Source organism: Myxine glutinosa, chromosome 3, assembly GCF_964187855.1.
Source record: "Myxine glutinosa chromosome 3, kmMyxGlut1.1, whole genome shotgun sequence".
Lineage (NCBI taxonomy): Eukaryota > Metazoa > Chordata > Myxini > Myxiniformes > Myxinidae > Myxine > Myxine glutinosa.
In genome coordinates, this window is record NC_136263.1 from 26,658,906 (window position 1) to 26,866,405 (window position 207,500).

The 207,500-nt window shown below is 44.5% G+C and overlaps 2 protein-coding genes and 1 long non-coding RNA gene across 3 annotated transcripts in view; 1 reads left to right on the forward strand and 2 right to left on the reverse strand.

The window, feature by feature from the left end:
- Positions 1-14,567, reverse strand: part of LOC137423724 (spondin-2) — a 44,028-nt gene extending 29,461 nt beyond the window's left edge. The window contains exon 1 of the mRNA XM_078773782.1: positions 14,184-14,567. Coding sequence (XP_078629908.1) covers positions 14,184-14,418 — 235 coding nt within the window. The 5' untranslated portion in view covers positions 14,419-14,567. The remainder of the gene's footprint in view (positions 1-14,183) is intronic.
- A 35,883-nt stretch (positions 14,568-50,450) lies between these two features.
- Positions 50,451-114,666, reverse strand: LOC137423729 (uncharacterized). The gene is made up of 2 exons (XM_068111185.2): positions 113,781-114,666; positions 50,451-51,520 (listed from the first exon to the last, which is right to left on the reverse strand). Exons 1-2 carry the CDS (start codon positions 114,142-114,144, stop codon positions 50,850-50,852), a joined length of 1,035 nt encoding a protein of 344 aa, XP_067967286.2. The 5' UTR covers positions 114,145-114,666; the 3' UTR covers positions 50,451-50,849.
- Positions 114,667-115,899: 1,233 nt separating this feature from the next.
- LOC144888157 (uncharacterized) lies at positions 115,900-174,581 on the forward strand. Its single transcript, XR_013622790.1, has 3 exons — positions 115,900-116,944; positions 122,355-122,414; positions 173,969-174,581. It is a non-coding gene; the product is annotated as an uncharacterized LOC144888157 (long non-coding RNA).
- The last annotated feature ends 32,919 nt before the right edge of the window (positions 174,582-207,500 follow it).

The following is a 207,500-nucleotide window of genomic DNA, read 5'->3' on the forward strand; positions in this document are numbered from 1 at the left end:
CCAAAGGGCATGACGACAAACTGCCAGAGACCCTTTCCTGTGGTGAACGCCGTTTTCTCCCTCGCCTCTTTATCCATTTCCACCTGCCAATAACCGCTCCTTAAATCCAACGTGGAGAACCACGTTGAGCCTGAAACGGCATCGAGGGTGTCATCGATCCTTGGCAGGGGATACGAGTCCTTGAGTGTCACATGATTGAGCTGGCGGTAATCCACACAGAACCGAGTGGTCCCATCTTTCTTCTTCACCAGCACAATGGGTGACACCCAAGGACTCACCGAGGGCTCGATAAATCCGGCTCTTTCCATTTTGCTCACCTGTTCCTCTGCCTCCTCTTTCTTAGCGAAAGGGAGCCGCCTCGGCGGTTGGCGAACAGGCCGAGCCTCGCCAGTACTAATTTTGTGCCTGACGAGACTCGTGCGTCCAACATCCTCGGGGGAGAGAGAAAAAACACCCAAGTTCTTACCAACCAAATTGTGCAACGTCTCTACCTGCTCCGATGTTAGGCCCTCTTCAGAGCGTGTCATCATGTCCCGCACTCCCTCTGACCAATCACATTTCCCCAAATTTTGCCCTCCTTCCGGCTGTACTGGCAAGCATGTGGATCCACCTCCTCCGGTGACCTCTACTACACTACTGCATTTGGCTACGATGGCTCCGCCCCTTATAGTGCGGGGGCTGTCGGACAAGTTGAGCAGCCTGACTGCCAGCATAGGCCCACGGGTGTCTATGAGGGTGCGACCCACCATTAATTCCTCCGTCCCCTGCGAGGACCACGACTCCACTAGCCCCAGCTGGCCAATGGGTTGAGCACCTGCTGCTAACTCTGCCATCACGACTCTCTCGGACCTGGGAGGCACGGTCACAGTGCGCGGCACCTCCAGCCACGTCCCCTGCACCTCCTCGTCATCCCCCAGTCCCATTAACTGCAGCCTCTCGGTGCCCAACCACATATGACCACGCCCAAGGTCTAATTGGCAGTCATGTTCCACCAGGAAACTCAGTCCCAACAGACACTGATCGCACACCCCCGCCACCCACACAACCACGCTGACCTCCAGGCCACCCAACTCCATCCTCACCACTCCGCGTCCCAATATTGGTGCCGTTGCCCCCGTAGCCAGTTGAAGGCTGTGTCCTTCTACCCTATCAATTTTGTCCCAGCCTCCAACACTCTGGTCTAGCACACCCGGATTGATAATGGTGTCACTGGCTCCAGTGTCCACCACAGCCTCACAAAATTCTCCCTCAATTTTGCATCTAACCCTTAGATTACCCGTGCCAATTTGTCCGCAATTCACTACTTCCACCAAAGGAGGGCGCTTCTCCACACACTTGCCAGCCGAGCATGGCCCCGTATGCTCGGCTCGTTCTAGTTTCCCGCACACTCTACCGCTATTGGCCCAGGCGGAGGTGGTGGTCCTCTGTCTGGCACCTGTGGACCTCCTCTGTCTGGCACCTGCGGACCTACTGGGGGCCCCCTCCTTTCTGGACTGCGAAGCCTGTCAGGAGGTGGGGGCCCATATGGTTGCCGACAATTCCTCTGACTGTGCCCTCTTCTCCCACATCTAAAACAAGTCCCCAAGAACGGACCCCTCTGGTAGCCAGGCGGAGCCCCCCTTTCTCCCGGCCCAGCCCGATAAAAATCAGGCCGTCCCGATGACCAACCTGGACCACCCTGTCGTGACTCGCTCCCTGCAAATTGTCCCCCCATCAAATTTGTCAGCTGGCGGCTGATCCCCCTTAACATTCGCCCGATGTCATCCTCTGGCTTTTCCCGATCCCGCACCTCGGTCTGCCGTACCGTCACAGGTGCCCTCTCCGATGCGCGGTTCGACCTTCTCAAAAAGGTCAGTCTCGCCGCGCATTCCGCTGCCCGGTGCACCGTGGGTGGGTCCTGTAACTCCACCAACGTCCGGACCTCAGGATCAGGGAGAGCCGCCATAAATTTTTCTATCGCCAGCTTGTCCCACGCCTGTACTGGTAGGTCCCTGTATGCTATCCTCACAGACTGGTATATATCCTGGGCCAGCTCCTGCAACGTCTCATTAGGCTTTTGCCTGCGATGCAGCAGCTGTGCCCTGACCAGGTCGCACCTTGCGCCTGTCCCGTACCTGTTATTCAAGGCCTCACAAATGGCCTTGCTGGTCAATATTCCCTCTGGGACTACGTTCAACACGTCGGCGGCTGACCCACGCAGTGTCGCCACCAGATTCCCCATGCGCTCCCGCTCTCCCCAACCATTGAGCTGAGACACGCACTCAAATTGTGTCAGGAAAGCCTCGAGGCTCCCTGATCCGTCAAAATGTACGAGGGGGATTGTTTTTCCAGAGACTCTATTCCCCGATTCCTCTCTGTCCAAATCTAGTCCGGGGCCAAAACACCCCCCCAACTGGGTATTCCGTTTCGGAGCCTCTGGTGTCCAAATGTGGCTCGTGGTGAGGGTCTCCTGGGTCCCCTTAATCTGGTCCTGAAAATGTTTAACCGACCTACTCACCTCTTCCTTCAGGCTCTCTTGAACCCGACCAACCTCCTTCTTGATGGTATTGTCCCAGATCTCCAGTCGCTCCTGCATAAAATCACTCACCCTTTCATTATCCATTAGTGGCCCCCACAGGCCTTTCTCAATTAACCCTTGCTCCTGCTCTTTTATGCGGGTTTCCAACCCCCTCACCTCCTCGGCCAATTTGCCCCCCTGTCGGTTGAGCAGTCCCCATTCCTCACTCTGCTGTAGCATTCTGGCATCCACCCGGCCCCGATAGCCTTCCAGGTCCCCATTTGCTTTATCAATTCGAGCATTTGTGGCACCAATCTGACCCTCCAACTTTTCCCCCATTTGGACAGCCTGCGTCACGCCCTCCTCTATTTTTGACATTAATTCTTCCCGTTTCAATTCAATTTCCACCCCTATGGCTTTTTCCATCTCCCCCATTTGAGTTTCTACTTTACCCTCAAATTTCCCCAGTCTGTCCGTAATTTGGTTTTGCACTCTCCCTTCTATGCCATCAATTCGTTCCCCCAGCTGCTGTGCCATTTCCCCAATTTTTCCTTCCAATTGTTCATTCCTTTCCTTTATTTCATTCCTCCATTCCTTCCCCTGGGACTCCATTTTATTTTCCAACCCACTTTTCATTTGTCCCATTTGTTCCTCCAATCGATCACTCATTCCCTTCATTCCTTCCCTACATTCCTTCCCCTGGGACTCCATTTTATTTTCCATCCCACTTTTCATTTCTCCCATTTGTTCCTCCAATCGCTCACCCTGAGCATCCATCCGGTTCCCCAATCGCTCACTCTGAGCCCTCATGTCTTTTATTAAATTTACTATGGTCTGGAGATCTATCGGGGCCGTCCCAACGGCGGGGAAAGTTCCAACGCTATCCTCCTTATCCCCCATTTCCGGCTCACTCCCAACGCTGACGGAGGCCTCGCTGCGTACTTCCATCTCATCAATTTCCGACATCCGCTTTCCGGAAGATTGTTTCCCGCGCGCGTATTTATTTTAATTCCAAAAACACAATTTAAATTTGACGAAGACGCGATATCGCGCTCCGTATGCCCAATTGATTATTAAATTTCTCCGCCTCGCCTATCCAAATTTTGCGTTCGAACGTCGGACGCAATGTACGCCCGACCGTGTCGATGTCTCGCCGCGGACAAAAAAATTTGTCCGACGGATTCGAATCCCACTCCTGACACCACTTGTCGCGTAACCGTGATTAACACCACAGTTACGGATGACCGATTTGCGAGACTTTAACTCCCGAGGCGAACACTCAATGGCGGACTCACGTTCAACACCAACGCGCGAAATGGCGGGACGCAGCGAAGGCTCCGCAGCCTTATCTATTAAAATGAAACACCCAGGAAACTGCGTTCAAATATGTACAGAAAATAATATAAGGATTTATTATTAAAAGTAAAGCCAGTGAAAAAGCACGCGCCGGTAATACTAATAACTAAATCGGGACGTCCCCACACGACTGATATCAAACACAAAACGAGGGAGATTAATACGAAAATAACAAGTCACGTCGTGTACAGTGTACGCGGATTCGGGCTTATCTGTCTTTGTCGTCTTTGTGGCTGCCGTCCAACACCGCTCCTTCCGGCCCGATCGCACACCTCGCTCCAAGTTCCACGGCCCCCTGCCTCCGCCTCCAAGCGCCACCAGGCCTCGTCGGTCCAACGCAGGGCTGCACGAAGCAACCAAAAACCAAGTGCCAACTGCCAACTGCTGAGTGCCGAGTGCCAACTGCCAACTGCAACGAGCTGTGGTCACGAACTGTAGAAAATGGCACGAACCGTCAACTGCCACGAGCTCTCACTTCTCTCAACTGCCACTCCGGTACCGAACTGGGACGCTCTACTCAACTGTTCAACGAACTGGGACGACTCGAGATCAGATCGCAACTGGCGAAAATGGCGTCCGACCGTCGCATATATCTCTCCCCGATGACGTCACATTCGCGCACTCCTCAGCCAATCATATGGTCCCAGCTCGCCGGTCACGCCCTCTACGGCATGCGACTCCTAACATCTCCCCCGTTACGCGACCCTGCGGTCCTGGCATAACACGTGCCGGCCCGGTTTGTAGGCCTTGGGAGGTGTACACGGTGGCGGCCAATTGTGGTGGTGTTTTTGACCTGGTTTCCTGTCAATTTAATACGGAGTCCTTGTCAGGGAAAGGAATTATTTAATGTTGCGCTAAGGACCTAACTAATGTTTATGTGGTTTGCAGTGCCATAATGGACAAAGGTTTGATTACTAGGTGAGACTCACAGGGCGTTACCATTAATCCCTCACTATTTAACACTCGAATCTCCAGGTAGATCCACACTCATACATCTTACCCCGACAACCGCCTAAACATCAAGAACTTATTACATGTAGAGTCCCTGTCACGACAGCCGAATACCTACCTATTCAGATCTACCTAGCTCTAGATGTTGCATTACCAAATTCATAACAATATCTATCTATAATTCCAGTAATCTCTGTACGTCTGTACATCTGTACGTTTGTCTGTGACCGCTGTTTCTCGACAACTACCGGTCCGATATACTTGAAACTTGCCAGGTATATTGCTGGGGACCCGAGGATGTGCCTTTTCAAGGTTTGAAATTAATCGGACAAGTACTTACCGAGCTATGGCGATTTAGCCGTTCGCCGTTCGCTTTGCCGTTGCGAATGGACCAAACCATTCATGTAAATAGAGGGGGGGGGGGGGGGGTTCTGTGGTCGTTCGCTTTGGCTTTGCGAATGGACCAAACCATTCATGTAAATAGAGGGGGGGGTTCTGTGGTCGTTCGCTTTGGCTTTGCGAATGGACCAAACCATTCATGTAAATAGAGGGGGGGGGGTTCTGTGGTCGTTGCGAATGGACCAAACCATTGTTTTTTTTTTGCAGTTTTTTTTTTTTTGCAGTTTTTTTTTTTTTGCAAGGAACGGGCACCCACGTACGGGCACGTCCTAGCTTATATATAGTACGGGCATGCCCTAGTAGAAGATAATGTTTAAAAAAAACAAGGCAATTTCACTTACATTTTCGGATTCAGCGTTCAATTGTATATATATACACAAAGAATTAAGTTAAGCACCCCCCCGTTTTTTTACAACCTCGCACATTACAAGTTTGTTGTCGTCAAAACAGTGTAATATACCCATGATATTGCTATATTTTCTGGAGAAGTGATATTATGGTCACATAAAAACATAACAATCATGCCGTTTTCAATATTTTATTCTGAATAATTTAAGGTGAAATTTTTTGGGAATTTTAGGCATATTTTCACCTCAATTTAAGTATGGAGCTATAGGTCCATCACGGACAGTGTGGATGACGTTTATGTTTTCTAACGTACAGTCATTGTTCTGAGAAGACCTCTAGCGATCTTTGCGTCAATAACGTGTGGAGGACCCACGTGATCGGATCACTGACTCAACCCTACGTCTCATAGACCCTGTAAGCCGTCGTATGCGTTGCTGTGGCAGGTTGTTCCATTCCCGATGTAATGCACGTTCCAATTCATCCAGATTGGCTATTGGAGGGACCATCTTCGCAATTTGTCGTCCCAACATGTCCCAAACGTGCTCGAGGGGGTTCAGGTCAGGACTGTACGCAGGCCAGGGGATGGTTGTCACAGCACCTTGCTCCATCCGATCACGTGGGTCCTACACACGTTATTGACGCAAAGATCGCTAGAGGTCTTCTCAGAACAATGACTGTACGTTAGAAAACATAAACGTCATCCACACTGTCCGTGATGGACCAATAGCTCCATACTTAAATTGAGGTGAAAATATGCCTAAAATTCCCAAAAATTTCACCTTAAATTATTCAGAATAAAATATTGAAAACGGCATGATTGTTATGTTTTTATGTGACCATAATATCACTTCTCCAGAAAATATAGCAATATCATGGGTATATTACACTGTTTTGACGACAACAAACTTGTAATGTGCGAGGTTGTAAAAAAAACGGGGGGGTGCTTAACTTAATTCTTTGTGTATATAAGTGAGTGTATTTTGAGGCATGTGTGACTTCAAATAAAATTGTAAGCCAGAAAAAAGTGCGTTTCATTCCTCAGGGATACAACATGTAAAACTGGCCCAAACGTCAAAACAAAACTCGCTCATTTTAGGTCGTACAAGCTAATGCGACCACTCATTCTTCTGGGAAGAATCCCGTGCACATGCTTGTCACACTTATAACTCACCTAAGTCTTTATAAGTTCATCAAATACTGACACCACGATTGACATTCGCTGAGGTAAATGTTGATATCTCTCCTGAGGTATAAATAAAAAAATAAAAAAAAACAGTTTGAAAACATTATACGTATCAAACGATACATTTTATGAAACGGGGAAACCTAATATACACCTTGGTGGTTTTAAAATGACAGAATGTCTTTATTAGAAGAAAAAAAAAAGAAGAACCTTGAAGACAACGCTGCTAACAAAATACACCACTCTAACGCATAACCACGTTTAAACTACATTTACAACAAATATGAAAACGATTTTCATCTCACAATGTTAAATATAGAATATATAGAAGAGAATGTTTAAAAAAAATGAGCCCTGTCTTCCAATGGTAAACAATCCTTCAAAAAATTCCTGGATCGGGAATAATATCCTGAGCTTCACCAAAAACTAATCAATTCTTCCTTATCCCAAGGGCAATCATCCCACCAACTTTCATCCAAAATCCGTTCAGAACTTTTCCAGATATCTTGTTCACAAACACACGAACACACACACGGACAGGATCGAATGCATTATTACTCCCTGGCGGGAGTAAAGATGCAAATGTCGATCCCCTTAAACTTAAAGACAGACTTATCAGCTGACTTCCAATATTTTTGGCAAAGTCATGGAAGCCATCATCGCAGTTTGCAGAATCAATCATCACGCCTGGTCTACCAGTAACCCTCTTCTGTAAAACTCCCAGAATCCAGGTCCACTGCTCACATCCACTCATTAGGTCCTCTTTTCTCTCACCTATGGAACAAACTTCCTCATTTTGTTCAATTCCCTTGTTCCCTCCAGGGTCTCAAGATAGCTCGTCACCATTAGATCAGGTCATACCCCATCTATACTCATTCACCTTTACCAAGGCCAATTCTTACTTTCCATGTAATTGTATTTTCCTGCCTCTCCCACCTTCCTGTTTTTGTTCTATCCCTGATTTTCCCTTCCTCTTCTTGGTGTTTTTGAGTCTGTATCTAGCTTGTTCATCCCCTGTCCTTCCCCTTGAGATGTCATTCTTCCCCGTGCCTATTCCTCCACCAAATGTCCCTCGTTTGTTACCTTGTAACATGCTGTTGGTGAATTAGCATCAAGCCTCTCCTTTTCAAACCACATTAAATCATCAGTTTTCATCCAATTGATCTGAGATTTTAAGAATTTGCATATTGTGTTAACCAATTTGTTCACCAATCAAAATCTAGAAGCCAATTGATTGTTTTGGGGGGGGGGGGGGGAGTTAGATTAAAACGTCAAGCAAAGGTCAAGATTGCATTCAATCAACAATTTCCATCTGATTGACATGAATTTTGAGCAGGATTTGCATGTTGAGTAAATGAAGCCTTTTGCTTTTGAGGTCAAAAGATCAAGGTCACCTAAAATTGTCAATTATTTTGTATTTTTACCTGCAACATGTCACAGGTCAACAAGAGATTTGTGTTGTTGGGGTTCTTGTTGTGGGTCGATTTTTGAAACGTGCACCCATTGGTCGGACAGCTGTCGGACCACACCCGCATCTGTCGCTTGACTTCACCCACCATAACACCGAGACGAAATAATATGCCCACCATTTTGTTTCCTGGTGGGCCTAACAAATTAGGCCTACAAGCCTCTGTTGATTATACACTGCCCAATTTTGTTGCATCAGATTTCCATTGGCTTTGTTTGGGTTGAGTGTTATTGATGATGAGGGACTTCAGTGTGGAAGGAAAAGACGTCTGAGACGTTCGGAATCCTAATCAATACTTTATTTCAACTGTGACCAACCAAACCCACTCGACTCATTTCCAGTTGCACTTGGTTCCGGAAAACCCTCGATCAACCTGAACTCTAGCATATTTACATATTATAACATGGACGGCATAATGATGCCGCTACAGGACCCCAAAAAGTAAAATCATATATGTCAAATAGTAAGGTTTAATCAAGCCCGTCAGAACGTACAGTATGTCAGAACACATGGTGAGGTGTTGAGTTAATTTTTTAATAGCGCATTAAATGTGTTTCCCAATTGGACCGTTACTGGATTTTGTTGCAGGTTCGGACCACAGTATGATCATTATTGTTTCTTAGCTGTTTTAATCATGTTTAGCACCCGGAAGAAGAAGAAGAAGAAGAAGAAGAAGAAGAAGACGTCTGAATACAAAGCAGAAGTGGATGGGCTTTGCATTTTCAGATGCTTTCTAGTTTATTTTGCCTTCCTAACTCCGGAGATTTCCCCAAAGAGAACCCAGGCGTGGCCATGAGAGCCTTCGTGGCGATCCTGCTAGTTAATCATTTTCATTGCATTCAATGAAGCTACTCATTTGACACATTCCTTAATCTTTTCTTCACTCAATATAATTTTCGAACACTAGTAAAATTTAAGTTTAATGCTTGCTAATTTCTTGAAATTTTCAGATTTCACTTGAGATTTCACCACTTTTTTTTTTTTTTGTTTTTTTTGTATACTGAATCGAGGCTCGTGAAAGAGCTAACATTAACTTCACAAACAAATCGACCAGACAAACAAAATACACAAAAAGAGGGAGCGGAAGACAAGATGGGGAGAAAAGGGGAAGCACACACACACACACAACATCCTTATTTAATTATTTAATCCACGAGCTGCAATCCTCAAATCTGAAGCCAGATTGTGATTACACAGTATAGTTTAATTAGTTCATGACAGGTCATCATGGTTCCAAGGCAAGGCATTTTTGAGCAGACCGAAGCAAATTGGCAGTACAAGACCCCTCTGAGGTGACAGCGGGCCGACTAAGGTTAAGCAGTTTTTTGTTTTTTCATGATGAGAACCCGTTACTTATCTTCAAAAGGAATTTTGCAATTTATACAAATACCCAGTTTTCATTCATGCACTCCTTTGGATTTCCCTTAGTATGGATGAAAAGTTTGGGGCTGCTAGGTTTCATGGTTTTGGAGTTATGGAGGAGACACACACACACACACATTTATTATTATCGATATACAAAACACAAGTTGGGTGACAGGTGAGGGGTAATGAATAAATGAATAAACAATAAATGAAGCTTAAATAAATGAATGAGGAAACTAATGAATGAATAATAAATAAACACCTTTTTATGATGGACGTCTTCTTTTATGAGGGACAAAGTCGAGGCTCGTGAAAAAGCTATAACACTGAGCGGACCAGGATGCAATAGGGCAAAAGGGACAGGAGAGAGATAGGCAGATAGGGAGTTTTTTTTGGGGGGGGGGGGGGGGGCAACCAACAACAGGGTTGAAGGACAACATAGACGGAGACTGAAGATTACGTGGGGTGGAGAATATGGTTGCAGAAGCAAACTCTCAGGAAGGAAAAACCTTGGGAGGAGGTGGGTTTGGGGGTGTTGGGGAAGGGGTCTGCGGTTAGGGCAGAGCCGTAGAATACTAAAGTTCGGCGAACTCAGTTTCGGCGAAAACGACCGTGATTGGAGGATACGTGATCACATGACCACAAGGCGCCATCTTGTCTTGTCACCCATCTTCGCAGAGTGAAACGCTCAATTGTGTGCATCTGTGCGGTCTCTAAGTCATGTTTACATCTCTTCATGACATTCTAATCGTTGCAACATCGTTATCCAAGTATAAACAGAACAAATGAGAAGTAAATACCTTAAATGATAAATGATCCGCCACGTCGAGAGAAAGGGAGTATGTAAACGAAGCCCTTTCTGTCATGGCGGATCAATTACCATTTACGGTATTTAGTTCTTATTTGTTTTGACTTCTGGCAATCTCTTCTGCTATGATGAGCCAAAGGATAAGATCATCTGTACGTGCTGACAAACCCATCAGAGACGTGAACCTGAACACACGACTTGTGAAGAAGAAGATTCTCTCACAAAAGATGTCGTTCTTCCCTACGTCATGACGTGAGACCCAAAATGGTGGAAAACCTCTTCAGTTCCAATAGTGCGCCTTCACATGTATGCCAACAAGCACCAGAAAACGGCTCAGAGTTTGCTCAACAAATCAACGTCAGGGGTGAACTAGGAAGTAAAACATGGCCGTGGGAGCAAATATGGAAAGACTGAAATGAGAATTGTGTGAGGACAACAGGAACAATCATGTTAAACACAAACTCACCTGCACGGTGAACGACAGGTACACCTGATGATAAGACTTGGACGGTTGGACCAGATTATGTTTGCGAGCTTTGCAAATGTATCTTGTTTATTTAGTCAAACTACAATTTGGTAGGGTTGTTGTTGTTTTTCTGGTTTGTTGCTTCCTTCGGTGCGAATGTTTAACTAATGCGTCGTACTTAGTAATTCACGATAATTCATTATTAAATAATATTTTCAGTTACAGAATAAACGTATTCGCACTATTTCAACATGAGATGGCTTTTAATTGCTGAGGGTCTTGAGGGGTTGAAGGGTCTAAAATGTATTGAGGGTCTAATGGGGTCTTAAAGGTCTTGAGGGTAATTAAGGGATCTTGAGGGTCTAAATTTAAAGCTCCAAGAGGGTTTTAAGGGTCTGAATGTCTTAAGGGTCTAAAGTCAAAGGTTTGTAAAGGTCCATGAGGTCTAAAGGGTCGAAGGGGTCTCAGGTCTGAGTGTTCAAATGGTCTAAAATCAAAGGTCTGTATGGGTTTTAAAGGTCTAAGCCAAAGGGATCTAAATGGTCAGGGAAAGAGAAGGAGGTGGGGGAGAGGGAAAGAGAAGGAGGTGGGGGAGAGGGAAAGAGAAGGAGGTGGGGGAGAGGGAAAGAGAAGGAGGTGGGGGAGAGGGAAAGAGAAGGAGGTGGGGGAGAGGGAAAGAGAAGGAGGTGGGGGAGAGGGAAAGAGAAGGAGGTGGGGGAGAGGGAAAGAGAAGGTGGGGGAGAGGGAAAGAGAAGGAGGTGGGGGAGAGGGAAAGAGAAGGAGGTGGGGGAGAGGGAAAGAGAAGGAGGTGGTGGAGAGGGAAAGAGAAGGAGGTGGGGGAGAGGGAAAGAGAAGGAGGTGGGGGAGAGGGAAAGAGAAGGAGGTGGGGGAGAGGGAAAGAGAAGGAGGTGGGGGAGAGGGAAAGAGAGGGAGGTGGTGGAGAGGGAAAGAGAGGGAGGTGGTGGAGAGGGAAAGAGAGGGAGGTGGTGGAGAGGGAAAGAGAGGGAGGTGGTGGAGAGGGAAAGAGAAGGAGGTGGGGGAGAGGGAAAGAGAAGGAGGTGGGGGAGAGGGAAAGAGAGGGAAAGAGAGGGAGGTGGTGGAGAGGGAAAGAGAAGGAGGTGGGGGAGAGGGAAAGAGAAGTATGGGGGGGAAGAGGTAAACAGGAGGTGGGAGAGAGGGAAAGAGAAGGAGGAGAGAAGTGAGGAGAGATAAGGAGGGGGAGGAGGAAGTGAGGAGAGATAAGGAGTGGGAGAGAAGTGAGGAGACATAAGGAGGGGGGGGGGGCAAAGTGAGTAGAGATAAGGAGGAGGCGCAAAGTGAGGAGAGATAAGGAGGGAGAGAGAAGTGAGGAGAGATAAGGAGGGGGAGAGAAGTGGGGAGAGATAAGGAGGGGGAGAGCAGTGAGGCGAGATAAGGAGGGGAGAGACGTGGGGAGAAAAGTGGCAGAGTGATGAGGGGAACGAAGTGAAGAGAGATAAGGTGGAGGAGCAAAGTGAGGAGAGATGAGGAGGAGGCGCAAAGTGAGGAGAGATGATGAGGAGGCGCAAAGTGAGGAGAGATAAGGTGGAGGCGCAAAGTGAGGAGATATGAGGAGGGGGAGAGAAGTGAGGAAAGATAAGGAGTGGGAGAGAAGTGAGGGGAGATAAGGAGGGGAGAGAAATGGGGAGAGATAAGGAGGAGGAGCGAAGTGAGGAGAGATAAGGAGGGGGAGAGAAGTGAGGAGAGATAAGGAGGGGAGATAAGTGGGGAGAAAAGTGGCGGAGTGATGAGGTGGAGAGAACTGAGGAGAGATAAGGAGGGGGAGAGAAGTGAGGAGAGATAAGGAGGGGGAGAGAAGTGAGGAGAGATAAGGAGGGGGAGAGAAGTGAGGAGAGATAAGAAGGGGGAGAAAAGTGAGGAGAGATAAGGAGGGGAGAGAAGTGAGGTGAGATAAGGAGGAGGAGAGAAGTGAGGAGAGATAAGGAGGAGGAGGAGAGAAGTGAGGAGAGATAAGGAGGGGGAGAGTAGTGAGGAGAAATGTGGCAGAGTGATGAGGGGGAGAGAACTGAGGAGAGATAAGGAGGGGGAGAGAAGTGGGGAGAGATAACGAGGGGGAGAGAAGTGAGGAGAGATAAGGAGGAGGAGAGAAGTGGGGAGAGATAACGAGGGGGAGAGAAGTGAGGAGAGATAAGGAGGGGGAGAGAAGTGGGGAGAGATAACGAGGGGGAGAGAAGTGAGGAGAGATAAGGAGGAGGAGAGAAGTGAGGAGAGATAAGGAGGAGGAGAGAAGTGAGGAGAGATAAGGAGGGGGAGAGTAGTGAGGAGAAATGTGGCAGAGTGATGAGGGGGAGAGAACTGAGGCAAGATAAGGAGGTGGAGAGAAGTGGGGAGAGATAACGAGGGGAGAGAAGTGAGGAGAGATAATGAGGAGGCTCAAAGTGAGGAGCGATAAGGAGGAGAGAAGTGAGGAGAGAAAAGTGAAGAGAAAAGTGAGGAGAAAAGTGAGGAGAAAAGTGAAGAGAAACGTGAGGAGAAAAGTGAGGAGAAAAGTGAAGAGAAAAGTGAAGAGTAAAAGTGAAGAGCAAAGTGAAGAGAAAAGTGAGGAGAAAAGTGAGGAGAAAAGTGAAGAGAAAAGTGAAGAGAAGAGAAAAGTGAGGAGAAAAGTGAAGAGAAAAGTGAAGAGAAAAGTGAGGAGAAAAGTGAGGAGAAAAGTGAAGAGAAAGTGAAGAGAAAAGTGAAGAGAAAAGTGAAGAGAAAAGTGAAGAGTAAAAGTGAAGAGCAAAGTGAAGAGCAAAGTGAGGAGAAAGTGAGGAGAAAAGTGAAGAGAAAAGTGAGGAGAAAAGTGAGGAGAGAAGTGAAGAGAAAAGTGAAGAGAAAAGTGAAGAGAAAAGTGAAGAGAAAAGTGAAGAGAAAAGTGAAGAGAAAAGTGAGGAGAAAGTGAAGAGAAAAGTGAGGAGAAAAGTGAAGAGAAAAGTGAAGAGAAAAGTGAGGAGAAAAGTGAGGAGAAAAGTGAGGAGAAACGTGAGGAGAAAGGTGAAGAGAAAAGTGAAGAGAAAAGTGAAGAGAAAAGTGAAGAGAAAAGTGAAGAGAAAAGTGAAGAGAAAAGAGGAGAGAAGTGAGGAGAAAAGTGAAGCGAAAAGTGAGGAGAAAAGTGAGGAGAAAGTGAGGAGAAAAGTAAAGAGAAAAGTGAGGAGTAGAGCATATTCTATGAAGTAAAACATAATAATTAGTCGCCATGAAACCCTTAAAATGGCTACTTGAATCCCTGGGTTCATACCCCAGACCCCCAAGGCAGACCAGCCATGATGAGTCAGCACAGGTTTATACACACCAGATGATCGCGAGAGCGAGGGCGCCACTCACCAAAAAAGGGCGACCATTGCGCGGGTGGTCGGTACCGAGGGTACTGCTTGGGGAAGGACAATTGGTTCCACGTAGCGTGAAACGTCACCGAGTAGCGGACGGTCTCCTTCCCGCACCGCGACGAGTTCGATCCGGAGGTGGCGGCCCGGGGCGGTCCAAGCAACACCAACACCGTCCAGACAAGAAGGCCGTGCTCGATTCGGCCTCGGACCGACATTGCGCACACGACCTCCATTCGCTGTACCGCGTGTCACGCAAACCCAAGGACGCGGATACACAAAACGCGGGATGAGAGCGCGGAGCCCCTCCCGGAATTCGGCGGGGATTCACCAAGTGGACATTGCTCGTCGGACTCATTTTAATGGCGAAACAACCGCTCGTCATGACGATCACTTCGTATTAATTATTAATGATCGACACTCACTATTATTCTGCTAGAGACAGCGAATGAACTATAGATGACGAATTAATTGTAATTAACACGTTAACCGCTCGCGTTAACGTGTTAATTACAATTAACTTCAAACTTGCAAAATCGAAGATTTTTCAAGTATGTTGGTTGATCTTGTGCTTCTGTCTTGTATGATTGTCAATCGGGTCACAATTTCAAACCAATCTTCACAAAACTTCACCAAACGGTAGAGTTGGTCATAAGGAAGCAGCCTATTGATTTTGAGGTCAAGGGTCATCTGGAGGTAAAATTTCCAAAATTGTCATTTTTCATCTGATTGACTTGAAAGTTCAACAGCATTTGCATAATGCGTCACTATATTGGGAAACCAACTATATTTGAGGTCAAAAGGTCAAAGGTCAACTCAAGGTCAAAGTCCTAAAATCATCAATTTTCATCTGAAGAATAATCACTTTTCATCGTATTAACTTGAAAATTAAACAGCAATTGCATAATGCATCACTGAATTGGAAAACCAACTATTTTTAAGGTCAAAGGTCAACTCAAGGTCAAACTCCTAAAAACATCCAATTTTCATCTGAAGAACAATCACTTTTCATCGTATTAACTTGAAAATTGAACAACAATTGCATAATGCATCACTGAATTGGAAAACCAACTATTTTTAAGGTCAAAGGTCAACTCAAGGTCAAACTCCTAAAAACATCCAATTTTCATCTGAAGAACAATCACTTTTCATCGTATTAACTTGAAAATTAAACAACAATTGCATAATGCATCACTGAATTGGGAAACCAACTATATTTGAGGGCAAAAGGTCAAACGTCAACTCAAGGTCAAACTCCTAAAATCATCAATTTCATCTGAAAAATAATCACTTTTCATTGTATTAACTTGAAAATTAAACAGCAATTGCATAATGCATCACTGAATTGGAAAACCAACTATTTTTAAGGTCAAAAGTTAACGCAAGGTCAAATTCCTAAAAACATTAATTTTCATCTTAAGAATATTCACTTTTCATCATATTAACTTGAAAATTAAACAACAATTGCATAATGCATCACTGAATTGGAAAACCAACTATTTTTTAAGGCCAAAAGGTCAAAGGTCAACTCAAGGTCAAATTCCTAAAAACATCAATTTTCATCTGAAGAACAATCACTTTTCATCGTATTACTTGAAAATTAAACAACAATTGCATAATGCATCACTGAATTGGGAAACCAACTATATTTGAGGGCAAAAGGTCAAAGGTCAACTCAAGGTCAAACTCCTAAAATCATCAATTTTCATCTGAAAAATAATCACTTTTCATCGTATTAACTTGAAAATTAAACAGCAATTGCATAATGCATCACTGAATTGGAAAACCAACTATTTTTAAGGTCAAAAGTTAACTCAAGGTCAAATTCCTAAAAACATCAATTTTCATCTTAAGAATATTCACTTTTCATCGTATTAACTTGAAAATTAAACAACAATTGCATAATGCATCACTGAATTGGAAAACCAACTATTTTTAAAGGCCAAAGGGTCAAAGGTCAACTCAAGGTCAAACTCTAAAAACATCAATTTTCATCTGAAGAATAATCACTTTTCATCGTATTAACTTGAAGATTAAACAACAATTGCATAATGCATCACTGAGTTGGAAAGCAACTATTTTAAGGTAAAAAGGTCAAATGTCAACTCAAGGTCAAACTCTTTAAAAACATCAATTTTCATCTTAAGAATATTCACTTTTCATTGTATTAACTTGAAAATTAAACGGCAATTGCACAATGCATCTCTGAATTGGAAAACCAACTATTTTTAAGGTCAAAGGTCAAATCAAGGTCAAACTCCTAAAAACATCAATTTTCATCTGAAGAATAATCACTTTTCATCGTATTAACTTGAAAATTAAACAACAATTGCATAATGCATCACTGAATTGGAAAACCAACTATTTTTTAAGGTCAAAAGGTCAAAGGTCAACTCAAGGTCAAACTCCTAAAAACATCAATTTTCATCTGAAGAATAATCACTTTTCATCGTATTAACTTGAAAATTAAACAGCAATTGCATAATGCATCACTGAATTGGAAAACCAACTATTTTAAGGTAAAAAGGTCAAAGGTCAACTCAAGGTCAAACTCCTAAAAACATCAATTTTCATCTGAAGAATAATCACTTTTCATCGTATTAACTTGAAAATTAAACAGCAATTGCATCATGCATATCTGAATTGAAAAGCAACTATTTTAGGGGGAAAAGGTCAAAGGTCAACTCAAGGTCAAACTCCTAAAAACATCAATTTTCATCTGAAGAATAATCACTTTTCATCGCATTAACTTGAAAATTAAACAGCAATTGCATAATGCATATCTGAATTGGAAAGCAACTATTTTAAGGTAAAAAGGTCAAAGGTCAACTTAAGGTAAAACTCCTAAAAACATCAATTTTCATCTGAAGAATAATCACTTTTCATCGTATTAACTTGAAAATTAAACAGCAATTGCATAATGCATCACTGAATTGGAAAACAACTATTTGAAGGTTAAAGGTTAACTCAAGGTCAAACTCCTAAAAACATCAATTTTCATCTTAAGAATAATCACTTTTCATCGTATTAACTTGAAAATTAAACAGCAATTGCATAATGCATATCTGAATTGAAAAGCAACTATTTTAAGGTAAAAAGGTCAAAGGTCAACTCAAGGTCAAATTCCTAAAAACATCAATTTTCATCTTAAGAATAATAACTTTTCATCGTATTAACTTGAAAATTAAACAGCAATTGCATAATGCATATCTGAATTGAAAAGCAACTATTTTAAGGTAAAAAGGTCAAAGGTCAACTCAAGGTCAAACTCCTAAAAACATCAATTTTCATCTGAAGAACAACCACTTTTCATCGTATTAACTTGAAATTTAAACAACAATTGCATAATGCATCACTGAATTGGGAAACCAACTATATTTGAGGGCAAAAGGTCAAAGGTCAACTCAAGGTCAAACTCCTAAAATCATCAATTTTCATCTGAAAAATAATCACTTTTCATCGTATTAACTTGAAAGTTAAACAGCAATTGCATAATGCATCACTGAATTGGAAAACCAACTATTTTTAAGGTCAAAAGTTAACTCAAGGTCAAATTCCTAAAAACATCAATTTTCATCTTAAGAATATTCACTTTTCATCATATTAACTTGAAAATTAAATAACAATTGCATAATGCATCACTGAATTGGAAAACCAACTATTTTTAAGGCCAAAAGGTCAAAGGTCAACTCAAGGTCAAATTCCTAAAAACATCAATTTTCATCTGAAGAACAATCACTTTTCATCATATTAACTTGAAAATGAAACAACAATTGCATAATGCATCACTGAATTGGGAAACCAACTATATTTGAGGGCAAAAGGTCAAAGGTCAACTCAAGGTCAAACTCCTAAAATCATCAATTTTCATCTGAAAAATAATCACTTTTCATCGTATTAACTTGAAAATTAAACAGCAATTGCATAATGCATCAATGAATTGGAAAACCAACTATTTTTAAGGTCAAAAGTTAACTCAAGGTCAAATTCCTAAAAACATCAATTTTCATCTTAAGAAAAATCACTTTTCATCGTATTAACTTGAAAATTAAACAGCAATTGCATAATGCATATCTGAATTGAAAAGCAACTATTTTAAGGCAAAAAGGTCAAAGGTCAACTCAAGGTCAAATCCCTAAAAACATCAATTTTCATCTTAAGAATAATAACTTTTCATCGTATTAACTTGAAAATTAAACAGCAATTGCATAATGCATATCTGAATTGAAAAGCAACTATTTTAAGGTAAAAAGGTCAAAGGTCAACTTAAGGTCAAACTCCTAAAAACATCAATTTTCATCTGAAGAACAACCACTTTTCATCGTATTAACTTGAAATTTAAACAAGAATTGCATAATGCATCACTGAATTGGGAAACCAACTATATTTGAGGGCAAAAGGTCAAAGGTCAACTCAAGGTCAAACTCCTAAAATCATCAATTTTCATCTGAAAAATAATCACTTTTCATCGTATTAACTTGAAAATTAAACAGCAATTGCATAATGCATCACTGAATTGGAAAACCAACTATTTTTAAGGTCAAAAGTTAACTCAAGGTCAAATTCCTAAAAACATCAATTTTCATCTTAAGAATATTCACTTTTCATCATATTAACTTGAAAATTAAACAACAATTGCATAATGCATCACTGAATTGGAAAACCAACTATTTTTAAGGCCAAAAGGTCAAAGGTCAACTCAAGGTCAAATTCCTAAAAACATCAATTTTCATCTGAAGAACAATCACTTTTCATCGTATTAACTTGAAAATTAAACAACAATTGCATAATGCATCACTGAATTGGGAAACCAACTATATTTGAGGGCAAAAGGTCAAAGGTCAACTCAAGGTCAAACTCCTAAAATCATCAATTTTCATCTGAAAAATAATCACTTTTCATCGTATTAACTTGAAAATTAAACAGCAATTGCATAATGCATCACTGAATTGGAAAACCAACTATTTTTAAGGTCAAAAGTTAACTCAAGGTCAAATTCCTAAAAACATCAATTTTCATCTTAAGAATATTCACTTTTCATCGTATTAACTTGAAAATTAAACAATTGCATAATGCATCACTGAATTGGAAAACCAACCATTTTAAGGTCAAAAGGTCAAAGGTCAACACAAGGTCAAATTCCTAAAAACATCAATTTTCATCTGAAGAATAATCACTTTTCATCGTATTAACTTGAAAATTAAACAACAATTGCATAATGCATCACTGAATTGGGAAACCAACTATATTTGAGGGCGAAAGGTCAAAGGTCAACTCAAGGTCAAACTCCTAAAATCATCAATTTCCATCTGAAAAATAATCACTTTTCATCGTATTAACTTGAAAATTAAACAGCAATTGCATAATGCATCACTGAATTGGAAAACCAACTATTTTTAAGGTCAAAAGTTAACTCAAGGTCAAATTCCTAAAAACATCAATTTTCATCTTAAGAATATTCACTTTTCATCGTATTAACTTGAAAATTAAACAACAATTGCATAATGCATCACTGAATTGGAAAACCAACTATTTTTAAAGGTCAAAAGGTCAAAGGTCAACTCAAGGTCAAACTCTAAAAACATCAATTTTCATCTGAAGAATAATCACTTTTCATCGTATTAACTTGAAGATTAAACAACAATTGCATAATGCATCACTGAGTTGGAAAGCAACTATTTTAAGGTAAAAAGGTCAAATGTCAACTCAAGGTCAAACTCTTTAAAAACATCAATTTTCATCTTAAGAATATTCACTTTTCATCGTATTAACTTGAAAATTAAACAGCAATTGCATAATGCATCTCTGAATTGGAAAACCAACTATCTTTAAGGTCAAAGGTCAAATCAAGGTCAAACTCCTAAAAACATCAATTTTCATCTTAAGAATATTCACTTTTCATCGTATTAACTTGAAAATTAAACAATTGCATAATGCATCACTGAATTGGAAAACCAACCATTTTAAGGTCAAAAGGTCAAAGGTCAACACAAGGTCAAATTCCTAAAAACATCAATTTTCATCTGAAGAATAATCACTTTTCATCGTATTAACTTGAAAATTAAACAACAATTGCATAATGCATCACTGAATTGGGAAACCAACTATATTTGAGGGCGAAAGGTCAAAGGTCAACTCAAGGTCAAACTCCTAAAATCATCAATTTCCATCTGAAAAATAATCACTTTTCATCGTATTAACTTGAAAATTAAACAGCAATTGCATAATGCATCACTGAATTGGAAAACCAACTATTTTTAAGGTCAAAAGTTAACTCAAGGTCAAATTCCTAAAAACATCAATTTTCATCTTAAGAATATTCACTTTTCATCGTATTAACTTGAAAATTAAACAACAATTGCATAATGCATCACTGAATTGGGAAACCAACTATATTTGAGGGCGAAAGGTCAAAGGTCAACTCAAGGTCAAACTCCTAAAATCATCAATTTTCATCTGAAAAATAATCACTTTTCATCGTATTAACTTGAAAATTAAACAGCAATTGCATAATGCATCACTGAATTGGAAAACCAACTATTTTTAAGGTCAAAAGTTAACTCAAGGTCAAATTCCTAAAAACATCAATTTTCATCTTAAGAATATTCACTTTTCATCGTATTAACTTGAAAATTAAACAATTGCATAATGCATCACTGAATTGGAAAACCAACCATTTTAAGGTCAAAAGGTCAAAGGTCAACACAAGGTCAAATTCCTAAAAACATCAATTTTCATCTGAAGAATAATCACTTTTCATCGTATTAACTTGAAAATTAAACAACAATTGCATAATGCATCACTGAATTGGGAAACCAACTATATTTGAGGGCGAAAGGTCAAAGGTCAACTCAAGGTCAAACTCCTAAAATCATCAATTTCCATCTGAAAAATAATCACTTTTCATCGTATTAACTTGAAAATTAAACAGCAATTGCATAATGCATCACTGAATTGGAAAACCAACTATTTTTAAGGTCAAAAGTTAACTCAAGGTCAAATTCCTAAAAACATCAATTTTCATCTTAAGAATATTCACTTTTCATCGTATTAACTTGAAAATTAAACAACAATTGCATAATGCATCACTGAATTGGAAAACCAACTATTTTTAAAGGTCAAAAGGTCAAAGGTCAACTCAAGGTCAAACTCTAAAAACATCAATTTTCATCTGAAGAATAATCACTTTTCATCGTATTAACTTGAAGATTAAACAACAATTGCATAATGCATCACTGAGTTGGAAAGCAACTATTTTAAGGTAAAAAGGTCAAATGTCAACTCAAGGTCAAACTCTTTAAAAACATCAATTTTCATCTTAAGAATATTCACTTTTCATCGTATTAACTTGAAAATTAAACAGCAATTGCATAATGCATCTCTGAATTGGAAAACCAACTATCTTTAAGGTCAAAGGTCAAATCAAGGTCAAACTCCTAAAAACATCAATTTTCATCTTAAGAATATTCACTTTTCATCGTATTAACTTGAAAATTAAACAATTGCATAATGCATCACTGAATTGGAAAACCAACCATTTTAAGGTCAAAAGGTCAAAGGTCAACACAAGGTCAAATTCCTAAAAACATCAATTTTCATCTGAAGAATAATCACTTTTCATCGTATTAACTTGAAAATTAAACAACAATTGCATAATGCATCACTGAATTGGGAAACCAACTATATTTGAGGGCGAAAGGTCAAAGGTCAACTCAAGGTCAAACTCCTAAAATCATCAATTTCCATCTGAAAAATAATCACTTTTCATCGTATTAACTTGAAAATTAAACAGCAATTGCATAATGCATCACTGAATTGGAAAACCAACTATTTTTAAGGTCAAAAGTTAACTCAAGGTCAAATTCCTAAAAACATCAATTTTCATCTTAAGAATATTCACTTTTCATCGTATTAACTTGAAAATTAAACAACAATTGCATAATGCATCACTGAATTGGAAAACCAACTATTTTTAAAGGTCAAAAGGTCAAAGGTCAACTCAAGGTCAAACTCTAAAAACATCAATTTTCATCTGAAGAATAATCACTTTTCATCGTATTAACTTGAAGATTAAACAACAATTGCATAATGCATCACTGAGTTGGAAAGCAACTATTTTAAGGTAAAAAGGTCAAATGTCAACTCAAGGTCAAACTCTTTAAAAACATCAATTTTCATCTTAAGAATATTCACTTTTCATCGTATTAACTTGAAAATTAAACAGCAATTGCATAATGCATCTCTGAATTGGAAAACCAACTATCTTTAAGGTCAAAGGTCAAATCAAGGTCAAACTCCTAAAAACATCAATTTTCATCTGAAGAATAATCACTTTTCATCGTATTAACTTGAAAATTAAACAACAATTGCATAATGCATCACTGAATTGAAAAACCAACTATTTTTAAGGTCAAAAGGTCAAAGGTCAACTCAAGGTCAAACTCCTAAAAACATCAATTTTCATCTGAAGAATAATCTCTTTTCATCGTATTAACTGGAAAATTAAACAACAATTGCATAATGCATCACTGAGTTGGAAAGCAACTATTGTAAGGTCAAAAGGTCAAAGGTCAACTCAAGGTCAAACTCCTAAAAACATCAATTTTCATCTGAAGAATAATCACTTTTCATCGTATTAACTTGAAAATTAAACAACAATTGCATAATGCATCTCTGAATTTGAAAACAACTATTTTAAGGTCAAAAGGTCAAAGGTCAACTCAAGGTCAAATTCCTAAAAACATCAATTTCTTCTTAAGAAAAATCACTTTTCATCGTATTAACTTGAAAATTAAACAGCAATTGCATAATGCATCACTGAATTGGAAAACCAACTATTTTTTAAGGTCAAAGGTCAACTCAAGGTCAAACTCCTAAAAACATCAATTTTCATCTGAAGAATAATCACTTTTCTATCGTATTAACTTGAAAATTAAACAGCAATTGCATAATGCATCACTGAATTGGAAAACCAACTATTTTTAAGGTCAAAAGGTCAACTCAAGGTCAAACTCCTAAAAACATCAATTTTCATCTGAAGAATAATCACTTTTCATCGTATTAACTTGAAAATTAAACAACAATTGCATAATGCATCACTGAATTGGAAAGCAACTATTTTAAGGTCAAAGGTTAACTCCAGGTCAAACTCTTAAAAACATCAATTTTCATCTTAAGAATAATCACTTTTCACCGTATTAACTTGAAAATTAAACAGCAATTGCATAATGCATCACTGAATTGGAAAACCAACTATTTTAAGGTAAAAAGGTCAAAGGTCAACTCAAGGTCAAACTCCTAAAAACATCAATTTTCATCTGAAGAATAATCACTTTTCATCGTATTAACTTGAAAATTAAACAGCAATTGCATAATGCATATCTGAATTGAAAAGCAACTATTTTAAGGTAAAAAGGTCCAAGGTCAACTCAAGGTCAAACTCCTAAAAACATCAATTTTCATCTGAAGAATAATCACTTTTCATCGTATTAACTTGAAAATTAAACAGCAATTGCATAATGCATATCTGAATTGAAAAGCAACTATTTTAAGGTAAAAATGTCAAAGGTCAACTCAAGGTCAAACTCCTAAAAACATCAATTTTCATCTGAAGAATAATCACTTTTCATCGTATTAACTTGAAAATTAAACAGCAATTGCATAATGCATATCTGAATTGGAAAGCAACTATTTTAAGGTAAAAATGTCAAAGGTCAACTCAAGGTCAAACTCCTAAAAACATCAATTTTCATCTGAAGAATAATCACTTTTCATCGTATTAACTTGAAAATTAAACAGCAATTGCATAATGCATCACTGAATTGGAAAACAACTATTTGAAGGTTAAAGGTTAACTCAAGGTCAAACTCCTAAAAACATCAATTTTCATCTTAAGAATAATCACTTTTCATCGTATTAACTTGAAAATTAAACAGCAATTGCATAATGCATATCTGAATTGAAAAGCAACTATTTTAAGGTAAAAAGGTCAAAGGTCAACTCAAGGTAAAATTCCTAAAAACATCAATTTTCATCTTAAGAATAATAACTTTTCATCGTATTAACTTGAAAATTAAACAGCAATTGCATAATGCATATCTGAATTGAAAAGCAACTATTTTAAGGTAAAAAGGTCAAAGGTCAACTCAAGGTCAAACTCCTAAAAACATCAATTTTCATCTGAAGAATAATCACTTTTCATCGTATTAACTTGAAAATTAAACAGCAATTGCATAATGCATCACTGAATTGGAAAACAACTATTTTAAGGTCAAAAGGTCAAAGGTCAACTCAAGGTCAAACTCCTAAAAACATCAATTTTCATCTGAAGAATAATCACTTTTCATCGTATTAACTTGAAAATTAAACAACAATTGCATAATGCATCACTGAATTGGAAAACAACTATTTTAAGGTCAAAAGGTCAAAGGTCAACTCAAGGTCAAACTCCTAAAATCATCAATTTTCATCTGAAAAAATCATCAATTTTCAGCCAATTGACTTGAGCTTTGATTAGGATCGTCAATTTTAATCTTACTGAAATGAACACTTTGATGTATCCATGGCAACTTTTATTTTGAGGAGGTGAGGATTTTGCAAGTATCGTGCTCTGCGTGACGTCTTTCTTGCTAAGTTTGTTCGTTTAACCAACGTCCATTTCTAAACATTATCGAGCGAGGGTCAAAGTTAACCTGTGCTATTGTTTTTACATCATCGGTAAATAATCGTACATTGTTGAATGTGCAAGCGGTCATTGTGACGCAACAATGACAACTCAGGAGGTGAGCAGTGAGGTCACAGGTGCACAAGGTAATCTGTGTATTTCCAAGAGAAGAACGAGAGTATCTTGTTGAGTGAAATGTGTTATTCTCACCCAGAAGTGAGTTTGGGATGAATTGGCAGTAAAATATTTAAAATGGGTGTGCATGAATGTACGTTCAACAAACATTCCCAACGCACCCCACACACTCAAACTTTCCTAACACACCCCACACACTCAAACCTTCCCAACGCACCCCACACACTCAAACCTTCCCAATGCACCCCACACACTCAAACCTTCCAAATGCACCCACACACTCAAACCTTCCCAACGCACCCCACACACTCAAACCTTCCCAATGTACCACACACACTCAAACCTTCCCAAAGCACCCCACACACTCAAACCTTCCCAACGCACCCCACACACTCAAACCTTCCAAATGCACCCACACACTCAAACCTTCCCAACGCACCCCACACACTCAAACCTTCCCAACGCAGCCCACACACTCAAACCTTCCCAATGTACCACACACACTCAAACCTTCCCAAAGCACCCCACACACTCAAACCTTCCCAACGCACCCCACACACTCAAACCTTCCCAATGCACCACACACACTCAAACCTTCCTAATGCACCACACACACTCAAATCTTCCCAATGCACTCCACACTCAAACCTTCCTAATGCACCACACACACTCAAACCTTCCCAATGCACTCCACACTCAAGCCTTCTCCTACACCTCTCACACTCAAACCTTCCCTCGCATCACAGACACTCAAATAGCAGCTGTTCACCACCATCTCAGATTATCCCCCATCCAAAATCATGATATTTTCTACCCCCGTTAAACCATTGTCCCGCCGCCACTCCCAATTTTTACCCTGCGCTCGCGAAGCGAAAAGCGGGATTAAGCATTCATGTACGTATGTACGTGTGCCTTGTGGCGTACGTGTCTGCATAAAAAAAAACATTTTCTCGGCAACCGTTGGTCCGATTGACATTACATTTTCACCATAGGAGGGCCTCCACCTCCAGAATATTTTAATGATTATTATGACGTCATACGTCACGTGGTACAGGCGCCATCTTGGAAAAAACTTCGCACCTCTATATCTCTGAAACCACTCCGTGGAAAGAATTGAGACATGGCTCATTGTCAAGTACTCCCCATGGGAAATAAGATATGTTAATGATGATGTCATCGGTGCCTTCGTTATGACGTCATAATTCGACAAGTACAACACTTATACTGTAGCGGTCCCCGCTGAATGTACACAATCGCCTTGCACCTGCCAGGACGCGGCCAGGGCGTGATCGCCATGCCGGGCTCGTCCGGACGGGCCCAGACGCGCCTCTCCTGGGCATGCCCGGACTCGCTGTTCCCGGGCACGCCCGAACCTCCCGGGCACGCCCGGTCTCGTCTTTCCCGGGCATGCCCGCTCTCGCCTTTCCAGGGCTCGCCCAGAGCGTCCGGGCATGTCCAGACTCGCCTTTCCAGGACTCGCCCTTGACACCCGGGCATGCCCGGTCTCGGTTTTCCCGGGCAAACGCCCCGGCATAAATGTGTATATATATTGCTGCCCGATAAACGGGCTTGTCAGAATACCTGAGCTGTTTTGTTTCAATAAAGCAACTCGGACGAATTCCGTCTTTGGTCGCGTCAATTCTTTCGACTCGCGTTGGAACGCAGCTCCTTCAATACGATCATTCTTAAAAATAATTCAGCAACTGTTGGTCTGATGGACACGACATTTTCACCATAGGAGCACCTCCTCCTTTCGAATATTTTAATGATAATCATGACGTCATATGTCATGTGGTAAAGGCGCCATCTTGGAAAAACCGAAAAATGTTCCACCTCTATATCTCCAAAACCGCTGCATGGAAAAAATTGAAACATGGCTCATTGTAAAGAACTCCATATGGGGAATAGGTGATGTTAACGATGATGTCATTGGTGCCATAATGATGACATTGTGGAGCTATGCTCGCACGATAAAGCCGGACAAAATGGACGACACCAGGAACGAAGTTTCACTGAGCTATTTATTCTAGCTCAACTCGAAAGAACTCAAAAACACTGAATAGCCCGTTAACACGGGCGGCAATTTATATCAAAAGTTCACCACACAAAGGCCACGCCTCTCAGGTGGGACGTGGTATGCAAATAAGTCAGCCACGCCTCTCAATGGGGCATGGTATGCAAATCGAGAGTCCGCCCGGGCAAGGCAAGTCCGGACACGTCCGGGCGAGTCCGGGCAAGTAACCGCCCGCCGGTTACGTCATCGGCCGGTGCAAGGTGATTGTGTCATGCTTCTGGTAACCGGTACATGCGCCCCCCCAGAATTAACTTGCACCGGGAGAGTCAGTTTGAGGGGGGTCTTGATGACCCGGCCGAAACGACCCCTGGCGATCCGTGTGGGGGTGGTAGGTGGCGTGGCGGTGGATGGTCGGACGGGGGGCTTGGTTGACGGGGGACGGCCCCCGTCGTGGAGGAAGGGCCAACCGTGGAGGTTGGTCGAGGTCCAAATGGGCCGGCTTGAGGCGGTCCACGGAGATGCGGTCCAGCTTGCCGTCGATGTCAATGATGAATGACTTGTCGTCCCTCTTCAGGACCCGGAAAGGTCCATCGTACAGCGGCCGGAGCGGTCCCCGGTGTGCGTCGTTCCGGATAAAAACGTACTCCGCAGTGCGAAGTGCTGGGGGGACGTGGGGTTGGGGGCAGCCATGGTGGGACGTGGGCACGGGGGCAAATCTCCTGGCGGCCTCCTGGAGGACCGAGCGTTGGCGAGCCATGGACCAGGGGCCGGTGGCGTCAGGGATGAACTCGCCCGGCACGCGCAGTGGCTGGCCGTAGACCAGCTCGGCGGTGGAATCCTGGAGGTCCTCTTTAGGGGCCGTTCGGAGGCCCAATAGGACCCACGGGAGCCTGTCGGCCCAACCGTCGTCCTGGAGGCTGGCCCTGAGAGCGGCCTTCATCGAGCGGTGGAACCGCTCGCACAAGCCGTTGGCTTGGGGGTGGTAGGCCGTGGTGCAGTGTAGCTTGACCCCCAAGGCCTGGGCGACCGCGCCCCAAAGCTTGGAGGTGAATTACGGGCCTCTGTCGGAGGAGATGTCCGAGGGGGCGCCGAAACGGGCAATCCAGGTGCCAATGAAGGCCTGCGCCACGTCGGCGGATGTTGATGATGCCAGCGGGACGGGCTTCGGCCACCTGGTGGTCCTGTCCACCATCGTGAGGAGGTGGGTGAAGCCCCGCGAGGAGGGAAGGGGTCCCACCAGGTCCACATTGACGTGGTCGAAGCACCGCACGAGCACGTCGAATGGTGCCAACGGGGCCTGGGTGTGCCGGTGGACCTTCGCGCGCTGGCAGGCGACACAGGCATTGGCCCAGTCGCGGACGTCCTTATGGAGCCCATGCCAGACGAACTTTGCTGCCACGAGCTTCTGCGAAGCTTTCCGGCCCGGGTGGGAAAGGCCGTGGAGGGCGTCAAAAATGTGCCGTTGCCATCCGGTGGGCACGATGGGGCAAGGTTGGCCTAGGGAAACGTTGCACAGGAGAACTGTGCCTGTGTCCTCGAAGGGGACGTCGGCCAACCGCAGGCCTGTGTCCACTGTCCGGAGGGCTTGCACCGTGGGGTCGGCGGTCTGGTCGGCCGCCATACGGGCGAAGTCCACACCGAGGTGGACGGCATTCACGCCGGACCGGGAGAGGCAATCGGCCACAGCGTTGTCCTTGCCCGTGACGTGCCGGATGTCCGTCGTAAATTCGGACACGGCAGAGAGGTGGCGCTGCTGGCGGGCCGACCACGGCTCTGCAACCTTGGCCATGGCGAAAACCAGGCGTTTGTGGTCCACAAACGCCGTGAACGGGCGGCCCTCTAAAAGATGGCGGAAGTGGCGAACGGCCAGGTAAAGGCCGAGGAGCTCGCGGTCGAAAGCGCTATACTTGCGCTCGTTAGGGTGAAGCTGCCGGCTGAAGAAGGCCAGCGGTTGCCAAGCTCCGTGCACCCACTGTTCATGCACGGCGCCCACCGCGTAGTCGGAAGCGTCTGTGGTGAGGGCGATGGGTGCGTCGAGCGCCGGGTGCACCAGCATGGTCGCGTTGGCGAGGGCCAGCTTCGCGCCTGTGAACGCCTTGTCCATCTCTTTGGTCCAGGCGACGTCGTGCTTGGCCGGCTTGCCCCAGAGGGCTTCATACAGGGGGCGCATGAGTTGGGTGGCGCGAGGCACGAACCGGTGGTAGAAATTTACCATCCCCAAAAAATCCTTTAGGGCCTTGATGGAGCAGGGGCGCGGGAAACTTGTGACTGCCTCCACCTTGGTAGGCAGCGGGACGGCCCCGCGCTTCATGATGCGGTGCCCCAGGAAGTCGACGGCCGTTACGCCAAACTGGCATTTTGCCGGGTTGATGATGAGGCCGTGCTGGCCGAGGCGCTCAAAAAGCGTGCGCAGGTGGATGAGGTGCTCCGCCCGGGAAGTGCTGGCGATGAGAATGTCGTCCAAGTAGACGAAAAGGAAGGTGAGGTCGAGCAGCACGCTGTGCATCAGCCGCTGGAAGGCCTGGGCCGCGTTCTTAAGGCCGAATGGCATGCGAAGGAACTTGAAGAGGCCAAAAGGTGTAATTACCGCCGTCTTCGGCACGTCGGGCGGCTGGACGGGTACCTGGTGGTAGCCCCGAATGAGGTCGACCTTGGAAAAGTTCACCCGCCCCGCCAAACGGGTGGGAAAGTCCTGTATGTGTGGTATCGGGTACCGGTCGGGGGTGGTGGCATCGTTGAGGCGGCGGTAATCGCCATATGGTCGCCATCCGCCACCCGGTTTGGGCACGATGTGCAGGGGTCCACTCACCACTGTCCTGGAAGTCCTTGGTGTCCTTGTGCTTTATACTTCTCCCTCCCCCCCCCCCCCCTTCCCATGCCTCCTCCCCCCGGGCCCTCTCCCTTCCACACATCTCCCTGCTCTCGGATGTTGTGTTTGTGTGCTTCCCCTTTTCTCCCCATCTTGTCTTCCGCTCCCTCTTTTTGTGTATTTTGTTTGTCTGGTCGATTTGTTTGTGAAGTTAATGTTAGCTCTTTCACGAGCCTCGATTCAGTATACAAAAAAAAAAAAAAAATTGGCGAGGCCCACGCGCTATTCGAGCGCCGCACAATGCCCAATCGCTCCAGCGTGTCGAAATCCGCCTTCGCTATGGCGAGTTTGGTCGGGTCGAGGTGACGAGCCCTGGCGTAGACCGGTGGACCTGTGGTCGGGATGTGGTGTTCGACGCCGTGCTCGACGGTGACGGCCGAAAACGTCGGCTGCGTGAGGGCGGGAAACTCGGCGAGCAGGCGGGTGAAATCGTCCGTGGCCGGGAGCGCGCAGGCTAGCCTGGTTGGTGCGGAGCCGCTCAATGAGCAAGCGAGCGAGCTGAAGGTCTCCACGTTGATGAGCCGACGCCGTTTGACGTCCACCAAAAGCCCATGCGCGCACAGAAAATCTGCACCCAGCAAGGCCATGGGCACGTTCGCTGTGATGAAGTCCCACCTGAAGCGCTGGCCGCCAAAGCAGAATGTGACGCTGCGCGAACCGAAGGTGCGGATGGAGGAACCGTTTGTGGCGATCAAGGCGGGGCCGCAAAGCGCGGCCTGTTTGTCCTGCACCGAGGTGGGTATCACGCTCAGCTGAGCGCCGGTGTCGGACAAAAAACGCCGCCCGGACGCTGTGTCCGTAATAAACAGAAGGCTGCCTGAATGGCCGACGCTCATGGCAGGCAGCGAGCGCCGGCCTGGTCGTTTCCCGACCTGCCGAAAGTGCACGGTGGGCGGCACGCTCTGGCCTTCTGCCCGAACCTGGCATGGTAGTAGCACATGGTCCGCTCTGGTGGAGGCTCCGGCGGTCGCATCGGGTTCGGTCGACGGGGCGTCGCGGCGGCCGCTGCCGCCAGTGGCGCTAACTTGGCCGGTGGTGGCGCCGGTCGTGGCGCGGGCGTTGCCTCGGTCGGCCCAGGGTTCCAGGCGGCCGCTCCGACGTGTCGCCTGGCCGAGAAAAACTTATCGGCCTCCTTGGCCAAGGCGCGAGGGTCCGTGATGGGCGAATTAGCCAAAGCTAATCGTACCTGCCTGGGTAGCTGCCGGAGGAACAGCTCGCAGAAGAGGAAATCTGGGCTGTGGTCACCGAGCAGAGCAAGCATGTGGTCCATGCGTTCGGATGGACGGGCCTCACCCAGCTCCGGGAGGTCGAGCAGTTGTCGCGCGCGTTCGGTCTCCGTGAGTCCAAACGCACCGAGGAGTAGGCCTTTGAGCGCGCCGTATTTGTCGGCGTTCGGCGGGTTCTGTAGGAAGCTCAGGACCCGGGCAGCAGTGGAGGCATTGAGCGTGGAGACCACATGGTGGTAGCGCGTCGTGTCCTCCGTAATGTTCCGCAGGGCGAATTGAGAATCTGCTTGGGCGAACCAGACGGCTGCGTGCGATTCCCAAAAGCCAGGGAGCTTCAACGCTACAGATGACTCCATCGCCATGTTCTTGAAAAGGGGTCACCAATTGTGGAGCTATGCTCGCACGATAAAGCCGGACAAAATGGACGACACCAGGAACGAAGTTTCACTGAGCTATTTATTCTAGCTCAACTCGAAAGAACTCAAAAGCACTGAATAGCCCGTTAACACGGGCGGCAATTTATATCAAAAGTTCACCACACAAAAGCCACGCCTCTCAGGCGGGGCGTGGTATGCAAATAAGTCAGCCACGCCTCTCAACGGGGTTGAGTATGCAAATCGAGAGTCCGCCCGGGCCAGGCAAGTCCGGACACGTCCGGGCGAGTCCGGGCAAGTAACCGCCCGCCGGTTACGTCATCGGCCGGTGCAAGGTGATTGTGTCATGCTTCCGGTAACCGCTACAACATCATAATAATTCTACAGGGACAACGCTTAGTCTGATCAGTTTGAAATTTATTGAGCGTGATCTATGCAACAATTATATTAGAGAATAGAAATTTATGATTTCATCGCTCACGTGGTCTGGCAGACATATTGGATCAAAGAAAAAAAATGTTCAAAAACAGAAGAGTTGGCTCGCAACAAGTTGACTGCGCAGGGTAAGTATTCTATGAATACCACCTAGGTTTTCCTGTGTTTCCTTCCTGAGAGTTTGCGTGTTCCTCTTAACCACCCCCTGCATTCTCCCGTTCCCTCATCCTTACCTCCATCCCTTACTCAGTATTATCCGTCTTCGTCTATTTTGTCCCTCGGCCCTGCTTTTGCTGTTGTTTTGCTGCGTCCTGATCTGTTCTGTGTTCTCGAGCTCTTCCACGAGCCTTGACTCTATTAACAATAAAGATTATTATTTTTCTGGAAGAAACCAGAAAATTCTCGAACTCTCACGATCTATTTAAAAAGAAATTTCACACGACTTGAAGTCGAACTATAATATTGTATTTTTTATTCCACTCAACCTTTTCAATAAACATCTCACCTCAAACGACATAAAACATACGTTAAATATATGATAAACAATATGCTCCATATAATAATCATATCAATGCAAGTACAAACATTGCTTTGCACCAATACACCGCCTAACATACACATGAAGAATTTGTGACACCAAGCTACGATATAAGTGACAACAATCAAACCTGGCATGCGTACGACGTACTTATGATTCCTGTTAATCAATCAGATCAATAATTGCTTTGCACATTCGCCAATTACATGAACAAGATTTTTAAAAAATAGACATGGGATGGATCTCACATATTGTCATTCTACCTGTTTGCATAATCTCTAGCATTGCCATTCATACATGCTTTTTATTCTTACAAACATAACGATGGCTCAACCTTATTAACCAATGGCATCTATTGTAGGATGTGAAACGTGCGTGCACGTGACCATGTGAGAGCGTGCATGTGAGAGTGTGCACGTGACCATTTGAGAGTTTGCACGTGACTATGTGAGAGTGTGCACGTGACTATGTGAGAGTGTGCACGTGACTATGTGAGAGTGTGCACGTGACCATGTGAGAGTGTGCACGTGACCATGTGAGAGTGTGCACGTGACCATGTGAGAGTTTGCACGTGACCATGTGAGAGTTTGCACGTAACCATGTGAGAGTTTGCACGTGACCATGTGAGAGTGTGCACGTGACCATGCGAGAGTGTGCACGTGACCATGCGAGAGTGTGCACGTGACCATGTGAGTGTTTGCACGTGACCATGTGAGAGTGTGTACGTGACCATGTGAGAATGTGTACGTGACCATGTGAGAATGTGCACGTGACCATGTGAGAGTGTGCACGTGACCATGCGAGAGTGTGCACGTGCAGACCTCTTAACCTTTCATGCGAGAGTGTGCACGTGACCATGTGAGTGTTTGCACGTGACCATGTGAGAGTGTGTACGTGACCATGTGAGAATGTGCACGTGACCATGTGAGAGTGTGCACGTGATCATGTGAGAGTGTGCATGTGGAATCAGAAAATACTGTATATACGAAGGGTCCACTGAGCACAAATTACTCATAATTCCTCGAGCCTTATACAATCAAAGACAGAAACACACTTGGGAATGAGGCGAAGGAAGAAAAAGACGTCAGTCTGGTTTATTTCATGTGCACAAAAAGGTTGAAAAACAACGGGAGAAATGGAAGATAATTATCCAGTAAACGAAAAATCGAACACTGGACCGAAACGAATTAGGGTACACCATTTCATATTCAAATTGCATTAGGAGACATGAAGAGACACAACCCAATACAAAGTAAAATTATAAATTTAAACTTCCTTTGAAAGTGACAGTTCACAGTATATCCGATAAATACATGTATATATCGGGGGAGATAAAGGAGAGGGGAAAGAGGAGGGGGAAAGAGAGGAGGGGTAGGGGAGTGAGAAGGGGGTGGAGGGGGGGGAAGAGTGGCGAGAGATAAGGAGGGGGAGAGAGAGGAGGGAAAAGGGAGCGAGGAGAGGGGTGACGAGAGGGGGGCGAGCGAGGAATGGGGCGGGGGGGTAGAGCAAAAAAGGGTGGGAGAGCAACGACTCACCACCCACTATACACACCAGGATGGAGGGGTGCAAGAGGAGGGGGTGGGAGCAAGAGAGAGGAGGAGAGCAAGGAAGGGGGGGGGGGAGGTGAGAGCGAGTAAGTGGGGGAGGGGAGAGCCTCAAAATAGAGTGAAAATTTTTCATGGACTAAATGCATTAAAATGTTAATTTTTCCAATTCTCTCTTGAACTCGTAGTTCATTTGTCCCGTTACCTTACTTTATTTATAAATTTATTTATTTTGCCTTCCTTACTCCGGAGATTTCCCCACAGAGAACCCAGGTGCGGCTGTGGGAGCCTTCACAGCGATCCTGCTAGTTAATTATTTTCGTTGCACTCAATGAAGTTACTCTTTTGTTACATTCCTTAATCTTTTCTTCACTCAATATTATTTTTGAACAGTAGAAAAAGTTAAGTTTAATGCTTTGGCAATTTCACATATTCTTGTGTAAATATGGAGAAAGAGGGTTGCTTAAATAGGGTTGCGTTGAGGGTTGCGTTGGGTTGAAAAGTTGAGGTTGCGTTGGTTTGCGTTAAAAGAGGGTTGCGTTGCTTAAATAAATACGCTTACTCATAAGAATCGCTGATTTGTTCAAATTGTCACATTTCACTCCAGATTTCGCCACTTATTTAGTCCACGAGATCTGATCCTCAAATCAGAACATAGATTTGGATTTAGACACTTTAATTAGTCCGTGAGAGGTCATCGTAGTTCCAAAGCAAGGCATCTTTAAGCAGGCCAAAACAAAATAGCGGCTTAAGACCCTTGCAAGGTAAAAGTGGGCTGACCAAGGGTAGCCTTTTTTTTTCATGATGAGCACTCAATTAATTCTCTTCCAAAGGCATGTTTAAATTTACGCAAATACCCAGTTTTCATTCAATGCACACCCTTGGAGCTCTCTTAGTATGCATGCAAGGTTTCGAGCCACTAGGTTTCATGGCTTTAGACTTTTGGAGGAGACACACACACTGACATTTATTATTATAACGTGAAGTTTCCTGTTTGTATGTTGCCGATTAGAATGAAGTTTTCCTGTTCATATGTATGCTGTGAGGTGTGGTATAATTGGCATTGGCATTCGGTAGTAAGGCATAATTCCGTATCCTCTCTGTAAACCAGGCAAGGTGAGAACGGGGTAGTGGGTAGTACCCGAATGGTTGTAGACACGTTTGCATCCTGTGTGTGGCTTTTCAAATCTTTCCACAGCACGCGATGGTTTGAGGGGTATCTTGACGTCAGCCGGCCCGCATGATGACACAGCGGCAACAACAGCGTGTCATGTGATTGGCGGAGCCATGGTGTGAGTGAGGGAATGCATGGGTGCTGTGGGCATGGCTGCTGAGTTGATAAAAGGGGCCACTCATGGGGGTGGTCAGTCGGTTGGAAGAAGCTCTTTGGAAACGGTGCAATGAGTCACAAGCTCACTGGCCCACTCCTCTCTTAGTCCGCTCTCTTTGCTCTGCCTACTCTTGTCTCCTCCATCTTTTGAAAGCTGAGTGACTCTCAATGGAAGACAAGGGGTAATGGGGGTGAGGGACAAGGGAGATCATCAGCTATAAGGGAGTCTCCAGTGACAGTACCAACAACTGATTAAATGGGTGTGGCGGCTGATGGGGCGTATAGATTTGGGATTATAATTATCTATGTGCTACTTGTGAATCTCAGCAACTGTAGAGGAACCCAGGTTGAAATGGCAAAGGGTTTCCCTTGTGTAGCTTTTCTTTGTTGTTTTATGCAGATTTCTTTGGCTGGAGGAGCCACCCCCCTGGTGTTAATTCAGCGATATGACCAGGATTCGAACTCAGGATCCCATGATCCCAAGCCAGCACCCTAACCATCAAGCCAACACCAGGCTCTAGGTCTAGGTGGAGTACAAAGCTGAAATTGTGCTTACTGACGCAACTCAACACCAATATCGCAGGAAAATATCACAAACAGTCGGGAAAAGTTCCCTGAACAAAAATATCTGCGAATAAAAGTCAGCCAGTGCAGACTTGCTCTGCTCACTGCAGGTCAGGTGAACAAAGACGTGGAATGCTTCACAGAATAATAACATGGCAACAATTGATATAAACAGCTGTGCTCACCAAGCTTTGAATTTCGCTTTAAACAGCAGCTGTGCAAGGTTATGCAGTGACGAGCTTGACCTTTTCTTCCATGTTTGTTTTGTGGAGCTTTGACCTTTCTCCAAACGGTGTACAGTTAGTTGTAAGTGATTGCAATATTCAATTGCCAATAGTAAAATATTCCTCGTATTACCTTATATTTTCCTATACCTTTGAGAAGTATGACTATTGCTATGTTTTGTGCTCTTTCCATGCCCATCCTTCTGGAAAGACAGACTTTTAAAATAGTTGAAGGAGACTGTAGTTTAGTCCATTTCCATTGGAAAGGAAACAGTTAAAAGTGATTCCTATGTGTGTCTGTGATCACTGATGTGCATAAATATTGATATTTCTTAAATATTGCATATATACATATATTCATACATAGACACACACACAGTGCCTATAGAAAGTCTACACCCCCTTTCAAAATTTTCACCTTTTGTTGCCTTATAGGCTGGAATTAAATTGCATTAAATCAGACTTTTTCCACCTTTATTTACACATCGTAACCCACAACTTCCAAGCGAAAAACAAATTGTACAAATTTCAGAAAATTAATTGAAAATACAAAACTGGACCATCTTCGTTGGATAAGCGTCCACCCTCCTGAGTTGTTACTTGGTGGAAGCACCTTTGGCAGTAATTACAGTTGTGAGTCTGTTGGGATTGGTCTCTACCAACTTTGCACACCTTGATTGGGCAATATTTGCCCATTCTCCTGTAAAAACCTGTTCAAGCTCAGTCAGGGTGCATGGGGAGCGTGGATGGACAGCAATCTTCAAGTCATGCCACAGATTTTCGATGAGATTTCGATCGGGGCTCTGACTGGGCCACTCAAGGACATTTATCATTTTGGTCCTTAACTACTCCAGTGTAGCTTTGGCTGTGTGTTTTGGGTAGTTGTCATGCTTAAAGGTGAACTTCCATCCTAATTTCAGCTTTCTTGCAGAGAGCAGCAGGTTTTCCTCTAGGATTTTCTGTATTTTGCTTCATCAGGTCGTCACGTCTCTTCAAAGCTGTCCCCGCGCGCACGCTTTCGAAGTTAAGTAACTTTTCACAATTGTTTTTTTTGTCGAAACTGTATCTTTCTTTCGGTGTATGTACCTATTGGGGTGACTTTAATAGGTTTCTCGGTGTTGGTTTTTCATACCTGTGCACAGAATCGTCGGTTTTTTCGTATCGTGTATTCTGAGGCCTAGTGTAGTACTAGTAGGCTACCGTGTCAGACCCTGGCTTGAGGCTTTTGTTTTTGTCTCAGCAGTTCTTCGATCGCGCTGCAATTACTTTCGGTCTCTGGTTTCCCCGGTCTTTTCACCCATACTTCCTTGTTTTAAAATCTCCCCAAAAAAAATAATAATAATTTTTTTTTCCCCTTCTCTGTTCTTATCCGTTTGTGCGTTCTTATTTGTTCGTTCGTTCTTCGACCACATTGTTCGTGATCACGTGATCACGTTGTTAAAAAATGTTTCATCTGTCCCCTGAAGAACTCTATTTTGTCATATTCTATAACACCTTTTTCTTCTTCTTCTATAAAATAATGCTTTCGACTTGCTCACCAAATCTATTCATTCCAAAAAAAAATTCCATCTCTTACAGTTACAGTGCCTCTTTCATACATTCCCTAAACTCTCCAGAACTCCACCCATCCTTCAGTGTCCTCAAACGTATTTTTGACTCGAATGTCTCAAGAAACTCATTTTGCAATAAATGTTCGTTTCCCATTAATCGTACACTTCTCAAAATCCAATCTCACCCCTCCCCTCCAAATCATCCCCATCACCCATCTCTTTCAAATCTTCCCCCTTGCCCCTCCCCCCCCAAATCTTCCCCATCACCCATCCCTTTCAAATCTCCCCCCCTGCCCCTTCCCTCCTAAACTCCCCCCACACCCCTCCCCTCCGAGACTCTCCCTCACTCCTCCCCTCCTAGACTCCCCTCTCACCCCTCCTCCTCAAAGCGTCCTCCCCGCTTCTTCCCCCTTCCAACTTTCACCTTCATCTCCCTCAACCTTCTGCCTCACTCTTCCCCCTCCTCAAATAACACCTCACTGTGCCTCACCCAATCACCATCAAACCTTTTGTCCGCCCCATTCTTCCCTTTCTCCAAGCTATTCTGTAATCTCTGACACACCTTCAACAGCTCTCCCTACCTCTTCCTCCTCTTCCACATCTTACCCTACCGCTCCCCCCCCCCCCCTGTTCTGTATCCGATGCTCCCCCTTCCTCTTCCTTAACAGTATGGACCTCAAACATCCGGGGCCTTCGCTCAAACTTAACTGATCTCTCCATACAGGTTGCTTCTGACAAACCAGACGTGATCTGCTTAACAGAAACTTTCCTCCTTCATGATGTCTCTGATTCCTTGGTATCTTTCCCAGGTTACTCCCTCCTCCGGTATGATAGACCTGAGCCTCGTCCTGGAGGTGGGGTTGCTATCTTTATAAAAAACTCTCTTCCTCACTCGCCCTGCACTGCCCTCTCTCCACCTCACCCCCAGGAATACCTTTGGCTACGGCGTCCCCTTCGCTCCCACCTTTTGTTCATATGTGTGTTGTACCGTCCACCAAACAGTGATGACTCCATCTACATCTCGCTGTCTGATAATATGGACCAACTTCTATCTACCCATCCCAACTCTCTCTTCCTCATATGTGGTGATTTCAACTGTCACCATGCCAGTTGGCTGGGGGTGGGTACCTCTCTCAACAGCCATGGCTCGTCAGCAAAGGACTTCTGTGACTCACTGGGACTGACACAATCTGTCAATTTCCCAACCCGGATCTCAGTCAACGGAGCATCTTCTCTTCTGGACTTGGTTATGACTAACTTCCCTGAAAATGTCTGCTGCTCTTCTTCTGCTCCAATCGGCTCTTCTGATCATGTGCTTGTTAAAGTGGACATCTCTCTGACCATTCTCAGAGAGCCTCCTCAGCGTCGATGAGTCTGGCATTTCACTCAGGCCAACTGGCACGGTCTTCAAGCAGCCATCAATCATCTGGACTGGTCTCCCATCTCTACTGCCTCTGACATCAACTCATCCTGGGAATTCTTCCAAAGTAAATTGCTCTCTCTCATGCACAGATTTATCCCATCTCGTCTTCAGTTGTCATACCCTTCCTCCCGTCCATGGTACACGGAATCTTGTGGTGAGGCTATTGCCCAGAAACAACTTGCTTTCGTTTCCTGGAAAGCAAATCCAACGGAAGGAAATCTCATTTCCTTTCACAAAGCCCGAAACAAGTGTGTGTCCACCCTCAGGAGAGCCAGGAAACAATATCTCTCTGTTCTCAGGACCGAACTCTCTTATCTGCCTCCCTCTTCCAAATCCTGGTGGCATCTGGTCAAATCTGTTTCTGGTGTTTGTTCCCCCTCCATCCCCTCCCTCACTTCAAATGGCCACATGGCTGACTCCGCACGTGAAAAAGCTGAATGCCTCAACTCTGTGTTTGCCTCTAAATCTTGTGTCCCAAACCCATCCCTCTCTGTACCCACCATACCCAGTCGTACCCAGCTGCTCCTGGACTCTGTGTCCTTTCCTCCTGACAAGGTGGAAAAGTTTCTGTCAACCCTCGACTCTGATTCTGCAACTGGACCTGACGGCATCAGCCCACGGGTCCTAAAATCATGTTCTTCCGCTCTTTCACTCCCTCTCTCTGTTCTCTTCACCCTCTCTTTTGCTCAAGGTCATCTTCCATCTGCTTGGAAATCTGCAAACATCACCGCTTTGCACAAAAAAGGTGCAAAAACAGATCCCAGCAACTACAGACCAATCAGCCTTCTCCCAATTATCAGCAAAGTCATGGAATCCATCATTGCTTCAGATATGAAATCTTTCCTCTTCTCCAATGGCTTGATCTCTGATCATCAATTTGGTTTCAGACCTGGTCACTCCACTCTGGACATGCTGCTTCTGCTTTCTCAACAATGGATGGAGGTCCTCAATGCCAAACAGGAAATTAGAGCAGTCTCCCTTGACATATCACGTGCCTTCGATACGGTCTGGCACCCCGCTCTGCTCACCAAACTCTCCTCTTTTGGTATCCATGGAAATCTCCACGCATGGCTGGCGGACCTCCTCTCTAGTCGTAGTCAACGTGTGGCCCTGAATGGGTTTCTCTCATCTCCTCTTCCTGTTCAGGTTGGAGTTCCCCAAGGCAGTGTTCTGGGCCCTGTGCTTTTTCTGGTCTTCATCAATGATCTCTCTGACTCTCTTGAAAATCCTCTCTGTCTCTTTGCTGACGACTCTACTCTCTGTCGCTCCATTCTTCATCCCTCAGATCGGCAGTCTGCAGCCTCCTCACTCTCTGCAGACCTTGACAAAATCACAGACTGGGCAAACAAGTGGAACATGTCTTTCAATCCTGACAAATCTCACACTCTTACGATGTCTCTCCGAAAAGACCGACTGGACAACCCTCCCATCCACTTTCTGAATAATCCTCTCCAAGAGGTTCTGTCACTCAAGCTTTTGGGTCTCACTATCTGCCATGATCTTTCCTGGGAAAACCACATTTCAAATCTGGCCTCCAAAGCCAGTCGCCGACTGGGTATCCTCCGTCGTGTGAAGTCCTTCCTTGGCACACCTGAGCTCCTCACCACATACAAGGCTTTCATCCGCAGCTCAATGGAATACTGCTCTCCCCTCTGGGCTGGTGCTCCTGCCTCACACCTAGCTCGCCTTCACGCTGTTGAAACCAAAGCATTCAGAATCATTGGAATCTCCCGCGATGAAGCTAACTCCAAGGGCCTCTCACTCACTCACCGCAGGCAGGTTGGTGGTCTTTCCGTCTTCTACCGACTCCGATCTGGCCTTGCCCCCCCAGCTCTCTCTGGGCTCTGTCCCGCAAATATTTCGACAGGTCGCACAAGATCTGCCTGCAACACTCTTATGGTTAAACTGCCAAAATCAAGACTCACTGCTCACCTTCACTCCTTCATTCCTCTTTTCTCCCGCCTCTGGAACAAACTCCCTCACTCTCTTCAATCCCACTCCACCCTCCAAGTCTTTAAAACAGCTGTTCACCACCATCTCTTATCTTCCCCCATCCAAAACCTTGATCTTTTCTACCCCCGCTAATTTCACCCCAATCCACTTTTTTGAAATACCAACTTCTGTCCTGGAAGTCCTTGGTGTCCTTGTGTTTTATACTTCTCCCTCCCCCCCCCCCCCCTTCCCATGCCTCCTCCCCCCGGGCCCTCTCCCTTCCACACATCTCCCTGCTCTCGGATGTTGTGTTTGTGTGCTTCCCCATCTCTCCCCATCTTGTCTTCCGCTCCCTCTTTTTGTGTATTTTGTTTGTCTGGTTGATTTGTTTGTGAAGTAAATGTTAGCTTTTTCACGAGCCTCGATTCAGTATACAAAAAAAAAAAAAAAAAAAAAATTAAAAAAAATTATCCATTTTCCCTTTTATCCTGACAAGTGCCCCACTCTGCTGATGAGAAACATCCCCATAACATGATGATGCCACCACCATGATTCACAGTAGGGATGGTGTTCTTGGGTGATGTGCTGTGTTGTGTTAGTGTCAAACATAACGTTTTGCATTAAGGTCAAAAAGTTCCATCTTGGTTCCGTCAGACCACAAAACTTTTTGCCAAATGGCTTCAGAATCTCCGGAGTGGTTTTTTTGCATGCCTCAAACAGGACTCAAGGTGGGAATTTTGAGTAATGTCTTCCTTCTTGCCAATCTACCATACAGGCCGGACTTGTGAAGTGCTTTGGATATTGTTGTCACATGCACACAGTGACAAGTCTTTACCATGAAGACCTGTAGCTCTTTCAAAGTTGCCATTGACCTCTTGGTGCCCTCTCTGATCAGTCTCCTCCTTGCTTGGTCATCCAGTTTGGAGGGACGGCCTGATCTAGGCAGGGTCGTGGTGGTACCAGATGCCTTCCACTTCTTAATGATTGTCTTGACTGTGCTCCAAGGGATATTCATGATCTTTGAAATATTTTTATACCCATCCCCTCATCTGTGTCTTTCCACAACGTTATCCTGGAGATCTTTTGAAAGCTTCTTGGTGTTCATGGTTGAGTCTTTGCTGTGAAATGCACCACCCAGCAGAGGAAACCAACGGGAACAGCTGATTTTATTCTGAAATAATCAGAATCAGTGCAATTTAACACAGGTGGAGGCCAATTAACTTAGTGTGTGATTTTGAAGGTGATTGGTTACACCTCAGCTAATTTACAATTGGCATTATAGGGGGGAGCGAGGGGGTAGGGGGGAGCGAGGGGGTGGGGGGGGGGGGGTGGGGTGGATACTTATCCAACCAAGCTAATCCAGTTTTGTATTTTTAATTAATTTTCTAAAATTTGTAGAATTTGTTTTTCACCTGGAAGTTGTGGGTTATGATGTGTAAATAAAGGTGGAAAAAGTCTGATTGAATGCATTTTAATTTAAGGGTGTAGTACTGGTGAAAAATTGAGAAAACTACATAGGTACCTTTGAGAGGCCTTTATACAAAAACAAAGTCAAGTTAATATCAAATTTTCAGTTTTTCTTGAAAGATATAATCTTGGCTTTAACTCAGACCAGTTTCAACGCTTCTTTGTCATATTACATGCATATCATTTGCATAAATTAGACCGTCAATAAAAAACAAGGAAAAACAAAGAACACATTTCTACTTCTATCTTCTATGTCACCTATCATTCTTTTCACACAAAACTTGGTACATGTATTATACATGTGTTACTCTACTACCTGATGAGAGGATTTTGTGAAATTATGTCAAATGTTCACTAATTAGCTAATTATGCCAATTAGCAGATAAAACTTGGTTGTCCTTCAATAAATCCACAATGGCTACTCCTATAAACAAAAGCCTTCATCATTTTAAAGGAAGTGATATTCTGAATATCCTGTCCAAATTTCAGCCCAAAAGAATGATGCATTTCCCAAGTTATAACAAATTTCATGCAAAATATTATATTGAATTGAATTGAAATTTGAATTTTTCAATAATTAGGGGTACTTCTATGACCTCTAATAGCATGATTCTTGTTTATAAGACTATAAGGAAACTGTTCAGCTAAAAAAACAAAAACAGAAACAAAAATCACCTGTTCACCAGTACTACACCCTAAAGGCTATAAGGCAACAAAAGGTGAAAATTTTGAAAGGGGGTGTAGACTTTCTTTAGGCACTATATATATATATATATATATGTATATATACTAGTACCCTACTGCAAAGCCGCAATGAGCCGGCGAAGCCAAAGCCTCTTGCCACTATTTTACCCATCACTATGGCATCAGTAGGTTAGGTAGTTGGTAGTAGGTAGGTGTAGTAGGTACCGTACCGATTTCAAAATGACACCATTTGCATTCTGGATGAGATTAAAATATATAAAATTTCCTTCTTGATTAATTCGGTGAATTCCGTCTCAACTGCGGATATTTCCGGCCGTGAAAAACTATCCCCGACGGTCACGAGATTTCAAAAAAATAATTCTTCGTCAATTTTAGGATATTTGACGCCGTTTTCAGCGTCCGAAACGCGGTAATAAGCTTTTTTGAAATATTTTTTCAAATGCTCGAATCTCATTGGTTCCGGTGTTTGGTGACGATTTTCATTGAAGATAACCAGGGCCCGTGTGGGCCTGGGGAACGAGGTTGGTCTTAAAGTATTTTAATTACAAATTAGAGGTGCATTAGATTGTGAATCAAACAAAGACGTGTGAAACAAACTCCTATTGAACTTTTTCAATTTGTTATGCATACTTCCGCATCCGCAAGCTGGCGGCCTCCATGGAGCGATTTGGTGCGTCAAAGCTTCGAAATTCTCAAGGGATCCAGCAAAATCTGGCTTTTCAACATAATACGTACACGTTCATTCACAACACCGGCTTCGCCGGCTATAAGTTCAAAACACATCAGGTCACAAGTGTGCCGCACTGACCGGGTCCTCAGTCGAGGTCCTCAGCATCATCCCGTTTCGGCCCTTCAACCTCGATACGGTCAGCTAAAGTGGGCCAGCAGGGGCACATACACATCCACATGCAGCAACTACACCTGGATGCGTACATACCCCCACCCCCAGCCAGTGCGAATGCAGACTACAACAACAACAACAACAACACCTCCGCATCCAGAATCCACAGCACCAAACAAACATGGTGGAACACGCAAACACCCAACTTATACCCTTCGTCACTCACCAACAAAACACACCAGATCATTCATACACCTACATACACGCACAACACGAACCAACCACCAACCCTTACAACATACACTACTCAACATACAAAAACACACACACCCATGCAAAAACACACACCCTCACCCACTCACTCACTCACATACATTCACAAAATAAGAAATAATAATAGTAACAAAAAAAAAAAAAAACACACACAACCAACCACCTACCCTTACCAACATGCACCACTCCTGCAAACATGCAAAACCATCCATGCAAAACCACACCCACTCATGACACACATAAACACACACATAAACACACATACACACACCTCCATTTATATTCCATAACCTCAACCGACACTGTTCGACGTGCCTCCATAAACTTCCTCCATATCCAAAATGAGCCTTTCAAGGCAACCTGGGCCACCTTGTCACACATCCTCCTTCTTTCTATCCCCCACACTCCCAGCCTAGCAAGAAATGCAGCAAAGGAATTGCCAATATACCCTCTTCACCCCACCTCAAATGGCTGACACGAAACTGGCCAACCCTTCTCCCGGCACTCTGCCTCCAGCTCACTGTACTTTCCTCTCTTCCTCTCGTGCACCTCCTCCATGTTCCCAAACCTCCACGCAAATAACATCTCTCCTCCTGCAACAACCCCCACAATCTCAAGTTTACTGGTGACGGAAGCACATCATACGTTGCCCGCAACAGGACATTCAACAATATTGGCTCCATCCTCCAAATCTCTTGCCACTTCAACATTCTCACCCGCACACCTTCCCACCTAGTCCAAGCACCTTGCTGTGCCTGACCGACTGCTTTCACATATCTCCCCTCCTCTTCCTTTCTTCTCACCTCCCTCTCAACCATCTTCCTCCTCTCTTTCACACATGCCTTTCCCCAGCGCTCATGCTCCATCCACCCCAAGCCATGCTTCCCATGCTGTACCATCCCCATGATCTCCTCCTGTTGCAACCGCTCATCCATCTCGTCCACCTCTGCTCTTGCATTCCACTTCCGACTTCCCTTCTTCTCTGGGAGAGCATTCTTTACCACCGAATCCCGCAACATCATGAACTCCCGCACCCTCACCACCTTAAACTCCTCGGTTAATGATGTCAAGGGAAACTGGAGTTTTCCACCCTGACCATAAAAGGCAATGTTCGTCAAACAGCGTGGCACTCCCAACCACCTCCTCACAAACCCGCTCACCACAACCTCCATCCTCTCTACATGCCCAATCGCAATATCATACATCATCAATGGCCACAATACTCGTGGCATCAATCCAAAGTTCAAACACCATACCTTCAACTTACCTGGCAAACCACATCCATCAATCCTCTTCAAACCTCTCAAAAGCTTGTTTCTGACCTCCTCCACTCTTCCCACATCATTCAACTCCACTGTATACCATCTTCCCAAACTCTTCATAGGGGCCTCTACCAGTCTACCAATGATGGAAACACCTCCCCTCCCAGCTCAAACCTGTGCATGTTATCCACCACTCCTCGTCTCACTACCACACTCCTTGACTTTCTTGCTTTAACTCCCATTCTTGCCCACCGCATCAACCTTTCCAGTCGTCCCAGTACCTCTACTGCTGCATCAGAAGACTGTTCCACTGATACTATATATATATTGTTCCAGGAATGGCTTCATGGGTAAAAGGGGAATCGTTTATTATCATAGGTATTTCCTAGTACATGTTCAGCATAAGCGTTTATAATAGGTGTATGACAGGCAGGGTCGATTTTGTTCGAGTAAAGATCCTTTCGTCTTCCATGTGGAACCACCTTTGTGTTCCATGTGGCTTTTTACCCTCGGAGAGGGTATTGCATTTGAGTCCGTTTGTTTGTCTGTCTGTGTGTTTGTCCGCACAGAATAAATATGATTTTCGCTGCAACCGTTGGGCCGATTGACAGGAAATTTTCACCATCGGTGCAACTCCACCTGTATAATTTTTTAATGATAATTATGACGTTATATGTGACGTGTTCGGCCATCATCTTGGAAAAACCGAAAAACTTTGCACCTCCATATCTCGGAAAGCGCTGAATAGAAAAAATTGAGACATGGCTCATTGTAAAGAACTCTCCATGGGGAATAAAATATGTTAATGATGATGTCATAGGTGCCTCCATTATGACGTCATAATTCGACAAGTACAAAACTTCATCCGATCAAGATGGAATTTCTTGAGCGTCACGTAGGCATAAATTGGTGTAGAAATTTTCTATGACGTCATCGGTCACGTGGTTCGGCCGCCATGTTGGGAAAAAAAACTTCGCACCTCCATATCTCCAAAAGCGCTGAATAGAAAAAATTGAGACATGGCTCATTGTAAAGAACTCTGCATGGAGAATAAAATATTTAATGATGATGTCATAGGTGCCACCATTATGACGTTATAATTCGACAAGTACAAAACTTCATCCGATCAAGATGAAATTTCTTGAGCGTCATGTAGGCATAAATTGGTGGAGAAAAAAATTAATAATGACGTCATCGGTCACGTGGTTCGGCCTCCATATTCGTTTTAACACAAAAGCCTTAAAAACCACTGAAAACACATCCTGGTGAGGGTCTGCAATCTCTGATTGCTCTTTCCTGTTCCCATTGTAATGTCATTGTGTGTTTTCCTTAAATTAAAATGAATCAACAGTTTTCATGTGGCCTCCAAGAGTGAGGGGGGCTTTGAGATCCTTCCATGGATAGACTTTGAGAGGTGCCCTCCTCCCCCCAATGCCCCCAGCCCACAGAGAGTGGCATATGGTTGCAGCACCGTGAGCATCCCTACGCCTCATCCCACGGGGAGTTAATAAAACACACGATGAGCTTTATAAGCAGAAGCTTGCCTTCCAGTGGCCATCTCCAGCAGAGCCTTTCCATGCCACTCTCTGTGCCCATATTTGGTTCCCGTGGTGCTCTGGTACTGAAACTCTCTCGGCGCCATTTCCGTCTGTCTTTGGTGTGCTATGGTGCAGTGATGACAAACCTGGGATATCACGGGATGGACAAAGCCCCTCAAGGCCGTGCGCCGGCATGTGTTAGTGCCAAAATCAGGCACGAGCAATACCAGCTCGCCCCACAGGTTATGGTGTGTTCCATCTTGTCACTTTCTGTCCTGTCAACCATGGGAAGGAGATATAGAGAGAGCAGAAAGCCTTTAGAATAGAGAGAGAATAAATAGAAAGATAAAGAGAAAGAATAAATAGACAGAGAAAGAGAAAGAGAAAGAGAAAGAGAAAGAGCCTCTCTGGCTTTGCGGCTGCCCCCCCCCCCCCCCCCCCCAGCTCTGTCTGTGCTCTGTCTCCCAAATACTCCTACAGGTCGCATAAGATCTGCCAGCAACCCTCTTCTGGTGAAACTGCCAAAATGAAGACTCTCTGCTCACCTTCACTCCTCTTTTCTCCCGCCTCTGGAACAAACTCCCTCACTCTCTTCAATCCCACGCCTCCCTCCAGGTCTTTTAAACAGCTGTTCACCACCATCTCTTATCTTCCCCCATCCAAAACCTTGATCTTTTCTACCCCCGTTAATTCACCCCAGATCCACTTTTCTGAAATAGCGACTTCTTTCCTGGAAGTCCTAGCTGTGTCCATGTGTTTTTTTTTTTTTACCTCTCCCACCCCAACCCCCCTTCCCACACCTCCTCCCCCCGAGCCCTCTCCCTTCCACAGATATCCCGATGTCCCTGCTCTCAAATGTTGTACTTGTGTGCTTCCCCCTCTCTCGCCATCTTGTCTCCCGGTCCTTTTATTTCGTCTTATGTGTCGGGGTTTTTTTTGTCATTAATGTTAGCTCTTACACGAGCCTCGATCTTGTATACAAAAAAAACAAAAAAAACAAAAAAAACAAAAACAAAAAAAAAGCCTTCAACTTAAAAAACAAGTCAGTCATTGGCATCATAGGCGTGAAGGTTAAATATTTATTCATTTGTTTCACCGGTCACATTGTTTTCCCTTTCTCCCCGCCCTCATTTATGTCTTGTGAATAAATCCTTCGTTAAAGAGAACCTGTTTTGTGGTCATTGAGAGAATGGGGCTCTGTAGTCCATCACTTAATTCGGAATGTAAAACCACATGCAGGAAATTTGGAAGCGGCACGATTATTTACAACCAAACTGTCCTTCGTCATTGCTCGGCCAAATTCTGGAATGCAACTTTGGAACGGTGAATGGTTGTTAAACCACTGACTGGCAGCAAATTGCGGGAGAGTCGGGGGCTCTCGTACCCTACCGTAACAATATATGTATATATACAGGTAATGGACAAATACAATGGAAACACCCAGGTAAATGAGGGACACCAACCAAAGGCTTTCATACAAGTGTGGCCAATGGGTTAATTAAGCAAATCACATCCTAGCATCCTTAGGGTCATGTATAAAAATGCTGCACCGGCCTGGTTGCCTATATTTAAGGCTACCATGGCAGCAAGAAGAGCATCAACAGAGCACGTGTGGTCACTCAATGGTTTGATGAGCATGACAGTGATGTTATCCATATGTCATGGCCCTCTCAGTCACCACATCTGAACCCAATCGATCATTTATGGGATACTCTGGAACGACACCCGAGACAGCATTTTCCACCTCCATCAAACAGGTGTGAGTTGATTGACTTTCTCGTGGAAGAATGGTGCTGCATCTCTCCTGTAGAATTCAAGACACTGGTGATCTCGATGCCATGGCAAATACAGGCCATACTGGTCGCCCAACACTCTAACAAGAAGATGTCATGCAGAGCATGATACTTGCAAAATCCGCCCGCACCCCAAAAGGTTTCCATTGATTCAGCAAATTGTCCATTTCATCAAGATTAAAATTGACGATCTTGATCAAAGCTCGGGTCAACAGGATGAAAAGTGATGATTTTTCAGATGAAAATTGATGATTTTGGAAGTTCGACCTTGAGTTGACCTTTGACCTTTTGACCTCAAAAATAGTATGTTTCCCAATTTAGTGAGCAATGTGCAAATGCTGTTCAATTTCAAGTCAATCGGTTGAAAATTGATGGCTTTTCAGATGAAAATTGATGATTTTGAAAATTTTACCTTGAGTTGACCTTTTGACCTAAAAAAAAAAGTTCATTTCTTAATTTAGTGACTCAATATACAAATGCTGTTCAATTTTCAAGTCAATCGGATTTAAAATGGCGATTTTAGAAATTTGACCTCCAGATGACCTTTGACCTCAAAATCAATAGGCTTCTCAATTGGGACGACCTATACAACTTGGTGAAGTTTAGTAACGATCGGTTTAGAATTGTGACCTGTAGGCCGGTGACAAACAAACAGACAGACAGACAGACAGAACCACAAACGCAATCGACCAATATACTTGAAAAATCTTCGATTTTGCAAGTAATAAGTGACTTTGCAATGGCGTTTCCATTTTTTTGCCCCCTGCCTGTATATATAAACACACACACACACACACACACACACACACACACACACACACACACACACACACACACACACACACACACTATTATATATGCATATGCTGATGGGTAGTTCCATTGCAATCCATGCACAAAGAAATGTCATAGTTCAAGTACTTTTGTAATACCAATTACTCCTTTAATATACCGCCATGACGTAATTTGATCATAGGTTAACAATTTTAATTCCTTGTAAGTGTTAGTGTTCATGATATATAAATATTTATGGTATATATTTCCCAGGATTACAAAATGTCAGTGTGCATTGACGAGTACCGAGGGTAACAATGAACCATTGAGTACCCAAGTTCCTTTCTGTCATAAATACAATACACGATTGTAAAAAATAGCAAATATTTACACACATTGTAATCCATACATAAAGCTCCTTTGCATCGGATTAAATTGGCAATTGTACATCTATGTACATGTTGAATGTGATGCAGACAGTGGCCCGAAACGGTTTATATATTGATTAATTAACTACTTCGATGATGATATTTGCATCATCTTGGTGTGGAACCTCCTTGTTAATAAATGTGGACTTCATTCACTTTGGTGTTTAATATTATATTTTAGATCAAACATGCGCAATAAACTGTGCATTGCAGGCATGCCCAAGTACCGTATACTCTCTCACAAAATATATAGAAGTATTAATTAAATAATGTAACATTAATATGGTACATGGCTCATCGTTTGAGAACAATGACGCAAACAAGTGCTGTTTACTTTGTGTGTGTGTATATATATATATATATATATATATATATATATATATACACATGTCTAATGATTACGTTATAAGGAACATGCATGCAATTAATGACCCATGCTGTATGCGTTAAACAACCACATCAATGTATATTCAATGTTAATTATTTAATTAAAAAGCACCTGTCAATTTTAGTTACATAACAAAGGTCGCTCAATGCACACAACAAAGTGTGTGTGTATGTGTGTTATAGTCTGCGTAATGCAAAATGTGTAATATCCTTGCTTCACCATCATTTATATGATCACAACTTCATAAAGGTGAAGGTGATGTGGCACAGGTTGGTTTTTCATCGTGATCTACTGTATATAAGTGCAGGATTTGCTCTTGGCTCAGACAGAAGATCTGACTCTAGCTTTGCAAAGACCTCATGTGGAAACGACTACAGTTAGATGTTCTTACTGAGCGACGCACATGCCGCAGATGTCCAACCTGGCAAGAAATATGTGCAAAGTGCAGGGTAGTGATAGGTAGGACTGTAGAGGCTTGCTGGGTGTCCAATAGACCCATACACGTTAAAAGGGACCTCTGTAGGATCATATTGACGTTGGTCGTCTCTTACGAGCACTCTTACGGCCACCTTTTTGGCCGCTGTGACCGGTGGTGCAATCCCGGCGAGCGACGATCCGACACCAGCCGTGGCGATCTGACGCCTCTTGGTCTTGTAGCGTCTGTTTTGGAACCAAATCTTCACTTGCGTCTCCGTCAGGTTGAGAGCTAAAGCTAGGTGCGCTCGCTCGGGACCGGACAGGTAACGGGTTCGACTGAACCTTCGCTCAAGCTCCAGGACCTGAGCGGGCGTAAAGGCCGCGCGAGATCGCTTCTTCCTCCCGTGTGTCGCGCGCAGATCCTCGCACGTGGCCGAAACCACGAGTTCGACGTCCTCTATCGCTGCTTCCACGGAGCTCCTCGAGGGGGTCGCCACGCTCTCCAGTCGAGATCGCAGTCCCTCTCGATCGGTGGGACTCGAGTATGGGCTTGCCTTCGTCATCCGAATATTAACCGCCGCTCGGTGCATGATGGATGTGGTTCGATAGGTTCCGAGGGGCAAGACCGAGTCTGAAAAACATGGGAGTGGGAGCAACGCAGGACTGAAAATCAAACTCCTTAAGAAAAGTGCACTTCTCTTTGTAATGTATGGTCATCATCATCATTTTGTATGCAGCAGGTGGCTGTGTCCCCCTGTTTTACTCATTTTTCTGACCTCGGAAGGATGACAGGCTGAGTCTCAAACTCAAGAACCCTCATATCTTAAAACAGCCACCTCGACCATCAAGCCAACACCAGGTTTATAATATTTGGTGAGAATAGAAAATACAGATGGTGAAAGCCAGATTATTATTTTTACACTGTATGCAGATGTGCAACATAAGTGGAGATGGTGGCTGGCTTCAGATGTGTTCTATCCAGGTTCCTCCTGATGACTCAATCTTTGCTTTTTACTTATTTGGGTTTCCTCTGATGACTCCAATGCAGTATGTGGTCTTTCATTTGATTACATGATGAATGGATCTAAAATGCGGCTGGCATTCCCCCCCCCCCCCCCCCCCAAAAAAAATCTGTTTTCTGTAGGCATGAGTTGCGGGGTGTTTCATGTATCAGGAATAAATGGCCTCGAACCCGCTTAGTTTGGCCTCTGCCAAATTATTGAAGTAATCAACACCTGTTGCATGAATGGAAATTACAAGAAAGCACGATAAAATGTTCAAATCAGTGAATATGTGAACTTAGTTTTCATCAGTTTCTTTCCTTGCTTGTTTGCATATGAGTGGATTCAGAACTATAGTTCTTAAAGAACTGTGGAAATTGCAGGAATGAAGAGGGTGGACAGAAGGAGAATGGATGAGCTTGACGGAGAGATTGGTGAAATGCTGAGATGGGTTGGACACTTGGTGTGGATGGCCAAAGAGAGAATGGCAGAGAGAGCGGATAGGTTGAGAGAACAAGGTAGGAGGAAAAGAGGAGGACCACGCTTGAGATGGGAGGATTGTATGAAGAGTGATTTCAGTAAGGTAGGGGTGGTTGGAGAGTGGAGAGAGTTGGCTGAGGATAGAGGAGAGTGGAAGAGTATCGTGGTCAAGGCAGGAGCTTGGTACCATTGGACCTCACCCCATATAAAGGGAAGAAGAGGAGAACAACAATTCCTGTAAGAGTGTTTCAGTCTTACACAGAAAGAACCACCTTTAGAGGCCATTTTCCCCCGCAGAGCAGGGGTTGGCCTTTTTTGGGCACGGTGGTCCCCTTTTTGAAGCAATGTTTTATGGCTGGATGCCCTTCCTGCCACCAACCCTGTTAGTCGCCTCTTGCGACACACAAGGAATTACCGGTGAACTGGTACTCAATTTGCCGACCTCGGAAGGATGACAGGTTGAGTGAACCCCCCTGGTGTTAATTCAGCGATTGACCGGGATTCAAACCCAGGATCCTAGGATCCCAAGTCTGCACCCTAACCACTAAGCCAACACCAGGCTTTTTAGCCTTGCACAGAAAGCATGGATAACAAGCGTTACGCCGAGGTCCCCCGTCGTTGAAGTGATGCGAGTTGACAAAGTGGAAGACGCAAGGCGGCCATCTTGGATTTTGATGTGGCGACCCAATTTTCAATAGTGTTCTTCCTTATGCGTAGATACACCCACACACCAGATTAGATGTTAGTAGTTCGTTTATTTTTCAAGATATTGCGCTCACAAGGTGCAGACATATATATGGTGGTGGCCATCTTGGATTTTGACGTGACGACCCAATTTTCAATAGCGTTCTTCCTTATGCGTAGATACACCGACCCACCAGATTAGAAGTTGGTACTTCGCTTATGTTTCAAGATATTCCGCTCACAAGGTTCAGACATACATGGCGTCAGACATACATGGCGGCGGCATCTTGGATTTTGACGTGGGTTGCACCCACACACCAAATTAGAATTCGGTCCTTCGCTTACGCACGCATGCATGCACGCACGCACGCATGCCTGCACGCACGGACGCACGCACGGGCGCACGCACACACGGGCGGAGGGAGGGGAAAACCATAGTCCCCCTTTCGCTCCGCGGTGCGACGGGGGACAAAAAAAAGAGTAATGGCACTCAATAAGGAAAAGGGTTGACACACAAAGTATTAACTGATTCTATAAAATTAGACTGTTCTTATTACCCCACACACGGAAAGTGAAAAGTGGGGTTAAGCAATTGGGTGATGTCTGTCTGTCTGTCTGCCTTATCAGTTTATGGTTGAGGAACACCTTATTTAAAGAGCGTTATATTTTAGACACGACTCAGAACATGAATATGGGACAAATGTCGTTTTGCAATCCATTGGTTCTGAATTCGGCCCGATCACACATGGGCAGAGAGGAGTGAGATAATATTTAAACGGTGACGCCGCTTCAATATTTGGCTGCATTCTTCCTTCCATATGTCCATCACAAATGAAGAAGAACCTTTCTAACCGACCATGTTTAATTCTAGAGGGTGCTAAAGTGTAATTCTAGAGAGTTCTAAAGGGTAATTCTAATAGGTTCTAAAGGGTATTTATAAAGGGTAATTCTAGAGGGTTCTAAAGAGTGATTCTAGAGAGTTCTAAAGGGTAATTCTAATACATTCTAAAGGGTATTTATAAAGGGTAATTCTAATAGGTTCTAAAGGGTAATTCTAGAGGGTTCTAAAGTGTAATTTTAGAGAGTTCTAAAGGGTAATTCTAATAGGTTCTAAAGGGTATTTATAAAGGGTAATTCTAATAGGTTCTAAAGGGTAATTCTAATAGGTTCTAAAGGGTATTTATAAAGGGTAATTCTCGAGGGTTCTAAAATGTAATTCTAGAGAGTTCTAAAGGGTAATTCTAATCGGTTATAAAGGGTAATTCGAGAGGGTTCTAAAGGGTAATTCTAAAGGATTTTGTTTGTTTCTAGGCCTTGCCTATTTCACATTAAAAATTCCAATCTGAACGGCTTCCTTCAGACACAGGTGTGATTTTCTATTTTGCTCTGCCTGCCTACCTGGCAGTCAAACAAATTTGAAAATCATTGCAAACAGGAAATTTACTGTTTTTAAGGACATCATAATGCACACATATGACTAATGTAACGTGTTAGGTGGCGTAGTGTAATAGACGTTGGGTAAAATGGAGGGAAAACCCGGAATTAATTTACTGATACGCCTTTAAACTTATTTAAGCCTTTATTTAAATTGAATTATATACTTGAAGACTATAAAACAAATCGCTTTCATAATACTTCTAAGAACCATGTAATATATTGATATGTAGCATTCGAGGGCATGGTCTGTTTTTTGAGGTGAAGAAGAGGCGGCCATTATGGGTGGGTATTTACCCGTCAATCATCTCCATCAACTCATGTTTATCATAGCCATCATAAACATCGCAATCACATTATTGGATGAAGTTTTATGAAGGAACTGCGCTCCAACGCGAGTCGAAAGAATTGACGCGACCAAAGACGGAATTCGTCCGAGTTGCTTTATTGAAACAAAACAGCTCAGGTATTCTGACAAGCCCGTTTTTCGGGCAGCAATATATATACACATTTATGTCGGGAAGTTTGCCCGGCAAAAGCTATACCGGGCATGCCCGGGTGTCAAGGGCGAGCCTTGGAAAGGCGAGTCTGGACCTGCCCGGGCGTGTTTGGCTGTGGCCTGGCAAGTCGAGGCTAGGCGTGCCCGGGCGCTCTGGGCGAGCCCTGGAAAGGCGATAGCGGGCATGCCCGGACGCTCTGGGCGAGCCCTGGAAAGGCGATAGCGGGCATGCCCGGACGCTCTGGGCGAGCCCTGAAAAGGCGATAGCGGGCATGCCCGGACGCTCTGGGCGAGCCCTGGAAAGGCGAGAGCGGGCATGCCCGGGAAAGACGAGACCGGGCGTGCCCGGGAGGTTCGGGCGTGCCCGGGAACAGTGAGTCCGGGCATGCCCGGGAGAGGCGCGTCTGGCCGTGTTCTGGCCGGTGCAAGGCGATTGTGTGCATCCAGCGGTAACCGCTACACACGCCCCTCCAGAATCGACCTGCACCGGCAGGGTCAATTTAAGGGGGGTCCGGATGACCCGGCCGAAGCGACCCCTGGAGGGTCGTGGGGAGGGGTCCGACGTGGTGGTGGGTGGTCGAGCGGGGGGAACTGTGGACGGGGGGCGGCCTCGCCGCGGAGGAAGGGCCAACCGTGGTGGTCGGTCGACGTCCATGTGCGCCGGTTTGAGGCGGTCCACAGAAATCCGGTCCGGCCGGCCGCCGAAGTCGACGATGAAAGACTTGTCGCCCCGTCGCAGGACCCGGAAGGGCCCGTCGTACGGCGGCCGGAGTGGCCCCCGGTGCGCGTCATGATGCACAAAGACGTACTCCGCTGTGCGAAGCGCCGGGGGGACGTAGGACTGGGGGCCACCGTGGCGGGACGTCGGCACGGGGGCAAATCGTCGGGCGGCCTCCTGGAGGTCCGAGCGCTGGCGAGCGGCGGACCAGGGACTGGTAGCGTCGGGCACGAATTCGCCCGGGACGCGGAGCGGCTGGCCGTAGACGAGCTCGGCGGCGGACGCCTGGAGGTCTTCCTTGGGGGCCGTGCGAAGGCCCAAAAGGACCCACGGCAGCCGGTCGGCCCAACCGTCATCCTGAAGGCCGGCCATGAGTGCGGCCTTCATGGAGCGGTGAAACCGCTCGCACAACCCGTTGGCTTGGGGGTGGTAGGCCGTGGTGCGGTGCAGCGTGACCCCCAACGAACGGGCGACCGCGCCCCAAAGCTCAGACGTGAACTGTGGGCCGTGGTCGGACGAGATGTCCGCTGGTGCGCCGAAGCGCGCGACCCAGGTGGCGATGAACGCCTGCGCCACGTCGGCGGTGGTGGTGGAGGCGAGGGGCACAGCCTCCGGCCACCTGGTGGTTCTGTCCACCATGGTGAGCAGGTGGGTGAACCCCCGTGAGGGGGGCAGGGGACCCACCAGGTCCACGTGGACGTGGTCGAAACGCCGTTCAGGCACGGCGAAAGGTGCCAGCGGGGCCTGGGTGTGGCGGTGGACCTTGACCCGCTGGCAGGCCGTGCAGGCGTTGGCCCAGTCGCGGATGTTTCGTCGAAGGCCGTGCCAGACGAAACGCGCCGACACCAGCTTCTGAGAAGCTTTCCGGCCCGGGTGAGAAAGGCCGTGGATGGAGGCGAAGATGCGGCGCTGCCAGGAAACGGGCACGATGGGGCGAGGCTGGCCCTGGGAGACGTCGCAGAGCAGGATGGTGCCCGCGAAGGGAATGTCGGCCAGGCGGAGGCCCGTGTCCGCCGCACGGAGTGCCTGCACCGAGGCGTCGGTGGTCTGGTCGGCCGCCATGAGCGCGAAGTCCACGCCGAGGTGGACCGCGTTCGCGCTGGCCCGAGAAAGACAGTCGGCCACGGCGTTGTCTTTGCCGGTGACGTGCCGGATGTCCGTGGTGAACTCCGACACGGCGGAGAGGTGGCGCTGCTGGCGGGCCGACCACGGCTCCGTGACATTAGCCATTGCGTAGACCAACGGCTTGTGGTCGACGAAAGCCGTGAACGGGCGGCCCTCCAGGAGGTGTCGGAAATGGCGAACGGCCAGGAATAGCCCGAGCAGCTCGCGGTCGAACGTGCTGTAGTTTAACTCGTTCGGCCGGAGTTGCCGGCTGAAAAAAGCTAGTGGCTGCCAAACCCCGTCCACCCATTGCTCATGGACGGCGCCCACCGCGTAGTTGGAGGCGTCCGTAGTGAGGGCGATGGGCGCGTTGAGCACCGGGTGAGCCAGCAGCGTTGCGTCGGCGAGGGCCCGTTTGGCGCTGGCGAAGGCCGCGTCCATGGCCGCGGACCAAACAATGTCATGCTTGGCCGGCTTGCCCCGGAGGGCCTCGTAAAGGGGCCGCATGAGCTGAGCAGCGCGGGGCACGAATCGGTGATAAAAATTCACCATGCCGAGGAACTCTTGGAGGGCCTTGATGGAACGGGGACGCGGGAACGTAGTGATGGCCTCGACCTTGGTCGGCAGCGGCACGGCCCCGGTCTTGGTGATGCGGTGGCCCAAAAAGTCAACGGTCGTCGCGCCGAAGTGGCATTTGACCGGGTTGACAATTAAGCCGTGCTTGCTGAGGCGACCGAACAGTGTTCGGAGGTGGAGGAGGTGCTCGGCGCGGGACGTGCTGGCGACGAGGATATCGTCCAGATAGACGAAAATAAACGGCAGGTCGCGCAGCATGCCGTCCATCAAGCGCTGGAACGCCTGGGCCGCGTTCTTGAGGCCAAATGGCATCCGCAAAAATTCGAACAGGCCGAACGGCGTGATGACGGCCGTCTTCGGGACGTCGGCCGCCCGGACAGGTACCTGGTGGTAGCCCCGTATCAGGTCAATTTTCGAAAAGATGACCCGTCCCGCCAAACGGGCGGAAAAGTCCTGAATATGCGGGATCGGGTACCTGTCGGGGGTGGTAGCGTCGTTGAGACGGCGGTAGTCGCCACACGGGCGCCATCCACCCCCCGGCTTTGGCACGATGTGCAGTGGCGAGGCCCACGCGCTATCGGAGCGCCGCACGATGCCGAGGTGCTCCAACGCGTCGAACTCGGCCTTCGCCATGGCGAGCTTGGCCGGGTCGAGGCGGCGGGCCCTGGCGTAGACCGGCGGGCTCGTAGTGGGTATGTGGTGCTCGATCCCGTGCCGCACCACGACGGCCGAAAACGTCGGCCGCGTGAGGGCCGGGAATTCCGCGAGCAGGCGAGCGAACTCGTTCGCTGCCGGGAGGGCGCACGCCAGTTCGGTCGGCGCGGAGCTGCTCATCGTGCACGCCAGGGAGCTGGAGGTCTCGGCGTTGACAAGGCGACGACGTTTGACGTCGACCAGCAGCCCATGCGCGCAGAGGAAGTCGGCGCCCAGCAAAGCCATGGGGACGCAGGCGGTCACAAAAGTCCATTGAAAACGCTGGCTGCCGAAGCAGAGGGTGACGACGCGTGGGCCGAAAGTGCGTATGGCCAAGCCATTAGCAGCGACCAAAGAGGGGCCGCAAACGGCGTCCCGCCTGTCCTGCTCGGAGGCGGGTATGACGCTCAGTTGGGCGCCGGTGTCACACAGGAAACGCCGCCCAGACGCTTTGTCCCGAATAAACAGCAAGTTGCCCGAGTGGCCGGCGCTCATGGCTGGGAATGAACGCCGGCCCGGCCGTTTCCCAACCTGCCGAAAGTGCACGGGGGCCGGCACGTCCGAGCCTTGTGTCCGAACCTGGCGTGGTAATAACACCACGCCCGGTCAGGTGGAGGCCCCGGCCGTCATGTCGGAAGCGGGCGGTGCGGCGTGGCGGCCGCCAGTTGCACCGGCAGTTCGGCCTCCAACCGCGCAGGGCGCTCGGGCGTCGTGGGCGTCGCCTCGGACGGCGGCGGGCTCCAGGTAACCGCGCCGATGTGCTGGCCCGCCGAGGAGATCTTATCGGCTTCCCTGGCGAGGGCGCGGGAATCCGTGATCAACGTGCCAGCCAGGGCGAGGCGTACCGGGTGAGGCAGCTGGCGAAGGAACAGCTCGCGGAACAGAAAATCCGGAGAGTGCTCACCGAGCAACGACAGCATATAGTCCATGCGCTCTGACGGGCGCGTGTCGCCGAGCTCGGGCAGAGCGAGCAGGCGCCGTGCGTGTGCTGCCGGTGAGAGGGCGAAAGCGTCGAGGAGGAGTGTCTTCAGCGCGTCGTATTTGTCAGCAGCCGGCGGGTGCTCGAGGAGGCTCAAGGCGCGGGCCGCGGTGGCGGAACCGAGCGCCGCCACAACATGGTAGAAGCGGGTGTCGTCCGCGGTGATGCCTCGCAGGGCGAACTGAGAGTCCGCCTGAGCGAACCAAACAGCCGCGTGAGCCTCCCAGAAGGTAGGCAGTTTAAGCGTCACTGCCGTATCCATGTCGGTAGGTCACCAATGAAGGAACTGCGCTCCAACGCGAGTCGAAAGAATTGACGCGACCAAAGACGGAATTCGTCCGAGTTGCTTTATTGAAACAAAACAGCTCAGGTATTCTGACAAGCCCGTTTTTCGGGCAGCAATATATATACACATTTATGTCGGGAAGTTTGCCCGGCAAAAGCTATACCGGGCATGCCCGGGTGTCAAGGGCGAGCCTTGGAAAGGCGAGTCTGGACCTGCCCGGGCGTGTTTGGCTGCGGCCTGGCAAGTCGAGGCTTGGCGTGCCCGGGCGCTCTGGGCGAGCCCTGGAAAGGCGATAGCGGGCATGCCCGGACGCTCTGGGCGAGCCCTAAAAAGGCGATAGCGGGCATGCCCGGACGCTCTGGGCGAGCCCTGGAAAGGCGAGAGCGGGCATGCCCGGGAAAGACGAGACCGGGCGTGCCCGGGAACAGTGAGTCCGGGCATGCCCGGGAGAGGCGCGTCTGGCCGTGTTCTGGCCGGTGCAAGGCGATTGTGTGCATCCAGCGGTAACCGCTACATTATCATCATTATTATTCAAGGTATGCTTAATGATCTTAATAACTCAAGAAAAGAAAGTTTCTTTATGTTCTTCATACAGAAAAGTAAGCCTGGCGTTTAACGGTTAAGTTAAAACAGTTTAAACAGTTAAAACAGTTAACGGTTAAGTTAAAACAGTTAACACAGTTGAACAGTTAAAACCGTAAATGGTTAAGTTAAAACAGTTAAAACAGTTAACGGGTAAGTTAAAACAGTTAAACAGTTAAAACAGTTAAAGCCGTTAACGGTTAAGTTAAAACAGTTAAAACAGTTAAAACAGTTAAACAGTTAAAACAGTTAACGGTTAAGTTAAAACAGTTAAACAGTTAAACAGTTAAAACAGTTAACGGTTAAGTTAAAACAGTTAAACAGTTAAAACAGTTAAACAGTTAAAACAGTTAACGGTTAAGTTAAAACAGTTAAACAGTTAAAACAGTTTAAACAGTTGTTACGGATTTATGTGAATTACTAGTCAGGTCTTTGCTTATTAATGTGTAGTCGATTAAAGGTTGTTGTGATTAAAGGGTCAGGAGCCCTTCTGGGGAAAAGGAGACCGGAAACGGAAGAAGAAAGGACACGAGGTCCTGGAGAAGCGGCGATCTTCTTCTTCCTCACCCAGCGCCGAGAGGCGAGAAGAGCGGGGTCGATATTGATCAGCATTGGGAACGCTGCGTTGGAAAAGCCCGTCTGGCGAGAGGAGTTACCGGCGCGGGGTAATTACTGGTTACGCGTCAAATTGCCGTGGGTTCCTGCACGGAACCCAGCGTCCGGCACCGTTTACCTCAACGTCTACAAGGACGCGTACGGCAGGCGCCTTGGGCCTCGCACGCTTTGCGAGCCCCGAAGCCGCGATCACGAGCACCGACCTCGGTGGGCTGCCGAGGAGGTGTCCGCGGCAGCAGCTGTTCCCGGTACGGGACGTGCACGGTGGAAGCACGTCAGGAAGGGTCCGTTCAACCGCCCACGTGCGGAGATCGAACTACAGGAGTACGGAGACATTGTGAGAGACATTGACCATGGAGGGAGTCGGGAGTGGGGCTCACGTGAGGAATGTATAAGATGGCCATCTTAGAGCTATTGTAGATGAGTTTACATCTTAGTAATGTTGTTGATTGAGCGTTGATTATTGTTGATTGATTGGGAATACATTATCCATTAATCCGGATCCTTGGTGTAGGGGTTTCCTATTGACTTGAATTGTTTGTGTCTTTCATATTGATTGTGTTGCGAAAGCGTATAAATCATATATCTTTCTGGCGGGGTGCCTCCCACGGTCCGGGGGTCACCGAGACCAGGTAGTTACCGGGAGGACCACGTAACAGAATTGGGGGCTCGTCCAATTGAATTCCGGGATTTAAAATTGTATAACATAATAAAATAATAATTTTTATTAATTAAAATTTATTAATTAATTAGTAATTGGTAAATTTTTGAGAAATTGTGGTAAAGTCTTGGGTGAAGGTTAACAGGTGTTAACGATAGTCACCATGGCGTTTGTTGCACAGAACTTTGCGGTAACACCTAGTGAGGCACAGTTCCGAGCGTTACTAAAAGCGGAACCTCTTGAAATTGGCCAAACATTTTAACTTGGAGGTCCGAACTAATTTGAGGAAGGCAGAGTTGCAGACCACGGTGATACAGTCTATGGTGGGATTAGGAACATGGGACGAGTTAGCCTGGCAGTGGCTACCCGAAGAACCAGAAGACGTTGAGCTCCGGAAACTGGAGTTGCAATTACGGAGCTAGGAACGGATCAAAGAAGAAGAAAGGAAAGCAGAAGAGAGGAGAGAAGAGAAACAAGCAGAGGAAAGGAGAGTGGAACGAGAACTCCAGGAAAGGTTAAAAGAAGAAGAAAGGAAAGCAGAAAAGGAAAGAGCAGAAGAAGAAAGGAAAGCAGAAGAGAGGAGAGAAGAGAAACAAGCAGAGGAAAGGAGAGTGGAACGAGAACTCCAGGAAAGGTTAGCAGAAGAAGAAAGGAAAGCAGAAAAGGAAAGAGCAGAAGAAGAAAGGAAAGCAGAAGAGAGGAGAGAAGAGAAACAAGCAGAGGAAAGGAGAGTGGAACGAGAACTCCAGGAAAGGTTAGAAGGGAGAAAAGCAGAGGAGAGGAGAGCTGCCAGGGAACTCGAAGCAGAGGAGAGAAAAGCCGAAAGGGAGTTGAAGGAACGTGATCTGGCGCTTCAGCAAGAGATTAAATTCAAGGAGCTGGATTTAATGAGAGAACGGGGAGAGGTACCACCCTTGCTGACGGGGTCGACACCTAGCCAGAACACCTGGGAGGTGGGCAGACATGTGAGGCTGGTTCCACCCTTCAGTGAAAAGGAAGTCACTCAATTTTTTCCACACTTTGAGAAAGTGGTTCGACAGTTAAACTGGCCGGAGGAGGCCTGGACCATACTCGTGCAAAGTGTGCTGGTGGGTAAAGCTCAAGAGATTTATTCGGCGCTACCAATGGACCAATGTGCAGATTATGAGGTATTGAAGAAGCACATCCTCAAAGCCTATGGGTTGGTCCCTGAAGTGAAGCTTACCGGCAAAAATTCCGGAATGCCAGGAAGAGGGAGAGTGAGACCCATGTTGAGTTTGCTCGAGTGAAAGAAAATATGTTTGATCGGTGGTGTGAGTCAAAAGGAGTCGGGAACGACTTCGAAGCATTGCGTGACCTGATGCTGGTGGAGGAATTTCAACAGTGTGTCCACGAGGACATCAAAGTGTACCTGCAGGAAAAGAAAGTACCGAAGTTGTGGGACGCAGCCACCATGGCAGATGATTATGCCTTAACACACCGGATAGGGGTCCATGAACCTAACTCCTCGCCTAGATCTCCGCAGGGGAGTTGTGGAACAGCAGGTGCGGAGAACGACAATACATGGCGGCGGCCTCGAGATGATTATGGGGACAACGCTGATACCCGAACTGTTCGAAATCAGGGGGCTACGGGCCCAAGACAAACTTATTTTCCGGGGGGCCCGAGGCAGACCACGAGTTTTTCCTCCGGGCCTACTTGCGCTTTTTGCAAGAAACCTGGACACTTGATGTCCAGTTGTTACCTCATGAAAAGGGAAAATCCAGAGCGGAGTCCGACTATTACCACTCCGAATGCGATGGCAAGCGTAAGAAATCGCCCACAGAAGAGTTACCAACCATTTATTTATGAGGGGTTGGTCTCACTCAAGGGAAACTTGACTAACCCAAGACCTGTTAGGGTATTGAGGGACACAGGAGCCCATCAATCCTTAATGCTGGAAGGCATTTTGCCATTGTCAAAGAGTACCGCAACTGGTGATGGTGTTCGGTTACAAGGGATCGGGGGCTGTGTTAGTGCCCCACTTCATGTCATGCATTTGGAATCCGATTTGGTGTCAGGACCGGTCACCGTCGGTTTACAAGCCACGCTTCCTGTAGAGGGAGTATCTGTGATTATCGGGAATGATTTGGCCGGGGCGCAAATTTATGGTAACCCGAGGGTGGGTAAAGAGCACCGCAGGGGAAATAACACCACCCCAGCTCGGGATGGCGATAAAAGTGCCAAGTTATTTGTAGGGGGACTGAACTTCAACACAGAGGAAGAAGTTCTGACCTCTGTCTTCAACAGATATGGGCCGCTGGTGGAAGTGCGGGTGGTAAAAGACAGGGAAACGCAACGGTCAAGAGGGTTCGGCTTTGTCACGTTTGCAAGCACAAAAGACGCCAGAGAGGCAGAGAAGAATTGGAATGGTAAGGATTTGCAGGGTCGGACCATAACAGTGGGGAAGGCATTTCGTAGGCGTCGAGAGGTCTACAGAAGAGGACAACTTGGCGGTAGTTTTGGGGTTGGCAGCAGCCGATATTACGATGGAGGCTCCCAGAGTTACGGCACCTCCCGAAAGAATGAATGTCAGAGCACTGGCCGAGAAGGAGACCGCCAGTCAGGTAACGGCTGGGACAAGGGGTCCCACCGTAACTGTTAGGAGTCTGGAGAAGTTAAAGCACTATATACGGTGGAGCCGCCGAGCCGGGGCTCCTACACGGACTAACCATGAACGCCACGTTCTTAAAGGCGTCTAGGTAGTGAACTTTCCTGCACGGACTAACCGTGAACTCCACGTTCTTAAAGGCGTCCATGTAATGAACTTTCCTCCCCGGACTAACCGTGAACTCCACATTCCTTAAGGCGTCCATGTAGGGAATACTCAGCTGGGCCTCCCGAAAAAGTGCTATCGAGAGGTTTAACTTTGGGGCTTTGGTCACCACCTCTTAACCGTCATTCAAGAGAAACTAGAAGTGGTGGACGCTTGGTCCAGAGTGAATTAATCTAGGGGTTTTGGTGAAATTTTGTTGCTTTATTTTTAAGTGATAATTGTGCCCGGGGGGGAACTGATGAGTTGGGGGTGTGAGTTATCTGGTTTGTTTATCCAAGTTGGCCAGCAAAGAAAGTTTTCGCTGGGTTCAAACTTTCTTTCTTGAAGGGGGGGAGTGTTACGGATTTATGTGAATTACTAGTCAGGTCTTTGCTTATTAATGTGTAGTCGATTAAAGGTTGTTGTGATTAAAGGGTCAGGAGCCCTTCTGGGGAAAAGGAGACCGGAAACGGAAGAAGAAAGGACACGAGGTCCTGGAGAAGCGGCGATCTTCTTCTTCCTCGCCCAGCGCCGAGAAGAGCGGGGTCGATATTGATCAGCATTGGGAACGCTGCGTTGGAAAAGCCCGTCTGGCGAGAGGAGTTACCGGCGCGGGGTAATTACCGGTTACGCGTCAAATTGCCGTGGGTTCCTGCACGGAACCCAGCGTCCGGCACCGTTTACCTCAACGTCTACAAGGACGCGTACGGCAGGCGCCTTGGGCCTCGCACGCTTTGCGAGCCCCGAAGCCGCGATCACGAGCACCGACCTCGGTGGGCTGCCGAGGAGGTGTCCGCGGCAGCAGCTGTTCCCGGTACGGGACGTGCACGGTGGAAGCACGTCAGGAAGGGTCCGTTCAACCGCCCACGTGCGGAGATCGAACTACAGGAGTACGGAGACATTGTGAGAGACATTGACCATGGAGGGAGTCGGGAGTGGGGCTCACGTGAGGAATGTATAAGATGGCCATCTTAGAGCTATTGTAGATGAGTTTACATCTTAGTAATGTTGTTGATTGAGCGTTGATTATTGTTGATTGATTGGGAATACATTATCCATTAATCCGGATCCTTGGTGTAGGGGTTTCCTATTGACTTGAATTGTTTGTGTCTTTCATATTGATTGTGTTGCGAAAGCGTATAAATCATATATCTTTCTGGCGGGATGCCTCCCACGGTCCGGGGGTCACCGAGACCAGGTAGTTACCGGGAGGACCACGTAACACAGTTAAAACAGTTAAAACAGTTAAGTTAAAACAGTTAAACAGTTAGAACAGTTAACAGTTAAAACAGTTAACGGTTAAGTTAAAACAGTTAAACAGTTAAAACAGTTAAACAGTTAAAACCGTTAATGGTTAAGTTAAAACAGTTAAACAGTTAAAACAGTTAAAACAGTTAAAGGTTAATTTAAAACAGTTAAACAGTTAAAACAGTTAACAGTTAAGTTAAAACAGTTAAACAGTTAAAACAGTTAAAACAGTTAAAACAGTTAAAACAGTTAAAACAGTTCAAACAGTTCAAACAGTTAAACAGTTAAAACAGTTAACGGTTAAGTTAAAACAGTTAAAACAGTTAACAGTTAAGTTAAAACAGTTAAAACAGTTAAACAGTTAAAATAGTTAAACAGTTAAAACAGTTAACAGTTAAGTTAAAACAGTTTAAACAGTTAAAACAGTTAACGGTTAAGTTAAAACAGTTAAACAGTTAACAGTTAAGTTAAAACAGTTAAACAGTTAAAACAGTTAACGGTTAAGTTAAACCAGTTAAACAGTTAAAACAGTTAACGGTTAAGTTAAAACAGTTAAACAGTTAAAACAGTTAACGGTTAAGTTAAAACAGTTAAACAGTTAACAGTTAAGTTAAAACAGTTAAAACAGTTAAACAGTTAAAACAGTTAACGGTTAAGTTAAAACAGTTAAACAGTTAAAACAGTTAACGGTTAAGTTAAAACAGTTAAACAGTTAACAGTTAAGTTAAAACAGTTAAAACAGTTAAAACAGTTAACGGTTCAGTTAAAACAGTTAAACAGTTAACAGTTAAGTTAAAACAGTTAAACAGTTAAAACAGTTAACGGTTAAGTTAAAACAGTTAGCGGTTAAGTTAAAACAGTTAAAACAGTTAACGGGTAAGTTAAAACAGTTAAACAGTTAAAACAGTTAACGGGTAAGTTAAAACAGTTAAACAGTTAAAACAGTTAACGGTTAAGTTAAAACAGTTAAACAGTTAACGGTTAAGTTAAAACAGTTAAACAGTTAAAACAGTTAAGTTAAAACAGTTAAACAGTTAAAACAGTTAACGGTTAAGTTAAAACAGTTAGCGGTTAAGTTAAAACAGTTAAACAGTTAAAACAGTTAACGGGTAAGTTAAAACAGTTAAACAGTTAAAACAGTTAACGGTTAAGTTAAAACAGTTAAACAGTTAACGGTTAAGTTAAAACAGTTAAACAGTTAAAACAGTTAAGTTAAAACAGTTAAACAGTTAAAACAGTTAACGGTTAAGTTAAAACAGTTAGCGGTTAAGTTAAAACAGTTAAACAGTTAAAACAGTTAACGGGTAAGTTAAAACAGTTAAACAGTTAAAACAGTTAACGGTTAAGTTAAAACAGTTAAACAGTTAACGGTTAAGTTAAAACAGTTAAGTTAAAAAAAGTTGCCTGGTTTAAGATCTTAGGGTCTTGAGTTTAAGCCCGTCGTGTTGTTACATAACACCAGGTGGGTTGCCTCAGCCTGTTCATCCTTCCGAGGTCAACAAAATGAGTACAAACTTACTGGAAACAGGGGGCACTGCATCAGTGGCACAGCTCTGCTCCGAGCAATGATGCAATCAGCAGCCACAGGCTGCATACGAAAGAAACTTTATTTTAGGTTCTTAACTACTTAAAGTGAGCCCTAAGAAATCGATATTTCAAAAACAAAGGAAACAATATCAGAGATTGCAGACCCTCGCCAGGACGTGTTTTAGTGGTTTTTAAGGCTTTTGTATGAAAACAAATATGGCGGACGAACCACGTGCCGATGACGTCATCATTCTTTTTTTTCCCAACCAATTTATCCCCAGATGAGGCTCAATAAATTGCATCTTGATCAGATGCTGTTTTGTACTTGTCGAATTATGACTTCATAATGGAGGAACCTAATCATCGTTAACACATGTTATTCCCCATGGAGAGTTATTTACAATGAGGCGTCTCAATTTTTTCTATGCAGCGCTTTCGGAGATCTCGAGGTGCAAAGTTTTTCGGTTTTTCCAAGATGGCGCCAATACCACGTGACCTATGACGTCATAATTATCATTAAAAATGCTACAGGAGGAGGTGCACCAATGATGAAAAATTCCTGTCAACTGGACCAACGGTTGCAGAGAAAATCATATTTATTCTGGGCGGACAAACAGACAGACAGAAAAAAACAGACAAACAAACAGACAAACAAAATAAAAACAAAGTAGAATGGCACTCGGTAGAGCATCGTTTGACCTCAAAAATAATTGGTGGTTGAATTCAGTCACCTGATATGCAAATCGTCTTCAATGTTTAAGTTAATCGAAGGAAAATTTACAATTTTAGAAAGTTGGCCTATGTTGACCTTTTGGTCTATGTTGACCTTTTGGTCTATGTTGAACTTTTGGTCTATGTTGAGCTCAAATATATTTGGTGGTTGAATTCAGTTAGCTGATATGAATATCCTATTCAAATTTCAAAATCGGATGAAAATTGAGGATTTTAGAAATCCCCCAAAAAAGTGGTTGACCTTTGGCCTATGTTGCCCTTTTGATCTCAAAAATAAATAGGATTTTGTCGGACCACAAACTCTACCATTTGGTGAAGTTCTGTGAAGATCGGTTTAAAATTATGACCGGTAGACAACTATAAGTGGGCGGACAGACAAACACACGCACACACAGACAAACACGCAAACACACACAGACAAACACAAGCACACACACACAGACAAAGACACAGACAAACACACACAGACAGACAATCACACACAGACACACACACACACACACACACACACACACACAGAGACAAACACACACACAGAGACAAACACACACACAGACAAACACACACACACACACACACACACACACACACACACAAACACACACACAGACAAACACACACACAGACAAACACACACACACAGACAAACACACACACACACAGACAAACACACACACAGACAAACACACACACAGACAAACACACACACACAGACAAACACACACACACACACACACACACACACAGAAAAACACACAGCCAAACACACACACACACACACACAAACCGAAGTGATCAATATAGTTAAAAAAAATAAATTTTTGGCCAAGAAACAGACAGACAGGCTCAAATGCAATCGCCTCTCCTCTGGCGAAGGTTAAAAAAAAGAAAAAAAGGGCGGCTGAATGAACTGTCAAGCTTTTAACCTGTATTAGTATCGGTACTGTATATACCCTACTAAATGCAAATCCAGTCAACGAGAGGGTTCCCTAGGGGGTTGATACACTTTTATTCATGAAAATAAAAAGCACAAAATAAATGCACACATGTTAATTAAAGGCACATTTTGGACAAATTTTAAATTTGAAGTTCCTAACCCTATTTTCACCATTACCCCCTAAGTTTGTGGATTTGCGGTTCACAGGGATTTTAAAGAAAGTAACCCTCACAAATGGCAACGCTCTCCTGTACATACCCGAGCACTACGCCGGATATCATGTCCTATGAACTCTCCACTTTACTTCAACAGTTTGTTCCATGGGCATTTATTAAGGCTGTTAACCATTACAAAGGCTGTTAATTTACAATAACAAAACACTCATGACTGTTATCACTGATAATTCTAAGATTATGCCCTGAAGTATCAATATAATTGGAATAACCCAAACGTTTGCAAAATACTGTGTGTATGTGTGTGTATATGTATGTATATATATATATATATATATATATATACATATATATATATATATATATACATATATATATATATATATATATGTGTTCAAAACACACCTGGTCACAAGTGTGCCGCACTGACCGGGTCCTCAGTCGAGGTCCTCAGCATCATCCCGTTTCGGCCCTTCAACCTCGATACGGTCAGCTAAGGTGGGCCAGCAGGGGCACGTACACATCCACATGCAGCAACTGCACCGGGATGCGTATATACCCCCACCCCCAGCCAGTGCGAACAACAACAACAACACCTCCGTATCCAGAATCCACAGCATCAAACAAACATGGTGGAACACTCAAACACCCACATTTATACCCTTCACCACTCACCAACAAAACACACCCGATCATTCATACACACACATACACACACACCCATATACACACATACACACACACACAAAACCAACCAACCAACCACCTACCCTTACATCATACACCACTCAACATACAAAAACACACACTCATGCAAAAATTAATTCATGCAAAAACACACACCCTCAGCCACTCACTCATATACACAAAATAAGAAATAATAATGGTAACAAAAAAAAAAAACAAAAAAAAACATACAACCAACCTACACCGTTCGACGTGCCTCCATAAACTTCCTCCATATCCAAAATGAGCCTTTCAAGGCAACCTGGGCCACCTTCTCACACATCCTCCTTCTTTCTGTCCCACACACTCCCAGCCAAGCAATAAATGCAGAAAAGGAATTGCCAATATACCCTCCACACCCCACCTCAAATGGCTGACACGAAACTCGCCAACCCTTCTCCCAGCACTCTGCCTCCAGCTCACTGTACTTTTCTCTCTTCCTCTTGTGCACCTCCTCCATGTTCTCTTCCCAAGGTACCGACAATTCCCCTAAGATGACCTGTCTTGTTGGACCTGACCAAATGACAATGTCAGGCTGCAACCTTGTCACACAGATCTCCTCTGGGAATACCAATTGTGCCTTTAGGTCTGCCACCACCTGCCAATCACAAGCATCTGACAGCCCTCTTGCTTTCCACCTCATCCTCCTTCCACCTCTTACCACTTGGCCCTCTTTGACAAACCACACCTTTCCCCCATCAGTCTCCTTCTCCACTCTTCTTTCTCTCGACCTCAGCACCTCTTGTTGCACCATCTGCACCACCACCGCCAGCACCTGATCATGTCGCCACCTGTATTGTCCTGCTGCCAATGCTACTGAACATGCACTCAGTGCATGCTGCACCGTTCCCACACCTCCACACAAATAACATCTCTCCTCCTGCAACAACCCCCACAATCTCAAGTTTACTGGTGACAGAAGCACATCATACGTTGCCCGCAACAGGAAATTCAACAATATTGGCTCCATCCTCCAAATCTCTTGCCACTTCAACATCCTCACCCACACACCTTCCCACTTAGTCCAAGCACCTTGCTGTGCCTGTCCGACTGGTTTCACATATCTCCCCTCCTCTTCCTTTCTTCTCACCTCCCTCTCAACCATCTTCCTCCTCTCTTTCACACATGCCTTTCCCCATTGCTCATGCTCCATCCACCCCAAGCCATGCTTCCCATGCTGTACCATCCCCATGATCTCCTCCTGTTGCAACCGCACCTCCATCTCGTCCACCTCTGCTCTTGCATGCCACTTCCGACTTCTCTTCTTCTCTGGGAGAGCATTCTTTACTACTGCATCACTTGAATCCCGCAACATCATGAACTCCCGCACCCTCACCACCTTAAACTCCTCGGTTAATGATGTCAAGGGAAACTGGAGTTTTCCACCCTGACCATGAACGGCACTGTTCGTCAAACAGCGTGGCACTCCCAACCACCTCCTCACAAACCTGCTCACCACAAACTCCATCCTCTCTACATGCCCAATTGCAATATCATACATCATCATTGGCCATAATACTCGTGGCATCAACCCAAACTTCAAACACCATACCTTCAACTTACCTGGCAAACCACATCCATCAATCCTCTTCAAACCTCTCAAAAGCTTGTTTCTGACCTCCTCCACTCTTCCCACATCACTCAACTCCACTGTATACCATCTTCCCAAACTCTTCACAGGGGCCTCTACCAATGATGGAACCCCCTCCCCTCCCAGCTCAAACCTGTGCATGTTATCCACCACTCCTCGTCTCACTACCACACTCCTCGACTTTCTTGCTTTAAATCCCATTCTTGCCCACCGCATAAACCTTTCCAGTCATCCCAGTACCTCTACTGCTGCATCAGCGGACTGTTGGACAACTGTCAGGTCATCCATGAAAGCAAACATTGCTGGCAACCTCTGACCAGGGGCTAGCTCTACTTCTTTCCCATGTCCACTCACCGCACGTATCGACAACTCCATAACCAGCACAAACAAAATTGGGGAGATGGTACATCCCATCGGGATCCCCACTTCCAACTTCTGCCACTCTGTTACATAGGACTGTGTCGCAAACCGCATCCAAAACTGATCATAATATGCCATCAAAAAATCCCTAAATCTCCGTGGCACCCAAAATAAATCCATGGCATACCTGATCAAGGCATGCGGCACTGACCCATATGCATTCTCCAAATCCAGCCATACCACCGCAACATCCTTCCTTTGCCTCTTTGCCTCCTGTAACACTTGCCAGACCATTGCCGAGTGTTCAATGCATCTTGGTGATCCTGGTATTCCTTTCTTCTGCACAGAACCATCCACAAAACCATTCTCTCTGATGAAGCCTGAGAGCCGTGCCGCAAAGACACTCATCAATATTGTTACGGTTCTGAGAGTGTAAATATAACATCATTAAAGGTTAAAGGTTTGCCCCCATAGTTAGTCCACAAGCAACACGTAGGCCACCTTAGAACATTAGTTATGTCATAGTATGTGTGAGGATAAGGCCATTTCCACTTGTGATACCTGCGTTGTGTAAAAGAAATAAGCTTAGGTCCCGTTCATTTTGCGGCCACCCTCCAATCTTCCTCGTTGGGCAGCATCCATCCCGCGCCCTGATTCGGCTAATCCACCTAGTTTGCCAGCAGCGTTCGCTGCCCTTGGGTTTTCGCTCGAAACCAGCCAAATGCCACGAGGTAGGCCTGGAAAGGGGGAGGAGCGCGAGGACGAGGTGTGGCCGCATCAAGCAGCACGTCAGAAGGCGGTGACGGTAAGGGCAACCACCAACCAGGGCTCAGTGGGCATGGCTTAAGAGGGCGTGGTAAGGGCGCATCTAGCAAGTGCTGGAAGGTTCGCTGAAAAGGCTATATAAGCGCGCGCACAAAGCCCTTGAGAGGACTGGCACGATTCGCGCATGTATGAGGACTGACCTGGAGGACTGCGCGGAGATGTCTGATTGTACAGGACTCGTGCGAAAGAACCTGTTGGGAGAGCGCACATGATAAAGGATTCATTGGAAGAGGACTGCAGCGGATACGCGCTTTGTATGAGGACGTATGCTATTGAACTTGCATTGGGGAGCGCCTATTGAGCCTGTATTGGGAGCGCATATACCCCGGTTCATCTAATACGTACGCGACCGTGGTCGCCAGTAACCGCCCAGCCAGCCTACCTTTCGCCCCGCATTTAACCCCGTAATTGTCCGATCCGCGTCAACGACCCGCGGGGAGCTTCTGCCACCCTGACCATCTCTTCGCGGTATGAGTCGGGGACCAGAGCGGACTGCCTGGACGCCATCATCCCTGGACCATCACCCTGACCATCTGCAATCCCCATGTGAGTGTCTGAGTGTGAAACGGGCCCGTGTCCTGGGATAAGTTAAGACTGTATTAAGCTGCACTGTGTGTACTTCTTCTCCTTCCTGTACAAATTGTAAATAAACCAATCTGTTCTTCCTGTCTTTCCTGATTCGACCGTATCAGTGTTTTCCTCCATTGGGTAAGCATGGCACGATTCGGAATCGCTCAGATCGGGTTTAGTCCTTGTTAACGCTCGGATCACGGTTCGCTATAGCTCGGCGTTTCCACCTACAACCGTGATTCGGGCGGGCTTTATTTCCTTGCTTCCTGGAGGCGTTGGTAATTAGGTATTAGTGATTAGTCCTATGACCCTACCCAACGCTGACCGGAAGTGACGTCATAGCCCCGGATCCCGTCGGCTAGTCAAATACAAGGGGACTAACCCCCCCTTGGTAAGGGGAAAGGCCGACCAGGAGATCTGCAACAATATCTTCCCATCTACATCGAGCAATGATATTGGTCTAAACTGCTCCAGTGTCACAGCCTCCTCCTGCTTTGGAATATAAACTCCTTCCGCCCTAGTCCATTGACTGGGCACCGCTCCTTGCCTCCATACCACCATCAGAGCCTTCCACAGATACTGCCTGATGCCTTCACAACTCTTAAACACCTTGTATGGCACTCCACTTGGTCCTGGAGCCGATGACGCCCGTGCCTTCCTCCAAACTGCCTCAATCTCAGATATCTTTGGCTCTGACAAATCAAATGGAACACCTGGCTCTGTCGGTCTCACCAATCCTTCGATGTCCTTCACCACTTCGTTCCTCCTTGTGTCTGCATACGTGACACGCAGGTGACCTTCCAACTCTTCCTTCTATATATCTATATATATCTGTGCAGCGTCTGTCCTGTGTTGTGTTGTGTTGTGTTGTGTTGTCCTGTGTTGTCACTGAACTACCGTCTCAAACTTTTGTGAAATCGTACCAAACTTCTGGAATGCACATATCTCTCCCATCGGTATGTCCTAAAGGTATTTATTTTGAAAAATTTTCCAATTTGTTTTTGGGGATTTTTTTGGGGAATTTTTTTTTTTCAACTTCAATTGTTTACAAAATGTGATATCACGTATATTACAAATACATTTGTGCAAAATAATTGTTTGAATTATGATTGGTTTAAACCATGACAATGGCAACTCGGGTACAGTCATTTATCTATATATTGTTGCGGATATGGGATTTGCATCCATCCATATCCGCTTGTAAATATTCCCCTATTTCCTCAATACTTCCCAACTATCCCCAATCCCCCATTCCCTAGTCACATTTTCTGTAAACAACACTCTGTAGACCCGACCTCCCCCTATTTCCCCCATTAAATGTCGTGCCCAGGTTCACCGCATCTCATGTAAGACAACTATAGGACATCTTGCTAGTTATTCTTAGTCTATGTCAGTTAAGGACTCGTTTCCATTAATTCTGACCCTTCGTTGCACCAGAATGTGATTGTATGGCACCGTTAGGAAGTTTAGGACCTCCCAATACCTCCCCGCAGCTCTTCCTCACGGTTCAGCAACAACAACAACAACAACAACAACAGCAACGGCAGCGGCGGGCGCGGGAAGTGCGCGTCCTCACTCCGGCTTGGTTGGTAGGGGGTGTTGGGAGGGCACCAGGCCTTCCCAACGAGCCGCCATCGAACATGTGCTCGACGGGGTTACCAAATAGGGGCTCCCTGTCAGCTCCTCGTCAAGGGCGGAGCCCGGTAACCCCCGCACCCAATGGAAGCGGCGGACCGGCCCCAGTGGGGCGGAGCCAACCAGCCGAGGGCGTGTCACTCCCCGCTGAGCATGCGCAGGGAGAGGGAGGTGACGTCAGAGGCGCACTGAACTTGGAGCAAGCAAGACCACCTCCGAGCGCTGTGAGGCCTCCCCGCATCTTCTGGACTGGACCGTGCTTTATCCTGTCCCCGAGCCAAGGTGCACCTTGTGCCATCGAACTACCTGTCCCTCCCTGCCATCAATCCCTGTGTAAGTCAGCCTTGTTCCGTTTGTCTGTGGTCTGTCCGGGTATAGATAAGATTGTATTTAAGTGCCCATCTCTTCTGTGTCTTTTACCTCACTCTGCCGTGTAATCTACCCCCTTTTCTCCACCACTGTAATTATACCCTCCTCCGGAGGTCTTGAGAACTGTACCCCTTGCGTCGTTTCATCTATCCCAGTCGTCGTGTCCTTTCCATCATTGATTTGGCATCGCGCGATTTGGTCAACGTCTGGGTGGAATCGGGGTCTAGTCGGGGAATAACTGTTCGGTCGCGGCAATACCACCGCTCGGTAAATAACATCTAAACCGCGTCCATAACAATTGGTGTGTTCGGATCGTGATGATGTGCTCATTAACCGGATGAGGGATTCGCAGGTGATGGAGGAGAAGCGAAGAGAAAGAGGACCCGGTGTAAGTGGTGACCAATATGGTCGTGCGTATGATGTGCCAGGTGATTTAATAAGCTTGGGGGTCAAGATGGACCCGGGTGTTCGTGAGAGGCCGTTGGTGAAGTGTGCGACAGGTCTGGTGTGCGAAAAAGGAGGTGTGCGAGAAAGTCCGACTCTGGGGTGCATGGGGAAAGAGTGCGCTGTCAAAAGTAAGGAAGAGTGTACACCTGTGGTGAGTGTTACAGAGGGTGTAACGGGAGAGTGTGCGCGAGAAAGGTGTGTAATGCACAGGTGCATGAGGAAAGAGTGCGCTGTCGAGAGTAAGGGTGAATGCGCTGTCAAGAGTGGAGGTGAGAGTAGTAAGAGTGACACGGAGCGTGAGTTGGTTGTGACAGGTGAGAAAGGAAGCACACCTGGAATGGTAGAGCGTGTGTGGGAATGCACGCTGGAATTGGTAGTGAGGCACGTGGTTGGGTGTGCGAGTGAGAGCACACCTGTGATCGTCACAGAGGAGGTGACCGAGGAGGGGGCGCGAAGAGGTGTGTTGGTGAGGTGTGCGAGCGACGAATGTGTGCCAAGGTGTTCGGTGGTCAGGTGTGTGACCAAGTCTGTGAGTGGAATGAGTGTACCTGGGTGTGTAAGAGAAGGTGCAATGACCAAGAGCAGGGAAACGGCTGGATGTATGAGCAAAAAAGGGGTAGCGTATGCGTGTAAGCATGCAGGTGAGGCATCGACGGTAACCGGGTTAGCGGTTAGAGCGACTTATAGCCGAATCGGGCCCTCGGTGCGTGCCGGGCTTCGCGTGCCGCGAGAACCAGCGGGGATCCGAGCCACGGCGGGTTCGAAAGGACCGCCGTACGCGATCCACGCTGGGCCTCGCTTTGAACGGCCGCGTCCGTGCTCCACTAGGCGGAGCGGGCAGCCCGATAGGAAGGGTCGTCATGGCGACCACTTTTTGTTGAGGCATTCCGGCAGGTCGAGATCGGGCCATGGGATGGCTCCGTGCCGAGATGGTGCGTGGGACCTCGGCCCGGGTAAACCTCCTTCCCTGCACCGAATGCGGGACGTATCCAGCCGCTGGCACAAAACAACCCGCATTCATTGCTCGGCTGTACGAAGCCGAGCTTTAGAAGGGAATTGGTGCACCGAGAGGATCTAATAAGTAGACGAGTGATGAGGTTAGTGTTTTGGACCCAAAATTAGAAAAAGGCAAAATTTGATGATTGGTACGGTGATTGGCAGATGATTGGCAAAATTTTTGATTGGCTGAAATTTGGTGTGCCAAATTGATAGTAGGACCTCCCCGATGTGGTGGGATGGCAACTCTGTCATCCCTCACAGAAGGGGGCAAAGGAGCACTAGATTATGGGGTGTATGGCAGTGAAAACTAGCCCGGGTGGGTTAGGATATTGTGTGTAGGGCCCTAGAAGATGACATTAGGTAACGTTAAGATTAGTTAGTGACAATGACACCTGTAGTGGGGACGCAGGTAGATTAGTGTGTTTGATAATGACGTGGGAGCGCTGAGTGTAAGGGAAGACGGAGAAGCGCAAGTTTCAGAGGGGAGTAGTTAGATGAGATGATGCTGTGTGAGAACTGGACAGGTGTGTGGAGCAGTGTATGAGTAGTGAGTGTTGTGGATCAGCGCGAATGCGCTTGGGGGAGAGAAGGGTGCAGGCGGCACCAAGTATGAGAGCACAGGTGTGCAAGTACAGGTGTGTGGAATATATGGAGCAGAGAATGAGTGGTGTGGAGAGAGTTGGAGTAAGTGGTACGGAGTGGTGTGCATGGTGCGAAGGTGTGGATGTGGGAAGAGTGGACCCCCTTTTCACGAGTACCCGGGGAGGGTAGTTTAAAGAATAGTTAGAAGGTATAGGTAAATTGTGGTTGGATATTGGCATTTGTGGTGCGGTTGCAGAATGGTATTGTGGATGGGTGCATTGGTGTGGTGAAATTGGCTGGTCGTGTGGCCTGTTAGTATGAGTGTGAATGGTTGGGCACTCCGCCACTGTTAGATGTCGGCCAGGTGAGGCCGCAGGTGGGCTCTGGGAGCTGTTAGTGTCAGTGGGTGCCTGAGGATCCCGGGTGTGGATCGGGCAGCCCGTGCCAGAGAGGGCACTGAGGGGGTGAGAGTGCGAGAGGGCCTTCCCCAGTTAGTTAGGTTAGGGTGGGGAGCAGGTGAGCTCGGTAGGCAACAACAGTGGTGGAGGTGTGCAGGTGGGCGGACCAGCTGGGAGCGTCACACGACCCAGCCACCGAAATTGTGCGGGGGCACCGAGTGTTGAATCGGGGAGTGAGACCCAAATTGATGGTGTGCACCACAGATGGTCAATGGGATTTTGGTTCTTCGAACCACATAGAGTAATGAGGGCCAATGGTTTGGCAGGAGAAAGACCCCGGGTAATGTAAAGTTGTTAAAGTCATTTAGGAAATAGTTAGGATTGATGAACCTGTCGCACCATACGCAGCCACTTACCTGAGGTGATGATGATGACTCCACACCTGTGTTTTCTTTGTTTTGTGTTGCAGGAAATGAGAATTGCTGTTTGGATTTGTGAGACGCATCACGACGTGGATAAGACATTGGGGTGATTCCATCTCTCCCTCCTTAGGAGGGACTGATGATGAATTGATGATGGCAGATTTTGATGTTGAATTGGTGATGGCAGATTTTGATGAGAGTTGGAAATGGCAAATTTGATTGGTTAGGAGGGAGAGAAGACGAATTTGGTTTATGGGAGGAACGGGGAAGACAGTAGGGACGTTGTTGATGTGTAAACTAGATGTTTATGGGTAGTGTTGTGTTTTGTGGATACAGTAAGGGGTAAGGGAGGGGCAATGTAGGTTACCTGGTGGGGGGTGGGGGGGGCGTACGGTAGGAACGTACCTGTCTCACCTGGTTCCCATGTGCCCCCAGTGTGCATTACCTTGTATTGCGTGCACTTTTGCACCCCTACCACCTTACTCACTTGTCTTCTTTTGTCTCCCACCTCCGAGGATCTGGCTTTGGGGCAGAGAGAGAGGAGAGAGAGGTGCTGGCTCCGCAGTTGTGGGCCTGTACTTCCGCTGCTTGCTGCCTGGATCGATACACCATATGGACCGCAATTTTTGTGGCCGCCCACAATGGACCGCAGTTCTTTTGCGGTCAAGCACCACCCGTGGATGGACCTCTGGGTCAACGTGGCACCTATGCCATACAGGTGAACCACTTTTAGTTGGCCCCATGACGGCCACAATTAAGAAATGGACGCGGTTGGCGCCTTTCTTTATTTCTAAAGAAGCCAGAAGGCCAAGTGCACTCCATGAAGGCAAGACCAGCAGCAGAACATCGGCCGGCTGCGACACCACCGGTGACCATGGACACTTGATGGTGAATTGTTATTGAACACTTTATTGGTGCACCGGATGGTGCTGACTGTGCGTAATGGGGTGGTGCTTTTGGTGCTTGGAAGGGGTGCTCTGCACATTATTAAAGGCCGTAGGGCCACAGGGCACTCGTGGGTTGGTGTATCGATGCTGGCATGCGTGCTCTCCCTATGCATAACATCTGCATGTGTTCCTCAAAGAACAGGTCCTGGATCGTAGTGTAAATATCAGTGTAGTCTTGTATAAATGATGCTCCCTACCGGCTGTATGTTTAGTTTGAGGATGCTTTCCGCGATTCGGTTATCCTGTGGGTGTGTTTCTGTTAGGAGAAGGGTGCAACGTCGCAGGGGGACATATTTACTCATTTGTGAACATCTGTAAAACTGTCACACTCAGGGTTGAGTTAATAGTAGAGGGAACTACATCTGAGTGCCACACTAAAGTAGGTAAAAATTTATCGGGTCGGGCCGCCCCGAGGTAGAGAAGGGTGCAATGTTGCGGATATGGGATTTGCATCCATCCATATCCGCTTGTAAATATTCCCCTATTTCCTCAATACTTCCCAACTATCCCCAATCCCCCATTCCCTAGTCCCATTTTCTGTAAACAACACTCTGTAGACCCGACCTCCCCCTATTTCCCCCATTAAATGTCGTGCCCAGGTTCACCGCATCTCATGTAAGACAACTATAGGACATCTTGCTAGTTATTCTTAGTCTATGTCAGTTAAGGACTCATTTCCATTAATTCTGACCCTTCGTTGCACCAGAATGTGATTGTATGGCACCGTTAGGAAGTTTAGGACCTCCCAATACCTCCCCGCAGCTCTTCCTCACGGTTCAGCAACAACAACAACAACAACAGCAACGGCAGCGGTGGGCTCGGGAAGTGCGCGTCCTCACTCCGGCTTGGTTGGTAGGGGGTGTTGGGAGGGCACCAGGCCTTCCCAATGAGTCGCCATCGAACATGTGCTCGATGGGGTTACCAAATAGGGGCTCCCTGTCAGCTCCTCGTCAAGGGCGGAGCCCGGTAACCCCCGCACCCAATGGAAGCGGCGGACCGGCCCCAGTGGGGCAGAGCCAACCAGCCGAGGGCGTGTCACTCCCCGCTGAGCATGCGCAGGGAGAGGGAGGTGACGTCAGAGGCGCGCTGAGCTTGGAGCAAGCAAGACCACCTCCGAGCGCTGTGAGGCCTCCCCGCATCTTCTGGACTGGACCGTGCTTTATCCTGTCCCCGAGCCAAGGTGCACCTTGTGCCATCGAACTACCTGTCCCTCCCTGCCATCAATCCCTGTGTAAGTCAGCCTTGTTCCGTTTGTCTGTGGTCTGTCCGGGAATAGATAAGATTGTATTTAAGTGCCCATCTCTTCTGTGTCTTTTACCTCACTCTGCCGTGTAATCTACCCCCTTTTCTCCACCACTGTAATTATACCCTCCTCCGGAGGTCTTGAGAACTGTACCCCTTGCGTCGTTTCATCTATCCCAGTCATCGTGTCCTTTCCATCATTGATTTGGCATAGCGCGATTTGGTCAACGTCTGGGTGGAATCGGGGTCTAGTCGGGGAATAACTGTTCGGTCGCGGCAATACCACCGCTCGGTAAATAACATCTAAACCGCGTCCGTAACAATATCTACACATCTGGGCAGTGTCTGTGTTCTCACTTAACGACTCCCTCAAACTTTTGTTTCCGTGGTTGTGAAGTGTTTTTAATAACGTTGTGGTGGTTTTGAATCACGTGGTGGTTTTGAATCACGTGGTGGTGAGGTATTTTGAATTATGTGGTGGTGAGGTGTTTTTAAATGACGTGGTGGTGAGGTGTTTTTAAGTGACGTGGTGGTGAGGTGTTTTTAAATCACATGGTGGTGAGGTGTTTTTAAATCACATGGTGGTGAGGTGTTTTGAATTAATTGGTGGTGAGGTATTTATAATTACGTGGTGGTGAGGTGTTTTTAATTATGTGGTGGTGAGGTGTTTTGAATTAGTTGGTGATGAGGTGTTTTGAATTATGTGGTGGTGAGGTGTTTTGAATTACTTGGTGGTGAGGTGTTTTTAAATGACGTGGTGGTGAGGTGTTTTTAATTTCGTGGTGGTGAGGTGTTTTTATGACGTGTTTTATGGCTGTGAGGTGTTTTTACTTTCGTGGTGGTGAGGTGTTTTTATTACGTGTTTTATGGCTGTGAGGTGTTTTTACTTTTGTGGTGGTGAGGTGTTTTTATTACGTGTTTTATGGCTGTGAGGTGTTTTTACTTTCGTGGTGGTGAGGTGTTTTTATTACGTGTTTTATGGCTGTGAGGTGTTTTTAATTTTGTGGTGGAGAGGTGTTTTTATTACGTGTTTTATGGCTGTGAGGTGTTTTTACTTTTGTGGTGGTGAGGTGTTTTTATTACGTGTTTTATGGCTGTGAGTTGTTTTTATTACGTGCTTTATGGCTGTGAGGTGTTTTTATTACGTGTTTTATGGCTGTGAGGTGTTTTTATTACGTGTTTTATGGCTGTGAGGTGTTTTTATTACGTGTTTTATGGCTGTGAGGTGTTTTTAATTTCGTGGTGGTGGTGTTTTTATTACGTGTTTTATGGCTGTGAGGTGTTTTTAATTTTGTGGTGGTGGTGTGTTTTTATTACGTGTTTTATGGCTGTGAGGTGTTTTTACTTTCGTGGTGGTGAGGTGTTTTTATTACGTGTTTTATGGCTGTGAGGTGTTTTTAATTTTGTGGTGGAGAGGTGTTTTTATGACGTGTTTTATGGCTGTGAGGTGTTTTTACTTTTGTGGTGGTGAGGTGTTTTTATTACGTGTTTTATGGCTGTGAGTTGTTTTTATTACGTGCTTTATGGCTGTGAGGTGTTTTTATTACGTGTTTTATGGCTGTGAGGTGTTTTTATTACGTGTTTTATGGCTGTGAGTTGTTTTTATTACGTGCTTTATGGCTGTGAGGTGTTTTTATTACGTGTTTTATGGCTGTGAGGTGTTTTTATTACGTGTTTTATGGCTGTGAGGTGTTTTTATTACGTGTTTTATGGCTGTGAGGTGTTTTTATTACGTGTTTTATGGCTGTGAGGTGTTTTTAATTTCGTGGTGGTGGTGTTTTTATTACGTGTTTTATGGCTGTGAGGTGTTTTTATTATGTGTTTGATGGCTGTGAGGTGTTTTCAATTTCGTGGTGGTGAGGTGTTTTTAATTTCGTGGTGGTGAGGTGTTTTGAATTACTTGGTGGTGAGGTGTTTTAAATTACGTGGTGGTGAGGTGTTTTGAATTACTTGGTGGTGAGGTATTTTGAATTACGTGGTGGTGAGGTGTTTTGAATTACGTGGTGGTGAGGTGTTTTAAATTACGTGGTGGTGAAGTGTTTTGAATTACGTGGTGGTGAGGTGTTTTGAATTACGTGGTGGTGAGGTGTTTTAAATTACGTGGTGGTGAGGTGTAATCGTCCCAAACTTCCAGTCTGCACCTACCCCCCCCCTATGTATGTGCTGAGGAGTTGTTTCTTGAAAAAAAAACATTCAACCTAAATCGCCTATAAAAATGTAATATCACAAACACAACAAATACATTTGTGCAAAGTAATTGTTTGTATTATGATTGGTGTAAATCATGACAACACAGCAACTCAGGTACAGTCATTCGCCTCAGTTAAAATAAGCCCGTTCCTCAGTATCGGCGCTCGCCTCACCAAGCTAGTATATATATATATTCGTGTATATAAACTAGCAAAGGTACCCGTAGATGTCTCAACCGAAATGAGCAAATATTTTTGGAGTGCGTATTGGTAGAAACGGGAATTCATTGTAAATATTCACCCATTCGATGATCCATATTTCAGTAGCTTCAGTTTCACTTTTCAACATCAGTTTCACTTTGAGATATCAGTTTAGATTCGTCATTGCAACTTTTGATGCGACGAGAATATTGCACAGAAAAGGTCGTCGAAATTGATTTTGGGAGGAATTTTTTTCGAATTATCTAAGGGGTCTAAAATGTTTTTAGGGTCATAAAGGGGACTAAAGTGTTTAAAGAATCAAGGTTTTTAAAAGCGACAAATTGGGTCTAAATGTGTCTTAGGACAAAAGAGCAAAAGAGGTCAAAATTGTCCAAATAGTTTTAAATTGTCCAAAGGGTCTTAAAAAGTCAATAGGTCTGAAAAGTGTCGAAGAAGTTGTATATGTCTCAAAAGGGTCGAAATTGGTATGAAGGGGTCTAAATGTTGTCAAGGTCTAAGGGGTGCAATGGGTCTAAAGGGGTCCAAGGCATGTAAAGGGTCAAAAAGGATCTAAGTGGTGTAAAGTGTCTTTCGGGATCAAAGGGGTCTAAAGGGTATAAAGGGGTTTAAGGAGGTTGAAGGGGGTGTAAAGGGTCGAAAAGGGTGTAAAGGGCGTAAGTGGTCTAAAGGTGTCTAAGGGGTGTAAAGGGGTCTAAGGGGTATAAAGGGATCTAAGGGGTGTAAACAGGTTGTAGGGGGTCTAAGAGGTGTAAAGGATGTAAGGGGTGTAAGGGGTGTAAAGGGTCGATAGGTGTCTAAAGGGGATTCCAAGGGGTGTAAAGGATCTAAGGGGTGTAAAGGATCATTGGATTTAAGGGGTGTAAAGGGTCAAAGGGATGTAAAGGATCAAAGGGTTTAAGGGGTGTAAAGGGTCAAAGGGGTGTAAAGGGTTGAAAGGAGTCTAAAGGGGTTCTAAGAGGTGCAAAGGGTCTAAGGGGTGTAAAGGGGCAAAGGGGTCTAATGGGTGTAAATGGTTAAAAGGAGTCTTAGGGTTCTAAAGCTTCTAAGCTAAGGGGTCTGAAGGGCTCTAAAGGGTCAAAAGGGTGTAAAGGGTCTAAGATGTGTAGTGTAAGGGATCTAAAGGGGTATAAGGGTCGAGAGGGATCTAAGGGGTGAAAGGGTCTAAAGGAGTCTATGGGGTGGAAAGGGTCTAAATGGTGTAAGAGTGAAGTTGGAGTAAAGAAATTACCTCAGGTTTGTAAATAAATTAACCCGGGAGTGCAACATGGCAATAATGGGCCAAATGACCTCGTCACAGTATAAAACCCCTATTCAGGTACATAGAGATATACACTACTCACAATAAGTTAGGGATATTGGCAGGTTCTTCAGTGTGGTTGATTTTGTGTATTAATTATGTTGAAAAAAGTTGTTGGTCCAAATTTTATGGTTATTAATGATGTGAAAAAACACAACATTCTTGATTTCAATACCAGAACCCTAACCCCGATAAAAAAAACAAACTCACCCCCACAATATCCCTAACTTATTGTGAGTAGTGTATATCATGGTCAAAAATCTGACGGTAGAAAGTTTTGTTGTGATTAACCTTGGGAGCTCAAAGCAGTAAGGTCACAAACAAACAGCAAAACAACAACTCACCTTGTTGTGAGGATTTTTTTTTTTTTTTTGTTGTATACTGAATCGAGGCACGTGAAAGAGCTAACATTTATTTCACAAACAAATCAACCAGACAAACAAAATATATAACAAGAGGGAGCGGAGGACAAGATGGGGAGAGAAGGGGAAGCACACAAACACAACATTTGAGAGCAGGGAGAAGTGTGGGAGGGAGAGGGCTTGGGGGGAGGAGGCGTGGGAAGGGGGGGGGGGGGAGGTATAAAACACAAGGAGACCAAGGACTTCCAGGACAAAAGTTGGTATTTAAAAAAAAAGTGTAGGATTTTGGGTGAAATTAGCGGGAGTAGAAAAGTTCAAGGTTTTGGATGGGGGAAGATAAGAGATGGTGGTGAACAGCTGTTTTAAAGACCTGGAGGGTGGAGTGGGATTGAAGAGAGTGAGGGAGTTTGTTCCAGAGGCGGGAGAAAAGAGGAATGAAGGAGTGAAGGTGAGCAGAGAGCTGAGATTTCGGCAGTTTAACCATCAGAGGGTGGCTGGCAGATCTTGTGCGACCTGTAGGAATATTTGGGGGACAGAGCCCAGAGAGAGCTGGGGGGGGCAAGGCCAGAGAGGAGTCGGTAGAAGACGGAAAGACCACCAACCTGCCTGCGGTGAGTGAGTGAAAGGCCCTTGGAGTTAGCTTCATCGCGGGAGATTCCAATGATTCTGAACGCTTTGGTTTCAACAGCGTGAAGACGAGCTAGGTGTGAGGCAGGAGCACCAGACCAGAGGGGAGAGCAGTATTCCATAGAGCTGCGGATGAAAGCCTTGTAAGTGGTGAGGAGCTCAGGTGTACCAAGGAAGGACTTCGCACGACGGAGGATGCCCAGTCGGCGACTGGCTTTGGAGGCCAGATTTGAAAGGTGGTTTTCCCAGGAAAGATCATGGCAGATAGAGAGACCCAAAAGCTTGAGTGACAGAACTTCTTGGAGAGGATTATTCAGAAAGTGGATGGGAGGGTTGTCCAGTCGGTCTTTTCGGAGAGACATCGTAAGAGTGTGAGATTTGTCAGGATTGAAAGACATGTTCCACTTGTTTGCCCAGTCTGTGATTTTGTCCAGGTCTGCAGAGAATGAGGAGGCTGCAGACTGCCGATCTGAGGGATGAGGAATGGAGCGACAGAGAGTAGAGTCGTCAGCAAAGAGATAGAGAGGATTTTCAAGAGAGTCAGAGAGATCATTGATGAAGACCGGAAAAAGCACAGGGCCCAGAACACTGCCTTGGGGAAGTCCAGCCTGAACAGGAAGAGGAGATGAGAGAAACCCATTCAGGGCCACACGTTGACTACGACTAGAGAGGAAGTCTGCCAGCCATGTGTGGAGATTTCCATGGATACCAAAAGAGGAGAGTTTGGTGAGCAGAGCGGGGTGCCAGACTGTATCGAAGGCACGTGAAATGTCAAGGGAGACAGCTCTAATTTCCTGTTTGGCGTTGAGTACCTCCATCCATTGTTGAGAAAGCAGAAGCAGCATGTCCAGAGTAGAGTGACCAGGTCTGAAACCAAATTGATGGTCAGATATCAAGCCATTGCAGAAGAGGAAAGATTTCATATCTGAAGCAATGATGGATTCCATGACTTTGCTGATAATTGGGAGAAGGCTGATTGGTCTGTAGTTGCTAGGATCTGTTTTTGCACCTTTTTTGTGCAAAGCGGTGATGTTGGTTGATTTCCAAGCAGATGGCAGATGTCCTTGATCAAAAGAGAGGGTGAAGAGAACAGAGAGAGGGTGAGATAGAGTGGCAGAGCAGGATTTTAGGACCCGTGGGCTGATGCCGTCTGGTCCAGTTGCAGAATCAGAGTCGAGGTTTAACAGAAACTTCTCCACCTTGTCAGTAGAGAAGGACACAGAGTCCAGGAGCAGCTGGGTATGACTGGGTACTGTGGGTACAGAGAGGGATGGTTTTGGGACACAATATTTAGAGGCAAACACAGAGTTGAGGCATTCGGCTTTGTCATGTGCGGTGTCGCAGTGTCGGCTGTGTAGCCATTTGAGGTAAGGGAGGGGATGGAGGGGGAACAAACACCAGAAACAGATTTGACCAGATGCCACCAGGATTTGGAGGAAGTCGACAGGTTTGAGAGTTCAATCTTTAGTGTGGAGAGATAGTGCTTCCTGGCACTCCTGAGGGTAGACACACACTTGTTTCAAGCTTGGTGGAAGGAACTGAGATTGCCTTCAGTTGGATTTGCCTTCCATGAGGCGAAGGCAAGATGTTTCAGGGCAACTGCCTCACCACAAGATTCCGTGTACCATGGATGGGAGGAAGGGTATGACAACTGAAGACGAGATGGGATAAATCTGTGCATGAGAGAGCAGTTTGCTTTGGAAGAATTCCCAGGAAGAGTTGATGTCAGAGGCAGTAGAGATGGGAGACCAGTCCAGATATTGATGACTACGTGAAGACCGTGCCAGTCAGCCTGAGTGAAATGCCAGACTCGTCGACGCTGAGGAGGCTCTCTGAGAATGGCCAGAGAGATGTCCACTTTGACAAGCACATGATCAGAAGAACCGATTGGAGCAGAAGAAGAGCAGCAGACATTAGCAGGGAAGTTAGTCAAAACCAAGTCTCGAAGAGAAGATACTCCATTGACTGAGATCCGGGTCGGGAAATTGACAGATTGTGTCAATCCCAATGAGTCGCAGAAGTCCATTGCTGAGGTGCCATGGCTGGTGAGAGAGACACCCACATCCAGCCAGCTGGCATGATATGACAGTTGAAGTCACCACATATGAGGAAGAGAGAGTTTGGATGAGTGGATAGAAGTTGGTCCATGTTGTCAGACAGTGAAATGTAAATGGAGTCATCACTGTGTGGACGGTACAAAACACATATGAACAAAACGATGTTCAAACTGCCAGTGGATGGGGAAGCCGTAGCCCGAGGTACTCATGGGGTTTGTGAGGTGTTAGAGCAGTACATGGAGAGTGAGAAATCTAGTTTTTTTTATGTGCAGTGTGACTCCACAATAGAGTTTGTTGTGTGACCAGGACGAGACTCAGGTCTATCATACCAAATATACATACAGGAACCACCTTTCGATGCCATTTTTCCCCCAGAGCAGGGCTTGGCCCTTTTTCCCTTTTTGGGCACCTTGGGCCCCTTTTTGAAGCAATGTTTTACAGCCGGATGCCCTTCCTCCCACCAACCCTGTTGGTCACCTCTTGCAACACACAGGGAATTACCAGTGAACTGGTACTCAATTTGTCGACCTCGGAAGGATGACAGGTTGAGTCAACCCCCCTGGCGTTAATTCAGCGATCAACCGGGATTCGAACGCAGGATCCTAGGATCCCAAGCCTGCACCCTAACCGCTAAGCCAACACCAGGCTATACCATATGTATGTATGTATGTATGTATGTATGTATGTATGTATGTATGTATGTATATATATATATATCAGTCACTATGCGCCCTTCATATCATCAGTGGAGAACCGCCAGCAAGGTGCCCCATACAGCTGCTGCTGCACCTTGCTGGGAGCGATAAGCACCGCCTGCCACACGGTAACGTTATCTCTGGTATCCACTCATCATATGGAGTCGACCTGGTTGCGGTTGGGAGTTACTAATAATGGTATCTGTAATCTGGTTCTCCAACCTAATGAGCGGACAGCATGACGTCATCGCCATGCATGTCTGCATTGCCTGCAAAGCTCCAGAGGAACCATCCAGCAGTGCGTCATTACGGATTATAAATTCAGATACTGTCACAAGTGCATGCAAAACTCACAGTTACCGACCTGGTTTCGCCCTTGTTGGGGCTTCATCAGGGCAACGCAGTGAGGCTTTCCATACACTTGTAACTCTGTGAACCTTTCGGTTTTTTTTATATCAGTCACTATGCGACCTTCATATCATCAGTGGAGAACCGCCAGCAAGGTGTCCCATACAGCTGCTGCTGCACCTTGCTGGGAGCGATAAGCACCGCCTGCCACACGGTAACGTTATCTCTGGTATCCACTCATCATATGGAGTCGACCTGGTTGCGGTTGGGAGTTACTAATAATGGTATCTGTAATCTGGTTCTCCAACCTAGAGCGGACAGCATGACGTCATCGCCATGCATGTCTGCATTGCCTGCAAAGCTCCAGAGGAACCATCTAGCAGTGCGTCATTACAGATTATAAATTCAGATACTGTCACAAGTGCATGCAAAACTCACAGTCGCTGATGTCCCAGCAAGGTGCAGCAGCAGCTGTATGGGACACCTTGCTGGCGGTTCTCCACTGATGATATGAAGGTCGCATAGTGACTGATATAAAAAAACCGAAAGGTTCACAGAGTTACAAGTGTATGGAAAGCCTCACTGCGTTGCCCTGATGAAGCCCCAACAAGGGCGAAACCAGGTCGGTAACTGTGAGTTTTGCATGCACTTGTGACAGTATCTGAATTTATAATCCGTAATGACGCACTGCTAGATGGTTCCTCTGGAGCTTTGCAGGCAATGCAGACATGCATGGCGATGACGTCATGCTGTCCGCTCATTAGGTTGGAGAACCAGATTACAGATACCATATATATATATCTATATTATAATAGCCGTAGATGATTCTGTCTGTCTGTCTGTCTGTCTATCTGTTGGGTGTCTGTCCGGGGTGTGGCTTACTCGGTTTGCAGAGTAGCTCCACCCTTAGCTCCACCCATTCTGGGAGTGGCTATAAACAAATATCCACCATTTTATTAACTCGCATAGCTTTGAGTCCTGTTTTGTAGGCCCGTGGTGTCTTGCTCTCCCCCAGTTTTATTTCAAATCAAATTCGATAAATCATTTCATTTTTCACAGTCGCTAACATAGTTTTAGACTCGGTTGAAAAAAAACGGGAAGAAAATCCGATGAAAGTTGCCGTTTATAGAACGAAATGAATTCTCAAAGGCCTGTAACTTCAAGGCCATTGAGTCTCTCTCACGCCTTTATCTCCAATCTAACTCACCATATGATTTCATTTTTATCGATGGTTTTACTTTTAGACTCGGTGTCAGCAATAATTGAGAACAATCCACACACGCGGGAAAATGCAGAGATATATTTTTTAAAATCGCGTCATGGTGTATCATACACCGCCCAACATGACACCACCGGCAATGTGTCGATATATATTAAAAATTCGCTTTTGCTTTTCCGTTATGATATATTACTATTTCGTTTGATGATAGTCGTCACAAAAACGTCAACAATGATGCCGACATATATTTCTTCGTTTTTATTTCATTCAACATATTAGCCGGAAGTAAAATATGTTTCAGGAAATTACCGAGAGATATTTCTTCGTTTTTTTTATTAGTTATGTGCGCATACACTTTAAATAGGTTTATTTGAAATCTTTAATTTTCCACAAACATTCCACACACGCGGGAAAATGCAGAGATATATTTTTTAAAATCGCGTCATGGTGTATCATACACCGCCCAACATGACACCGACGGCAATGTGTCGATATCTATTTTAAATTCGATATATCATTTCATTTTTCACAGTCGCTAACATAGTTTTAGACTCGGTTGAAAAAAAACGAGAAGAAAATCCGATGAAAGTTGCCGTTTATAGAACGAAATGAATTCTCAAATGCCTGTAACTTCAAGGCCATTGAGTCTCTCTCACGCCTTTATCTCCAATCTAACTCACCATATGATTTCATTTTTATCGATGGTTTTAGAGTCGGTGTCAGCAATAATTGAGAACATTCCACACACGCGGGAAAATGCAGATATATTTTTTAAAATCGCGTCATGGTGTATCATACACCGCCTAACATGACACCGACGGCAACGTGTCGATACATATTAAAAATTCGATATATCATTTCATTTTTCACAGTCGCTAACATAGTTTTCGACTCGGTTGAAAAAAAACGGGAAGGAAATCCAATGAAAGTTGCCGTTTATAGAACGAAATGAATTCTCAAACGCCTGTAACTTCAACTTCAAGGCCATTGAGTCTCTCTCACGCCTTTATCTCCAATCTAACTCACCATATGATTTCATTTTTATCGATGGTTTTGGACTCGGTGTCAGCAATAATTGAGAACATTCCACACACGCGGGAAAATGCAGAGATATATTTTTAAAAATCGCGTCATGGTGTATCATACACCGCCCAACATGACACCGACGGCAACGTGTCGATATATATTAAAAATTCGCTTTTGCTTTTCCGTTAAGATATATTACTTTTTCGTTTGATGACAGTCGTCACAAAAACGTCAACAATGATGCCGACATATATTTCTTCGTTTTTATTTAATTCAACATTATTAGCCGGAAGTAAAATATGTTTCAGGAAATTACCGAGAGATATTTCTTCGTTTTTTAAAATTAGTTATGTGCGAATACACTTTAAATAGGTTTATTTGAAATCTTTAATTTTCCACAATATAATTTACTTGCCATTTATCATTTGATGATTACGAGACAAATTCCTCTTGAGGATCGTGACAATTCATGCGCTGCGTGGAAACTTCTATTTCCAAAATGAATGAGACGATCGATGAAGAACGCAGACTTGAACAGGATGCAGCAAGAAAACGAATGAGACGGGCGAACGAGTCCATCGACGAACGTCAATGCAAACTTGCGGGGTCACCCGTGGGAATCCCACGGGCATGGATGTGTGTGACATTTCGACATATTGAGTTAGATGCTGCACATTCATTTTTACAAAATGGTTACTGGCAAGTCATCAGATCCAGAAATGGTGTAAAAACCACCGTTTAGAGGCCATTTTTCCCCGCAAAGCGGGGGTTGGCCTTTTCGGGGACCGTGGTAGTTGTTGTTTTTTTGTCCCCTTTTTGAAGCAATGTTTTACGGCCGGATGCCCTTCCTGACGCCAACCCTTTTTGCCGCCTTCAACGACAAACAGGGAATTACCAGTGAACTGGTACTCAATTAGCCGACCTCGGAAGGATGACAGGCTGAGTCAACCCCCCTGGCATTAATTCGGCGATCGACCGAGATTCGAACCCAGGATCCTAAGCCGGCACCCTAGCCGCTAGCCCAACACCAGAAATGGTGTCATGAACACAATTTATTTACGCACAAGCACAAAAGCTAGACGGGCCGATTTCCGATTCCGACGGGCCGACGGGCGAGACGGGCCGATTTCCGATTCCGACGGGCCGATTTGGAGCAAGAAAAAGAACGAGACGGGAGAAAAAGGAGAGAAACGAGACGGGGAAAGCCGATTGGAGAGGCGAGTGAGGCGCGATTGGAGAGGAGTGTGAGGCGCGATTGGAGAGGAGTGTGAGGCACGATTGGAGAGGAGTGTGAGGCGTGATTGGAGAGGAGTGTGAGGCACGATTGGAGAGGAGTGATTGGAGGGGAGTGTGAGGCACGATTGGAGAGGAGTGTGAGGCACGATTGGAGAGGAGTGTGAGGCGCGATTGGAGAGGCGTGTGAAGGATTGCAGAGGAGAGGAGTGTGAGGGATTGGAGAGGTGAGGGATTGGAAAGGAGAGGGATGTGAGGGTTTGGAGAGGAGAGGAGTGCTAGGTGGAGAGAGGAGAGTGTCAGGTGGAGACAGGAGAGTGTCAGGTGGAGACAGGAGAGTGTCAGGTGGAGAGGAGTGAGGGGTCACATATTATGTGAAATAACTAAATTCACACCATTTCTGGATCTGATGACTTGCCAGTAACCATTTTGTAAAAATGAATGTGCAGCATATAACTCAATATGTCGAAATGTCACACACATCCATGCCCGTGGGATTCCCACGGGTGACCCCGCTAGTATATATATATATCTATATATATATATACAGTCACGTGAAAAAGTAAGTACACCCCATGTAAAGTTTTGACTTTTTCAACATATTTCAACATACAGCTATTTGATCTTCATTTCAGCAATATTGATAGATAAAGGTGATATAATATAATAAATATCATGAAACATTTACATTTTGTAGTCCATTGTATAATTTAAATAAACAGAAATGCAAATTTCGCATGTGGAAAAAGTAAGTACACCCTTGGCTCTAATAGGTGGTATTGGTGCCCCCTTTGGCAGAAACAACCTCAAGTAGGCGTTTCTTATAACTGTCTACCAGTCTCTGACATCGACTCGGAAATTTTTTTGCCCACTCCTCCATGCAGAATTCTTTCAGCTGTGCGATGTTTGAGGGGTTTCTTGCATGCACAGCTAGTTTCAAATCCCCCCACAACATCTCTATGGGATATAGATCCGGGTTTTGACTTGGCCATTCCCGAACCCTCCAATTCTTTCTTTTCAGCCATTCCTTGGTGGATGTACTGGTATGTTTAGGGTCGTCATGTTGCAAGGTCCACCTTCAGTTGAGCTTCAACTTTCTGACAGATGGCCTCACATTATCCTCAAGCACCCTCTGGTACAATGAAGAATTCATAGTGGATTCTATGATGGTGAGCTGCCCAGGCCCTGATGCAGCAAAGCTGCCCCAAACCATAATATTTCCACCACCATGCTTTACAGTTGGTATCAGGTTCTTGTGGTCAAATGCTGTCTTTGGTTTTCACCAAACATGTCTTCTGGTACTGTGGCCAAATAGCTCTACCTTTGACTCATCTGTCCAGAGCACATTGTTCCCGAAGTGCTGGTCTTTGCCGAAGTGTTCATTGGCAAACTTTAGTCTTGCCTGATATTCTTTCTGGACAGGAAAGGTTTCCTCCTGGCACACCTCCCATGTAGATCAAATTTGTGCAGCCTCTTTCTAATGGTAGACTCGTGCACTTTGACATCAACAGTGGCAAGAGCTACCTGTAGGTCCCGGGATGACATTCTGGGGTTCTTAGAGACTTCTTTCAGCATCTTGCGGTCTGCTCTCGGGCTGAACTTGCTGGGGCGGCCTGGCCTGAACAAGTTGGCAGTTGTTTGGAATCTTCTCCACTTGTAGATGATCTTCCGGACAGTCGAATGATTGATTTCAAATTGTTTGGAGATCTTTTTAAATCCCTTCCCAGACTCGTAGGCATATATAACCTTCTTTCTGAAGGCCTCAGAGAGCTCTTTTGATCTCGGCATGGTGATGCCGCACACTTCAACAACAAAGAGCAAACCAAACTAAATGTCAGAGGTTTAATTAAGACAGGTTCCTCCAAGATCCTCTCTAACGATGTTCTATTCATTTGCACCTGAGCTGGTGCACCTGATTCTAATTTTAGGTATTTGAAGTAGTGATAAATGTAGGGGTGTACTTACTTTTCCCCCATGCGAAATTTGCATTTATGTTTATTTAAATTATACAATGGACTACAAAATGTAAATGTTTCATGATATGATTTTTTTCATATCAATATTTTTCATGATTACATTATATCACCTTTATCTATCAATATTGCTGAAATGAGGATCAAATAGCTGTATGTTGAAATATGTTGAAAAAGTCAAAACTTTACATGGGGTGTACTTACTTTTTCACGTGACTGTATATATGCATATACACATATATACATATATACATATATCTATATATATAAAACACAGTTTGTGTGTGTAAAGTATATAGCCTACAGGGTGTTTCAAAGAGGACACTCCATTTTTGTTTGGTTATAATCTTTGAACTGTGTGATGTCGGCTGGAAAAAATGGGAACATGGTGAACATCAGAGTTGGGAGTTTATGGCATATTGCTCGCATCATCCTTCCCCTCCAGTTACAGTCATGGCGTCGTGCAGTGAAGCACAACGTGTTTTTATCCTCGAGCGTTATTACAAGACCGAAAGTGTTTTTCAGACACAGCAAGATTTTTTGTGAACAATTCACCTGCAGACGTTCACCATACAGGTCTCGGATTATGAGTTTGATCAATAAATTTGAAAGTGCAGGTGATGCGAACGATAATGTGAATTATCGGCAGAAGAGAAATCAGTTGGCAAGGAAGAAAATTCCGCTCGTGGTCAGGTTGCGCTTCTTCGCAGCCCTCACAGATCCATCAATCGTTTATCGCAGACTCTGTCTTTACCTGCATCATCGACATACAGAATCGTACAACAAGACGTGAAACTTTTTCCTTACAAGACTCAATTGTAGCAAACATTAAGCGTTAATGATAACGATTGTCGGCTGGATTTTTGGTGGTCGGTTGATACGCTTTGTCGATGGTGATCGGACTTTGTCGATGGTGAAACTGGAGCGAATTTGATTCACGGATGGAAGACATTTCCATCTGAACGGTTAGGTTAATAAACAAAATATGTGAGTTGGGGTTACTGAAATTACTCACGAGATGAAGGTAACACCTTTGCGTCCTTTACGCTGCACCGTGTCACTTCCCTCTCCCCACCCCTCTCTTAATATTCCCATCAACGAAGCGACCCTGCATTTCCCGGCGATGCCAGGTACCATTGCTAGTTAATAATAATAAAAGACAATGTGTGTCAGTCCGCCAGTTAGTGTCTGTGTCTCTTCCATAACTCCAAAACCGTGAGACATAGCAGCCCCAAACTTTGCATGTATACTAAGGGAATTCCAAAGGAGTGCATGATACATATATAAGAGGGAGTTGTGTGTTGTGGTGTGTGTGTCAGTGTGAAGCCGTTTATTTGATTTATATACAATTCCACATCCACACCCCTTGTTTTGCAAACGTGCTAGGGGTACCTGGTCAAGGGAACAAAAATAAATCCTCCCTTAAATAAATCCACAAGGGTGGGGAGCCGATTTGTGATTTCCACCTGTATGGCCGAGAAAACCACATGAAATTTTGCATGTATGCTGGCAGCACCCAGGGTAAGGTCATGGGCATCCCCCATTCCCTTCCCCGCAAGGCAATTTTATGTATGGATGTATGTTTGTACATCTGTCAAAATCAAGAAACTGACATCAAACAAGAAAATGAGCCTATTTGGCCCATCACTGTTGTGGTGCGCTCTCAAGTTCATTTTTGCTGCAGCTTTAAACATAAATCATCTTGATGGTTTACTGAAGGCAAAATAACTCCATCTTGATCGAATGACCCAATATATTTATACACACACGTCATGCATGGAGCTTAAGCTACCGAACAGGGCCACGCAATGGATGAATTGTACACAAACATGATGTTTGTACAAAATGATTAAGTTACAACAGCTACTGGGCTATTGATCAAACGATTATCTCGTTATTTTCTATGAAAAATGATTATGGTGACTTTATGATCGAGCGGAAGCAATGAATGGACTCATTTTGCCTTGCAACACTTCACCAGATGAGACCACATTGCTCCCCTGTCTGTATCCTGGTCACGTGTCATGTGTGCAGCTAAAAGATGGCATTTCCGGCTCAGAGAGGAATCATTTTTCTTTACATGATTGAGACTCAGGGAAAAGCGAGGTGGTGGAGGTTAAAATGGCAACACACTGAGTGGGGGCAGCAGGGTAACAGTTGGGAATGAACGCACACGTGAGCATTGGGCTAGGGTTAGGGTTAACTGGGAATGGGTATGACATCAGATTGTGATGCACCACCTCTGAAAGGAGGGAGAAAAGCGAAACAGAGGACTTGAGGTGTGCAGTCAACCTGGATTTTTACAGTTTAATGAGGAGGTTACTGGAGGAACAAAAACATGCTGGAGAATCTGGGGGAGGGTCGGAGAGCTGAGAATGGTAAAAGACGCCATTTAACGTCAATCATCATCATCATCGATGTACCATAAGCCTCCTCTTTACAGAGCGTCATTGTTACCGAGGTATTATATTATTTAGGGTTATGATGGGTGGTTTCTTGTTACCATCCCAGGAAACTCCGATTGACGGATTTTAACGCCGATTGACGGATTTTAACGCCGATTGACGGATTTTAACATCGATTGACGGATTTTAACGTCGATTGACGGAGTTTAACGTCGATTGACGGATTTTAACGTCGATTGACGGATTTTAACGTCGGATTTTATACGGATTTTAACGCCAATTGACGGATTTTAACGTCGATTGACGGATTTTAACGCCGATTGACGGATTTTAACGTCGATTGACGGATTTTAACGTCGATTGATGGATTTTAACGCCGATTGACGGATTTTAACGCCGATTGACGGATTTTAACTCCGATTGACGGATTTTAACGTCGATTGACGGATTTTAACGTCGATTGACGGATTTTAACGCCGATTGACGGATTTTAACGCCGATTGACGGATTTTAACGCCGATTGACGGATTTTAACGCCGATTGACGGATTTTAACGCCGATTGACGGATTTTAACGCCGATTGACGGATTTTAACGCCGATTGACGGATTTTAACGTCGGATTTTATACGGATTTTAACGCCAATTGACGGATTTTAACGCCGATTGACGGATTTTAACGTCGATTGACGGATTTTAACGCCGATTGACGGATTTTAACGTCGATTGACGGATTTTAACGTCGATTGACGGATTTTAACGCCGATTGACGGATTTTAACGCCGATTGACGGATTTTAACTCTGATTGACGGATTTTAACGTCGATTGACGGATTTTAACGTCGATTGACGGATTTTAACGCCGATTGACGGATTTTAACGCCGATTGACGGATTTTAACGCCGATTGACGGATTTTAACGTCGATTGACGGATTTTAACGTCGATTGACGGAGTTTAACGTCGATTGACGGATTTTAACGTCGATTGACGGATTTTAACGTCGGATTTTATACGGATTTTAACGCCAATTGACGGATTTTAACGTCGATTGACGGATTTTAACGTCGATTGACGGATTTTAACGCCGATTGACGGATTTTAACGCCGATTGACGGATTTTAACGTCGATTGACGGATTTTAACGTCGATTGACGGATTTTAACGTCGATTGATGGAGTTTAACGTCGATTGACGGATTTTAACGTCGATTGACGGATTTTAACGTCGGATTTTATATGGATTTTAACGCCAATTGACGGATTTTAACGCCGATTGACGGATTTTAACGTCGATTGACGGATTTTAACGTCGATTGACGGATTTTAACGCCGATTGACGGATTTTAACGCCGATTGACGGATTTTAACTCTGATTGACGGATTTTAACGTCGATTGACGGATTTTAACGTCGATTGACGGATTTTAACACCGATTGACGGATTTTAACGCCGATTGACGGATTTTAACGCCGATTGACGGATTTTAACGTCGATTGACGGATTTTAACGTCGATTGACGGAGTTTAACGTCGATTGACGGATTTTAACGTCGATTGACGGATTTTAACGTCGGATTTAATACGGATTTTAACGCCAATTGACGGATTTTAACGTCGATTGACGGATTTTAACGTCGATTGACGGATTTTAACGCCGATTGACGGATTTTAACGCCGATTGACGGATTTTAACGTCGATTGACGGATTTTAACGTCGATTGACGGATTTTAACGTCGATTGATGGAGTTTAACGTCGATTGACGGATTTTAACGTCGATTGACGGATTTTAACGTCGGATTTTATATGGATTTTAACGCCAATTGACGGATTTTAACGCCGATTGACGGATTTTAACGCCGATTGACGGATTTTAACGTCGATTGACGGAGTTTAACGTCGATTGACGGATTTTAACGTCGATTGACGGATTTTAACGTCGGATTTTATACGGATTTTAACGCCAATTGACGGATTTTAACGCCGATTGACGGATTTTAACGTCGATTGACGGATTTTAACGCCGATTGACGGATTTTAACGTCGATTGACGGAGTTTAACGTCGATTGACGGATTTTAACGTCGATTGACGGAGTTTAACGTCGATTGACGGATTTTAACGTCGATTGACGGATTTTAACGTCGGATTTTATACGGATTTTAACGCCAATTGACGTATTTTAACGCCGATTGACGGATTTTAACGTCGATTGACGGATTTTAACGTCGATTGACGGATTTTAACGTCGATTGACGGAGTTTAACGTCGATTGACGGATTTTACCGTCGGATTTTATACGGATTTTAACGCCAATTGACGGATTTTAACGCCGATTGACGGATTTTAACGCCGATTGACGGATTTTAACGCCGATTGACGGATTTTAACGCCGATTGACGGATTTTAACGTCGATTGACGGATTTTAACGTCGATTGACGGATTTTAACGTCGATTGACGGAGTTTAACGTCGATTGACGGATTTTAACGTCGATTGACGGATTTTAACGTCGGATTTTATACGGATTTTAACGCCAATTGACGGATTTTAACGTCGATTGACGGATTTTAACGTCGATTGACGGATTTTAACGCCGATTGACGGATTTTAACGCCGATTGACGGATTTTAACGTCGATTGACGGATTTTAACGTCGATTGACGGATTTTAACGCCGATTGACGGATTTTAACGTCGATTGACGGAGTTTAACGTCGATTGACGGATTTTAACGTCGATTGACGGATTTTAACGTCGGATTTTATACGGATTTTAACGCCGATTGACGGATTTTAACGCCGATTGACGGATTTTAATGTCGATTGACGGATTTTAACGCCGATTGACGGATTTTAACGTCGATTGACGGATTTTAACGTCGATTGACGGATTTTAACGCCGATTGACGGATTTTAACGCCGATTGACGGATTTTAACTCCGATTGACGGATTTTAACGTCGATTGACGGATTTTAACGTCGATTGACGGATTTTAACGCCGATTGACGGATTTTAACGCCGATTGACGGATTTTAACGCCGATTGACGGATTTTAACGTCGATTGACGGATTTTAACGTCGATTGACGGAGTTTAACGTCGATTGACGGATTTTAACGTCGATTGACGGATTTTAACGTCGATTGACGGAGTTTAACGTCGATTGACGGATTTTAACGTCGATTGACGGATTTTAACGTCGGATTTTATACGGATTTTAACGCCAATTGACGGATTTTAACGTCGATTGACGGATTTTAACGTCGATTGACGGATTTTAACGCCGATTGACGGATTTTAACGCCGATTGACAGATTTTAACGTCGATTGACGGATTTTAACGTCGATTGACGGATTTTAACGCCGATTGACGGATTTTAACGCCGATTGATGGATTTTAACGCCGATTGACGGATTTTAACGTAGATTGACGGATTTTAACGCCGATTGACGGATTTTAACGCCGATTGACGGATTTTAACGCCGATTGATGGATTTTAACGTCGATCGACGGATTTTAACGTCGATTGACGGATTTTAACGTCGATTGACGGATTTTAACGTCAGATTTTATACGGATTTTAACGCCAATTGACGGATTTTAACGTCGATTGACGGATTTTAACGTCGATTGACGGATTTTAACGCCGATTGACGGATTTTAACGTAGATTGACGGATTTTAACGCCGATTGACGGATTTTAACGCCGATTGACGGATTTTAACGCCGATTGTCGGATTTTAACGTCGATCGATGGATTTTAACGTCGATTGACGGATTTTAACGTCGATTGACGGATTTTAACATAGATTGACGGATTTTAACGCCGATTGACGGATTTTAACGCCGATTGACGGATTTTAACGTCGATCGACGGATTTTAACATCGATTGACGGATTTTAACGTCGATTGACGGATTTTAACGTCGATTGACGGATTTTAACATCGATTGATGGATTTTAATGCATATGGACGATATGCAAAGCATTTATCACCAATGGACGGGATTTAACCGCCTTAATATCAATATATGGTATTTATTGGCTGATAGACTACATTTCATGTGACATTTCCACGTGTACATTGTAGATTGTATCGATCAATCCGGAATTAATTCACAATTTCCTCCTGGACATATACAATACATGGACATATATATATATATAAGACAATGCACGGCCATATATATATATATATATCCTTGCATTGTTACGCTCCATACAAATGAACTGTGCATATGAGGGCTATTCGAAATGTTAAACCAACGAGGTACTCACAAAGGTCAAAGACGTGCCAAATGCCTTTTGATGTTTGCAGAATCAAGTATCAACATTATCATCATCATCTTAATGATAAATGTACCATATTCTTTATGGAGCATTAGTGTGGTTGAAGCTTCTTGGGAAAAGTTATGCTGAATGGTTTGGTTTGTGTGGAGAGGTTTGCCATTGCCTTCCCAGAAGTAAGGATAGGAATTAGTAGCTAGTTCAGGATGCTGGTGAGAACTCCCCGACTCTTCTTGAAATACACCATAGGATCTTTAACATCCACCAACCAATAGAGAGACGTCCAGTCCAGCGAATGCTAAACCAATAGATTCCACATTCCTGCGCCACCTTCAGGCAAACGCCAGGCATGGACAGCCGGTTCGTGAATGACTTGGGCAAAAAAACTTCCTGTAGCTGAATGTTTCTAGACACGGTCAATGGCGAAACTACAAATGGCGAATCTGCGAATGTCACGGGTGGAAAGCCTCACGCCATTTCCTCATTCTGCTTTAAACTCAATCTCTCTATATTTTCCTTCCAAACAGCATCATTCCAATCACAAATGTATACTATAGCATTAATATATAACAAAATACAATGTTAAAAACACTCGTGATGTCAACAAATATAGACTAGTTTAGTTTTAACGTTTAAAGGTAAGAATGAATACATACCGCCACACACACACACCCATACATACAGGTATTCCTCCATTTACGTCCAGGATGTGTTCCTGGAAAGCAGGATGTAAATTGAAAAGGCGTAAAATGAATGTGGTTTTTCCCATTAATTTAAATGTATATATTAAAGGTTTTATATAACGTTAAAAGGCGTTAAACCGAATATCGCAGGCATAAATTGAAAAGTGTTCCTTAATTCTTCCATGGCATTAAACCGAAAATGCATAAAATGAATGGGTGTAAATAGAGGAATGCCGGGATGAATGAATGATCGTTTTAAGGCCATTTTTCCCTGCTAGAGCGGGGGTTAGCCTTGCGGGCCCCATGACAATCATGGTTCCCTGTTTGAGGCAATGTTTTTATGGCCGGATGCCCTTCCTGACGCCAACCCTTGGTCGCCTCTTACGATGCGCAGGGATACGGTGTACCGATTCTAAATCGGGGTACACACCGTGATCATTCATCCCAGCAAGCTGGTACTCAATTTGCCGACCGCAGAAGGATGACAGGCTGAATCAACCCCCCTGGCGTTAATTCAGCGATCGACCGGGATTCGAACCCAGGATCCTAGAATCCCAAACCGGCACCCTAACTGCTAAGCCAACACCAGGTGTGTGTGTGTGTGTATGTATATGTATGTATATATATACAGACTTGGCATTTAATATGGAATATTTTTTTGTGGGGGTGAACTTACTTTTCAAGATGTCTTCGAACCAAAAGTTCATTGGAATTATGTTGAAATTATTCTAGATTTTGTTAATGTGACCTTTAAAAGAAACAAAAACCACATTTGACATTTAGAAGCAAATAAATTGATCCTTGAAAGTGATGTAAACTGATATTGAACTCAATTCACGGACAATACTGTGTTAAACTTCTAGTACATGGTGTTGTGTTATTGTAGTGCAAAATTTGCTACACTAGTGGAACCAATGTTTTTTGGAATCCTTATACTCTAGGCAACAAGACCTGAGTTGGTTCCATTTTTTTCAATGGCGTCTTTGGCGGCCATTTTGACTTTCAAAATGGCCGTCATTTTTTGCAATTTTGTATGTATCTTTTCACATAAAACACTTTGATTAACCATTTTTCTGGCATTTTTGTCATTCCTTGTACAGAAAATCCACCAGAACACTTATATCCAGTTAACAGACGTTTTTTGAGAAATATCTTTGGCTAACAACTTGTTTTGAGCATAATCTAGTGGGTTGTAGCTGAAGAAGTATATGCACAAATTTTCTAGAGACGCCAAGTACAGGAAGAAATCTGGCTGCTTCAGTGAACGTGTGAAGTTAATCAGCGCCAACACTTGCCTCATGTACATTCGTGCCCATTGATACATTGGGAATTTACTGTGGCTCCTGTCAAAATCACTCAGCTGCTTTTCCAAGTTTAGATGTTCAATCTCCATTAGAAGTTGGTGATGGGCTTCCTGAATGCCTACCTCTTTCTTGTTTGCTTCTATCAAGTTATCCATACAGGCAGATAGAGCTTCTACAACTGCAGGCTTCTCTTTCAGAAATTCTGAAAGCCAGAGATCAAAGAATACCTCTAATGTGAGCTCATGAGCTTGAACAGCACGATTGTGGTGATTCCCATTGAGTATCTGATTTACTGTCACAGTGCTGTACAGATCCTTGCTCCAAGCTTCATCAAGCCCGCTGTGCTCAACAGTCCTCCCAAGGCACCTTAGTGCACACAAGACAGTGTGGGAACCACCAGGGCATACCATCCATTTCCCAGCATATTGGTCATGAAGATATTCTAACTTTAGGGCCCTCTTGTAAAGATCCATGTCAAATGTAACGAAGATCTTTCCAGTGTTTTCTGGACACACAACACTATTGAGGTACGAAAGCTTCTCAAGAACTGTCACCAGTGTTGTCCACTCATGAGCTGGTGCCTTAATGATAGGCATTGTGTGATCTTGATCAAGGTTGGGTGTCTTGTTCTCTTCTGGAGTGCACACACGAGAATTGTATGCTGACCAAACTGGTATACCGTCTGATGTCTCTTCATGGTGCCTCTGTGAATACCGTGAAAGTAGCCATGCAAAGACTTGCTGTGTTGCATTAACAACTTTATCTTGATACTGACCAAGTTGAAAGTTTTCATAGCATGGACTTCTACTTGGCTTGGGGTTAGGGACGAAGACGCCATTGAAAAAAATGGAACTAACTCAGGTCTTGTTGCCAAGGGTATATAGATGCAAAAAAACATTGGTTCCACTAGTGTAGCAAATTTTGCACTTACATATAATAATTCTACATAACACCATGTACTATTCTGTACGTTTTCCAGAAGTATCTCTTTATTTTGCACGTTAGCCAAATTTTTTTTTAACAAAAACAAAAGTTTTCTAGAGACGCCAAGTACAGGAAGACAGTAAAATTCAGTACTTCGTGTAACCCCCACGAGCATTCAGGAGAGCACGTACACATCAAGGCATGCTGTTCACGAGATTTGCCAAGGTTTGGACAGGAATCGCTTGCCATGCAGTGACAATAGCCTGCTGCAATTCACGCACAGAGGTCGGCTGCTGGTCCAAGTGGTCGATTTGACGCGTTAATTCTGCCCACAAGTTCTCTATCGGATTCATATCCAGGGACATGGCAGGCCACTCCATATGCTCTACACCACGGTCAGCAAGAAAGTGTTGGATCATGCGAGCACGATGAGGCCGTGCATTATCATCTTGGAACACAAAGTTTCCTCGAAAGGCTGCACGAGCAAATGGAAGCAATGTTTCTTCCAGAATGGCCCTGTACTTGAACTGGTTCAGGTTTCCATTCAGAACAACCAGGTCAGTGTTGCCCCCTGCATGAAAAGCAGCCCAAACGGTCACCCCACCACCTCCAGCTTGGACTCTTGGCACTATACAATCTTTGTTGTAGGCTTCATGCACTTGTCTGCGCACTCGGATGCGGCCATCTTGACAATAGACCAGAAATCTAGACTCCTCACTGAAGATCACGTGATTCCAGTGTCCTGGCTGCCATTGACGGTGCTCTCTGGCCCACTGCAATCGGTGCTGGTGGTGTTGTCTGGTCAGGCGTGGCTTTCTCAGGGGACGCCTGGCACGATAGCCTGCTTGAACCAGTCGTTGGTCGACTAGCCTTCTGGATACAGGCACATTTGTCAGTTGCTGCCACTCAGCCCTAAGCCGATTAGCTGACTTGGTACGGCCATTGCGGACTAACCGGTGCAGCTGGCGATCATCCCTCCTTGTGGTTCTGCTGGGACGTCCTGGCCTCGGTATTGGAGTAGGGACACCCCTCTGAGCATTTCGTTTCAGGATCTTTGACACCTGACCTTGAGTGATGCCATACTGCCGAGCAATAGCACGCTGTTTCATGCCGGAATTTCGTAAAGCCACCACTCCATGACAAACAGCATTGTCGAGTTGACGGACCATCTCCAGAGGAAGCGGCAATAACTTTTGTAGACGTGCAGCAGTTGTTTTCCACTAATACAGAACCCAACAACCCTTATATACCTGACTGTGAAGCCAATCATCAAATGTACCTGTCCGTACATTTTGTCACGCCACCTGTGATATAATCCTGTTGTTGACTTCTTGCTGCGACAATCAGTGACATGGTTCTTTTAACAAATAAATCACGAAAGTGTAAAAGAAACTCACCAGATTGATATACTGAGTTAAGAAAGTAAACCCGTCAAGAAAAAAAAAAAGTCCATATTAAATGCCAAGTCTGTATGTATGTATATATATATATATATATATATATATATATATATATATATATAAATGCCTCCGAGCATATTTATATATATATTACACATGCACAAGAAAAAACATTTGCAGTACTTATTTGGTGAATAGATAAGGGTATATAGAACTTTAAAAAAAAACATTGGTGTGTCTTGGACTATCGTAAGGGCGGGCGTCTTTGGTAGAAAATTTGAATGAAATTCGTGATTGCCATGAGCTTTGAGGTTGTGTTCATGTTTTATCTTCAACTTTCTGTGAGGTAAAGTTTTTTTTACTTTAAAATTTTTCATGTCAAATCCGAATTAGACATTATACATTTCCAGTCCAAAAATAGACGTTGGTACAGCTTCCGAATCTCGCCGTGTGCCACTGAAGGTCACAGAGCATGTGACGTCAGGGGTGGCATGTATATATCTGCACACGCGTCATCTGTTTGGACAGGTGCAAACACAGCCGTGGACACCCGTGTGCCTCTCAGCCAAAGCTTCAGGAGAGAGGGAGAGTGAGAGAGGGAGAGGGAGAGGGAGAGGGTGAGGGAGAGAGAGAGGGAGAGGGAGAGGGAGAGGGAGGGAGAGAGAGAGAGAGAGAGAGAGAGAGAGAGTCATAGAGAGAGAGTCATAGAGAGAGAGTCAGAGAGAGAGAGTCAGAGAGGGAGACTGCCTCTTGTTTTCCCCTCTTGTTTTCAGACACAATGAAATGAAGCTAATATGGTTATGGAGTGTCCAACTGTTCAAGATCTATGAACTCGGCTTGTTGAAAGGTCAGAAAGGAACGTCGAAGAGCATTTAAAGCGTTACAATGGCTTGAGTCGAAATGTGAATAGACACCAATAAATACTCTAATGTACCATAGATTGATGTATAAATCTATAGGGGATTTAGCCATCTCAAAGAATTAATAATCTAAACATTATGTGCAGGTTTGTATGCAGGCAATGACCACGATTTGGATTTAACCAAATTGCATATGCAGAGATATTCATAGATAAGTATAGTATGTCCATAAACCTCTTCCCTGCACTATTTCTTTTTCTTTGACCTCAATACAATACACGACACATACACAGACACCTCCGTACCAGATCCTGCAATAATTTGTTCTTACTCAAAACTCGCATGTCATACTCCATGAATACAATGACATTTTATGATTCTCAGTCTTTGGAACACTACTAACGGAGCAGTGAAAGCCCAACCGTCCGTGAACAAATTCAAATCTTCCCACAATAACTTTCTCATATCCCACCCAATATGTAGGTGTTATAGCCCCCTGGTGTTGGGCTAACCCTGGTGTTGGGTTAGCGGCTAGGGTGCCGGCTTAGGATTCCTAAGGATCCTGGGTTCGAAATCCCGGTCGATCGCTGAATTAACGCCAGGGGGGTTGACTCAGCCTGTCATCCTTCCGAGGTCGGCTAATTGAGTACCAGTTCACTGGTAATTCCCTGCTTGTAGCAAAAGGCGACAAACAGGGTTGGCGGCAGGAAGGTGCATCCGGCAGTAAAACATTGCTTCAAAATGGGGACCAAAAAACAACAACAACAACCACGGTCCCCGAAAAAGGCCAACCCCCGCTTTGCGGGGAAAAATGGCCTCTAAAGGTGTTTTTTTTTTTTTTTTAATAGCATAAAATATCTCCCTGATGATGTTTAAACAATTCTCATACATCAGTATTTTCTCCATTTTTTGTGTGTGCTTTTGCTCTGAATAATCTTTCTCAGTCATTTTCTCATTTAGTTCTTGTCTGGTGTTTGTATACACGAGTACACCCGCTCACTATGGGAGCGGCAAGAAGGGTCATGTTATTAACCCAACATTTGTGGGTTACATAGAGTACAGTAGATCTTCGCTCAGTTCTGTGAGTAAACCTTACTTCACGGACGTCGGGATTCCTCCAAATTTCTTCATTTAGTGTTATAAAGAGCATTAGCGACTGTTTAAAAAGCTAAGCATACGTGTTTGTGGTGTACAGTGTAATAGGTTTACTTCCTGGAGAGGCCGTTGCTCCCACGGAAACGCCATTATAACTATAAGCTATTTATACACGTTATCACTGCAGGAAAAACACCTTGGGGAAGTGGGACATTATTAGTATTACTATTGTTTTGTAATAACATTAACAATATGCGATTATCATTAATTTTGTTATTAAAATCGTCTTTGGAAAAACGCCATGATAAATCTTCTTCTTTGGAAAAACGCCACGATAAAGCTAATTTAACATTGATATACACCTCAACATGCAACCTCATTGACGGCAATGGCGGGGAAATCCCGCTCGGGGGAGAAAACCCCCTTGGGCAGGTGGGAAAATGAATGCACTACAACCTTCATTATGTAACCCATTGTCATCCTGTCAAGTTTGGTTGAGATTAGATAAGTAATGACGGAATGTGTTGGCGTCAAAAAATCATCAGACAGACAGACACGAAATGGCGTATTTTAGTATGATAGTCGAGGCTTGTGGAAGAGCTAGTACACTGAATGGATGAGGACATAACAGACAAAAATAGGAAGCAAAATATGCAAAAAGAACAGCAGAGATGCACACAAAAGGAACATTAGAGAGAGGGGGGAAAACACCAATGGCAGGGTTGAAGGTGAAGATGGAGGGAGTCTTGCAAACAATGGCTGTAGGGAGGAATGAAGGTCAGGGAGGATGCATGGGGTGGACAAGATGGATACAGAAGGAAACTCTCAGGAGGGAAAAATGGAAATTTGGAAAGAGGAGGGATTGAGGTGGGGTTGGGGAGGAGGAGTTAACAAGGGTAGAAAAGATCATGGTTTAAGACTGGGGACAATCTGAGATGGTGGTGAACAGCTATCTTGGGAACGTGGAGGGAAGGATGAGATTGAAGAGAATGTGAAAGTTGATTCCACAGGTGGGGGAAAGAGGAGCGAATGAGTGCAGGTGAGCAGTGATCTTGGATTTAGGTAATTTCCCAAGAAGGGGGTTGATGGTGAACGTGTGTGCCCTGCAAAAACCTGGGGGAGGGGAGACAAAGCACGGAATGAGCAGAGGGTGCAAGTCCAGAAAGGAGGCAGTAGAAGACAGACACCACCGATCTGTCTGTGAAGGCGAAGTGATAGGCCCGCTAGTTTGTTGTTTAAGGCATTTCACCACAAGCTATAGATTTTTGGACATACCCCAATACTCTAGGTGTGTCACACATATGTGAATTATTATTTATTTTTATTTACCCTTATACAGAGTGTAGAAAATTTAACGGATAATTAATTAATTAATTAATTCAGTAAACAGCTAACTTGTGTGCAGTGTATAAGTTAACCCAAACAAACAGTCTACTAATATTAACTCTTATATATTACTTGAGTGAACACGTCGTTAACATTTTTTTTAACTTCAGATGTTGATGTGGTTTGGAGAACAACTTATCTTCAAGGTCAAGGGTTGGAATTTGATTCATTCTTTAATGTTTTGGTGTAGCCATTGGTTACACGAGTACACGATTATAATGCAAAGAAGTTTATCATTTTGAGTCTCCATTTCCTAAAGTGATGTGTCGATGTAAAGTGTTTAATGTTTAACGCTTTCATTACAAACAAGTACAATATATTTCGTTAAATACTCCAATAGGCTTAACATTTGTAGTATTTTGTTTGGGTGCATCAGTACACAAAATACCATGTACTGTTTATTTGTGGTCTTGGACAATGTTTAAACGGTTCATCTTCCACGACGTTTAAACGATCTACCTTGAATGATGTTTCGATGGTTTATTTCGCTCGATGTTTAGACAGTTCATCTACCACGATGTTTAGACGGTTTATCTCGCTTGGCATTAACAGTTTATCTCCCTCGAGTTTTAGGTGGTTTATCTCACTCGACATTTGGACGGTTTATCTCCCTCGAGTTTTAGATGGTTTATCTCGCTCGACGTTTGGACTGTTTATCTCGCTCGACGTTTGGACGGTTTATCTCGCTTGACTCTCGCTCAACGTTTGGATGGTTTATATCGCTCAACGTTTGGACGTTTTATCTCCCTCGAGTTTTAAATGGTTTATCTTGCTCGACGTTTGGACGGTTTATCTCACTCGACTTTGAGATGGTTTGTGTCGCTCAACATTTAGACGGTTTATCTCCCTCGAGTTTTAAATGGTTTATCTCGCTTGATGTTTGAAGGTTTTATCTCCCTCGAGTTTTAGATGACTTTTCTCGCTCGACGTTTGGACGGTTTATCTCACTCAACGGTTGGACGGTTTATCTCACTCAACATTTGGACGGGTTATCTCACTCAACGTTTGGACGGTTTATCTCACTCAACGTTTGGACGGTTTATCTCACTCAACGTTTGGACGGGTTATCTCACTCAACGTTTGGACGGTTTATCTCACTCAACGTTTGGACGGTTTATCTCACTCAACATTTGGACGGGTTATCTCACTCAACGTTTGGACGGTTTATCTCACTCAACGTTTGGACGGTTTATCTCACTCAACGTTTGGACGGGTTATCTCACTCAACGTTTGGACGGTTTATCTCACTCAACGTTTGGACGGTTTATCTCACTCAACATTTGGACGGGTTATCTCACTCAACGTTTGGACGGTTTATCTCACTCAACGTTTGGACGGTTTATCTCACTCAACATTTGGACGGGTTATCTCACTCAACGTTTGGACGGTTTATCTCACTCAACATTTGGAAGGTTTATCTCACTCGACATTTGGACGGTTTATGTCACATAATGTTTGGACAGTTTATCTCCCTTGACTTTGAGATGGTTTGTCTCGCTCGACATTTGGACGGTTTATGTCACATAATGTTTGGACAGTTTATCTCCCTTGACTTTGAGATGGTTTGTCTCGCTCGACATTTGGACGGTTTATCTCGCTCAACATTTGGACGGGTTATCTCACTCAACGTTTGGACGGTTTATCTCACTCAACATTTGGAAGGTTTATCTCACTCGACATTTGGACGGTTTATGTCACATAATGTTTGGACAGTTTATCTCCCTTGACTTTGAGATGGTTTGTCTCGCTCGACATTTGGACGGTTTATCTCGCTCAACATTTGGACGGTTTATCTCGCTCAACGTTTGGACGGTTTATCTCACTCAACATTTGGACGGTTTATCTCACTCAACGTTTGGACGGTTTATCTCACTCAACATTTGGACGGTTTATCTCACTCAACGTTTGGACGGTTTATCTCACTCAACGTTTGGATGGTTTATCTCACTCAACATTTGGACGGGTTATCTCACTCAACATTTGGACGGTTTATCTCACTCAACGTTTGGACGGTTTATCTCACTCAACATTTGGAAGGTTTATCTCACTCGACATTTGGACGGTTTATGTCACATAATGTTTGGACAGTTTATCTCCCCCTGACTTTGAGATGGTTTGTCTCGCTCGACATTTGGACGGTTTATCTCGCTCAACATTTGGACGGTTTATCTCGCTCAACGTTTGGACGGTTTATCTCGCTCAACATTTGGACGGTTTATCTCGCTCAACGTTCGGACGGTTTATCTCTATCGATGTTTGGACGGTTTATCTCTATCGATGTTTGGACGGTTTATCTTGCTTGATGTTAAGACTGAGCTTTAATCGTTAAACGAGTAAAGTGCACACATTATATGAACAACAGCAATATGAGGCGATTATATATGGGGGGGGGGGGGGGGTTCATGTCGGCGTGAACATATATAATTTCACATGTAATCCTGGAAGGATATTTTATGATTTGTTAATAAAAGTGCATTGATGGTTTATTTTAAGGCAAGCATACTTTAGGATATTAAGAATGAAAACAGAATAACATGAGTAATATGGAAAGACGTATGGAGGATGTTCAAGACGTCTTCAAACAAGATACTCAAAATAGTCTCAGAAACCTTAAAACAGTACGAGTTTATATAAATAAAATACAAATATATATATATATATTACCAAGTATTACTTGTATTTGAGTAATAAAACAAACCTTCAGCATTTATTGGCCTATACAGTGGTACATTTTTGGTAGAACATTTTGAAGGCCCATTGTATATAGATAAGTAATGTTAACATACATTGAGCGTTAACAGCATTTATCACGTGTGAAATGATTGATGGTAGAAAGCTCGGCTTGGCGTAAGAGAACACAGACAAAGCTTGGTTATATAAGGACATAATTATAATTAACACAAATACAGCTTCATTATAAAATTTATGATTGTAAGTAACACAGATGAACCTGGTTATAAAATATAATTATAATGAACACAGATAAAGCTTCATTATAATAAGATATAACTATAATGAACAAAGACAAAGCTTGGTTATAAGATATATTTATAATAGCTGTAAATAAACCTTGGTTAAAAATACAATTATAATAAATGTAAATAAATATTGGTTATAATAAGATATAATTATAATGAACACATAAACTTGGCTGCAATAAGATGCAATTATAATGAATACAGATAAAGCTTGGTTATAATCACATGTAATAATGAACACACATAAAGGTTGGCTATATTAAGTTATAATTATAATGGATACAGATAAAGCTTGGTTATAATCACATGTAATAATGAACAGACATAAAGGTTGGCTATATTAAGTTATAATTATAATGGATACAGATAAACCTGGCTATAATAAGATACAATTATAATGAACACGAGCCTCGATTCTGTATACAAAAACAAAAAAACAAAAAATACAGATAAACCTGGTTATAACAAGATGTAACTATAATTAACAAAGACAAAGCTTAGTTATAAGATATAATTATAATAAATGTAAATAAAACTTGGTTATAAGATATAATTACAATAAATGTAAATAAAGCTTGGTTATAAGATATAATTACAATAAATGTAAATAAAGGTTGGTTATAATAATATATAATTCTAATAAATGTAAATAAAGCTTGGTTATAATAATATATAATTCTAATAAATGTAAATAAAGCTTGGTTATAATAATATATAATTCTAATAAATGTAAATAAAGCTTGGTTATAATAATATATAATTCTAATAAATGTAAATAAAGCTTGGTTATAATAATATATAATTCTAATAATTGTAAATAAAGCTTAGCTATAATAATATATAATTATAATAAATGTAAATAAAGCTTGGTTATAATAATATATAATTCTAATAAATGTAAATAAAGCTTGGTTATAATAATATATAATTCTAATAATTGTAAATAAAGCTTGGTTATAATAATATATAATTCTAATAAATGCAAATAAAGCTTGATTATAATAATATATAATTCTGATAATTGTAAATAAAGCTTAGCTATAATAATATATAATTATAATGAATGTAAATAAAGCTTGGTTACAAGATATAATTATAATAAATGTAAATAAAGCTTGGTTATAATAATATATATAACCACCTTTAGAGGCCATTTTTCCCCGCAAAGCGGGGGTTGGCCTTTTTCGGGAGCCGTGGTTGTTGTTGTTTTTCGGTCCCCTTTTTGAAGCAATGTTTTGCGGCCGGATGCCCTTCCTGACGCCAACCCTTTTTGCCGCCTTTAACGACAAACAGGGAATTACCAGTGAGCTGGTACTCAATTAGCCGACCTCGGAAGGATGACAGGCTGAGTCAACCCCCCTGGCATTAATTCAGCGATTGACCGGGATTACGAACCCAGGATCCTAGGATCCTAAGCCGGCACCCTAGCTGCTAGCCCAACACCAGGGTTAGGTTATAATAATATTTAATTCTAATAATTGTAAATAAAGCTTAGCTATAATAATATATAATTATAATAAATGTAAATAAAGCTTGGTTATAATAATATGTAATTATATAATAAATGTAAATAAAGCTTGGTTATAATAATATATAATTATAATAAATGTAAATAAAGCTTGGTTATAATAATATATAATTCTAATAAATGTAAATAAAGCTTGGTTATAATAATATATAATTATAATAAATGTAAATAAAGCTTGGTTATAATAATATATAATTCTAATAAATGTAAATAAAGCTTGGTTATAATAATATATAATTATAATAAATGTAAATAAAGCTTGGTTATAATAATATATAATTCTAATAATTGTAAATAAAGCTTGGTTATAATAATATATAATTCTAATAATTGTAAATAAAGCTTGGTTATAAGATATAATTATAATAAATGTAAATAAAGCTTGGTTATAATAATATATAATTCTAATAATTGTAAATAAAGCTTGGTTATAATAATATATAATTCTAATAATTGTAAATAAAGCTTGGTTATAATAATATATAATTCTAATAAATGTAAATAAAGCTTGGTTATAATAAGATATAATTATAATAAATGTAAATAAAGCTTGGTTATAACATATTATTATAAATAAATGTAAATAAAGCTCAGCTATAATAAGATATAATTACAATGAACACAGCCAAAGCTAGGTTATAATAAGATGTAATTATAATGAACACAAATAAACCTGGTAACAACAACAACGATTTCTCTATTGGAATACAATTTCGGTTACGACGTAGAAATACCAGGTATAAACCATACTAGTCAATCAAGTGTGACGAATATCGTCCTGTGGTTACATGATAAAGGTATCACACACAACACGAGGTTTGTAGTCCATTTCGTAATAATTACTATCAATGACATTCATATGTACAAGTTCCCGATAATGCGGATAATATGCACATGATTGTACACCTTATTACAGGTTAGCCCCATCTACGCAGAATATAAGACTGCAAAAGGGGTGTGTACATGTTATAGGTAAAAGATCGTGTTCCACATAGACCCAGGTCTATTATCACTTGAATCCCCCACCCAGGTATAAAATCCAGGTAAACATACGTATACATGCTATCCTTATAAGATCGTGTTCCACATAGACCCAGGTCTATTATCACTTGAATCCCCCACCGAGGTATAAAATCCAGGTAAACATGCGTATACATGCTATCTTTCTAAGATCGTGTTCCACATAGACCCAGGTGTATCATCGTTTGAACCCCACATCCAGGTATAAAACCCAGGTAAACAGATGCGTATACATGCTATCCTTCTAAGATCGTGTTTCACATAGACCCAGGTGGATCATCAATTGAACCCCCACCCAGGTATAAAACCCAGGTAAACAGATGCGTATACATGCTATCCTTGTAAGATCGTGTTCCACATAGACCCAGGTGTATCATCTTTTGAACCCCCCACCCAGGTATAAAACCCAGGTAAACAGATGCGCATACATGCTATCCTTGTAAGATCGTGTTCCACATAGACCCAGGTGTATCATCGTTTGAATCCCCCATCCAGGTATAAAACCCAGGTAAACAGATGCGTATACATGCTATCCTTGTAAGATCGTGTTTCACATAGACCCAGGTGTATCATCGTTTGAGCCCCCCACCCAGGTAAACAGATGCGTATACATGCTATCCTTGTAAGATTGTGTTCCACATAGACCCAGGTGTATCATCGTTTGAACCCCCCACCCAGGTAAACAGATGCGTATACATGCTATCCTTGTAAGATCGTGTTCCACATAGACCCAGGTGTTTCATCGTTTGAGCCCCCCACCCAGGTATAAAACCCAGGTAAACAGATGCGTTTACATGCTATCCTTGTAAGATCGTGTTCCACATCGACCCAGGTCTATCCTCGCTTCTCGAGACCATGTTCGATCGGTGCCGATGACGGGAGCATGAGAAACGCCCCCCCCCCCCCCTCCCCACGAGGTGAATTGTGGCACGTGGCCACGCGCGCCGTGCGGTGTCCCACCTGTCGTGCTAACGTCCGTGCGGCTTCCGACAGCGCGCACCTTCCCGGCATACCGACTCGGTACCGAGACCATGCTGGGAAGGTCCTCGCAAGGAGCTCCAGGCAAACTCGCACCCGTTCGAATCCATCCCGGGTTTTCCGTGACCTCGTGCACTTCTGGACGTGGAGCCGCCGCACGAGGGAACCCCCTGAGCGTGCCCACATCTTCTTCCTCGGAATCCTCTTTTCCCTTCCCCTCCATCTCCTTCCTCCGTGAGCCTTTTCTTAGCGCTGCATCCACCGTGAAGTCCAGGGGTCTCACGTCTAGTCCGTGGAGGATGTCGTGAATGGAGAAAGGAGTGAGAGTGACGGTCCGATCAGCCATCTCCTCTTTGACCCCGTGGAGCTCGGCCGATTCCAACCCGTGCCGTGGACCCTTGGAGCCGCTGAGCACCGCACGGTCGTCCCTTGCTCTTCTGCCCGCGATACGGGGCCCTGGGGTGACGGAGGTGGTTGAGAACAGGCACCGAGACCGAGTGAGGGATGGGGGGAAGGGTTAGGGGAGGAGGAGTCTAAATGTGACTGCAAGACGAGGGGCGGAGCCACTACATTAATGGGCGTGGTTTAGGGCTTCTTCTTGCCGTGATTGGTTGAACCGTAAGCGCGCTCAAAGGGAATGCCTTCGCTGGTGTTTTTTGGGGATGGTGAGATTTTTAGTGACTCGGGTAATGAATGTCATTCGGATTCTGCAAACTCCGCAGGCTTTTATTTTGCGCAGCCTTAATGGACCTAATGGCCTCGTCCTGCGATTATGTTCCTTGTATCTCACCTCCCTCCTTGTCACCGATCGACCAGCTCCTGCCGTGACCTATATGGGCGTTCACATCCGGACGTTGCGGTTGCGCCATTACATGTAATTGAAGTGGCGCACATCGTTGCTGTCACTTAGTCAGTGATGGCTGAATGTGGTGTTCTGTGAATGTCTGAACCTGCTCAAGGCGGTTTACAAACCTCTCTCTCTCTTTGTCTCTGTGTCTCTGTCTGTCTCTGTGTCTCTGTCTGTCTCTCTTTCCCTCCTCCGTTTCCATGAAATCTGTAGCGAAACCGACAACGCAACTTTCCCTTCAATTGTCACCACCAAGGTGTCACCTTTCTGTTGTTTTACCCTGAGTGGTTAAATATTTGCCAGGATGACCGAGCAAGACACATTCATGAAGTTGTGATGTAAAACTACAGAGTATTGTGCGTGATCGAATACACGCACCATGGTGTGACTGGTGTACTTTGCGCTGTGTGCAACATTCAATACACCGAACTCGGTTTTCATTCTGTTCAGGGTATGCTGAGCCATGACTGGCATTTCAATGAGTTGTTGTGACTTTTGAAAGTTCAATTATGGGTAATTATATGATACGGGCTACAGCAACAGGGCGCCATGCACAAACACAATGGTTTTCTGGTTTGGTACAGACATGTTTGCATCATTATATGAACGATGGAAAGGTTAAACACTCGTGCCCCTTCCCTTCGCATGAAGACCATCCAGCTATCACGCGACGACTGCCTTGCCATCGTGTGAAGACCACCCAGCTATCACGTGAAGACTGCCTTGCCATCGTGTGAAGACCGTCCAGCTATCACGTGAAGACCATCCAGGTGTCACGCGACGACTGCCTTGCCATCGTGTGAAGACCGTCCAGCTATCACGTGAAGACCATCCAGCTATCACGTGAAGACCGTCCTGCCATCACGTGAAGACCGTCCTGCCATCACGTGAAGACTGCCTTGCCATCGTGTGAAGACCATCCAGCTATCACGTGAAGACCGTCCTGCCATCACGTGAAGACTGCCTTGCCATCGTGTGAAGACCATCCAGCTATCACGTGAAGACCGTCCTGCCATCACGTGAAGACCGTCCTGCCATCACGTGAAGACTGCCTTGCCATCGTGTGAAGACCATCCAGCTATCACGTGAAGACCACCCAGCTATCACGTGAAGACCGTCCTGCCATCACGTGAAGACCGTCCTGCCATCACGTGAAGACCGTCCTGCCATCACGTCAAGACCGCCTTGCCATCGTGTGAAGACCATCCAGCTATCACGTGAAGACCACCAAGCTATCACGTGAAGACCGTCCTGCCATCACGTGAAGACCGTCCTGCCATCACGTGAAGACTGCCTTGCCATCACGTGAAGACTGCCTTGCCATCGTGTGAAGACCGTCCAGCCTTCGCGTGAAGACCGTCCTGCCATCACGTGAAGACTGCCTTGCCATCGTGTGAAGACCATCCAGCTATCACGTGAAGACCACCCAGCTATCACGTGAAGACCGTCCTGCCATCACGTGAAGACCGTCCTGCCATCACGTGAAGACCGTCCTGCCATCACGTGAAAACCGTCCTGCCATCACGTGAAGACTGCCTTGCCATCGTGTGAAGACCATCCAGCTATCACGTGAAGACCATCCAGCCATCACGTGAAGACTGCCTTGCCATCGTGTGAAGACCATCCAGCTATCACGTGAAGACCATCCAGCTATCACGTGAAGACGGTCCTGCCATCACGTGAAGATCGTCCTACCATCATGTGAAGACCGTCCTGCCATCACGTGAAGACTGCCTTGCCATCGTGTGAAGACCATCCAGCTATCACGTGAAGACCATCCAGCCATCACGTGAAGACCATCCAGCCATCACGTGAAGACCGTCCTGCGATCACTTGAAGACTGCCTTGCCATAGTGTGAAGACTGTCCAACCTTCGTGTGAAGACTGTCCAACCTTCGTTTGAAGACTGTCCAACCTTCGTGTGAAGACTGTCCAACCTTCATGTGAAGACCATCCAGCCATCACGTGAAGACCGTCCTGATATCACGTGAAGACTGCCTTGCCATTGCGTGAAGACTGTCCTGCCATCGTGTGAAGACCGTCCTGATATCACATGAAGTCTGCCTTGCCATTGCGTGAAGACCGTCCGACGTTTGTGCGAAGACCATTGTGCCATCACGTGAAGACTGCCTTGACTACGTGTGAAGATCGCCCAACCTTCGCATGAAGACCGTCTTGCCATGGTGATACCTGCTAAAGAAGAAGTGTGAATTAATGGAGCCACCGCACCTGGGCTAGGAGATGTGAGACTACTGGAGCAAGTGCAATGTTTGAAATTTCAGTGAAGAAGTTCTCTCAGGTCAGTTTTATGAAATATATAAATTATTCTGACTATCTAGCATTTGTTGGGCAATCAAGTTGAGAACAAATTTGATTTGAAACCCATATAAATATATTGTAATGTATGTAATTACAATTACAATTACAACAATTAATGTTGCTGTTGATCAAGTTTAACTCTATAACGTATAACTGAACAATCACGTTTGCTTTCTTTCTACACTTCTAATCGAGACAAGAACTCTTCATGTCTCCTATCCGGTTGATTAAAAAAAAAACAGGGAATCAGTGGGGGCGGCAGTAGTTATGAACACCGGCCGGCTGGCAATACCAGCGAAGAAACCATATTGGGGTTGGAGGAAGATGTTTGCACGTACCTGCCAGTGCCGGTACAGAAACTGCACTTAAGAAGTGGAGAAACCCCCCCCCCCCCCCCCAAAAAAAACACTTTTTTGTAACCTGAAAAAACAAAAAGGTTTTTTTTTTTTTTTTTAACCCAAGAGCTGAGGGCGAGCGTTAACGTGGAGAGAAAAACAGAGCGGAACAAGACAGTGCAGCCACGGCCCGCTGCCTTGCCCGAAAGCCAGACAGAGCTAAGCGACAAAAGGAGACCCGAACTCCCTCATACTTCTTCGCTTCATTACCAAAGACAGCAGCCCCGGCCGTCCCTGCTCTCGCAGCATGGTCCCGGCCGCCCCTGCGCTCGCCGCCTAGTCCCGGCCGTGCCTGCGCCGGCCACCTAGTCCCGGCATACCTTTCAGTGTGGTGAATTTGGGCGGAACGGCCGCGGTGTAAACACGCGTTAAAAGACTCCTTTCGGGATGAGCCGCGTGTGCGGAGCGAGCTGGGTGGTCTGCGAGGTGCGCTCTTCGACCCACCGGTGCGTCATGTATGTCCCGTTGTGAATTGAAGTGTCTTTGTGCTCAAATCTCTAGCTCGTGCAATATGCATGATGTGATGGAATCTTGCGTTTCGATTTTATTTTCATCATTAAAATGATACTTTTTGCAAGATTCCATACAGACAACGCTGGCATTCAACATACATACAAATGTACCTCGTATATTACATTATACACATTATATACATCTATACATCTATAATATGTTATTATATATCATATCATACCCTAGCAGACTTCCTCAAGAGGAGGACCGGTCTCAGGCGACGTTTCACCCGCTTCACATGAGCAGGCTTCCTCTATTCCTGGGAAGCCTGCTGGGAAGCAGGTGAAACGTCACCGGAGACCGGCTCTGTTCTTGCCTATTTGCTCAAATTTGCGGAGTAGGTCTAGTTTTTTAAAACTTTTTGGTTGGAAGTGCCTTCTTTCTTTAAAAATGTATAATACCAACCTCCCCAATCTTTTACTAATATATATATATATATATATATATATATATATATATATATTATATATATATATATATATATATATATATATATATATATATATATATATATATATATATATATATATATACACACATACATACACACATATCTATATATATAAAAGAAAGTTTTTGTTTGTTTGTTTGTTTGTTTTTGTCTGTGCAAGCTAATCCCCTGAACGGTGAAAGATAGGAGGAAACCTCTAATTAAAAAAATGTCGGGACGGGCCCCAGGAAGGTTATAGGCTAGGTGGTGAGACCGGCCGGGCCGGGCCCATTTCGCAATTAAAAGCTGAGATGAATTATAGTCATCAATCTTCTACGGCCGCGAGTAAAAGCTGAATTGTGGTAGTAAATTCATTAAAAAAAAAAAACTAAAAATGTCGGGACGGGCCCCGGGAAGGTTATAGGCTAGGTGGCGAGGCCGGTCGAGGCCACCTCGGCCGGGCTGGGCCCATTTCGCAATTAAAAGCTGAGCTGAATTATAGTAGTGAATCTTCTATGGCCACGAGTAAAAGCTGAATTGTAGTAGTAAATTTATTCAAAAAGAACCAAAAATGTTGGGACGGGCCCCGGGAAGGTTATAGGCTAGGTGGCGAGGCCGGTCGAGGCCACCTCGGCCGGGCTGGGCCCATTTCGCAATTAAAAGCTGAGCTGAATTATAGTAGTCAATCTTCTACGGCCGCGAGTAAAAGCTGATTTATAGTAGTAAATTCATTCAAAAAGAACCTGGGCAACGTCGGGTGCTTTCGGCTAGTACACTATATAAGGTAAAGTTACACTGTCGAAACATGATGAAAAGTAAATTTAATTTTAAGAGTAATCGTGGAGCGCATGTACACATCTGATCGTGGGGTTTGTGAGTAATTGTGGAGGGCGTGTACACATCCGATTATGGGGTTTGTGAGCAATTGTGGAGTACTCGTGTACACATCCAATTATGGGGTTTGTGAGTAGTTGTGGAGTACTCGTGTGCACATACAATTATGGGGTTTGTGAGTAGTTGTGGAGTACTCGTGTGCACATACAATTATGGGGTTTGTGAGTAGTTGTGGAGTACTCGTGTACACATTCGATTATGGGGTTATGAGTCACCATTGAACGCGTGTACACAACCCATAATGGGGTTTGTGAGTAATCACGGAATGCAAGTGCACATCTGATTATGGGGTTTGTAGTAATTGTGGATCATGTGTACACATCCGATTATGGGGTTTGTGAATTTGTGAGTAGTTGTGGGGTACATGTACCCATCCGATTGTGGGGTTTGCGAGTCGTCATGGGGTACGTGTATACATCGGATTATGGAGTTTGTGAATAGTCGTGGGGTACGTATACTCATCTGATCATGGGGTTTGTGAGTAGTCGTGGCTAGTCGGGTACGTGCACACATCCAATTATGTGGTTTGTGAGTAATTGTGGAAAATACGTACCGTACGTATGTGTCGTGTGCATGTAGTTTTGTTGGACAGCAACATTCCTAAGAGCTGTTCTCCGGTACAGTTTCAGGTGAAATAATCTGTACAGTGACAGCACAAACAAAAAGCACCAAACTTATCAATAGATTAAAACAAAGGGAGCTACAGTAAGCACATTTAAACAAGTTTCCTTTAAGGTCACACCAAATGGAATTTTACAAATACAATTTAAAAATGGTAACAAAAACATTAATCAAACATCTTAATAAATACATTTTAAAACATTTTCAGTGGTTACTGGGGGTGCAATGGAGCATGTTGGGAATCAGCTAATATTATATGTGTGTTTGAATAACCGCTCAATTTACAAGTGGGAAGCAAAATGGCCGTGCTGGGTAGGCCTAATGTTCGTGTCATATCATAGAATGTGTGATGAGCATTACGAATACATGATAATACCTTCTGGCAAGAAAGGTAGAAAGTTTGAATTGTGAAGTTGCATTATTGGATGACTGTCTTGACACAGCTGAGGTTGTGCATCGACCAATTGTCGTTGTGGACCCATATTTGGAAATGTTCTGCGCTGAAAGGGTCGAAACCTCGAAAAAGAACGTAGCCCCAGATAGCTTGATGATCCATGCAGTCAGAAAATCTAACAATTGCTTACAGGGTAATGAGGTTTTTATTTTAGGTGAACAACTAGGGTATAGGGTTAGGGTTAGGGTTACAACCCTAACCCCAAACCTAATATAACTGAACAACTACAATTAAGATGGTGAACAATTAAGATAGCTTAAGTATTGGGCATCATAGGATAAGTATCATATACATCCTTTAAATATTCATATAATGCTTTATAAATAGCCAGGACTGTTCAATATCTGTTTAGATTTGTGAGGAACAGCCTTATGTGTGCATGTAATATAAATAGTGTTTTTGCTTTCTTTTGTTCCGCTCCCCCAGTGAAATGGAGTTGGTAAACTGGTAGCTAGAATGTCATAGTGTTGATGCATCACAGGCATGATGGGCCAAATGGCCTCTTGTTCTTGTGATAAGATTCCCTGTAATATATGGCTTGATTAGTAAGAGTTCGTAGCCGAGAAAATAGCAGTTTAAAATAGGAGGGTTGTTCGGGAAGAAGTGTTTGCAATTGTTGTAAAAGTTCTACAAATCTGTGCATGTATATATATATATATATATATATATATATATATATATATATATATATATATATATATATATATATATATATATATATATATAGATATATATATAGATATATATATAGATATATATATAGATATATATATATATATATCTATATATATATATATATATATATATATATATATATATATATATACAATATATATATATATATATATATATATATATATGTATATATATATATATATATATATATTTCATATATTTATATATATTTCATATATTTATATAGGCCTATATTTCATATGTATATATATTTCATATATATATATATATATATATATATATATATATATATATATATATATATATATATATATATATATATATATATATATATATATATATATATTTCATATATTTCTATATTTCATATATTTCATATATTTTTATATATATGTATATTTCATATATTTATATATATGCATATTTCGTATATTTCATATATTTATATATATGTATATTTCATATATTTATATATATTTCATATATTTATATAGGCCTATATTTCATATGTATATATATTTCATATATATATATATATTTCATATATTTATATATATGCATATTTCATATATTTCATATATTTATATATATATGTATATTTCATATATTTATATATATGCATATTTCATATATTTCATATATTTATATATATATATGTATATTTCATATATTTATATATGTGTATATTTCATATATTTATATATATTTCATATATTTATATAGGCCTATATTTCATATGTATATATATTTCATATATGTATATATATATATATATTTCATATATTTATATACATGCATATTTCATATATTTCATATATTTATATATATGTATATTTCATATATTTATATATATTTCAAATATTTATATATATTTCAAATATTTATATATATTTCATTTATTTATATATATTTCATTTATTTATGTATATGCATATATTTATATATATGCATGCATGCACACACACACACACACACACACACACACACACACACACACACACACACACACACACACACACACACACACACACACACGGTATGCTTACACATTGTGTCAGCAATAACAAACAGTGCTTCGCATGTAGGTATATAATAAATAGCTTTATGATTATAGGCAAGCATCACTGACCTGTCGCTAGATATCAATTTAGGTTTATTTATTTATTAACTTTACAGACGCGTTTGCGTTTTTAACGTAAATTTTAATTTACAGATGACGTTTCTTTTTTTCATTTACAGACATCTTGCTTATTCCAGTTTGCAGTTATAGAAATTACAATTTTCAAAAGCTAGACATAGATGGAGGGTTTTTTATGGACACGTTTACATTTTTTTAATGCAAAGTTTCATTTACTGACGCATTCTGATGGTTCTGTGATTTTCCCAGGTGTACCGGCTTCGATGTCCGTCAGCACACCAAATTTCAGCTTTCTACGACACCTGGAAGGTACCGAACATTAATATTAGTCAGTCAGTAAGTTCGCGTTAATGAATTTATATATTAGATATAACGATTCGTTAATGAATAAGAATTAGAAATGTCAGGCCCTGGGGTTGAGAGTGTGTGTTTGTGTGTGTGTGTTTGTGTGGTTTCGCATTATGTAATACAATAGACATTATTAAAATATATATTTTTTGATCGATGACATTTACACTTCATAGTATTACGAAGAACTAGTATTGCACCGGTGAAGTCTCGTGTGGATCTGCTTAGGCGGACAGGTAGGGTGAGGGTTGAAATCAACAGGTAGGGTGAGGGTTGAAATCAACAGGACGTTGTTCCAGGTTGCTAACCACTGTGGGAACAGGTGGGTGAAGCTGTTATTTTGGGGTAAATCCTCCGTCCAATCAAAACAGGCTTTTTCCGCTTTGGCTCCAATGAAGGGTTAATGTCCAAAACGTCAGCTTCTCCTTGCTTCGCACACCGGTTAGTTTACCTCGATCCACCTTATTCATTTCGTTGTTCCGATCATCATTTGTCTATTTTTACAAGCTGCAGGTTGTACGGTAAATGATTACGTCGCATTTACTTCATATTTGCAGTTTAATCAGGTTTGTACCAGGAGAAGATTGAGTGTTAATTGTTCAGCATTTTCAATACACACCTGTGTAATAGCAGGAATGCTGGATTTTTAGAATAATTTTCCATGATCTTGAAATTGGGTAAAATTGGTGCGTAATTGATCATTAACAGGTACTGTATGTTTACACACAATAATGAATATTAAAACACAAGAGTTTACCATATTTGCCCCAATAATGGGAAAGGATGGTATTTTAAAAGATGTTGGTCTTAATATATGACGTCATAATCGCCTCGCTTTTGGTGATCATGACCTTATGCCATCTTCAGAAGGTTGGTAAAAATGGGATATGCATCGTTTTACCTTAACTTGAACACTCTTAATTTAGTGTGTTTTACCTTAACTTGAACACTCTTAACTTAGTGTGTTTTACCTTAACTTGAACAATCTTAACTTAGTGTGTTTTACCTTAACTTGAACACTCTTAACTTAGTGTGTTTTACCTTAACTTGAACACTCTTAACTTAGTGTGTTTTACCTTAACACTCTTAACTTAGTGTGTTTTACCTTTACACTCTTAACTTAGTGTGTTTTACCTTTACACTCTTAACTTAGTGTGTTTTACCTTTACACTCTTAACTTAGTGTGTTTTACCTTTACACTCTTAACTTAGTGTGTTTTACCTTTACACTCTTAACTTAGTGTGTTTTACCTTTACACTCTTAACTTAGTGTGTTTTACCTTAACACTCTTAACTTAGTGTGTTTTACCTTAACACTCGTAACTTAGTGTGTTTTACCTTAACACTCTTAACTTAGTGTGTTTTACCTTTACACTCTTAACTTAGTGTGTTTTACCTTAACACTCTTAACTTAGTGTGTTTTACCTTAACACTCGTAACTTAGTGTGTTTGACCTTAACACTCTTAACTTAGTGTGTTTTACCTTAACACTCTTAACTTAGTGTGTTTTACCTTAACACTCTTAACTTAGTGTGTTTTACCTTTACACTCTTAACTTAGTGTGTTTTACCTTAACACTCTTAACTTAGTGTGTATTACCTTAACACTCTTAACTTGGTGTGTTTTACATTAACGCTCTAAAGTGCATTTGATGTCATGAAGAGGCAGGGATTGTGTCTTAAACAATGTAATTACGCCCTCGCACCCCATACATACTTTACCCGGTGTGCAGGTAAACTTTGGCTGTTAGTGTGTAAATGAACCGAGATTCCGCGCTGCGCAAGCGTTGGTGGACTCATCCTCAAAGGAGGTAAAAGTCCCCATTAAAACGCTTGTGGCCCTTTGCTTTGAGTCTCGTGTTTACGTTTTGTTTCCCGGTTATATACAAACACGAATTAGGACCCTGACACCCCAACCTCGACCCGTGATCCCACGAGCCACTCTGTAAACTACGCTACCTAGACCCTGCAGGTTCCTCGCCTCCAAAAATCATCAGCCTTCCACCCCATGACTTACCATCCAAAATACCTTCCTTGTTACATTCGCATTTGTGGACTGATCAAATTAGCTCTCTTTATTATCCCTCCATACCCTCGGCTATACATTAATTTTACTGCAGCAATGGGTGATTCGATATCCAGGTCAATGTGAATTGGGACTTTGTGGTCACACACACACACACACACACACACACACACACACACACACACACACACACACACACACACACACACACACACACACACACACACACACACACCACACACTCACATTGTGACGAAAATGGCTCAAGTTACAAGGGGATTATTTAGTTATCTAATAATTAATGTTGGAGTAATTGGTCTGTAATTAACCCAATTAGCAATGTTAGCATATATTGTGTAGACAAACCCTTGTCTTCCGGCCAGCCCTCTGTATTATTTTCCTCAACTTACATATGTGCTTTCCTTTCCACGAGCCACCCTTTTATTTAATTCCTGGTTACGTGTTTTGGGGCCATGGCATCTGATCCGAGTATTGCAGAACTTCCAAGTATTTACTGCTGCTCATGTGGGGATGGGCGATGTCCTATTTGGAGATACAGAGATTAAGGAAGATCTGCACCTCAGGATTAATATTTGTGGGGAAAAAAGCAGTACACTGAGCAGTAAAGAATAAAAATTATTCGTTGTTGCTTGACATTTCGAGAACAGACAAGTCCCCATCATACAAAAAGCAATATATATAAAGGTATATATATATATATATAGGTGTGTGTATATACAGAGTGGTCCAGAAACCCTGGGCACATTTTGAAGAACGATACCTGCAACAAACAACTAAGTTTATTATTGTTCTTTGGTGCAAAACAAAAGATGATTACTCGTAAATGGATGTGACCGCTTCAACACGCACCTGGGTATCACGTGATACGCAACAGGGTGAGGTGCATCATGTGATATGGATCGGGGTGGGCGTCTCTCACTGTGCTGCACGCCGTATGTCTTTGCATTAGTTCAGTTCATTGTGAATTAGACGCCATAATATGACGGAGGATATCGTGAGACAGAAAATTCACGCTGTACGCTTGTATTCTGTATCTGGAAATTCGACTGAAGTTCACAGACTTGTCAAAGAATGTGGCGCCGAAGCAAATGACAGAAGAACCATCAGCAGAATAAACAAGCAGTTTGATGAAACCGGTAGCATTCTTCCAAAACAGTCACCAAGCAGGCCTCATACTGTTCGAACTGAGGAAAGCAGAGCGGTCATTCAACAACAACTCGACAGTAACACACCATTGTCCACTCCTCGTTTATCAAATGTCGCCAACATAAGCCAATCATCGATTCGAAGAATACTAAAGGACCTTGATACGAAACCATACATACCCAGATTAATTCACCAACTATCTGAGGATGATTTTGACAGGTGCGTTGAGACATGTGAGACATTGCTTGGGTTAATGGATATGGACAATGATTTGCAGAACAAGATCTTGTGGTCAGATGAATCCAAGTTTATTTTATCTGGTTATATGAATCATCATAACAGCGTGATATGGGCAGTAGACAACCCACGATTTACTGCTGAGCACAATGTCCAGTATCAAGCTAGTGTGTCCATCTGGGCAGGCATTTTTCTGGAGGCATTGTTGGACCAATATTTTTCGAAGAAAATGTGAATGCTGCAAATTACCTTCTAATGTTGGAGCAGCATGTATTTACACTCAATGATGGCCAAATGTGGTTCATGCATGATGGTGCGCCTGCTCATTCATTATGGTGCCAGTGTAAGCCAGGCCCTTGATTTGAACTTTACAGACAAATGGATTGGCCATTGTGGTCCAGTTGAATGGCCACCATGGTCTTGTGATTTAACACCCTGTGATTTCTTCCTTTGGGGTTTTCTCAAACACAAAGTGCATGCGAGGAATCCGACGACACTTAGCGACTTGAAACAATTAATCCGAAATGAGACTGCTGCCTTAATGACTGTAACATGCAGAACTGTGAGTCAGAGTGTTTCGTCACGGCTACAGCTGTGCATGGACGATGAAGGAAAGCAGTTTGAATATTTGAACGGATCTGTTTCATGTATATTCGACTCATTAGACTGTTTAACGAGTAATCATGTTTTGTTTTGCACCAAAGAACAACAATAAACTTAGTTGTTTGTTGCAGGTATCGTTCTTCAAAATGTGCCCAGGGTTTCTGGACCACCCTGTTTATATGTATATATATATATATATATATATATATATATATATATATATATATATATATATATATATATATATATATATAATTATATATATATATATATATATATATATATATATATATACATATATATAATTTCAAAACATCTGATCACAAGTGTGCCTCACTGACTGGGTCCTCAGTCATGGTCCTCAGCATCATCCCGTTTCGGCCCTTCAACCTCGATACGGTCAGCTAAGGTGGGCCAGCAGGGGCACATACGCCTCCACATGCAACAGCTACACCTGGATGCGTACATACCCCCACCCCCAGCCAGTGAGAACACAGACTACAACAACAAAACCACCTCCACTCCCAGAATTCACAGCCCCTCACCCACTCACTCACACACCAAAAAAAAATCACACCTAAACAACCGACCACCTACCCTTACAACATAAAAGTGTCTGTTAAAAAACAAACAAACCTCAATCGATATCTAGCATTTGAAAATTGTAATTTCTATAACTGTAAACTGTGAAATAAAAACCTCAATGAAAATTTACATTAAAAAACGTTAACTCATCCGCAAAAACAAAAAAATACATATCTATCTAGCAGGTGGTCGTTGATGTTCGCCTATAATCATAAAGCTTCTATTTATTATGTACCTACGTACTTATTGCTTACAAGGTGTAAGCAGACCCCACTAGTATGTCATATAAGGTTATGGTGGTTGGGATTCCGATTATGCATTTTTAAAGGGAAAAAGGCACATCCAACCAAAACGTATCTACATCTACTATGCTGATCTAGTAATAAACAAGCAAGAGCAGAGCTGGTCTCATGCGACATTTCACCCACTTCCCAGGGAGCTTCCTCAGGCCAATATACCACAATCCTCGGCATATCTCTGCTTTTATTTCCGAGTCACATTCCTGCCAACACATCATCGATGGTCTGCTCGGCTCTTCTTATTATTTACTCGTGATCTGGTATTGTACGTATGGGGGTGAGTGGTTGTTTGCTAGTTACCCTCGCCAGAGGAGAGGGTATTGCATTTGAGTCCGTTTGTTTGTTTGTTTGTTTGTCCGCATGAAATAAATATGATTTTCTCTGCAACTGTTGGTCTGATTGACAGGAAATTTTCACCATAGGTGCACCTCCTCCTGTAGATTTTTGGAATGATAATTATGATGTCATAGGTCGCGTGGTACGGGCGCCATTTTGGAAAAAACCGAAAAAATTTGCACCTCTATATCTCCGAAAGCACTGAATAGAAAAAATTGAGACATGGCTCATTGTAAAGAACTCTCCATGGGGAATAAAATATGTTAATGATGATGTCATAGGTGCCTCCATTATGACGTCATAATTCGACAAGAACAAAACTTCATCCGATCAAGATGAAATTTCTTGAGCGTCATCTATGGACAAATTAGTGGAGAATAAAAAAACATGATGATGTCATCAGTCACGTGGTTCGGTCGCCATATTTGTTTTAACACAAAAGCCTTCGAAACCACTAAAACACGTCCTGGCGAGGGTCTGCAATCTCTGATTGCTCTTTCTCGTTCTTGTTTTTGTGTTTCTGGGGCACAAACATGGCTGGGTTAATGTCTGGGTTGGACATGGTGACGCGTGGGATGCATGATTGGTGGAGTTTATGTTTGATGTTGTACATTTGTTGGTGAGGTGTTGGGGATCGAGTGTTGTTTTTTGCTAACCCCACACAGCTGTTTGTACCATCCAGTGTTTGCCATTCTTATCCGAGGTGTGTATTGTGGGTAGTTATAGGGTCGTTCATCATTCATGGTTTGGTCCAGGTTTTTAACGAATTAGATGAAGAAAAAAAATCATTGGGAATCGGCGTGCATCATTCCTTATGCATGACAATTACACACTATTACGTCATCTTTAAATACCTATTATTGAACTCTACCTTTTCGACGTTTACACCCTTTCAACCATTGCACCCGTTTTAGACCTTTCAAAACCTTTTAGACCCCTTACACCTTTATTCCCTTTCGACGCCGTTTGGACTCTTTGGACCTTCAATGCGCAAACTCCACCCATCCTCAGGGTGGGCATGAGGGTGGGAGGGGGGGGGCTTGGGGTGGGGATGAGGGAGGGGAACAGTTTTAGCCATAAATAATTAGATACTATTCTATTGGAACGTACTTTCTCGACCTTTAGATCCTTTTTAGACCCCATAGATCCTTTAGACCCTTTTTAGACCCCATATACCCTTTAGCCCCCTTACACTTCTTAAGACCCCTTACACTTATTAAGGCCCCTTAGACTCCTAAGTAATTACCTCCGCCACCACAGGTGGTGGGAGGTTATGTTTTCACTCCTGTCTGCTTGGCTGTCTGTGAACAGGATATCTCAAAAGGTTGAGGGAGGATTCGGATGCAATATGGTGGACAAGTTGAGTGTGTGACAACGAAGAATCGAGTAGATTTTGGTGGAACTCGTATCTGGATCGAGATCCGAGAAATTTTTGTGATTCTTCACCATTGAGTGATCGGGTTAAAAATTATGTATAACACGATATCTCAAAAAGTTATGGATGGATTTCGCCAAAACTTGGTGTATGAATTGGGTGAGACAAAGACGAATCGATTCGATTTTGGTGAAAATCCAGATCCGGATACGAGATTCAGAATTTTTAAAACCGATTCTTCAACATTGAGAGATGGGGTCAAAAACGATATATAGCATGATATCTCAAAAAGTTGTGGACAGATTCGGACAAAACAAGGTGGATGAGTTGGTGAGGTTATCTACTGCTCAACTTGGCATCCTCACAATTCACAGTCAGGGGAGTATCATTAACATATATGTGTAGACAAGCTTTCGCTGGCACCATGGCCAAATTCCTGCCCGAACCAGTAGGGTGCATTGCATCAGCACCAAAGCCGTGCCCACAGCCAATGATGCCACCCTGCAGGCTTGTGCTGGATATGTTAGAAGATACATTTAGGTAGTAGGTTGTAGACAGCAACTGCCCAGGGTGGTACTACCGTTCTGACTTAGGAGTGTTAAAGTGGTGCCCGGAACCATCTTACACTCTCCGTGTCAGGGTTGCTGGTCTTACTCTCTGTCGCACTCAAACTATAGATACCGGACTATCTTTAATCTTTTCGCAAACAAACTTTCATCATACACTTTTCTTTTCTTTTTTCATCATATGAAATTCATTTTCATCATTTCATTTTCACATCATTTTTTCATCATACACTTTCCTTCTCTTTTATTTAATTAAGGCCTGGCCTCGATGAGGGCTATACAGTCTGTGCCTGGAGCCTCCAACATATAAAAAAACAACATATATGTATATATAAATATTATTAGTCACTTTGTTGTATGTTTAACAAATGTAAAGTGTAAAGGTGCATTAAGCATGGACATGAATACACCCCTAAGATAAATTATCAGTGAAATGTACCTGCAATGAAGAGTTATATATTTCGTACAAGACGTTTTGTTCCAAGTACTAATCCCCAATGATGTAATGTTTCACTCCCTGTCGTTTCGCTTACACTTTGATCAAACTAATCCTGAAATTGCTGCTGGATGCCTTATACACCGTTACCCTCTCTTCAAACACACCCCACGAGCATGACGCTTGTCCTTAGCGCCATCGTCTGGACGAGTCGGAAACGACTGAGGTTCGAAGAGCGATTATTACAGCCGACATCTTTAGACGGAGGTTGTTTTCACCGCTGTCTGTTTGTCTGCAGGATATCTCAAAAAGTTGTGGATGGATTCGGATGAAATCTGGTGGGCATGTTGGATTTTGGTGAAGATCCAAATCCAGATCAAAAACCTTTTAAAATGATTCTTCACCATTGAGAGATTGGGATAAAAACGATATATAGCATGGTATTTCAAAAGTTGTACATGAGTTGGGTCGATGAAATGAACAAGCCGATTCGATTTGGGTTAAGGTCCGGATCCAGGATACAAAACGTCCGGATCCAGATCATTGGATACAAAACGAAAACTGTTCAGCCTGGTGGATATATGCTCTCTATGGTATGTGGTATGCTCTCTACCAAGTGTCGTTCTAGTTTCAAAAGTGACGGTTTTGAGACAGAGGACAAATTGTGGTTTCAAGTTAACCCATTCTGGTACTGAAAAACTGTTTGTGGTTGGCGCATAAATATTCAGCGCATAAGTGATAAAAATCTGCTTTGCGATCAATTTTAGTTTTTTAAAGGGTTAAAAGGGTTTTAAAAGTCAAAACTTTCTCATCAGCACCAATCATCACACAACCCAGGTGACACCTTTATCATTCACGGAGGGTATAAAGGAAAAAATGACAGAGAAAAAAAGGAAAGGCACCTCATGAAGGCCACTTTGTCTCAAACGTTTGAGTGTTTACCATATATATATGTATATATATATATATATATATATATATATATATATATATATATATATATATATATATATATATATCTTATATCTTCTATATATATATAAAATAAAGTTTTTGTTTGTTTGTTTGTCTGCACGCGCTATTCTCCTGAATGGTGAAAGATAAGAGGAAACCTCTGAAACAAAAATGTTGGGAAAGGCCCCAGGAAGGTTATAGGCTAGGTGGCGAGACCGGCCGAGGCCGTCTCGGTCGGGCTGGGCCCATTTCGCAATTAAAAGCTGAGCTGAAGTATCGTAGTCAATCTTCTATGACCGCGAGTAAAAGCTGAATTATAGTAGTAAATTCATTCAAAAATAACTTAAAATGTTGGGACGGGCCCCGTGAAGGTTATAGGCTAGGTGGCGAGACCGGCCGAGGCCGTCTCGGTCGGGCTGGGCCCATTTCGCAATTAAAAGCTGAGCTGAAGTATCGTAGTCAATCTTCTATGACCACAAGTAAAAGCTGAATTATGGTAGTAAATTCATTCAAAAAGAACCAAAAATGTCGGGACGGTCCCCGGGAAGGTTATATGCTAGGTAGCGAGGCCGGTCGAAGCCCACCTCGGCTGGGCTGGGCCCATTTCGCAATTAAAAGCTGAGCTGAAGTATCGTAGTCAATCTTCTACTACGATAGCTGAATTATAGTAGTAAATTCATTCAAAAAGAACTAAAAATGTCGGGACGGGCCCCGGGAAGGTTATAGGCTCGGTGGTGAGGCTGGTCGAGGCCGCATCGGCCGGGCTGGATAGTCAATCTTCTACGGCCACGAGTAAAAGCTGAATTATCTATCTATAATTCCAGTAATCTCTGTGTGTATGTATGTATGTATGTATGTATGTATGTATGTATGTATGTCTGTGACCGCTGTTTCTCGACAACCACGGGTCCGATATACTTTAAACTTGCCAGGTATATTGCTGGGGACCCGAGGATGTGCCTTTTCAAGGTTTCATATTAATCGGACAAGTAGTTACCGAGCTATGTCCAAAAAACGATTCAACCAATCAGAGAGCAGCGAGCTATCACGTGTGCCGAACGTGGCGAACAGACTCTGCCTCGGACGGCACATTTGAGAGCGTATTCATTTATTTCACGTTGGAAAACTATGTTGCCGTTAAACTATGTTTTAAAACTAAATAAAACTAATTTGCGATTCATCGTAACTGCGATTTGCGACCTTCCGGACAGTAAAGACTTCACTTCCGGCAGCCAATCACAGAACGCTTTGTTGCGTAGGCGTGGCCGATGTGAGAGCGAGCCGAGCCGAGCGCGTGCACCATTACGGTTCGTAATTCGATTTCTTCCGGAGAAAATAATAATTTCTCGATTTCTTATGCGCATTATTTCTCCCAATTCAGTCAGAGCGAAGGGCGGAAGCGAAGAGCGTTGTTTTTTTTGTTTACGGGCGTACGGGCGGGGTAGAGCGTACGGGTAGCGTTTTTTTTTTTTTTTGGCAAGGAACGGGCACCCACGTACGGGCATGCCCTAGTAGTAGTAAATTCATTCAAAAAGAAACCGGGCAACGCCGGGTGTATTCGGCTGGTGGTATATATATTACAGAATCTCCAGTTGGTTTTCTCTTGTGCTCTTTGCTCTTCATTTGTCCATCTTTTGTGAATTCCAACAATATTATTTCGACATGTTCACGTTTACAATTTATTTAAATTCAAGTGGTGGATGACTTTTGGGCTGGCAGGATAGCGGAAAGGACCACCCCCCCCCCCCCAAAACCTGAGTTTAAATACTGGCCCAGCTACAAACTACCGTCTTTGCGTTTCACATGCAGGGAGAAGCATCAATTTGTGTGGGTGAAGAATGACATTTATAGTCACGTGGTCTGATGGCTATATTGGATTGAGAATTAAAACGTAAAAATATTCTTCTACAGAAACGCTTAACAGATCAATGTGAAACTTCACATGTATGATCGACTGGTCATGAGGAACATAGTTTGTTTTCATATTCATCTTCATTTACGCAATTTAGCGTCATTGTGCACAAAAGTGGTTGTTAAATATCCTAATAATCGATAAAGATATGGATAGAGGCAATGTATGCGACATAATAAGGTGCATGGATGATACGGGTGGGTATATGAGCCATAATAGCAATGGGCTATAATAGTAACATGTTCAGTTAAAGGAGAACGGACACGACCAAAATAACTTTGCAGATTTCGAAACATAAACATCTATCTATAATTCCAGTAATCTCTGTGTGTCTGTGTGTTTGTCTGTGACCGCTGTTTCTCGACAACCACGGGTCCGATATACTTGAAACTTGCCAGGTATATTGCTGGGGACCTGAGGATGTGCCTTTTCAAGGTTTCATATTAATTGGAGAAGTAGTTACCGAGCTATGGCGATTTATTTACCAAACTCCGCAAGCCGTTCGCTTTGGCTTTGCGAATGGACCAAACCATTTCATGTAAATAGAGGGGGGGGATTGTCACCGTACTCGCAAGCCGTTCGCTTTGGCTTTGCGAATGGATCAAACCATTTCATGTAAATAGAGGGGGGGGATTGTCACCGTACTCGCAAGCCGTTCGCTTTGGCTTTGCGAATGGACCAAACCATTTCATGTAAATAGAGGGGGGGGATATAATTTTAGATATATATATAGTACGGGCACGCCCTAGTATCTTAAACACTTCTATTGAGTTCATTTCACAAATATCTTCGCGGTTTTATTAGAATTTGTCAAAATATCGCCGAACAAGCAAAATCAGTTTTGTCAAAACTGCAAACCGGAAATGACGTTTGCGAAGTAACCCGGTTTTTCGTTCTTAAAGCTTTGTTGGCTTCATGACGATCAGAACATCGCTTTGTTTTCGTTACGATCAGTTGGAATCATGCCCAGTCGTTGTGTGGCTGCTGGTTGTTTTAATTGTCCAAGTGAAACTGTCTCCGTTTTCAAATTCCCGAAGGATGTTAAGCTGAGAGATATTTGGACGAAACAAGTTCAAGCTCACTCTCGCCTCAAGCTCACTCGGACAAAAGCCTCGCACAAATTACACCGTGAAGGCCCAATGGCCATGTCTATGCCACAAATCAAGTACGTGAGCGAGTCTGGCGCACTGAATTGAAAATATATAGAACGCTCATACTCCGTGAAAAGTGTAGCCGCCGTGTCGCCATCTTGGTTAGCACGACTCGACCAACTCGCTTCGCGGATCTCGTTTGTTTTGAACGTGTCCAGGATTTTAAAAGCCAGACAACTGTTAAAATGCCATTTTGTGCGGCAATAAACTGCTCCAATCGGTTAAGGAAGGGTTGTGGAAAGACGTTTCACAGCTGTTTCAAAGACGTTTAATTCATATCGCACAAAATCGACAAAAACCGACACAAAACACGATCGCACAAAAGGTGAAAAAACGCAATCGCTTTTCGCTCTGAATTACGTGCAAACGCGTGACGGAAATCACCATCGCCCAGCATCGAGTGCCAACCAAGATGGCGCCCGGTAGCTGCATCTCCACCTATGTGGTGTGAATGGCAATGGTCATTCTATATATTTTCCGTTCAGTGGTCTGGCAGCGAGAATGGAAAATCACGTGATCGCTCTGAGCGAATCAGCGAGCTGCTCTGGCACAGGCTGAGATTCCGTGTATAATGTTCCTCGCTGAAATGCGCTGAGGTAAATATGAATAAAAAATATGGATCTCGTCAAATATTTTTAGGTCGGCCATGTCCTTCCCAGGCTCAATGGCCATGTCTATGCCAAATATCAAGTACGTGAGCCTCTCCGTTTAGGAGTCTATCGGTAACATACACACATACTGTGTTTTTTTTTTGTTTTTTTTGTATACTGAATCGAGGCTCGTGAAAGAGCTAACATTTATTTCACAAACAAATCAACCAGACAAACAAAACACACAAAAAGAGGGAGCGGAAGACAAGATGGGGAGAGAAGGGGAAGCACACAACCACAACATTTGAGAGCAGGGAGAAGTGTGGGAGGGAGAGGGCTTGGGGGCAGGAGGCGTGGGAGGGGGAGGGCGGGGGGGGGGGGAGGTATAAAACACAAGGGGACCGAAATTAGCGGGGGTAGAAAAGATCAAGGTTTTGGATGGGGGAGGATAAGAGATGGTGGTGAACAGCTGTTTTAAAGACCTGGAGGGTGCAGTGGGATTGAAGAGAGTGAGGGAGTTTGTTCCAGAGGCGGGAGAAAAGAGGAATGAAGGAGTGAAGGTGAGCAGAAAGTCTTGATTTTGGCAGTTTAACCATAAGAGGGTTGCAGGCAGATCTTGTGCGACCTGTAGGAATATTTGGGGGACACAGCCCAGAGAGGGCTGGGGGGGCAAGGCCAGAGAGGAGTCGGTAGAAGACGGAAAGACCACCAACCTGCCTGCGGTGAGTGAGTGAAAGGCCCTTGGAGTTAGCTTCATCACGGGAGATTCCAATGATTCTGAACGCTTTGGTTTCAACAGCGTGAAGACGGGCTAGGTGTGAGGCAGGAGCACCAGACCAGAGGGGAGAGCAGTATTCCATAGAGCTGCGGATGAAAGCCTTGTATGTGGTGAGGAGCTCAGGTGTGCCAAGGAAGGACTTCGCACGACGGAGGATGCCCAGTCGGCGACTGGCTTTGGAGGCCAGATTTGAAATGTGGTTTTCCCAGGAAAGATCATGGCAAATAGTGAGACCCAAAAGCTTGAGTGACAGAACTTCTTGGAGAGGATTATTCAGAAAGTGGATGGGAGGGTTTTCCAGTCGGTCTTTTCGGAGAGACATCGTAAGAGTGTGAGATTTATCAGGATTGAAAGACATGTTCCATTTGTTTGCCCAGTCTGTGATTTTGTCCAGGTCTATTTATAGACCAGAAAAATTTATAGACCAAATTTATAGACCAGAAAAAAAAAATTCAATGGAATACATCTATATAAATATTTATAATTATTTATATAGATGTATTCCATTGACCAGAAAAAGAAACTTTTTCAATTAAAAAGGAGACATAAAAATGAATACCATTCAGTATTTTGGAGGCGCCCGAGATCAAAATCGATCGCCATTGTGTCTGTGTCCGACGATTTCTCTTCTTGACAATCTGGACGGTATGGTTCGAATCTGTATGGGAGAATCGAGTGTGATTCCCCAAGATTATTGACTTTCTCTTCATTTTCCGCATCAGATTGGTCAGAAATATCGCTGATATCCACACTTACGCAACTATCGGAGTCGGTGTCTGCCATTGTTTACTATTGCGCAGTCACATCAGCTTCCTCCGATGACGTCACATCGTGGAGGGCATATTATTGCGAGATGCTGGCCGGCGCGAGAGAAATCGTCTGCTATTGGCATTTTAAAACTCGGATATCTCACGATTCACGCATGCTAGAGCAACAATTTTTGCGCCAAACTTAATCTTCTTTGTTGCTACAATTAATTAATCTTAAGCATTTGATGTCTATACTCATGTCCGTTCCTCTTTAACGATGGTATGTTTGTTCAGAATGAGGGTGCAAGGCGAGACTATGCGATCTACCGAGTGCCGTTCCATTTAAACCAATAGGGCTGCAGATTGAGCATGAAAATGAGGGTGAAGTGGCAATTGGCTTCCTACCAGCTAATTTTGATATTTTTTATAAAGTATGGGCCCTGACTAGTTCACACACCAAAAATACCCAGAATCCCCTTGGGGGAACATGTTCAAGTGACGTCATCAAGATGGCCTCCATTTTTATTAAGTTTTTGTATTTTATTTTTACATTGAGGGTCCCTGTGTCCTGATCTGTAATAAAATGATACTAGCATCTGATTTAAATATTCTATTTAATAATATTAATATTTAATAATATTTAAAAATAATATTTTAATTATATTTAATAATATTTAAAATAATATTTAAATATTTAAATAATAAATTAATTTATTAAATTTATTAAATACTAATATTCAGCTTTTCATACTATTTATTAAATAATAAATTGCATTTAAATTAATTTAATAATTAAATTTAAATATTTAAATAATATTTCAATAATATTTAAATTAAATGCAGCTGATGCATTAAGATCAATTTCTTGGGTATTCGGGTATTCAGTTGTTGGTTGTAATTTTTCTATGTCTCTGCGAATAATACTAACTGCATGGTGAAGTATTTGGGAATCATTTTTGTAATCAGAACCATTGTTGTAAGCACATTCTCACGAACTCTGTTGGCTTCATATTCGCTGCTGTAAGTTTTATCCCTTTCTTTTTATTCTCTGGTTCTCCACAAATGAAAGTGTTCATCCCAGGAAAAGGCTGATGTTTTTTCCATCTATATAATAATACCTTAAGGACTCGACTTTGTTATCCCTTTTACGCCGCACCCAGTCACCCGATGCCCACGGCACCAATGGATTTACGATCTACGAACCGCGCTCTTTGTTTATCACGTACAGACATACTCGAAAAATCTGAATTCACCGACGTTGGGGCCCAAAAGCATCCGATTAACTGCCGATACGACGCCATCGTATTGGCGTCTGCTGGGCGAAGGCGAAGCGAGCCGTCCGCTGATTGGACAGTCGAGTGGTGTGAACATGGGTGGTGTGAACCAAATGGTCTTTTTATTCCCTTGAACATTTTAAATTAGGATATATAAGGAAACGTCTTTATCGTCATTTTAATAAAGTTAAATGGAGTGACGTTGCAATACTCGGGGTGCGTTGCAAAGAAGAAGATCCCATGAGCGCTCCCCTATGCCATCCATAATGGTACACTCTATCCATACACCACATCCTCACTTCCGTGGATGTTCCACGGGTTTCACGTCTTTATCGTCATTTTAATAAAGTTAAATGGAGTGACGTTGCGATACTCGGGGTGCGTTGCATAAATCCTCGTAACTCAGAGAGGTGTAGCAGGTGGCGAGACGTAAGGAAGCTTAAAGATAACGAGCTGAAAACAGACGAACGATATGTCAATCTCTTTCTACACCGAACGGAAATAAAAGTATGAGAGTGGGAAGGCATGGCCTGAGCACTTCGAGCAGAGAGGACTGATTGGACTTAACTTAAAGAGAAAAAATTGGAGCTTAACGGAAGAAGAAGATCCCATGAGCGCTCCCCTTCCCCTATGCCATCCATAATGGTACACTCTATCCATACACCACATCCTCCCTTCCATGGATGTTCCACAGGTTTCGGCTAGTTGACAGTAAAACTACTATATAAACGGTTAGGTACCACGTCAGCACCTGTACTCTGCACACAATGCCAAACTTTTACAATTTTGGCAGCCATTTTGATGACGTCATTTAAGCATGTTCCCCCAGAGGTATTCTGGGCATTTTTGATTTGTGAACTTGTCAAGGCCCCTACTTTATAAAAATACCAAAAGTAGCTGGTCGGAAGCTAGTTGCCAGTTCCGCCATTTTTAAGGCACTTTTTGACAATAATCTGCAGCCCGATAAAGAACATATTTAACTTTTCCCTTCCTGAAATTATTTTTTTCTGCCTGCCAATATCAGTCATGTGATCAGTAACTATTCTTTCATTTACAGTCTCCTCACCATCCATAACACCCCCAAAAATCCCTAATTCGTTACTCAATTCCATCATGTCCAAAAATCTGTTGAGCATACGGCCAACTTTCTGGAAATACTCCCTTTGCTTTCAAAAAAATTCCCATTGCTTCCTAAACACAAAAACTGATTGCCTACTCCATTCTTCAAACCATAGGTCATCATCACCATAACACATCTATGGTTTTCCTCATGAATTATATTCCCTCTACTATTTTCAGAAAAATAAAGGAAAACAGCAGCGCATAATCTTTTGCTTTCAGTCGGCTACACAATATGCTGTATCTACTGTATGTGGACTCACTTCTGAGCTGTCTCTCCTGGGTTGGAATCCCGATTCAGCTATAAACAGTCACCCTGGTGTTTCACATACAGGGTGAGACATCAATGTGGGCGTGATCCATCAGAAGGACGTTAGGCTGGAGGACCCATCCGTCAGCACTTGTTGTTGGTGGACGTTAAAGATTCCAAGGTGTTTTTTATGAAGTAGTCGAGTTATCGCCGGCACGCTGAAGAAATTACGAATTCATATGAAAATCACCTTCAGTCTGATCAGCCAGTTCCTGAAACGTAGGAAAAAATGTTCTCCAGCCGGCCCATCAAGAAGTTGGGAATTATTGGAATGTCTGATTGGGTGGAAGGATGACCAGGGAGATATTTTTGTCGGCAAATTGAATATGTGGACTCTCCATTTTGTCACAAGGATAGGAAAACAGTTTTTTGTTGTTTTAGAGGTGTGAAGGTTGGGGATATTGATGGAATGTTGGATGACGTTTTGTCAGGTTACATGCGGGTAGTGTGATGATGTGTGGAGGGTTGGTTGGGAACTCTCAAAGGGGAGGTATACCTTTTGGGAGAAGCGTTTGAAGGATTTGAGTTGTGAAGTGATTTATTTTCAGGGATTCTACCAAGGGTGGGAGTCAGTGCAGATTTATGTAGCAGAGCGACGTATGTGAACCAGTGGTGTGGAGGAGTGGGATTTGGGTTTGTGAATATGGGTGGATCCCTGCATGGTCAAAGTGAGTGTATGCGGTCAAGTGGCTGCTGGTGAGATTTGCGGAGGTTCTTGAGAAATAAATTGTGACTAACACATGGTATTTTGGCATCATAACACATGGTATTTTTGCACCATAGCACATGGAATTTTGGCACCAAAACACATGGAATTTTGGCATCATAACACATGGTATTTTGGCATCATAACACATGGTATTTTGGCATCATAACACATGGTATTTTGGCATCATAACACATGGTATTTTGGCATCATAACATGGTATTTTGGCATCATAACACATGGTATTTTGGCATCATAACACATGGTATTTTGGCATCATAACACATGGTATTTTGGCATCATAACACATGGTATTTTTGCACCATAGCACATGGAATTTTGGCATCATAACACATGGTATTTTGGCATCATAACACATGGTATTTTTGCACCATAACACATGGTATTTTGGCATCATAACACATGGTATTTTGGCATCATAACACATGGTATTTTGGCATCATAACACATGGTATTTTTTCACCATAACACATGGAATTTTGGCATCATAACACATGGTATTTTGGCATCATAACACATGGTATTTTGGCATCATAACACATGGTATTTTGGCATCATAACACATGGTATTTTGGCATCATAACACATGGTATTTTGGCATCAACACAATTAACACATGGTATTTTGGCATCATAACACATGGTATTTTTGCACCATAGCACATGGAATTTTGGCACCATAGCACATGGTATTTTGGCACCATAACACATGGTATTTTGTGTCGGTTTTCACACCGCATGTGGAGAAAAATTATCTTGTGCCGTGACAGCAGACGTCATATGGATGCACTCAATGTCTAAGGAAGTATTGTAATTGTTGTATTACTGTAATATGTTATTATTCCACCCGTTAAAATATGTTACTGTTATTAAAGTAACGCGTTAGTACTACTGGGGATTGTGGCTCACCCTGGTAGATGGTATGAACAAATCTTGTATAAGCAGCTAAAACCGTGTCCTGGGAATTATGGCTCACCCTGTAGTTTGTATGTAAACCTGTTATTGAGACACCTTGTATATGTACAGTGCCTTTAGAAAGTATTCACACCCCTTCACTTTTTTCGACATGTTGTTGTGTTACAGTCTGAATTTAAAATGGATTAAATTGAGATTTATTTGTCATTGATTCACTCGTAATACCCCATAATGTCAAAGTGGAATTTTATTATATAATTTTTTTTACAAGATAATCAAAAATGAAATGCAGAAATATCTAATTTACATAAGTAAATTGTCAAAAAAAGAGAAAAAAAGAAGTATTCAACCCCTTCAGACAATATTTCGCAGAAGCGCCTTTGGCAGCGATTACAGCTTCAGGTTTTATTGGGTATGTCTGTATCACCTTTGCACATCTGGATTTGGAGAGTTTGTCTCATACGTCCTTGCAGATTTGCTCAAGCTCTGTCAAGTTGGACGGGTAGCGTCAGTGAACATCAATCTTCAAATTTTTCCACAGATTCTCAATGGGATTTAAGGCTGGGCTTTGACTGGGCCACTCAAGGATTTTCACATTCTTGTTCTGAAGCCATTCCTGTGTTTCTTTAGCTGTATTCTTGGGGTTATTGTCCTGTTAGAACATAAATTTTCACTCCAGTCGAAGGTCTTTTGCACTCTGAAGCAGTTTCCCCTCAAGGATTTTCCTGTATTTGGCTCCATTCATTGTTCCCTCTATCCTGACAAGTCTCCCAGTCCCTGCTGCTGAAAAGCATCCACGTAGCATGGTGCTGTCACCATCATGCTTCATGGTAGGGATCGTGTGCCTTTTTGCAAAGTCCAGACATGTTATCATGTGCCTTTTTGCAAAGTCCAGACAAGTTATCATGTGCCTTTTTTGCAAAGTCCAGACATGTTATCATGTGCCTTTTTGCAAAGTCCAGGCATGTTATCATGTGCCTTTTTGCAAAGTCCAGACATGTTATCATCTGCCTTTTTACAAAGTCCAGACATGTTATCATGTGCCTTTTTGCAAACTCCAGGCATGTTATCATGTGCCTTTTTGCAAAGTCCAGGCATGTTATCATGTGCCTTTTTGCAAACTCCAGACATGTTATCATATGCCTTTTTGCAAACTCCAGGCATGTTATCATGTGCCTTTTTGTAAACTCCAGGCATGTTATCATGTGCCTTTTTGCAAACTCCAGGCATGTTATCATGTGCCTTTTTGCAAACTCCAGGCATGTTATCATGTGCCTTTTTGCAAACTACAGGCATGTTATCATGTGCTTTTTTGCAAACTCCAGGCATGTTATCATGTCCCTTTTTGCAAACTCCAGGCATGTTATCATGTGCCTTTTTGAAAAGTCCAGGCATGTTATCATGTGCCTTTTTGCAAACTCCAGGCATGTTATCATGTCCCTTTTTGCAAACTCCAGGCACGTTATCATTTGCCTTTTTGCAAACTCCAGGCATGTTATCATGTGCCTTTTTGCAAAGTCCAGGCATGTTATTATGTGCCTTTTTGCAAAGTCCAGGCATGTTATCATGTGCCTTTTTGCAAACTCCAGGCATGTTATCATGTGCTTTTTTGCAAACTCCAGGCATGTTATCATGTCCTTTTTTGCAAACTCCAGGCACGTTATCATTTGCCTTTTTACAAACTCCAGGTATGTTATCATGTGCCTTTTTGCAAAGTCCAGGCATGTTATCATGTGCCTTTTTGCAAACTCCAGGCATGTTATCATGTGCCTTTTTGCAAACTCCAGGCATGTTATCATGTGCCTTTTTGCAAACTCCAGGCATGTTATCATGTCTTTTTGCAAACTTCAGGCATGTTATCATGTGCTTTTTTGCAAACTCCAGGCATGTTATCATGTCCTTTTTTGCAAACTCCAGGCATGTTATCATGTGCCTTTTTGCAAACTCCAGGCATGTTATCATGTGCTTTTTTGCAAACTCCAGGCATGTTATCATGTGCCTTTTTGCAAACTCCAGGCATGTTATCATGTGCTTTTTTGCAAACTCCAGGCATGTTATCATGTCCTTTTTTGCAAACTCCAGGCACGTTATCATTTGCCTTTTTACAAACTCCAGGTATGTTATCATGTGCCTTTTTGCAAAGTCCAGGCATGTTATCATGTGCCTTTTTGCAAACTCCAGGCATGTTATCATGTGCCTTTTTGCAAACTCCAGGCATGTTATCATGTGCCTTTTTGCAAACTCCAGGCATGTTATGTCTTTTTGCAAACTTCAGGCATGTTATCATGTGCCTTTTTGCAAACTCCAGGCATGTTATCATTAAAAAAAAATTTTTTTTGTATACAGAGTCGAGGCTCGTGAAAGAGCTAACATTTATCAAACAAACAAATCAAACAAACAAGCAAACAAACAAGCTCCATGTGCCATCATGTGCCTTTTTGCAAACTCCAGGCATGTTATCATGTGCCTTTTTGCAAACTCCAGGCATGTTATCATGTGCCTTTTTCTAAAGAGTGGCTTCCTTCTGGCCATTCTTCCATAAAGACTACATTTGTGAATTGCTTGATTTGTGAAGACTGTTGTCCCTCCGGCACGTTCTCCCATCTCGGCCAAAGAACTCTGTAGTTCTGTCAGAGTGGTCATTGGGTTATTGGTCACCTCCCTGACCAAGGTCCTTCTTGCCCAGTTGCTCAGTTGGTTTGCACGGCCAGCTCTAGGAAGAGTCTGGGTATTTCGATATTTTTTCCATTTCCTCATGATGGAGCTCACTGTGCTCTTGGGAACTTTCAACACTCTAAAAATTGTTTTATACCCTTCCCTAGATCTATACCTCCTCACAATTCTATTTCGGCGTTCTACGGACAGTTCCTTGGACTTAATGGTAGAGTTTCTGCTCTGACATGCACTGTCAACTGTGAGACCTTATAGGTGTTTCTTTGTTTCTTTCTAAATGGTTTGTTTCTAAATGGTGTGTAAAAGGTGTGTTTCTTTCTAAATCATGTCCAATCAATTGAATTGACCACAGGTGGACTCAAATCAAGTTGAAGAGACATCTCAAGGATGATCAAAGGAAATTGGATGCACCTGAGCTCAATTTGGAGCGTCATAGCAAAGGGGTTGAATACTCATTGACTCAAGACATTTCAGATTTTCATTTTTAATTATTTTGTAAAAATTAATAAAACGAAAATTCCACTTTGACATTATGGAGTCTTTTGTGTGGATCGGTGACTAAAAATCTCGATTGAATCCTTTTTAAATTCAGGCTGTAACACCAAAATGTGACAAAAGTCAAGGGGTGTGAATACTTTCTCAAGGTACTGTATATTGAACGCCCCTCGATACAGGTGTTCTAAACTTGGTTCTAGTTCCTCAGATTAATACCGAGAGACTCAAAACACGAGATATAAGACGATTCACCACGAGTGAACAATGATCTGTTTGATGTACGAATCGATCCGTCGTCTCTCGATTAGAACACCTGCCTGCTCTCGAGGTGCTCCTGGCTCCGGGGATGTCCGCGGTATTGTTCAAACTGCTCGCAAACCCCACGGAGCCCTTGTCAGGTATGTCGTGTTTAGGGATTGCGTTACAAGGCACGGACAGACCCCTCTACCCCCTACTTCCCGCGAGAGCCCATTGTTGTACCTCCTTGGCATTAAAGGCTTTTACCGGCGCCCTCTTCCAGGTAACCCAACCCTAATCAATGTCTGAGGAAGAGATCATCCCCGTGGCGATCCCCCAGCGGGTTTTCGGGATAATGGGTCCACGCGAGTGGACCCCAGTTAATGAGGCGGTGCACCCTGCAGCTTATACACCGCCTTGAACACAGCATGTTTAGTATGGCACTATTATATTGCGTAATGAAGCGCAGTCGATACGATTGATTGTACAAGGAGCTCAAATTTGATTTGTACGAAACTTCAATACGCATATAAATAAACAGGTAAGTCGAAGTCAGGTAAGTCAAAAGTCTTACACCATTACCTTTGTGATTCGCTGTCCATATCCACATGATAGTTCATTATCAAGGACAAGGACGGAGATGGGGGACATTAAAATGAGCTCCGACTGATCATCTGCCCATGAACTTGTGTACGCGATATTTTAAAAAACCGTTGAACATTCAGCTTTCATACTGCAGATATCTATTCCTCATGATATTATCTCAACCTGATTGGATCACAGCAGTGTATGGCCGAATTGTGTTGCCATGACGACCATCTTGGTAATTACCCTCGCCAGAGGAGAGGCTATTGCATTTGAGTCCGTTTGTCTGCACAGAATAAATATGATTTTCTCTGCAACCGTTAGTCTGATTGACAGGAAATTTACACCATCGGTGCACCTCCACCTGTAGAAATTTTAATGATAATTATGACGTCATAGCTCACATGGTATGGGCACCAACTTGGAAAAACCGAAAAACTTTGCACTTCTATATCTCCGAAAGTGCTGCATAGAAAAAATTGAGACATGGGTCATTGTAAAGAACTCTCCATGGGGAATAAAATATGTTAATGATGTCATAGGTGCCTCCATTATGACGTCATAATTCGACAAGTACAAAACATCTAATCAAGATGAAATTTCTTGAGCGTCATCGAGGGATAAATTGGTGGAGAAAAAAATAAAATAATGATGACGTCATAGGTCACATGGTACAGGCGTCATCTTGGAAAAACCAATAAAGTTTTCAGCTCTATATCTCTGAAAGTGTTGCATAGAAAAAATTGAGACATGGCTCATCGTAAAGAACTCTCCATGCAGAATAACATGTTAATGATGATGTCACCGGGGCCTCCATTATTATGTCATAATTTGACAAGTACAAAACTTCATCCGATCAAGATGAAATTTGTTGAGCATCATCTCGGGATAAATTGGTGGAGAAAAAAACAATGATGTCGTCATTGGTCACGTGGTTCGGCCGCCATATTTGTTTGAATACAAAAGCCTTAAAAACCACAAAAAACACGTCCTGGCGAGGGTCTGCAATCTCTGATTGCTCTTTCTTGTTTGGCTTGTGTACGCGATATTTAAAAAGCCTTTGAACATTCAGCTTTCATGATGCGGATATCTATTCCTCATGACATTATCTCAACTCGATTAGATCACGGCTGTCATTGGCTGAATTATGTTGCTGTGACAACCATCTCAGTAACTTGGCTTGTGCATGCTATATTTTTAAAAAACCGTTGAACATTTAGCTTTCATATTCCGGATATCTATTACTCATACCACCCAAAAGGCAGTGGACCGAGAGTATCAGCTTCTTGTTCTCGTTTACTTTCAGAAGAAAGGATGAAATAGATTTATGGATGATAGGTTATCAAGTGCTCGGTTTGAAATAATGTAAATCAAATCAAAACGGTAGTTTTGTATTCCTTGGAGGTAGTTTGGTGTGGAAGGTATCTGGTGTGTGTTCCGCTAGCAAGCAGCTTGCTTGATTCAAAGCACTCAGGCAAGCACTCCAATGGAATGGAGTGCTCTGCACCATTTAACAACATGGAGGTGCACACCTAATCAATGCTACCATGGTACTCGAGTAAATGCTGTTCGGGCCATCGTTTTAAGCTTAACTCCATCATCTTATGACATCTTCCCAAAACAAATTTATTACCCCACACACACAAAGCGAAAAGTGTGGTTAAACAATTAGTTCAGGTCCGTCTTATCAGTTTATGATCGAGGAACAGCATATTTAAATCAAATGTTTTATTTTGAACACAAATCAGAACATTTTCGGAAGATCGCAAATCGGAAAACCAAGTCTTTCGTTTTACTGTACTTTGTCTCTGAATTTCTCCCAATTGCACATCCGCAGAGAGGAGTGAGATAATATATATGTCGGCGGAGGCATTATGTTTTTGGGCTGTCCGTCCGTCCGGGCTAAACCTCGTTTTTCTCAGCAACCATATGTCCGATTGAGACGAAACTTTCAGGGTAGGAGTGACACCCATGCAGAATGTTTTTATGATAATTGTGATGTCATAGGTCACGTGGTATGGCAGCCATCGTGGATAAAAAGCAAATAATTAAAAATAAAAATAAAGCAAAATAAAACAAAAACAAATTTAATGAAAAAATTCTTTCTCGGAAACCACTGAATGGAATTTTTATTAAACTTGGCACATTGTCAAGTACTTCCAATGGGGAACAAAAGCATGATAATGATGACATCATAGGTGAAGTGGTATACCAGCCAAAAATATTTATTTAAAGAAATCCCTTCTCTGAAACTGCTTCACCGATCAATGTGAAACATGTCATGGCTGGTGAAAATGTGATAATAGAAAACAGCTGAAGGGATTTAAATCAAACTTGTTTATTTTTAGGACAGTGAACGAGGGCATCTACCTGTTGTGGGATTGTGCGGAGGCATACTTGTGACACCTTCACTCTTTCATTCCTCTTTCTCCCGCCTCTGGAAGAAACTCCCTCACTCTCCCCAATCCCACTCCTCCCTCCAGATCTTTAAAACAGCTGTTCACCACCATCACATATCTCTCCACATCCAAAACTTTGATCTTTTCTATCCCCCGTTAATTCACACCAAATCTACCTCCTTCAAATTCCCTGAAAATCCCTGTCGTGTCCATCTTGTTTAACCCGTGTACCTCCCTCCCCCAGCCCTCTCTCCCCCACAGATCTCCTGATGTCCCTGTAACCAACTGTAGCTGTGCTTCCCTCTCTCTCCCTCTCTTGTCTCCCGCTCCCTTTATTATATGTTCTCTATGTTAGCTCTTATACGATCCTCGACTAAGTATACAAAAAACAAAAAAATCTCCTAAATTGCAACGCAACGTCATTTTATTCCAGTGCATAAGGTGATGTATAAGACTGCTTCAGTGGCGCTAAATTTCTGAATATTTATTAAAAGATGTTTAACACGTTGCCTGCCCACTCTTATATTATACACCACTCCCATTCGCAAGCCAATTATGCACGTGCATATATTTTATTTTCAGAGTTTACCCTTCTATGAGCAAATCTAAGTTAATTTATTATCCATTGGTGGGGAAACCTCAATTCAGGCAATGGGACATGATTTTAAATTCTGCATGCCAGGTACAAGCCATCTCGTAGGGCTATTTTAGCACTAAATTGAGCATGGTATGACGTCATTGCTAATTGTAGATTGCGTACTGACTACCACGTTTTTTTTTCTTTTTTTGCAACTTGTCATTTCCCTACCAAATGGCACGTATGAATGAAGATGAAGTTGCAAAACTTCTCATGGAGACTGGTAATGATGCTCGTGATTATTACATAAGATGTGCGTTCACAAAACTGCCACCAGATAGTTTGTTACGTTATCTAGCACGGCACCATATTCTATTTACAATACAAGTGTAATATTTTATACGAGAATACTCATAGTAGCAGAGTCTGGTACACCCGGCACGACGAGTATACTCGTAGGTGACAGTCAATGTTTTAAAATCACCATTTTCTTAAAATTGAAGTACATACAGTTCCTTCAGAAAGTATTCACACCCCTTGACTTTTTCACATTTTGTTGTGTTACAGCCTGATTTGATAATAATGGATCAAATTGATATTTATTTGTCAGTGATTTGCACATAATATCCCATAATGTCAAAGTGGAATTGTTTCTTTAGAAACGATTACAAAATAATTAAAAATGAAAAGCTGAAATGTCTTGAGTCAATAAGTAATGAACCCCTTTGCTATGGCACTCCAAATTGATTTCTGGGGCATCCAATTTCCTTTGATCATCCTTGAAATGTCTACAACTTGATTGGAACCCACCTGTGGACAATTCATTTGATTGGACATGATTTACAAAGAAACGCACGTTTCTAGACAAGGCCCCACAGTTGACAGTACATGTCAGAGTGGAAACTCTACCATGAAGTCCAAGCAACTGTCTAGAACTCGGAAATTAAACTGTGAGGAGGCATAGATCTGGGGAAGGGTATAAAACAATTTCTAGAGTGTTGAAAGTTCCCAAGAGCACAGTGAACTCCATCATTAGGAAATGGAAATAGTATGGCACTACCCAAACTCTTCCTAGAGCTGGCCGTCTGACCAAACTGAGCAACTGGGTATGAAGGACCTTGGTCAGCGAGGTGACCGAGAACCCAATGACCACTCAGACAGAACTACAGAGTTCCTTGCCTGGGATGGGAGACCCAGCCGGAAGGACAACAGTCTCTGCAGAACTTCACAAGTCTAGGCTTTATGGGAGAGTGGCCAGACGGAAGCTACTCCTGAGAAAAAGGCATGTGACAGTATGCCTGGCATTTGCAGAAAGGCACGTGAATGACTCTCAGAACATGAGACAAAATATTATGTAGTCTGATACGATGAAAATTGAACTCTTTGGCCTGAATACAAATCGATATGTCTGGTGGAAACCATGCACGGATCTTCACCCATCTAACATCATTCATACTGTGAAGCATGATAGTGACAGCATCATGCTATGGCGATGCTTTTCAGCGGCAGGGACTGGGAGACTCGAAAGCATAGATGGAACAATGAATGGAGTAAATCCAGGCAAATCCTTGTGGAGAAACTGCTTCAGAGTGCAAAATACCTTAGACTGTGGCAAATATTTACATTCCAACAGGAAGTGACCCCAAGCATACAGCCAAAGCAACATGGGATCCCACTGAGAATCTGTGGAAAGACTTGAAGATTGTTGTTCAACGACACTTCCCATTCAACTTGACAGAGCTTGAGCAAATCTGCAAGAAAATGGGGGAAAGTACCCATATCCAGATGTGCAAAGCTGATACAGACATATCATTATACAGCTGATTATAATAAAGCACCTCTCTTAATCGCTTGCTCCACTTGCTGAATGGCTTGGCAAGCGCATTGCGAAGCAGTCGATAGGGAACGGCTGGCTTGGCAAGTGACAGCAAGCTACTTGCTAATGGAACAAACACCTGACGTTGGTGTAGCGTAGGCATGATAGTCCGAAAGACCCCCTCCTGCCCCAAGCTTCCTTGTGCAGATTGGTAATAAATCAAATTAAACTATTTTGGTTTTGTGCATGATTCTGATAAAGACTAAGATCGTTTATAAATCAAATCAATCTGCTGTAGTTTTGTGTGCAACTCGAAGAGTAAATTGGTTAGAAATCAAATCAAACTGTTGAAGTGAACTCTGCCATCAAAGGTGGACGGAGGTTGTGTTTTCACCCCTGTTTGTTTCTTTGTTACACGCAAAATCGAAGATTCACAAGCATATCGATTGGTCGGGTCTGTTCGTCTGTCAATTGCCTGCAGATCACATTTTTACTCCGATCTTCACAAAACGTAGTGACAAGCTGGAAGACTATTGTTTTTGAGAGCAAGAGGTCAAAGACCAAGGTCATGAATCGGCAATTTTCAGGCGATTAATTTGATACCTATTTAATTATATTCTGTATATAAAACCCAAAAACATGGTCGGATGGTGAACCCTCGTAGAGGTGAAGCCTTGGTCGACCCATGTATTACTTACGTACTGTTTGATCGTGACTTGGATTGTGAGAATGTCCATTAATTACTTATTATTGGACCTTGACTACATCTATTAATTACAGACTATTGGAACATACCTTTTAGACATTTAGACCTTCAGAGTTCTTACACCTTTTAGACCCCAAAGACCTTTTAGACCCATTAAGAACATTCTACATCTTTGCCACCCTTTGGAACTTTTAAAATCCTTTATACCCTGTTTGACCCTTTACCCCATTTTTACCGCTTAGACCCATTGACTGCCACTCTTTAGATAGGCCTACTTCAGAACTTTTAGACCCCATTAAGACCTTTGGGGTGGGTGTGGGGGGGGGGGGGGGGGGGGCGTGGTTTGTATTCATACTCGAGTCGTGTCAAATATCTAGTACTAGTAAACTAAACAGATTAGGACACAACAGGAAAAAAGGAATAGTTGAGAGAGTGGGGAATCACCAACAGCAGAGTTGAACTCTCAGGAGGGGAAACTGGAAATTTGGATGGAGGAGGGATTGTATGGGGTGAAGGGGGGGGGGGGGGTGGGGGGTATAGGGGAGGAATTAATGAGGGTGCAAAAGATCATCGCTTTGGATTGGGATGATCCGAGACGGTGGTGAATAGCTGTCTTGAAGACCTGGTGGGAAGAACGAGATTGAAGAGAATGTGGAAGTTGGTTCCACAGGTGGGGAAAACAGGAACGGATGAGTGGATGTGAGCAGTGATCCTGGATTTAGGTAGTTTCAACAGAAGGGGGTTGATGGTGGACCGTGTGTGCCCTGCGGAAACATGGGGGGTACAAACCATGGAAAGAACAAAGAGTGCAATATTAGAAAGGAGACGTCAGAACACAGACCACCGACCTGTCTGCGATGGTGAAATGATAGACCCATAGACTCAGCTTCATCACGAGAGATTTCAATAATCTTAAAGGCTTTGGTTTCCATGGCATCAAGCTAAGTAAGGTGTGAGGCAGGTGCACCAGCCCAGAGGGGAGAGCAGGACTCTTTCAAGCTGCGGATGAAGGCCTTGTAAGTAGATAGGAGTTCAGGTGTGTCAAGGAAGGACTTTTTTTTTTATGACAGAGGATGCTTAGTTGGCGTCTGGCCTTGGAGGTGAATTTTGAAATGTGGTTTGCTCAAGAAAGACCATGGCTGACAGTGAGACCCAGGAGTTTGAATGACTGAACTTCCTCAGGACAAAGGAAGATTAACAAGGAAGAATGAGTGTTCATCTCAAGGTTTTTTCTCATCTCATCTCAAATTTATTTTTTAATCATATGGCTCAGTTCACTCAATATCTCGGAAATGACTGCAGAATTTGAGTATTAATCTTAAGAGGTAAGGTGAATCCCGTGTGTGCTGCATGCCACCTATAGGATTTTGAGGATCAAGAAGCAGCCATAGGTCTTTGAGGAGCTGAATTGAACATATCTGTTTAAGAAGCATCTAACGGCCTTTGATGATCTGCAGTGAAGGTACCTATTGAAGCATCACCTGTAGGCCTTGTTGGTGGAGGAAACACAATGCACGTGTCATGGGGCAAGGTGGTTTGTCTAAGTTAACATGAATAATTCAGTGGATGACCAAACTACTTGTACCTCTTCTGTCCTGGCAAACGGACTTGGTGGCTTTCCTCTCCCATCTAGCCAAAATTAACTGGTGGTGCTCCTCTACCCTCTGGCCGAAAAGAACCGGAAGTGCCTCCCGCCCCACCCCCTCCAGGCAAACGGACTCGACTGTGTTCCTCTCCTCTCTTGGCAAATGGACCCAGTGGTGCCTGTCTTCCCTGCAGCCCAGAATTCATCTGGGTGGGAATTTGTAATTTGTTCAGGGTGCAGGTGAGAGCTCGCTCTTCGTCAAACCACGCAATGGAATCTCCAACCTTAAAAACACAACTTTCAGCATTTAGAGAAAGAGTGGCAATTTCAAAATGGTTATACATAATGTAAGTGACCGCCATTACACTCTCTCTCTCTCTCTCCACACACACACACACACACACACACACACACACACACACACACACACACACACACACACACACACACACACACACACACACACACACACACACACACACACACACACACACACACACACACACACACACACTCTTGCAAAAATGCCAAACTTTAAAAGCCCAGGCCCAAAGGGAATTCCAAACTTCTCGTTAAAGTAACTACATGCTCTACACAAACACTATGCTCGAGCATTCAACAAACCTATCCAAGGGGAGGAGACCTTGGATGAGTAGCTTAGTGTAGCTAACACCTTCCTCATCCTAAAATATGAAGAAACCCAACTACCTCACAAGTATAGATCAATAACATGTCTGCCAACAATGTACAAACTTCTGATGGGAATCATCACAGAAATAATATACTATCAGCTAACACAGGAAGGAGGCCGAGAGGCAGAACAGAAGGGATGTAAAAGAGGATGCCATGGAGTATTTCAACAATAAACCACCTCCTACTAAAGAAGGCCATACTCGAAAATTGCAATACCAGAAGAATCAAATTATGCACAGCATGGATAGACTACAAAAAAAGCTTTTGATCATGTCCCACATTCATGGATGACAAAATGCATGCAATTGTTCAAGATCGACCCCAAAATTATCAAACTCATGGAGAAAGTAATGGAGCTTTGGAATACCACACTGACATTACAGCACTCTGAAGGAAAGATCGAAATACCAGGAGTGAAGATACGTCGAGGAATCTTCCAGGGAGACAGCCTTTCACCCTTCCTGTTTTGCCTGGCCCTGGACCACCTGAGAAACCTCATTAATGAGCAACGACATGTAAATACCCTGATGCCAAATAAGAAAATTCCCAAAGTGACAGGAAATGTGACACATCTACTGCACATGGATAATTTAAAACTCTTTGCTCCAAACGATGACAAATGGCAGAACAATCAAATTAGTGAAACGGTACTGTGACGACATTCAAATGGAATTTGGCCGCGATAAGTGTGCCAAAGTGCACATTCATACAAGGTAGACCAACAAAAAGACAACATAAAAATTGACAAAAATACAACAATACAGGAGCTGGACAATGAAGCATCATCCAAATACCTCAGAGTATAAGAGGGCCACCAAATATGTCACAAACAAATGTTGCAAAAATATTACCAAAGAATACCTGGGTAGAACAAGGCTGATCCTGAAAACGTACTTTCTCTAAGGAACAAAAATCAAAACCATAAACCAACTCACAATACCAGCATTCCAGTTCAGCTGCAGAATAATAAACTGGCCACAATCAGAAATCAATAAACTGGATATCAAAATAAGGAAACTCCTCACCATCCACAAAATGTTTTACAAAAATCAATGTATCCCAAGAATGTACCTGCCGAGACGAGAAGGAGAAGTAGCGACCTGGTGGAGCTCAATCAAGTGTAGTGTTCTAAAAGGCCGAAACAGAAAGCACGAGCCACCTCCTATCGGGATGGAAAAACTCATGTCAGAACATCTGTACACCCAAAGGCACAATAAAGTATATAGAGTAATCCGCTGGCACATCTGCAAAAGTCTTAATATCTCATTTCCAGTAAACGCATGGAAACATGAACCAAAAAGCAATCACTGAAAACAAGGAAGTAATGGTGACGTATGACCTGATGATCCCATCAAGCGTGAACATTGAAAACAAAGCATTGCGACCGGATATAGCACTTAGGTACAAAAAGAAAAGAAGGCATTGCTAATTGAGGTGTCAGTACAAAGTGATTATGGCCTAAATAATGCAGAAATCAAGAAAATAATCAAATATCAAAAAATCCCTCCATTGCATGTAAACACAAACACAAAAAAAAAAAAAAAAAAAATCAAGATGCCTCCATTGCATGTTTTATGTGTCTGTGTATGTTGTCATGTTAAATGTGCTAGCTCTTACACGAGCCTAAATTCTGTATACAAATAAAAATCTCAAAAATTAAGTGAAAAGATCCTGGAAGCTGAAGAGCACCAAAATTGTACAAGTGATTATCGGAGGAACAGGAATGTTAAAGAAGAACCTTCCTTATCTTAAAAGCATAATTCTGTGTGAAAGGAAGGAAAGTCGACAAATGTGGCACATTGGCGGTGACGTTATATGGAAATGACGTTATATGGAAACGTCGCGATCTTGTTACCTCCGCCACCAAAGGTGGATGGAGGTTATGTTTTCACCCCTGTTTGTTTGTGAACAAAATATCTCGAAAAGTTGTGGACGGATTCGGACAAAATTTGTCAGAGATGTGACAATGATGAAATGATTTGATTTTGGTGAAGATCCGGATTCGGATCCGGCTACAAGAAATTTTAAAGCGATTCTTCACCATTGGGAGATAGGGCCAAAAACGATACATAGAGGATATCTCAAAAAGTTATAGACGGATTTGGACGACACTTGATGGACCGGTTGGGTGTCTGACAAGGAAGAATTGATTCAAATTTGGTGAAGATCCGGATCCGGATCCGGCTACTATAATTATTTAAGTGATTGTTCACCATTGAGTGATATGGCCAATCAGGTGGAGGTATGCTCTCTACTGAGTGCCGTTCTAGTTGGAAAAGTGTTCCTCTCTTGGTTAGTGACGTTATTGCCAAACGACTGGTAGAAGTGACACTGTAGGAGAAATTATTGTACAGTATGTACAACAATCTAGTGTAATTACGCTTCCAGTGAGGTTCCCATTTTCGGTACCAATGTAACTTCGTGCATCATGAATTTTGTTTTTGCAATTTTGACGTACATTGGCTGCCATTGCCTATTATGTCATAAACTTTAAACATCTTCTCCAGAACCGCTCCACAGATAAATGCAAAATTTAAAAAATACGATCGCCGAGCCATGGGGATAAAAGTTTTCCAAAAAAAACCCAAAACGTCATCAGTCACGTGGTTTTACGGCCATATTGGATTTAAAAATACAACTTTAAAAATACACTTATCCAAAACCGCTTATCCGATCGAAACAAAACTTGAAACATGTTTAAATTCCGATAGGGGAAAATATTTGCAAACTATGACGTCATCAGTCATGTGGTTTGGCCGACATCTTGAATTTAAGCAAAAATTTAAATAACCTTTTCCAGAGGACCTCTTAACGGATCAATGCAAAATGCCATGCACATAATCAACTACTGATGTGGGAAAAATATTTGTAAATTATGACGTCATCAGTCATGTGGTATGGCGGCCATCTTGGATTTAAGGAAAATCTTTAAACATCTTTTTCTCCAGAACTGCTGAACAGATCAATATGAAATTTCATACGTAGGATCAACTCCCCATGAGGAAAAACGTTTCTGAACTATGACATCATCAGTTACGTGTTATGGTGGCCATCTTGGATTTAAGGAAAAAATATTTGAAAATCCCTATCGCAAGAACCACTCAATGGATCAATCTGAAACCTCATACGTAAGATTGACTACACGTGAATAATTTTTTTTTGCAAACTATGACATTATCAGTCACATTGTATGGTGGCTATCTTAGATTTAAGGAAAATAATTGAAAATCTATATCTCCAGAACCGCTAAACCGATCCAAACCAAAATATACAGATATGATTGACTACCCGTGAGGAAAATTTGTTGAAAATGATGATGTCATCAGTCAGGTGGTATAGCGGCCATTTTGCCGGGAAGCCTATCATCACTGCTCGCAGTTCTAGTTTCTCTTGTGGTCTCGGAACCAAAGAAGCAATATATTTTTTACAGCCCTCATCACTCCTGTAGCTTAATAGTATAGCTCATGTAGCCCCCCTCCCTCTTTCCTCCCCCAACACGATTAATAGTAAGTAAATATCATTTTTAACTGACCTTGTATATCCACAAGCCCCAGATATGTCCTGCTCATCAGTGTTCAGAGAGATTCAAACCAGATACAGGGGGTTCATATAGCACACGCCCGTGAAAATTTGTGAGCCATTCAAGTAACAATCCTTAACCCAGACACCGAATACATTTTATTTTGCCCCAAACTCTTCAGCATCATGGGGCTTCTGCACATATGCACTGAGCATTTTGGGGCAGGTTCCATCATCTTGAAAGTCACGTATTGTATAGCAAAGTTAAATTGGACATCCCACATCAGAAGTACTGCACACCCTTTGTTACCAAACACATTTAGGTAACTTTTCAGGGAACTCAACACAGATTAACATCATATTTGAATATCTAGCTCTTCTACGAGCCTCCAAAAAAGAGGAAAAACAACTCCGGTCATTCATACTGGAACGAGTACCTTCAATTGGCAGGTGTTGAGTGAACTGCTCATTAATCAGTTTAGAAAGGTGTCGCTATTTTTACTGAACCGTATACAGCAAAGGTTTCAACCGTGCGCCATGAGGGGACATGACTGTCGCTCTGTGGGGACACACCTATTGGCTTCGTGGAGACCCCACATCACTACTACCTCGTATTTGATCACGTGATATGTGCTAGGATATCACGACCTTTTGCTCCATTCAAATGGTCATTGAACCAAATAATGAAAACCACGATAAACTTTGCGTCACCAGGTGGCGCTCTCTCTTGGTACGAATGTGAGTTAAAGACAAGATGTTTTAGAAGTAAGTTTACAAAATGGTCGTGCCCACTTCACGAACAAACCGGTTGTGGTTGGCAAGATCGATATTCAAAATACACCATCAATCCATTTGGTATCGTCGCCTGGCAGGCAAAGCTGGGCTCTGACATTTTGAGGACTGAGTGGTCTTCATTAGACACCGAGTACCAGATGAAGATTGCTCAGTGGTCAAAATTTGATGAACCTGCTCTTTGCCTGTTGAGTCTCACAGCGTTTCCTTTATTTTCAATAATGAGACCGCTCATGGGTCTTTTCGCCCAGACGTCACAATTATCCTGAATCACGTTATCACTTTTAGTGATATTTTTACATCAAATGAATGAGATCTTTTGTTTGTTTTCTAATTATTGTACAGTCGTGGCCAAATATATTTGCACCCTTGCACTTTTTTCAAATAACTCACAATTTTCTCCAAAAATAAGTTGAAATTGACAGAAGTATTGGTCTCCACAATTCTCTATTTCACTGTTAATATTACAGAACCTTTGTTTTAGATTCAGAACTTAATATATCCTTTTAAATCAGAAAATAAAAAGAAATGGCATTGACAAAATTATTGACACCCTCGACTTAATATTTGGTAGCACAAGCTTTGGACAAAATAACTGCAGTCACGCGCTTCCTATATCCATGAATGAGCTTCCTCCACCTCTCTACTGGCAGTTTGGCCCACTCTTCTTGTGCAAACTGCTCCAGTTCTCCCAGATTTGAAGGGTGCCTTCTCCCAACTGCTGTTTTCAGATCTCCCCACAGGTGTTCAATGGGATTTACATCTGGACTCATTGCTGGCCACTTCAGAACAGTCTGGCGTTTTGTCTTGAACCATTCCTGAGTGCTTTTTGAAGTGTGTTTGGGGTCATTGTCCTGCTGCAAGACCCATGACCTTCGATGGAGATCCAACAGAGACACTGGGTTGAGCATTGCGCTCCAAAATGCCTTGGTAATGTCCTGATTTCATGATGCCATGCACACATTCAAGGCATCCAGTGCCAGAGGCTGCATTGCTACCCTAAAACATCACTGAATCTCCTTCATGTTTGAATGTAGGGAAGGTGTTCTTTTCTTTGAAGGCTTCATTTTGTTTTCTGTAAACATAGAGATGATGTGCTTTTACCAAAAAGCTCTAATTTGGTCTCACCTGTCCACAGGATATTCTCCCAGAAGGATTTTGACTTGTTCAGGTGTGTTTTGGCAATTCCAGTCGGGCTTTCTCAGCAGTGGGGTCCTCCTGGGTCTCATACTATAAAACCCCCTTTTCATTGAGTTGGCGACGGATGGTGCGAGTTGCAACTGTCGTACCGTGTGTCTGAAGGTCAGCTTGAATCTGTTTGGCAGTTGATTGAGGTGCTTTCTCCACCATTCGAACAATCCTTCGATCAAGTTTTCTCTTGCGGCCACGTCCAGAGAGGTTGGCTAAAGTGCCATGGGCCTTAAAGTTCCTGATAGCATTGCGTACGGTGGACACAGGAACATCAAGGTCTCTGGAGATGGACTTATAGCCTCGAGATTGTCCAATGTCCATGCTTGGCTATAATCTTGCGTCCTGGTATATATACATATGAGATCCTGGTATTTGGTCATTTTTTGATTGCTGCATTGTTTGGGCCAAAACCGCTGGACACTGACATGTGTCCTTTTTTGTACCTAAGTATGATATCCGGTCGCAATACTTCATTTTCTATGTTCACACTCGATGGGATCATGAGGTCGTATATCAGCATTACCCGTTTTCAATTATCGCTTTTTATGCCTCCGCCGACAAAGTGGCTGGAGGCATTATGTTTTTGAGTTGTCCGTCTGTCCGTACGTCCATCAGTACGGGCTAAACCTCGTTTTTCTCAGCAACAATATGTCCGATTGAGATGAAACTTTCAGGGTAGGAGTGACACCCATGCAGAACGTTTTTATGAAAATTGTGACGTCATAGGTTACGTGGCATGGCAGCCATATTGGATTAAAAGCAAATAAATAAAAAATTATTTATTGGAAACCGCTAAATGGAAAATTTTTAAACTTGGCATATTATCAAGTACTTCCAATGGGGGAACAAAAACATGTTAATGATGACATCATAGGTGAAGTGGTATACCAGCCAAAAATATTTATTTAAAGAAATCCCTTCTCTGAAACTGCTTCACCGATCGATGTGAAACCTGTCATGGCTGGTGAAAATGTGATACTTGAAAACTGCTGAAGGGATTTAAATCAAACTTGTTTATTTTTAGGACAGTGAAGGAGGGCATCTACCTGTTGTGGGACTGTGCGGAGGCATATTTGTGACAGTCACATTGTTCTGGTCCATCATATTTTCAGTTTTCTGGAACTGGGATATTGAATCAGTACGGGCTAAACGTGTGTATATATATATATATATATATATATATATATATATATATATATATATATATATATATATATATATATATATAATTATATATACAGTCACGTGAAAAAGTAAGTACACCCCATGTAAAGTTTTGACTTTTTCAACATATTTCAACTTCAACATACAGCTATTTGATCTTCATTTCAACAATATTGATTGATAAAGGTGATATAATAGAACAAATATCATGAAACATTTACATTTTGTAGTCCATTGTATTATTTAAATAAACATGAATGCAAATTTTGCATGTAGAAAAAGTAAGTACACCCTTGGCTCTAACAGGTGGTATTGCCCCCTTTGGCAGAAACAACCTCAAGTAGGCGTTTCTTATAACTGTCTACCAGTCTCTGACATCGACTGGGAGAAATTTTTGCCCACACCTCCATGCAGAATTCTTTCAGCTGTGCGATGTTTGAGGGGTTTCTTGCATGCACAGCTCGTTTCAAATCCCCCCACAACATCTCGATGGGATTTAGATCCGGGCTTTGACTTGGCCATTCCAGAACCCTCCATTTCTTTCTTTTCAGCCATTCCTTGGTGGATTTATTGGTATGTTTAGGGTCATTGTCATGTTGCAAGGTCCACCTTCGGTTGAGCATCAACTTTCCGACAGATGGCCTCACATTATCCTCAAGCACCCTCTGGTACAATGAAGAATTCATAGTGGATTCTATGATGGTGAGCTGCCCAGGCCCTGATGCAGCAAAGCTGCCCCATACCATAATATTTCCACCACCATGCTTTGCAGTTGGTATCAGGTTCTTGTGGTCAAATGCTGTCTTTGGTTTTCGCCAAACATGTCTTCTGGTACTGTGGCCAAATAGCTCTGCCGTTGACTCATCTGTCCAGAGCACATTGTTCCAGAAGTGCTGGTCTTTGCCTAGGTGTTCATTGGCAAACTTTAGTCTTGCCCTGATGTTCTTTCTGGACAGCAAAGGTTTCCTCCTGGCACACCCCCCATGTAGAACAAATTTGTGCAGCCTCTTTCTAATGGTAGACTCGTGCACTTTGACATCAACAGTGGCAAGAGCTACCTGTAGGCCCCGTGATGACATTCTGGGGTTCTTGGAGACTTCTTTCAGCATCTTGCGGTCTGCTCTCGGGCTGAACTTGCTGGGGTGGCCTGGCCTGAACAAGTTGGCAGTTGTTTGGAATCTTCTCCACTTGTAGATGATCTTCCGGACAGTCGAATGATTGATTTCAAATCCCTTTCCAGACTCGTAGGCATCTATAACCTTCTTTCTGAAGGCCTCAGAGAGCTCTTTTGATCTAGGCATGGTGACGCCGCACACTTCAACAACAAAGAGCAAACCAAATGTCTGAGGTTTAAATAAGACAGGTTCTCCAAGATCCTCTCCAACGATGTTCTAATCATTTGCACCTGAGCTGGTGCACCTGATTCTAATTTTAGGTATTTGAAGTAGTGATAAATGTAGGGGGTGTACTTACTTTTTACACATGCGAAATTTGCATTTATGTTTATTTAAATTATACAATGGACTACAAAATGTAAATGTTTCATGATATTTGTTATATTATATCACCTTTATCTATCAATATTGTTGAAATGAAGAGCAAATAGCTGTATGTTGAAATATGTTGAAAAAGTCAAAACTTTATATGGGGTGTACTTACATTTTCACGTGACTGTGTATATATATATTTATACATGCATCGTGTATAATTCCTATATATACCTTTGTTATAATGATGCTCACATTGCTCAGAGGCATGAAACTTCTGCTCGCTCAAGTTACGATTTAATGAGAGAACTCAGTGCAAGTCGAACAAGGGAAAGCGATTTCAAAACTCTGCAGAATTTAAAAAATAAGATTGTCGATTATCCTCCCCACAAAACCCTTTTTCTATAATGCTCATGCTCCCAGCCACTGTTGCGAAACATTCCGTTGCATCTTGAACCCTCAGACTCAAGTGTAACGGTGCTTAAGGGACTGCACACGTAAGGAGATCTCCATGTGAATCTCGGAAGAGTTTCACAACATTTGATGTTTACCAACCTTTTAAAATCACCACTAGTTTCATCGCAATTACCCCTAGCTCGAGGTCACACTAGGCTAGCAGGATGGCCTAGAGGGACGCACACTCTCCTCTAAGCTGTCTAGCTTGGATTCGGATCTCAGCACAACTATAAAGCTGGCATCATGGTGCATTTAAAGTGTGCAAGATCCGACCGACATGCAGTAGAGTATGAGGACTGATGTCTGTGGCCGAACATGCTCGTTAAATGGAATCGATGAAATAAAATGTTTTAATTGGGATAAAGTTTGACTATGTACATAAATAACATACACTATTGACTTTTATGTTCTGCAAATAAAGAAAAGATCCTTGAAAACATATATTACATGGGCTGGCAGAATACCCTAAGACTGAGAGTCTAGAGGTACGCATACTACTCCAATTTGTCTAGCCTGGGTTAGAATCCCAACCCATAAACTGCCATGCCGGTGTTTCACAGGCAGGGTGATTCATCAATGTGTGTGCTGTCCCTCTTATGTACATTAAACTGGGCGCCCTGTCTGCCAGGATTCGTTGGTGGACGTTTAAAAATCTCACGGTGTCCTTCGCGAAGAGTAGGCGAGTTATCACCGGCATGCTGAACAGATTCCAAATTCCTGCCCTAACTGCTGCTGGATGGTACATCAGAATTGGAAGAGGTCACACTAATATTATTGTCTCGTTGTTATAAACCCGCAGGTGCAATGTGTACACACACAGCAATAGTCTTGCATTCCCTACAGGGCGGGACTAAAAATAGTCTCAGATAACCTTTCTTGAAATTGAAACAGTGACAACTACTTCTTTAATGGTCCCAATAATTCCTGGGGTGTTTGTTGATACACAAGAGCTGTGTGTGTGTTTTCTTGTTCATTATAAATGTACATGCGTGCTCATTACCTGTTATGTTAGCTTCATTCATCTCACATTGCTTTGTGATTCACTGCTTAATCCAGTTTGTATGCAACATCGTACAATAATGGATCTTACTAAAAATGAGATATCGAGGTGTCAGACAAAAAGATCTAGGAACACTTGGTGGTCGTGTATGGTCAATGTGCATCCTTGTATTCTGGAGGAGCCAAATGAGAACGACGTCCAGAAGACCAGCAGTTGAGATGAACGTACAAATGATTGCCTGGTCGAGTCATTAATCATGAAGGATCACCATGTTAAGGTCCCCAGAATATCTACAAAACTTGGAATTGTTCAAGACAGCATTTTCACCATCATCAACGAACATGAGGACCTCTCAAAGATTGGACTCCAGAAACCTCAGCACTGGCAACACACGTCGATCCTCTCGAATCGTTCAACCCACATCCAGCCGACTCCATCGCCTGTCTGTTCACCGGTCATGAAACGAGGCTTCACCACTGTGGTCCTGACATCCATCAGCCACCAACATCATGGCTTCCATTTTCTCGTAGGTGAAGGTTAATCCTGCTGATTGATTGTCTGACTCATAAAACTTCAATAACAAGGGAATGTTCCATCAACTTCATGGAAAATGATACAGCAGACCATCAAAGACGAACACGAACGGATGTTGAACAAAAGTGTATGCTTCCTTACGACAATAACCTGAACGATACTCGTTGGAGCGCGTACCTATGCCAGGCTCACCAGCTTACGTTTTGTATCCCACTGATCAGTCGGATGTCACCCAAAATCTAATCGGCTTGTTTTTGTCACGTACCCAACTCATCCACCAAGTTTATTCATAACTCATCCATAACTTTTACAAAACATCATGTTACAAATCGCTTTTCGCCCGATCGCTCAATGGTGAAGAATCACTTAAAAAAATTATCTGATCCGGATTGAAATCTTCACCAAAATTGAATCCATTCGACCTTGTAACACATCCAACCAGCCCACCAAGTTTCGTCCGAATCCGTCCATAACATTTTGAGATACCCTGCTCACAGGCAGACGGCAGATAGACAGGGGTGAAAACATAACCTTCGGTGGCAGTGGTAACGAGCTGGATCCGGATCTTCACCAAAATCGATTCTTCCTCGTCAGACACCCAACCGGTCCAACAACTTTCGTCCAAATCCATCAATAACTTTTTGAGATGTCCCGCTATGTATCGTTTTGGCCCTATCTCCCAATGGTGAAGAATCACTTAAATAATTAAATAATTCTCATATCCGAATCCATATTCAGATCTTCACCAAAATTGAATCCAATCGGTCTTGTCACACACACAACCTGTCCACCACGTTTCGTCCAAATCCATCCATAACTTTTTGAGATATCCCGCTATGTATAGTTTTTGGCCCTATCTCCCAATGGTGAAGATTCACTAAAACAATTATAGTAACCGGATCCGAATCCGGATCTTCATCAGAATCGAATCATTTCGTCCTTGTGAAATATGCTACATCTCTGCCAAATTCCGTCCGAATCCTTCCACAACTTTTTGAGATATTTTGTTCACAAACAAACGGACAGACAAACAGACAAACAGACAGGGGTGAAAACATAACGTCCATCCACCTTTGGTGGCGCAGGTAATAAAGGCCGGTGTTGCACAGATCTCCATTCTTGACTGCGGCTTCGAGTAGATCGTGAATGACCCTTCTTCCCTTCCTCCATCCAGGCTAGACCAGGCCCCTTTTCCCTCACGACAATTATCTATTTCGACAGTTGAAGTCCCACTTAGGTGTCCGATTCCCCGGTGATGAGAACTCACTGAAGCAACCGAGATGTGGTGGAAGGAGTAACCTGAAAACTTCAATTTTATTCACCTGAGCAGGTGTATTGAAGTCGAGGGACTTGTGAAATAAAGAATAAATGTGAATGTATTGAGTTATTGTGGGTTAATGTTGTACCGAGGTCGTTTTGTACGTCCCTTGTAAGTACGTACCATTATACTCTCCAATAACGCATTTATACTTTGTACATCGGAACACAACATTGTCACCGTATAAATTATTAATTTAATCTGCGTTTACATGTGTATACTTAAACTTTCTCATCATTTTATAAACTCGTGCGATAAATGATGCAGTTTGTTAAATTATATTAATCCGGTTCGAAATTACTCAACCTAAAGACAAGTATCCCCGGTTTGTCGAACACGATAACAAATGAAACGAGGGACATGATTGTTTCGTTATAAAAATTCAAGTAAAGGGTTAAATTTCATTTGAATGACTTTTTACGTTTGCAGTTAAATGTCCTGTACAGTACACGCGTTTTGTCCATTCATTTCAATATGCTTCAGGTGATTATAAAGGTGTTTTAAGGAATGACAGAACTCCAGTCCCATTTAACGCATTCCGTTCGTTATGGAAAAACAACACATTTTATCGGATAATTACAGAGCGTTCACGAAAGTAAAAAATTCATACGAATTGTATCGGTGTGTACAGGTGTGCTAATATTGAGCGCACTTTAGGAGCCCAGACAAAGCCGACCGTATCCGTGTCTAAGTGAGGTTTACGTGCACAGAAATGGCAGATTGTTTCTTCCTTTTAACGACAAGTCGGACACAGGTAGGGGGACCTATCGGAAGATATACATATACATACATATATAAATATAAATATATATATACATAAATGTAAATATATATATATATATAAATATATATATATATACACACAGGTTCCTGGTCCCGGTGGAGTGTCATACAAACTACCTGCTAACAAAAAGGGCTATCTACCTATTATCTGCGCTCCGTGGCTGCTCGGTGTCCCGAATCCAACATGTCGCCATTCGATCCGCTTGTACTGTGCCGTCGTTAACCATTTCAGGAGCTGTGCGGGGCGTGTTGATCCGTACCTGTCTCACGTGCTTTCGGGAACTGTGCCGAACACCTGAATCGCACGGCTCCGTTTTTCTCTTCCACCGCCGTGTCCCAGGCTGCGCATCCCTTAGAGTCCGCAGGGGTCTCCGCTCATATCGCTGTTCATCGGGTGGGACCGCTCGCCTTGTCCTGTGTCTGAATCTCGCACTGACGGATGGGAGAGTTCCACTTCACTAAGTTCCTCGAAAAGAAACAGCAACGAACCTGCGCGAGTTGAGCCGGAAACGCGTATTTGCTCAGCGCCAATGAATGATTGAACATCATATACCATGTACGAATAACCAAGCACCAACGTTACGTGTTGTTAATCCGTACCGGGTAAACGTGACGTAGCAAGTACTTCCGTTAATTCAACAACGGTCTTGAGTAATAAAAATAAAATACAATTACCTGTTGTGCTTAAATTTGGTTTCAAAATCAATTGATGTCCTTTCATTTTCACTGTGAAATATATAGACATTCTGTGTGTATGTGTATGTATATATATATATATATATATATATATGTGTGTATATATATATATATATATATATATATATATATATATATATATATATATATATATACGTAAATATATATATATATAATTATGTAAATATATTTATACATGTAAATATATATATGTAAATATATTTATATATGCAAATATATATATATATATACAGTATATGTAAATATCTATATTATAATAGCCGTAGATGATTCTGTCTGTCTGTCTGTCTATCTGTTGGGTGTCTGTCCGGGGTGTGGCTTACTCGGTTTGCAGAGTAGCTCCACCCATAGCTCCACCCATTCTGGGAGTGGCTATAAACAAATATCCACCATTTTATTAACTCGCATAGCTTTGAGTCCTGTTTTGTAGGCCCGTGGTGTCTTGCTCTCCCCCAGTTTTATTTCAAATCAAATTCGATAAATCATTTCATTTTTCACAGTCGCTAACATAGTTTTAGACTCGGTTGAAAAAAAACGGGAAGAAAATCCGATGAAAGTTGCCGTTTATAGAACGAAATGAATTCTCAAAGGCCTGTAACTTCAAGGCCATTGAGTCTCTCTCACGCCTTTATCTCCAATCTAACTCACCATATGATTTCATTTTTATCGATGGTTTTACTTTTAGACTCGGTGTCAGCAATAATTGAGAACAATCCACACACGCGGGAAAATGCAGAGATATATTTTTTAAAATAGCGTCATGGTGTATCATACACCGCCCAACATGACACCGCCGGCAATGTGTCGATATATATGTTAAAAATTCGCTTTTGCTTTTCCGTTATGATATATTACTATTTCGTTTGATGATAGTCGTCACAAAAACGTCAACAATGATGCCGACATATATTTCTTCGTTTTTATTTCATTCAACATATTAGCCGGAAGTAAAATATGTTTCAGGAAATTACCGAGAGATATTTCTTCGTTTTTTTTATTAGTTATGTGCGCATACACTTTAAATAGGTTTATTTGAAATCTTTAATTTTCCACAAACATTCCACACACGCGGGAAAATGCAGAGATATATTTTTTAAAATCGCGTCATGGTGTATCATACACCGCCCAACATGACACCGACGGCAATGTGTCGATATCTATTTTAAATTCGATATATCATTTCATTTTTCACAGTCGCTAACATAGTTTTAGACTCGGTTGAAAAAAAACGAGAAGAAAATCCGATGAAAGTTGCCGTTTATAGAACGAAATGAATTCTCAAATGCCTGTAACTTCAAGGCCATTGAGTCTCTCTCACGCCTTTATCTCCAATCTAACTCACCATATGATTTCATTTTTATCGATGGTTTTAGAGTCGGTGTCAGCAATAATTGAGAACATTCCACACACGCGGGAAAATGCAGATATATTTTTTAAAATCGCGTCATGGTGTATCATACACCGCCTAACATGACACCGACGTCAACGTGTCGATACATATTAAAAATTCGATATATCATTTCATTTTTCACAGTCGCTAACATAGTTTTCGACTCGGTTGAAAAAAAACGGGAAGGAAATCCAATGAAAGTTGCCGTTTATAGAACGAAATGAATTCTCAAACGCCTGTAACTTCAACTTCAAGGCCATTGAGTCTCTCTCACGCCTTTATCTCCAATCTAACTCACCATATGATTTCATTTTTATCGATGGTTTTGGACTCGGTGTCAGCAATAATTGAGAACATTCCACACACGCGGGAAAATGCAGAGATATATTTTTAAAAATCGCGTCATGGTGTATCATACACCGCCCAACATGACACCGACGGCAACGTGTCGATATATATTAAAAATTCGCTTTTGCTTTTCCGTTAAGATATATTACTTTTTCGTTTGATGACAGTCGTCACAAAAACGTCAACAATGATGCCGACATATATTTCTTCGTTTTTATTTAATTCAACATTATTAGCCGGAAGTAAAATATGTTTCAGGAAATTACCGAGAGATATTTCTTCGTTTTTTAAAATTAGTTATGTGCGAATACACTTTAAATAGGTTTATTTGAAATCTTTAATTTTCCACAATATAATTTACTTGCCATTTATCATTTGATGATTACGAGACAAATTCCTCTTGAGGATCGTGACAATTCATGCGCTGCGTGGAAACTTCTATTTCCAAAATGAATGAGACGATCGATGAAGAACGCAGACTTGAACAGGATGCAGCAAGAAAACGAATGAGACGGGCGAACGAGTCCATCGACGAACGTCAATGCAAACTTGCGGGGTCACCCGTGGGAATCCCACGGGCATGGATGTGTGTGACATTTCGACATATTGAGTTAGATGCTGCACATTCATTTTTACAAAATGGTTACTGGCAAGTCATCAGATCCAGAAATGGTGTCAAAACCACCGTTTAGAGGCCATTTTTCCCCGCAAAGCGGGGGTTGGCCTTTTCGGGGACCGTGGTAGTTGTTGTTTTTTTGTCCCCTTTTTGAAGCAATGTTTTACGGCCGGATGCCCTTCCTGACGCCAACCCTTTTTGCCGCCTTCAACGACAAACAGGGAATTACCAGTGAACTGGTACTCAATTAGCCGACCTCGGAAGGATGACAGGCTGAGTCAACCCCCCTGGCATTAATTCGGCGATCGACCGAGATTCGAACCCAGGATCCTAAGCCGGCACCCTAGCCGCTAGCCCAACACCAGAAATGGTGTCATGAACACAATTTATTTACGCACAAGCACAAAAGCAAGACGGGCCGATTTCCGATTCCGACGGGCCGACGGGCGAGACGGGCCGATTTCCGATTCCGACGGGCCGATTTGGAGCAAGAAAAAGAACGAGACGGGAGAAAAAGGAGAGAAACGAGACGGGGAAAGCCGATTGGAGAGGCGAGTGAGGCGCGATTGGAGAGGAGTGTGAGGCGCGATTGGAGAGGAGTGTGAGGCACGATTGGAGAGGAGTGTGAGGCGTGATTGGAGAGGAGTGTGAGGCACGATTGGAGAGGAGTGATTGGAGGGGAGTGTGAGGCACGATTGGAGAGGAGTGTGAGGCACGATTGGAGAGGAGTGTGAGGCGCGATTGGAGAGGAGTGTGAGGCGCGATTGGAGAGGAGTGTGAGGAGCGATTGGAGAGGCGTGTGAAGGATTGGAGAGGAGAGGAGTGTGAGGGATTGGAGAGGTGAGGGATTGGAAAGGAGAGGGATGTGAGGGTTTGGAGAGGAGAGGAGTGCTAGGTGGAGAGAGGAGAGTGTCAGGTGGAGACAGGAGAGTGTCAGGTGGAGACAGGAGAGTGTCAGGTGGAGAGGAGTGAGGGGTCACATATTATGTGAAATAACTAAATTCACACCATTTCTGGATCTGATGACTTGCCAGTAACCATTTTGTAAAAATGAATGTGCAGCATATAACTCAATATGTCGAAATGTCACACACATCCATGCCCGTGGGATTCCCACGGGTGACCCCGCTAGTATATATATAATTATGTAAATATATATACAACACAACAACATGCATTTTAAGGCCATTTTCCCTGCTAGAGCGGGGGTTAAAATATGTAAATATATATATGTATATATCTATATATCCACATATATCTACATATATATATATATATATATATATATATATATATATATATATATATATATATATACAGTGGGGAGAACAAGTATTTGATACACTGCCGATTTTGCAGGTTTTCCCACTTACAAAGCAAGTCAAGGTCTGTAATTTTTATCATAGGTACACTTCAACTGTGGAAGACGGAATCTAAAACAAAAATCCTGAAAATCACATTGTATGATTTTTAAGTAATTAATTTGCATTTTATTGCATGAAATAAGTATTTGATACATCAGAAAAACAGAACTTAATATTTGGTACAGAAACCTTTGTTTGCAATTACAGAGATCAGACGTTTCCTGTAGTTCTTAACCAGGTTTGCACACACTGCAGCAGGGATTTTGGCCCACTCCTCCATACAGATCTTCACCAGATCCTTCAGGTTTCGGGGCTGTCGCTGCGCAACACAGACTTTCAGCTCCCTCCAAAGATTTTCTATTGGGTTCAGGTCTGGAGACTGGCTAGGCCACTCCAGGACCTTGAGATGCTTCGTACGGAGCCACTCCTTAGTTGCCCTGGCTGTGTGTTTCGGGTCGTTGTCATGCTGGAAGACCCAGCCACGCCCCATCTGCAATGCTCTTATTGAGGGAAGGAGATTGTTGGCCAAGATCTCGCGATACATGGCCCCATCCATCCTCCCCTCAATACGGTGCAGTTGTCCTGTCCCCTTTGCAGAAAAGCATCCCCAAAGAATGATGTTTCCACCTCCATGCTTCACGGTTGGGATGGTGTTCTTGGGGTTGTACTCATCCTTCTTCTTCCTCCAAACACGGCGAGTGGAGTTTAAACCAAAAAGCTCTATTTTGGTCTCATCAGACCACATGACCTTCTCCCATTCCTCCTCTGGATCATCCAGATGGTCATTGGCAAACTTCAGACGGGCCTGGACATGCGCTGGCTTGAGCAGAGGGACCTTGCGTGCGCTGCAGGATTTTAATCCATGACGGCGTAGTGTGTTACTTATGGTTTTCTTTGATACTGTGGTCCCAGCTCTCTTCAGGTCATTGACCAGGTCCTGCCGTGTAGTTCTGGGCTGATCCCTCACCTTTCTCATGATCATTGAGGCTCCACGAGGTGAGATCTTGCATGGAGCCCCAGACCGAGGGAGATTGACTGTCATCTTGAACTTCTTCCATTTTCTAATAATTGCGCCAACAGTTGTTGCCTTCTCACCAAGCTGCTTGCCTATTGTCCTGTAGCCCATCCCAGCCTTGTGCAAGTCTACAAATTTGTCCCTGATGTCCTTAGACAGCTCTCTGGTCTTGCCCATTGTGGAGAGGTTGGAGTCTGATTGATTGAGTGTGGACAGGTCTGGAGACGGCTTTGCGGTCGGTCTTTGCGGTCGGTCTTTGTGGTCGGAGACGGTCTGGAGACGTCTTTTATGCAGATAACGAGTTCAAACAGGTGCAGTTAATACAGGTAATGAGTGGAGAATGGGAGGGCTTCTTAAAGAAAAAACTAACAGGTCTGTGAGAGCCGGAATTCTTACTGGTTGGTAGGTGATCAAATACTTATTTCATGCAATAAAATGCAAATTAATTACTTAAAAATCATACAATGTGATTTTCAGGATTTTTGTTTTAGATTCCGTCTTCCACAGTTGAAGTGTACCTATGATAAAAATTACAGACCTTTACGTGCTTTGTAAGTGGGAAAACCTGCAAAATCGGCAGTGTATCAAATACTTGTTCTCCCCACTGTATATATATATATATATATAAATATATCTATATATATATGTAAATATATCTATATATATATATGTAAATATATATATATATATATATATATATATGTAAATATATATATGTAAATATATATATATATATATATATATATATATATATATAATCGTTAGATTAAATAAGACGCGGACGTAGCTTCAGGACGTCGATCTTTAATTGTCGACCAAGCTTTCGACCAACAAAGGTCTTCTTCTGAGTCAGCCCCAAGTTCAACGGAAGTTTTGTTGGTCGGAGCGCATATATATATGCACTTCCGTTGAACTTGGGGCTGACTCAGAAGAAGACCGTTGTTGGTCGAAAGCTTGGTCGACAATTAAAGATCGACGTCCTGAAGCTACGTCCGCGTCTTATTTCATCTAACGATTATATATTCAATACAAATGAGACGCCCTGCTCGTACTTTGGAGTTTCTACTATTTCTTACAGTTATATATATATATATATATATATATATATATATATATATATATATATATATATATATATATATATATATGTAAATATATATGTAAATATATATATATATATATGTAAATATATATATGTAAATATATATATATATATATACATATATATATATATATATATATGTAAATATATATGTAAATATATTTATATATGTAAATATATATATATATATATGTAAATATATATAATTATATATATATATATATATATATATATATATGTAAATATATACATCTATGTAAATATCTATATATATATATATGTAAATATATACATATATGTAAATATATATATATATATATATATATATATATATAAAGTAGAGTTGGCCTCTGTGTCTGTATCCTGATCTATCTACGATCTCTAAGATCTCGAGAACCCGTGGACGGATTTGCGAGCGGAAAGTACTGTTCGACTCGGGATGGTCCCAGGAATGTCACGGAGACATAAACATTTAAAAAATTTCGGGTTTTAAAATTAGCGTATTATTAGCACTAGCAGAAGAGAGAGGGATTCGAAGGGAGGGAGCGCAGCGCTTCTAGCGCTTCTGACTACAGCACACCTTAAAATTAAAAAAACTTCGGGTTTTAAAATTAGTGTGTTACGCGTAATTAGCGCTAGCAGAAGAGGGAGGGAATCTAAGGGAGGGAGCGCAGTGCTCCCTCCAGCGCTTCTGTTAGCGTAATTAGCGTATTTCGGAACGTTAATTTTTCAACTTCATTATTCGGAATCAGTACGTCCCAGAGAACCTTCGTAACGTTAATTTTTCAACTTCATCCGATTGACATGGGACCAACGGCATGTGACAAAGAGTGAAACATACAGGCTACATTTATTTGACGACAATGAGTTCCGACTTCCGACCTCGGTGGGATGACAGGCTGAGTCAACCCCCCTGGTGTGAAGGGGGAGGAGGAGGGGAGGGGGAAGAGAAGGGGAGGGGAACGAGGGGGAAGGGGATGGGAGGGGGGAGGGGGAGGGGGAGAAGGGGGGAGGGGGGAGAGGGGAAGGGGGGAAGGGGGAGGGGAGGGGGGGGAGGGGAACGGGGGGGAGGGGGGAGGGGAGGGGAGGGGCCCTTCTTCCCCTGGGCACCCCCCGCACCCTTCCCTCCCCCCCTTCCCCTCCCCCCCTCCCCCCCCTTCCCCCCTCCCCCCCCATTCCCCCTCCCCCCCATTCCCCTCCCCTCCTCTTCCCCCCTCCCCTCCTCCTCCCCCGCTTCCCCCTCCCCCCCTCCCCCCCGTTCCCCTCCCCTCCTCTTCCCCCTCCCCTCCTCCTCCCACTCCCGTGCAAAGCCGGGTACCTCTGCTAGTATATATATATATATATATATATATATATATATGTATATATATATATATATATATATATATATATATATATGTAAATATATCTATCTATAATGCCAGTAATCTCTGTGTGTCTGTCTGTGACCGCTGTTTCTCGACAACCACGGGTCCGATATACTTGAAACTTGCCAGGTATATTGCTGGGGACCCGAGGATGTGCCTTTTCAAGGTTTCATATTAATCGGACAAGTAGTTACCGAGCTATGTCCAAAAAACGATTCAACCAATCAGAGAGCAGCGAGCTATAATGACCAAACCATTTCATGAACCAAACCATTTCATGTAAATAGAGGGGGGGGGGGGGGGATTGTCACCGTACTCGCAAGCCGTTCGCTTTGGCTTTGCGAATGGACAAAACCATTTCATGTAAATAGAGGGGGGGGATATAATTTTAGATATATATATAGTACGGGCATGCCCTAGTTTATGTAAATATTGTAACGAATTTGAGAAGTGTAACGGTTTTGAGAAGTGTAACAATTTTGAGAAAGTGTAACGAATGTGAAAAGTATGGTTTTGTTGTGTGTAACACCCTCGTAATGTAAATAATGGTCGCAGCCCGTCCTCCTAGTTAATTCCATGAAACTTACACACAGGCCACGATATATCTTTTTAAATAGCTTATTTCCTTATTCTATGTAGGCTAAATATGTGTTTCCCACTAGATTGACTCTGCATTGTATCAAACGAAATAAGCGTAGGCCCCTTTCAATTTCCCCAATCATCTCCGCTCTCCAAAGTTCCTTTCAAAAGCGGTGCGAGTGGTGTTCAATCCCGCAAGCCGCCATTGCCCATGTGCTAATCTCGGAGAAGAGGGGGGTAGGAGCCGCCAACTCACAGGCGTGGCACGTCGTCATGATCAAAGGGGGAATCGGACAGCCCTAACAGCCAACCAGCACCGCGGTGAGCGACCCGGTAGGCGTGCCCTCGCAGCCGGCGGCTTGATTCCGACCCGAGTAATAAAAGCGACTGGAAGGGACTGCTTCAGAAGAGATGACATGAGAGATGAGAGGAGAGATGAGCTGTGAGCTGAGCTGTGAGCTGTGAGATGAGAGACGCTCCAAACCAAAAAGGAGAGGTACTTGGAGAGGAAACAAGCTTTGGAGAGACGCGCTGAGAGGAGGGAGACGACTCCACCAGAAGGAGAGGAGCAGGTGTGACCGAGCCAGCGCGTGACGTCCACAGCATCAGCAGCGTCGACGCGACCGAGGGTTTTCCCGCCAAAAACGCTAAGAATTGGGAGCTGCTACCTCCAGCCCTGCCGGTTGCAGGGACCTGACCCTGCCTCCCTCTCCAGCAACCCACCTCCGCCATTCCTGCCTGCAATTTCCCCCGTGTAAGTGTGAACGTCGTCTGTCCTAATCGTTGTCCTGGGGTTAAGTAAATTGAATAGTATAAGCTAACGATTCACTGTGTGACTGCTTCTTCCATCCATTGCTTGTAAATAACTTTGATCGCTCCTTCTTTTTGCTTGTGTGTGTAGCGGCTACCGCTGGGTTTTCACAATCGCCTTGCACCTATCAAGGACGCGGAGCGATCACCATGCCGGGCTCGTCCAGGACGCCCGGGCAGGCTCGCCCTCAACTTGCCAGGCCGCAGCCAGGACGCTGCGCCACGCCCCCTCTCGCCTTTCCTGGGCATACGCTCCGGGATAATATGTATATATATTGCTGCCCGATAAACGGGCTTTTCAGAGTGCCTGAGTGTTTGGTTTGATTAAAGCAACTCGGATGAATTCCAGCTTTTTGTCGCGTCCATTCTTCCGATCGACGTGGGAGCCCCAGCTCCTTCATTGGTGACCTACCGACATGGACACGGCAGTCGCCCTTAAACTGCCTACCTTCTGGGAGGCTCACGCGGCGGTTTGGTTCGCACAGGCGGATTCCCTGTTCGCCCTGCGAGGCATCACGGCCGACGACACCCGCTTCCACCATGTGGTAGCAGCGCTCGGTTCGGCCACCGCGGCCCGCGCCCTGAGCCTCCTCGAGAGCCCGCCAGCCGCTGACAAATATGGCGCGATTAAGAAGCTTCTCCTCGACGCTTTCGCCCTCCCATCGGCGGAACGCGCACGGCGCCTGCTCGACCTGCCCGAACTCGGCGACACGCGACCTTCCGAGCGAATGGACTACATGCTTTCACTGCTCGGCGAGCACTCTCCGGCATTCCTGTTCCGGGAGCTGTTCCTCCGTCAGCTGCCTAACCCGGTACGCCTCGCCCTGGCAAGCACGACGATCACAGATTCCCGGGCCCTTGCCAGAGAAGCCGACAAGATCTCCGCCGCAGGTCAGCGCATCGCAGCGGCGACATGGGACCCACCGCCGTCCGACGCAACACCCATGGCGCCCGAGCACCCGGCACGGTCGACGACCGAACTGCCGACGCAATTGGCGGCCGCTACACCGAGCCGACCACCTCCAGCACGATGACCGGGGCCTCCACCTGACCAAGCGTGGTGTTACTATCATACCAGGTTCGGACAGAAGGCCCGGACATGCCGACCCCCGTGCACCTTCGGCAGGCCGGGAAACGGCCGGGCCGGCGTTCATTACCAGCCATGAGCGCCGGCCACACGGGCAACTTACTGTTCATCACGGATAAAGCGTCCGGACGGCGCTTCCTGTGCGACACCGGCGCCCAACTGAGCGTCATACCCGCCTCTGACCAGGACAGGCAGTCCGCGGTTTGCGGCCCCTCCTTGGTTGCGGCCAACGGATCGACCATCCGCACCTTCGGCCCGCGCAACGTCACCCTCTGCTTCGGCGGCCAACGCTTTGCTTGGACGTTTGTAACCGCAAACGTGCCCATGGCTCTGCTAGGCGCCGACTTCCTCTGCGCACACGGACTGTTGGTGGACGTCCAACGGCGTCGTTTAATCAACGCCGAAACCTTCAGCTCCCTGGTATGCACATTGAGCAGCTCCGCGCCGACCGAGCTGGCATGCGCCGTTCCGGCGGCGAACGAGTTTGCTCGCCTGCTCACGGAGTTCCCGGCCCTCACACGGCCGACGTTTTCGGCCGTCGCAGTACGGCATGGGATCGAGCACCACATACCAACCACGGGCCCGCCGGTCTACGCCAGGGCCCGCCGCCTCGACCCAGCCAAGCTCGCCGTGGCGAAGGCCGAATTCGACGCGTTGGAGCACCTCGGCATCGTGCGGCGCTCCGATAGCGCGTGGGCCTCGCCACTGCACATCGTGCCAAAGCCGGGGGGTGGATGGCGCCCGTGTGGCGACTACCGCCGTCTCAATGACGCTACCACCCCCGACAGGTACCCGATCCCGCATATCCAAGACTTCTCCGCCCGTCTGGCGGGACGGGTCATTTTTTCGAAAATTGATCTCATACGGGGATATCACCAGGTACCTGTCAGGGCGGCCGACGTCCCTAAAACGGCAGTCATCACGCCGTTCGGCTTATTCAAATTCTTGCGGATGCCGTTTGGTCTCAAGAACGCGGCTCAGGCGTTCCAGCGCTTGATGGACGGCGTGCTGTGTGACCTGCCGTTCCTTTTCGTTTACCTGGACGACATCCTCGTCGCCAGCACGTCCCGGGCCGAGCACCTCCTCCACCTCCGAACACTGTTCGGGCGCCTCAGCGAGCACGGCCTCATCGTCAACCTGGCCAAATGCCACTTCGGCACGACGGCCGTTGATTTTTTGGGCCACCACATCACCAAGAACGGGGCCGTGCCGCTGCCAACCAAGGTCGAGGCCATCACCACGTTCCCGCGTCCCCGCACCATAAAGGCCCTGCAGGAATTCCTGGGAATGGTGAATTTTTATCACCGCTTCGTGCCCCGCGCTGCTCAACTCATGCGGCCCCTCTACGAAGCCCTCCGGGGCAAGCCGGCCAAGCACGACATCGCCTGGTCCGCAGCAATGGATGCGGCCTTCCAAAGCTCAAAGCGGGCCCTCGCCGACGCAACACTGCTCGCTCACCCGGTGCTCAACGCTCCCATCGCCCTCACCACGGATGCCTCCGACTACGCGGTGGGCGCCGTACATGAGCAATGGGTGAACGGGGTTTGGCAGCCACTCGCTTTTTTCAGCCGGCAGCTCCGGCCGAACGAGCTCAAATACAGCACGTTTGACCGGGAGCTCCTCGGTCTACACCTGGCCGTCCGCCATTTCCGCCACCTCCTGGAGGGCCGACCTTTCACGGCGTTCGTCGACCACAAGCCGTTGGTTTACGCCATGGCCAAGGTCACGGAGCCGTGGTCGGCCCGCCAACAGCGCCACATCTCCGCCGTGTCGGAGTTTACCACGGACATCCGGCACGTCGCCGGCAAAAACAACGCCGTGGCCGACTGTCTTTCCCGGGCCAGCGCGAACGTGGTCCACCTGGGCGTGGACTTTGCGCTTATGGCGGCGGACCAAACCACCGACACCACGGTGCAAGCCCTCCGGGCGGCGGACACGGGCCTCCGCCTGGCCGACATCCCCTTCGCGGACACTGTCCTGCTCTGCGACGTCTCCCAAGGCCAGCCTCGCCCCATCGTGCCCGTCACCTGGCAACGCCGCATCTTCGCCTCCCTCCACGGCCTTTCCCACCCGGGCCTGAAAGCTTCCCAGAAGCTGGTGTCGGCGCGATTCGTCTGGCACGGCCTTCGTCGGGACGTCCGCGATTGGACCAGCACCTGCACGGCCTGCCAACGGGCCAAGGTCCACCGACACACCCAGGCCCTGCTGGCACCTTTCACCGTGCCCGAACGACGTTTCGACCACGTCAACGTGGATCTGGTGGGCCCCCTCCCCCCGTCACGGGGGTTCACACACCTGCTCACCATGGTGGACAGGACCACCAGGTGGCCGGAGGCCATTCCCCTCGTCTCCACCACCACCGCCGACGTGGCGCAGGCTTTCATCGCCACCTGGGTCGCCCGCTTCGGCGCACCGGCGGACATCTCGTCAGACCGCGGACCACAGTTCACCTCCGAGCTGTGGGGCGCGGTCGCCCGCAACCTGGGGGTCAAGCTCCACCGTACTACGGCCTACCACCCCCAAGCAAACGGGTTGTGCGAGCGATTCCACCGCTCCATGAAGGCCGCGCTCATGGCCGGCCTTCAAGACGGCAGTTGGGCCGACCGGCTGCCGTGGGTCCTTTTGGGCCTCCGCATGGCCCCCAAGGAGGACCTCCAGGCATCCACCGCCGAGCTGGTCTATGGCCAGGCGCTACGCGTCCCGGGCGAATTCGTGCCCGACGCTACCAGTCCCTGGTCCGCAGCTCACCAGCGCTCGGACCTCCTGGAGGCCGCCCGACGGTTTGCCCCCGTGCCAACATCCCACCACGGTGACCCCCAGTCCTACGTCCCCCCAGCACTTCGCACAGCGGAGTATGTTTTTGTGCGTCACGACGCACATCGGGGGCCACTCCGGCCGCCGTACGATGGGCCCTTCCGGGTGCTGCGACGGGACGACAAGTCGTTCGTCATCGACATCGGCGGCAGGTCGGACCGGATTGCGGTGGACCGCCTCAAGCCGGCGCACGTGGACGTCGACCACCCACCACGGGTGGCCCTTCCGCCGCGGCGAGGCCGCCCCCCGTCCACGGTGCCCCCCACTCGACCGCCCACCACCACACCGGACCCCCTCCCACGACCGCCAGGGGTCGCTTCGGCCAGGTCATCAGGGCCCCCCTCAAATTGACCCTGCCGGTGCAAGTCGATTCTGGGGGGACGTGTGTAGCGGCTACCGCTGGGTTTTCACAATCGCCTTGCACCTATCAAGGACGCGGAGCGATCACCATGCCGGGCTCGTCCAGGACGCCCGGGCAGGCCCGCGCTCAACTTGCCAGGCCTCGGTCGGGACGCCCGGGCATGCCCGGGCATGCCCGGGCAGGCTCGCCCTCAACTTGCCAGGCTGCAGCCAGGACGCTGGGCCACGCCCCCTCTCGCCTTTCCTGGGCAAACGCTCCGGGATAATATGTATATATATTGCTGCCCGATAAACGGGCTTTTCAGAGTGCCTGAGTGTTTGGTTTGATTAAAGCAACTCGGATGAATTCCAGCTTTTTGTCGCGTCCATTCTTCCGATCGACGTGGGAGCCCCAGCTCCTTCATGTGTATAATAAATCCTGTTATTCCTCCATACTCTGTCTTCTTCTCTCTTCCTTCTCGTTCGGTCGCTTTAGAGGTTTCCAAATTGAATATCTGTGGTGTGATCTGGTCAACGTTGGGGGAGTCAGGCCAATCGGGGATCCTGTAACAGTCGCGGTTGACCATCCGCTCGGCCCAAAGTAACATCTTGTCCGCGACCCGTAACAATATATATATATGTAAATATGTATATATATATATATATATATATATATATATATATATAAATATATATATATATATATATATATATATATATATATATATATATATATATATATGTAAATACAGTATATATATATATGTAAATATATATATATGTAAATATATATACTGTATATGTAAATATATATATATGTAAATATATATATATGTAAATATATATATGTAAATATATTGTTGCGGTTTTGAGAACCCACACACGTAACATCATTAAAAGTTAAAGGTTGCACCCGATAGTCAGGCCACATGCAACACGTAGGTCACCTTAGAACGTTAGTTATTTCATAGTATGTGTTTAGGATAAGGCCATTTCCAATAGTTGCATCTGTGTTGTGTAAAACAAATAAGAGTAGGCCCCGTTCATTTTGCAGCCTCCCTCCACCCGACTCCATTGCTCACTATCCTGTCTGCACCCCATTGCCCCTCGCAGTTTGTTACGCTTGGGATGCTCGCAGTTTGGGATGCTCGCAGTTTGTTACGCTTTGGCTGCCAGCAGCGTTTGCTGCTCTTGGTTTGCTGGAACTATCCCAGCCACGAGGTAAGGCCCAAAAAGGGGGTGGAGCTGCAGTGAGGCTGAGATCGGATCGGCAGCAGGAGGGACGGTAAGGGCCACCAACCAATCAGGGCTGAGGCGACATCGCCTGACAGGGTGTGGCTAGAGGTTCGAGTGGGCTGGCTAAAGCGGCGATATATAACCGCGCACGCAAAGCCCTTTGAGAGGACTGACCGAGCGAGCTTGCATGAGAAGGACTTACGCGGAGAAGGACTTACGCAGCAGCGCTCATTACAAAGGGACTGGTGAAGGACTGGTGCGCGGCACGCATTGCAGAGGACTGCAGCATTGAGAAGGACTATTGTGGAAGGCGCCCGGTAAAGAAGGGCTTGTTGGAGATCGCTGGTTGGGAATTTAGCTTGGGCTTGCGGTGAGCGAATATCAAGCGCCAGCATTCCTATCACATACGCGGCCATGAGCCAACATAACCGCTAACCGATCCCCCGATATATAATCGTCCGCCTCGCGCCTACGCCACGCGTAGAGCTGCCTGCCGTCTTCCATCGCCTGCGAGTCGGGGACGAGTCGGGGACCGGACGAGCTGTGGACGCCATCGGTGGACCCTCAACCCGACGAGTCGGGGACCGGACAAGCTGTGGACGCCATCGGTGGACCCTCAACCCGACCATCTACAACCCCGTGTGAGTGAGTCTGAGTGTGAACGGGCCCGTGTCCAGGGATAAGTATAAGACTGTATAAGGCTGCCCTGTGTATCTGCTTCTTCCTCTTCCCTGTACATTCTCTTTTTCTTCCTCTTCTTAGTGTACAAATTGTTAATAAATTCTTGTGTTATTCCTTTTCCTCGTGGTCCGACCGTTTTAGTCATTTCCTCAATTGGTTAAGTGTGGCATGTGTAAGAACCGCTCCAATCGGGTTTAGTACCTGTTAACGGCCCGAATCGCGGCTCACTTCGCTCGGCGTGTCCACTAACACCGTGGTTCGGGTGGGGTTATTTCCTTGCTTCCCGGAAGGCGCTGGTACTTAGGTAATAGGACCAATTCGACCAACCACCCTATTCAGCGCTGACCGGAAGGAACGTGATAGCCCCGGGATCGCGTCAGCCAGTAAAAGGACAAGGGGATTAATCCCCCCTTGATAAGGGGAAGGCCGACATTCGGAGATCCGCAACAATATATATAAATATATATATATATATATATATATATATATATATATATATATATATATATATATTGTTGCGGTTCTGAGAAGTGTACATTTACCATCATTAAAGGTTGAAGGTTTGCCCCCATAGTTAGTCCACAAGCAACACGTAGGCCACCTTAGAACATTAGTTATGTCATCGTATGTGTGTAGGATAAGGCCATCTCCATTAGTGATACCTGCGTTGTGTAAAACTAGGACGTGCCCGTACGTGGGTGCCCGTTCCTTGCCAAAAAAAAAAAAAAAAATGTCTTCGCCCATGCATGCATGGGCGTGCCCATGGGCCCATGGGCGTGCCCGTAAGTGCGTGATGTGACCGTACAATGAATGTATCGTCCCGACGCCGCAGCTCGGATGGCGCTGCAGTTAATCGGGCCTGTATCGGCAGAGTTATTATAAACGTGTACTACAATCGATCGTACCTTACAACAATCAACACAGATTGCAACGTCAAATAAATGAATACGCTCTCAAATGTGCCGTCCGAGGCAGCGTCTGCTCGCCACGTTCAGCATCAGTACGTCGTCACTATGACTATCCGTAAGTCCGGAAGTGACGTCCTCATTTGACTGTCCGGAAGGTCGCATATCGCAGTTACGATGAATCGCAAATTAGTTTTAATTAGTTTTAAAACATAGTTTAACGCCAACATAGCACCAAAATAGTTTGCCAACGTGAAATAAATGAATACGCTCTCAAATGTGCCGTCCGAGGCAGAGTCTGTTCGGCACGTTCGGCACATGTGATAGCTCGCTGCTCTCTGATTGGTTGAATCGTTTTTTGGACATAGCTCGGTAACTACTTCTCCGATTAATATGAAACCTTGAAAAGGCACATCCTCGGGTCCCCAGCAATATACCTGGCAAGTTTAAAGTATATCGGACCCGTGGTTGTCGAGAAACAGCGGTCACAGACAAACACACAGACAAACACACACACACACAGAGATTACTGGAATTATAGATAGATAAATAAGCTTAGGTCCCGTTCATTTTGCGGCCCACCCACCAAATCTACCTCGTTGGGCAGCATCCATCCCGCGCCCTGATTCAGATAATCCACCTCCTTTGCCAGCAGCCTTCGCTGCTGGCAAGGGTTTTCGCTCGAAACCAGCCAAATGCCACGAGGTAGGCCTGAGAGAGGGTGGAGCCGGCGTTGAGGTCGGGGAGCGGCAGCGAGACGGTAAGAGCCAACAACAAACCAGGGCTCGGGTGAAAGGGCGTGGTAAGGGCGTGGCTGGCAAGTTCCAGAGGGTTCGCTGGGTGACGCTATATAAACGCGCGCACAAAGCCCTCGGAACGACTGACGCAACTGCACTCGTTGTATGAGGACTGCCCTTAGGAGAGAACTGTATAACAGGACTGACCGTGAGGACTGAAGGAATCACGCTTGCTACCAAAGGACTTATGCGACGTGTCTGTGCAAAGAGGCCTCGTGAGGAAAGCGCATAGGAGGAGGACTGTGGTGGGTACGTGCTTTGAAAGAGCACTTATGCTATTGAACTTGCATTAGGGAGCGCCTATTGAGCGGTATTGAGAGTGAGTATAGCGCCAGTGCATTTAATACGTACGCGACCGTGGTCGCCAGTAACCACCAGCCAGCCGTGCCTTTCGCCCTGTAACTGTCCGCTCCGCGTAAACGACCCGCGGGGAGCTTCTGCCACTCTGACCATCTACTTCACATTACGAGTCGGGGACCGGAGGAAACTGCCTGGATGCCATCATCCCAGGACCATCACCCTGACCTTCTACATCCCCGTGTGAGTGTGTCTGAGAGTGAAACGGGCCCGTGTCCAGGGATAAGTTAAGACTGTATATTGTATAAGCTTCACTGTGTGTTCTTCTCCTCCTTCCTGTACAAATTATTAATAAACCAATTGTTCTTCTTTGTTTCTTCCGAATTCGACCGTATCCGTCCTTTCCTCCATTGGGTAAGCGTGGCACGATTCGGAACCGCTCAGATCGGGTTAGTTCCTGTTAACAGCTCGCTATCGCTCGGTGTTTTCACTACAACCGTGGTTCGGGCGGGGTTATTTCCTTGCTTCCTGGGAGGCGTTGGTAATTAGGTATTAGGAATTCGGCCTACGACCCTACCCAACACTGACCGGAAGGAACGTCATAGCCCCGGATCACGTCGGCTAGTAAAAAGACAAGGGGATTAATCCCCCCTTTGTAAGGGGAAAGGCCGACGTTGAGATCCGCAACAATATATATGTATATATATATATATATATATATATATATATATATATATATATATATATATATATATGTATGTATGTATGTATGTATGTATATATATATATATATATATATATATATATATATATATATATATGTAAATATATATATCAGTCATTATGCGACTCTATACCATCAGTGGTAAACCGCCATTAAGGTATCCCATACAGCTATCGCTGTACCTTAATGTGAGCGATAAGCACCGCCTGCCACACGGTACATTACCTCTGGTATCTACTCATTCTATGGAGTCGCCTGGATGCGGTTGGGAGTTACTAATTAGTATCTGTAAATTCCGTTCTCCAACCTAATGAGCGCATGCCGTGACGTCACCGCCACGTAAGTACGCCTTGCCTGCCAAGCTCCGGAGGAGCCATCCAGCAATGTGTCATCATTTCGATCTTCGTTCAGATACTATTACAAGTGCATACAAAACTCAGTTATCGACCCGGTTTCACCCTTGTTGGGGCTTCATCAGGGCAACGAAGTGAGTCCTGCATACATTTGTGAATCTGAAAATCTTTCGGTTATATATCAGTCATTATGCGACTCCATACCATCAGTGGTGAACCGCCATTAAGGTATCCCATACAGCTATCGCTGTACCTTAATGGGAGCGATAAGCACCGCCTGCCACACGGTACATTATCTCTGGTATCCACTCATAATATGGAGTCGCCTGGATGCGGTTGGGAGTTACTAATTAGTATCTGTAATTTCCGTTCTCCAACCTAATGAGCGCACGCCGTGACGTCACCGCCACGTAAGCACGCCTTGCTTGCCAAGCTACGGAGGAGCCATCCAGCAGTGTGTCATCATTTAGATCTTGTTCAGATACTATCACAAGTGCATACAAAACTCACAGTTACCGACCTGGTTTCACCCTTGTTGGGGCTTCATCAGGGCAACGCATCAATAAAGTTATGGAAAGACAAAGATAAGGGAATGGGTATGAAAATATTTCAAAGCCCTTGAAGCACAATCAAGACAATCAATAAGAAGTAGAAGGCATCTGGTACCACCAAGACCCCGCCTAGATCAGGCTGACCCTCCAAACTGGATGACCAAGCAAGGAGGAGACTGATCAGAGAGGCCACCAAGAGGCTAATGGCAACTTTGAAAGAGCTACAGGCCTTCATGGCAAAGACTGGTCACTGTCTGCATGTGACAACATCCCAAGCACTCCACTAATCTGACCTGGACGGTAGGGTGGGAAAAAGGAAAGCATTACTCAAAAAAGCCCACCTTGAGTCCCGTTTGAGGTATGCAAAAAAACCACTCTGGAGATTCTGAAGCCATGAGAGAAAAGGTTTTGTGGTCCGATGGAACCAAGATGGAACTTTTTGGCCTAAATGCAAAACGTTACATTTGGCGGAAGCCCAACACAGCACATCACCCAAAGAACACCATCCCTACTGTGAAGCATGGTGGAGGCAATATCATGTAATGGGGATGTTTCTCATCAACAGGGACTGGGGCACTTGACAGGATAAAAGGAAAATGGATGGAGCAAAATACAGAAAAATCCAAGAGGAAAACCTGCTGTCCTCTACAAGAAAGATGAAATTGGGACGGAAGTTCACCTTTCAGCATGACAACGACCTGAAGCACACAGCCAAAGCTAGGGAACAAAAAGATGATTGTCCTTGAGTGGCCCAGTCAGAGCCCCGACCTAAATCTCATCGAAAATCTGTGGCATGACTTAAGATTGCTGTCCATCAACGCTCCCCACACAACTTAACTGAGCTTGAACAGTTTTGTACAGAAGAATGGGCAAATATTGCCCAATCAAGGTGTGCAATGTTGGTAGAGACCAACCCCAACAGACTCACAGCTGTAATTGTTGTCAAAGGTGATATCAGAACCGGCAGATATCGGCTATTTTTCGGTAATCTGTATGGCAGACTGGATAGTGTGGAGTTCCGATGACCGATTACAGTTGTACTGTACACTATGCAACCCACAAACCTTGAGTAGCTTTCACCCTTGTTTAGAGCAGATTTCAATTAACAAATTTTAAAAACAACGTTGCATTGTAGATGTTTCAAGATGTGCATTAACATTATTCTTTCTAAACAGCTCGCAATCGTCATGTGACGGGCAGAAAAATCTGGCTCGGTGATTTGTAAAACATGTTAATACGGTAAATGGCTTGGGAATCGAGTGTTATCGAATTTGTTTTGTTTCCAAACTCAAAATGAGAAACAACCTATTGCTTCAGAAACAGCTGCGAGTACAACAAAAAACAGTCGCTCCTACTGTACCATACTTCCTGACCTCCCGGCAGAGTAAGTCTCGACGTCATACGCTCCAGGTGTGCATCAAAGTGACTATTAATATTTTTTTCACATTTATAAGGTGGACTGCCAGTATTCTGGTCTCCCGAGCAAAATGGAGCACATTTTACATGCAGTTTGTAAGATAACTGCTTCATTCGTCATACCATATTGTTACGGCCTGAAGCACACCAAGCCAAGCCTTCAATCACACTGTCTTTATTTATGGATTATCACACGAAAATCTCTTCCTACACATAAAACCAAGAAGGGAGAAAAGAGGGAAAAACCCGAATAGGCGGGTCCAACAGTAGGCCGGTCCAAGGCAGGCCCAACAGTAGGCCCCAGGGTCGGCCCCATAGTAGGCCTCACGGCAGGCCCAACAGTAGGCCCCAAGGCAGGCCCAGCACGAGAGGGTAGGAGTAGGCAAGTCCACGAGTAGGCCCCAAGGCAGGCCCAGCACGAGAGGGTAGGAGTAGGCAAGTCCACGAGTAGACCCCAAGGCAGGCCCAACAGGAGGCCCCAGGGCAGGCCCAACAGTAGGCCCCAGGGCAGGCCCAGCACGAGAGGGTAGGAGTAGGCAAGTCCACGAGTAGACCCCAAGGCAGGCCCAACAGGAGGCCCCAAGGCAGGCCCAGCACGAGTGGGTAGGAGTAGGCAAGTCCACGAGTAGGCCCCAAGGCAGGCCCAACAGTAGGCTCCAGGACAGGCCCAACAGTAGGCCCCAAGGCAGGCCCAGCACGAGAGGGTAGGAGTAGGCAGCCAGAGTTCGATCAACGTCACCCTTCAGGTGGAGAGATTGCAGCTGGACACTCTACAACCCCCGAAAAAGCACTCGGCCATAAGCCGTCCTCCAAAATGGCCACTCACTCCTCTGAAGCACCTTCCTGGCCACTTCCCCGCCCCACAGCCAATCATCGGCTTTATACACATGGACCAAACCACTTGGTCTAACTCACAGGGGGGTGTGGGGGAAGGAAGAAGAAAAAGGTCACAAACCGTAACAATATGCTGTGGCGTGCTCTCGCGAGATCTCAAGGTATATGGTATTTGACAAAACATGGAACCAAACACACATGGAGCTCTATTTATTCCTCGTTAATTTTGATTACTTCGTTTTTAACCTATTTTACCTCTGATGTTATCCTTGTTATTTCCCGGTATTTCAACTTATTTTTAGAGAAAATTGTGAGTGAGTTGAAAAAAGTGCAAGGGTGCCAATATTTTTGGCCACGACTGCAAGAAGTTGAAATTGACAAAAGTATTTGGTCTCCACAATTCTCTATTTCACTGTTAATATTACAGAAGCTTTGTTTTTTATTCAGAACTTAATATAGCCTTTTAAATCAGAAAATATAAAGAAATGGCATTGACAAAATTATTGACACCCAAGACGTAATATTTGGTAGCACAGACTTTGGACAAAATAACTGCAGTCAAGCGCTTCCTATAGCCATGAATGAGCTTCCTACACCTCTCAACTGGCAGTTTGGCCCACTCTTCTTGTGCAAACTGCTCCAGTTCTCCTAGATTTGAAGGGTGCCTTCTCCCAACTGCTGTTTTCAGATCTCCACACAGGTGTTCAATGGGATTTAGATCTGGACTCATTGCTGGCCACTTCAGAACAGTCCAGCGTTTTGTCTTGAACCATTCCTGGGTGCTTTTTGAAGTGTGTTTGGGGCCATTGTCCTGCTGCAACAACCATGACCTTCGACGTAGACCCAGCTTTCTGACACTCGGTTGAACATTGCGCTCCAAAATGCCTTGGTAATCTCCTGATTACATGCACACATTCAAGGCACCCAGTGCCAGAGGCAGCACAGCAACGCCAAACATTACTGTACCTCCTCCATGTTTGACTGTAGGGAAGGTGTTCTTTTCTTTGAAGGCTTCATTTTGTTTTTTTGTAAACATAGATATGTGCTTTACCAAAAAGCTCTAATTTGGTCTCATGTGTCCACAGGACATTCTCCCTGAAGGATTTTGGCTTGTTCAGGTGTGTTTTGGCAAACTCCAGTCAGGCTTTCTCAGCAGTGGGGTCCTCCTGGTTCTCCGACCATAGAACCCTTTTTCATTGAGTTGGCGACGGATGGTGCGAGTTGAAACTGTCGTACCTTGTGTCTGAAGGTCAGCCTGAATGTGTTTGGCAGGTGATCGAGGTGCTTTCTCCAACATTCGAACAATCCTTCGCTGCAATCTTCGATCAAATTTTCTCTTGCGGCCACGTCCAGGGAGGTTGGCTACAGTGCCATGGGCCTTAAACTTCCTGATATCATTGCGTACGGTGGACACAGGAACATCAAAGTCTCTGGAGATGGACTTGTAGCCTGGAGAATGTCCATGCTTGGCTACAATCTTGTGTCTGACCTCCTCAGACAATTATTTTCTCTGGTTTTCTTTCTTTTCTCCATGCTCAGTGCGGTTCACACAGTGACACAAAACAGCAGAATGACTCCTTTTCTCTATTCAAACTGGTTGAATGAGTGATTTTTATTTTACAGGCACCTGCAACTCACCACATATGAGTTCAATTCCAAAGTAAAGGAGAATTACCTGCCTCGAATCTAATTATTTCTAACAAATTCTAAAAGGTGGCAATGATATTGTTGGGCCATTTTAGGATTTCTATGTGGAGTAAGTTAAGATTTTGTAATTTTTTCAGCTTTTTTTGTTTTGTTCAACTGCAAATCAAAGAAATACATTTGTGGATACCAAAATATTTTTTTATTTTCAACAATTGTCTGTACCCGGTGTGTACCTCGATTTAGAATAGGTACAGCGACTAAGGGTTGGCGTCAGGAAGGGAATCCGGCCATAAAAAAACATTGCCTCAAACAGGGAACCATGATTGTCATGTGGCCTGCAAGGCTAACCCCCGCTCTTGCGGGGAAAACGGCCTTAAAACGATCATTCATTCATTCATTCAATTGTCTGGAAGAAATGGTGCATTATTTGAAAAAAGTGCAAGGATGCCAATATTTTTGGCGACGACTGTGTGTGTATGTATGTATGTATGTATGTGTATGTATGTATATATATATATATAAGTTCAAAACACACCTGGTCACAAGTGTGCCGCACTGACCGGGTCCTCAGTCGAGGTCCTCAGCATCATCCCGTTTCGGCCCTTCAACATCGATACGGTCAGCTAAGGTGGGCCAGCAGGGGCACATACACATCCACATGCAGAAACTGCACCTGGATGCATACATACCCCCACCCCCAGCCAGTGCGAACAACAACAACAACAACACCTCCACATCCAGAATCCACAGCACCAAACAAACATGGTGGAACACTCAAACACCCACCTTTATACCCTTCACCACTCACCAAAAAACACACCAGATCATTCATACACACACATACACACCCATACACACACACACACAACACCAACCAACCAACCACCTACCCTTACATCATACACCACTCAACACACAAAAACACACACTCATACAAAAATTAATTCATGCAAAAACACACACCCTCACCCACTCACTCATATACACAAAATAAGAAATAATAATGGTAACAAACCCCCCCCCCCCCCAAAAAAAAACACACACAACCAACCTACACCGTATATGAGTACTACTACACCTACACCGTATATATATAATCGGGGTATTAAATAAGACACGGGCGTAGCTTCAGGAGGGTCGATCTTTAATTCTCGACAAGCTTTCGACCAACAAAGGTCTTCTTCTTAGTCTACAGAAACAACAGGCATGTATATCAGACAAGTATGTACAGTGACATGTGTGTAAGATGTGTGATATGTGTAAAAGATGCATATAAAAAGGAAGAGCCACGCTAAAGCTCACTCACCGTCCCCAAGTTCAGTGGAAGTGTAGCGCAGCTTGCAGTTATCGTTCATGTTACAGTTGGTGCACGTGCATATACAAATATAGAGATACATACATACATACATACATACATAAACACACAAGCATATATTCATATACCATTTATATTCATATAATATATTTATATATTTATTTATATATTTATATAAATGACATATAAAGGTAGAATGAATGAATGAGTGAATTAATGGGTTACGGTTAATGATTTGATTGGGTTGATGTTGGAAGATTCTTTAATCATCAAAATTTATGCCATGAGGGATTTTTGTCCGAAGCTTATGTATCCAAAAGGACTCACGTTTCAGAATCGTGGTGTGTGATCGATTTGTAATTGATACAATGGCAGAGATTTGAATGTCATTTATAGAGTGATCCGGTTGATTAAAGTGTATCGTGTAAGTTCGAGATTTGCCCTGACTGGTGTGGAAGTTATTGATTTCTGACCAGGTGTTATTAAATCGTGTGTAGAGTCTATTCTCAGTTTTTCCAACATATTGTTTGGTGCACTTTTTGCAAGTGATTAGGTATATGACCCATGTAGATTTGCAGTTCATATAGGAGGTGATGGGGAATTTTTGTCCAGTGCTAGAACTACAAAATTTGTTTGCTTCTCGTAAATGCTTGTGAATAATACATTTGTTTGCTGTGCATTTATAGAAGCCAGGGATCCTAGTTTCTTTGTTGTGGGGCTGCTTTTACCAAGAGGTCCCTGAGTGTCCGACCACGTCGAAATTATGTTCGTGGAGGTTGAGGAAATGTGGTGCCGAGTGTTTCTGATTGATGGAGGAGAGGAAGGGCCTTATTCAGAATACTTGGCAATTGGGATGAGGTAGGAGAGTAGGTGGTTACCAGTGGGACACGGTTAGTTGCAGGTTTGGGTTTGTAAATCAGAAGGTCTGCTCTCGGTATGCGTTTTGCTCGGTTTATTGCTTCTTTCACAGAGTGAGGGTCATAGTTTCTTGCAATGAAGTGTGTTTCTAATTGGCAGAGAGAAGATTCTTCTGCCATTTTTGTTGAGCAAATGCGTCTTACTCTGAGTGCTTGACTGTATGGTATGCTTGCAATTGTATGTTTAGGATGAGATGAAGAAGGGAGAAGGTAAGAGTGAGTGTCTGTTGGTTTGGTGTATAGTTCTGTTTCGAGTCTGTTATTTTGAAGCGTGAGTGATGTGTCTAGAAAGTGAACTTCGGACTGTGAGCTGTCGAATGTAAACTTGATGGTCGGATGAATCAAATTTAATTCATTTTGGAATTGTGTGAGACTACGGGGGGATTTTGACCAGATGAACTGGATGTCATCAATATAACGTACCCAGGATTTTTCCAAGATGCCGTGATGAGGTTGTGCATTGATCTTGGCCTCTATCATTCCCATGAAGATGTTAGCGTACGATGGTGCAACAGGGGTACCCATAGCGGTACCTTGAGTTTGAATGTAATGTCGTCCGTTGAATTGGAAATTATTCCGTTTGAGTGTCAGTTCTAATAGGCGCATAAGGTCTTGAGTAGGTGGTATTGGGAATTATCGTGTATGTAGTGCTTTGCGCCATGCAGACAGGCCTTCTGAATGTGGAATATTAGTGTAGAGGGATGTAACATCTGCTGTGACTAAAATGGTTTGGGAGTTGAAAGGTGAGTATATTCTGTTCAATCCTTGAATGTGGGTCAGAAAACTGGTTGTGTCCTTGAGGTATGAGGAGAGATTCATCACAAGAGGACGTAAATGACAGTCAACAAATTTTGATATTAGAACAGTTGGACATGTGCAGCCAGATCCGATTGGTCTACCTGGATTGTTTACCTTGTGTATTTTAGGAAGAAAATAAAGGTTAGGGCAATGAGGATCTTTCGCAACCAAGCGAGATTTGATGGTTTTATCCACCTGAATAGAATCTACTACCCTTTTAACCTCTTCAAGATGTAAAAGGGTAGGGTCAGATGGGAGCTCTTTGTAAGTATCACTATGTAGTTGACGATTACCTTCTGCAACGTAATCGGTAGTCGACATAATGACAATGGCAGTACCTTTATCTGCTGGCTTTATGACTATCTTTTCATTATTTTGGAGACTGTGAAGTGCTCGTCGCTCTGCCTTTGTAAGATTGTCCTTATGTCTGGAAGAATTATATTTTTGTGCCACCTTTTCAATTTCATTGCTCACTTGTTCCATATAGACATGTAGATATGGATTGTCAACACGTGGTGTCCAGGTGCTTTTTGGTTGAGGTAAAGTGAGTTGTGGTGTATTAGTATCGGTGTATGTGATTGTATACATGTTTGTTGGTGTTGTCTGTTGTGGTGCTGATGGTGCTGGGTGTACTTTAGCAAAGTGTGCCTTTAACGTCATTCGCCTACAGAAATCTTTTAAATCCTTTTTCAATTGTAATTGGTCTATTTGTGGAGCGATTGGGCAAAATCTTAAACCCTTAGAGAGCAGGTTTATTTCTGCCTCACTGAGGGAATGATTGGAAAGATTGATGATCCCGAGTTTAGGTAGATCCACAAGTTTGGTTGTAGTAGAAGTTATATTGTTGTTGGTCTGCCCAGAAACCAACTGCAGGTCTGCAGAGTTTGGTCTGCTCTTCATTCTTGGTCAGAGTGTCATGGGAAGTTTGGATGAGAGCAACACCTCGCTCAGCACAGTCATTGATAACCTTCATGCTGCGTATCCTCTTCTCAAGCTCTTGGTATGAGTTGTCTGTGTTCCAGAGGTGTGACTCTTTTTCCAGAAAACTCAGTGCTACTTCTTTGTCAGACTCTGAGATGACAACACCAAATAATTCAAGAGATCGACTTGTGATGTCGGTGTCCACTGAGTCAGAAAGCCTGAAGGCTTTAGCATCTATCCTATGAAGATTGTTTGGCTTTGGAGCCCGCTTGAAGTTCTTCACCATCTTTGCCTTTGTCTCATCATCCACCCGGCTATCAAAAAGCAACCAAACTGTGGAAGAGCTGCGAGTTTCTGCCATCTGAAAAAAACAGGATAAATTAAAAATGTTATTTTTTGAGCAACCTCTACATAAGTTCCAATTAACCTCATATTTGGTTCATATGATCTTTATAAACATAGGAACAAGGGCAGCCTTGTGGAGCATGGATTTTAAATAGTATTAAATATTACATATATCTGTGGACCACCCCAGTGTCCCCTTTTCAAAGGCACTGCGTTGCTGTACCTCCTCCTCACCCACCTTACGCACACAACCCATCCGGCTCTGATGGATATGCAATCCTCTCACCGACTCAAACTCACGTCCACACGCACACTTCTCTCGATTTTCAAAGGCACTGCGTTGCTGTACCTCCTCCTCACCCATCTTACGCACACACCCCATTCGGCTCTGATGGACATGCAATCCTTTCACCAACTCAAACTCAAGTCCACACCCACACTTCTCTCGAACCTGCCCTGCCTCCACATGCACACCATCACCCCATAGACCAACATCTCCCACACGATCACTCCCACACCCTTTCCTGGCCTGATGGATCCTCAACCCTCTGATGGATCCGAACTCACGTCCACACTGACACCTTACCAGACTTGCATCCACAATCCGTTCTCGTTTGTCAACATCAGTATAGGGGTCTTTATCCGTTTTATCTGTCCGTTTGGACCCATCTGTCGCCCCACCTCTCGGAGAGCCCTTGGGGTGTTCTTTATATTTAACTAACACTGTAAATTATGGGTGCCACATAATCCAAACCATGCAGCTTGGCAAAATGGCTTACAACGCCACCTGCCCCCAATGCTGTCCCTCCAGCGTCACCAGCCTATTCCTGGTCGCCACCCAGTTTTTCCTGGGAGTCACTGGTAGCACCAGCATAACCATAAGTTCAAAACACACCTGGTCACAAGTGTGCCACACTGACTGGGTCCTCAGTCGAGGTCCTCAGCATCATCCTGTTTCGGCCCTTCAACCTCGATACGGTCAGCCAAGGTGGGCCAGCAGGGGCACATACACATCCACATGCAGCAACGACACCTGGATGCGTACATACCCCCACCCCCAGCCAGTGCGAATGCAGACTACAACAGCAACACCTCCACATCCAGAATCCACAGCACCAAACAAACATGGTGGAACACTCAAACACCCACCTTTATACCCTTCACCACTCACCAACAAAACACACCAGATCATTCATACACACACATCCACACACAACGTTGTGGATATGAGGATTGTATTTTTTTTATTGTGTGTTTTATTAATATTGCTTGATTCTGGACCCTCCTGCCTCCAGTGTTGTGTAAAGGTCAAAGGGCGTCCCATAATTAGTCCATAAAGCATACACATCAGCCAATCATAGATTTCCCCCTGGTTGATAGTTATATCTTTATTATGTGTATTAGGGTAAGGCCTTGTCTCCCATTAAGATGACACTCCATTGCACCAAGTGAAATAGAGTAGATTCCTTTCACACCCCCCTTTCATCATTGCCAAGCCTCGATTGCCAATTACATCCCCTCCAAAACCACCATTGAACATGTGCTCGGGTCGGGAAGACGGGCGTGCCCGCCCGTTGTCATCAAGGGCGGAGCCAGAGGGTCGCGCGACCAACCAGGGCCGAGGTGAGCACACCGAGGGGCGTGTCCAAAAGGCCGGCGGCTTGATCGCCGGAGGCGCTATAAAAAGCGCGCGCGCAAAGTACTAAAAAAAGAGATCATCCAGCAGCGATTCTTGTCCAAAAGAGATCATCCAGCAGCGATTCTTGTCCAAAAGAGATCATCCAGAGAGATCATCCAGAGAGAACATTAAAAAGATCATCCAGCAGCGATTCTTGTCCAAAAAAAAGATCATCCAAAAAGATCATCCAGAAAGATCATCCAGAGAGATCATCCAGAGAGAACATTAAAGAAAGATCGTCCAGGGAAGCACAAAGCCTGCTATTCGTCGCCTTGCTCGCCAAAGTTGGACCAAGCAAGAGAGTTGGGCAAGAAGCAAGCACGTTGTTCAGTTGTGTGGTTGGACCAGACGAGTCCTGGCAAAGCACGCGACGTCCCCAGAGCAGCCGCAGCCACAGCAGCAACGACAGCAGCGTGGGGCCTTGACGGCAGTTCCGGAGCAGGGCGGCGAAGGAACGGCGGCGGTCAAACGCGCCGATCATGCTGCAGTACCCTTGGACCTTCCTCTCCCTCCAGCCATCCATCTCCCGCCAGTCCTATCATCATTCCCCGCGTGAGTCTGTCCTTGTTTGTTCTGTCCTTGGGTTAATTAAGTTTGTATAAGCTAGCGTTGCACTGTGTCTAATATCTTCTGTATATTATTTTCTTATCTTTCCTTCTCCTTGGTTTTTTTGAGCCTGTAAATAGCAAATAAATTATATTCGTATTTCCAACCTTTTTGTCTGCTTCTTCACATCCGTGTCACTTTTGTCTTTTCCATATTGAATATCTGTGGCGCGATCCGGCCAACGTTCGGGAATCGGGTTAGTCGGGGTAACTGTTAGGGCCGCGGGGCCTCCGCTCGGCAAAACCAACATCTTATCCGCGGGCCATAACAATTGGTGTCAGGAGTTTCGGATTCGGACCTGGGACTAAATTTATTTAGCCCAAATTTTGGAACACCAATTGTACAATTGGCAGTAACAATTGGTGTCGGGAGCGGGAACGGACCCGAAGCGCGCTTAACGCGCTCAAAATTACGAGCTGCTGAAAATTGTTTTGTTTTTAAAAACCCGAATTTTGAAATCGCGCCATGGCTGGTCAAGGCGACGGGATGTCGGTGGGAGAGATAGACGGGGTAGAATCGACCCAGGACCTCGGGGAAATGTATGTGGAGGAGGGCAATGAGGAGGTGGTTGAGGAGGTGGTTGAGGAGGTTTCAGGCACGCAAGATGGCGCTCTCGCGCACGAGGTTATGGGCGCGCAAAATGGCGCCTCGCACATGGCTACGGCGGCCGCGCCCGCCGCACAAGTGGGAGGGATTGACATACAGGCCCTCATTGCGCAGCTGCAGGCAGCGGTACAGATGAGTATGGGGAGCCATATGGAGGCCCTTATGGCCAAGAATAGTGAGCAATTGGGAAACCAAATTGGAGAAATGAGGGACGAGGCGAGGGCTGATAGTGAGCGATTGGGGGGCGAAATGGGGGGCAAAATGGGAGAAATGGGGGAGCGGCTAGAAGCTAAATTCGAGGGGTTAGACAAGAAATTTGAGGGGTTAGACAAGAAATTTGAGGGGTTAGACAAGAAATTTGAGGGGTTAGACAACGGGATAGAAGGGGTGAAATGGGTTAACGGGGGTGGAAAATAGAATGGCAGCCCAGGAGAATCAGATAGAGGGGGTGAAAAATGGGTTAAGGGGGTTAGAACACACAATGGACGACAAATTGCGGGAAGTAGGGGAGCAATCCGCCCGGGAAATCAAACGGATGGGGAACCAGATAGAGGAGGTGAAAATCGGGTTAGAAAGTAAATTGGATGCTCAGAGGGATGAATTGGGACAGATGAGGGTGGCATCTACTAAGGAGATGGAGGAGATGAAGGAGATGAAGGAGATGAAGGAGGAGATATGACGAGGTGTAAGCGAGGAGGTCTCGGGGGTACGCGAGGAGGTAAAGCGAGGCGAGAAGCGTATGGAAAAAGAGGTGAGAAATGGGACGGCAAAGTTACAAGGGGGCATAGAGGACCTGATGGAGGAGGTGGAACAGCTGACGGTGGGACAGACGGAGTTAGTGGAGCAGGTTCAAAGGAACACTGCGGTACCAGGAGGGTTAAAAGTGACACAAAACGACATTAAAAATGACTTAATAGCGACACAGAGGCAATGTCAGATGGTACGTGAGGGACTGACAACGAGGTTGGACGAGGTGACAGAAGTAATGGAGACGAAGGACCGGGAGGTGAGGACGCACATAGAGACGGTCAAGGTAGCCTTAGAGGACGAGATTGAGGAGACGCACCAGGAGATAAAAGAGGTGAAGCAAAAGTTAAAGGAGGTGGAAGAGGGGGTGAGTGAAATTAAGAAGAGACGGACAGAAACTAAGAGAGAAATACAGGAGGAGGTGATGGAATATGTACAAGGTCGGTGCTCAAATCGTGATGATGTGCTCGCTAACCAAATAAAGAGTTTGCAGGTGGCGAAGGAGGTGCGGAGACGAGGTGCCAAGGTGAGTGGCGATATATTCGGAAATGTATATGATGTGAGGGGAGCTTCAGTCGGCTTGGGGGTTGATTTGGATCCGGGTGTTCGTGAGAGGCCGCTGGTGAAGTGTGCGACAGGTCCGGTGTGCGAAAGAGGAGGTGTGCGAGAATGACTCTGGGGTGTGTGAGGAAAAAGTGCGCACCGAGGAGTGAGTGTGCTGTCGAGAGTGAGTTGGTCGTAGCGCGTGTGCGAGGGGGCACATGGAAGCGCGGAGTGGGGAGTGTTACAGAGGATATAACGAGAGAGTGTACACATGTGGTGAGTGTTACGGAGGGTGTAACGGGAGAGTGTGCGCAAGAGGATGCGTGAGAAAGGTGTGTAACGGACAGGTGCATGAGGAAAGAGTGCGCTGTCAAAAGTAAGGAAGAATGCACACCTGTGGTGAGTGTTACGGAGGGTGTAACGGGAGAGTGTGCGTGAGAAAGGTGTGTAACGGACGGGTGCATGAGTACAGAGTACGCTGTCTGTCGAGAGTAAGGGTGAGTGCGCGACCGAGTGTGGAGGTGAGAGTAGTAAGAGTGACACGGAGCGTCAGTTGGTTGTGGCAGGTGAGAGAGGATGTACACCTGGAATGGAAGGATGCACACCTGGAATGGTAGAGCGGGTGTGGGAATGCACACTTGAGTTAGTAGTGAGGCACGTGGTTGGGTGTGCAAGTGAGAGCACACCTGTGGTTGTCACAGAGGAGGTGACCGAGAAGGGGGCGCGAAGAGGTGTGTTGGTGAGGTGTGCGAACGACGAGTGTGTGCAAAGGTGTGCGGTGGTCAGGTGTGTGACCAAGTCTGTGAGCGAAAAAACGAGTGCAATGACGAAGTATGCGGGGTGTACGGGCGGCATTGGAGCACCGAGCTCGGTGAGGATGAAAGGGGTAGCGTATGCGTGTGAGCATGCAGGTGAAGCATCGACGGTAACCGGGTTAGCGGTTAGAACGACATTTAGCCGAATCGGGCCCTCGGTGCGTGCCGGGCTTCGCGTGCCGCGAGGACCAGCGGGGATCCGAACCACGGCGGTTTCGAAAGAACCGCCGTACGCGATCCACGCCGGGTCGCGCTTTGAACGGCCGCGTCCGTGCTCCACTAGGCGGAGTGGGCAGCCCGATAGGAAGGGTCGTCATGGCGACCCCTTTTTGTTGAGGCGTTCCGGCAGGTCGAGATCGGGCCATTGGATGGCTCCGTGCCGAGGTGGTGCGTGGGATCTCGGCCCGGGTAAACCTCCTTACCTGCACCGAGTGCCTGACGTATCCAGCCGCTGGCACCAAGCAACCCGCATTCATTGCTCGGCTTTACGAAGCCGAGCTTTAGAAGTGAATTGGCGCACCGAGAGGCTCTAGTGAGTAGACGTGATGATGAGGATAGTGTTTTGGCCCCGAAATTAGAGAAACAAAATTTCATGATTGGCAAAGGATTGGCAGAGTGATGATTGGCAGATGATGGGTAGTGATTGGCAAATTTTTGATTGGCTGGAATTTGGTGAGCAAAATTTATAGTGGGAGATACCCGATGTGAGGGGATGGCAACTCTGCCACCCCTCATACCGGGGGCAAAGGAGCACTAGTTATGGGGTTTGGCAGTGAAAACTAGCCCGGGAGGGTTAGGATATAATGTGTAGGGATCTAGAGAAGATGACCTTAGGTAACGTTAAGATTAGGTAGTGACAATGATACCTGTAGTGGGGACGCAGGTAGATTAGAGTGGATGATAATGATGTGGTATGTGCTTAGTTTAAAGGGAAGACGGGGAGCACTAAGTTAGCAGGGCAACAGGTAGATTAGATGATGCCGTGTGTATGGTTAAAGGGTGTGATTGCACAGGTGCGCAACTGGACAGGTGGATGGAGCAGTGTATGAGGGAGTGATGGTGATGTGTGTTGTGTTGACCAAATGAACCAGGAAGGAAGGAGGGTGCAGGTGCAACCAGGTGTGATTGCACAGGTGTGCAACAACAGGTGTATGGAGAATGGTTGTGTGAAATACATGGAGTGTGGAATACATGGTAGTGTGGAATATATGGAGTATTGGAATGGATGGTCGTGGAGTGAGTATGGTGGAAACTATGGAGTGGAGTGGATGGTGCGGAGGTGTGAATGGGGGAAGAAAGGACCCCCATCACGAATACCCGGGGAGGGTAGTGTAAGTGTTAGGTAGAGGGTATAGGTAAATTGTGGTTGGATATTGGCATCTGTGGTGCGGGTGAGAGAATGGTATTTGGATGGGTGCATTAGTGTTGTGGAAATGGCTGGGCGTGTAGCCTGTTAGTGTGTGTAGTTGGTTTGGGCACTCCACCACTGTGAGGATGTCGGCCAGGTGAGGCCGCATGTGGGCTCTGGGAGCCGGTAGAGTTGTTGTGGATGGGGCCCGAGGATCCGGAGGACGGACCCGGGTAGCCCAGTGCCAGAGGGCACCGAGTGGGGTGACAGAGCCAGGAGGGGCCTTCCCCAGGTAGATAGGTTAGGGAAAGGAGCAGGTAAGCTCGGAGGCAACTACAGTGGTGGAGGTGTGCAGGTGGGTAGACCTGCTAGGAGAGCTGCATGACCCAGCCCAGAAATTGTGCAAGGGCACAGGGAGATGAATCGGGGGAGTGAGACCCCAAATTGAGAAGCACCACAGTTTGGTCAATGGGAATTTGGTTCTTAAAACCACAGAGAATAAATTGCCAATGGATTGGCAGGGAAAGACCCCGGGTAGTGTAAAGTGTGTTAAAGTCATTTAGAGGATAGTTAGGATTGAAGTCTCCTCGCACCATCTGCATCCACTCACCTGGGATGACGTACCTCCACACCATGCCAGGTTGTTTTATTATTTTTGATGCAAATGTTTGGAATGTGAGACGCATCATGTCGTGGGTGTGACATTGTGCTTGATGTTCCATCTCTTCCTCCTTATGAGGATTGATGATGAATTGGGTGATGGCAAATTTTGAAGTAGAGGGAGTGAAGACGAATTTGGTATAGGGGGAAGATGTGACGGTAGCGACGGATTTGTAAATGTGTAGATTTTGTAAATATGGGGTAAGGGCAAGGGTAGAGTAGGTGACAGGGGGGGGGTGACGTACGGTAGGGACGAGCTTTTCTCACTTCGCTCTCCGTACGCACTTCGCCTTGCATTGCCTTGATTGATGTGTACTCTTGTGACCTTACCCCTCGCTCATCTGTCTTTCCCCCCCTTTGTTTCCCACATGAGGACCTGTGCGCCACTGGGCACCGAGGGGAGCGTGCGTGAGTCCGCCATTGTGCGCCCGGAACTCCCAGAACCAGCTGTCTGCATCTATGCACCACATTATGGACCACATGTCTGTGGCCGAGCACCACTTATGGACCCCATGGGTTGGGGCATGGCCCCTCTGCTGGAACCGGCCATGAAGGCCCAAAATCTTGCTGGCGGACCTTGATCACAGGGCACCGATGCCCCACAGGTGAACCACACTAGTCGGCCCTGTGGGCCATAAATAAAATAAATAAAAATGGACACGTTGGGTGCATTTTATTTTTATACAAATAGGCCGCCAGCAAAGGAAGATGACAACATCTGGAAGAAAGCAATAGCCAGCAGAGGGAGCCAAAGAGCAAGAGACCACCTGCAGGGTTAGGGGTTGTTGTTTTTATTTTTATTGATGAACAATGATGACTGTGCACCGGTTGGTGCTTGAGGGTGTATTGGTGCGTTTTGGGTGCTTTCATGGTGCGTCGATGCAGAGCAGACTGTCTCCCCCCAGAAAGAACAATCACAGGTCCTGGGTTAGTTTTGTAAATAAAAGCAGAGTCATTGTAAATAATGCTCCCCACCGTCAGTGTATAGTTTGAAGACCATTCCGCAATTCGGTTAGCTGTGGGCGTGAGTCTGTTAGGTAGGGTGCAATGGAGCAGCGGGACATATTTATTTATGTTTTAAAACTGTCGCACTCAGGGTCAGGTTAAAAGTAGAGGGAACTACACCTACGTGTCACACTAAGTTAAAGTTATAGGCCCGGGATGTGTCTAAGAGGAGGAGGGTGCAGTGTTGTGGATATGAGGATTGTATTTTTTTTATTGTGTGTTTTATTAATATTGCTTGATTCTGGACCCTCCTGCCTCCAGTGTTGTGTAAAGGTCAAAGGGCGTCCCATAATTAGTCCATAAAGCATACACGTCAGCCAATCATAGATTTCCCCCTGGTTGATAGTTATATCTTTATTATGTGTATTAGGGTAAGGCCTTGTCTCCCATTAAGATGACACTCCATTGCACCAAGTGAAATAGAGTAGATTCCTTTCACACCCCCCTTTCATCATTGCCAAGCCTCGATTGCCAATTACATCCCCTCCAAAACCACCATTAAACATGTGCTCAGGTCGGGGAAGACGGGCGTGCCCGCCCGTTGTCATCAAGGGCGGAGCCAGAGGGTCGCGCGACCAACCAGGGCCGAGGTGAGCACACCGAGGGGCGTGTCCAAAAGGCCGGCGGCTTGATCGCCGGAGGCGCTATAAAAAGCGCGCGCGCAAAGTACTAAAAAAAGAGATAATCCAGCAGCGATTCTTGTCCAAAAGAGATCATCCAGCAGCGATTCTTGTCCAAAAGAGATCATCCAGAGAGATCATCCAGAGAGAACATTAAAAAGATCATCCAGCAGCGATTCTTGTCCAAAAAAAAGATCATCCAAAAAGATCATCCAGAAAGATCATCCAGAGAGATCATCCAGAGAGAACATTAAAGAAAGATCGTCCAGGGAAGCACAAAGCCTGCTATTCGTCGCCTTGCTCGCCAAAGTTGGACCAAGCAAGAGAGTTGGGCAAGAAGCAAGCACGTTGTTCAGTTGTGTGGTTGGACCAGACGAGTCCTGGCAAAGCATGCGACGTCCCCAGAGCAGCCGCAGCCACAGCAGCAACGACAGCAGCGTGGGGCCTTGACGGCAGTTCCGGAGCAGGGTGGCGAAGGAACGGCGGCGGTCAAACGTGCCGATCGTGCTGCAGTACCCTTGGACCTTCCTCTCCCTCCAGCCATCCATCTCCCGCCAGTCCTATCATCATTCCCCGCGTGAGTCTGTCCTTGTTTTTTTTTTGTTTGTTTGTTTTTTGTATACAAGATCGAGGCTCGTGAAAGAGCGAACATTAATCACACAGAAAGACAAACAGACACATAAAACAAATAACATCGGGAGCGGTAGACAAGATGGGGAGAGAGGGGGAAGGACACAAACACAACATTTGAGAGCAGGGACCGAGAGACATGGAGACATCGAGAGATCTGTGGGAGGGAGAGGGCTTTGGGGGGGAGGCATGTGAAGGGGGGGGGGGGGTGGGAGAGGTATAAACATATGGACACTGCCAGGACTTCCAGGAAAGAAGTTGGAATTTCAAACAAGGTGGATCTGGGGTGAATTAGTGGGGGTAGAAAAGATCAAGGTTTTGGATGGGGGAAGATAAGAGATGGTGGTGAACAGCTGTTTTAAAGACCTGGAGGGAGGAGTGGGATTGAAGGGAGTGTGGGAGTTTGTTCCAGAGGCGGGAGAAAAGAGGAATGAAAGAGTGAAGGTGAGCAGAAAGCCGAGATTTCGGCAGTTTAACCATCAGAGGGTTGCTGGCAGATCTTGTGCGACCTGTAGGAATATTTGGGGGACAGAGCACAGAGAGAGCTGGGGGAGCAAGGCCGGAGAGGAGTCGGTAGAAGACAGAAAGACCACCTACCTGCCTGCGGTGAGTGAGTGAAAGGCCCTCAGAGGTAGCTTCATCGCGGGAGATTCCAATGATTTTGAAAGCTTTGGATTCAACAGCGTGAAGCCGGGCCAGGTGTGAGGCAGGAGCACCAGCCCATAGGGGAGAACAGTATTCCATTGAGCTGCGGATGAAAGCCTTGTATGTGGTGAGGAGCTCAGGTGTGCCGAGGAAGGACTTCGCACGACGGAGGATGCCCAGTCGGCGACTGGCTTTGGAGGCCAGCTTGGAAATGTGGTTTTCCCAAGAAAGATCATGGCAGATAGTGAGACCCAAAAGCTTGAGCGACAGAACTTCTTGGAGAGGATTGTTGAGAAAGTAGATGGGAGGGTTGTCCAGTCGATCTTTTCGGAGAGACATAGTAAGAGAGTGAGATTTGTCAGGATTGAAAGACATGTTCCACTTGTTTGACCAGTCTGTGATTTTGTCCAGGTCTTCAGAGAGTGAGGAGGCTGCAGACTGCCGATCTGAGGGAAGAGGAATGGAGCGGCAGAGAGTGGAGTCATCAGCAAAGAGATAGAGAGGATTTTCCAGAGAGTCGGAGAGATCATTGATGAAGACCAGAAAAAGCACAGGGCCCAGCACACTGCCTTGGGGAACTCCAGCCTGAACAGGAAGGGGAGATGAGAGAAATCCATTCAGGGCCACACGTTGACTACGACCAGAGAGGAAGTCCGCAAGCCATGCATGGAGATTTCCATGGATACCATAGGAGGAGAGTTTGGTGAGCAGAGCTGGGTGCCAGACCGTATCAAAGGCACGTGATATGTCAAGGGAGACAGCTCTGATTTCCTGTTTGGCATTGAGGACCTCCATCCATTGTTGAGACAGCAGAAGCAGCATGTCCAGAGTAGAGTGACCTGGTCTGAAACCAAATTGATGATCAGAGATCAAGCCATTGGAGAAGCGGAAAGATTTCATATCCGAAGCAATGATGGATTCCATGACTTTGCTGATAATTGGGAGCAGGCTGATTGATCTGTAGTTGCAAGGATCTGTTTTTGCACCTTTTTTGTGTAAAGCGGTAATGTTAGCTGATTTCCAGGATGCTGGCAGATGACGTTGAGCAAAAGATAGGGTGAAAAGAACAGAGAGAGGGTGAGATAGAGCGGCAGAGCAGGATTTTAGGACCCGTGGGCTGATGCCGTCTGGTCCAGTTGCAGAATCAGAGTCGAGGTTTGACAAAAACTCCTCCACCTTGTCAGGAGAGAAGGACACAGAGTTCAGGAGCAGTTGGGTTCGACTGGGAAAGGTGGGAACAGAGAGAGATGGGTTTGGGACGAAGGATTTTGAGGCAAACACAGAGTTGAGGCATTCGGCTTTGTCACGTGCGATGTCAACTGTGTGGCCATTTGAGGTAAGGGAGGGGATGGAGGGGGAACAAACACCAGAAACGGATTTGACCAGACGCCACCAGGATTTGGAGGAAGGAGACAGGTTTGAGAGTTCATTCTTGAGTGAGGAGAGATAGTGCTTCCTGGCACTCCTGAGGGTAGACACACACTTGTTCCGAGCTTGGTGGAAGGAACTGAGATTGCCTTCAGTTGGATTAGCCTTCCAAGAGGCAAAGGCAAGTTGTTTCAGGGCAACTGCCTCCCCACAAGATTCAGTGTACCATGGACGGGAGGAAGGGTAAGACAACTGAAGGCGAGATGGGATAAATCTGTGCATGAGAGAGATCAGTTTGCTTTGGAAGAATTCCCAGGAAGAATTGATGTCAGAGGCAGTGGAGATGGGAGACCAATCCAGACGATTGATGGCTGCTTGAAGACCGTCCCAGTCGGCCTGAGTGAAATGCCAGACTCGTCGGCGCTGAGGAGGCTCTCTGAGAATGGCCAGAGAGATGTCCACTTTGACCAGCACATGATCAGAAGAACCGATTGGAGCAGAAGAAGAGCAGCAGACATTAGCAGGGAAGTTTGTCATAATCAAGTCTAGAAGAGAAGATACTCCATTGGCTGAGATCCGGGTCGGGAAATTGACAGATTGTGTCAATCCCAGTGAGTCACAGAAGTCCTTTGCTGAGGTGCCATGACTGGTGAGAGAGGAACCCACACCCAACCAGGTGGCATGATGACAGTTGAAGTCACCACATATGAGGAAGAGAGAGTTGGGATGAGTGGATAGAAGTTGGTCCATGTTGTCAGACAGTGAAATGTAGATGGAGTCATCACTGTTTGTGGGGACGGTACAGAACACATATGAACAAAAGGTGGGAGCGGAGAGGGAGCCGTAGCCAGAGGTACTCCTGGGGGTGAGGAGGAAAGAGGGCAGTGCAAGGAGAGTGAGGAAGAGAGTTTTTGATAAAGATAGCCACCCCACCACCAGGACGAGGCTCAGGTCTATCATGCCGGAGGAGGGAGTAACCAGGAAGAGATATTAAGGAATCGGAGACATCTTGAAGAAGGAAAGTCTCTGTTAAGCAGATCAAGTCTGGATTGTCAGAAGCAACCTGTATGGAGAGATCAGTCATGTTTGAGCGAAGGCCCCGGATGTTTGAGGTCCATACCGTTAATGAAGAGAGAGGGGGAGCATCAGGTACAGGACAGGGGAGGGGAGGAGTGGGGTAAGATGAAGGATGAGAGGGGGAGGTAGGGAGAGCAGTTGATAGTGTGTCAGATATTGCAGAAGAGTTCCAAGAAAGGGAAGGATGAGGAGGATGAAAGGTTTGATGGTGAAGGGATGAGGCACAGTGAGGGGTTGTTTGAGGGGGGACAGAGGAAAGTAGAAGGTTTGGGGGGGGGGTGGAGGTATGAGATAGAAGGGAGACGAAGTGGGGAGGAGGCAGCTTGGAGGAGGAGGGGGGAGGAGGGAGAATTGGAGAGGAATGGTATGGGGGGGAGAATTGAATGGGAGGGGTTGGGGGGGAGTTTTGAAGGGGAGGAGTGAGGGGGGAGTTTAGGAGGGGAGGCGCAAGGGGGGAGTTTTGGAGGGAAGGGGCAAGGGGGAAGTTTAGAAGTGGAGGGACAAGGGGGGAGTTTAGGAGTGTAGGGGCAAGGGGGGGGATTTGGAGGGGAGGGGCAAGGGGGGAGTTTAGGAGGGGAAGGGCAAGGGGGGAGTTCAGGAGTGGAGGTGCAAGGGGGGGGATTTGGAGGGGAGGGGCAAGGGGGGAGTTTAGGAGGGGAAGGGCAAGGGGGGAGTTCAGGAGTGGAGGGGCAAGGGGGGAGTTTAGGAGTGTAGGTGCAAGGGGGGGGGGATTTGGATGGGAGGGGCAAGAGGGGAGTTTAGAAAGTGGATGATTAATGAAAGACGAACATTGATAACAAATTGGGTTTGTTGTGATTTTCAAGTTAGCAATCCGATTCAGAACGATGGAGGAGGGATGGAATGAATGTGAATTTAGACCATGTAGTGAGGGAGACGTATAAGATATTGAATTTCTTTTTTTTGAAGTGGAGTGAGTTGGAGAGGAAATTGAGAAAAGCCTTTTAAATAGGAAGAAAAACAGCGTGTTGTAATATACCACTGAAATAAACACAGAAGGGGAAAGGTTAAACATATTTAAATAATATTTAAACAGAACTGTGAACAATCTTCTATGCACCAAATACCAACGGGGGGAGAGCCGAGAGGGACCACCATGAGTCACGTGAACAGGGCAAACGGTGGATGGCAAGGAGATAATGGGGGCGGGGCGAACAGCACACCTGGACAGAAAATACAGGATGAGACAACAGTACACGTGGAGAAAGGAAAATAAATGTTTGTTTTTTTTGTTTTGTTTTTTTGTTTGTTTGTTTTTGGGGGGGGGGGGGGTGGGGATTTAGAACGTTAGACAGAGTATTATGTTCGGGGTAGAAGGGAAAAAACTAAGAGCCAAGCAAAACACGCTTAAGTTAACAAAACACCGACGGGGGTACAACTACAAGGCCACACACGAGGAGCAGAACACGATTAATGAATTACGAGTTACAGGAAATTCAAACCAAAACTAACTATAATCAAACAATAACGCATGGACGATAAAATAACGAGTTGAAATTTGACAATCTATCTGCGGAAATGGGGGAGAAACACGTGGTCGAAGAACGAACGAACGAATAAGAATGAGTAAACGAATGAGCACAGAGAAGGTAATGTCTTATTTTTTTTGTTTTTTTGAGTTGAGATTTACATAAGGAAGTAGGCTATGGGGTGAAAAGACTGCGAAAACAGAGAACGAAAGTTATTGGTTTCACAAACGACGGACCGCTGAGAGAAAAACAAAGCCTCAAGGTTGTACAGTGTTCACTGTACAAGGCCTCAAGACACGACACGAATTAACACGATTTTCAATACAGGTATGAAAGATTTGCACCGAAAATCTTCGTCGGGACAATATACATACATACACCATAAAATAAATACAGTTATAACGAAAATACAAATGGGAACAATTACTTAACTTCGATTTCGATGGAGAGCGTGTAGAGCTGCAAATAAACGAACCCTCACCAGCAAGACCGGAAACGGAAGTCCTCCGTTGTTTGTTCTGTCCTTGGGTTAATTAAGTTTGTATAAGCTAGCGTTGCACTGTGTCTAATATCTTCTGTATATTATTTTCTTATCTTTCCTTCTCCTTGGTTTTTTTGAGCCTGTAAATAGCAAATAAATTATATTCGTATTTCCAACCTTTTTGTCTGCTTCTTCTTCACATCCGTGTCGCTTTTGTCTTTTCCATATTGAATATCTGTGGCGCGATCCGGCCAACGTTCGGGAATCGGGTTAGTCGGGGTAACTGTTAGGGCCGCGGGGCCTCCGCTCGACAAAACCAACATCTTATCCGCGGTCAGTAACAATACACACACATCCACACACAACACCAACCAACCACCTACCCTTACAACATACACCACTCAACATACAAAAACACACTCATGCAAAAATTAATTCATGCAAAAACACACCCTCACCCACTCACTCACATACACAAAATAAGAAATAATAATAGTAACAAAAAAAACAAACCAAAAAATTAAAAATTAAAAAACCACATACAACCAACCACCTACCCTTACCGACATGCACCACTCATGCAAACATGCAAAACCACACCCACTCATGCAACACACACACACACACACACACACACACACACACAACTCCATTTCTATTCCGCAACCTCAACCTACACCGTTCGACGTGCCTCCATAAACTTCCTCCATATCCAAAATGAGCCTTTCAAGGCAACCTGGGCCACCTTGTCACACATCCTCCTTCTTTATGTCCCACACACTCCAAGCCGAGCAAGGAATGCAGAAAAGGAATTGCCAATATACCCTCTACACCCCACCTCAAATGGCTGACACGAAACTCGCCAACCCTTCTCCCGGCACTCTGCCTCCAGCTCACTGTACTTTCCTCTCTTCATACTGCACCGTTCCCAGACCTCCACACAAATAACATCTCTCCTCCTGCAACAATCCCCGCAATCTCAAGTTTACTGGTGACGGAAGCACATCATACATTGCCCGCAACAGGAAATTCAACAATATTGGCTCCATCCTCCAAATCTCTTGCCACTTCAACATCCTCACCTGCACACCTTCCCACATAGTCCAAGCACCTTGCTGTGCCTGACTATATATATATATATATATATATATATATGGTTACGGCCCGGGGTTCGGGTCTACTACGAGAGGGTCAGCCGCCGTTCCCTCCCGAACTTACCGGACCTGCGGCTGCCACGCAGGAATAACTCCGAATAACTTCGTACTTTGGCATGGTGCGAACAAGCAAGTACGAACGCCAATTGGTCCGTCGCACGATCGCTTACCTGTAC

Coding starts and splice junctions, on each gene's coding strand:
- LOC137423729 (XM_068111185.2), bottom strand. CDS start 114,144: ATGGCTGATCGGACCGTCACTCTCACTCCTTTCTCCATTCACGACATC. Junction 51,521..113,780: donor CACGGACGTTAGCACGACAG/GTGGGACACCGC, acceptor CATGTTTTTCAG/ACTCGGTCTTGCCCCTCGGA.